At 35.2% G+C, this 288,358-nt stretch overlaps 1 protein-coding gene and 1 pseudogene across 13 annotated transcripts; both read left to right on the top strand.

Moving 5' to 3' along the window:
• Window positions 1–76,919: 76,919 nt before the first annotated feature.
• LOC306644946 (SNRPN upstream reading frame protein-like) lies at window positions 76,920–78,149 on the top strand (annotated as a pseudogene). Its single transcript has 2 exons — window positions 76,920–77,049; window positions 77,711–78,149. The product of its transcript is annotated as an SNRPN upstream reading frame protein-like (transcript).
• An 18,882-nt stretch (window positions 78,150–97,031) lies between these two features.
• Window positions 97,032–263,436, top strand: MPDZ (multiple PDZ domain crumbs cell polarity complex component). Of its 12 annotated transcripts, none has more exons than XM_079113120.1 (47): window positions 97,033–97,213; window positions 120,670–120,738; window positions 123,271–123,437; window positions 153,671–153,880; window positions 154,280–154,419; window positions 155,534–155,747; window positions 156,777–156,905; window positions 158,430–158,639; window positions 161,420–161,534; window positions 161,850–161,938; window positions 169,078–169,261; window positions 170,106–170,177; window positions 174,295–174,401; window positions 176,799–176,945; window positions 177,751–177,915; window positions 179,715–179,900; window positions 181,397–181,606; window positions 183,788–183,901; window positions 185,710–185,877; window positions 192,929–193,213; window positions 193,451–193,574; window positions 200,045–200,243; window positions 206,134–206,238; window positions 209,706–209,798; window positions 215,412–215,589; window positions 218,193–218,303; window positions 222,226–222,324; window positions 225,306–225,468; window positions 227,190–227,386; window positions 228,492–228,583; window positions 228,806–228,896; window positions 231,033–231,113; window positions 238,558–238,650; window positions 238,741–238,815; window positions 239,862–240,036; window positions 241,977–242,122; window positions 242,761–242,844; window positions 243,006–243,199; window positions 245,173–245,320; window positions 248,554–248,640; window positions 249,490–249,580; window positions 250,529–250,572; window positions 251,377–251,499; window positions 252,805–252,909; window positions 253,473–253,585; window positions 254,498–254,621; window positions 256,556–263,436. In XM_079113120.1, exons 2-47 carry the CDS (start codon window positions 120,723–120,725, stop codon window positions 256,700–256,702), a joined length of 6,210 nt encoding a protein of 2,069 aa, XP_078969246.1. In that variant the 5' UTR covers window positions 97,033–97,213; window positions 120,670–120,722; the 3' UTR covers window positions 256,703–263,436. The 12 variants fall into 12 exon arrangements, with proteins under 12 accessions (XP_078969249.1, XP_078969244.1, XP_078969246.1 ...); XM_079113116.1 differs by having other exon boundaries at window positions 97,033–97,293; XM_079113121.1 differs by lacking the exon at window positions 97,033–97,213 and adding an exon at window positions 106,051–107,455.
• The last annotated feature ends 24,922 nt before the right edge of the window (window positions 263,437–288,358 follow it).

Below are 288,358 nucleotides of genomic sequence, written 5' to 3'. Positions count from 1 at the left end.
CATGAGGTACTGATTGTCATATTACTGATTATAAATATAATTTCCATTAACACAGATGCTAGAAGTACTTCCTTTGGCAGTAACAACCCACTCTTACTTGAATGCACCTTACATTTCCATGCTGCTTCCAAAGTCAAGGCTATATCATTTAACTACATAGAGTGAGGATTAGATGAAAGATGCTGACTTGTCAATAAGACAGTAAGTTTTTCCTCCCCAGTTGTCCCACCATTCTAAGGCCATTCCTATTAACACAATTCAACAATACATGACAGCTCTGCCCCTTTGCTATGGAGGGATGGGGTTAGCAGCACAAATCAAGAAGTTCAAACACAAGATTTTTTTTTTTTTTTTTCCAAAAAATGATCTGCAAAGGTGGTTGCTGTTCAGAGAATCAACACTTGAAGTTATCTCCACAGAAGTCTACTCATTTCCACAAATACCTTCGGGAACATGAAGTTAAACCCAGAAGTAATTCAAGCACTGCCAACTAAACTTTCTATGAAGAGCTTCCACATTCTTAGATGTTTAACAATAACACGAAACGAAGTGGGAAGAAAGAAAAATGTTGAGAAGAATCAAGGAGCACTGAGAGGGAATAAATACTGACTTTGGGAGTAAATACTAACTTTAGGAAGCTGAGGTCCCTGATTTGCAAAGTTCACTCAGGAAGGAATTTCTACTTCCTCAGTCCCTCCAGAACTGATGTTCCTGGGAAAGAAGCATGAAAGGGAAATTCATCTTTGGGTTCTGAATACATCATTTGAATTCTCTGATAAAAATATCCAAATCATCTCTCTCAAAAGAAATAATTAGGGCTGGGGAGATAGCTCAGCTGGTAGAGTACTTGCCTTGCAAGCACAAGGCCCTGAGTTTGATCCCGAGTACCACAAAAAAAAAAAAGAAAGAAATAATTAAAATAATATCTAACATATGAAACACAGATCATGTTAAAAGTACTAGGTAATTTTTTTTTTTTATGGATTGTTTCATACAGAATAGTCCTAAGAAGAAAGAATGATGACTGTCCCTATGTTATCAAAGTGAGGTAAAATACAAAATGTTCTCCAATAATACAGTTAGGAAATGATAAAAACAAGCTTATAGGTTCAACTCTTAACCTATTTCAGAGCCCCAGGTCTAGTCACATCAATTTCCGTGACTATACTGTGAATATGGTAGCCGCTAGCCTCCTGTGACTATTTCAGTTTAAATTAGTACCAATCAAAATTAAAATCTCTTTTCCTTAGTCACAGTAGCTACAGTACAAGGATTCAATAGTCATTGTGTGCCACAGCACAGATAAAGCTTCATCACATACTGTCCTATTGGATGGCACTGTCAACTCTGCCTCCAGGAAACTGTCAACCTTCTCTTCCCTCCTCCATAATGTTCTAAACCAGAACTGAGTCCACAGGGACTATGTGGGCTGTGATGAATCTTTTCTTCCCACTCCCCAAGAAAGGGCTACCATACTCTCATCTGGAGAAAATTGTGTCTATGCTACTTCTCAAAACAAAGCTGTTTTAATAATAAAAATTGATTAGGAATGAAGTTAAAAATTATCATCAAGTAGATATGTGGAGGGTACTCTGTGGGAGTAAATGTGGACTTTTCACCAAACCATCTGTATGATCTTTGACAACTGAGAAAGAAAAGCAAGTAAGATTATTATGAAACGTATTTCATGGTGTTGATGTTATTTTGGCATCACATAAAGTACTGATGAAATTTCACTAGGGAATGCTGCTATGTGCAGTTCTACATAGAAGGCTATAGGAGGACAAGAAGTCTAAGAACACACATCAGAGAATAATCAAAATGATTCAGTGCTAAATCATGACAAAGAACTGGCCCGTCTTAGCCTGAGTCCTATAGATGAAAAGAAGATGTTAAAGAATACCACAGAGGTAAATGGGGTCTAAAAGGGAGAAGAACAAGTTATTGCCAATAATCTCTTCATAATGTTGATTCAATGTAATGTTAGTTAAGTCATTAAAATTGCTGATCATTAAACTACAAATTAAAATGTTAGGCAGTATACCCCAAATCAAATTTCAAATATGGTAAAGAAATCAATTCAGGTAGAAATTTGCATTTTTTTAAAGCAGAAAAGGACGTTTCCAAAAAGAGTAAAGGAGCTAAGATAATCATTTCAACTGAGTTAGAAAAATACATGAAAATATTTGTCTCACTAAATATTATACAGTCTGGCTAATTTAGTTTTTAATTCCTCAAGTGAAGAGGTACTCTCTTCTGAAATAATATGCTGCATTATTTTTTATCCTGTTTTTGAATACTAATACAACTATGAATATTGAAATTTTCTTATTAAAATAAGTCTTATAAAGTTCTCTATCTCCTCTTCTTGTGAGGGTACACAGAGATTCAGAAATAGTAAATAATCCAACTAAGGTCACACCTTTCGTTGGCAACAGAGTTGGGACCTGAAATGTTGGTGCCAGGTGAAAAGTTATAGTCAAAAAAGAAGACTCTCCCATGTGTGTCAGTAGTCATGACTCTCCCATAGGTCTGAGGACCCAACAAGTCTGCATGAGGTAACTTCTAGAGTCCTCCCAACTCTAACGTTTTGAGAATTCTCCTTTTCAATAAAAAATAATAATTTTTATTTTAGAAAAAAGATTCAAAACTCACACAAAAAAATTAAAGTCTTTTAAAGACATCATCCAAGGACTATTACGTCCATCATAAACTTGGCTATAGAAAGCACAGATATTAAAAATGTTCTGTACAGAACACAAAGCATCCATCACTTTAAGACTAGCACCTGGGTTTCACAGGCCTTGGAGTAATGCCTAAAGCATAGGGAGTGTTTATTGAATTGAATTGAATTCTTAATTTTAGAGATGAGGAAACTAAAGCTCAACCTGGTTAGGGGCTTGTCTTCCTGTCAGCATAACCCATGTGTTCACAACAGGGGAATATTATCCCTAAAGGTTGAAAATTGGTTCTTGAGGGATAGAGAGGTAAAAGTAAAAGTCTTACTTTTATTGTGTATAAAGCACATCTACATGAAGGCCGCACAAATAGTTATACAGTGTGGCTGGGGTTTTAAGAGTTCATGGTGGAAGAAAGAATCAGAAAAGATTCTATAAAGGCTCCTAAGGGGACAATAATAAAGAAAAACAGTTGAGAAGCATTGGCCTACACCCATGGAAATTCCATGAAATGAAGAAAATAGACAACATGAATTTAGAGACGAGAGATCACAATTTTAGGTTGATACTTTTTGGTATAAAAAATGTTCAAAATATCCTGCATTCTGTTTACAGAATGCTCCAAGATGGCATTAATAACATTCTGCAAACTCCCCTTTTCCCCTGAGTAGGAAGTTAAATTAATAGGTCTATACAATTTCATGATCAGTCGTTAAAATGTTCTTATTTTGTTCTTATGATTCAGCCATTCATTTCAGAGCTTCTCTGTGACAGTCTATTTAAAGCTACCTTCTCTCTAAGTATTTTCAATTCATTGGGAAACTCCCCCCATTCTTCCAGGGCACCCTAATTTTTCCAGGGATCTCCCTGCATTACCGGTCCCGTAAACTCATCTGACCCATGAGTGCATACTCCCATTTAGGGTTTGCAATTCCTATGGATTTCCACCTCCATATTCTTTGGAAGTTTCAAATCTCTCTGCAAGTGTAGATCTTCCCACCAGTGCCAGACAACTTGTGTAGCCTCCCAAGGCACTGAGGCCACTCTCTGTTGACTTCAATGAGAGGAAGATTTTCTGTCTTCTCTTCACAAGAAAGTCAGGTGAGGGAGTAGTTTTTCCTTACCGTCACTGCACTTCCATAAAACAGCATCCTCTCCCAGCCCCATCTTTTTCATTCAGCCCCTTCTTCCCTCGGCTACACTGCAATTCAGCTGGCTTCTTCGGCTGCCCTGCGGAGAAGTGGTGAATCCATACAAATGAGGCTTCTCTAACGTCAAATGTGCAGGGTTTACTTCATTCTCAGTACTATCTTTATTCTCAGCGTTAAGCCTATTTGCTAAACCAAACCCCCAAATCCTAATATCATGCTGTAAAAATGACTATCTGCTAGCTTGGGAATGTTGCTGACATTTAATAAACATTATATCATTAGTTCTCATAACCAATCAGTAAGGCAAATATTGTTTTCCTTTTTATACAGGTAAGAAAAGTGAGTCTTCAAAGTAAAACATCTTGTCTGAGGAACTTACCAAATAAGTGGTTTAGCCCGAGTTCTTAAGCCAACATTTTTTTTTTTAAGTGAAAGCATTAAAAATAACTTAATTTGAGTTCTGCTTGATAGATATAATTGAAGAGACCTAGCTCATGGCCAGGAAAACAATGTTTGAAGTTGGGGTTCACAAAAATATTAATAATTTATACCATCAATTTTTGCTTTTTTATTTGGTTATATTAGATCTTATTCTTTTAAATGGAACTAAAAGAAGTATTTCATTTGGAAAGCTGAATAATAGAAAATAACACAAAAGCACTCAGACATTTTGGGAAAGACTCAAAGAACTTAGGCCATTTTCTTATTAATTTTCTTCAATAAGTATTATGTAAAGAAGCGGAAAGAAGATAGAAGCTCTGTTAAAGTAATTTTTTGGTCACTATAACTGAATCAGAACACTACATCATCTCCAGTTGATAGATGAACAATTTGTTGTAAGGCTGGCCAAGAATTCTGGACCCTTGTGCCATCTCTGATTCATCTCTGTCACTAAGGCCTGAATCACAGCTGTGTGACCTCAATGGATTGATGAAAAACAGAGGAGAGAAAAGAGGAAAAGATTAAGTAGAGATTTAACTTAGAAGTTGGTGTGCTTTATTTCTTACTTACAAATCCCTGTAATCCTATCTTGTATGGGTACAGCTTTCAAATTTCATTATTAATCTCACAGATGTTTATGAGGTGAACATTGCCGATACTATTGTCTGTTCTCTGAATATCAGTTTCCTGAGGATATACTTTACTTTTAGTTCTCCAGTCCTCATAGATCATCTCAGAACTGAATGGTTAGTTCTAGGGATCTCACCCAATGACGTGTGTGTGTGTGTGTGTGTGTGTGTGTGTGTGTGTGTGTGTGTGTGTGTGTGTGTGTAGGGAATAGAACCCTGTACGCATGCTAGGCAAAGGCTCCACCACTGAGCAACACTCCCAACCCCTCTGATGACCTTCTGTTTGGAATTATAGTGAAGTGAGAGGAGTAGCTGCCTGACTATCACTAAAACATCATTCCTATATTTCTATAGTTGCTCTTAACAGTGGCATTTGATGCCCTCTACCACAGGATTTCTCCTTTCTTTTGCAGAGATTTCAAGACTCTCTAGGACTCTCCTCGATTGTCATCATAGAAACCTACATGGGACTCATTAGGGTACATTGGGGTTTTACTTATTAGGATGCCATTCTGTCGCCATCTTTCTTTCTCTTAAGTGAGCAGTGAGAGTGGAAAAGTCAGAGATGAGATCTGGGCTCCAGCACAGGGGAGGCAAAACAGTAGAGAGGGCCCTTTAAATTTTAGCAAAGCAGTCAGCAGAGTCGTTGGGAATGCCAAGTTCTTAAACATTCCCAGTGAATTACACCAAATTCAAATTCTTGTTGGCAACATGCTGCAGCTAGCCTGTACAGACTTTAGAGAAATTCCTCAGCAAACCCTTCTAATTTAGAAAACTATCAGATTAGATTAGTCTCTGGGGAGAATTAACAGTTCAGTTCATGAAAGAAAAACACAAAAGCAAAATGGTGAATCCACTGGAGGAGGATGGGTGGGGAAGGAGTGGGGGAGAAGAAGCAAGGCAGCCCTGGGGCCTGAGGTTGTGCTCTCTGCCCCGTACCCATAATGTAGCCAGGCTATCAAATGTCCGGCAGTTCCAGCAGTTATTCCCAAATAGTTAAACAGGGAGACCCTGGAACCAACTGTGAGGAGACCACTAGTAGTACACAACACAGGCTCCAGGCTCAGTTTTATTGCTTCTCTGCTGCTCCCCATTTTCCTCATCCAGGAAATAGAACACAAATAACTTAGAGATGGAGTATCCACAGCCTGCATCTGGACCCCAAGCCCAAGCTGACAGCAGCTTCTCTCCACCCCTATTGCTATAAAGGAGCACCCAGACACCCCATTATCCCCAGGGGCCCTACTACACCCCTCTCGTGAGCACCACAGAAAAATTCTCTTAGAGTCAGAATTCTTAGAAGCAAATGTGTCTCTGTAATAATAGGCTAATTCAATTTACCTCTTCATCAGTCATGTTTGAAGACTGAATGGGAATGAATAGAGAATTTATCATATTTTACTGACCTTAATTATGCTTCACTCAACTTTTAAGAAACACTTCCAAGTACATTTTTATTCTTTCCTGATTTCCACTTATTAAACTATTTAGGGAGCACCTTCTATATTCTAAGTCATTCTGGCATTTAATTAATTTACTGGTTAAATTAACTAGTCAAAGTTACTGGTTTAATTAAATTACTGGTTATTTGCATAGTAATTTGTTTACACATTAAATCTGAACATAGTAGTTTCCCATTTTATAGGCAAGAAAATAGATACTCAGGGACTAAAGAACCTGCTGAAACTCATCCTGCTTCTAAGTGGAGGGAGAGATATTTGGATCTAATATTTACTTCATGCCTTTGGGACCTAATATATAAATAAGGGATGATAATGATGTCATTTTCAAGATGCTTTAAACGTAAAAAATGATATATAAGAAGTTGCTATGACAATAAATACCTAGCTCATAAAAGTCTGCATAATATCTGATAGCTATTATACTATTACATCATACGGGTCAATGAAAGACCTTCATTCCCCAAAATGCAGAGACAACTGTACGAAAACTTCATAATTTGACACACAGGAAACTCCAGGTCCTCCCCAATATTGCCACAATTAACCTGTGCTTACTATTTCCTTCCTGTAATTTCCTGATTCTAATAAACTTTTGTTTTTCACTTTACAGTTTATAATTATTTCATTATTGGAAGAGTATAAAATCAGATGTTAAACTTCCTATTCTTAAAATCCTCTTGGTATATATATACCACAGTTTCTTTATCCACTCATCAATTGAAGGGCATCTGGAGGAAGGAACTACTGTATAGAGGGTAAAGAGGGGTGGGAGGGGTGGGGGGAAGGGAAAAAAATAACAGAATGAATCAAACAACATTGCTCTATGTAAATTTATGATTACACAAATGGTATGCCTTTACGCCATGTACAAACAGAGAAACAACATGTATCCCATTTGTTTACAATAAAAAAAAAAAAAAAAAAATCCTCTTGGCCATAACAGTCCTGTGGGCCCAGCTCCCAGGCTAAGCCATGACCTTTTGTTACAAGTTTCAGGGTTGCTCTCTTCCTGTCTAACCACTGTCACCCAAAGTTCCAACCTCAGTCCCAAGAAGTTTTCATGACATTTTCCCAAGGAAAATCAATTTTTTCCTTACAAAGATCCCTAACACCAGCTGACTAATAGGTGTTCACCCAAGATTATTACCTACTCGGGAATCTAACATACCTCCCATTTATATGGTGGGTCTGGGATTTTAATCTGGGCTTTAATACTTACTGGATGACTCTCATTCTAAGAAGATATACTGGCATTTAATTCTCTCAAGTATAAAATAAGAAAGTAGGACTGGATGGCCAACAAATTCATTTTTTCTTGGTAATTTTACTCTATTCAAAACTTTCAGCTAATTTCTTTTCTCATAAAGTTCAGCATACAGGGTGAGGTTTGGAGTGGAATTTGAGAATATTTCAAAACCAATTGCAAGATGAAAGATACTTTATACATTTGGAAAAATCATCAATTTTGTTTTTGCTGGTTTACCAAAAATGAAATGAAAGCCACAGTCTCCTTCAAAACTTTCAATCATGATGTACTACATGAACATACTAATAAAAACAGACATAGGAGATACAATGTTTTGAAAATGATAGAGAAGAGGAGAAAAGTAACTGTTCAGGATAAAATGTGTTACAATAATATTAATGAGACCAGGAAATGTTTTCCTTTCTAGCCACTGAAATTCAGGGAAGTAACTGTTTTGTTATGCTGAAATGTTTAGCAGTGCCAACAGCACCTTGCAGAAATATATTTTTCTGGTTAAAAAAGAAATATATATTTATTGTAAGGGAACTGAAACCTAGTAGGGTAAAAAAGACAATGTGTAGTACTTATTATATTTTCAGTCAAATAACCAGTGTTAATATTTTGATTTATTTCTTCCTATTGGAATTTAATTGGTACATAATTTCATATTCTGCCTGCATTTTCTTAACATGGGTGGCAATTATATTTTTCATATCAACCTCAGTTTGTTTTATGAAGTCCTGAGTCATGACAAAGGCCATATTATTCAGAATCAGGATGGGTTGAGGATGATAAGTCTTTTCAGTTAGAATTAGGATTTCATTTTCAAATGAAATAGAATAACTGCACTTTGCTTTCAGAAATTCTGAGGGAAGGTAAAGGTCATGTCAATATTCAAAGGTCATGTTCATTTATACTCATCATAATCTGTTTTTTGTCACAGCCAGTTGTGACAATATATCTGCCTGAGTACTTCATAGCAGACCCTGAGAAAAGTCCATTTCTGGGTGGGAGGCAGAGATCCTGAGGTTCAGAACTGAGGTAAATAGGAAGAGCCAAGTGCCACGGTGAGCTTGGGAATCTGTAGATCTTATCAGTCATTTGCTGGTTCAAACCTCAGCTCCTATCTTGCTAACTGAGTGGCCTTGCACGTGTTATCTCAAAGGGCCTGTCTCCTGATTGCTAAAGGTTTATCTGCTACGACAGACTCTGTGGGAACTCATTAGTGTAATGTGTGAAAATCACTCGTTTGAAACTATATTTTAAAGTACACATGAATGTTACATATGTAGTATTACTGTTGTTAGTATTATTATAACTAGTTTTTTGATAATTTCAATATGTATAAGTCTCAGTGGGATACAATCATAAAACATGCTTTTTTGTTTTCCTGGCCACAAATTTTCATGCTTTTTGATTTTTTCTCGTCTCCCTTTCCCATCTCTAAATAATATTCTGAGTAAATTCTGAAACATTCTGAACTCTTTGGATGATTAAAATTTTATCCTGTTTAAAACTCTTATCTCAAGTAATGTAAATGTCAGCTCTTCTTTGCCACCTTCCTCATTCCCAGCAACCTTAAACTGGAACTCCGATACCTGAACTAGAGGGCAAGTAATGAGCTCTGGCTCCAACAACTCTTTCCTGCTCCCTTTTCAAGACCTCAGCAACTATAATTGGGAGAAACTAGAAGGACAGAAAGCATAAGTGTTTACCTATTTATTTCCATGGGACCTACATATCCCCAATGGGTGTTGCTGCTTCTCAAGATGATCATGATGGGACTTCTGTGCATTGTGCACTGTCGACTTCCTCATGACACACATGCCCAAGGAGGGGCCTTGTGGAGCTTCTCCCACAGCCCAATTATCTACCATAGTAATCTAAGCCAGTGTATTAGATCTTTAGGGCTTCCATAACAAAGTACCACAGACCGGGTGACTTAAATACCATTAATTTACTGCCTCTCATTTCTGAAGGCTGGAAGTCTGAGACCAAGGTATCACTAGGATTGGTTCCTGGCTTGTGGAAGTGCTACCTCATCTTCACATGATGTTCACCCTATGTCCATATATTTCTTCAGTATCCAAATATCCCCTTTAAGAACACCAATCATATTGAACTAGTGCCCACTCTTATAACTCCATTTAAACTATTATATCTACCACAATCCGGCTTCCAAATAAACTCATATTCTGAGATACTAGGGGTTAGAACTTCAGTTCATGAATTGGAGCAGATGACACAATTCAACTCCTGCCAATACAAACACTCCATACCAGTCAGCCCACTCCCATGTCTACCAACTCTTATCTAAGCTCTTGCCTCTGTAAGTGCACCCATTACAGGCAATGAAGGAAGTGCCTTGGGTTTATGCCACTCTCTGACCCAGCCAGTTTATGCCCTGTTTATCACAGGAAATCAATACCCAGTCTCTGTAACCCATCCATTCCTAGTTTTCTCAATTCAAGGACATGCCTTGCATATGTCCAGTTTGAACCCATCACTGTGTGATTCTAAGCCACTGAGCTTGTACCAGTCCTCAAGCAGATGTCTGGTAGGAAGTCTACTCAAGTCTATGAACTTGGCTTGCCATCTCACATTTATTAACTCTTTTTTTCTAAAGCTGGTTTTCCAGGTGATTTCCATGAAGTGAGTATGTGACTGCTCCTCTCCCTAGATGGTCTCTGTGGAAGGTAGAAATGCATGGGAAAAGATATAAAGGCAAAGGGCAGCTTAGTGATGCTTTGGTTAATGTCATTAAGGACTAATGTGGGTCTTCCTCTGCTTTAGGTTGCTCAGCATGACCCATGGATTATACTTCACACTCGCAAATCCTATTAGATTGGTTCATTTGTTCATTTTAAAGGAGGACTTCTGTTTAACATATTGTCCCAATGTTCTTATAATTTACAAAATTGGACCCACAATAATTGTTTGTCCAGTAAAACACTGTGGTAGATTTAGGGATAGATGTCTGATGGGATGAGAAACCATAATCCAAAACCACAGTGCCTGCCCCCAGATGAATGATTGATATCTTCCATGATAGCACTTCTAGACATAAGGATTATATTTTGCAAGTAAAAAAAGGAGGGGGGTTATCAAATAGCAAACCCAATGGAAGCTGATTTTTTTCTTAGATCTTAGCACATGTGATCTAATCCTATCCAGTTTCTCCATTTCTTCAAAACAGTGGTTCTCAAAAATATGTTCCCTGGACCAGCAGCAGCAGCATCGCCTGGGGTCTTGTTAGAAATACAAATGCTAGGGCCTCACTCCAGACTCACAGAAATGTTTTAACAAACTCCCAGATGATGCTGAAACACCAATTTGAGAAGCACGAGTTTTTTCTATACATTAGAAACCAGAAAGCTCTGAAGAAACACACAAACAATTGCCTGAGCCCTTAACCTATATCAATCTGATCACCATCTCCAAAATGGGTTCTGGGTAGGGATATTTTTTAAGAAACTCCCCAGATGATTTTAAAGGCAGTCAGAACTGTGCTCCACTGCAGATTCCACATACTGCTCTTTGAAATCCCCTGTGGGGCCACTGTCAGGGGGAAAAACGGGCCCAACCTGGGCTTCTGGCCCCCACCCTAATTCTCCTGGAGCAGCTGCACACTTATCTGTTTCCCACATTTGGCTAGAGTGTAATGTTTTGTTTGAACAAAGGTTTCTGTGGCTAAAAAGTACAAACATTAATTCTCTGAAGGATAATAAATTGTAAAAACCAAGAGCCTCTTATTTCCTTCTAATTCCATTTTGTGGGGAAGGTGTAACAGTAAAATAAATATATCTGCAGCTTATCAGGAAAGAATAGTGGCAGGAGGCTCCTCCTGTGGTGATAGGAAGTTGGAGGTTTTGGAACGGATTGAAGTGCATGGAAACATTTGTGTGGGAAGTTCAGGAACGTTGTGTGCCGTTCCAGTGGCTCGGTACTTCACAGATTGGATCCTCTAAAACTTGCTCATCAGAGCATAAATTACACTGTCACGAACTACAAGTTCACCTTTTGAGAAATAATTTATGGTACAGAAGTATAAAGTAGAGATTTGTATCCTGGTTTTGATTACCCATCATCAGATCTATGAGAAAAAGATGAAATACAAAATACAGACCTCCTTAAAATAAGAAGACGACCAAAGAGAGGCAACATTACGTAGACAACCCACTTTGGAATTTTTTAAAGGAAATAAAAAATGTAACTGAAAGCATTTTAGAATTTCTAAAATCTATAAAATCTTTATTTTAGTGCAGATCATTAAATTATATAAGATGCCAACATATATAAGAATGAAGGAATGAGTGGGATAGTTTTATTAATCAAGGAAAAAAGTACCTTAGAAAACAATTTGATAGTCTCTCTCTCTCTTTCTCACACACACACACACACACACACACACACACACACACACACACACAGAGACTTTGCCAACATTCATGATTAGGAGGGTTCCAATATCTGCTAGATCCCTGGAAAGGAAACCTTGCTGAGGATAAAGTCGAGCAGTTACCATGCCGATGATGAATGTGAGTTCTGAGTAAGCACAAAAACAATGAACAATATTTAAATTTGGAGAGGTATGAAAACAAATGCCTGATGAGTGTTATAAATGTCAATTGAACAGATGGAGAGGGGAATGAACCTGCACGGTGGGAAGGCAGAGGTGGCTGTCAAAGGTGGCGAAAACAGGAAGCTCCAGTTGGTGGGATACGTGGTTAGAATCATAATAACAGCAGTGATCATCTCATCAGAGCCACCTCCTTCCTCCCCTCATCCCAACTGTATAAATGAGGAATTAAATTCTGACAAGAACAGAACACTCATAAAGTCATATCGCTGTTCTGATTCTCTGTATATGCACCCCTGCTCTAGAAACTCAAAGAGCCAGAGATTCTCCTGGCAGAGAAGAGAGTTGAAGCAAAATTTTCCTTTATAGGGAACAAGGAGTCAGGACTAACAGGCAAAACTGAAAACATACAGTCCTTCTTCATCCTGAATCTTTAATATTAGAAGATGAGAAACACTGGCTTGATTCAAGGAGTCTTTTTTTCATTACTTTTAAGCTACCCAAGGACAGGGACTACACGCACTCATATTTGCAACACCCAACCGCAAGCACAAAACCTTTAGTTTTAAATGAATTATGAAGAAGAGAATAAACGTATTTCAAATTTTCTGTTTCTCTTACTAGTAAGGTACAATTTATGGACATCATAAATATGTTCAAATATTATGAATAAACTTTTAAATGAAAATTAGAGTAAGAAAATTTCTAATACTACTGTTCTGTTTCTTAAATGAGAATCCACAGTCTCTATATTTTCCTATATATTTTGTAACGATTTTGATAGTGGAATTTTTTTGTATGTACTAACTCTTATGACCATACCATGATTAAACCAGAGCTTCACTGATTGATATCAGGATGTGGAAAAGCAAGGAGCTCTGGCTGATGGGTCACCTTCTCTTTACCCCCATAATGACCCAGAGCATCTTCCATGAACTATTGGGATACTTAGAAGAGCATTTTGACAATCGTTGATCTAATGCATTTAGTACTGAATATCATGAATACATGTGGAGTGTGTTAGTCAGCTTTCCAAAGCTATGACAAAATATCTGAGATAATTAACTTAAAGGGTATGAAAGATTTATTTTAGCTCCTGGTTTCAAAGTAGGCAGAAAGTAGCCAGAAATGAGGTCTTGGCCTCATTTCTTTAGGTCTGTTGAGAGGTAGTATTTCATGGCAGGAGTATGTGGCAAAGCAAAGTTGTTCAGCTCATAGTGACCAGAAGTCAGAAAGAGAAAGGAAGGGGCTAAGGTTCCAATGCCTTTAAGGACATGCTCTCAGTGACCTAACTTTCTTCCACTAGGCACTAAGCCCCACATCCTAAAGTTTCCACCACCTCCCAATAGTGTCATCAGCTTTTGGGGGGGATATTTAAGATCCAAACTATAACATGGAGTGTATAGATGTCATTACTATAAATTATGGAAAGTTCAATAATAGTAACTATTTGCCAAATAAATCAATTAACATATCCATTTATTACTCTGCCATTGATCAGTGTTTCATTCCAACTGAAATTACTTTGTTCCAACTTTTTACCCTACTTTTCATTCGGGGTAGATGTTTTCCACTTTATAAAAAAAGAATTACAGGGCTGGGGAGATAGCTCAGTTGGTAAAGTGCTTGCCTTACAAGCACAGGGCCCTGGGTTCGATCCACAGCACTGCAAAAAAAAAAAAAAAAAAAAGAATTACAAACTTCACTTTTTTTTCTTTTAAGTGGAGATTCAACTAACAACAAAAAAGTGCACAAATCTTAAGTCTATGACTCCATTTCTTTGACCTATGCACATGCCTGCATCCAAATCAAGATGGAGATCACTTTAGCAACCCCAAAATATTCCCTCCAAGTCAGTACCATCTGCAGAAGGTAACAATGGCTCCGACTTCAGCACACAGTTTTGCCTGTTTTTGATCCTCATATGGACAGAATTATAAAGTATGAAGTTCTTGTGTCTGACTTCTAATACTCAGCAGTTGAGATTCATCCATGTACCTATGTGTGATATTTTTGGTTCATTCATTTTCATTAACATATAGAAATGATTTTGCCTTTTATTTTCATAAATTTGGGTTATCTGACATATATATAAACACATATGTGCACTATACATGTGCACATGTGTTTGTTTATATATGTAAATGTGTGTGTGTGTATGCATTGTGTGTATGCACACACACACACATACACACACATATAACTTACCCATCTTTCATCTTGGCATATGTCATATCATCATTAGGATTCAAAGATGAAAAGAAATTAGGATTTTAGAGATCCTCTAGCTCAGTAATGTCTCAACATTACCGAGCGTGGGACTAAGATTATGGTGTGGGTTCTTGGGAGAGCCAAGGACAGAGGCTTTTGGTATCTTGACTTCCTAGCCAGTACTTCTCCTCTACTTCCTGCTACTTTTCATTCTTTCTCTTCTCTCAGTCATCACCGTCACCTTTTTTCAATAGTTTCCAGCTTCCTTGTCCAGTACATATGTCCAGTTATCTCTTCTCAGATGCTTGAGGCTTTGGATTTCCTTCTACTGGAAATATTGTTCCACATATCCTTCTAAAACTTACCATCTCATCATAGTTTTTTTCATTTTTTCTGTAACTCTGTCTATATTTGTTCCCACCACTGTTTGGGTCTACTTCAGACTACCTAGTTTATTGGAAAGGCCAAATGATGAGTAGATCTGACAGTGTCAGCAACCCAGGGTCAAAGATTACAAATGAATAGTAACACTAATGACAAATATTTATATAGTATGCATTACATACAGGTCAAGCACCATTCTAAGCATTTCACACATACTAACTCATTTAATCATCCCCAAAACTTGTTTTATAGATGATGAAATGGAAGCAACCAGGCATAACTTGCCTGAAGTCATACAGTCCATTGGGAGTTGAATTCAGGAAGCCTGGCTCCAGAGTCTTTGGTCTTAACTCTTTCATAGATGATAATGATTTGGGTATAAAATGTGTTGTGGGGAGTCAATTTAGGGTGTCTGGGATGAATTTTGGGGAAAAAAATTTGGAAAGACTCCCAGAATAGGCAACAATAACAGACATAGCTGTGTATGACACAGAGCCACCCAGAAGGAAATGGCAGGTGAATAAAATGGATTCCAAAGGGCTTAGAAACAGCTGCCTTCATGTAATGAATAGAAGAAATGCAGTTAAGACTTCAACTTAGTGTTGCAAGGACAAAGAGCTAATGTAAACATGATGAGTCAAAGGTATAATGCTCTGGGTTAGTCCAGAAAAATTACTGAGACCAAGTGGAATTTATAGATTAAAATGTAGTAACAGTTTATACATTGTTAAAAATGAAAATGCTAGTTCATTGCTTTGTATAATATAGCAAATTATATAAACTAAATAGGTTAAAGAATCTATTTTTTCAGAAATTAAACCACATATAATTTCTTCAGGAACAGAAATAATATTTAATTATTTTCTATATCATTGATGGTGCCCATGTTCAAAATGAGAATTGCTGTGTTTATACAGAATAGGTAGGAGGACTAAAAACAATGAATGATGATTGCACATTCTGATTAGGACCATAATAAATATCCAATATTTATTAAATCTTTAGACCCTATTCTAAGAGCTTTATGCTACTTTGTTCTCAAAAACACTTGCATAAAAAGTGCTATTCCTATTGTTACATAAAGAAATTGAGGCTCAGGAGGTTATAGACAGGCTCAATATGGTTTAATGGAGTGGTGAAGCTGGGACTCAAATTATATATTATCCACTGAGAGAGAGAGAGAGAGATTAAATTTGTGCCTAATATGTATAAGCAATATTAATTTAATTGTAGCTAATTAAAAGGCATTAAAGAGCTGTGAAATGTTTCTTTTGAGACTTCCAGAGTGTGGATCTGCTTTTCCCTCCATACCCCTTCTATTGTGAGGCACATGCCCTGTGTGAAGGGATCTTTAATCAACGATTGCACTTATCTCAGGTCCACTAGAAATGTATAATGTCAAATATATCTATTGCTTCCTATGCTTTACAAATTGCTGTATTTAACCTTATTTTTTCATGAGATAAAGTACAGAAATTATCATGTAGAAACCTAGTCGGTGGAGGTGGGTTGGGGAATGGTGTGCTCACATCTTATAGCAAGACAGTAACAGCAAGACCCTGCACTGGAATCCAGATCTGCTACTCCTTGCACAGTCTAGACTCAGGTCTTGCTCCTTGGTTTCATTTAAGTTGGAGCCCTCTTCCTCTTTACATGCCTCTGTAACTGTCTGCCCTCTACCCAGCCCAAAATCTATCAAATACAAATTGAAGAAAGATAAGTTATTTTGCCTGAATAGACTGACACTTCATAGAAATTTAGATGAGATTTACCATCTAATGATGGCACTAATCTAACTTTATTTTCACTGTGAGAGTGCCACGCAGAGATGACAAGAGATTACAAACACAGGCTTTTTGTGGATATGAGTTTTTAAATTTAATCCCTGTGCAACTCTTAACAGATCTAGCTTTGATACCAGACATACTTAAATCCAAATCCTAATGTTTACAGTTAGTGGCGTGGACAACTTATACTCCAAGCCATACTTTCCTAATCTGTAAGCATTATCTAATAATAACTACAATGCAATGTAATTGTGAATATTAAATAAGGTATGAAACATGCTTCAAATAACCCCTGAGATAGTTTAAACAACAAATAGTAGTCATCATCATCATCATCCCATATTTCATCTGAAATAAAACGGGTAAAATTCCTCATATTTTAGTGACAAATGATACTAATACTAGTAATTCAACTATGTCTTCAATTATATGATACATATAATTTCCATAATGTTGGAAATGTTGAAAAAGTTGCATTTAAGATACCTAAAATACATCAGGGGTGTGAGTATGTGTGTTTAAAGATTTAAACTGCAGAGGCTGTTGAATCAAGTTTAAGAGTGGAAAGTTTTAACGATAGTTCCCTGAAGAGAGTTTAAAAGCAGTTCTCTTTTCAACCAAGTAGGATTCTTTCAACAGTACAATGAAAATGTTCTGAGGTAGAGAGCTATGTATGTTTCTCTAGTTAGTATATTTTTAAACTCAGGAATGATGTTTTAATTATGTGCATGGTTCACAGATTTTTGTGATAGGCAAATAATGTACATCACAAATACAAATAAATACGACTGATAGGTCATTTGGAAAAATAAGTATATTTGCTTATAACCAGATAAATACACTTGCAGATGTTTTCCTATAAAAGAAGTGATATCCAGTGAATTTCAGGAACTTTATTGGAATGACAAAGTTCAAACTGCTGCCAAAGCCAACACATGAGATTTATATAGAGAGAGAAAAGAACAGATTTCGCTGTGTTGATGAGATTTTTATTTCTTGGTTCCCGTTTTCCATTACTGCTTGGTCAATAGCCATGAAGGGTTCAGGGTGGTTATGCTCAATAAACATCTAAGTCTCATAACTTCTTTTCCAATTTTATTGGAAAACCAAGCACAAATATTAATAAAGATTATACATGTAGAGAACCCAGAAAATAAGTGGAGAGATACACGAAGATCTCTGTGCATTTTTGAAGATAGCCTAATGTATAAACTGTCTTTGGAACATGAACTTTGTTTAATAATAACATGATTTCAGTAAAATTAAGTCATGGCACAGTTGATTAAGAATTTCAGATAATCGTGGTAATTGATGAGATTGAGTGCATTGATCCAATGCAGTGTCCATTTTTTTTTTTTTTGAAAGTGAAGATTAATGATACATCAGCTGTTATTTGACTACTATGGCTTACCATGTGCAAATGGAGACTTTATTTATTATGGACACTTGAAGTGGACTTGAAAGAAAAAGTACTCTGAGACCAATAGCTGACAGTAAATGATAATAAGTTGAAGTTTTATGTCTTAGAAATATTTTTGCTTCTCCTTAATTTATTTTATATTAAAGTCATTTTTTTTTTCTCTGTAGAGCAGTGTACAGATATGACCAGGGCTGTGATGCTTATTGAATTCTAGATTTGAAAGGTAAGAACTTTTTGAAAAAGCACTTACAAAGTTATATTTTAACTCTGAATCTGAAACTACTTTGATTGTAAAAGGGAACACTCATTTGATGTACCACTAAGAACAAAAAAACACTGGCAATCAAACTGTGATATACAATCAATAATAAGACATATTCCAATTTCAGAGAAGTTAAAATATGATAACTTAGAATTGATGAAATATGATAGTTTTCATGTTAAAATGTAGTCATACCATCTCAAGACCATTCAAAGAAGACCGCATATTATGATACAGGAAAAAGGAGAGAACTTGATTACCTTAGGAAGCATAATGATCACTCTAAATGCTTTGAAATCACCCAGTGGAATAGATCTCTACTTCCATACTCTAGAAACCCCAGGGATCTCTACTACCCATCACCCCACCACCAACAACAACAACCAGTGCAAATGAAGAGCACAGCCAATATCCACAGCATGCAAGGTCATCACTGAATATTTCTCACCAATTTTGTTCAAGAAAGAAGATTCGAGAAAGATTTACAATTCTCATGCAAAATTATTAGCTGATGTAGGTACTGCAGTAGGAGGCCTGGAGATCAAGAAATGGCAAAAGTCTCAGAATGACCTGCAGCTTCTCATATTGTGAGAGGTTTGAGAAGTTTATTCCTCTAAGGCAAACAGTGCTTCGTATTTCTCTTCTCTCCACCAACCCCATTTTATTTCATTAAGACATATTGTGATAAATATGATGTGCTACTGGGGACGTGAAAGTAAAAGACAAGTCCTGTTGAGGTGGGATAGAAGAAATTAAAAAATAGGTAAAAAGGAGATAGAAAGAAAAGACGAGGAAATATAATTTATATCTGAGATTCTACATAGCTTTCCAGGCCTGTCACTTCCCAAGTCAGGGTCTCTCTCAGGCTTGTCACTCTCAAATTTCTGGAAAATCAATGAGTCTTAAAGATACTTAAATTCATCCAGTTATGGAGATTACTATATGCACTGGTAATTAGTCCACCAATAAATAGATTAAGTAAAGAGAGATATAAAATTTTAAGAAATCTATAATTCAGGAGACTTTCCTCCATTATCTGTGGATCAGATACTGAAAACTGCTTCAGCCTAAGAATCATGAAAATGACCAGACCATCATAAACTATCTTGAAATCACCAAATGTAGGTCATGCCCTCAATACTTTCCCCATGCCCACCCATCATCAAATTTCCTTTAAAACGAGAGCCTAAAATTTCAAAAAGTATCTCTTGAAATGACCTGCTTGAATATGTATTCCTTGAATATGTGTATCCCTTGAATATGTATTCCTGGCTTTCCCTAAAAAAATCTCTGTCCCTCTTCTGGTATGGTGCTGAAATTCTTTTTCACCATATATGCCAAGGACCCCAATGTCCTAAGTTGAGTTTCCCCTTTCCAGGAACTCCTTGGATCCTCCTCTGGTAACAGCTCTTCTCCAGTGACACTGGAAGTCACATTCTAAAGGGTTACTGAGGTTCAATAAGGATAGCAAGTCTCAATGAACAAGGGTTAGATTGAACACAAGACAAAATAAAAATCATGAAAACAGGAAAGTTAACAAGTAGTGATATAGGATGTCAATTAAGTTTATCTGAATAAATTTTTGAAATGAAATACAAATGTATCAGAACCTTTTTAGATACTGCTATCATGTTCTGGGTTGGATTAATCCTGATGGTCTACAGACTGAGAAGGAAGCAATCAGTACCATCGTTCTTCTCTAGAGCCTTCTTTATTCCCAGTGATAAATGTAGTCCTCCACTAGGGCTTCCTAAAGGAAAGAAATTCTAGGAAACTTTTCAGAGTGTCCAAAATTAAAAAGAAAAAATATTCTAAATCTTGTAGACATTGTAGAGATGCCTAGACATTTTCATATCTGGATACTTCAATTAAGGAGTTAAAAAAAGGCTTAGAGATGAAATCTATTCTTATATTTACATAGTCTACCAAGTCTCTGTAAACCTATTTTAGTAAGAAAATAAAAAAAGTTTCCCCCAAACTGTGCAAGATTCTTTTCTATTTCCTCTTAGTCTCATTTAGCATTGTTCTCCCTTTTAAAAAGAAGGAAAGAATCAAGAGAAATTGTATAGGAATGGTGTGCCTACATGGCAACCTTTACAAACAACAAATTACAATGAAACCCAATTCCGAGTGTGTCAAACTACACAAAACTGTGACATAACTGAAGCCAAACTACGAGGTGAAAAAGTTCAGGCTACATTTAAGTTTTACCTTTAGGAAGTTCATGAACCTAAGAAAAAGACAAAATTAAATGGTGTACACTTTCCTTTTTCAATGTATTTGAAGGTATTTTTAATTCCAAAATATGTGTGTACTTTATATGCATGATTCTACAATTTTTGATAGATTTCAGGAAATTAATTAGGCTTTGGACCCTGAGGATTTCCCATGTATGTGGAATGCCTGTCCTTTAGCTCAGTGGGTGCTCCATAGAGCAGAGCAGCTGCAACAACTTGAAAGGCATTTCTATTGTGCATGGCTCACTGTGGTCCTGAGAACCGGAACTGAGGGAGGTTTACCAACGCTGTTCTCTGCCTCTAATACTATGCGGTGCACCTTTCTTTATGGAAGGGCTACACTCTAAATAATCACTGGAAACAAATTTCTCCCACTGTCTTCCATTTCATAGTTATAAAACTAGTGCTATGTTCCCATGTAAAAAAATTTAATTCTGATATAAAATAAAATACCTCTTAAGGTTGGAGTAACTCTCGCTTTCTCTTTTCTCTTTAAAAAAGTCACAAGATGAAAAGAACAAGATTTCTTGCAATTCCCTAATAGCAATCCTCCTAAAAAATATTTGTGCAGACGAAAATGAAACTGATGATTCTTACTAAAAAACAACAGAACAAAAAACAGGGCCCTCCTGGGGCTGGTTCCATATGAAAGCAATTGCCTTAGTCTTTAAATATAGGAGATATTGTTTTAAATACAGTTTGTAACTCATGGCATTTCATGAGGGGCGAACATTGTCTCTCACTCCTTTAACGTAATGGTTTTTCTGCCAGAGATTCCTTAACATAATAGGAAATTTCCTCTTGTAAGTCAGGATTTGTTTGTTTTACATTTATTGAACAGTTATTGTGTACTATTATTATAGGTACTTTCTCATACCTTTGTTTTATTAGGTCCTCTCAACCCTGAGATTTACTTGCTAATATCACAGTTTCTAAAGACAAGATAATGAAGGTTCAGAGATGTTGAACAAATCGTTTGGAGAAAAAATTTAAAAGAGAGAATTAGCATTTGGACTGAGTTTTGTCTGATTCCATGTCTATCTGCTTTCATAGACTGTTGCTTAATGAGTAGACAGGTTGTAACATTCTTTACTGGCATTTTTCTCTCCTCATTTATTTTATCAATTCGGGCTGCACTGGAATTTTGCTTAGATCCATAGGGCACAACTGTCTTTTGACAGCTCCAATAAAATCCTTTAAGAAATAAATTTTGGAGAGAGAGAGAGAAAGGCACATGTTTGAGGGAGGAGTAGTACTGATTGGTCCACACTACAGACAACTCAGAGCCAGGCCTGAATTGGCCTCTAGGTAGCACCCCTGACAAGCAAGAGTAGAAGAGGGTTGAAAACCAGTCCCACCCTAGGACTCAAGAGGTCTCTAATGCGAGAGATCACATGCAAGTGAGTCTCCACTATCCTTCTACTTAGTAGCACTTTGATTAGGCAGTGATGTGTACAGCAGCCCTTCTCAACTTTAATGAGCTTAGGAATCACAAGGGAATTTGTTCAAATGTAGATTGTGGTTCTCTGGACTCGAAGTGGTCCCAAGATTCTTCATTTCTAACAAATTACCAGATGACATTGATGCTGTTGATTCAGCGACCACATTTTGAATCGAGAAGGTGTAGAGGAGGTCACTAACCAGGGCTTCACACAAAACAGTACGAGGAACTTAGCTCCACTACTTAATACACATAAAAATTCAAACAAGTATCTTTCTGCCTGAGCTTCTGTTTCTCCATCAGTAAAATAGAAATGATAATAACATTTAATTAGTATTACATGTGAGGCACTGTTTTAAATGCATGCAATAGGACAGACCCCAAACAGTTTAGCTTAGGGTCCTATACTTAAAACCCCACACCTTATACCGTAAGGGTCTTGTTATTATTTTATGAATACTATATATGGATGCTCAATAGATCTTAATTCCACTTTTCTTCTCCTACACCATAGTTGCTTGTCTTCAAGCAAACTCTACATATAACATAAAATTTAGAAACTGTGATACCACTGTCTCGTATGTGCTTTTCACCACAATCCTCTCTTGTGGACTTTTCTTTAGCTAGAGGAAGCCTTTGGTGTTTAGAGATTTGCATGAATTGCTACTGTTGACAGAAGGAATTGCTTTGATCTCTCTTGCATTATTACTTGATCCATTTGTTTCTTTTCTTTCTAGAAGTGCCAAAAAAAAGAGTCTGCAATAGATAGAAAAGAACATTTGCTACAACTGTGATCTTATAACTGTACCCTGCCTTTAGCAAAACGCAAATCTAGATTTATTAAGTATAAAATGATGGTAGTTCATTTTTAACAGACTTACTGAAATCTCTTTTTAAATAGTAAACTCCCTGACATTTAAAATTTTTTGACTAAAGGATTTTTTTATTAAAAATAACCCTTTTAAAAAAGTGTCACTATCATGTTAAAAATTGGAAGCAGTAGCAAAAATACTTTACATACACTGGTTTGCAGATAAACTAGTCCTATCATGAGAAGAATTATACAGGAAAGATAAGTGAATGAAAACTGTTATATAATCCATAGTGGTACAATAGTTTGCTTCAAAATGTAGTCTTTCAATATTTCATATTTAATTAGGAACATACCACAAAACATTAAATTGTTCCCATTTTTATTTTATTTCTGCCTATTATAGTTCTCTTCTTGACATCCATGCTGACAAGAGTTGCAGCACTTCTGATATGATACTTAGCCTATATGTCTGGAAAGACCATGTGCTGGAGCTGTTTTGTTTCTTGTTTCTCCACAACTCATCTGCCTCTTGCTATCATTTGATAAATACACTTGGATTTGAATTCCTGGCCCTTTATAGTAAACGTGTTACAAGTAAATGTTTATGTGCTAAAGAGATGATGAGGATGAATCAGTCTATCCTATTATTTGATTGGCCCTAGACGAAAGGGTGGAAAAGAATAAAGAATTTGTCTTTTACAAGTAAGGAAGGGTGATGACAGGCTAGTGCCTAGTAATACCTGATTTAAAATATATGTCTTTTAAATTCTCAGGGATTCAAATGGGTTGATGCTGGCTCATGATTTTACAGCCAGATAATGGGGTAAACAGTGAGCCCACAGATAAGTTCAAATACATAAAGGAATTTTGAATACCACCATCTGATCCAAGTGAAAAAATATATATAATTCAGCAAATAAAATTGGAACAACTGAGTTCAAAAATAAATTGGGTCCATAGGAGGACACCTTACACCAAGTGGAAATTTCTAATTAGTCAAAGATTTAAATGTAAAACAAACAAGCAAACAAAGGAGAAAATAATGGAGAAGTCATTAATACACTTGGCATAGGAATAAAGCATGGTGGCCGCTTGATGTATGAGAAAGGTAATCACCTCCTTTGCACGCTCAGCTTCACCACCGTACCACTCTCACCACACTACATCAGTGGGCTAGAGGACTTCAATAGCAGATATTGCAGACGCTGAAGTCTTTCACTACCATTCCCAAGTCAGTGTCAACTGAAGCAGAGTACCTTAAAAAGACCTGTCTTTGACTTGGTCTTCAGTTCTAACTGACTGTTTATGAAATAAACAGTGATTTCCCCAGGTCCTTCCAAATGTAGCTTTTCATTTAACTCTGTTGTTCTTGACAAACTTATATATTTATTCTGCTAGTGTTTCAAGGTGAAGTCCTTTCTTTGATTAATTTTTTAAAATAACCGAACATTTATCATCACTAGCATTAGCACATATAAACAGAATAAGAATTTGAATACTTATCTGATTTTCTAGGTCAATGTTAGTCTTACTCATCTTTGTTTCCAGAAAGGAATGATCTTTTCACAACAACAAAATAGTTGTCCATCTTAATAAGTTCAATCGGAAGATCACAAACTGCATCTGGCTATTCACTTGTTTATACAAACGATGTTTGTGCAAATATTTGGGTGATTACAACATGAGTTGTTTGATAATGATATAGAGAGAGTTATGCAGTTGTACACAGAATTATTCTACCTTTTTGTTTTCCAGAAAATCAAATTTCAGTCCAAACAATCCTTTTCTTAATGAGTTCCCTATGAGAGTCATTCTGGCCTGAAGTTGTTTGATTAAAATAACTAAATTGGGGTGCTTGAAATTTCAGAGGTATTTCTTATTGTAAGCTAAATAAAGCAGTCTTGGGATAGTGGACAATTCTGATGAAGTCTATTATGGGATTAGTAAAGGTTTCTTGAGTGAACCCAAATTCACCAACTATCTAAAATGTTTATTTACGACTAAACACCACTGATAAAAAGTACTGTTTTTCAAGAATAAACATGTATGGGCTAGAGAGTGCTTGAAAATAAAAAAAGCATATCCAAAGTTAAAATTTAGAACAATGGTAAAAGAAGTTATTGGTTTGAAAAAAAAGCACAGTACACATTAGAAAGAAAAAAAAAAAAAAAAAAACTCCACAGTTCATAGTAAGTCTAAATTACAGTTGGAAGGCTGCCAGCTAGTTACAGAGCACAGAAAAGGTGAAAATCTCCCAAACTAGAGTACAATTAATGCTGCCTGGGCTCTCTGGAATCCTTTCCAAATGTATTTCCAAATAAAAGTACTCTGCTTCTCTGTTGGACGCCAATAAATGGTAAAACTTAAACTTGGGAACTTACAACCCAGCAATAGCCAAGAGCTCATTTACAAAACACTATGGAAGGATCCATTTCTCTACATGAAGTGAGAGAGAAAAGGTTCTCTTTCTTAAAAGGGCCTTCCACTCATTAGACATCCTGCCTTTTACCATCAACAACATTTCACCTTCACCCTATTGTAGCGGAATGACTAATAGACATATTTGGTTATGAAACTACATGATCAAGTTCCATGTTGCCTGACTAAACTGTGTTTCCTCTTTAATGGGATTTAGACTCCCTCCTCCCCTTTTTTCAAAACACTGCAGCATACTCAAAGATAAGTAATAAGCAAAGTTAGGAATCTGAACTTTAAAGCTGCAAGCAATGTAGGTTCTGGCATATCTGCCTCTTTCAACACAGGTGAAAAATGAGGCCCAGGAAATTCAGTATCTTAACCTAAATCCCACAGCTAACTCGTGAAAAAAGTATGCTTTAATTCCAGTTGGGCAATGTATTTGGTTACTAATAACTCATATTTATTGGATACTTTCTTTGAATGACACTGCTCTGTATCCTTTACACAATTTCCACGTTTTATTTACACAAACACAAATAATCATGCATAACCTTCAAGACAGTTATTAGTAAGATCTCCCAAACAAATGAGGAAAACTTGGCCAGCTCAAACTAGTCCTAAATAGTGGAGAAAGAATTTGAATCTAGGTCTTATGAGAGATGTCAAAAAACTAGCATACTTGCCCTAAAGGGGAAATCCAGAAAGACAAAACAAGACAAAACAAAACAAACAAAACAAAACAAAAAAAACACTAAGACACGCTTCTTAATAATTCTATCCAAGAACATGGGAGATCTTTCCATCTTCTCAGGTCTTCCTCAATTTCTTTCTTCAATGTTTCATAGTTTTCATTGTAGAGATCTCTGTGAAAACTATGAAACATTGAAGAAGACCTTAGAAGATGGAAAGATCTCCCATGTTCTTGGATAGGCAGAATTAATATTATCAAAATGACCATACTTCCAAAGGTGCTATACAGATTTAACGCAATTCCAATTAAAATCCCTATGACATTTCTCATAGAAACAGAAAAAGCAATCATGAAATTCATCTGGAAGAACAAAAGACCCAGAATAGCCAAAGCAATCCTGGGCAGGAAGAGTGATGCAGGAGGTATCACTATACCAGACCTTAAACTCTACTATAGAGCAATAGTAACAAAAACGGCTTGGTACTGGCACCAAAATAGATAGGTAGATCAATGGTACAGGATAGAAGACACAGAGACATACCCACATAAGTTCAGTAACCTCATACTAGACAAGAGTGCCGGAAACTTACAATGGAGAAAAGATAGCCTCTTCAACAAATGGTGCTGGGAAAACTGGAAATCCATATGCAGTAAAATGAAACTAAACCCTATCTCTCAACCTGTACAAAACTCAACTCAAAATGTATCAAGGATCTAGGAATTGGACCTGAGACCCTTCAGAAGAAAAACAGAAGAAAAATAGGCCCGAATCTCCACCATGTTGGCTTAGGACCAGACTTCCTTAACAAGACCCCCATAGCGCAAGAAATAAAAGCAAGAATCAATAAACGGGATAGATTCAAACTAAAAGTTTTTTCTCAGCACAGGAAACAGTAATATGAAAAGAGAGCCTACGGAGTGGGAGAAAATCTTTTCCATGCACACTTCAGACAAAGCACTAATCTCCAAAGTTTATAAAGAACTTAAAAAACTTTACACACAAAATATGAAGAACCCAATCAATAAATGGGCTAAGGAACTGGGCAGACACTTCACAGAAGAAGATATATAGGTGATCAACAAGTATATGAAAAAGTGCTCATCATCCCTAGTAATTAGAGAAATGCAAATTGAAACCACCCTAAGATTTCATCTAACTCCAATTAGAATGGGTATTATCAAGAACACAAGCAATAAGTGTTGGCATTGATGTGGGGAAAAAGGCACACTCCTACATTGCTGGTGGAGTTGCAAATTGGTACAGTCACTCTGGAAAGCAGTATGGAGATTCCTCAGAAAGCTTGGAATGGACCCACCATTTGACCCAACTATCCCACTCCTCGGTTTATACCCAAAGGATCAGCATACTACAGTGATCAGCCACATCAATGTTCATAGCAGCTCAATTCACAATAGCTAGATTGTGGAACCAATCTAGATGCCCTTCAATAGACGAATGGATAAAGAAACTGTGGCATATATACACAATGGAATATTACTCAGCCATAAAGAAGAATAAAATTATGGCATTTGCTGGTAAACGGATGAAGTTGGAAAATATCATGCTAAGTGAAATAGGCCAAACCCAAAAAACCAAAGTCCGAATGTTTTCTCTGATAAGTGCATGACAATATATAACGATAGGGGGTGGTAGGGGGAAGAGAAGAATGAAGGAACTTTGGATGGTGTAGAGGAAAAAGGGATGCAAGGTGGTGGGGATGGAAAAACCGTAGAATGACACAGACAGTGTTACCCTATGTTATGTATGATTACATGAATGGTGTGAATATACATTGTGTACAACCATAGAAATGAAAAGTTGTAGCCCATTTATGTACAATGAACCAAAATGTGTCTGTAAAAATAAAAAAATATTTTAATAAAAAAAAATAATTACAGCCTAAGTCATGTAGGACTATCTCCATCCTTTACTCTGGGAAGGAAATTGACCCATAGCTACAAGTGGACCTATAGGGAAGCAAAAATATCTTTCCCTCAACCCCCTTGGTCCAAAACTATATCTAAAAACTATATCTAGGGTTTCAGATACTATAGGTTACTATTTCCATATAGACATATAATAGAGCTTAGAAATATCAGGTACTCATTTTCCAATCTATTTGCATGTAAGGAAGTCATATGATTTCTGGGTAATAAGACTGGACCAGATGACAAAGGACTGATCCAAGTTAAAAGATTGATGGAAAGAATGATTTGGACTTTGTGTTAGTCAGCATTCTATTACTACAGCAAAATACTATGAATTACCTTATAAGGTAGAAAAGTTTATTTTGACTCACAGTTTCAGAGGTCTTAGTCCTCAGTTGCATAGCCCTATTGACTTTGGGGCCTGTGGTGACACAGTACATCGTGGTGAGACCGTGTGGCATAGGATCCCCTCATCTCACAGAGGCCAACAAGAGAAGAGAAAAGAAGAGCTGGGGCCAGGTTCATGACATCCCCTTCAAGGGAACACCCCAAATGATCTCACTTCCTTCCACCTGGCCCTACCTCCTAAAAGTTCCGTCACTTCCTAACAGCACCTTGAGTTTGAGACTAAGCTTTTGACACATGGGCCTTTAAGGCACACTTATCCAAATTACAGTAAACAGGTGGCACAATAATATGCACCAGAAATGTATGCAAGAGAATGAGCACAGCAGCTTTCTGAAGTCTGTATGAAGATCAGTGCTCCATGCAACCCACATAGAATGAGAAAACTACCATTTCTTAGGAGCCAAGAAACTGCAGGCTCAAGCTCTTCATAGGATCAGACTTGGAGAGACACCATATAGGTCTTAGAAGCTCTTCCTATTATTCCTTAAGGCAATTTCCCGCTGTATTATTGTTACATGCCTCCAGGTTCTATTTTTAACTGCATCATAGAGCTTATAAAAGATCAGGTGACTGTCTTCCACAGAAGGGGAATTAATCTTAGGGAAGGAGTAGAGAATGAATTGCTTCTGGGAATGTTTTTTTCCCCTAATGGAAAGAGATGCATGTTAAGTGAACTCTACTCTCCATTTCCTTCCTTCTTTCCTTTGGAAGTAGGCCATAAATCCTAAGTTCAAGCAGAAATCTTATGACTGTATAGCTCCAAGGAGGAAGGCCAACCTGCTGAGCATGGTTGAGAAGGATAAAACATTCTTGATCCTGGATCATTTTGGTAAACTGTTAAGATCATCAGCCCTGGGAACTCCTGCTTCTAAACTTCTCAAGAGAATAAAAGATACATTTGCATGCATTAATTCTGACACTTGTGTTTAAAACATCTTAAGTGATGCTATTGACATGCTTATGCACAAAGAAAATCAGACCTCAGAAAGGAAAAAAATATTTCAAGAAAAATATTCTGTAAAACAAATGTCCTCTGAAGAGATGGTTGTGTCAGATGCTACTTTCTTTACCTCATAAATAGCACTTCTTCCAAAAATCTTCTGCAGTTAGGATGCTTACCGAAGGTCCTACCTGCACACGTCCTTCCAGCACTCATTTAATCTATAATGATCTCTTAAATGTCTGTGTTCTGTGACAAGCAATGCAATAGAAAACTCCAGAAAAGCAGAAGCTCTGACTGACTCAATCTACACTGTATTTGTCACACCATGCCCAGCACAGAGCTTTTGTTAAATTAATACTCCAACTGGATTACTTGAATCTCTAAAAGCCAACCTTAAGCATAGCCATTAATTATGTGAAACTGTCTTCAATGGTTTCTTCTTGTCGGTTCTGTGACTTTCCCTTTATAAAAATCTGTTGCTTCCTTTTATTTCAGTCTACATTTGACTTCCTCAGTACCAGGTATGGTACTGAGGAAATGTTTATGAGTTCTTGACCTTCCATTAATTATCATAACTGGTGGATAATAGGCACTTAATAACTATTGAATAAATAATTACACAAAGGAGTCAACTGTGTGACTGTCATGAAGTAGATAGTATCTTTGAGTCTTACTTATTTAATATGTCAAATGGGGATTTAACCAACATATCTTCAGTTAGCAGCTCATATATTCAAGGCATCTGATTGTTGGCTTTATCTTTCCACATCATTTTAATTGTTTTTTATTTAAATGGTAGACTTACAAGTTCTTTTTGTCATTACTTGAAAATGTCCTAAGTTTATGAGATAAAACTGATTAGCGCTTTAGTATACATTTATTTATTACAGCAATCAGGTGGAATCTTGGTCTCTGAAGGGCCTAAGATAGCAATTTTGTCACTGGAAAAGAATTCAAAAACTTTACATTCCAATGTCCTCAATTTATGGTCATTTTAGTAAACTCTGGAATTTGAACTGAGGTATATTATTTTCTATTGCTGCTCTAACAATTTACCAAAAGTTTATTAGTTTAAACAACACAGAGTTATTACCTGACAGTTGTATAGACCAGAAGTCAGACAGATGTCACTGGAATAAAATCAGACTGTCACCTGAGCTTTGCTCCTGTCTAAAGCAGTTGGGAGGGGATCCATTTGGGACTTTCAGAGATCAAATTCTTCCTTAACAGCCTCCCTTGGCTTTAAAGCCTGCAAAGTCACATCTCTCTGACTTTTTTTTTTCCTGTCATTCTATCTCTTTCTCTCTGACTACAGCTGGAAAAGATTCTTCACTTTTAAGAACCCATGAAATTAGATTGGACCCACCCCGATAATTCAGCATAATCTCTCCATCTCAAAGGTCTTATTCTTAATCACATCTGCAAAGTGCCTTTGCCATGTAAGGTAACGTATTCACAGATTCCTGGGATCATGATGCGCACATCATTGGAGGGTCATTATTTTGTCTACTGTGGCAGGCTATCTAACCATATGTTAAATTGCTTGCATGAGTTGTTTACAGAGAGACAGAGTTAGTTGTTGTAAAGTTACTGGGAAAAAGATATTGGAGGTAGACAGGCAATCTAGAGACATGCTTTGTAAAAGGGTTTCAAGCAGTGGTGGTGACATGGCAGGAACAGAATGGCGGATGAATTAATAGAATTAAGTGGTCCTTGTAGTTAGATTTAAAGATACCTAAATTTGTGAATACTCAGCTTTGTGGTGAGGGACCATCTCTGGAGCATTAATATTGACAACTCACATCTGAATGTAATTTGTGTGTGCAATATTTGGGGGGAGGATAATACAGAATATTTTTTTTACATATCATGTTATTTAGGTCCCTGATAAATTTGGGTTTGGGGATCTGTGTTAATGACGGGAGAAATGAGGTCCAACCAAATAGAGGTAAGAAACTGAGCCGTATGAAAAGTTTTATAACTGGGAGCTATGTCAATGCGAAGGATGTATCTGGAGGAGTATCATGTGATCTTTTGGGGTAAAAGGATGGTCTAGAGTGGGAAATAAAATGAATATCATAGAAGAAAGAAGAGATGAGGAGTTGGTAGACTGGTAAAGCAAACACAAATGCAGTTTTCTAAAATTTAAAAAATGCTCTTAAATCCAATCTGCACGTAGAAAAACGAAACCCAGAATAAAGATGCCCTCTGTTGAAAGAGGTTACATGAATAAGATTGCCTGCAAAAAAATTAGTTTAGCAAAGACCAGGGCCACTATGGCACTGCTTCTGACTGGCACCCTAGAATATGATTATATCTCAGAGTCTTCAGCTCTTTGGAATATGTTCTGACTTCTTGTTACTCTCCTGACTTGATATTTCAGAGTTAATTTATCCAGAGAAAAGCTGGCCTGACTCTTCTTTGTGAGCCTTGGCAAGTTCTTAGTCTGTTGGTGGTATGGCTGTAGGCCCAATTCTCATCCAGCGAATATAGTCAGTGACTACATGTTTTTGGTATGCAGGCCTGTTTATGTGTACCAGAAAAAGAACTTCGACATACATAAAGGAAAAAGCCTTTAAGGTATTTGAGCCTTACAACTACTGTTAAGTGTGAGGTGGCCTACCTCCTTATTACCGCACAGGTTTCTCTAATTTTGTTAATAAAAGCCAGATTCCTATTTCTATAGTTAGGTTATGATAATGATGAGTAAGAAGTAAAGAGAGCAGATATGCAGAAATTCAACTATGGATAATGATACCTATCTGACAGTACCAGCATTAGATGTTTGCGGTGTAAGATAATGCAAAGTGACTAAAAAGTTTTTCCAATTTGTTAATTTTGCGAGATTCAGGTAAATAGGATTTGTTTAGAGTGCCGTTGATACTAACATTCCACCTTTCTAGAATGAAATCAGATCAGATGCAGACAGTACCTTCAAAAGAATTAAGCATCTTTAAAAATGGAAAAATTTTAGTTCAACTATCCAGATGTTTGACCATATGGTGCCAAACATCTGCATATTCATTCTACATGGATTCAACTAGCTTTTGTTGAAATGTTTGAAAAATTATGTATAGGTGAACCAACTCATAAAGATATTAAATTTGGAAGGAGGCCTAGAGGTCATCTAGTTTCTACATTTTATACTGACAGTGGAGTGAAAAGGACACCCTTCAGTGGTGGAAGAAAGAAAGAGTTGTGTTGGGGTGCTGGTGATAAAGCCCCAAGAAGTAACCTTTATTGAATTTTGTTCATTTTCATCATGTTTGTTGTCAGATAGATAGTTGTGTGATTTTTAATAGTTGACTGGCTAGGTTTTTGGAGGTGGGTCAAAAAATAAGAAAATACTAACTTAGGTTCCCAGAGTCATCAGTTTGCTAAGAAAGGAAAAGATAAAAGTCCTTTTTCATTTGCCACTAAAGTTCTCCCACTTTCCAAGGGCAAACATTCATTTCCATAGCATACTTATAAAAGCAATTTAGAGTGCCTATCAATGGAAAATGTATTAGCTAAATTCCTTGGGCTCGAAATTAATAGGAGAGCTTTAAAATTAATGGGACTAGAAATATCATTGCTTTCACTAGCCACGATCTTTATGACATCTTTATATTCTTAAAATACAATGTGTTGCTATGAATCTACTCTCTCTTCTCTTCAGATGATTTTGTGAATTCTGAAGATCATGAAATGGCAAAGAGTAAGGAATGATTCTTGTCCTCTGTGCCATAACAAACAAAACTGTATCTAATGTAGTCATTTAAACACTCTTAGAAACTAGAAGGCAAAGTTAATGGAAGTTATAAATAGAGATGTTAAAATTTCAAAACAGAATCAAATAATGTAGAAAAAATGTATGCTGATCTTCTAAATATACTATCAGCTTCAATGCTACTAAGAGTTTAATAATTAAAATTTTATATAGTCAGTAATCAGGGATTCATTGAGGATAAATAAAACTATAAATCCTTTGAAGGCTGTGAGAGAAATGTGTTATTTTCCCCATTTCTCTGACTATAGTCTAAAGCTAGATTCCAATGAAATTAAAAACAGTAAAAAAAAGTTCTTATAATTATGTTCTAAATTGTACATTTAATTTCAAGAAAACTTAGTTTTTGAACCAAAATAAAATACTGCAGGTGAATTTTTTATTCCAAGTTTGTTAATGTTTGATGAGTCCCGATTTAAAATGGAGGGTTCACTGTGACAATCATAGTTGGAAAAGTAACAGAAAAAAAATGACTATTGTCTTATCATTTAAAATTACAGGCCTTTCCCATAAGTTTTCTCATTTGGTTCTCACAATAGCCTATGAAGAGAGAACTGAAATTCAAAGGAAGAATGTAATTTTCTCAATATTACTAAGTGGTGGTCAAAATCCAAATTCAGATTTACCTAATTCCAGATCCTGTGTTCTATCATGGCTAATCCCTGGTTAATTTGCACGCATCATGTTGTGGACACATTCATGTTTAAAAGCATAATCACCCCATAGTTGAAATGAGATTGTGACACTGAGAGCCAAGATGAGTAGAACAAGCTTAACTTGGCCAATGATTCAGTGAATAATTGTGTCTTGGCTACTTAGCTAGAATGGAGTTCACTTTCTCATTTATAAAACACAAAATTTAGGTTGGTCATTTGGAAAATGCATAGCTTCCAAATCAAATGAGTGCTTGCCTCGCCTCTAAGATGACAAATTGTAATGACTAAAGCCATTCATATGCCAAAGGGATAAACATATTTCAAGCCAAACCCAATTTTAAAATAATATATTTGTCCTGTGTGCATTTGATAGCTAAGTCTAAATAACAAAAGTGTTTTTGTCCATATTCGACAATACTACATCTAAGAAATTAAACAAGTAAGGGCATCTTATTTCAGAAGAAATTCTCAAATCTTCACATAGACTCTTTTTTTTTTTTTGGTGTTTTAGAATTTAATTTGAGTTTTAAAGTACATTTAAATTTTCTTTTACTTTTTATAAAGAAATGTATATAGGCTGGGTGAAAGAGTTTGAGGGAATTTATAAACTAAAGGCAAAAAGAATAAAAAACTCTAATACTATTGGGATTTAGGAAATACATGAATCCTTCTGTGGAATGAAGACCTCTATCAATCAACCATTCAATGTGTCAACGGAACCATGAATATTAAATAAGGGCTCAATTTTAAGAGCTTACTTACTCATTGTTCTTACTATTCATTCTATTACTCAAATGAAAGAAATCTTTTAATTCTATTTTTAAAATATCTTTCCAATTTCAAACACCATCCAAATGCTTTATAAATGAAGACTAATTTCCTGCCTCAGCTTTACAAAATTTTGCCAAAATACCATGAGTCCAAAATCAAATAGCAAAACCATGATTCTGAAAGGGACACCAATGAGTCACTTTTCCTTACCCTAACTCTTCCTCTCCCCTATTCAACAGGTTTTCCCAGTTTACCAGCAAGCCATAATCTGAGCCTAGCAAAATAGCTCTTTCTGGTTCAATAATGTTCTTTCCTTTTATAATTCAAAGATGGCTCAAACTCCAGTCCTAATCACCATTTCTGTCCATTGGCCTCAAATTTACTTAAAGTATCTATGCTCACTTCCTGAATGCCCACCATGAATTATTATTCCCATCTCAAGAGTTCCCTTTCTAGTTTAACCCATGCTCTTGTTCCGAATTCAGCAGTTCTAATGCTGTGTCTTTCAAATAACCGGGAAAATATAATTATTGTATAGTCATTTTCCTAGCATATCCACAAATTCAATCTTACCATAATGTTCTATAAGCATAAATATAATATGTTTGGCAGTGGATCTCAGTATCATTTATTCTTCCTTTAATGAGCAGGGCAGTATCTCCTTATGCCTTTATTATCAACTTTAGGGGTTTGGATGTGACTAGCTATGTAAATTTTAAGTATGTATGGGTCTATTCTGAAAATCTGTCTTTTTTTGTTGTATTTTAATTTATTTATATTCTTCCTTACTTTGTCCCCCCAAATTCCAGAGCTTTGAGAGATATATAATATTGCAAATCGAGAATAAAAGTAAAAGAGAAGAAAACAAACCAGAAGAGTTTAGTAATGATATTATCATAAAAATGTAAACCCTAAAACCATTATTCACTACTGGACCATAATTTTGGTTCTATGCTTTCTTAGGAGTCAAAGTCGGAGGGCATTAGGAGGGAGAGAGATCTGTTTATTAAATGACTCAGTGTGTTAAAAAAGAAGAGAGAGAGAGAAGAAAGAAAGAAAGAAAGAAAGAAAGAAAAAAAGAAAGAAGAAAGGAAGAAAAGAAGGAAGAAGGAAAGAGGAAAGAAGGAAGGAAGGAAGGAAGGAAGGAAGGAAGGAAGGAAGGAAGGATGAATGCAAAGATCTCAGAAAAGGCAAACCATAATTAAAACAAAGATTGAAATTTGGAGGCCACGAAACATAATAATCACTTTCAACAAAATCCTTACCCTATGGTGGTCCACAATAAAGACCAAAGGACTTCTAGCAGAATTAATTAAAGTAAAAAGAATGGTAGTACATGAAGCAATATTATGACTCACATAAATTGATTTCTGAATTCCAATTTAGTAAAGATATAAGATTTAGAATACCTCCAAATCTGGCCTTTGACACCCACTGTCTGCATCAGACTACACATGTAAAGTCTATACAAAAACTACAAGCACAGTAATTTCTGCCATGCAGTTGACTGATGAATATGTTTGTCTGTTTCTTATTTCTCCATTACATGTCTATTTGTTGTTCCTCCATTATAAGATCTGTAGCAGTGTCTACATCTTGCAATCAATACAGACATATTGTTTGGTGTGAACAGGATATACACATTTGATATTGCTAACTATTTTTTATTCATCTTGACTTTTTGCCCATAATATTATGTCTTTTTGAAAACTTCTTTTCACATTGTGACAGTTCAGGAAACTAACAGTCCAAAAGCACTTTCATAGATGAGTCGATGTACATAGGCAAAGATAAAGGGCTCACACAGTTCCTATCAGCATGCACAAGAAAAAAGGCAGTGATGTTTCTAAAATACTTGAGATGTCACAGAGATGTGTCAAAACACAGTGTCTGGGATTGACTCCTCTTTCCTGGTGAAATCTATGGAGGTAGGCCAGAGCAGAACAACCCTCATGGCCTCCAGATATATAATGTGTGCTATTTCTGATTTGAAAACTGAAATAGATTTTTAATTTATGATTGAAAAGATTGAGTTCACCTTTGAACAGCTTAGGTAAATTAGATTGCCCCCAAGTCACCCTTGAAAAGCTCCATCACCACTACCATCAGTTTCAATTTGCAAAATGGAGCCAATGAAAGAGTCGCTAGGGGCACATTCACACACCTCACCCTTAAATTATGCATAAATAAGAACCACCAACACCTTCAGCAGGCAAATGAATTTCAAAGTACAAGGATTTCTATAGAGAATACCTTGTGCAAAAGTTCAACTCAGCGATGCCAGCAGGACTGTACTAATGAATCAACTCTGAACCCACAGTGGAAAGGGAACAAAGATCACTGCTTTGTTATGACCAATATTTCTCTGTGTAAGAGACTGGGATGACACTAAAGTTGCTTCTCTAAAAGATTAGTGAATTTAACTTCTTGATACTAGATACTACATGTTTAAAAGACCAGAGAACCCCCAAAGAGGATAGATAATGCAATCTCAAAGTTCTTAATTTCCTTCCCTTTTCCAACAACTTGTAAAATTATAATGAAAAAATGTCAACTGCACAAAGATTTAGAAGGCAGCATTTGGGTCTATGAATTCTCATTAAATTAGTCCTATAAATCAGATTCTATAGAATAACTCTGAAAAGCAAACCTTATCTTATCCAGGAAAACTTACTGTATATATTTAAAACCTCATAAGTTTCTATTACTTATGCTGTATATTGTATTAAGTAAGCCCATTTAAAGCATACGCTTCAGCTTCCTTAAGCCAATATTTTTACAAGTTCATGACCATGATAAAATATATTGCTTTTCAGAATAAATATTCTTTATGCCTATCATAACTATGTTCTACCAATTAAATTACACCAACATTTATGGGACAAGTTCCCTAGAAACAGACTGTGCTTAATGCCTGCAGTGACACCTACTGGTAATGGACACCTTATTCTTGAAGGTACTTGCAAATAATAGTATCCTGTGTTCAGACTTTAATTCTCAGGTCCTGAATTCACCATCTACACCAAATTCTTTCTTTTTATCAGCTAATTCATTGCAGTAGGGTTTTTTTTTACCACAAAATTCATACATAATGTTTTATTTTAGTAAATAAGTATTTGTCATGCAGTAGTTTGCATTATTTTATAGAGTATGGTAAAGAAATCCCTTTTCAGTTGGTAACAGATTGTTACAAATCATTCCATTTACACTTATGCAAAAGCAGATGTCTCTTCCTAGCCAAGATGCCCATGAAGGATTGTGGTTCTACAAAATGAGGAAAAAAGAAGGGGAAAGAAACCTTTTGCAGCAATTGCAAATTTATAGAATGATAACCGCTACCATTATCTCTGAAAGCCCCTGGATATATTCCACATTGATAGTGTGGAATTAATTTCAGGGTCCTGTTAACCTAGCTGCAAATTTCCTTTATTAATCTCCAGGACTACCCTCCTCAATTATGCCACATACTCCTTCTCTGACCATATTAAAATTCAGCTTCCTGTGGCTGTGTCTCCCATCATCTGAGTCTCCCTCAAAAACACCAATCACATCTTCTTCTCCCTTACTCCTCTGTAAAGTTATACAAATTGTTAGAAATCCTATGAGTTTTTCCTGACCACTCCACTACCCATGTACTTGTGAATTGTCATTATTCATTGGTCTGTATTACACAATTAAAAACTATTTCTGTACTCTTTTTTAGTCACCAATAACAGCAATTATGAATCACAAAATGCTCGGAATATGTTTACCTGAATGTAATAGATTTCATTCTCATATTGGTCTCCCAAGTTTGATACTATCATCTCCACTTCTCAGACAAAGAATCTGACAGGAAGTCAGATATCTTGCTCAAGGTAACAGACCAACAAAGTTAAGATTCTAAACTAAATCCATCTTGAACTCCAAATACGTTCTGTTTCTACTCTGACACATAAGTGTGTTTCAGTGAGATCTCTCCATCTAAATTTCAGATCTAGTGGCTGTTGGGAACATTTCATCTCCAAAATGTACCTCTAGCACTCCCCTCAAACAATGACAGCTTTCTAAAAAGTTAGCCTTTTCTCTACTAAACAGCATAGTTTTAGACTTTTCTGGTTTTGCCCAAAAGTTAGTTTCTGGAAGAAGAGACCTAAGGTAATTTTTGTGCACAATATCATACATAAAGTTCTGAATATCATGTTGGTGCAATGATTCACCAGGGAACATTTAGAAAATACAACTTCTATTCTATATACTACAGTTCCATATATATGTCATTAGGTATTTGTGCAAACCCATGAAATGTATTATTCTAAGAGTGAGCCCTCATCTCAACCATGGACTTGGGTTGATAATGATGTGTCAATGTAGGTTCATCAGTTGTAACAAATACACCACACTGATGCTGGAGTTGATAGTAGGGGAGGTTATATACGTGTGGGGATGAGGGTACATGGGAATTCTATGTATTTCCCACTCAATTTTGCTATGAATCTAAAATAACTTTAAAAAATAGTTTATTAATTTCAAAACACTGCCAAAATCTGGACTCCACTCCAAGACATTAATTCAGAATCTCTGGGGATCTGACCTTTGCATTGGTATATATTTGGTTTCCCCAGGTAACTTTTTTTTTTTCTTTTTGTAACTGGGGATTGAACACAGGGATGCTTAACTACTGAGCCACATCCCAGTCTTTTTATTTTTTTTTTAATTTTTATTTATTTATTTATTTATTTTTTGAGACAGGATCTCACTTAGTTGCTTAAGGCCTTGCTAAGTTGCTGAGACTGGCTTTGAACTGCCTCAGCCTCCCAAATTGCTGGGATTACAGGCATATGCCCCCATGCCCACCCCCCCCCCAACACACACACACACCCTGGTAACTTTAATATGAAACTGGAATTGAAAACTGCTGTGCTAGTATCTCTCATATATCTGGAGTGCCTATGGGCCTCAAATTGCCTGGGAATAGAAGAGGTTGTGCTTTGTAACTAAGTCAGCTGAATTTCCCCATCGTGCAAACACTCTGGAGTTATCTCCATAGGGAATCCTCGACTTCAGTTTCCCTTATTATAATATTAATCGTAGTATATGTAATATTATGTGTAATTATATAAATAATATAATGAATCCATGTTGCTGCACGCAGACCACATGTGCACCTAATACAGCATTCCACAACCCAACTCATCTGAGACTTTGTCTCAGCATCTGACTTTTCTGTATGTGAAAGAACTAGAATTGCTAACTGCTCCTTGTGACTTTGATTTCTGCCCCCAGATGCAGCTCTGAACTCTTATATCTCTCTCCTTCTCTCTGCCATCATCTTTCACCAAGTCTATATCCAGCTGTGTTTATTGAGATCATGAACTTCTTCCAACATTATTTTCCTGCCCATGGGCAGCACTGGCATATAGCTTCTTATACTGTTAACCTGACAAATGTTATATCCAGTTCAGCATTCATGGACATTTAACAGACCCTAATACCAAAGGCACCCCAAGACCTCTGTGCTTCCTCCATATGTATACATGCAGTTCTTAAGCTTAAATGAGTATATTCAGTCACACTTCACTTTACTGGATTGCAAGGTCTTTGAGGGCAGGAATAGACCTCATTCATCTCTACCAGCTAGAATGTACTTGATAAACCTCAGTAGATAACATTGTAAATGAATAAATTAATCTTTCACTTATCTTCCTGAGTTTATGAAATATGTCTAGAAAGTTAACAGTATCTATTGCCCTTATTAAAGTATGCACTTGAACTCTTTTCCCATGTGTGGCAGTTAGAGCTTCTACTAAATCATTCAAGTACTTCTTCGGAACACTCTGGCCAAAGGCAAATTGCAAGAGAATTATTATAAACTATTTACCAACTTTACAGTAATTTACTCCTCATTCTAAGAAATCAAAATGTGTACCTAAGGGACACACATGTCATTTTATTAAGCATTTTATTGAAATTTAGAATAATAAGTTACTTTCCAATTGGAAAACAAGTTCAGTTTCTTAAGGCAAAACCTGAAACCTGCTATTAAGTCCCAACTACTTAGTGTTCTGTCCAACTCCAAGTTACTCAAAGATGCAAACTACTTGTGGAGTTTATTATTATGTATAATTTGTAATTACATTTTTGTGCCAGATATAGGGCACAAAATGAAGATAATAATTTTTGTTATTATTACTAATGACATTTTCATTACTTCTCCATAAAAAAAAATTTTAAAGAGGATTTACTCTACATTTGAAATACGAAATCTGTCATCAATCCACAATTGTATTTGGAAAAGTTTACAATTTTCTAGATCAGCCAATAGTCTTTAAATGCAGTCTTACGTTCCCAAGAATACATTATTTAAAAGTACATTGGCCACCATACTTCAAAGAATGTTTTGGTTATGTCAAGGAAGTTTTAATAAGGCAAATTGTTTATATTTATCACATATGCCAATCAAGTAATAACTAAATGTTCTATGGATGTTTTATGAAGAATAGACAATCTTAGTTTAGTTTGGCTATCAGGTCTCTATAATTGACACCACATCCTAATTCTAACAGAGATTTCTAATACCTGCTTTAGCAGTAGAGAAGGATCAGATTTGCTCTGCTTGATACAGAAATAGACTTTGGATCATATTCTGGCATATTTAATATGCCCAAGATTGTTTTAATGCCCTGAAAGTAGAATATTAATATTTTGGAAAAGAAATAAGGCAGCCAGACAGACCAGATGTTTATTTCTGTCTGTTTTTGGTTGTGATTGTCTAAGTACAACCTAAAGAAAGGTCTAATGAATACTTGCTGTGGTGATGAAAGTTCCTGCAGAGCTTCCAGGGTTGCGACAGTTGATTTGCATCTCTGCCTGATGTTAGGATGCTGGTGGGGCCTATTAGTGCTATTTTATAATACATTTTCTATGTGCCTTATTTGGTATACATTTGAATGTGTATATGTACACACACAAATGTTTGTGCTTGTTATTTAAGATATTCCAAGTAAGGTTTAAAACATTGAAACCATCTGATTTGCATTTTTCAACAAGAACCAACATTTGTATGTATTTATGGAAACATTTTTGGCATAAGACTTTCTACTAAATTATAATAAAAAGCTTTCTCTATCACCCTGGGGAATCTGGCAATCAGCCTACCTCCTACCCAGATCAGTCTTCCCCACCTACTCCTGCTTTCTCCCACCCACTGTATGCATAACTCAAAGCTGTTGTCTTGCCTGGAGCTGGAGTTGAGGAAAAACAGAAATTAAGGGAGGCAGTCTGTGGTAACATGGTTGTGAGTCCACTGTTCTCTGGGTGCCCTAAGAACCCAAAGAGTGACCAGCTATCATTTAAGTTGTTCAGTTTTCACTGTCTGCAAAATGGACACAAAGATATTTCACACTTATATTTTATGTTTCAAAATTTTTGTTACACCTCAGAAACTAATTGAATACAATTATGCCTATGACCTAAGGCTAGGAGAGCCACATTCCTGTCAATTTTTAAATTTTTTAAATAAGATTCAACCTATCTTTCCAGTTTAGACTATATTAATTACTGTTCCCCCAATTAAACACCATGATTTAAAAATTATAATATCATTAATTACTACCATCAAGATAATAATAATAAAAATACACCTACTGAGTGCTTGTTGTTTTCCAGGTAATAAAATGATTTCAATGTATACATTCTTTATATCCATGCTTTCACTTAACTATCAAAATTCTATGATGCCCAGTTCATAGATGGTAAATCCAGAAATCCAAGAGGTTAAAGTGATTTGTCCATATTCACACAATTAGAAAGTGGGGGGGGGGGGGAGAAAAGAAAGAAACTTAATCTAGACGTGTCTTTATTTTATTTTAACATATACTCATTATTATTTAAATAAATGAGTAAGTCCCAAAGTCTGTGTTCTTAGCTACTATCCAGCATCTTATGCTACTAATAATGTTTTACTAATAATTATGAACACAAAATGTACATATTTTCCCCATCAGCTGAGCATTTATTGTATCCCAGTTGTCATATTAAGTGCTTTAATTTCTCAGTTAATCTTTACATCCCTAGAAGTTGAGCATTATTAATTACAATAGGGCCATACTGACATGCATTTGAAAGTTTTATTACAATGTACTTCTCTGTTTAACTACATTCATTTATTTAAGAAATGGGTACAATTGGGACCTATAGAGAAGGGAACTAAATAGCTAGAGGAATGATATATAGACAAGTGTTTTTAAAACATTAAGAAGAAAATATCTTGGATCTTTGGTTCAAGAGGAGATTTATTAAACAAGATATCAAAAAAGACCAAGCCCTAAAGGGAAGATATATTTATATATATGTATATTACTTTTTAAACATCTGAAGAGGAAAAATACCCAACATTCAGGATAGCTTCCCCTCCCAAAAAGATCAGATGAAATATATAGCAACATAATCAACATCTAAGAATTGTGGCTAGAATTCATATGGACTACAATAAGTTTTTTTTAAACCCAGTAGAAAAATTCAGAGAAAAGAAAACGCAACATCCTATAAATACACACAGATTCTCATCTTCATTCATAGTGATGCTTGCCATGCTCATCAGACTGATAAATATTAAGAAGTCAAAAATATTTAGTGTTGAAGAAGATGAGGAAACATGGAAGCTGTCATATACATCAGTAGAAGTATAATAAGTATAATAAGTATAAGTTCAATCGTTTTAAATGTACCACTGCCTGATAAAAGTGAAGAACAAATTCCTTATGATCCAGCAAGTTAGATTCAAATATGCTCCAGAAATAAAGAACTACAACTAAGAAAACTGATTGCAGCATTGTTTATAGTGGTAAAATGTGGAGACTACTTAAATTTCTAATAGTACAAACCAGTATAAATTATAAACAAATTTAATCACAAGCACAAAGAGAAACTAATCTACATAGATCTCAAAATTTGTGTTTCATTAAAAAAATTACAAAATGAGATATACATAAATATGTAAAAACAGAGCCTGGATTTCTCTGAAATCATAACAGGGGTTGACATGGGGGCAGAATAGGATAATAATATATAATATATATATATAATTATAATATATAATTATTTATACATATAAAAAGTAAAGCAAAATGGCAAAAATAGCATGATTTGGTAATTCTAGGTACAACTACAAAAAATATATCGAGCCTTTTTAAAAAGGAGAAAAATTGATCTTTTATGAGTTTATTATGTTTTCTAATTTTATTTTTCAGGAGACTCTGCTTCTGGGTGAGTACTTTTAACATTTTGGTTTTCAAATCAGTGAGTTAAAATCAAGTCTGTTGAGACTAATGGCTAAACTCAAGGATAACTGAAGAAATAGAGGCTAGATTTCATCAGTTTAGACATTATATTAATCTTTTTGATCAAGTTTTTGGAATGTCAGTACAAGAAATTTAAATATTCTCTGCATATTTTTAAAGATCTATTTTTTCTATCTATAATGATAAAGCTTTTCTAATGCTTTGGTTAAAAACATAACAACAATAATAATGTTTATGTAATTATTGCCAAACATCATGCTAATTATTATAATTATACTTTATCATTTGTATGACATCTTATAAAATGATGCCCACATCTCAATTTAAAAGATATGGAAACTATTTTTTTACATCTGTGAAATGAAGATACTAGTAGCTAGTTTAGTGTTGCTCTAAAGATTTAGTCAACATACGTAATGGTACTTATGTATAGTAAGCTAATAGTATTGATTTGAAAACAAGGGAACTAAGGCTTAGAGAGAGAAAATAACCAGCTTTAAGTCACAGATCTAATGACTTTTTGCTTAACTACTGTCTGAAATATCAGTTTGTTCTCTTAGAGCATAACCATGAACTACCAATTTTCATCTATTAGGGTCTCAAAGATCCAAATTTTTCATGAAAAAAATCTAGATAATGTTGGTGAGGTTGAGAGAAACCAGGCACTCTAATACATTGATTGTGAGAAGTAAATATTAATAGGATTTCTTGGGCAAGTGAACAATCTTTATCAAAATTTAAAATATGCATATCTTTGGATCTAGGAACTTCCCTTCTAATTTTATGCTTTCATTCATAAACAAATGCACAATAATACCTACCACATCACTTTAGCAGAAAGACTGGAAACATCATCAAAGGTGGGTTGTTTTTAAACTGTATGTTCATTCAACAAAATATTCAGAAGTCATGAAAAAGAATAAGATAGACTCATGATGTTGATATGGAATTGTCTGTATTATGTTTCACTAATTATTAAAAAAGCAAGACATAGATGATAGATGAGTACATATAGCATGCTAGTCTTTGTGTAAAAACAATCATAAACATCTATACTTGAATATGCACATCTTATCTCTCTGGAAATGTTCACAGGAAACCAAAAGCAAGAGCTTTCTTTCAGGTGAAGAACAAGTGAACAGAAATCAAGGATGAGAGGAAAATAAAATTTTAACTCTGCACGTACTAACTTTCTAAATTTTTTTAAATTTTAAAATTATACACGTGTCCCCTGTTCAAAAGCTACATGAAAATATCGTGTATCTGAACTCAGTGTCTGCCGTATTATTTCCTTTCCCAAAGGAAGATAATAGCTGGGAAAACTTTGCAAGAAGGAGACTGGAGCTGGGCTATGTTGGGAGAAAATAATAAGAAATAAAAGAAAACAAAGGGGGACTTGTGGAAGAGAAGATAAGAATGGCTGAAATATTGAAATTCTGCAAAAGTTTAATCTCAACCCCTGGCCAAAGTCTATGCCTAAAAAATGGCAGCACAGATGCCAACATTGGAACTTGCCACTGGAAAGGCAGAAGGCATGGAAACAGCATCTGTGTAAAAGTGAACCGAGTGGAGGTGTCCACACAAAAAGCTGCCTCTCATGGCTTGAAGGTTTTTGTGTTTATGTTTCCAGATGGTTTCCACAAAAATACCAGACACACTTGACAAATCTCTATCTGGGAGCTCAAAAAACAGATGGCTTAAAACTGGACACCCAACACCCTTATTTGCAGTATCTGATATTATGGGGAATAAAAAAGAAGGTTAAGGAGAATTTTGTAAGCATCCCTCCACCCTTGAGCACTCTGTTAGAAATGAAAGTATAGTGATGGGGTTGGGTAGGTGTGGAGCTGATATTTCAGAACTTCAGCTTGTGGGGACCAGCCATATAGGTATACCACCTATGATGGTGAGGTTTATGGAAACAGTGACTTCAGTAATGGGATTATATTGCCTAACATAAAGCATGCAAAACTGATCATGATTTTTTCTTATTCTTTTTTAATTTATGGCCATATGAAAAAACTAAGAATTTCTTGAGTGGGGCGATAAAAGATATCACACTTCAATTTGGATGCTATAAGAAAGAACATTGATAAACAATTATAACTGGAGAATTGGGAATTTATAGCCATTCCTAGACAGTAAGAGAGAGCTAAATGTACTGCTTACAGCAACCTTGGAATTCGTGATGTTTTAGAATGTGTATCATGTATATTTTATAGGAACCTGGCATTTTGATAAATCTTACCAACATTTCATTTTGATACTTCAAGAAAAAAATCAACTGCAGAAACAATTTTTTTAAGGTAAACAAAAAAAAAGACAGAGAAGAATAAACAATTTCATAAGGCTGTTCTTAGAGCTGGGGAAAGTGCTTTGCAAAAAAATGAAGCTTAAGTAAATAAATGACTTTAAATACAGTTTAAAACAAACTTTTAACTTTCCTGATAATAAAATATTTGCTGATAAATACATGCCAGGTTCTTATACTTTTCTTCACAAATAAGTTAGTTGGTTTTTAGTTACTTTCCATCTCTTCTTACACTATTACTAAGTGTAATTCCTCAGTTTCACTATACAGTTGCTTGGGAATTTTCTTGATTTATATTTACTTTTCAAAATACATTAAGGAAAGTTTCCAAGAATTGTCCCAGATTCTAACTTATTGAACCATCTGCCAGATTAATTTTACTTATCAAGCTCCTTTGTTTATTCTTTTGAGATGCTACACCAAGAGTCAATCAGATTTATTATTTTTTCAAAGAAGAAACATAGATTGAGTTTTAACAGATGTTCACATGTTTTAATTTTTGAGTCTGCAATTCCCATTTGACTTTAATGAGTTCATTCAGTAATGCTGGCTTTTACTAGATACTATATGTTCTCACGCTTGCTTTTTTAGCTCTAAACCACAAAAGAATACTGGAAATGAGAGCCTGTAAAGCAAGCTTATTGTGGGAATGGAATTCTCACATGCCAGTGGGTCTGAAGTGAGGGAGCATCCTTAGAAGGGGAGTAGGAAATGAGAAAGGATGATAAATAAGAACTTCAAAAAGCAAACTCTCCACTGTGGAATTAAGCAACTTGCCTCTTAAATTCTAAATCTTTAATATGTGTAACTACCTTTGATAATAAACAAAATTTCATCTTTGCTAGATAGTGTCTGTCAAAATTTTGAATGAAAATATGAAGTTCAATATTTTCAGATTTTGTCCTTAAATTGCATCAAATCAAGTAGAATCTCACTGAAAAGTTCCCAGACCTTTGTAGTCTTACTTCTGCTTATAATACCAGATTCTTCAATGACAAAATAGTGTTTATTTTCATATGTCAGTGTCTCAGCAATTATATGTTACGGTTCTAACATTTCAAGTGCTTGGCACTAAATATATAATCACTCATAAAAATATTAAGTAGGATTATCCTCATCCCTGGGGGATAGTGTGCTCAGGATTCTGCTCTGATAGAATCGATGCATGAGAATCAAAATGAAAATCCATGCTTGATATAATATAGTACTGCATTGTATAAAGGGTATAAAATTTGGAATTACCAATTGCTATAAATTGATGCCCTAGACTTAAGATCTAATATACATTATAATCACATAGCAAAAATTTTTATTGTGCAGGTTTCAAGCTATTGTCAATTCTAAATCCAAGACTGATTGAATTGGAATAAGAAAGAATAATTTTTTTCAGAAAAAAAATAAGGGAATAGACACCCCATTCATTTTCTGTTTTCTCTCCTCCAGCTCAGACAAAATTCTTAGACATTATTTTGTGTTTCACTTTATTTTTTGTTTTCTGTTCCTCTTCTCTCACCTTCCCTGACAAAACATTACTTCTTGAAAATGAATAAACCAATTCCTTCTGGATGACAAATTGCAGTAAACAGCACAGAACAGGAACTTTGAGTGATAAAAGTATACTAAGATTTCTTATTGTTCAAAGTGATTTCATCAGGTTAAAGGCGTTACTTTTCCAATTTAAGTCTATTGGTTTAGATGCCCTCAAGTTATCTGCCATGTGGTTGAAAGCAACTTTAAAATTTTTAACATTAAATATTAGTGAAGTGAATTTAATTTGGATTTTTCCAAGATAGAAAAGACAGTAAACTTCAGAAAGGATGGCAAACTTCAGAAGACAGTGTAGCATCAATAAATTCAATTTAAAAACAAAAATATACATATATTAAAATGCAGAGGATAAAATTCATCAAATCTTCCTAATAAAACTCAGAAAATCACAAAGAGAATAATACTTCCTGAGCTTAATGTAGAATATCGATCTTACATAAATTGCTGAAAGCAAAATTATAGTGAAAGCCAAGAGGCATTCTCAGTCATATGAAAAAAAAAATGACAAGGATATGTGTGATTCCTGTGTACTATTTGCTTTCAGTCAAGATCCTGGTGGGGAGCAGATGATATACTCAAGCTGGGTGTGAGGGCATTACTCAGGCATGGGCATGCGTAAGAGAAAACTCAAAGCATCCTGCAGACCCTAGACCAGCAAGAGCAGGGAAACCAAATGCAGCTTGAAGGGCAGCTATGTGGAGAGGATCCCAAGGGCAGTGGCAGCTTTCGTCAGGACACAGCCCCCAGTATCAAGTAAGCAAGAAGAGACTCCTAGAAATAAACTTCCTCTCACTCTCCTCATTGGCTGACTCAGAGCAATGTACAGAGCAGGGAGAAGGCTGCTGAGAGTTGAGTGTAGGTACAGATGGGAATGCCTGACTACAGGGCCTGAGCTTTTAATTACCACATTATACCATTTCTCCCTAATCTCGAATTACTGTTTAGATTACATCCAAAGGGAAAGGACATTTTAATCTCAGTGACAGCTAAAATCATAGAATGCCCCATTATGTAGAAATAGCAAAATCACAAAATACATAGGAATAAATCTTAACAATGTATAGGGGCTATGTAAAGAAAATGTTTACTAAGGAATGTAAAATATTGTTTGAATAAATGGCAAGGAATAATATGCTCCTAGTGAAAACATGAAATATTTTCAAGATACCATTTCCTCTCAAGTCAATTTTACTCTTAACTTAATCCCATTTTTTTTTTCCTTTTGGTACTAGGATTTGAATCCAGAGGCACTTTTCCACTGAGCTACACCCCCAGCCTTATTTATTTGTTTGTTCGTTTGTTTAAATTTTAAGACAGAGTCTTGCTAAATTGGTTAGGGCCTCACTAAGCTGCTTTGAACTCACCATCCTCCAGCCTCAGCCTCCAGAGTCACCGGGATTATGGGCGTGTGTTAGCATGCCCAACTCCCAATTAAGTTCTTTGTAATATTTTTAAATTAAGTTTCTTTGAAAGCTGATTTGAAAGAAAATTGGAAAAAGAGAAACCTAAGATTGTTTTCCTAAACATTATTGAGGGGATACTTGCCCATTCAATTGAAGAATTTAATAATATTTCAATTGTAAAGTATACTTTTATCAGTAAAATTGGCAGATTTATTATTCCCTCTATTTTGCTCTTGACATCCACTACAGAGTAGGATGTGATGAAAAGGACATTCTCACGGTTGTGGGGAGCATAAATTAGTGGAAACTCATGGGATACAAACTGGTAATATGGATAAGAATGCTAAGTATGTTCATACCCTTTGCCTACTAAATCAATTTTTAATAACTTTTCTTTAGCAGGTGATTAGACTCCCCCACAGTCTAGCTAGACAAGTATTCATAGCATTATAGCAGTTTTTTTAAACATCAATGTTCAATATATGGAATGCATTAAATAATTGAAAAGTAATGTGTAAAATACCACATAGAGTTTTAGGGCATTTGCTTGAAAACTTGAATAGCATAAAAATACTCTTTATGTCTACGTGCATGTGTAAGTACTTAACAGAAAAAAATGCAAACTCTATATAAACTTATTTCTAAAAATTACCTCTTCCTAAGCCTGCACAGGGAAATGGGGAAATATATGCCAAAATGTTAACATGGTTTTCCTTGGTGATCTGTTTGGAATGATGTTGTATTTTCTTCTGTGTCTCTGTATTCTGTAGACTTTCTGTGATCAAGAATAACCTCTAGCCAGACCAGGTGGTGCATGTGTGTAACCCCAGTGACTGGGGTGGCTGAGGCAGGAAGATAGAGAGTTCAAAGTCAACCTCAGCAAAAAAAAAAAAAAAAAAAAAAAAGCAAGGTGCTAAGAAGCAACTCAGTGAGAATCCCTGTCTCTAAATAAAATACAAAATAGGGCTAGGGATGTTGCTCAGTGGTCAGGTGTCCCTGAGTTCAATCCTCAGTACACCCCACACACCAAAAAGAGAATAACCTCTATAACCAGAAGGAGAGCTATGTGCATGTGTATGTGTGTGTGTGTGTGTGTGTGTGTGTGTGTGTGTATGTGTTGTGTGTACATATGTGTGTATATATGATATAGGAATTAGTGAATTTTTTAAAATTAAAAAAGTTGCTAAAATTCATACTCATTCAGGCTCAAGTACAGTATATTTACACACTGCTATTATCCAAGATATATTTTATCACTAATAAGAAAAATAATAATTATGTACGTTTACGGGTTCATTTCAACATTGTTCACAATAACCAAAATATGGAACCAACCTAGGTATCCATCAAGGGATAAATGGATAAAGAAAATGTGGTTTGTATATACCAAGTCATACTATATAACCTTTAAAAAGAAGGAAATTCTTTCACTTGTGTCAACATGGATGGAACGGGAGGACATTATACTAGTTGAAACAAACCAGACACATAAAGATTAAAAAATATGACCTCACTAATAGGTAGTCTGTAAAATAGTCTATCTCACAGAAACAGAGAGTAGAGAGGTACTTAGTAGAAACTGGGGGTGATGAGGATGAATGGAAAAAGGGGATGTTGAGTAAAGAAGACAAAAATTCAACTACATTGGAGGAATAAATGTTAGTGATATTTTGCACTGCATGATGACCACAAATAATAATATATTGTGTATTTCAAAATTACTAAAATAATGGGTTTTTTAATGTTCTCATCAAAGAAAAGTGATAAATCACTGAGATGATGTATATATTATTTATATTATTTATTTTGATTGACTCATTCTACAATGTATACATAGATTAAAAACATTGCAGCTGGGCAAGGTGTTCACCTGTAGTCCCAGCTATGCTAGAGACTAAGGCAGAAGGATTGCTTGAGCCGAAGAGTTTTAGGACATCCTGAACAACATAGGGAGGACTCAACTCAAAAAAGTAAAATAAAATCACATTGTACCATGAGATGTCACTTCACACCTTTCATTATCAAAAGGAAATGATAAGTTTTGGAGAAGATGTAGGGGAAAAAGGAAACTCTTGTTGATGGGACTATAATATAAAGTTTCCTCAAAAAACTTAAACTTGAAGTACCATATGATCCAGCCATCCACTTCTTGGGTATATATTTGAAGAAATTGAAATCATATATTCAAAAGATATCATCACTCCTGTTCATGTCAACACGTTTTCATAGAAGCAGAAAACTAAAGTGAATCCCAAAGAGAAGAAAGAATTCATAAGGACAAAAATGATCCAGAAGACAAATTTTCAGTATCTTTTCAAATTAGGTCAGTTCTGTTAACTACCACCTGAGTGATAGAACAGTCATTTTATTAAACAAAATTTTGGAAATATAGGAGCACAATTCCTGCAAATATTTTTTTCCAGTAGTTAATACAGAATTGACTAATTAATAAGGGAATTCTATAATGAGAAATACCACTCTCCTGATACATGAACCTGGGAACAAGTAATAAAATCATGTTTTCCGACAATGTATTTTTAAACACATGAACTACTTAGCTAAAATTTAACAAATGGCACAATGAAGCAGAATATGAATGATTAAGGGAATACCCTTCAGAAAGTAAGATTACTAAACAAATAACAAAAGATAGTCTATTTTAAATTATTTGATTCTTTTAATTAGTGTATACTTTGTGCAAGTACTACATAGATACAACAATAGAATACTAATGTCTATTTTGAACAAAATTATGGAAAGAAGCTTGGAAGTTTTTCTTTAGTAATATCTCAACTCCTATTTGCCTCCATCAAGATAAGGACTTAATAGTAGATAGAAGCCCATTCATTTTGCTTTCAATTTTTTTATTTGTTATACACAACAGTAGAATGCAGTTGTGCATTTTGATAAATCCTACATAAACGGAGTATATTTCTCATTTTTCTGATTGTACATACTGTAGGATCACATAGGTCATGCAATCATATATGTACACGAGGTAATAATGTCTGTTTCACTCTACTATCCTTCCTACCTCCATACCCCTTCCCCTCCCTTCACTCCCCTCTACCTATCTAAAGTAACTCTATTTTCCCTAGCACCTCCCCCCACCACCTTATTGTGAATTAGCATACAAATATCAGAGAAAACATTCAGCCTTTGTTTTTTTGAGTTTGGCTTATTTCACATGGCATGATATTCTCCAACTCCATCCATTTACCAGCAAATGCCATAATTTCATTCTTCTTTAAAGCTGAGTAATATTCTATCATATATATGTACCACATTTTCTTTATCCATTCATTTTTTGAAGGACACCTAGGTTGGTTCCATAGTTTAACTATTGTGGGTTGTGCTGCTATAAACATTGAAAAAAGCAAAAACGTGATCAAACTAAAAGTAATTTCATGCTTTAACTTTTCACTTAAATGTCATAGAAATTGTTCCATGTCAGTATACAGAACTTTACCTTATTTATTTTAATGGCAACATAGTGTTCCATGGAAAGGTAATGTTCTATAGTGTTTTTAACCATATCGCCCTCTTCCTATCCCCTACCCAGTTTATGGACTCTTAATTTGTATAGACTTTTCTTATTTGAAACATCTTGCCTATGAAAGTGATCACAAAGAGATTTAAGGCATATATAAGGATATTAATTCGGGAAAGAATAGAAAAATAAAATAAAATAGCTAGATCAAGGCATATGACTGTTTAAAACTGTAACAGATACTACCAAATTTGCCCTAAAAAGTAATTCACTAGCTTACATTTCAACAGCAAATGCTGTTTTCTTTTACAACTTCACCAATGTTTAAATTCTTTTAATTGATAATTAAAAATTTATGTGTCTATGGTGTATAACATGATGTTTTGACTATGTATGCATTGTGGAATGACTAAATTAACTAATTAACATATGTATTATCTCACTTCATTATCATTTTTTCGTGCTAAGGACATTTAAAATTTACTCTTAGCAATTTTCAAGTACATAATACATCCTTATTAACTACAGTCATCATTTTGTATACTAGATCTCCTAAACTTAGTCCCCTGGCTAACTGAAATTTTCTATCCTTTGACCAACATCATAATCTCTCTTTCTCGCCCCCCGACTCCCTGGTAACTACCATTCTGCTGTCTGCTTCCTCTTCTAGAAGTTCTACTTTTTTAGTTTTGGGCAGGGGTGGGAGTTCTTTTGCTTTGTTTTTCTTTTTTGCAGTGCAGGGGATGGAACTCAGGGTCTCATTATGTTAGGCAAGTGCTCTACCACTGAATTATACCCCTAGTCTACATTTTTAGATTCCATTTTGAGAACATGCAGTACTTATCTTTCTGTGCTTGGATTATTTCACTTAACACAATATCATCCAGGTATCACAAATGACAGGATTTCCTGTGCTTTTTAAAAACGCTTTGTATTCCATCGTGTATCTGAACCATGTTTTCTTTATCCATTCATCATTTATGAACACAGTTTATGTCCTTGTCTTTGCTATTGTGAATAATGCTGGGATGAATATGGAGTGCAGACACCTCTTTGTCATACTGATTTCATTTTCTTTAGGTATATACCCAGGAGTAGGATTGTTGGCTCATATGGTAGTTCTAGATTGATTTTTTTTTTAAGAAACTTCCATCTATTTTCCATCATGGTTCTACCAATTTACATTCCTACTAACAGTATACAAAGATTCCTTCCATGGTCTCCACGTTCTCTCAACACTTACCTTTCAGTTTTTTGATAGTACTGAAATGATGGCATTACCTGCATTTCCTTAATACCTCATTATGATAATACCTCATATGGCATTAACCTGCATTTCCTTAATAATTAATAATATCAAGCATTTTTTCACATACCTCTTGGTCATTTGTATCTACTCTTTTATCTATTTATTTATCTATTTGTATCTATTTGGGTCCTTTGTTTATCTTTTAATTGGTTTCTTACTTTTGAGTAGTTTGAGTACATTATACATTTTGAACATTGATTCCTTATAAAATGTGTAGTATGGAAATATTTCCTTCCAATCCAGAGGGTTTTTCATTGCTCTAATGTTTTCTTTTCTGTAGAAGCTCTTCAGTTTGATTTAATTCCATTTATCTATTTTTGCTTATGTTGACTTCATTTTGGGGTTCATATCCAAAAAGATTAGTAGCCAGAGCAGTGGGTTTTTCTGTATGTTTCTTCTGGGAATTTTACAATGTCAGAGTTCACATTTAAGTTGTCAATCCATTTCAAGTTGATTTTTATGTATAGTTGTCGCCGACCAGTGGGACACAAAGGGAAACACGCACCACACTCTACTTGCTTGGACAGAAAGACCTTTATTGCAGGAAGAACACTCACTTATGTACAGTTAACAAACCAATCAGAAACTTGTTGCCAAGGGGAAGTAAGTCTTGGAATATTACTATTGGTAGCTTAGGCATGGTCTGACAGGGATAGCCAGTGTGCTCATCTTCCTGTTTACAGCAAGAGACAAACTACACGCCCACTGGCGCTGTGCCAGCCTCCATCTTAGCTTGGTCTTAGCTTGGTCTTTGTGGCGCGACCCCAGGCATCGCCCGCCACATATAGTGTGAGATAACAGTTTCATTTCATTTTTCTTTATGTTGATATTATTGCCCAGATCACTTACGAAGGAGATTGTCCTTTTCCCACTGCATATTCTTGGGTCTTTATTGAAAATCAATTGACACAAATGCACGGATTTATTTCTGGGTTCTGTATTTTATTCCACTGCTCTATGTGTCTGGTCTTAGGACAACAGCATGCTTTTTTGATTACTATAGTAGATTTTGAAATCAAGTAGTGGGACACCTCCAGTTTTTGTGTGCTTGTTTCTTAGCATTACCTTTGCTGTTTGATATATTTTGTCCATATGAGTTTTAGGACTGACTTTTCTAGGTCTTTGAAAAACATCTGAGATTTTAATAGGGATTGAATGGAATTTGTAGATTGCTTTAAGCAGTAAGAGCATTTTAACCACATTAGTTCTTCTAATCCTTGAACACTGGATATCCAACCATTTTTCTGTTTATTTGTGTCTTCTTCAGTCACTTTCATGAGTGTCTTATAGTTTTTAGCATGTAGATCTTTCAACTTCTTGATTAAATTTATTCCTATTTTATTTTTCATTCCATTATAAGTGGGATTGCTCCCTTGATTTCTTTTTCAGTTAATCTATTGTTTGTGTCTAGAAACCGTACTCATATTTATATGTCAATTTATATCCTGCAACCTTATGGAATAAATCTATTAGTTCTAACAGCTTTTATGGGTTTGAATAGCCCTTTTTAGGGTTTTCTTTACATAAAAAAATGTCATCTGCTAACAAAAACAATTTAACGTCTTCCTTTCTGATTTGGAGTCCTTCATTTCTTTCTTTTGCCTAATTGCTCTAAGTCTTCCAGCACAATGTTGAACCAGCATCCTTGTCTACTCCTCATCTTAGAGGAAAGGCCTTTAACTTTTTACAAAGGAGTACAATGCTAGTCTTAAGTTTGTCCTACATGGCCTTTCTTGTATGAAGGAACATTTCTTCTATAACCAGTTTGTTGAAAGTTCTTATCATGAGAGTGATGAATTTTGTCACATGCTTTTTCTATTAAATATTGACATAATCACAGGATTATTGTCCTTTGTTCTATTAATATGATATATCATATTAATGGGTTTTCATATGTTGAACTATTTCTTGTATTAGAGTAATTTTGTCCTCGTAAAATGAATTTGAAAGTGTTTTCTCCTCTTCAACTTTTGTAAGAGGTTAAAAAGGGTTCTTTAAATGTTTGGTAGGATTCAGTATTGAAGTCATCAGATTCTGTTTTAGTTAACTTTTAAGCCATTGTAGCCAAAAGGCCTGACAAGAACAATTTTAAGAAGTTTATTTGGGGTTCATGGTTTCAGAAGTTTCAGTCCATAGATGGCTGACTCCATTCCTTGATGCCAGAGGTAAGGCAGACAAGGCCTGGTGGAGATGTGTGGTGGAGGAAAGCAGCTGGAACATGGCACCAAAGAGCAGTGAGAGATTTTTCCCTCACCACACACAAAATACATAACAAAGGCATGCCCCCAGGGACCCACCTCCTCCAGCTGCACCCAACATGCCTACAGTTACCACCCTATGGGATTAACTGATTAGTTTTAACTCTCATAACCCAATCATTTCATCTTTTAACTTTCTTGCATTGCCTTACTCATGAGCTTTTGGGAGACACCTCATATCTAAACCACAACACTTCCCTTCTTTAAAAAAAAAAAATAGACTTATTAGATTGAAAATTAATAATAATTCAAAGTATATTCAATGGTGTAATAGCTAAATGAATTTTGGTATTTTCACATATTAAATAATTATGCAGACATTAAATTAAACCAATTATACCAAGAATGATTTTTTCTTTTCTTTTTTTTTGGTGCTAGGGATTGAAATCAGGAGCACTTAACCACTGAGCCACATCCCCAGTCCTTTTTTGTATTTTATTTAGAGACAGCGTCTCACTGAGTTGCTTAGTGCCTTGCTAAGTCTTAAGTTAAGGCTAGCTTTGAACTCACTATCCTCCTGCCTCTGCCTCTCCAGCCTCTGGGATTACAGGCATGCACCACCACACCTACCACACCTGGCTATAGCAAGAATTTTTTATGTCATATAATGTTAAGTTTAAATGATAAAGTTAGGCCAGCATATCGACGCCTCTTTTCAGAGCAGATTGCTCACTGTCAGGCGTCTATCATCCGCCATTTGCCTGCCTCTCGCCTGTCCACCGCCGACCTTACCCCTATCCATCACCCAACGCTCCAGGTTCACCTCCCGATCGTCCGACAGCTGCCAGCAGACTGACCGCAGACCACCAGTGGAGAACCTGCTGCCTGCTGCTGCCTGGAAGTTCACTGTTACAGTACCCGCAGGTTTGATTACACGTGGCTGCCACCATTTTGAGACAACAGCCAGGCCATGTAGGACCCCTGGCTGGACTGACTGAGCCCCGTTTCCAGGATCCCTCAGCCCGACCGATCACTCCCTGCCTCTGGGGCCCTCACATCAACTGACTGCTCCCTGCCGCCAAGACCCCCAGACCAACTGACTGTGCCCTGTCACTGGGAACCCAGACCGACTGATTGCACCCGGCCTCCTGGATCCCACAACAACACCAAACACACCCGACCTCCAGGACCACTGTCGTACCAAATGCATCCTGTCTCCAGGACCTCCAGCTGACCACGTCCACACCCTGAGCTGCAGCTCCCCATTTGCCAACACATTTGGAAGCCAGAGCAGCCATCTTGGATAATCCTGGAAGCCATAGCTCCGATCTTCGGGTGGGGCAAATCCCATCCTGAGACGCCTGCTGGAGGCTTGAAGCCCATTGTCAGGTACCTCTCATACATCAGGCTACTGAACACTGGGAGGTTTCATTAGTATATGACTGTTATACCTGTTACACCGTAGATTTTCTTTTTTCTCCTTTAAAAAAAAATATTTAAGTTTTTATTTCTTTACGTTTCTTGCTTTCCTTTCCTTTTGTTTACCTGTTCCCTCAGAGTCGCTTTCTCCCTTATTTACATGCTAACATCTGATTTCTTTTGATTACACTTTCACCCTTTCTATTTTCTAGAACTTCTGTATATTCTTTCATTATCCCATTAACAGCCATATTCTTCATCCCTCTGCATCCTCTTTGTCCTCCATTAGAAACTGCAGACATTATTGTAAACCTGTTTGTTTTACCGAAGATAACATTTGAACTCATTTTGTTTATTATGACAATTTTGTTATTGTCCCCATAGGGGCTATTTGGTCTAGGATTGCATAGTGTCTGATTTGGGCACTGCTAATATTGATCTCCCCTTACAGAAAGGGTTTTGGAAACCTATAGGGCCACTATAAGCTTATAGGGGGAAATCTGCAATACCCCCCTCCCCCAGATCTGCAGCACTAGAGGGGAAGATACATGATCAACATGAAAAAACAAGAGAAGAAAATGATCCAAACAAATCTAGATTCTATAGTAATAGAATCCAATGACAGTATGTTAGAAGAAATGTCAGAAAAGGACTTCAGATTATACATGATTAAGATGATTCGCGAAGCAAAGGATGAGATAAGAGAGCAAATGCAGGCAATGAATGATAGTACCAATAAGCTGAAAGAGCACCTGCAGGAAGCCAAAGATCATTTTAACAAAGAGATAGAGATTCTCAAAAAAAAAAAAAAAAACCAAACGGAAATCCTTGAAATGAAGGAAACAATAAACCAAATAAAAAACTCAATGGAAAGCATCACCAACAGACTAGACCACTTGGAAGACAGAACCTTAGAAAAAGAAGACAAAATATTTAATCTTGAAAATAAAGTTGCCCAAACAGAGAAGATGGCAAGAAATCATGAACACAATCTCCAAGAACTATGGGACATCATGAAAAGACCAAATTTAAGAATTATTGGGATTGAGGAAGGCACAGAGATACAAACCAAAGGAATGAACAACCTATTCAATGAAATAATAGCAGAAAATTGCCCAAACCTGAAGAATGAAATGGAAAATCAAATACAAGAGGCTTATAGAATACCAAATGCACAGAATCACAACAGATCCACACCAAGGCACATTATAATGAAAATGCCTAACATTCAAAATAAAGATAGGATTTTGAAGACCACGAGAGAAAAGCATCAGATTACATATAGGGGGAGACCAATACGGATAGCAGCAAACTTCTCAACCCAGACTCTAAAAGCTAGAAGGGCCTGGAATAACATATTTCAAGCTCTGAAAGAACATGGTTGCCAACCAAGAATCCTATTCCCAGCAAAACTAACCTTCAGATTTGAAGATGAAATAAAATCCTTCCATGATAAACAAAAGTTAAAGGAATTTACAAATAGAAAGCCTGCACTACAGAATGTTCTCAACAAAATATTCCATGAGGAAGAAATGAAAAACAACAATGGAGGTCAGCAAAGGGAGGAACTACCTTAGAGAAAAACCACTCAAAGGAGAAACCAAGCCAACTTAAAAACCAAAAATGAGCCAAATGTCTGGGAATACAAATCATTTCTCAATAATAACCCTGAACATTAATGGCCTAAACTCCTCAATCAAAAGACATAGACTGGCAGAATGGATTAAAAAGAAAGACCCAACAATATGCTGCCTGCAAGAGACTCATTTCATAGAAAAAGACATCCACAGACTAAAGGTGAAAGGATGGGAAAAAACCTACCACACACATGGACTCAGTAAGAAAGCAGGGGTTTCCATCCTTATATCAGATAAAGTGGACTTCAAGCCAAAGTTAGTCAGAAGCGATAAAGAAGGACATTTCATACCGCTTAAGGGAACCATAAATCAGGAAGACATAACAATAGTAAATATTTATGCCCCAAACAATGGAGCATCCCGGTACATCAAACAAATCCTTCTCAATTTCAGGAATCACATAGACCACAACACAATAATTCTGGGTGATTTTAACGCATCACTGTCACCACTGCATAGATCTTCCAAACAAAAACCAACCAAAGAAACCATAGAACTCAATAGCACAATCAATAACCTAGACTTAATAGACATATATAGAATATTCCACCCATCAACGAGCAGATTCATTTTCTTCTCAGCAGCACATGGAATCTTCTCGAAAATAGACCATATGTTATGCCACAAAGCAGCCCTTTGGAAATGCAAAAAAATAGAGATACTGCCTTGTGTTCTATCAGATCATAATGGACTGAGAGTAGAAATCAATGACAAAGTAAAAAAGGGAAAACACTCCAAGACCTAGAAACTAAATAATATGCTATTGAATGAAACATGGATAACAGAAAACATCAGGGAGGAGATAAAAAAATTCTTAGAGGTCAATGAGAATGATGATACAACATATCAAAATCTCTGGGACACTATGAAAGCGGTACTAAGAGGAAAATTCATTGCATGGAGCGCATTCCAGAAAAGAATGAAAAGTCAACAACTAAATGACCTAACATTACAGCTCAAAGCCCTAGAAAAAGAAGAACAGAATAACAACAAAAGTCGTAGAAGACAAGAAATAATGAAAATCAGAGCTGAAATCAATGAAATTGAGACAAAAGAAACAATTCAAAAAATTGACAAAACAAAAAGTTGGTTCTTTGAGAAAGTAAACAAAATAGACAAACCCTTGGCCACACTAACAAAGAGAAGGGAGAAAACTCAAATTACTAAAATTCATGATGAAAAAGGAAATATCACGACAGACACCACTGAAATACAGAACATAATGAGAAGCTACTTCAAAAATTTGTATTCCAACAAAATAGAAACTACCAAAGACATTGACAAATTTCTAGAGACATATGCTCCTCCCAAACTGAACCAGGAGTACATACACAATTTAAACAGATCAATATCAAGCAATGAAATAGAAGAAGCCATTAAAAAACTACCATCCAAGAAAAGCTCAGGATCAGACGGATTCTCAACCGAGTTCTACAAGACCTTCAAAGAAGAACTCATTCCAATACTTCTCAAAGTATTCCAGGAAATAGAAAAGGAGGGTACCGTACCGAACTCATTCTATGAAGCTAATATCAACCTCATACCCAAACCAGGAAAAGACACATCAAGGAAAGAAAATTTTAGACCAATATCCTTGATGAATATAGATGCAAAGATCCTTAACAAAATATTGGCAAACTGTATCCAAAAACATATTAAGAAAATTGTGCACCACAATCAAGTGGGGTTCGTTCCTGGAATGCAAGAATGGTTCAACATTTGTAAATCAATAAATGTAATCCATCATATCAATAGACTTAAGGATAAGAATCATATGGTTATTTCAATTGACGCAGAAAAAGCATTTGACAAAATACAACACCCCTTCATGCTCAAAACACTAGAAAAAATAGGGATAGTAGGAACATACCTGAACATTGTAAAGGCTCTTTATGCTAAGCCCATGGCCAACATCATTCTTAATGGAGAAAAACTGAAACCATTCCCTTTAAAAATGGGAACAAGACAGGGATGTCCTCTTTCACCACTTCTATTCAACATTGTTCTCAAAACTCTAGCCAGAGCAATTAGGCAGACCAAAGAAATTAAAGGGATACGAATAGGAAAAGAGGAACTTAAGCTCTCACTATTTGTGGATGACATGATTCTATATTTAGAGGATCCAAAAACCTCCTCCAGAAAACTTCTAGACCTCATCAATGAATTCAGCAAAGTAGCAGGCTATAAAATCAACATGCATAAATCTACAGCATGTTTATACGCAAGCGATGAAAGAGCTGAAAGGGAAATGAGGAAAACAACTCCATTTGCAATAGCCTCAAAAAAAAATAAAATACTTGGGTTTCAGTCTAACCAAAGAGGTAAAAGATCTCTACAATGAAAACTACAAAACTCTGAAGAAAGAAATTAAGGAAGACCTTAGAAGATGGAAAGATCTCGCATGTTCTTGGATAGGCAGAATTAATATTGTCAAAATGACCATACTACCAAAAGTGCTATACAGATTCAATGCAATTCCAATTAAAATCCCAATGACGTATCTCATAGAAATAGAGCAAGCAATCATGAAATTCATCTGGAAGAATAAGAAACCCAGAATCGTTAAAGCAATCCTTAGCAGGAAGAATGAAACAGGGGGTATCACAATACCAGAACTTCAACTATACTACAAAGCAATAGTAACAAAAACAGGAGACACCCCTCCCCCCACTGGAGCAGTGAACTCGGACAACTGGGAGCGCCGTAAAGGAGGCCGTTCGGCACAGCGCTGGGACTCGGAGCAACCACTGGGGCTCTGGCGGCTGCCCAGGGGAGGAGTGGGGAGGAGAGCTGTGTGGACTCAGAACACCGGGGCCTGCCCTGAGGAGGAGGAGGAGGAACGTGGCCGCTTGGATTCGGAGTGACTGCACCAGAGCTACAGGCGGTTGCCAGAGGAGGGGCTGCATGACGAGCTGTTTGGACTCAGACCACTTCTGAACCCCGGGGCCTGCCTGGAGGAGTAGGAGGAGGAGGAGGAGGAGGAGCGCGGCGGGTCGTTTGGACTCGCAGTGACTGCATTAGCGCTCCAGGCGGCTGCTCAGAGGAGAAGGCGAGTGGTGAGTTGTTTGGACTTAAAGTGACAGCTCGTGAACACAGAGGGGCTGCCTGGAGGAGAAGCATGGTGGGACGCTTGGTCTCGAGTGGCCGCACCAGAGTTCCGGGCGGTTGCCCAGAGGACACGTGCAGTGGGTCACGTGGATTCAGAGCCACTCAGAGTGACCGCTCCTGAACACCCGGGGGGTTATCTGGAGAAGGAGGAGGAACGGGAAGGGTCACTTCGACTCGGAGTGACCGATTGCCCAGGGCTACGGGTGGTTGGTGGGAGGTGGAGGCACGCAGTGAGTTTCTTGGACTCCTAGTGACCACACCGGAATACTGAGCGGCTGTCTGGAGGAAGAGGCGTGTGGCGGGTCTCTGGGAATCAGAGCGATTGTACGGGGCCCCAGGTGGCTGCTCAGAGGAGGGGCCGCATAGCCAGGCGATTAGGTGCAGAGCAGGGTCCCAGGATCTAGGAGGCTTCTTGGTGGAAGAGCCGCACAGAGACAGGCTTAGGGCAGAACGAAGGTTCCAGGCTGTGGGCAGATTCTCTGAGGAGGGGCAGCCTAAGGAGATTCATCTGCGAAGGGTGAGGCTCCCAGGCCCAGGAGGTAGGGCCGGGCCCCTGAGAACTTTGCAGAGGAAGGCAGCCCAGCCCAGGCGGTAGCTGTAAATTGAGGGGAACCTCTAGGAGGGAACTGACCAGCGAGACATCCCCACCGGGTGAGTCTTCCGTGCCGGGTGAGGTTTCCCCACAAGGACGGTAAAACCAGAGACTCAGGCCCAAACAGGCCTTGCCTCAGCCCGCAGCCTACGTCCCCTTTGGATGACCATTGGTCAACAAGTGGAGGCACCTCTGCCCACTAGCAGGGATTATACGCCACCTGAAGGCCACCACTCCTAGAGAGGCAGCTTCCTTGTGGAGCACCGCATTATCAACTTCCTCCAAGACGTCAGCCTACTGAAGGCTAAGGGGGGATATATATATAGAAATCTTCAGGGACATTGTAAGTCAATAGAGGAAATCTGCAATATCTCAGCGGTCCACTGATACCTGAACAATATGAGAAAACAAGGAAAGAAAATGCTGCAAACAAATCTAGATGTTACATCAATAAAACCCAACGACAGCATGGCAGAAGAAATGACAGAAAAGGAGTTCAGAATGTACATAATTAAAATGATCAGAGAAGCAAACGATGAGATGAAAGAGCAAATGCAAGCATTGAATGATCGCACCAATCGACAGATAAAAGAGCAAATACAGGAAGCAAAAGATCATTTCAATAAAGAGTTAGAGATATTGAAAAAAAAACAAACAGAAATCCTTGACATGAAGGAAACAATAAACCAAATTAAGAACTCCATAGAAAGCATATCCAATAGGATAGAACACCTGGAAGACAGAACCTCAGACATTGAAGACAAAATATTTAACCTTGAAAACAAAGTTGAACAAACAGAGAAGATGGTAAGAAATCATGAACAGAATCTACAAGAACTATGGGATATCATGAAAAGGCCAAATTTAAGAATTATTGGGATTGAGGAAGGCCTAGAGAAACAAGCCAAAGGAATGAACAATTTATTCAATGAAATAATATCAGAAAATTTCCCAAATCTGAAGAATGAAATGGAAGATCAAGTACAAGAGGCTTATAGGACTCCAAATACACAAAATTACAACAGACCCACACCAAGGCACATTATAATGAAAATACCTAACATACAAAATAAAGAAAGAATTTTAAAGGCTGTGAGAGAAAAGAACCAAATCACATTCAGGGGGAAACCAATACGGATATCAGCAGATTTTTCAATCCAGACCCTAAAAGCTAGAAGGGCCTGGAACAACATTTTTCAAGCCCTGAAAGAAAATGGATGCCAACCAAGAATCTTATACCCAGCAAAACATACCTTCAAATTTGACGATGAAATTAAATCCTTCCATGATAAACAAAAGCTAAAAGAATTTACAAAAAGAAAGCCAGGATTACAGAACATTCTCAGCAAAATATTCCATGAGGAAGAGATGAAAAACAAAGAAGCAAATCAGCAAAGGGAGGAATTATCCTAAAGGAATTGTCAAATAAAGGAGGAAACAAGTTGTGTCAAACAAATAAATAAATAAAATTTAAAAAATGAACCAAATGACCGGGAAACCAAATCATATCTCTATAATAACCCTGAATGTTAATGGCCTGAATTCATCAATCAAAAGACATAGACTGGCAGATTGGATTAAAAAGAAAGATCCAACAATATGTTGCCTGCAAGAGACTCACCTCATAGAAAAGATACCCATAGACTAAAGGTGAAAGGATGGGGAAAAACATACCATGCGCATGGACTCAGCAAAAAAGCTGGAGTATCCATTCTCATTTCAGATAATGTGGACTTCAAGCCAAAGTTAGTCAGAAGGGATAAAGAAGGTCATTTCATACTGCTTAAGGGAAGCATAAACCAGCAAGATATAACAATCATAAACATCTATGCCCCAAACAGTGGCTCATCCATGTATGTCAAACAAATCCTTCTCAATTTCAGAAACCAAATAGACCATAACACAATAATACTAGGTGATTTTAACACGCCTCTCTCACCACTGGACAGATCTTCCAGACAAAAATTGAACAAAGAAACCATAGATCTCAATAACACAATCAATAATTTAGACTTAACAGACATTTATAGAATATACCATCCAAAAAGAGTGAAAACACTTTCTTCTCAGCAGCACATGGATCCTTCTCTAAAATAGACCACACATTATGCCACAAAGCTAATGTTAGCAAATACAAGAAGATAGAGACACTACCATGTATTCTATCAGATCATAATGGATTGAAGTTAGAAATAAATGAAAGAGTAAAACACAGAAACTATTCCAACATCTGGAGATTAAACAATATGCTATTATATGATGAATGGATCACAGAAGATATTAGGAAGGAAATTAAAAAATTCTTAGAGGTAAATGAGAACAAAGAAACATCATATCAAAATCTCTGGGACACTATGAAAGCAGTACTTAGAGGAAAAGTTATTTCATGGAGCGCATTTAATAAAAGAAGTAAAACTCAACAAATAAACGACCTAACACTACAGCTCAAAGCCCTAGAAAAAGAAGAACAGACCAGCACCAAAAGTAGTAGAAGACAGGAAATAGTAAAACTCAGAGCTGAAATCAATGAAATTGAAACAAAAGAAACAATACAAAAAATTGACAAAATAAATAGTTGGTTCTTTGAAAAAATAAACAAAATTGATAAACCTTTAGCCACACTAACAAAGAGAAGACCAGAGAAAACCCAAATCACTAAAATTCGGAATGAACAAGGAAATATCACAATAGACAGGATTGAAATACAAAACATAATTAGAAGCTATTTTGAAAATCTATACTCCAACAAAATAGAAAATTTCGAGGACATCAACAGGTTTCTAGAGACATATGAATTGCCTAAACTGAACGAGGAGGACATACACAATTTAAATAGACCAATTTCAAGTACTGAAATAGAAGAAGTCATCAAAAGCCTACCAACAAAGAAAAGTCCGGGACCAGATGGGTTCTCAGCCGAGTTCTACAAAACCTTTAAAGAAGAGCTCATTCCAATACTCCTCAAAGTATTCCATAAAATAGAAGAGGAGGGAACCCTCCCAAACTCATTCTATGAAGCCAATATCACCCTGACACCTAAACCAGAGACACATCGAGGAGAGAAAATTTCAGACCAATATCCTTAATGAACATCGATGCAAAAATTCTCAACAAAATTTTAGCAAATCACATACAAAAATATAATAAAAGGATAGTGCACCAGGATCAAGTGGGTTTTATCCCAGGGATGCAAGGTTGGTTCAACATCCGGAAATCAATAAATGTCAATCACCATATCAACAGACTTAAAGTTAAGAATCACATGATTATTTGAATAGATGCAGAAAAAGCATTCGATAAAATACAGCATCCCTTCATGCTCAAAACACTAGAAAAAATAGGGATAGTGGGAATATTCCTTAACATTGTAAAGGCCATCTATGTTAAGCCCATGGCCAATATCATTCTAAATGGTGAAAAACTGAAAGCATTCCCCCTAAAAACTGGAACAAGGCAGGGATGCCCTCTTTCACCACTTCTATTCAACATCGTTCTTGAGACTCTGGCCAGAGCAATTAGACAAACCAAAAAAATTAAAGGGATACGAATTGGAAAAGAAGAACTCAAACTATCTCTGTTCGCTGATGACATGATTATATATTTAGAGGAACCTGGAAATTCCACCAGAAAACTCTTAGAACTCATAAGTGAATTCAGTAAAGTAGCAGGTTACAAGATCAATGCCCATAAATTCAACACATTTTTATACATAAGTGATGAATCTTCAGAAAGAGAAATTAGGAAAAATACCCCATTCCCAATAGCCTCGAAAAAAATAAAATACTTGGGAATCAATCTCACAAAAGAGGTGAAAGACCTCTATAATGAGAACTATACAACACTAAAGAAAGAAATTAAAGAACACCTTAGAAGATGGAAAGATCTTCCATGTTCTTGGATAGGAAGAATTAATATTGTCAAAATGGCCATACTACCTAAAGTGCTATACAAATTCAATGCAATTCCAATTAAAATCCCAATGACGTACCTTACAGAAATAGAGCAAGCAATTATGAAATTCATCTGGAAGAATAAGAAACCCAGAATAACTAAAGCAATCCTTAGCAGGAAGAGTGAAACAGGGGGTATTGCAATACCAGATCTTCAACTCTACTACAAAGCAATAGTAACAAAAACGGCATGGTATTGGTATCAAAATAGACAGGTAGATCAATGGTACAGAATAGAGGACACGGACACAAACCCAAATAAATACAATTTTCTCATACTAGACAAAGGTGCCAAAAATATGCAATGGAGAAAAGATAGCCTCTTCAACAAATGGTGCTGGGAGAATTGGAAATCCATATGCAACAGAATGAAACTAAACCCATATCTCTCACCATGCACGAAACTAAACTCAAAATGGATTAAGGACCTCGGAATCAGACCAGAGACCCTGCAGATTACAGAAGAAAAAGTAGGTCCAAATCTTCACCTTGTTGGTCTAGGATCAGACTTCCTTAACAGGACTCCCATAGCACAAGAAATAAAAGCAAAAATCAACCACTGGGATAGATTCAAATTAAAAAGCTTTCTCTCAGCAAAGGAAACTATCAGCAATGCGAAGAAAGAGCCTACAGAGTGGGAGAATATCTTTGCCAATCATACTTCAGATAGAGCACTAATCTCCAGAATCTATAAAGAACTCAAAAAACTCTACTCCAAGAATTCAAATAATCCAGTCGACAAATGGGCTAAGGAAATGAATAGACACTTCACAGAAGAAGATCTACAAGCAATCAACAAACATATGGAAAAATGTTCAACATCTCTAGTAATAAGAGAAATGCAAATCAAAACCACCCTAAGATTCCATCTCACCCCAATTAGAATGGTGATTATCAAGAATACGAGCAACAACAGGTGTTGGCGAGGATGTGGGGAGAAAGGTACACTCATACATTGCTGGTGGGGCTGCAAATTAGTGCAGCCACTCTGGAAAGCAGTGTGGAGATTCCTTAGAAAACTTGGAATGGACCTACCATTTGACCCAGCTATCCCACTCCTTGGCCTATACCCAAAGGACTTAAGATCAGCACACTACAGAGATACAGCCACATCAATGTTCATAGCGGCTCAATTCACAATAGCCAGACTATGGAACCAACCTAGATGCCCTTCAATTGATGAATGGATAAAGAAACTGTGATATATATATACAATGGAATATTACTCAGCTATAAGGAATAATAAAATTATGGCATTTGCAGGCAAATGGATGAAATTGGAGAATATCTTGTTAAGTGAGATAAGCCAATCTCAAAAATCCAAAAGAGAAATGATCTCACTGATAAGCGGATGATGACACTTAATGGGGGGTGGGAGGGGGACAAGAATGGAGGAAGGAGGGACTGTATAGAGGGAAAAGAGAGGTGGGAGGGGTGGGGGGGGAAGGAAAAAAATAACGGAATGAATCGAACATCATTAATCTATGTAAATATATGAATATGCAAATGGTATGCTGTTACTCCATGTACAAACTGAAACAACATGTATCCCATTTGTTTACAATAAAAATAAATTTTAAAAAATGATAAAGTTAGGTGCAAAAAATATGTGTGCAGCACAAGTGGTCCCATTTTACACATTTGTGTGCACATGTGATTTAAATATTAGAACTAACAGATTTTTGAGCACATACTATAACCAGGTAGTCTATAAATGTTTCACAAGGTCTGAATTTTTTTCCCCTCAGCTACAAATTCATACTTTTTGCCTGAACTGTGAAAATAGAAGTAGGCCCTTTAAATATTTTCCATTTGCCATCTGATGCAGTGTCAAACTGTGTCAGTAGAGGGTGGTAGAGAAAGAGTGCAAAAGGAAAGTATTCTACTTCCTGTTTCGGTGACTTTTCCAACACCTGACTCCTGCAATATTAAGTGTTGTGGTTTGGATGTGAGTTGTCCCCCAAAAGTTCAGGTGTCAGACAATGCAAGAATGTTCAGAGAAGAAATGAATGGGTTACAAGAGCCTTAACCCAATCAGTGAATTAATCACCTGAAGGGGTTAAGTAGTAACTGAAGTCAGGTGGTATGTGTGGGTGGATCATTGGGGGCATGGCTTTGGGGTATATATTTGTATCTGGTGAGTAAAGTTTTTCTCACTCTGCTTCCTGATCATTATGTGAGCTGCTTCCTTCCACCACACTCTCCCACCCTGATGTCCTGCCTCAACTTGAGTCTCCAGGAATGGAGCCAGCCTTCTGTGGACTAAGACTTTGGAAACCATGAGCCCTCAAATAAACTTTTCCTTTTCTACAATTGTTCTAATGGATCTTTTAGTCGCAGAAGTAAAAAGCTGACTAAAACAGTAAGTGACCAGCAGCTTCTCTGGTCACAGTCAGGTCATCTTTAGTAGAATTTGAATGAGGAGAGGGGAAGGACTCTTTGGTTCTGTAATGAGGATTACATCATTTAATGCCTATAGGAACCCTGATAGCTAGGGTAATCTATTAGGTAATAGATTATAATCTCTATGTTACAAATGAGGAAACACAGTCATCATATAAGATCACACAGATAGAAGTTGATAAAGTCTGGATTTAATCTAAGCACTTTGGCTCCAAAGTACACACTTAGAACCACTGATATATTGAATTCTGAAATATTGAGTATGTATATACAGATACAAAAAAAGGCATTGGAAAGAAAAAGCGGGTACATGTAAATGGTTGTTGGTGCAATGTGGTGAAAATGATAGGAGCTTTATGTTATTGTGCAACTTTCCAATTTCTTTCAATATGCAAATATTTATTTTAAAGTCAGAAACACATATTTAAGCTAAGAAAGAAATTCTGAGGAATCCTCTGAAGATGATGTACTTGTGTCCAGTCATGCTGCCAATTTAATAAAGTGCAAACTCACCAAAGCCTCCTTTCATTTCTAAGTCCTTCCCTGATGTACAGGTGCAATATACATTGCTGAGAGCTTAATTCCAAATTTCAGTAAGAGCTATGCCTACAATCCATTCAATAATGTAGCAAGAATAACTACATCTAAATTTTAATTTGCATAATTACAATCCCACACAAATAAGAAGCATTCATTATAGTTGTGTCTGGCTCTAGTTTGTATCATTCCCCAGACTATACAGTCAATATTATCAACCATGCAAATTTAAAATAAAGTTCCAAGAAGCTAAACTACGAACATTATTTTCCAATTTCAAGTTTGTAAAGTTCTCCATCATTTTGCCAGGAATGTGGAAGTGTCTCTCTCTCTTTTACAATCTATTTGCCTTGAATTCTTTATATTGCACTCAGATAAATTGCTCTGTTTGTTTTTCCATTGATTATAGTGTAAGTTGTGATTTTTTTTTCCGTTTCTTATTCCTGAAATATAATTCTTTTATGGGGTGCCCTGACAGTCTGGGGGAAATAAATTTTCTAACATTCCTGAGGGTTTTAACCCCAGAAGTTTCAGTAGCAAGACCATTATTTTTCACTTAAGGGGAAAAAATTGGAATCTACTCTTTTTTTTTTTTTTTTTTTTTGGTGCTGTGTTGGATTGAACCCAGGACCTTATGTCTTTGTCTACTAAACACATACTCCTTACTCCATCACTAACCTGTACCCCTAACTCCACCTGTATACTCTATACACTTTCTATAACACTTTTGGCATAATTACCTCTAAATTAAAAACAAAAGATATGCAGATACCTTAAAGTAATCTGCAACCACTTGAAAACTTCAGGTCAAAGCCTGAAACAGTGGGGATTTTTAAGTTGTAAATTATGTATCCAAAAACAGAAATTTTAGCTTTTTCTATCCTAATTTAGAATATTGTTTTTATCTGTCCCACAGACTATGAGGTTATGAGAATCATCATCTTAGGGTATCCTCCTGTAACTCATGGATATTCTTTCTTTGTTATTAATTTTTTGTTGGTACCCATATCATACATTCCATTCAACAAATATTTACTGAGTCACAATTGATGCCCAGAAAAGAGCAATATATATTTTATAAGTTGGCTAATACCACATAATTTGTATACAACAAACATGAAAACAAATATAAATATGGTTTTTATAGTAAAAGCTTATTACTTCATACTAACAAATTGCTCAAACCATGTAGTTATGCGTGGCTAAGAGAATTGACTTATATCTTGCCCTATTCGATGCTTCTTTTTTTTTTAAATTTTCTGGGTTCTGCTTTTGTGAGATCATCATTGCTCTTAACTTTCACCACCTGAGCTGGAAAGTTTTTCATATATACTGACTTTACTACTCTGCATAAAATTCTTACCATTCACTACATATGCTATTACTTATATGTAAATGTATTTTTCAATTGTATTAGTACAACAATTTTTCCTTTTCTGATATACTGTTTGCTAACATTAGATTATTACCAGTAAATACTTTGTTTTCTAATTGTTGATGTTGTCTTTATCACAGGCTTCTGCATATCTTACTTATGTCTTCTTTGTTGTTCCTTCTGCTAAGGTTTTGAATGGTGTATTATTATTCTACATCTCTATAAGAAGGTGGTCACAAATTCTTTGCTACAATCTTCTCATTAAAAAATGACAATTCTACAATAACAGAATGAATCAAAAACTATTACCCTAGGTAAATGTATGATTACAAAAATGGTATGCCTCTACTTCATGTACAGAGAAATGAAATGTATCCCATTTGTTTACAATAAAAATGAATTTTATAAAATGACAATTCTAATTCCCTCTTCTTAACCAATAAAATGCAGTAAAAGTGATGTTCTGTTATATCTGAAGCTAGGTCATAAAGAACCCTGCATCTGGAGCCCAGATCTTTGAAGCGTTCTGTCTGAAAATGCCAACTGGGCACATATTCAACTCAGCTAACCCAAGGCCAACCACTATTGTGACGCCATGTGTAAATGCTCTGTTCAACAGTCCCAGTTAAGTTCAACCTTCCATCCATCCTAACCAAGGTAGCAGACATGGAAGTGAAACCACTGTAGACCCTCCAAACCAGCCTGTGCATTAGTAGAATATCACTGAGTAACTTTTATGTGTGCCACTGAATCAAATAATCAACCCGAAAAGGCAAAATTCCTGACCTACAAAATCATAAGACATTGAATGTTGGTTGTTGTTTAAGTCACAAAGTTATGCATTTTGTTATGTAGCAATTGATAACTGGAATTTTCTTGCCTGGTTGTAGAAGTTTGATGATTTTATTCTTTAAGCACTTTATACCAACTTTTATGTCAGCAACACTAATATGGGAGAGATTATGAAAATTCTGCTTTCTGCAGAATGAACTGGAATGCAGAAACATTACTTCACTGGGTGAAATAGTATTAAAGAATGCCAATTTTATCACTTTATTAAAGGAATTTACAAATTCAGTTCAATTAGAAAAATATTTGGCAAAAGAAATGGATTCTTTATGGAATGAAAGTGCTACCTTTGCTCAGTTTTATTTTTAAAGGATAAAACACTAAAACATTTTTCCAGAGCAAGGCCAGTGGGGTGCGGGTACAATAGGAAAGCAGAAAGTTTCAAAGCACATATGTGTATCAGAAAACAAAATTCCTGATTTCTTGAAGCTCTTTGTTTCTGGTATTGTGTGTGTGTGTGTGCGTGCGTGTGCATGCGCACGCGTGTGCTTTCCCTCTAGGCAAGCAATGTCTTTCTTCCTACCCCATCATCACTGTTTCATACTTGCATGTGAAAGATAAAATTTTCCCTCCTAAAGATAAGAAAACCAAGGAGGTGTACTGTAAAGTGCACTGTCATCTCATCTGAGTTTGAAAGGTGAGCTCTTTAGTTACTTTATATTAGGTAGAGGGGACTGAAGGGAGGGGAAGGGGTATGGAGGTAGGAATGACAGTGGAGTGAGACAGACATTATTTCATCATGTACATGTATGACTACATGACTGATGTGATTCTGTAATATGTATAATCAGAAAAATGGGAGATTATACTCTATTCATGTATGATCCATCAAAATGTATAAATGCATTCTACTGTCATGTACAACTAATTAGAACAAATAAAATTTAAAGATTAAAAAAAAGGATCCCTGTAGAAAAATAACACAGTTCACTGCTAAGTTCATTGCTCCCCAGAGTAGTAATTCCCAGACCAGAGTAAGCATTAGAATCATCTAGGAAATATTTCAAAATACTTTTTTTCTAAATATGGACCTGAATTTGTCATTTTGTGCTGTTATAACAGGATAAGCAGGATACCTGAACTAGGTGATGTATTACAAAAAAAAAAAAAATACAGGTTTGTTTCATATAATTTTCCTGGAAGCTGCAAGTGCAAAATGCAGAGGCCTGCACCTGGAAGAGGTTTTCCTGCTGTGTGATCCCATGATAGAAGACTAAAGGGCAGAGAGCATAGGCTTGAAAGAGAGAATGGAAGGGGATGAACTTACCCTTTTATCAGGACCTAGTTCCCAGACAATTGACTCACTTCCACAATAACAATCCATTCATGGGAACAGAGCCCTGAAGACCTAGGCACTTCCTAAATGTTATACCTTTCAACATTGTTGCATTGGGAATTAAGTTTCCAACAGTGAACACTGGAGATGTAGTCAAACCATGCACTGTCCATGTTCCCTTTCCCATACTTTCCAACACAGCTCATTATTCAGGTTTATATTTCTACAACTGTATATCTGCCATTGATAGATGAACCATGTAAATATTCATATTTTTAATTCAAATATAAACTCTCTCTCCAGATGTATTCATCATCTCTCAGTTTTTTCAACTACATAAAGTTCTTTGATGAGTTTCTTTTGTTTTCATCTGGACCAAATTGAACCATGAACACAGTTATCACCCTGGGAGATCCTTTCTTCTCTCTTTTCCAATCTTTCTGGCTTGCATGCCTTCCTCTTTCCTGATTAACTCCCTTCTTTTGGTAAATGACAGATAATATTTTGAGATAGTGCATGTCTGAAAAACGTTGTTAGACACCCTAAGTGATGATACATAGCTAACTGGTTCAGAATTATAAACTGGAAATCTTATTCCCTTGAAATTTGAAAGCAAATCTCCTTTGTCATCTAACTCCCAGGATTGTTAAATGCTAAGTCCAGTAACATTGTGATGTGTTATATTTTAAGTGAAATCATCCTATCCCTTTAGTGACTTATCAGCTCTTATCTTTTCTCCCAGATGTTTGAAATGTCATGATTATGTTCCTTAGTTTAGATCTATTTTGATCCATTTTGCTATCAGGAGTCTTTGAAGTCTGACAACTCATAACCTTTAGTTCTAGAAATTTTCTAACATTATTTACACAGCAATTTTCTTCACTGTTTCCTTTGTTCTCTTTGTATCTGAAAATTTGAACTTCCCAGACTGATCCTCTTCTTTTCTTTTTTTTCTTTTCTCTATCATAGCCCATGTTTTGTAATGTACCTTATCTCTTAGAAAGTTTGACCTAATAATCTAAGTTTTTTAAAGCTTAAAAAAGATGTACCATTACTTTTATATTCCAAAACTTTTTGTTTGTTTGTTTTGTTTTCCCTTTTTGGAAAGTCATGTTATTTTTTAAGGAATTGAATCAATTTTTTTCTTTTTCTGAAACTTGTTTTGTGGGGTTTTGTTTGATTTTACTGGCATGTCCTTCTCCCTACTTGGCTTCTTCCAACTCACTTCTTAATCTGGAAACTTAGGTTTCTCTTGCATGTTAATGATTTTCCTCAAAACCAAATGTTTCTTGACTTTGCTGTAGTAGATTGTATGACCATTCACCCCAATCCTATTTTTCCTCCTTAATTGAGAATGGTATGTATACCTTCCAAAGACAGCTATCAGAAATTCCTATCATCCCTGGCTACTTCTGCTGTCTTAAATATGCACAGGCTTTACAATTGACTTTTACCAATAAAATGCATCAGAAGTGATGCTATGCCAGTTCTGAGCACTGGCCTTAAGAGACCCAACAACTAGATTTTAACTCTTTTAAGATGCTCTCACTATTATGCAAGAAAGTCCAGACTAGACTATTAAATAATGGGACACCATCTGGAGGGATAAGCCACATGGTAGAGAACCAAAGTAACCTAATCAAGAGTTGACACCAGCTGTCATATATGGCACAAGGCCATATCTTGCATGTTTTAGCCTGGTTGAGCTCTAGGCTGAATGTACCCATCTTGGTCACTGTGGTTGACACCACAGAGAGCAGAAGAATTGCCTTGCTGAGCCCAGCCAACCTTTAGACAACACGAAAAATAATATATCAATACACATTGTGGGAGATCATTAAACTTTAGAGAAGTAGATAACTGATGTAGGGTATCTATATATCCCTGCTTCATGAGATTAGGCTTAACCATGTGACTAATTTTACAAGTTGGATCTTTGCTTCCATTATATTTACTATTTGCTTGTAAATAAGGAAGAAATTGAGTTTGCATCATTAATTTTGAAATGGGATCTTACTGATCAAGATTTTTTCAGTAATTGAAAATGGGAGAATCTCCTACCTTAGGCACAATGTAAGTGACATCTAAAAAGTCACAGACAGTTCACAGGGGTTGCATTAGAAGTTTTCATGTGTGCTACTCCTTCAACACGTTATCTAGTATACCAGACTCAATCACAGTTTTCTACTGTGGTCCCTTGATTTTTATTGACTATAGTGCTGTGTCTGGGATTTCTTGGATCTTTGTGGGACATCTTACTAAAGTGCAAGTAGAATTTTATAAGTACCTAATACATTTGCCAAAAAAAAGAAAAAGAAAGAAAAGTATTTGCTTTTTCTACCTAGCCAACTGGTAAGAGACTTCTAATACTGAAATATGAGCCAATTGGAGCAACCAGAAATAATAAGGAATTTGTAGATTGTTTCTAAAGGTGATTACAAACATCCTTCCAATATAACATGACTTAATACCTGGTGACTTTTCCATTGTTCTCATAAAGAAGATCTCTTCACCATGTGTCCCCAGTACCTATGCCTTCCATTTGTTAAACATTTGTAACAGGCCCCTCTTCAAACTACTGTTCCTCCCATTCAGTTGCTGATTCTGGATCTTTGAGCTACATAATCTTATTTTACTGCAAGGAAATAGAACCACTGGGACTGGCTCATGAAAACATCTATTCTGGTAGCAACATAGATAATAAATCTCCTTATCACTACTGAAGAATTCTACCAGAGTGATTTTGAAACATGTTTATAATTTTGAAAAACATCTGTTACTCAGAAGACATCTAGATGCTCTAAATTTAAGACCAGCTAGTATATTTTATAACAGTTTCGCACTTCTCATTACTACATATTAAATCTGAATTAAAAGGAAATAGATATTTAACTATTTTAAAACAAAATAGAACCAAGCCACATTTCACAATAGAGAATACATTAAAAAAATCTTTTGTGTTCGTTTAGCGTTCTATGTATTTTATCAGAAGTTTTGTTGTATTTACTATGGTAAAACCTGAAGCAATTGTTTTAAGATCATTTTTGTATAATAGTAAAAAGTATTTTCATGGTTGTAATTGTAGCATCCTCTTAGTAGTTGTTATGAAAAATTTCAAAGATGATAACAGTGTAATCCCTACTTCTACATTAAGGGGCATATTTTCCCCAAGATACTAATACATAAAGTAGAATAGTAATAATAGGTATATGGAAATGTGTACTGAGGGAAGAATATAACCTTTTAAAATTACTTACAAATGGAAATTCATGCACTAGGCCTGCCAAAATACATTTCAGCACAACTAAAACTAATTTTACTCTTGCAAATACAATTACGAAAATATCAAATGAATTCCAAGTAGTAAACTTAAGATAAAGTTTCCTAATTTCAAGTTCACATACTAAATGGATCATGTTTCATAAACTATTTCTCTAACATGGTAGTTTTCAAACTATCTTAAAGAAGTGGAACATTTCTTCAAATGAAATCTTATCCAGAACACCAACTGATATAAAACAGAAAAAAAAAAAAAAGAAGCCTCTATTAGTGTGATGGGGGGACAGTACACAAGTGCCCAACAGACCTGCTGACCCCGAATTTCATCGACTGGTTTTTCAGAGGAGTCAATTAGGCACTTCTGAGAAACTACTAATGCTTTGATGTCTCATTTAATAAATATTTATAATATAAAAAATTATTTAATTATTCTTAAAATAAGGAGCCCTAAGAACTATAACCAAGACATAACAGTTTAATCTTTCACTAAAAATATCCATCTATGGATAGGAAAAAAGACAAACATAGGTATAAAAACTCCCCAGTGTTCAACAAGGACCTACCCTCTTCTTTCTTCTCTGTCATTCTTGGCATAGACTTCTATCTTAAAGGTCACTACATGGTCCAACATGGATGATAGAGATCCACGATCTTCTCTTTATTCCAACAACAGAAAAGAAGGCGGGGGGAGATTATTTGATGCAAAAATAACTTTGAAAAATAGCCAAATTCAAGAGCAGTTAGAACCTTGCATTCTTGGCAAGCTCAGCAAGATTGCATTGATTCCCAGGCCCATGGTATGTTGTCTCTTCCAACATACATTGTCATCCCAAACAAATTTGGAGTTCTGTTACTAGGATGAAAGGAGAGACAAAATCATGTATAAATATAGTAGTCTGTATCACATAAGCTTGCTGTGTTTTCTGATATTTCTCTGTGATGTAATGATTTTATTTTGATGAAAATTTAAATAACAATATATTCTCAAGTGTTATAACAACATACTTTATTGTGATATGACATTCCAGTGAGGTTACTTTTAAAACACAAATCCTTAAAGTAATTGTGGCAAAGGTACATGTCTCCTAAAAACCTTTGATCCATGACGTTTTTGATTTGGGACAAGAAGTAGAAGGGTTTTGTGTTGATATTCCCTTTATTTTGTGAGAGGGATTATTTTGTTGATGCCATTGAGGCGAGCAAAAAAAGAAGAGTATCATGGAAAAATTCACATACCCAGCCTCACTAATTGGCTTAGCAGCTCTATAAAAGAGTTTAGAATAATCTCAAAAATTTATGTGCTTCAAAGATTTTCTTAGTCTTCGCTGTGGCAATCTTGCTTAGAGCAGAGCAGCCATTGGATTGCCTGGAGCCTTGGCCTGAGGAGTGGTCAGTGATGGGTCAGCCTTGGTCTGAGGAGTGGTTAGTGATGGGTCAGAGCGAAGGAGGGATCGCTTATGTCTGAGAGGAACTACAGAACAGCACATGCCACAGGTGGAAGTCCAAGTCAAATGTAGAAGGACAGCCTCACTGAGCAATCCAAGAGTGTAAATTGTACCCAAGGCGTTCTCAATAGCAGCAAGTACCTGTGGTGAATTTTCAGGCAGAACTGAGGCAGGCCTTCTTAGCTGAGACACCAAGAGGTGGTTAAAGCAATATTGGAACATCAAGGTAGCTGATTTCAAGGAAACAAAAACAAACAATCAAACAAACAAACAAAACAGACTCTACTGTTTCTGAAGCTTCTGCCCAGCTTGCATTGTTTGTAGGAGAAACTGCATCATACCTTTATCTGTACCAAGTCTTCCCTTAGGTATTAAGGATCCCAAAATTTTACTGTTGGCATTGGCTTTGGTGGAACAGCAAACAGAGGACAAAGGAAGGAACCATTTTGCAGCCACTATACAAGGGGTCAGCAATTGAGGGGGGCTGGTTCCTGGCAAACCTGAGTGTGGCCCAAAATACAGACCCAGTAAAGAACATGCTGCACAACATAGAGTGTGCTTAAGTGAACAGAAGAAAACAACATGGAGGTTTACAAAGGGGACAATTGGTCATAGAAACCCACCTGGTTCTACCCCTCCCCCTTCTATCCAACTGCTTGCAGGACTGACTGGGAGAGTCACTCTGGCTAGGAACTTAGAAGGGCAGGGGCAGGAGAAATTGTTTGGAGATTGAACCCAAGACCAAGAAACGTCGGGTCTGTAGGCGACATAGGAGACTAAGAATTGGGTCCCCCACCACACAAGTGGAACCCAGGGGAGATTCCTGGGGTAAAGTCTTCCAGTGTGGACCAGCAAACACTAGGTGCCGGAGGTGAGCTGATTTAAAATCTCCAGACCAATTAGCATTCAGCAAAGAGCCTGGAGCCCACCTAAGCCTAAACCCCGCCTCCAGGAACTCCACCTATGGGATTACCTTCCTCACTCCAGCAATCCAGACGGTGGAGCATCACACTCTAGATGACCCACCTAAAACTGCTGAGAAAAGAAGCTGAAAATATTTTGAACTCCAATGGAAAGGATTCTTTAACTTTTCATTGAGATTTTTTTTCCTTTTCTTTTCTTTTTTTAAATTCTTTTTCACTGTTTAATTGTGACTTGAATGGTACATGGACATTTGTACAGTCTCCTATTTTTTTTTTTTCTTCTCATATCTAGTATTTTTGAAGTTAGTTATTTTACATGGATTACTTTTTTGGGGAACTAGGATGTTTAATTGGTTTTGTTTTGTGGTCATTTTTTAAAAATTTTTTTTAAAAATTTTTGTTTCATATATATTTTTCCTCCTTCCTGTTTCCCTTCACTCTCTTTTCTTCTGCTAACAGCCAATCTCTATTGTTCTCTCTTTCACTCTTCCTTTAATCTTTTTCCTCTGCCTTCTCTCCCCCTCCCTCATAATCATCACAACCTATATCACTTCTATTTTCTCCCAGTCCACCATTTGAAAATGTAAACCCTTCTGAAAACTTGCTGTTTTAATTATAGGCAATAACTGATCATATCATTTCTGTTTGTTGTGATAATTGACATTGTAGCTGTCATAGTAGGAACTATTTGGTTTAATGTTGTAAATTGTTTGCACTGGTTGTTATTATTTGTCTCCCCCTAAACAGTTAGGTACTTGAAACTTTCAGGAACACTGTAAGTCCACAGAGTAGAAACTCTACTGCCTCAGAGCCATACTGCTAGATGGGTAGACACAAAAACAACATGAAAAAACAAGGGAACAAATTGCCCCAAGAAAATCAAGATAATCCAATAACAGAATCCATTCACACTACAGTGGAAGAAATGTCAGAGAAGGTGTTTAGAATGTACATAATTAAACTGATCTGTAAAGTAAAGAATGATGTAAGAGAGTAAAACAGGTAGCAAAAGATCACTTCAATAAAGAGATATTCTGAAAAAACAAACAGAAATCCTTGAAATGAAGGAAACAATAAACCAAATTAAAAATTCAACAGAAAGCAACACCAACAGACTAGACCACTTGGAAGACAGAACTTCAGGTAATGAAGACAAGTCTTGAAGATAAAGTGGAACTTGGAGAGAAAATGTTAAGAAACCATGAACAGAACTTCCAAGAAATATGGGATAACATGAAAAGACCAAACTTAAGATTTGTTGGAATAGATGAAGGCACAGAAATACAAACCAAAGGAATGCACAATCTTTTCAATGAAATAATATCAGGCAATTTTCCAGATCTAAAGAATTAAATGGAAAATCAAATAAAGAGGCTTACAGGACCCCACACATGCAAAATTACAACAGACCCACATCAGGTCACATTAAAATGAAACTGCCTGGCATACAGAATAAAGATATAATTTTAATGGCTGTGAGATTACACATGGAAGAAAACCATACAGATCTCAGCTAATTTCTCCACCCAGACCATCAAACCTAGGAGGTCCTGGAATAACATATAATAACCTCCAAAAGAAAATGGATTCCAACCAATAATCCTTTATATAGCAAAACTAAGTTTCAGATTTGAAGATGAAATAAAAACCTTCCAGGATAAACAAAAATTTTAAAAATTTGCAACCAGAAATCCTGCACTTCAGAATATTCTCAATAAAATATTCCATGAAGATGAAATGGAAAAAAAAAAAGTGAAAACTAGTAAAGGAACTACACTAAAGGAACAGTCAATCAAAGAAACTAACTCAAATTAAAAACTAGCAATAACTCAAAATGCCTGGGAACACAAATAATATCTCAATAATAACCTTGAACATTAATGGCCTAAACTCATCAATCAAAAGACATAGACTGGTAGATTGGGTTAAAAAACAGGACCCAGCAATATGCTATCTCCAAGAGACTCATATCATAGTCAAAGATATCCACAGACTGAAGGATATCCACATCCTTTAAGGTGAAAGGATGGGAAAAAACATAACACTCACATGAATCCTGTAAATAAGTAGGGGTTTCTATCCTCATCAGATAGAGTGGACTTTAAGCCAAAGTTAATCAGCAGGGACAAAGAAGGATATTTCATAATGCTTAAGGGAATTATACACCTACAAGACATAACAATTGTAAATATTTATGCGCCAAACAATGGAGCATCTATTATGTACATCGAACAAACACTTCTCAATTTCAAGAATCAAATAGACCACAACACAATAATACTGGGTGACTTTAAAGCACCTGTCTCACTGCTGGATAGATCTTCCAAACAAAAACTAAACAAAGATACTACAAAAGTAAATAATTCAATAAATAATTTAGACTTAACAACATATGTGGAATATTTCATCTATCAATAACTGAATATACTTTCTTCTTAGAAAAACATGACTCCTTCTGTAATATAGACCATGATATATAAGATATCATATTTATTGGCATACAGTTGTAATATTACCTTAATATATTTTAGCATCTGTAGGGTTATTTTAATAGCTCCCTTTCCATTTATATGAATTTTTGTGTTCTTTCTTTCTTCTTGATTAGGCTTGTTTGATTTTTATCAAATTTTAACTGTATTATTTCTTCTCTATTTCATGTATTTTGGCTCCTACTCTTACTTTTTCCTTCCTACTACTTAATTTGAAAATAATTTGTTATTCTAGCTTCTTTTTGATACAAGTACCTTAAGTTACAAATGTTCATCTGTGTACTATTTCATCCCAAGATCCTGATATTTTAAGCTTTTATTATCACTTAGTTAAAAGCACTTTTTATTTACTTTTCTTGTACTTTCTTCCTTGACTTCAGAGATATTTATAAGTGTGCCATTTAATTTTGAAGTAGTTGACATGGGGTTGGGGTTCTATATATCTTTAAATGATTGATTTCTAATATAATAAATCATTCAGGAAACACCATTAGCATGATTTCAAATTTTAAAAAAAGTAATGGAAATGCTTTTTATATTGATTGTATTGGCTACATACATCTTGAAACTGAGCAAACTGCATACTCCAAATATGTGCATTTTATTGTACTTCAATTTTACCTCAATAAAACTATAGGGAGAAAAAAAAAAAAAAGGGCAGGATTGGTGATGATAATCTGAATATTTCAAAAGGACAAATAACCAAATGCAACCCTATTTGGATATTGACACTTCAAAAAGTAGCTATAAGTGACACTTTTAATATAGTTGTGAAATTTGAGTATGGACCATATTTTGGATAGGTGAAAAAACAATGATGTTGTTGCATGGGAGACTTCTATGTTTTTCCTTATGGAATAGATGCTGAAATATTTAAGGATATAATTTCCCTATGTCTGTAGCTTTCTTGAGAATGACTTGACTAAAGTAAAGTGTGTGTCTGTATCAAGAGAGAGGGAGTGGGTGTAGCAAGGTAGTGTTAAATCATGGTGGCAGGTATGTGGACATTCAATATACAGTTTTTGTATTTGTCTTTGCTTTTTGTTTTCCTTCTCTTCAGCTTTGGGGGAAAAAAACCTCAATCTCTTCCACTTAAGTGGTATGTAGCCCACTTACCCCAGCTTCTGCTATCCAATTCTCACACACCAATGGTTTCTTAAGTTGTTGCTGCCTTTTGAAAGTATTAATTTCTGAACCCATGTTTTCCTCTAGGTGCTAAAGGATTTTGGCTGGAGGATAGTAAGAATGCTAGATTTCTACCTAAGCAAGAGGGAAGTTAAGTTAATTAAAATTAAAGTTAATTAAATCTTTAATTAATTAATTTTTTAATTATTCAAATGAAAAGTGGCTATATTGCACCTTTTATTTTTCTTTCTCTCTGAGTTTCTTTAGTAAGTCTCAGCACTATTACACCTTAGAATCATTAATTTTGAAAATAAGAGGAAAAAAGATGCCTAACATGGTACTTGGGAATCTGTATTTTTTCAAAGCTTCCAAGGAATTCTGACTCAAAACTGCTCTAGGGTCAGACTACCTCAGTTTGAATTCCAGCCCTAACACTGGCTTTGGGACCTTCATTCAGTTAACTAATCTCTAAAGGCCTTAGATACTCAGGTGCTGCCTCTAGAGCTTTATCTTCATCATTCTCCCAGCTATCATACAAGGAAATTCACTCTGATGTAACAAATATGTTTGGCTTATGTGAACTTACCAATTCCAAGGTTCATTAACATTTTTACAACCCAAACCCAAAAGGAAGTAATTGGCAGTTACAGGACAAGGAGGTAAATATTTGGGTTCAAATCACTGTCATAATCACCACCTCACCTTCAACATTATTACCTCCACCATCATTGTCACCATCACCATCAGCATATACGGTTATTGATGGGCACTATTTATTTACCAGGGGTGGTATCTACAGTTTACAAAGATTATTTCTCTGACTCTTTGCAATACTGTGAGATATTACTGTCATCTTATTCTGCAGATAAGGAAACATGTTTAGAAAAGGTAGGCAATTTGCTCAAGAGATTAAGTCCTGGCTAATCCAGGACCTGCTTTCTTCCATCCTACACTGTGGCCTGTTTTGCATAAATTGAACATTGATATTACTTCCTATTTGGTATATACCTGTTTTTTTTCACCTCTTTTTTGTACTATAATACACATTAACAAGTCCATTCATCACATATTCAAGGCTAAATGATCAATACAAGCAAACTGTGGTCACCAGGTGCTATTTGTAACAATTGCTTTTTTTTTTTTTTTAACCTACTCTCTGTGCCACAGTTTCTTCCCAACTTTAGTTTCAGTTCTGATCCTGATACTCAACTGCCTATCCTCTTTGTCACCCTGCTTCTGTTATACTTGTTTTCTGAGTCCTGAGTCAATCATCTCTTTGTCTCCTTCTACTTGGGAACACTTCAATAAGCTGACTGGACCCTAATCTGCTGCACTTGGTACTGCACTATATAACCAAAGAGGAAGGAAAATGGGCAAAATACACCCAAAATAACTACATTTTAGTGTAAATGATCCCCGCCCCCCCCCCCCCCCCCACACACACACACCAAGTACTGTGATCGAGCCCAGGACCTTGCAAATGAGGCAAGCACTCTACCACTGAGCTACATCCCCAGGACAAAATGAGCAACCTTCAAAAACTAAGTACAGTGTTATGAAAATAACTGGAAAAGCAGTTCATTTAAGTGATGTTCACAAAATAAAAGCAAAGACAATGGTGCTAAAACAATCTTTTGGAATAATGTTGAGTTATGAAAACTAATTAATTGAGTTAGTTTTCCATAGAAACCTATAAAAAGCCAGACCCCTTCCTTCAAGATTGGACAACTCTAAAGGGCCATCTTAGTTCCAAAGCACACAGTAGGATCTGCTAAAGCCTTTGTCACATACCATTACATTCAATGCCCCCTTTGCCCAATTCCCTCACCTAGCTATTGACCCAAAGGTAATTCCCCAGTAAACTTTGCATTTCCTAGAGTCTGAGTAATAGCAAAGTATATAAGTTGAAATGTATAAACTAGATACAACCAAAATGCCAAGGTTTCAAGGTACAATCATTTTGATATAGAAATAAATCTTCTATCTCTAAAGGATTTGAGACACCTGTCTCTAAAAATAAAAGTAATACTATAGTGGATGTTTTAGTCAGTTTTGGTTGCCATGACAAATAGACCCAGCAAGAACAACCAAGAGAAGAAAAAAGTTATTTTGATGCAAGGTTTCAGAGGTTCAGTTCATGGTTGGCCAATGCTCTAGGTTTGAGGTGAGGTAAAAAATCATGATGGAAGAGAGAGGTGGAGTTCAGTTCATGAAGGTCCATGAAGCAGAGAGAGAACTCTGCTCACCAGGGACAAATTATAAATCTCAAAGGCATACCCCCAGTGACCTACTTCCTCCAATCACATCCTACCTGCCTTCAGTTACCAGTTAATCCATATCAGTGGATCAGTTCATATCAGTGGATTAATTCACAGATTAGGTTTCAGCTCTTATAATCTAATCATTACTTCTGTGAACATCCTTGCATTGTCTCTCACATGAACTTTCAAGGAATACCTTGTATCTAAACCATGACAGTGAGAATAATAGAACATTTTCAACAAATTTTCTCTGCAGAACTGCTGTTGAGAAGAAATTGTCAGAAGAAACCCAAGATAAGAGAAAAAAAAAACTTCAGAAAGAACTAGCTGAGACTATTTATTGGATCTGAATTACATCAAGTAAGGCAATGTAGTGCTGGAATAAGTTGGGTAAAATGGCCTTAGAGCATTTCAAAAAATGTAGTTTTGATGGATAAGCCAAGGTTAGTGGGCTTCTTCATTCTCATGTCACTCTACAGAAATGTGGGACCTAGAGGCAAAACCCTTCAGGCAAGATGTGGAAAGCAAAAGATACCTGAAAAAGTAAATTAAGTTGGAGGAGCTAGGCAATTAAGAGACTCTAATCAGTTTCACTAGTTTTCTCTGAGGGGGAAAGGAAATGGCCCAAGAACTTGATTCTGGGAGCCCGTATGTGTGTGCTCAGAAAGGTACAGCTAGGTATCATAGTTGGGTATTCAAATATTGTCCAGATACACAATCACTCCCTGAACCTGGAAGTCATCTGGGATGCTGGTGGTTGTTGCAGTAATGTTACTGTTCATTGAGATGGTACATGGTACTAGAGGTAATTATGGAAATGGTAGTAGATGGGGTATCTGTGGCAGCAGTGGTGTATGGGAACAAGTACTAACAGTATACTCTTTCTTGTATATAGTATTTATATAAATATATATATATATATATATCTTCCCAAACATATATATATATTTATATATATGTTTGGGAAGATATGTCAACTGGGAAGCCCAGATATTCATAGATAATGGGAAATGAGTTGTAGAGAATTTATTTGGTTAAGAAGTGGGCCAATCTTACAAGGTGCAGATAGATTCTACACACATGATGAAAGGAAATCAGACTTGGGTGAAAAGCCATTATTAACATGACCATAAGGAAGGAATATCACTTCCATGTTTGTAGTTATCTTTCTGTGGTAGACTCACTCCTTCCCCTTTTTGCCTTGGAACTCCAAGGTTGGAACTGGCTCAATATTTAAAACACACTCCATTTGACCTTAAAAAGAAGAGTGAAAGGATATTTGGTCTCAAAAAGATAATTTCCATCTACGTCTTTGTTTTTTATTGATCATATTCTCACCCATCTTAAAACCCTTCAATAGCACTTCAGTGCCCTCAAAATAATGCCAATGAGAGTCTTGTTTTTATGAACATGAGTGTAGCACATCTTCCACATTGCTATTGTCCATTCACATCTCCTTCCACCTTCTTTGACATGTGAGTGCCTGGGAACAGGAACCAGGTCATTTTGTTGTTGTTGTTTTTCTGTTTTTTGAACTAGAGATTGAACTCAGGGACACTCAACCACTGAGCTACATCCATAGCCCTCTTAATTTTTTTATTTTGAGACAGAGACTCACTAAGCTTCTGAGGCTAGTTTTGAATGCTTGATCCTTCTGCCTCAGCCTTCTAAGCCGCTGGGATTACAGGTGTGCACCACAGTGCCTAGCACGTCATTCTGTTTCTGTGATGATCTCAGTGCCTGACTTATATCAGGTATTCAGTTATCATAGAAGAGTGAGTGGTATTAGTCATTCCCTTATTATCATCCCTGCTATGTCTATGGATATTAATTACTTAAAAACAACAATAACAACAAAACTAGAGCAGAGACTACAAATCTACCTAAGTTTCATTTCTAAGGTTGTATACTTGCTGACCTGTGTACCAAGTTTCTCTGGGTTCTAAATTCCACTAATCCATTAATCTTTAGAGCCAATACAGACAGTTCTTGTTTAGTTTTCTTCCTTTTTCCTCTCCTCCAACCTTATCTAATGTGTCTAAGTAGTAAAAAAAAAAAAAAAAATTGTAGTAATTCAGAGTATCTATGTGCCACATATACAGTTATCACACAACACAAAAATTATAGAAATTACTTGCATGTTACATTAATCTCTTTATAAATATCATATTCTTATAATATTATACATTGTTCATATTATCCCATCTTCACATTTTGTCATTCATGTTTCATGTAATCTAATTGCAACATAAATTAAAAGTCTTAAAATTTAGTTAATATCAGATGTAAACAACCCCATACTTGTTGAGTAAACTGTTGAACAAGTTATTTTGAGAACTGAAATATTTTTAAAAGTCCATGACAAGGATTATGGAAGTTAACAGCCAAAATTCAGAGAATACTATAAAGTGGCAAAATCTTCTAACATGAAAACTCAAATATTCTCTTGAAACAATGTTGCTGATTTAATTCATTTGTCCTTGTCAAAATTTATATCTTGCTCTTCTTAAGAGTGCAATCATATGATTGAACCAGGATTACTAAAATGCCAAGTTCAACTCATTTGGCATCCTTTTTAGAAAATCGAATCTCTATGTTCATTAAATATGTCAACCTCTATCAACAAAGGCAAAACCTTACAGAGACTATAATTTTTAGTTTATGGGTTAAGTTCTTCCTTTTGTCAGTATTTTACCAATATTTACCAAAATTTTAATTTAATTTTTTTCAGTTTCAAAGATCATAACTATAAGATTAAGAACTAATAGACTAAGAACTAATATGGGAAGGCAAATTTAAAGGGTATGCACAATAATATCAGTGCAGCATATATTTGAAAAGTATTTTATTTCTGTATTCTCCACTTTACTCTTTTGTTTTAAAGCCAGCTTCTAACTTCAAGGAAACCAACATTTTTAAGCTTTGAATAAAAACCATGTAACTTATTTGAATTATCTTGATAAATGACTCTAGCTGACTGGTTGCAAAGGGAATTCCAGGGAAAGAAACACGAGTTCATAGTCACTTTATTAATGCTCCATAAATTTACCTCTAAAACATAGACTCTGTAATATCTGAAAATGCTGCAACTTATAAGAAAACATGGAAATAACTCCGGATACTATTAAAAGAAAAAATAAACTACAAATTCCATTTGATTTGTCTACTGAATTATCCAATATTCTACATTGCAATGCATTACAGCATGTAAATAAAGAATTTTTCTATTAGGGAAGGAAAAAATAATAGTTGGGGGTGCTGATTATGAAAACATGCTATCAGACTATGACAGTGAAAGCGACATGAGGCAATGGGATGGCAGTTGGTATGTACTGACGTTCTGTATGTGGCTCTCGTGTAGGATGACAGAACTGTTACCAAAGTCGACGGGGACACTTTTATTGTTTAGGATCTTTGTTGAAGTCCCAAACCTGGAGACCTTAGGGATATTTAAAGTGATAATACACATCTCTAGCACTTCTTAGAAATGTAACACAGATTCTCCCTCTTTACCAGCATCCACTTTCAGGCTACATTTTTACAAAGTCAGAATTCAAAGTAGGATTTTCCAAGTCAGTCTTCCTTGAAGGAAATTAAAGAGAGTACTTTGTATTCTCTTCCATTCTGCAAAACAAGGGACAGTTTTTTTTTTTTTTTACCTTATTCCTGGACAAGCTGAGAAAGCTTCAAGAACCATCACTCACAGAGTCTGCATATTCTGCTAGAGGGGAGGCATTTCATCTCAAAGGCTGGATGCTTGCTGAACTGTTAAAAATAAATAAATAAATAAAGTGAAACAAACAGATTAAAAAACATTAGACCTTGTATTGTTCAGCTATTAAAACAGATCATGGTGAGAAAGTCTTTGGAGAAATAAGAAACTTGGTCTGGGTCCCCTAGCAGCAGGGTGAGTACAGCCTAACTTCACATGTGAATGTGGAAGGTTGCCTAGAATTGTCTGGGATAGTAGGTTCAAGACAAATTTGCAGATTTGGGTTGGTCTGAGTTGCTGAGTTTCTCTGGGATACCATACAGATGCTTGGGAAGTATTAGGTCTAGACTAGTGCCATTTTGAAAAGGACTTCGCAAAGAACTGACTGCCTGGCTATGTAGACCCTCGCAGGAGAATCTGTGTGGGGTGTACTAGGAAAGCAGGAGTTGAAGGGGAGTATTATGAGGTCAGCAGGAATGTATATCAGTCCCATGATGGGCAGAGGTCCAAGGAGTCAGAGTGGAGGAGTCTTCAAATAGCTCACTAAATCACCCCATAAGAGAAAAAGTGGGTCTTTGGATATCTGCCATTGAAGGCAGTTTTCAACATTGAGCCAAGTGAAAAGATATTTTTGCTCCTTTTCATCTCTTTCCCAGCTTCTTGCCCTTAAATTAGAGGATTCGGAAACATCAGAGAGTAAATTGATAGGTCAGAGTGAATAAAATAAAAAATATTCAACTAAACCTGAGGGCAAAGAGAAGATTTAAAGTGGATATATGATGAATTGTTTTCAAAATTTTAGCTTGGTCATAAATTTTTAACAATGGAACCTAACTAAAAACTATTTTCTACTACCCCAAATGATTGCAAAAGCAATAGGGTTCATGGTGGTTTGAAAGAATATTTGCAAATCCTTTGATAATTCTTTTATCAAGAGAGAAAGTTTGGGTCCCTCTCCTGGTACCTGGTAAAAAATTTGTGACTACTATAGTGTATAAAAATCTTCAGAAGTGACACTATATTTCCAAGGCTAGTCAGACAAGGCAAGAGGTTGATCTGCTCTTCTTCTCTTGGGCATTTGTTTGGGACCCTTTAATTGCCACAAGAAATTGACTTCTCCGAGGCCACCTTATGGAGAGAGCACCTATAGAGATAATATTGAAGAAGGGATAGAGACAGACAGAAGCAGGGAGACAGAGACCGAGGCTCAAGAACTGTGGGTGGCAACCCAGGAAAAGCAAGTGAACTAAGTGAAGCACTTACCTTTGGGCACAAAACAAACAAACAAATAAACAAAAACACCACTAATCAGAAAAAATCATATTTAATGCAATATTTTAAAAAATGGAAATCAATGCAAGAAATCCATGATGAATGAACCACCAACATTTTAGATTTAAAAAAAAAAAAAAAACATTAGTGTGTTAGTGGTTGTTCTGTTTGCCACTCCACAATGGCTCAGCAAGGATTGCAAGGAAAGGATACAAGGGAACTTTCTGAGGTGATGAAAATATTCTACATTTTGGTCTGTTCAGTGTCTACATGGATATGCACACACACATACACATGTACATATATATAGTTATTGAAACTAACTGAACTGTATACTTTTGATCTGTGTGTTTTATTGTTTATAATTGTACCCTGTGCATGCATGTTTAGAACAGCCCTGTGATCCAGTTGAGCCTAAGGAATGCTGGAGGAATGTTACAGGAGACTTTTGGGAGCATTTACTTATTCTTTAAATGGAGAGCAACTGCAAGGTAGGTTCTCAACATCACTCTGTGTGAATATAAGAGCTGCAAATGCTGTGGCTCTCTGGTTACAAGCCAAATGAAGGCTAACTTGGAGAAGTGCAGAGCTGAAAGAAACAGAGATATGGGGACCAGGTTCATCGATCAAGTACCCCTGATCATTTGCATTTACTTTGGAATTTTCTAGTTACAGAAGCCACTTTTTAAAAGTTTGTTCTAATTAGTTGTACATGACAGTAGAATGCATTTATACATTTTGACAGATCATACACAAAAGGAGTGTAATTTCTCACTTTTCTGATTGTAGTTATTGTAGGATCACATTGGTCATACAGTCATATATGTAATAAGGTAATAATGTTTGTTTCACTCTTTGGATTGGACTTTCTATTACAGAGTCAGAAAGACACACAGAGAAAGAAATAGCTGGGAGTAAGGCAATAGTAGCTAGTTATGAGCAGAAGACAGGAGGACACAGACGTAGAGTGCAAACAGCTTGGAGTGCCACTATCCACCACCCACCCGGTACTGTGCTAGCACTGGAAGAGAACAGGAAATAAGACAGACAAGGTCTCTACTCTCATAGGCCTATATTCTAGCTGGGTTGGGGGATAGGTAAAGGGACCAGAATGGTTTTAGATAGTGGTAAACGCTATAACAATAATATAGAGCAATGTGAAGTGTAAGGGGGGACTACTTTTATTGGAAATCAGAGGAGTCTTCTCCATAGAAGTGTTTGATTAGTGACGTGAATGATGAGAAGATTCCATTGTTTGAAGCACTGAAGAAAAATCTTTCTTAAGTTAAGCCGGTAGCACATTCCTGGAAGACAAAAAACAGATGGACTGCACCTCCCTAAGAACTTCTAAGTGTGAATAAATCACTTGGGGATTTCTATTCCCTAGGTCTGGGATGAGGTCTGAGATTGTGAATTTCTAACAAGAACCCATTCAATGCAAACGTGTCTGGTGTACAGATCACACCTGGAATATTGCTTCCTAAGTGCAGTCTACAGCCTGGTCTACAAAGCAATCGAAATTTAACCTTTATGAATCTACAGCATTTAAAAACAGACATAACATCCAAGCATATCATCCTTTTTCTGGCAATTCATTTTTTGTGCATGGTTAGTGACATGTTGGAAACTAAAACCACAATAACCAAAACCAAAACAACAAATAAACAAAATCCTGACCCTTTACAGAAAGTCTGAGAAATATTGCCCTAGGTTAAGAGTGCTGCTGCTGAGGAGGAAGCTGATCTAGCTGCTAGAACTGCAGAGTTCAGGTAACTTTGAAATACCAGTTATAATGGAAAGTGGAAATAAAATGACAAGTACCAAACCTGACAATGAAACAACTGACATTATCAGTATAAGTTTGCACAGATGCACTTCCCTTCTCTGCTCACTGCATGTGCACATATTCTACAGAGACTCCTGGCAGACAGGGATCTACTTCTCAGGCAAATACCCAGTAGTCTTCTCTTTAAGGTTATCCTACAGCTCCAGAGCAAACTTCCTTATTCTGGGACTCAGGGATCCCTGAGTTGGATGGCTCTCCCTCAAAAGTACCTGAGTCAACAAGCCTTACCATGTGCACAGTGCCCCAAGTAGCTGTTCATTACCTTACTGTTAAATATGAACAGACATCAAGGATCACTACACTTTCAAGGAGCCAATTTAAACAAACATTGTTAGAAATGAAAGGAAAGCAAGATACACAGGAACAGGAGCACACTGAATTATAATTATGGTAGAATTACATAGACTATAAGAGAACCTAGTCTCTAGAACTGCAGCCTCTAAATGACCTTCCATTTTTCTCCAGGTGCTTGTGCTGTGACCAGACATATACCACACTTCTCCATGAGACCTGGCTGTTCAGTGACAGAAATCCCTGTCTTCCTGGTTTTCTTAGCTATCCTTTAATAAATTCCCACCAACCGATCTCAGTGTTTTCCTTGAAATTTAAAAGTACCTGTGTGCTTCATGGCGAATGGTTATATACATGTTTTTCATCAATTGGAGTACTTTTAGTTACCAATAACAGAGAACCCAGTGCAAACTAGTTTAAGAACTAAAGGAAATTTATTGACTCGCAAATGGAAAGACAGTAGATGGAGTAGATTTCTAATAAGATGTGATCTAATGACTCAATGGTGCTCTCAAAAGTTCAACTTTTGCCCTCTATTCTTTTGGTCATCACAAGGATGAAGTATTATCTAAAAGATACTGTACAGCGTGAATAATTTCTGTTTTTTGTTTTTTGTTTTTTTTTTTTTTGCTGTTATTGCTTAGTTTCTTTCTTTTCTTTTCTTTTGGATAACCAACTTATGACCTCAAAGTAGGCCCTAATGGGGAAGGAATATTTTGTGGTGAGAGATTCCAAAATGTAATTTTAGTTTCTATAAACCTGAGACAAAAATTCTGAAATAGCATTCAGTTGTGTTTCTCCCCCAAATTGACCTAATTCCCGTACTTTCTTCTATAACATCTTTACCAAAATTCTGTGGGTCCAAAACAAGTGAATTCAAGGTCAGAAGGTCATGTCCTTTTCTTTTATCTTTAGAGAAATGGCACCCAATGAAACATGCTGCTGATTTTAGAGTCTTTATCCCTCTGTAAGCAGTTATGAAGAGAGACAGATTACATGTTCTCAAAAGAGAAATAAATTTTGCATTTTTCACATGCCTGGGATTCTCTCTTAGCTATTTTCTACTCCTAATGGCTTTCTCCTGTACACACATAAATCACATAAATATATCAATTATTCTCCTTTCTTCCTTCCTTGTCTTCTCCCCCAAATCTTGTCTGTATTCAATAGAGAAAGAAAAAAACTAAAGATCATTTAAAATGTTTTTTAATTGAACAAACTGAAAAACAAAAACTAAAGAACCCTAAATCCATTTCTTTTAATTGAGAAATAGAGGCCAATTGAAACCATACAGTTAGTCAGCCAACAGAATATAAAAGTCTTTCTACAAACTATAATAAACCAGAACTGCACATGTGTTGTACGTTAGATAACCGGCAGGCAGAAAGAGATGCACATATACCCTCTAGTTTGCACTTAAATGAAACATTATTAATAAGAGTCACAGCTGGTTAAAGGTAATGGAAGTAGTCTGGTATCCCACAATTAAAATTTCCTGAAATCACTTGGTTCTTGGGAAAAGGTCAAGTTCATATGGAGTGCTGCAGAGCCTGGGGTCTTGCAGAAAGATTTACCTCTTAGGAAAAGCAATATGAAGACTGTGTGCTTGGAAGGTGATTCTTGATTGATTAAAAATTTAATCTCCCCTATCTGTCTTTACAAGCATTAAAGGATCAGAGCAATCAAACTTGGTCTTTTATTTGTTTTAGAAGTGTAGAGGAGCCACAAATGTAGAATAATATATGCTTAGTTTGTGTTTTTATTTGATAAGTTATAATGCAACATAAGTTAAACCAATCATGGAAGTTCCTAAGTTTAAGTTCCATTTTAACCTTATAAAAGTGGTCTGAACATTAATTAAATCTGAGAAAAATAAATGACTATGCAGAGTGCCTCACTAGGACTATAACTGGAATGAACAGTGTTGCTAATTCTTTCACCTTTGGGTCCCAGATGCTCTCTGATCAATGTGAAGTGGAAGGAATTTCAATCTACCACACAGAGTAGAGCAGCTCTGCTTTGTCTGCTTCGGTTTTCTATGTAAAATTTTTCTTCAACCAAAATTTTTAAACTAATCTAAGATACCACGCTGACTTGTTGCTTCTAGAAAGTCTTAGTCTCTCTGAGTTACTATAAGTAGACGAGAATAGAGAAATAACTATATGTTTGGATTTTAAGTGTGCCCCAAAGTCTTGTTATAAAACAGTGCTATTGGGAGGTGGTGGAGTCTTTGAGAAGTGAGGCCCAATGGGAGGTCCTCAGGTCAGTAGGGTTATGCCCTTGAAGGGGATAGTGGAACCACATCCTCTTCCTCTTCCTGTCTTTTGCTTCCTGGTCATAAGTAAGTGGTTTTGCTCTTCCACACTCTCCCATATGATGTACTGTCTTTCCATAGGCCTTAAAGCAGGAGAGCCAACAGATCACAGACTAAAATCTCCAAAACTGTGAGCCAAAATAAGTTGATTTTCTCAGGCATTGGTTATGGGGATTAAAAATCAACTAACACATCTGTCGACTTCAAAAGGAGAAGCTCCTGAGTGAAATCATTCTGTTAGTGCTACATCATTTTATGGAAGAACTCAATAAGATAGTTTTTGTCTGTCAATACACTACTGTGTAAAGACAGTATGTAAGCTTTATTTTCTGGAATGAGACTAGAACAAGAGTGACTTTTGAACCAAGTTACAATCTCTTTCTTTAGTTTCATTCATTTACAATAAATTGAGAATTAAACTCCTCAGACTTGCTTTGAATGCAGTGTTATGGATTCTTTCCTTACAGTTTAATACAACAAATATCATTTTTACTTTTAGAACACCATTAGTAGCTAGTAGCTAGTAGGAGAAAAATAACAACTAATATTTCATGCAATTATTTCCTGTACATTTGGGAATGACCAGATTCGAAAACTGACAAATGAAAGTGTTTTTCTATTCAAAGGGGAGGAGGTCCTTTGGAATTTCCAAGCAATAAAAAAAAAATCTTCAAATGGGATATCTTGAGATGAATCTATGACAAAACACCAAAATTATAGAGATGAATTGTTCATTCTTACAACCATATATTTATCCTATGCCATCTGAACACCAAGCAGGTGTGAAGAATTTTGCTAGACTCTTCAAGGGAAAGGGTGATTTGGCCCTTGCTTGCTCATGAAGTTTATGGTTTAAGTGGGAAGAGAGACATAGAGACATTACATAAGTAGTTATAAAACCATATAGCTACAAAGTATGACAAATATCATGAGGCAAAATTAGTGAGAATGAACTGCAATGGGTTTATTCTAATTTGTAGAAGAGTTAAGGTACCACTCACTGATATATTAAACTGTTCATAAAGACCAAGTTTGAGCAGAAATATCATGCTTCCATTTTGGTAATCCAGGTTTGAGACAAGCAAACGGCGAGTTTAATAAACACTTGGATATACAGAGACTCCTGTACTTAACATATAAATTTAAGAATCGTTGGCCAAGATGGTAAGCTGGAAGTAAAACTTAATTTAGAGGGAGCACTAAAAAAAAAAAAAAAAAAAAAAAAAAAAAAAGCATGTCCATAACAGCATCTTGAGATATTTCAGCATTTAAAGATTGGAGATAGGAGGTAAACTGGCAAAGAAGATAGAGAAATTGCCTAATAATGAAGGCAGATATATATGAAAACTAACGAGACTTCATATTTTCTTGCTTGGCAGAAGCCCTAGCAATGTGTTTACATGCTTATATATTATATAAAATTTCAAAAGATATTTCTGTTGTAACTATCAAGGCCTACATATCTGCCCCTAAGAGGAAGGAACAAAACTAAGAAAGTTTGAACAAAAGTAGAGGTGGGGTAGGGTAGGGTAGGGAGAGATAGAGGTAGGGACTCCAAAAAAAGAGTGTTCAATAGCTGTGAAGTGTGAGAGGACAAGGAATACGAGAAATATATCCAATGGTATTAAGTAGCAGAAGGCCATCAGTGTCCATAGCAAGAGCCCTGTCAGTGCAGTAATGATAAAGGAAACGGCAATATCCTTAGTGAAAGGAGTGAGCTGTAAAGGAAGGACCACTCCACCTCTTGCCTTCTCCCTTTCTTTGTCTGTTTCGGAGGTGGGGAGACTTGAGAAAGATTACACAAGATTGAGATGTGTTGAAGATATAAGGGAAAAGAGAGTTATTCTCACTAACTATATTTTCATTTTCAAGGGATCCAGAGGTGGTGAATGTCCATGAACTTTGAAGAAATTCAGTTGTAGGGTTTTCATTTCCCTCGTGGGCAACTCTACACTCATTGATGTTTGTGTCTGTGAACATACAAGGGACCCTGGGTTGATGAACTGTCTTCGCTCAGGGCACTCAGCTAATTTTATACTCCAATCCCAGCAACAAGTAAATTTTGTATTTTGCAGCTTGCTAAAAATATGCATTTTTAAGCTCAAATCAGTTTTCCTCTGAAGCAGTATATATTTGATAAACTGCCATTCTCCTTAAATATCTGATGAATGTTGGGAGACATCAAAATTGAATTTTCAGTAGACAAAACAAAATTACAAATCTTCCAAGAAAGAATAGTACTTTTTATTCAGGTTAAAAGACATCTTTTTAATATTTTAAATTGGGCTTCTGAGTATGTTTTGATTTTACATTCTATATTAGATATGTCATGAAAAACAGTAACTTTATTCAACAAAAAAAATTTGTGAGACACAAAAACTGAAGATATTGAAAGACAATTTTAAATGGCACAAAAACACAAATGAAAGTCTCTTCTTCCTGGTACTATGCGATTCTGAACATTTCTCAATAGTTACAGTTTCTTTTAATTGGATCATCAAACTAAGAATGCATAATGACGTGCCAGAAGTTATTTACAAAGTGAGACTACTGTCCTCAACCTTACGCTTCTCATCATCATCCTATATCTCAACATGCTTCTCTTGAAGAAGGCATCCACAGGTCAGTAACAATGAAAATTTGAAATACTAGTAACTGGAGGTTTCAGTTAATAAGCAAACGGATTCAGTAAACAAGCAAATAAACAAAAGGACTCCCATTAAATGTGAATTTTAGATAAAGAATGAATTTTTTTTTTTTTTTTTTTTTGGTATAGATATGTCCCAAATGTTGCATGGGACACTTGTACTAAAGAAATCATATTTAAAACAAATTTGAAATTCACATTTATCGGGGCGCTGAGTGTTTTATCTGACAACCTCCTCGTCACCGGTACCCCAGACCAAAGGCCCTGGAGTTGGTTTAAAACCCAGGACCGGCAGGATCGGCTGCGCCCCCTGATTGGCCGAGGCGCGCCCGCCGCCCCGCGGGTCGCAGGCGTCACCGCTCCCCGGCAGCCCGGGCCCCGCCGCCGCCGCCGCCGCCTCCACCGCAGCCCCGGTCGGCGCAAGTGCGGCGCGCGCTGGGGGAGGGGGCGCGGCAGAGCGCGAGGCTGGCGTCTGGCCGCCGGCGGCCGGCCCGGCGAGATTAAGTTTCTCGGTCACGCGTGAGTGTGCGCGTTTATCCCGAAGCTGCTCGCCGCGCCGTTACTTCTGAAGAGGAGAAAGCAGCGTGGGCGAGGCGAGGCTCTTCGAGTCCCCGGCGACCCCAGCTCTCCAGCCCTCGACCCCTCCCGTCCCCGCCCGGGGCGGCCGCCGCAAGCCGGGTAAGCGGCGCCAGGCCCGGCCCGGGAGGCCGGAGCGCGGCCCCGCGTCCTGCGCGCGCCCCGGCCGGGAAGGTGCGCGGCGCGGGGCGCGCGGGGTGGGCGGCGGCGGCTGGCGGGGTGCTCTTGCTCCTCCCCGCGCGGCCGGCCTCGGTGTAGCTGAGGTCCTCTGGCTTTCTATAGGGATGGGGTCTGGAAGTTTCCTTTGATCCTCCAAGGTCCCCACCCCATCCCGCCCCCTTTTTGCTCTGGCTTACTCTAAATGGTTTAAAAGTTTCTTTTCCCTCGCCTGGAGAGGTACAGTAGTGGTGCCAAGAAGGGGGAGCCCGGGGCCTGGAGCTCCCGCCGGGCCCTCTGGGGTGGCGGAGCCTGTTGCTTTCGGCTGCGTGGCCGCGCCCCGGACTAGACGCCCCCTCCAGTTACGCAGTGCTGGGTAGGAATAGGGGGTGGGGTAAGGCTCCGGCACTGTGGTCTCTCACTTTGGCAATGGGGGTCTCCGAGGCAAGCCGCTAATTGGTATTCCTTCCTCCCCTCAGTGGAGTCCTTGCCCTTACATCCGCTGTTCCCGTTGGTGTGGGCTTCCCCCGTCCCCTCCTCTTACTCGCCTCCTGTTCCTAGGGGCGTCATTGTTTGCAGTCTCCCAGCCCCGAGATGCTGGATGTTCCTAGGGAAGTACTGCTTGGGAGACTGCTTTTTTTGTCTTAGTGAGTTGTGCTTGTGTATGGAGTGGTGATGGTGTGAATTTTTGCTTGCATTCTTTGCAGAGGCACAGAGGCCAGGCTATTCTTCCCGGGGATCACATGGAAATTCAAGCTGGGACTGCGGGGAGGCGGTGGGGCCGGGAGATGGCTGCCACTGCCCTTAGGGCTGGGGGCGATTGGGGGTTTCGGGCATCGCTAACCTCCTCGGCAGGCGCCACTGACGAGGTTGCTCTGATAGGAAAGACCGAGACAATGGGTGCTGCGTGGCTTTGTGCGGGTGCGGGTGCGGGTGCGGGTGAGGGCTAGTGTTTCCTGTGTATCATCAGATAAGAGAACCATGACTTCACCAGCCTCTCAATGTTCTTTTAATGTCCGGAGGGGAAGAATCTGGAAAGTAACCAGACCCCGCCTCGCCCTGCATTGATAGACAGCTGTGCTGTAAACATCCTCTTAGTGAGGATGTGTCTTCCCTCATTTGGGTTGTCTTTTATAAATGACAGTTTATTAAAAAACTATCAAGGTGATGATTCTGGGGACTTGGAAGTTTTTACCTGTTGAATGTGATTGTAGCTGATTACAATGAACTTTTTGTGAGGGTCGAATCATCTAAATTTGTATAAGATTTACTTTAGTGTCTGATAGAATCTAGGTAAACAGTAGCATGTAAAACTAACAAAGCCAGGCTCAGTGCTATGGTGCAGGCCTGTCGAGGCAGGAGAAGTGCAAGTTTGAGGCCAACCCTTGTCAATTTAGGTCAATTTAGCAGAACCCTGTCCTAGAATTAAAAAAAAAAAATGTGCTATGGATATAGCTAAGTGGGGATGAAGCCCTTGTATCCCATCCCCAGTACCACCCAAAATCAAGCAAACACACAAAATCAAGCAAACATTCAACATACAACAAACTCTAACAAAACAAAGTTCCTTGCCTCAAACTTCAAATATAATCCAGAACTTCAGATAAATATACCTGTGTTATTGAGTGTTACTTAGTAGTTTGGGTACCCCTCAACTCTACTCATCATTTCTGCTTCATTTTCTAAAATAAAAACTAATCTCAACATTTTACTAATGGATCATATGAGTACCATATCTCTTACATGTGTTCCTTTTTCTCCTTGACTTCTTTCTGTATTTCTTTTCATCTCCCCTCTCTTGCTTCTGTTTTTCTTTCTCCCTTTACTTCACTCCTTTCCTCTTTCTTTTATTCTGATGGTTGTGGTTTCAGAAGGGAGAGATGTTTAATTTTTTTTAAGTATGCTCCAAATTCCTATCACATAGACATGACTCTAGTTGGTTTTTAAAGGATGTCTGTGTGTTTCACATGCCTTCAGGTGAAACATGAAGGAAATAGAGGCCCTCCCTTGAGTTTATCTTTGTAAGTTGGAGATACTTAGATTCTTGGAAATCTTTGAAATATAACTTTGCATTGACTCAACCTTGGTTGACACCTCCAGCCTTTAGCTGATTGGGTGGGAAAGCTCTGAAATGGACCCGTTGTCTGGAATTAAAATTAAGAGATTTAGAAGCTCACAAGGAACAGTGAGTGGCTTGGAGGGAACTATCCTGAGTTAGAAGCTCATATTTTCTCTGCATTACATCCCAAATCTTACTTCATAGGCTTGACTCATTCAGGTTGAGTTGCAGGTCAGCTTCATTTTGTATATTTATAGTATGTCCAAAGAACTGCATGAATCTCATCAATTATTCGATATACTCATAAGAATGCTATAGCAAACAACATGCTGTCAGAGAGATTCTGTACTTCAAAAGTGAAGAAGCAGATGACTTCCTAGCAAATTCACGATCACTTAATGGTGTAGGTGGATAATGATATATTCCCCAGTTATACATGCTTTTAAAACGTGATATCGGTCCTAATTTATAACAAGAAAATATGAGTTTTTCTTGTAAATTAGTATTGTGCATTGAAGAACATTTACATATAGTTGGGAAAAGATTTTTTAGTATGGTAAAACCACTATATTGCAATTGAATAGTTTTAGTGGTGTTCCAGGTGTGGGAAAAGGAATAAGGTGAAAAAAATCACTTTGGATAATCAATGCTAAGAATCTGTTCCCTTCCAGTGAAATGTTTCCAAAGAAGAAATTAGGTAATTATTTGTTTAGCATGTAGTAATAAATGAATTAGGAGGTATGTAGCATTGGGTTAGGCACTGTGGAGAACATAGAATATAAGATACCACTCTGGAAGCTTACTGTCTTAGAAAAATAGGCAAATAAGAAAGAATAACAAGGTTTTACATGAGCAAAAGTTACAAAAATTCTGAGAAAGTAAATCAACATAGGGTTGTTAGCTGGCCTCATTCTTAAGCAAGAAACAGAAGGGACTTCTGTCTTTAGATAAGAGGAGGAAAGAGAAGGTTTTCAATTTTATTTCTTTTGTTTGTTTGTTTTTAGTATGAAGTATATAGCTTGTCTAGTTTTGCATTGAGAGGTGGTCATAGTGTTGGGAAAGAGATTGGAAAGTAGGTAGGTAGCAGGAGCTAGAGTACATTTTCATTTGGATCTTCCGTTTTTTTTTGGGGGGGGAGGGGTACTGATTGAACCCAGGGGCACTCAACCACTGAACCACATCCCCGGCCCTTTTCATATTTATTTAGAGACCAGTTCTCCCTAAGTTGCTTAAGAGTCTTGATAAATTGCTCAGGCTGGCTTTGAACTCTGGATCCTTCTACTTCAGCCTCCAGAGCTTCTGGGATTATAGGTGTGCTCCACCTAGAATGGAATAGAGGTTTTGTGCTGAAGGGAGAAGTTTGGATGGGAAAGAGCAAGCAGTTGATGAACAGCTGTGAGGTATATAGGCTGAGGTTTGGTCTTGGATTTCTTATTTCCATGTTAGGCCTCCCCAGAAGTACCTTTAATCTCCCTGTTTCTACCAATAGTCTTTTCAAGAAAATCTATCCCCTTTCTAGGAAGCATCTCAAAACTCTTAACAACTTCCATTGCCCAATTCCAAAACAACTTTTGCATTTTTCTAGGTATTTGTTATAATAGCAACCTATTTCCTGATACCAGAATCTGTTAGAGCTGCCATAGATAGGTAGATGGCTGAAACAACAAATTTATTTCCTCACGGTTCTGGGGCTGGAAGTCTAAAACAAGGATTGGTTTCTCCTGAGCCTCTCTCATTGGCTTATGAATGGCTGTCTTCTCTTTGTGTCTTCACATGGTCTTTCCTCTGTGTATATCTGGGGCTTAAGCTCTTCTTATTAGTCATACTGGATTAGGGGCCACCCCAGTGACCTCGTTTAACCTTCAATACTTGTTTAAAGACCCTTCTCCAAATGTAGTCACATTCTGAGGTGCTGGGGATTAGGACTTCATATGAATTTGAGGGGATTTAGTGGGCATACCCCTTAGCTGGCAGCAGAGTTCCTAAAGAGAGCAAGACTGTAAACTGGCTAGACCCAGAAGAAAGGACTGGCTTAGGGCAAGGGAGGGGGGCCATGGAGAAGGCTATTATGGCAGACTAAGCATTATTGTGATAATTTGACCCTTGGAAAGAAAGGGAAACTTCTATTTGAGGAAAATGGTATTTTATCTTTGGCTTGAGGCACTTGTTTTCTTTCTGTAGATGTCTCCTGGGAAATTGTGCCTCGGTGGCCCTTTCTTTTTGTGGACAGCATTAGTTTACTAGTGTTTTATAAAAAGCATTCATTTCTTAAAATATTTCTTATTTCTTAAAAAATTATAGTGATAGAGATGAAATATTAGTATTTCAAACATCTCACAGTGTTTTCTGTGCCAGATTAAAACAATATTTTATATTTATATTGATTTAAAAACTATGTCTTATGCATGATTTGTGATTTTAATATTTGGCATATTTTTTTCTCCTGGAAATTTCTTCACCTTTTTGGAAAAAAATAGATTAAAAAGACAGTTTTTATCATATATAATAAAATAACAAAAACTTTTAAGGTGTTGAAATTATATTTGATGAATTAGAGCAACGTTAAAACTGTTCCTCCAATTATGACCAGCTGAGTTAAAAAAAAAAAAAAAAAGAGTAAAAGAAAAGTGAAATTCTTGCTTTCTTTTTTTCTTCCTGTCTGCTTGTGGCAGTTAAATTTGCTTGTTTAGGGAATTCTTGTATTTATCCTCTTTTTAGTTTCATTTGTATCTCTAAAAGCAACAGGCCTTGTTAGTTTTCTTTACCTCCAGATCCACCATGCTGTAAATAAATGCATGAAGGGAAAGTGAGAAAGGAAACATTTGTAAGAAAGATGAAAAACAGAAACATCGACTGTACACATAAATCTTAAAATCCTATTTAGGTTGTATTGACAGTTTAATGCTTGTAGTTCGAGTAGGTATGGGATAATTTACCATTTGCTCTTTGCTTACATTTTAAAACCATGTTGATGATAAAATACATAAGATAATTGTTTCTTTTAGTAATTCTTTGATGATAAAAAGTAGCATATTTTAAACATATGAAAGACACAGGCAAATATAAGACAGACACAAAAATATTTCCTGTAATTTTGTCACCTAGATGTTGATTCCCAAAAAGACTTCATGTATTTTGGAAATAAGGATGTGTAAATTATTTTGCTATTCCCAGCGAGTAAGTAGAGCTGTTTAACAGTAGATTTTACCGATTGCTCTTTTATTCTGTGAGGATAAAGTGACTTGGGATTATTAAACAACTATACAGTTTGAATTGACACTAATAGCATTTGTTTGAGCCAATGTCTCTTGACTCTTGAGGTATAAAGTGCCACATGTCACACAAGACACTGGGTAAAAAATGAATTAAAAAAATCTCTGCTTAAAATTAAATGCTAAATAGTCATTAATTTCAGAATAACTTTGTATCATTTAATAAGATGGCCCCTGGAATGCCTTGTTTCAGGGACCTGACTGTACAAAATGGACATGGTAACCTGTCATTCTGTGCTCAAAGACATCACTAACCTAACAAAACCATGATGATAAAATCATTGAGGTTAAAGATAATAATACAATTTCAGAAATCCTCTCTGTTTTATAAGGTATGCATAGCTTTGCTTCTACTTTGCTAGGATCCTGTTTGTCCTTTGGGGCTGTTAGAACAAAATACTGTAGTTTGGGTAGCTTATAAGCAACTGAAATTTATCGCTCACAGTTCTGGGAGTTGGAAAACCTAACGAGGCGTTGGCAGAGTCTATGTCTGGTGAAGGCCACATTTTCCTGGTTCATACATGTTGCTTCTTGCTGAGTCCTCACATGGTGGAAGGGGCAAGGCAGCTCTCTGAGGCCAATTTTTTTTTTTTTTTTTTTTAACTGTCGTGAATTAAACTGGGGGCGCTTGACCACTGAGCTACATCCCAGCCATTTAAATAAGTGGTTTTTTGTTTTTGTTTTGAGACAGGACCTTAGTTGCTTAGGGCCTTCCTAAGCTGAGACTGAGACTTCTAAAGCCTGCTGAGACTGGCTTTGATGAGTCCTCTTTTATAAAGCAGTGATCTCACTCATGAGGCCTTAGTCCTGAGGACCTGATTCCCTCCCAGAGACCCCCATCTTCTAATATCATCAGCTTGGAAGTTAGGATTTCAACATGGATTTGGTGGTGGCGGTGGGGGCACAGGTGGTGTCACAAACATTCAGGTTGTAGCAGACCCCTGCTTTGTCTAAGACATTACTAAAATTCAGGAAGCTTGGGTATTACTCTCCTCTACTCCCAAGTTTCCCAAGGATATTTCATTTTAGTTAAGTCAGGCATGAAGTGTGCTTCTGAACAACAACATTCATTCCCTACTTTACAGTTGGCGGGGTCTCACCTAGAGTTCAGCGGAGTGTTGCCTGACCCCCTTCCCTTCCCCTACCATATTCACAGTTTTCCTGAGACTACTGAATGTTCCCATCCTCTGCCCCTTGGAAAAGTATAGCATTGGCATGTTTCTTTTTTCTGATATAATTTGCTGAATGTATATTGGATCAGGCTAAATCGCAAAGTACTTTTAGGTCTGTTTTGTAACCTGAAGTTAAGTTCAGTGAACATCTATTTGGGTGCTAAACTTGATATGTATAGGCTCCACTCTTTATGAAGGAGAGGACAGGTGCTATTTATTTATTTATTTATTTATTTTTTGCATTATTATTTAAAGTTGACATACATTAAACTGTACATATTAAAATTGTATAATTCGTTGAATTTTGACTCGTGGAACATCCCCTCAAGTGTTCGTATCTGTCACACTTAAGTCTCCTTATGTGCCTTTTTAGTGCTTTCTTGTCTCCCTTATTTACCCACCTCCAGAATAATACTGATCTGCTTTCTATCACTGCAGATTAATTTTGTTCCCTAGAACTTTAAATAAATGGATTCATATAGTATGTTCTTCTTCTTCTTTTTTTTTTTTTTGTCTAACTTTTCACTATGTAATTATTTTGGGACTCAATTTTGCATATATTCAAGGATTGGCACTGTTTATTTCTCCGTACTTAGCCCATTGTATGGCTATATAATTAAGGAGTTTCTTGGTAGTTTAGAATTCTCCTCTGCTTTGTCTATTGTCTTATGGTGTTTTTATTCTTAGTTTTTTCACGTGAAAAACTTTGTTAACATTCTTTAGTTGAATTCTGTGAATTAAATGGATAAATGACAGAGAAAAAGAAAAAAGCATGTAAATTTAATTCATGTTTTTAATTTTACATTCATGAGGCTGCACACAAACAAGTGAACTCCCAAAGAAATTGTCTGACCTGGCAGCTTATATACTATTTTCTTAAGAGTTGTTCTTTTTTTTACTGACATGGGAGAGGGGGACATCTTTACTGATAGAAATTTATCACATTAACAAAGGGAAAATTTCCCCTTATTTATGGGTAGAAAGAAGAGCAGAGAATGCTCTTGTATCTTCTGTTTGCCAGTTGCCTTCAGTTCAAAGAAGTCCTTATGTCAGACTGACATATTTTGGGGTGGCATGTGCTGATCCCCTTCATTTTTAACTGTGGGGTCAGGTTTTTGTGTTTTATAGTGTTTCTCCATTTTCCTACAGTTAGCCCCTTTTGAATGAACATAGGATTTAAATGTCCTTATTAAACGTTTCTTGAAGTTTCAAAGTGTGTAATGAATTGTTTTAAATATGTAACTGAAAATTTAAAAGAAAAGAATTTAAAATATTTAATGATATCAGGTGATTAAGTTAAATCAAACACTAAAAGATCAATAACTATTAAGGCTTTGAATAAGTTTTTGCATCCTACTTTGTGAAGGGTCTAAGCCCAGCAAAATTTAGTTTTGAACCCAGTGCTATATTTTCACACTGTATGCCAAATTCTCCTTACGTACTTGCATATTTTTAGTAGTTCTTAACACTTTTGTTAGATATGTCTGTCATGTCATTTGACAGATTTATATTATAGCCATATATTGAATTGAATAGCAAAGAAATTTGGTGCCAAGATTATCCAAATAATTGCTATTCTGTATATGTTCCACCTGAGATTATTGAATATGATGAGTTGGAGGGTGATGATCTGGAAGTTTAACTCATTCTAGATCAGTTCTGTCTAGGAAAAAAATTCTGTGAGCCACATGTATAATTTAAAAATTTTACTCCAGAAAAGAAAAAAAGCAGTAGTTGAAGGCAGTTTTAATGGTTTCTCCCAAATGTCATCATTTCAATAGATAATCAATATAAAAATTAATGAGGCATTTTACTTTGTTTTCTTTGAGCGAACACCTTAAAAGTCAGCCGGGTATTTTATACATAAACCCATCTCATTTAAAACTAGCTACATTTCCAGTGCTTAATAAATAAATATACGTGTCTCTTTGCTGCCACATATACTGGTCAACACATTCTAGGTCAAGTATCTAAGCCTTAGGGACAGAGGTAATCAAGAAAAGAGATGTCTTCATTTTATTGTAAAAACATGTTATGCTGACTGGAACATTCAGGCTTTTGGGGTCATTTTTAATGTTCATGTCTATGTTTTCTTTTTTTTTTTTTTTTTTTTGGTGCTGGGGATTGAACCCAGGGCCTTGTGCATGCTAGGCAAGCACTCTACCAACTGTGCTATATCTGCAGCCCCCATGTTTGTGTTTTCTGATCACTTAATTGAAATTGTAGCAGACAGCAATAGCAGAACATCATAATTTCAGGCATACTCGTTCTCTGTTGTTATGAAAGCTGAAGTTGGTTATGATCTTACAGACATTTAGTCCTCTGAGTACCATAGTGAAACACAGTTAGTGAATATAGTTAAATAGATGAGTCAATTAAGAAGGAAACAGACCTATTTATAGAAAGAGAATGAGACCTTTTGAACTATTTTCAGTGACAAAATACCAGTTGTCCTGCGATGACCCTAAGGAGTCCCACAGAATTACATATGCTAGCTAAATAGGGTACCCTGTTACATTATCTGTGAATTAGTAATTAGGGGATTGAATTGGTCCGTGCTTTTTTATCTTATATGGCTAAGGTTCATGTTCAAATTCATATTAATTTGTATTTCCTTATGCACATTTCCCTTATCTGAACTACTTGGAATCTTGCCAGCAAGATATACATTGCCATCCTTTGCTGATTTTCCACAGAGAATTCTCTGCAATGTAGGCTACCACTGACTGACAGGCTTATCCACAGATTTAGACAGTAACATCTCTTTGTTATCAGAGGAATACAGGTTTTTCTCTAGCAATTCCATAGTGCAGATTATGGAAAACAATACTTTTATTGTGGAGAATTTTATTTTCTTCTTGGGTATGTGCATATTCAATTAACAGAAGATTTGTAGGTAAATTTTAGGTTAGTACAGAAGTGAATGAGAGAGGCATATAGCAAATTTTATTTTATTCTTTTAAAGATGTATTCTGTTCCATAATGTGTAGACTTTATTTGGTTCTGGAGCTTGCAGGGTTGTTTTTGATCTCATGGGAATTTTTAAATTTACCTCACAAATGATTGAATTTTATTTAGGTATTTTGATCTTCTCTTAGATTTAGTTTGACCTTATTAAGGTTATTTTTTTCCTAATTTGTTTTTTAGTAGATATGAGAACCAAACTAATATCAAATGAGACTTATTTAGTTTTAGCTAAATAAATAGTAACACTGTGACTTTCCTGATATTTGACTGTAGTGAGAACTTTAATGAGTATTGTACTTGATTCAGTATGATCAATTGTGAAGGAGCTTTATTATTTCTAACAGATTTCTAACAGATTTTTGCCATCAAAATAATTTTTGTATGTCACATTATATTTTTAAATATTCATGTTTCTTGGAGTTCTAATCTCAGTTCCTTTGATTTTTAAACTGTACCTTCTTGAGTGACCTCTTTTATCTTTAGCAATAACTTAGAGACCAGTGATTCCCTACGTTGATCCTTCAGGGCCTGTCTGCTTGGATCCGCATGTGTAATGGATTCATATGTGTTATTGAGTGCCCATTCTGGAACAGCTACTATTTTTGGTGCTGAAGATATATATATCCATGAGAGAACAGGTAAACAACAAAACAAAAATGCCTATATTTGTGTAATTTAAATTCTTTTTATTTTCTATTTTCTAGAAGCATTTCAAACTTAATATGTCCAAAAGGAGCAAATTTTCACCCCTTTCTCTAAAAAGATGTAACATTTTTTCTTCCTACTGTTCTTTCAACTAACAATGACCCAGTATTTCTAGTGCCCCAGATTCAAACATGAAGAGAGTTAGCCTCTGTTGCTGTCACTCACTGCTTCTCCTGGCCCCAAGCTCTCATCTAGTGGTCATTAAGTCCTTTTGGTTCCCTCTAATGAATGCACCTGTCTTGACCCATGTTTCCTCTTTCACCTGCTATTGTCTTAATCTAGGATCTCAATGTTTTTTTCTCTTGGGCACTTTGTTAATAGATTAACATCTGGTTGTGGTGCCTTTTTCTCCTTTCTCTCTGTTGAGTTATTTACACTGTTGCCAGAATTGTTTTCCAAAAAATAAGTTTTTAAATCCTCCCAATGCTTCTCCCCAATGTCTGTATATGTACCATGCCTGTGGGTGAAGTCCCAGGCAGGTCATGGAAGCATTGCTTTCCTAGCTTCTTTCATTACTGCACTTAGAACTGCAGCCCCACTGTCATTTAATTCTCTGGTTCTTTATGGTTTCATAGCCTTAACAGATACCCTTCCCTCAGCACGAACTGCCTTTTCCACTTCTGGCTTTCCCTCATGCTCTTCTGTCGTGTGCGTCCTTCAATATTGGGTTTCATGTGTCACATCTCTTCAAATTCTTCTGCCTCCTGCTGATGGTATTGGGTTCCTAGCACACATTGCAAGGCTAACCATTTTCATTCGGTTGAACTGAGAAGTTAGGTACCTGTCTTTATTCTTCTTTGACATATACATTTTAGTTACAGAGGCAGATAAAGATTTTTGGGAACCTGAAATTTATAGAATTTGGATGTTCTTCTTAAGTAACAAACTTATGACATAAAATTAGGTATGAAAATGTTTGCGGGCTGAGGTTGTAGCTTAGTGATAGAGTGCTCACTTAGCATGCATAAACCTGTGTTCTATCCCCAGCACTTTGTGCATTTGTACATACACATACACACAAATAGAAAATATTCATTTGAAGAAGAATAGAAGGACTCTCTGTCTTCATGCCAAATCTTCCTACAACTTATATCTAGGAAAAAGTGGTCGGTTATGACTTGCTAAAATAATGCAGTAGTTTTTTTAGATATGTAAAATATATCAATATCTGTATGTATATCAATATCTGTATATGTCAATATACGTAAAATATATCAATATGTTTCCATAGTTTTACTTTTTTTATTCTGATTTTCTAAAACTAGGAGCAATGCCTGTTAACTAATGCTAATACTGTTGACAAATTAATACAAGGAAATTGAGTCATATTTAATGGCTCTTAACATGTTTTACCACTTGATTAGAGAAAGAAAATAGAATTACATTCTTCCTTTGATATCAGATTTTGCTTTGGTAGGGGGAAATACTCAGTTCCTCCTGCAAATCTGCATCTATAACCTTAGTCAGTAACACCTACCTCTACCTCCTTTTGGTCTGGTGAATGCTAAGGAATTTTTTGAGGGCTTCTTCAATCATCTCCCTGTTGCTTCATCTTTGTATCTCCTCTTTCTTGTGACTTCCTCCCTCGTCTCTTCTTTCTTTCCTCTCCTATTTATCTGTGTCTTTGCATATATCAGACCTGTTTTGCAGGGTGTGGTGGTACATGCCTGTAATCCCAGAGACTCAGAAGACTGACCAGGAGTGTCACAAATTCAAGGCCAGCCTCAGCAATTTAGGGAGGTCCTAAGCAACTTAGCAAGACCCTGTCTCAGAATGAAAAATAAAAAGGGCTAGAGATGTAGCTCAGTGGTTAAGTTCCCCCAGGTTCAGTCACCAGTATCAAACGAACAACAATAATAAAAACCAAAGAACAAAAAATACCCCCAAAACAAAACACCTATTCTCTTTCTGTCTGTCTTCTTTAGTAGATAACTTAATACTTTCAAGTGTCAATACTTTGACTAAACTGAGTTTTGTAGTTTGCAATTGTCAGGTTCATTTCTGTTCTTTTGAAGTATTTTGGGGAATGATTCTTGGGACCCTTATTTGTACAAAAAATTTTTCAGTTATGGGAAAGGTGTTATAAAACTGTACTGCATAGGTAAAAAGTGGTATAGTTTATAATTGCCATCCCAGAAATGATCAATTTTGATTTGTAATAAGGAGTTACTAATTAAATAAGATGATATAGAGTGATAACAGAAATGGCAAAATAGACCAATATGTAGACAGTAAAAAAAAAAAAAAAATAATAATAATAGCAGTAGCAATAGCTTTTGTGTGCTTATTACTTCCAGGCATTTTTTATGAAGCAACTTATCTGTGATCTTACTAGTAAAATGATAGTGTTTATTCAAGAGAACTTTATAAAGTAACTTGAGAACTCTGAAAGCATAGCTGCCTTGAGCTACTTCATCTGGAGGTAAATAACTGTTTTCCTTCCTGCATTATTATTATTAGATCTGTGAACTGTGATTTGGTACAGAGGTACTTGCCTTTGATGTTATTCAGTCTTGGATTGGGTTTAAAAGTTAGCTCTTTTACTTACAAGCATCATGTATATAGAGGAAAACACTGTCTTTCTGAGCCTCAGTTTTCTTATCTAAAAGTGGGAGAATCAAAATGCATATGAATGCTGATACATAACTGAGTGGGAGTGGGTAAGGGAAGAATGGAGGAACTTTGGATTGTGTAGAGGGAAATGAGGGCAGGGGACGAGATGGGGGAAGGAAAGATGGTGGATTGAGACATATCATTACCCTAGGTACATGTATGATTATAGGAATGGCATGACTTTACATTGTTTACAACCAGAGAAATGAAAAGTTGTACTCCATTTGTGTACAATGAATCAAAATACATTCTGTTGTCATGTATAATTAAATAGAACAAACAATAAAAATGCATATGTGTAAAAGTACATGTTCTGCATAAGAAAACAGGGTATATGAAAACTATTTCATAAGTGGTTCATTTCAAACAGTAAAAACAATGCCAATTTTTATGTTAAAACCCACTTGTGGAAAACATTTTGTTCTTAGGAAGAATCATTATTATAGTAGAGGTAATAGCAACTAATTCTTAAATGCAGTTTTATTACCTGTTGTTAGTGAATAGCATCTTAAAAGCCCCAAATAACAGATCATTGCTTCAATTTGTAGATTACAACGAAGCCTACATTTTTGACATTCCAGTGATGAAAACATATTTGGAAAGTTCTGCATCTCTGAGGGAGTATTAGGTGGCAGATTTGTGTCTAAGGAATAAAGTTGCTTTTTTTAAATCAGCAAAACACTATGAAAAATTAAATAGTTTGTTACTTAAGGAATCTAGTCAGAGTAGATGTCTAATCTGATTGATTAGCTTTTAATCCTCCTCCATATTTATTTCCTTCTTCCCGCTTCTCTCTTGGTTCTCAAATCCTCCTGCAGCTGAATGATACTACTTTTGGCTAAAGCTGTTCAAATCATTGCTGATGTTTTATCATATAGACTTTTCAGTACGTCCTGCAAAAATAGCTATAGAGGCTGGGTGCAATGGCACATGCCTGTAATCCTAACATCTCCAGAGACTGAGGCAGGAGGGTTGCATGACCCTGTCTCAAAATCAAAAGGACTGTGGATGTGGCTTAGTGGTTAAGTGCCTCTGGGTTCAATCCCTGGTATAAACAAAATGAAACAAAACAAAACAACCAACCCCCCATAACAGGTAGAAATATGATTGCTTAATAAAAAGTCTGAGTTAGATGACCTTGAGAAAGTAATCTCTTTGATCCTCCATTTACATATTTGTAAAATCTGGTGTTAACAAGCTATGTGTTCGTGAATAATTTTTATACACAACATTCTTATTTATTTCAATAATTAATCATTGATAATTCCAAAATTTCTTCTGCCAGCTGTATTCGAGGGTTCTGAATTGCTCCATGAAAAGTGTTGTGAAGAATGGCATCAAAGCAAGAGTGTGATCACTCACAAATCCTTCATAGTACCTGCAGGGTACATTTGTGCACAGAGCTGGAACTCAACCAAGAGGGCATGCAAGCCACTAGTTAGCACAAACCCAGTTACAGCAGAGAAAAACAGCAACAATTAAGTATTACTCCAATATCTGTCCCAGAGGACTTCTGATCAGAAATTTGAGACTGCCATTTCTTGAGTAAAGTTTGTAAACTTTGTCTTTATTTCTATCCAGACTCAGCAAAGGGAAATCATGGAAGCCACAAACTGAATTTTGAAGGCACTGATTGATGGGGAAGGATAAAAATATCTAATTATGTATAGTACTTATAACTCAGTAATAACTAAGTAGCTCACATGATAGATGATACTCTTTATAATTTTTGTAGGAAAGATGCCAGGATGGAGGAAATAATTTGGAACAATAATAGGGAAATGGTGGAAGTAGAGTTACTTAAAGAAAGGGATCCAGGCTCAGTGGTTCTTTCTAATCCCAGTGAACTGGAGGCTGAGGCAGAAGGATCCCAAGTTCTAGACCAATTTAGTGAGACCCTGGCTCAAAATAGAAAAGGACTCGGATATAGCTTAGTGGTAAAGTACCCCTAGGTTTAATTTTCTGTACCCCACCCCCTCAACACCCCCCTTCCGAAAAAAAATCCACAGTTTTATGGGTATTAGAAAGTGTGTCTCTACTCACCAAACTTTAGGGCTTTCCACTGAGGAATCACTTGGTTATAACTGACAGTGCCAGTTATTCTGCTGAAGTATTGTCATTAAGATCTTACCAACTCAAAATCCTTCCCTAAGTGGGCAGCTGAGAAATAACAGACATCTTGGTACCATCTATCCCCTCCTACTGCAGTTAAGTTCTAACACAGATCAGTTGCCAACTGAGTTTCTGGGTCCCATGGGGACTCTTCGAGTATCCTTGCTTTTTAGAAGCAGGAAGGACACAGTCTGCCCAGGCTCACTAGGGAATTGCCTCATTGCAGGCAGGGAAAAGGCAGGAGCCTGAAATAATTTCTCTAGAGAATTTGTTGCCAGTGTAGGAATTACACCTGGGAATTCTATGCCACATAGTTAATCCTTCTGCATGTTTTAGGTTTCCCCCCAGAAAACATTGTGGCTGGAATGAGTACTTCTTGGGCAACTAGCTGCCTCTGCAATTTGGCATTGGCATGTTGTTCACCTACAAGTGCTAGTAGTACAGCTCTTGGAGGAATCCCTGTGCCTGGTTCTGTCCAAGAGATATTCCTGGCATGTTGCATCTTGACCCTTAGCACTGAAAATGTGGTAGCAAGTGGGGGCAAACTGCTTAACAACTTAAATTCCTTTCAGTTTAACTAGGGAGTGAGAACCCAGAAGAAGCTCTTTATCAGAAGCTCCTAAATCTTTTCCCTGAGTCACTGTGATTGGTGGGAGTTAATAATTTGGAGGGAAGGGCATTGCCCCTTAGGGATGTTCTCAGAAAGAACTTTATGGATGGAAAATATGTGAAAATGAGGGCCCAGAGAAAAGGTGTGAAATTCATAGTTTCAAAATGTATTTTGGACTCTAAACAATTATGGACTCTTGAAACAGGTGGAGGTGAGAGACATAAATATCATATAGTGGACTATAAATAGAATTGATTATCTAATATATTTTTTAAAAAGACAAGTTATAGTGTAGAAATAGCAGCCGCCTGAGATTCTAATCTCATACATACCACTGATTTATGAAATCCAGCCTCAATGAGCTCTAACTTGTGTAGCTGTAAGCTACATGCTTGAGATTCCTTTCAACTTTAAAATTGACCTTACAATTGAGTATAAGCAACACATAGGAACTTAACTCAGAAAATCACAAAGAATAATTTAAGGGTATAATTTTGGAAGCGGATATGAACTGGTAAAATGGCGTTATAAAACTATTATCAATGTGTTTTTTGTAATCTACAATTAAGGAAAGAATATACATCCTTTTGAAGGAATAAAGAATATTTCACCTTAGGCCAGCCATCTTAAAAAAAAGTAATTTTCAAAACCAAAGCAAATTTAATGAGCATGTTTATTAGTATAGATACATTTGTTATGTAAGTATACCTACTTGTAAAATGTTTTAATTTCTATATTTTATGTACTTTTTCCTTTTAGATAGTTTTTTTTTCCTCTCATTAGAAAATTCCTAAGAACAGAAATGAGATAATACTATTTTTACCAAACTTCTTTAAATTGGATTCAGGGTCAAAGTACTGATTGTGATTTATCTATGTTTATATAATGGTGTATTAATATGTCCCATCTTATTGTAGTATTATTTTACATATGACTGTTCATTGGGTTGAATTGCCTTTTGAATATACATGAAAGATAATATGAATTTTTTTTAATTGAAAAAGATTTATATTTTTGTACTCCTGGGTTTACCCACTATTCCTGAAGGTGGGGTTTTGGTTTGGATTGTATATGCATCCAAAAACAGAACAGCAACAGTTGTGATCATTTCTGCCCGACTGCTCTCTGACATGGAGTTGGCAAAGGCCATAAGCATCTGCTTCTAAGGCTTTTCTGCTTCTAAGGCTCTTCCCTAAAAAGCTTGGAAACTAGAAGCAGAGTAACCACCAGAAAATCAAAATAAAGTAAAACTGAAAATGGGTCTTTATGGGATACTAATTTTTGAGGAAATCTTTTTGTATTTCCTTTAGTTTTTTGCTGGAGTGAAGTAAGCTAGCTTGAAAAGATTATTTTTGCTGGACCATTTCCCAGGGGTAAAAAAATTCTCAAGTAATTTAGTAGTTTAAAGTGAAATCATTTTATGGTGAGGAAAGATGATATGGAGGATTTTTAAAAATACTGTGAATTTTAAAGAAAAAAGTCATCTCTGTTTTTATCTTTTTCCACAACCAGATATTGATAACATTTTCCACATATTTACTGCCAATAGCTTACTTTTCTAATTTTTTATTATGAAAAATTGCAAATGTACATAAAAGCAAGCAGAAGAGTACAGTGATCTTATATTCATTCAGTTTTACTAGCCATTGGTTCATAGCCAGCGTGGTTTCTTCTCTACTCTAAAAGCATTTCCCTGTCCATTCCCACTTTTTTTTTTTTTTTTTTTTAAGCAAATTGGAGTTATTGCACCTCATGGTCAGTAAATATTTGAACCCAATTACTTTTTATGAGTATGTTCTAAAACGTTACGAAAATATTGCTTCCTTAAAAAAAATAGAGGACACTAAGTTCCCCCTTTTGATATGTCTCTGTTTTGAGGCTACCCCTTGCATCTGTTCATCTCTAAAAGTAACTTCTGCTGTGATTTCAGAAAGTGTCCTTTTAATCCATCCTTAAGTAAGATGAAAGCAAATATGTGTATTTCTATGTAACATATATTATTATTCATACATTTAAAATAGAGATAAATTGTATCAAACTATATTTATTCTCTTACTCTCAATTTTATCTTCAAAATCTGGATTCCCATCACTTCTTTAGTGACTCTAACCCATTCATAGTTATATTAAATGTGGATGTCTTGATTTATTTTAGCCCCCTTATTTTGTGTTTCTTGTTTACTACACTTTTTCTTTTTTCTTTGTTCTCATTTTTAGACTTCTTGAGTATTTTTTGTTCCATTTTTTTTTCACCTGGTATGTCAATTATATAGAGTCTGTATAATTTTATTATGTTAACTGTACTATATATTTTTAATATGTACATTTGGCTCATTTTTCTAATGGTGTTTGGAGTGAGAGCATTTTAGTCTTCCTATAAGTGAGTTTTTAAGCCAGAAATATTTTCATTATTTGTGAATATTGGTGACAGTACTGTGGTTCCATTTATGTAATGGACACTGTCAGTTTGATCCCATGCTTTTTGACCCTGGACTTATGCTTTGTTTGGTGTTTCTGATATAACTTATTTCCCCTTCAGAATTCTTAATTATTTCAGTGTTCCTATTAAAGTTGTATTTGCCAGTAAGCGCTCAGATTTTTATTGGACGTGGAGTATCTCAATCAAAGGTGGAATGCACCAGCCTTGTTACCTCTTCCTTTCCCTTTTCTTGGGAGTCCCAGTCCAGGTGTAAGAAATTTTGCAGTGCTCAAAAGGTCCGTCTCACAACTTCTGTCCTAACTCCTGCCTGTTCTTTAGGACTCCAGGAAGTTTTCCCTGATTCCTCAGTGTCGTGTTTTGGGTTCCTTGTTTTGTGTGTTTCTGTATTTTAATTGTCTTCTTACTTTTTTTTTTTCCCCATTCACTTATATTGGGATCCCAGACTGTGACCTCATTTCTCTAATTCTGCCACCTGATAACTTGCCATCATGTAGGCAGCTTGTGTGTGTGGTGAGTCAGTAAATAACAGAAGTTGAGTTCTAACCTAATAAACCCCTCAGCCTTTTTACTTTGGGCAAGTAATTTTTCTTATGGCTTTATAAATGGAGAATAAGAATATCAATAAAAAAAGAATATCAATATGTGAAGTATGTTGATAAGCTAAAGTTCCTTGGTACTTAATTTTCTTTGATTTTGGGGGAACAAAATTGAATTAATAAATTTTATTCTTACTGCGAGAATTTGGAAAGATTTAGAAACATCAGCTTGAAAATAAAAATTGTGCTCAGGAAAGCTTTTTTGATCAAAGCCTGTAAGAATGAGGGAGAAGTTCAAAAGAACAGATGCTAAGAAAAGACTGATGTTTTCTGTTGATGACAACATGTTATTGGTGGATACTGTGATGTTTCTTCCCTTTCAGAGCATTAGTTCAGTGGTGTCATCCAAAGCAGAAATTATGACGGAAGGTGTAAATATTGCTGTCATTACCAGTTGAATTAATAACAAACTACTTGTAAACGACTACAATCTCGCTTTTGTCTGCTAACTTCAGGTAGTGCTGAGGCTTCTGTAAATGAGACAAATTCTAAATTTAATGCAATAACAGATGCTGGGCCAACTTTGACAAGTCACAAACCATTGCGACTAGCTTTTTAAATTTTGTATTCCTTTTTTCAGTCAGAATTGTTTAGGTTAACTAGAAAATTGTATGCATTTGGGACAGTTTCTCTTCATAGAGTTATTTTTAGCACAAAACATATTTCATTTGTTAGTTGCCATGAAATCTGCATTGGACAGATTTGTGTTGTTTCAAATACTGATTCTCTACCACATAAAAGCTGTGCCTACATGTTACCAGTACAACTTGTTGGAAATTAAAAATGATTTAGCCAATTACTTTGTTTCTTTTCCTCAAAAAAAGAAAATATTCAGTTTGAGTTCTGTCCCTTGCTACTAATGTTATCAACCGGTTGTTGGGTAATCATATGATCACAGGTAACATCTTCAGATTTATTAAGGATTTGGCAATGCTGTCATTATATTTAAGCTCGACAGGAAGCTCTTAGGCCTTAAATTAAAGTGATGTCTTAAATTTAATTTTTCTAAGCAAATACATACATTATAGACTTGTTAGATGAAATAGCAAATGCCCAATTAAAGTTGAATTAAACCTGGGCACTATGGTGCACACCTGTAGTCCCAGCTATTTGGGAGGCTGAGGGAGGAGGTTTACAAGTTCTGAGGTCAACCTTGGCAACTTAGAAAGACTCTTTCTCTACATAAAAATAAAAAGGGTTGGGGATAGCTCAGTGTTAGAGCATCCTGGGTTCAATTCCCAATAGCAACACAACAACAACAACAACAAAAATAACAAATGAATTTCAAATAAATGACAAGTTAGTTTTTTATATAAGTATGTCCCAAGTACTTCACAGGTTATTCACTGAAAAATTATTCATTTATCTGAAACTCAAATTTAACTAGGTATCATGTATTTTTATTTGCTAAATCTGAGCTATTCTATATTAAGATAAAAATTGAAAAAGAATGCAGTGCAAAATAAATTTTTTTCAGTGTCCTCTGGCCCTACCATAGCTTACTATTATCCACAAAACTTGCAAAAATAGTTTATAAACATGTACCTATTATGCTTTTAAAAACAAACATGTGCCTAGAAATTTTTCTAGAAAAAGAATTTCCCTTATATTATAAAAGTTGTAGCAATATTATGTATTATACTGTATCTTTTTTAAAAAATTGACAATATATTTACACCATGTAAATATACTTTACACTTGGGTCCTTATTTCTTCCTCTGCTTTCACCTTGTGTAGGGCAAGGTCTGCATGGCAATTTTGAACTTGCAAAGGGGAGAAATGTGGTAAGGTAAATTCCTTTTCCTATTGAAGAGCAGCATATTGTAGAAGTTAATTGTGGGCTCTGGATCCTGCCTGTATTCAAACCCTGATTTCATTACTTACTAGTGTGACTTGGGCAAGTTACTTAAGTCTTTTTTGCCTCTGTAAAGTGAGTGGATTGTGTGTATATTAAAGGACTTACTTGGATAACATGCTTCAGTTAGTGCCTAGTATGTTGTAGGTGCTCTGTTTGCTGTTACTATTTCTGCTTCTGCCCCTGAGTTAGTGTAGATTTCCTGTTTAATCTCTATATCTGTCTGTCTCTTTACTGCCTCCCTGATTCAGCATTGTCACTGCTAGTATGAATTGACCAGGAAAAACCTGGGCTGCTTCTGATCTGTTGTTGAGTCTCCTATAAGACTTGCCCTGTGGCCATGACTGCTATTATTATCACCTGGGTACTTCGTTTTTTCATGTAGCATTGAAATGGGTAAAAAGGGAAGGGAGATGGTAAGGTGGTGGTGAAAGGGTGGATGAAAATGAGTTTGCAGTTTGAAGGGAGTAGATCTGATCTAGCTCAAAAGTTCTGCAATTACAAATGGTTTATGTATAATTAGAACTGAATTTACTGAGTTTTGGGGATAAGGTTTAAGGGTTGTAAGAAAAACTTTTTTTTTTTTCCTTTAAACTCATCTCTTTGGCATGGTTGTAAATAGTGAAATCCCCTAGAAACTTCAAAAAAGCTACAGTTTTATTTTAGGGACATTAGACTAGAACAGAGAAGCTATGAAACTATTACTTTTTATCTCTGAAATTTATAGTAAGTTCAGCTCTCGCTGTCAGTAACTTGCAACAGGAGTGACTTTTTTTTTTTTTTTTTTAAACTTTTATGACAAGTGTTTCGTGTGTGTGTGTGTGTTCGGGGTTAAGTAACGGCATTGCTGACTTGTTGGTGAACTTTGGATGACAGTGTTTTTCTGTGTTGGGAGATTCCTGCTCAACTTTCTCTGCAGATTCTTCACAAATCAGTGGCCCTTTAAACTTATAGCTTACCTTTCCCCCGTATTATGAATACTGCCTGTCTTTCTGAGTTAAATTTTTCATAGGGTAAAGTGGATAGAGCTGTTTTATTGTGCATACCAAGCATTAATCTATGTGATTTTTTTCCTTCTAAAATTTATTAATATTAATTATTTGTAAGTAGATTGAGCCAGAAAAGATAAGTAACTTTACAAGGACAAACTTATTCATGCTTCTTCTTTGCTTTCATGGTTCCTCTATTTAACTAGACAGATACACCTTGGTATACTTGGGGTTCTCTTTAATTTTATGTTTTAATTTATTAGAAGTTAATTTTTTCAGAGGGTACCTACTATTATGATATTTTTTAAAGGAGTATTGTAGTTTCCTTGTAACTAAGAATTTAAAGTACCACAGAGGGGCTAGGGTTGTAGCTCAGTGGTAGCACACTTGTCTAGCATGTGTAAGGCACTGGGTTTAATCCTTAGCACCACGTAAAAATAAATAAAGGTATTATGTCTATCTGCAATTCAAAAATTAAATAAAAGATATCACACAATTAACAAAAAAAGTACCACAGGTTTATCTTTAAGTTCTCTGTATGGTGCCTCATGAATCTTTACTATGTCTGACATTGGAATACCAACCTATATAGATTGAACGTTAATCCTGAATGTGTATTTTATAGTTAGGAGTTTTGTTGTAAGCTGCATATATATTTATCTCATTTGTCACAAGAGTGAGTAAGTTTATATTCTAGGAAACTAAGGTTGAGATATTAGCCCATTTGCTGGAGGCTACACTGTTATTTAAATTTCAATTCTAGGTCAGAGCCTGTGACCTTTCCTTGATACCAGGGTAGTTTTAAAACAAATGCAGTAGTTGAGCTGTTTGACTATTTGGAATGGAGTTGATGTTTTCAGTAGTGTGTTCTATTTTGGAATAAGGAAGTCAGTAAGTACTATTCTCTGTTATTACACAGAGCAAATTGCAGGCATTGATGTTCTGTGCATATGCTCATCTACATCTACTTTTTGCCAAGTGTCCTTTTCTCTTAAAGAGGTAACAGAGGGCAACTTGGTCTTTCTGAGAAATGGCTTATCTCACCTTCCAGATGAAGAATGAGGGTATATGGTGAGAGATTCCTTCTCTGAGAAGACTGACTTCTTGGTTAACTCAGGATTTCCTGTGAGGCAAAGGGTAATTGTAGCTCTGGAGACAGTTGTGCAGAATTGTACAGTAGTGGTTGACCATGGTTAGTGATGTGGATGTTGGCTGTGCAGATCTGTACCCAGGACTTCAAAGTGTATAAGTGTTGTCAGAGAAAGATGAGATCTGTGTGGGATGAAGAAAGAATTGAGAAAATATTTTTAAATGGAAAGAGGACAACATTATAGTTAGAAGGATAGTTTCAAAACCTTTGAAAAATTTAACGTGATACTCTTTTTTTTTTCAGTTTTAAATTCATTTTAATGTATTAAAGCAGTATAGTGTTGCCTATACTGCTTTGGTGTCAGAGTTCATGTCTAATTTGATATGTGTATTGTCTCCCCAGTTAAGGCTGTGAGCATTTGAGGGTAAGATCACAAATTCTTTTACATTTTTGCCTAGAGAATTTCATAAGCAGACTCAAGTAAGCTCCTTATTCTGTGGTTAAGGATCTGTAAATTAATCCAAGATTACAGTTGTCTGTGCTGAGAAGCTCTTCAGGAAATATTTTGGAAACTTCTATCATCTTATTTAAAACAATATGCTTTTTTATTTATTATACAGTTATCATGGGTGAACACGTATCATTTTGAGTAAGTTCTAGAGTGCTCACTTTTTTTTTTTTTGCCTATAATGAGAATTACGTGAAGTTATATCAATAAGATTTTAATGGTCAGAAGAATTATAATGGTATCAACTGCTATTTAGAGTGTTTAGTTTTAGAAGAAAATTAGAGTTCTGAGAAAACATAACCCATGCATTTTATGTTTTTTTTTTTTTTTCTCAGAGTTCCATTTTAGTTGCTGTTTAAAATCTTTTTAGAGAAGAACTTTGAAAGAAATGTTGGAAACCATAGGTAAGACTTATTCCTTTTTGTCTGCATTTTTCAAAGTTGGAAACTCCTTCCTTTGGGATCTTTGAGTATAATATGTTCTACAGAGCAGGATTCTATCTGTGGTAACTTAGATTTTAAAGGTTGTTACCCACTAACATTGTGCCAGGCTAATAATTTCTGAATTTGGTCAGTCTCACGTGAAGTGTTACAAAAAACACATAATTTGTACATAAAAATAAACGTGACATTCTACCAATTATGGGTTTTAATAAAACTTAATGTATACCCAATTCTAATTCATGAACCTAGTTATAGTTAATATTTGTTTCTGAATGGCAGGAGAAAATTTAACAGTATTTCTAATATTAAAAGATGACCATTATTCTTGTATTTATGACTGAAATGCCACTGAGCTCTTGCTTGTGTTTGTATGTTTGTGTGTGTGTGTGTTTTACTAGGCATTGAACTCAGCACTCTACCACTGATCTATATCCCCAACCCTTTTTAAAAATGAAATTATTTTGAGATATGGTTTTGCTAAGTTGCCCATTGTGGTGGTGAATTGTGATCCCTTCTACCTCAGCGTCCTGAGTAGCTGGGATTATAGGCGTGTGCCACCGTGCCTGACTGAGCTCTTACTTTTACTTGACAAGGAGAAGAGTTGCAAACTCTGGCTGGTAACTTCATTGAAGGCAATTTAATTTCCACATAAGACAATTTAGGTTTGAAATATCCAAATTTCCCACGTTTATGTGTTGATCACTGTTTAGAGAAACTACTTTATACATTAGTTTATAAGTATATCAGGTGTGGTACGAACCTGCCATCATTGGACATGCCAGTCCTTCACCTATTCCAAATAACTTTTTGAGTTTAACTTTGAAGGTAGTGAGATTTAACTCTGGCACCTCGATGATCATGGTTGGTGCCTAGACAGCTTCATGTTATGAGAGTAGGAGGAGAGTTGATGGCAGAACAGACGCTGCTTTTGTGATTGTGTAGCTTTTGTTCCTAGTCCTATATAAAAATGCATAGATGTACATCTCTATCACTCATTTTATGCTGAAGTCATACACCATAAAGACTACTAGCCTACATAAAAGTGGAAAGGAAAGGAAAGGGGAAATACAGAATCATGTAAATCATTAATTTCTAGGCTTTGTTCTGTTGGCTATTACTGAGTTGCACACCTAATAATTGCTATAAGAATTAATATATTTGCATTCCAAGTTACCATGGGAGATGACCTAGATAAAAAATTTTTTGTGCATATTTATCATTATTTGTTTGAAAATTTCTGCTTGAGTAAATATTACTTTATTTCAATTTGTGTTCTTGTAAAATTATGATCAATGTCATTTCATGTTTTAATAGGCCAATTTCTGTGTAATTCCAAATTCGAAGCTAAATAAAGTATCTCTAGTAATGATTGCCACTCTTTTTCATTACTGTGACATGGCAAATGTATTTTAACAGATGTTATCAACCCAAAGGTATTAGGGCATATATCTGAGCACAACTGCTATTTAAAACAAAAAATTGGCTTAAATTATAAGTACGTGTATAAGTGTATGTGTGTGTATGTGTGACTTCAAAGAGGTGTTTTCAGCTATTGTGGTAGAAATTCACTATCTGGTAGATGCAGGTATGTAAGCTATAAGGACTATTAGGACATACTTAGTCCAAATATTCACTTTTTTTTTTTTTAACTTTGTGCCTGATTTATGAGGTATTTAATTATTTGAATTGGATTAGTTTGAAGCATATGTAAATATTCTATTTAATTTTGGGGGAAGATATTTCAACTCTTAAAAAGTAATGTTTTTGAAATAATATGTGTTATTCTGATGTATTTTTAAGTAAATTCTCAATTGTAGACTGCTTTGCTTCTTAATATGTGAAATTGTTATACTTGGATATTGTGATTTACCATTTAACATTAATCATATCCACTCATTAACCAATTGCTAATTTTTCTTACATGTAAATAAAAATTTACATATATTTTTATAGAAAGCAGATATCTGCATTTTCAAGATCACAGATCATTTGGTTTTTATTAAAAAATCATGTGATTTTATAAAAGAGTTGAAACATCTCGCATTGGAATTCAGCTAGTCATCATCTGAATTGATTTCTGTGACTAGCTGTATTTAGCACACAATATAACCAGTTTCGTGCTTTCAAAGAAACTTCTTGTAGGAGACTTCAAGGTTCCTGGGGCACATTTACAATAATATGTTACACTCTTTCCCTTTTATCTGGAAACCAATTAGGTTGGTTTGAAGCATATGTAAAAATACTGTGTAATTTGCTATTTAATTTTGAAAGAAAATATTCAAAATATTAAAAAGCACCCAATCTTGTGTTTTTTGTTCTTTTGTACTCCATTAAAATGTTGTACTTCTGTTAAACTTTTTACTCAAAAAGAGACAATTTTGTGTACTTAAGAGGAATAGTTTGAGAATTTCTACAAGCATGGGGTGGGGTTCTCATAGGTTTGATATGCATGTTTTAAATCCTGTTATTTACTAATGCTATTCTTTGGAATAGACAAAAATCGGGCCCTGCAGGCTGCAGAGCGCTTGCAAGTCAAGCTACGAGAACGTGGAGATGTAGCGAACGAAGACAAACTCAGCCTTCTCAAGTCAGTCCTGCAGAGCCCACTCTTCAGTCAGATTCTGAACCTTCAGACTTCTGTACAGCAGCTGAAAGACCAGGTAGGATATCATTGAGGCTTTCACGCATGGCATAGATCTTGTGAAAAGCTTGTTTTTTTCTGAAGGCTGATTTTCAAATGTGTTAATGAATACTTAATGAAGTCATTTAAACCTCCAAATAAGACATTCAAATTCACCATGACTTTTTTCCTCCTAGTTATTTTTGCAGTGGTTGTTGCTCTATATTGTAGATGATATGACATTGTGTTGAAAGCTGTGTGTATGCTGAAGAATGAGTTCTTACAGGAGAAGGGGATAATAAAAGTATGTTGGGGTAGATGGCTGTAGACTTGGTTTCCATCAGCACTAATGCTCATTGTTCATGTGATTGTGCTCATTCAGATTCAGACTTGAGTACACTTACAAGATTTCAGATAAGCCTGGATTTTGCATGTGTAATCATGTGTGTAAGGAAGGGAAATCACCTCTATTTTGACAGTAAAAGGAATAATTACATTGTCATCAGTTAGAGGAATTGCAATTCTCACTTCTTCAAAGAGTGTAAGTAGCAATTGCTTCTATGACAGCATCAGATGGTGATAAACATTAGAACTTCTAAATGTAACCATTTTTACTGTAAAAAATATGAGCATTAAAAGTTGGAGCATTTATTCTAAAATCGAAACATATCATAGTGACAGAGTGAAAACTAAAGTCAGATGTTCTTTGAACTTACTTAATTTAATCACTATTCTCAGGGTTTTAAAAAATATATCTAAAACAGTTTGTTCCTCACAAGGTTTGAAGTTAATCTAATTATGCTTTCAAGTTCTCATTCTTCTCATGTTTTTAGAATTAATTTAATGGTTGTGGATGATTTTCTAGCAAATATTCTGCCTTAAAAGGTTAAAAATTAATCTTGAAAACTAATTTCATAATGCAGTGAAATCATAGCTCCAATTAAAAATTCCAAAATAGGGCTGCAGTGTAGCTCAGTGGTAGGAACCTGGGTTCAATCCCCAGCACCACAAAAATGTCAGAAAACAAGAACAAAAAATCCCTCAAATTGTGCAAAGTGCAAAAGAAAGAGCAGTAGTAAGAGAAAAGGAATTTAATGTCATGTTAACATCTTAACCTACATGTGTATTTATAGCCCCTCTAAAATAAATCAAGAATAATCATCAGTATTTTCCTATGGTGAATTTCTATGTAATAGTTTTAAAAGTCATGATCATGAATTTAAAAAGGTGTTTTTGTTATATGTAGTGTGTTTGTCGCCTTTGCAAGTTATGGAGATATTGGTTTTCAATACCGATTTTCAGAACAGATTGGCAAGCTTACAGAGAAACCATTATCTTGAATGTAACTATAATTATGATGGGAATAATCATCTGGTTTTTCAGAATATAGAGAGGTTGAACAAATATCTTCTGTTTATTGTGTTGCGTGAAAATGTGATTAAAATGGGAGGAAAGTTGAAATAAATGGAGCATTAGCAAGTACACTACTAGTACAGTGAGATAACTTGATATTTCCCTGCTAGCCAGTCTTATGAAAGGGAAAGCCTTTGTGCCTCCAGTGTCTGATGAAAGGGACTATGGGCCTACTTGCTGAGCTTGATTTATTGTTTTCAAATGAAAGTAGGGTATGACTCTAATACTATTTGAGTCCTATGTGGCTCACACGAAAACTACTTGGAAATCTATTGAGCATAATTATGGAGCCTCACATTCTGTGACTAAGTATATAGTATGATCTTGCAGTTTTATTAATGATCTACTTACTTAAGACTAAGTAGGCATATCTTACATGTCTTTGGATTTTTTCTCCTTGGTCACTCTTCATGTAGAGGAAAACGCTAACAGTGAAGGGGATCAAGGAAAGCACTAGCTTGGAAAGGCTAAGTGACTTGTTTTTAAGGGTAGAGCCAAAACTAGAATTCAGTTTTCTTGAGTCCCTGGGTTTAGACTTTTCCCTTTTTAGGTTTTGCAGCTTGTGCTTGTCTTGTATCTTTTCTTATCAAGGGGAGGACTTTAATCCCTAAATGTCAAGAGTTTCATTTTGATAATTCCTCAGAGTTTTTGTGACTTCTCACTTTAATCTCCATTTTTTTACTAATTCAGTTTTGTTTCCTTACCAGTATTTTTTATGTGACTAGAGTAAAATTTAAAAATTATTATTTTTGTATAATAAAATTGAAGTATAAAATTCTAACTTCATCCAGTTAGATTTATCAACTGCTAATTTGTTAAAATTTATAATTTAATAACTAATGTACCTAAGGAACAAAATTTGTTTCTTGCTTTTCTGTCAGTGGCTACCCAAATCTGACCAATGGCTAGCTTTTACTTATTACCTTACATGTAAATTATATTTTCGTATGCATACTTTTTATATGCACAACAGGGGCAAGTTACTATTTCCATCTTTTTACCATCACTGGAAAATTTGACCTCTCCATTTCTTCCCCTTCATCATCCATCCTCCTGTCTTTTAGAGAAGCAAAGGTAGTTAAATAATTGAAAAGCCTGAGGTATATGTAGCGTATTGGAGAACATGATCATATTGTTGCATTAATGACAGATGCTGACATGCCATGTTGAATTAAGCCTACAATTTTTTTTCCCTCAGATCCTTCTCATTACTTCTGTTCAGTAATGTTTAATTTTTCCAATTTGCTGCTTCCGTATTAAGACCACCCTTAGAAATCAAACTATTTCCCTTTGGCAAATTAAACACTTGACAGGTGTGTAACTGAGAGGGCAAAAAAGCCATGCCCTGAAGGGACGTGCTATTTAAATATTGTCAAAAATATTAACAGGTCTGAGAATATAATTGATGCCTCTGTTTAACTCTGCCACATTGTGTATTGTTCTATCCGCCAGCTAAAAGATGTGTGCTATTAAACCTGAATAATTGCTAATAGCTCCAGTTCATTTCCTACTGCATGATTCCTGTTTAAGTGAAGAGAAAAAAGAGAACTGTGACTGAGTGTCAATGATCTGTCAAATGCAAATTCTCAAGTAGTGTCCTCACTGTCACCTAGTCATCACAGCTAATAACTATGGGGCTTAATGCGTATTCATGACGAAAATCCAGCTATTGTGGGGGAAATAAACATGTTAGCAGTTTAATAATAGAAACGTGTCAGCCTTGAGGATTTTGGATTTGCATATTTATTCTATGAAGTTTCTCCAGTCCAGTATAGGTGTTGCTGTTTTCCTGATTAATTAATTTTCTTGCCTTATGAACTGACCACAGGCACTAAAATAATCTTCTTACTTTAAGTAATTTGTTGGAAAACTGAATTAAAATTATTTTCAGTAGAAATTTAGGATCAGTACTTAGAAATCAGCACTGCTAAGGTTATTTTTAAAATGATGACAACAGAGACCAATTCTAAGACAGGAGAAATGATGTGGATAATTCAAGTTGCAAAAGCTGATTGTAGGAGGAATAAGCCTCGGGGCACAGAATATTCAGAAGATCTCTCCTTGTCACTGATCTCCAGAATCTTTGGCCTGTGACATTTGATTGTTTTGTTGTTATTTAATATCTACAGGATTCTAACTCATTTACCTTCCTTCCAAAGAGTATTGACTTATATACTTTTCATCTAGACCTATAATGTATAGGCACACAAATTTAGCCAGACTTTTTCTTTGGAAATTTATGACATCTCCTGAAATAACTGAAAAGATGGTAGGTTAACATAGAATCAAAGTTGGAAATTACTGTTCAATATTGATTAGAGTAGTTATATACTTTTCCCCCATTTTTTTCTTGAAATGCAGTCTTCATGGTAAACATTTTTGCTGAACATTTCTGTATGTTTATAAGTATTATCTGTTTGCATTCCAAAGAAAAGACTGTGGAACAAAGTAATGGGTGATTCAAAGGTAAACTTAAATAAAGCTAAATAAAAATATCATAGAACTAGATCTACCAAAGACCTAGGATTGCTAAAACCAAGTAAATCATTTAATTTCAGTTTCCTGAGAGCAAAGGCAAATAAATAAACAACAAAATGAGAACAAGGATTATGTTCATCGTGAGGCACCATTGAGTGAACAAGATGTTTTCCTGACAATGGGAGGGTTATTACCTGGACACTTTTACAAAAGGTTCACATTGATTTATTAGTAAGCTTTTGTTGAACACTTAAAATCCATAAAACCTCAACGAGTAATAAAATGGAGGTTCTAACTATCTAAAGGGGAAAACAGAACATAGAAAAATAAAAGGTAAGTAGTGGAAGCAGAAAGACTTACTGAACTTTGACTTAAGATAGGTCTTGCAAAATGAGTAGGAATTTTCTCCAGATGTGGGGAAATTATTTCAGGTAAAGGGAGCAGTGTTTATAAGGGTATCAAGCAGTTGTCCTCCAGTGAGGGTGATTTTTATACTCTCCTTCACCAAGAGGTATTTGGCAATGTCTGGAGTCAGTTGGATTGTGTGGATTATTATAGTGGGTAGAGGTTAGTGATGCTGCTAAATATCCTTCAGTGAGCAGCACAGCTTCTCACAGCAAGGAATTACTGGGTTTATAAAGTGTTGAGGTTGAGAAACCCTGGTATGAAAATGTGTACAGATACATATTATCAAAGCAATTAGATTATATGTGGAATATTGGAAGGAATAGAAACCGTAGAGCCAGATTGTGAATGTCCTATGGAGGTTTTTTTTTTTTTTTTTTTTTGGGTGGTATTGTTTATTTTTATGATGGTACTAGGGTTTAAGCCCTGGGCCTTACATTCAAGTACTCTACACAAGGACTTACCACAGAACTACATTCCCAGCCCTTATTTTCTTTTATACTCAACTTTTGGGAAAGATTCACATTTATCTTTTGATCTTTCTATTAAATATAATATTTTAGCAATCTTTTTATTTTTATTTGCCTACATTTTACCACTATGATAATAAACATAACAAAAGTATAAGAATTTTGATAAGTAACATGTTTGATTAGAATTATAAAATATATGAATTGGCTGGGCATGTAGTTATGCTTATAATCTCAGTGACCTGGGAGGCTGAGGCAGGAGGATCACAAATTCAAGGTCAGCCTGAACCATTGAGTGAGACCCTGTCTCAAAATAAAAAAATCAAAAGGGCTGGGACTATATCGAGTGCCACTGGGTTCAACCCCCAATACAAAAAAAGAGAATTGCTCTTTAAAGGAATGCTTCTTTCATCTTACTAATATTGAGAATACAGCATGACCTTCTGATTTAGTGATGACTTTTCTGCTAAAGGGCACAATGTGTACAGGTGTGTGTGTGTGTGTGTGTGTGTGTGTGTATGTGTGTGTGTTTTGTGTGTCTTTTCTGAGTCTCTGTCTTAAAACAGGAGCAAATTTGAGAGAACTTAAAGATATAGGTAAATATTGTGTAATTCAGAGGGATAGATTTGAATTTCGGAGGTAAGCAGGAGTTGTTAAGTAGAACATACATTGTCCCAAAGCATGACTGAAGAGGATACTCTGTAGATAAAGATTTATAAGATGAATAAATCAAATTCATGGTCAAAGTGTTGAGGTATATGGCTTCTAAGTAGCAGCATGAGCAGCTCTGATAATTTCTAAATATTTTTTAGATTGATGGAAAGATGAGAAATTTTGATAAATGAACATTTTGTTAACTGTTTTGACTTTGGTAATATGCAAGATGCTATTTAATGCGACTCATGTCTTAAACATCAGAAATGCTTGTATACCCCAGCTTTATTTTATTACTTAATAAATGACAAAACATGGCCCTCTCTCTATAGTTTCTAATTTGAAACTGAAATGAAGATGATTCCTCTGCAGGCTTGCCATCTGTAAAGGTGAAATGACTACTGTCTCTCAAGAATGTCTAGGTTAAATTATGACTTGGCGTTGATGAGAGAAGAGGGGACAGAAAGAAAGAAAATATACCTTGATCCTATTAACAGAAATAATAAGAAAATAGAATTCTTTACAATGAATATTGTTTGTGAAAATGCAAATGGAATAGAATTCTTCCCAGTGGATATTGCTTGTGAAAATTCAGAGGTCTGTCTTACCACTGAAATAGTTTTATGATAAAGCTTTGCAGCTGCCCAGCTACATTTCCTGAGTCTGTAATGTAAATTATCTAGGAGAAGTTAAGAGAGAAGGAGCGATTCTTATGTTTTTACATTTACAATAAAGTTTATTTACTGTAGGAATTTCAAATACTTTATTTTTGGTACAATAACAGCTTTTAAATGTTTGTTCCTTTAACTAAAAGTTTGTAAATATAGAGTCATAGAATGGACTAAAATTCTTGTCTTTTCCTGGGCAAGAAAGCACTGTTCAAGTTTTTTATACAGTGCTGGATTAAAATGCAACACCATCTTGCTACTGGGTATGCATGTGTGTCTGAAACAACAAATGGTGCTAATTGTATGGTATTTTTGTGACAAAGTTAAATGGTCTTTGGAGAAGAAAGAAGAAAATGTGCAGTTTACTGGATATGACCTAAATGAGTTTTTTAATCCAAGAATTTAAGAACAATTGAGATTGTTTGACATTTGAAGCTATAGCAACAATAATAAAAAGTACTTATGGGACTTTGTCTCATTTAACTAGTCCATCAGTTGTATGAGGTAGCTTTTATTGGCAGTATGTCCAGTGTGGAAATCCAGGCTTAGAGAGGTTATTTAACTTAAGTAGAACCACATAATTATTCACTGGTAGACTTGGGGGAAAAGTTCAGATTTGTGTGACCCTGAAGCCAGTGCTTTTTAACTTTTAATTTGCACCATTTCTGAGATCTCTGTTCTCTATGTAAAGGAGAAAATAAGGTGGAAAGAAAAACAAACAGAAACAGTTAATGGCATGACTAAAGAGGAATTAAAGTAAAGGTCTTATTAAAATTCATTAAGATATTCCATTTCTCTTAAGTTCTTCTTGCAAATTATAATCAGTCTTAATATAAACCATAACTTTCACCCTTTTTTCATTTATAATTATGTTAGATTATAAAGGTAAAGGAACTAAACTGGTAAAGATAGCAGTGGAATGAAGAGACAATGTGGCAAAATAACGAATTGTTATGTATTCATTCCCATATGATTGCACTTGTCTAGGTTTTATTTTATTTTTCTTCTAACCAAATTATGAGATGTGAGTCAGTTTTATTTGCCTTCTGGAAATAATGTGGGACTGCTAGGAAAAACACTGCAAAAATTCTAACTACTGTTTGCCTAAATTTTCAATTTCTGAAATGCTATTTGTCTTGGCATTTTAATTTACTTAATTTTGATACTTTCTATGCATTGGACGTAGAAAATTCTAGCATATATTGGTAAGAATATTACATTTGGTCAAGCTATATTCTTTGAATTTTTTTTCCCATGGAGACTTGACTAACAAAATAGAGAATCATTGAGATTTAAATAAAGAAAAGATATTCTGCAAATATGCTTAAACACACATGCCTACACTGTGTTGTATAGGCTTTGCTTCACTTGTCATTTGTTAGCAAGCATAAAACAAAGCTTTAGAATCGCATTTTTCTTTTCTAATTTTTGTTTGAAGTTCATTTACTATTTTGGGGGCAAAAATCAATGTCATGTTCATCTTTGAACACCTGTACAGGATACTTTTGTCAAGGTCAAAATATAGTTTCTTAATTAAAGAATATATAAATATTCTTAAATAGTGAAAACTGCTGTACCTTGACTATTTGTCATTCTTTGCTAGAGAACTAATTTTTAACAAAAAAAATTAACCAAATGGCTCAAGTTTCTTTGGAAACCTTCAGCTTTTCTCTTGCTGACTCTTAAAAAGGTGCCTTATTCCATCGGCACCACAGTTAAACCATAATTAACATGTGTTCAATTCTTATCTATAGGTAACTGTTTTATCATTGTAACAATGCTATAAAGAAGGTAACATGATTTTCCTCATTTTATAGGTAGGGGAAATGGAGGCACAGAGAGATTATGTGGTGGGGCTAATGATTAAACCCAAGTAGGCTAAAATCAGGGTCCAGGTCTTAATCATAGACCTCTATTAGTTTTTGTTTTATTGTCTTAAACAGCATAATGAACAAAACATAAGGATTTCCTAGTGATCAAGGGCTTTTGTGATATCTGTTCTTACATTGTAGCAATAATATAGTCTAGTGGTAATTGAAGACAGACACAACTTAGATATTTGTGTGGGTGTGTATATACACACCCACACAAATATAATTATAAAATAGTTTGTAATATACATTATATATCGCCTCATCCTGCAAGGCCATTTACTCAGTTTCCCAAACTGGGTGATGAGGGGATGAAGGGAAGACAGATACAGAAGTAGAGAAAAAGCTGGGTTTGGATTGGCCAAACCCTGATGAGGGAAGACTGACTACCAACAAACTCAGCTCATTTATTATGTAGATCTAAACATCAAAAGGATTTATTGTGAGAGTTTCTTCAAGATACACCAAAGTTGAGGGTAAAACAGCTCATTTAACACTTATCAGCTTGTGCCCATAATTTTCTTCCCCTGGGCAGCTGGTGTTCGAACCTGAGGTCAAGAACTGAACAACTCTGTGGCTGGCCAGATCCCTTTTTGAACAGGGTGTCACCATAGCAACTGGGTAATCTTATGGGCACCTTTGCACTGAAAAGTTCCCAAGAGAGGTGTTGCCTCTGTCTCTGGGCAGTTCAAAGACCCATAATTCATTTGCTGCTCCTGACAATATTTTATATGTTATATAAATAATACAAACATATAATCAAATATGTATACATGCACACACATATCCCTCACTGAGCCTTTTTTTTTCTCTTTAGTTTAAAAATGGGAACTAAGTGTTTCAGTCAACTTTTTGCTGCTGTGACTAAATGATATGACCAGCACAATTATAGAGGAGGAAAGGTTTATTTGAGTGCTCACAATTTCAGAGGTCTTAGTCCATAGAAGGCCAACTCCATTCCTCAGGGCTTGAGGTGAGGCTGAGTATAATGGTAGAAGAATGTGGCAGAGGGAAACAGCTCACATTATGAGGAAGGGGAAAGAGAGACACTCCACTCTCCAGATATAAAATATATATCCCACTGATTGGGTTAAGTCTCTTACAACACAATCATTTCTCCTCTGAACCTTCCTGCATTTTCTCGAGTGTGAGCTTTTGGGGGACACCTCACATCCAAACCATAACACTAAGTAACATGAATTTGAAAGGTCTAAAGCATAGGCCAGTGGTATACCAGCACTCAGAGAATACTGGTTTTCTTTTTTACTGCTCCCCCTTCCTACTGAAATTTAATATTCTAAAGAATCAGTTCTCAAACATTTTGGTCTTATGAATGGTTTATATTCATAAAAATTATTAAGAACTTCAAAGAGTTATTGCTTATGTGGTTTATCCACCAATAATTATCTTGAAAGAAATTAAAATTAAGAAATATTTTAAATATTTATGAATTTACTCAAAAATAATCATAAAGTCCATTTTATGTTCAAAAATTAATGCAAAGAATGGCATTGCTGTATCCTTTTGCAAGTCTCTTTAATGGAGGCTAACTTAGAGAAAAACTGGATCCTCCATTCTGCTGTGTTTAATCTGTTTGCATTTGTGGTTTGTAATTGATGTATATGGAAGAAATCTGACCTCGCACAGATGTATAAGCTGGAAAGGGAAGAGAATAGCTCTTAGATAGAGTATCAAAACTTGCTATGGAGTTGGACACTGTGGTCCCCGCCTACCTATAGTGTCATCTACTTGTGAGGCTGTAGGCAGGAAAATCACTTTTGACCACAAATTTGAACCCAGCTTAGGCAACATAGAGTCTGTCAAAACAAAAACAAATAACACTTTAGTGGTTCTTTTTTCTTTTGAAACTGGGGATTGAACCCAGAGGTGTTCTACCATAGAGCTTCATTCCCAGCAACATCACCCTACCCCACCATCTTTGTTTGTTTTTTATTTTTTTTGAAACAGTGTCTCACAGAGTTGCCAAGGATGACCTCAAATATATGATCCTCCTGCATCCACTTCCCTGGTTACTGGGATCACAGGTGTGAGCTACCACACCCAGATTCAGGTATATTCTGAAAAGTTAGCTGGAATATGGAGTCTGAAAACAAAATCAATGAATACTTTGTATTCTGTCATATAAAATCTACTAGTCTATTTTTCTCTTTGATTTTTTTCCATCCAAATATACTTTTATATCATTTTGGTCATTTGGAAAATTTGAAAAATAGCAAAATCACATTTTATTATATGATATCAAAACTATGACTGTTTTAACTTCAAGTTATTTTCCAATCATTACCTAAGTGTTCACATATGTATGTATTTTAGTTACACTTGCTAATATCACTTTTTTTTTTTTTTTGACAGTTGGCCACTCGTTTTCTTTTTTTTGTAAACAAATGGGGTACATGTTGTTTCTCTGTTTGCACATGGAGTCAAGGCATACCATTTGTGTAATCATAAATTTATATAGGGTAAATTTATAAATAAATTTATATAGGGTATTTTTATATGTTGTTTGATTAATTGTTATTTTTTTCCCTTCCCCCATCCCTCGCACCCCTCTTTTCCCTCTATACAGTCCTTCCTTCCTCCATTCTTGCCCCCCTCCTTAACCCTAACCCTAAACCTAACCCTAATCCTAACACTAACCCCTCCTACCCCCATTATGCATCGTCATCCGCTTATCAGCAAGATCATTCGTCCTTTGGTTTTTTGAGATTGGCTTATCTCACCATGATATTCTCTAACTTCATCCATTTGCCTGCAAATGCCATAATTTTATCATTCTTTATGGTGGAGTAATATTCCATTGTATGTATACGCCACAGTTTCTTTATCCATTCATCAATTGAAGGACATCTAGGTTGGTTCTACAATCTGGCTATGGTGAGTTGAGCAGCTATGAACATTGATGTGGCTGTATCTCTGTAGTATGCTGATTTTAAGTCCTTTGGGTATAGGCCAAGGAGTGGGATAGCTAGGTCAAATGGTGGTTCCATTCCAGGCTTCCTGAGGAATCTCCATACTGCTTTCCAGAGTGGCTGCACTAATTTACAACCCCACCAGCAATGTATGAGTGTACCTTTTTCCCCACATCCTCTCCAACACCTGTTGTTGCTTGTGTTCTTGATAATCGCCATTCTAATTGGGGTGAGATGGAATCGTAAGGTAGTTTTGATTTGCATTTCTCTTATTACTAGAGATGTTGAACATTTTTTCATATATCTGTTGATTGCTTGTAGATCTTCTTCCGTGAAGTGTCTGTTCATATCCTTAGCCCATTTGTTGATTGGGTTATTTGTATTCATGGTGTAGAGTTTTTTGAGTTCTTTATATATTCTGGAAATTAGCGCTCTGTCTGAAGTATGAGTGGCAAAGATTTTCTCCCACTCTCTCTTCACATTACTGATAGTTTCCTTTGCTGAGAGAAAGCTTTTTAGTTTGAATCTATCCCAGTTGTTGATTCTTGCTTTTATTTCTTGTGTTGTAGGAGTCCTGTTAAGGAAGTCTGATCCTAAGCCGACATGTTAAAGATTTGGACCTACTTTTTCTTCTGTAAGATGCAAGGTCTCTGGTCTGATTCCAAGGTCCTTGATCCATTTTGAGTTGAGTTTTGTGCAGGGTGAGAGATAGGGGTTTAATTTCATTCTGTTGCATATTGATTTCCAGTTTTCCCAGCACCATTTGTTGAAGAGGCTATCTATTCTCCATTGCATATTTTTGGCCCTTTTGTCTAATATGAGAAAATTGTATTTATTTGGGTTTGTGTCCGTGTCCTCTATTCTGTACCATTGATCTACCTTTCTATTTTGGTACCAATACCATGCCGTTTTTGTTACTATTGCTTTGTAGTAGAGTTGAAGATGTGGTATTGCGATACCCCCTGCTTCGCTCTTTCTGCTAAGGATTGCTTTAGCTATTCTGGGTTTCTTATTCTTCCAGGTGAATTTCGTGATTGCTTGCTCTATTTCTGTAAGGTAGGTCATTGGGATTTTAATTGGAATTGCATTGAATCTGTATAGCACTTTTGGTAGTATGGCCATTTTGACAATATTAATTCTTCCTATCCAAGAACATGGGAGATCTTTCCATCTTCTAAGGTTTTCTTTAATTTCTTTCTTTAGTGTTCTGTAGTTCTCATTGTAGAGGTCTTTCACCTCTTTTGTGAGATTGATTCCCAAGTATTTTATTTTTTTCGAGGCTATTGTGAATGGGGTAGTTTTCCTAACTTCTCTTTCTGAAAATTCATCACTTATGTATAAAAAATGCATTGGATTTATGAGCATTGATCTAACCTACTACTTTACTGAATTCACTTATGAGTTCTAAAAGTTTTCTGGTGGAATTTCCGGGTTCCTCTAAATATATAATCATGTCATCAGTGCACAGGGATAGTTTGAGTTCTTCTTTTCCTATTCGAATCCCTTTAATTTCTTTGGTTTGTTTCATTGCTCTGGCTAGAGTTTCAAGGACGATGTTGAATAGAAGTGGCGAAAGAGGGCATCCCTGCCTTTTTCCAGTTTTTAGGGGGAATGCTTTCATTTTTTCACCGTTTAGAATGATATTGGCCATGGGCTTAGCGTAGATGGCCTTTACAATGTTAAGGAATGTTCCCACTACCTCAGTTTTTTCTAGTGTTTTGAGCATGAAGGGATGCTGTATTTTATTGAATGCTTTTTCTGCATCTATTGAAATAATCATGTGATTCTTAACTTTAAGTCTGTTGATATGGTGAATGACATTTATTGATTTCCGGATGTTGAACCAACCTTACATCCCTGGGATAAAACCCACTTGATCGTGGTGCACTATCTTTTTAATATATTTTTGTATGCGATTTGCTAAAATTTTGTTGAGAACTTTTGCGTTGATGTTCATTAAGGATATTGGTCTGAAATTTTCTTTCCTCGATGTGTCTGTCTTGTTTAGGTATCAGGGTGATATTGGCTTCATAGAATAAGTTTGGGAGGGTTCCCTCCTCTTCTATTTCATGGAATACTTTGAGGAGTATTGGAATGAGCTCTTCTTTAAAGGTTTTGTAGAACTCAGCTGAGAACCCATCTGGTCCCGGACTTTTCTTTGTTGGTAGGATTTTGATGACCTCTTCTATTTCATTGCTTGAAATTGATGTATTTAAGTTGTATATGTCCTCCTCGTTCAGTTTAGGCAATTCATATGTCTCTAGAAACTTGTTGATGTCTTCGAGGTTTTTTGTTTTGTTGTAATACAGATTTTCAAAATAGCTTCTAATTATGTTTTGTATTGTACTCGTGTCTGTTGTGATATTTCCTTGTTCATTCTGAATTTTAGTAATTTGAGTTTTCTCCCTCTTTCTCTTTGTTAGTGTGGCTAAGGGTTTATCAATTTTGTTTATTTTTTTCAAGAACCAAATATTTATTTTGTTAATTTTTCCGATTGTTTCTTTTGTTTCAGTTTTGTTGATTTCGGCTCTGATTTTAACTATTTCCTGTCTTCTACTACTTTTGGTGTTGGTCTGCTCTTCTTTTTCTAGGGCTTTGAGCTGTAGTGTTAAGTCGTCTATTTGTTGATTTTTACTTCTTTTGTTGAATGTGCCCCATGAAATAAATCTTCCTCTAAGTACTGCTTTCATAGTGTCCCAGAGATTTTGATATGATGTGTCTTTGTTCTCGTTTACTTCTAAGAATTTTTTTATTTCCCTCCTGATGTCTTCTGTTATCCATTCATCATATAATAGCCTATTATTTAATCTCCAGGTATTGGAGAAGTTTCTGTTTTTTATTCTGTCATTTATTTCTAATTTCAATCCATTATGATCTGATAGAGTACAAGGTAGTATCTCTATCTTCTTGTATTTGCTAACAGTAGCTTTGTGGCATAAAATATGGTGTATTTTAGAGAAGGATCCATGTGCTCCTGAGAAGAAAGTGTCTTCGTTTTTTGTTGGATGGTATATTCTACATATGTCCGTTAAGTCTAAATTGTTGATTGTGTTATTGAGATCTATGGTTTCTTTATTCAATTTTTGTTTGGACGATCTATCCAGCAGTGAGAGAGGTGTGTTAAAATCGCCTAGTATTATTGTGTTGTGGTCTATTTGATTTCTGGAATTGAGAAGGATTTGTTTGACGTACATGGATGAGCCAATGTTCGGGGCATAGATATTTATGATTGTTTTGTCTTGCTGATTTATGCTTCCCTTAAGCAGTATGTAATGTCCTTTTTTATCCCTTCTGACTAGTTTTGGCTTGAAGTCCACATTATCTGAAATGAGGATGGATACGCCAGCTTTTTGCTCTGTCCATGTACATGGTATGTTTTTTCCCTTCCTTTCACCTTTAGTGTACGGGTATCTCTTTGTATGAGATGAGTCTCTTGCAGGCAGCATATTGTTGGATTTTTCTTTTTAATCCAATCTGCCAGTCTGTGTCTTTTAATTGATGAGTTCAGGCCATTAACATTCAGGGTTATTATTGTGATATGTTTTGTATTTCCAGTTATTTGACTGATTTTTGTTTTTTGACATGATTTTGTTTCTCCTTTATTTGGCTATTCCTTTAGGCTAGTTCCTACCGTTGCTGATTTGCATCGTTGTTTTTCATCTCTTCCTCATGGAATATTTTGCTGAGAATGTTCTGTATTGCCGGCTTTCTTTTTGTAAATTCTTTTACCCTTGTTGATCATGGAAGGATTTTATTTCGTCGTCAAATCTGAAAGTAAGTTTTGCTGGGTATGAGATTCTTGGTTGGCATCTGTTTTCTTTCAGGGCTTGGTAAATGTTGTTCCAGGCCCTTCTAGCTTTTAGGGTCTGGATTGAAAAATCTGCTAATATTCTTATTGGTTTCCCCCTGAATGTAATTTGATTCTTTTCTCTCGCAGCCTTTAAAATTCTATCTTTATTTTGTATGTTAAGCATTTTCGTATTAACGTGCCTTGGTGTGGGTCTGTTGTAATTTTGTATATTTGGAGTCCTATAAGCCTCTTGTACCTGATTTTCCATTTCATTCTTCAGATCTGGGAAATTTTCTGATATTATTTCATTGAATAGATTGTTCATTCCTTTGGTTTGTTTCTCTAAGCCTTCCTCAATCCCAATAATTCTTAAATTTGGCCTTTTCATGATATCCCATAATTCTTGTAGATTCTGTTCATGATTTCTTACCATCTTCTCTGTTTGGTCAACTTTGTTTTAAAGATTAAATATTTTGTCTTCAGTGTCTGAGGTTCTGTCTTCCAGATGTTCTATCCTATTGGTTATGCTTTCTATGAAGTTTTTAACTTGGTTTATTGTTTCCTTCATTTCAAGGAGTTCTGTTTTTTTTTTTTTTTTTTTTTTTTTCAGTATCTCTAACTCCTTATTGAAATGATCTCTTGCTTTCCGTATTTGTTCTTTTAACTGTTGATTGGTGGGATCATTTAATGCCAGCATTTGCTCTTTCATCTCTTCCTTCAATGCCTGCTTTTGCTCTTTCATCTCCTTGTTTGCTTCCCTGATTGTTTTAAGTATGTATATTCTGAACTCCCTTTCTGACATTTCTCCTGCTGTGCTGTCATTGGGTTTTGTTGATATAGTGTCTAGGTTTGTTTGGGACATTTTCTTCTCTTGTTTTCTTATATTGGTCAGATATCAGTGGGACTCTGAGATATTGCAGATTTCCTCTTTGGTTATAGTGTTCCTGTAGATTTCCAGTATTTCACCTCCCAGCCTTCAGTAGCCTGATATCTTGGAGGAACTTGGTAATGCAGTGCTTCAGAAGAAAGCTGCCCCTAGCCCGCTACTGGGTCCAGGGATGGGGGCTAGTTCTGGGTGGAAATCCTGTCACTGGGCGGTCCTGCTCCTAGAAACTGGCTATAGATAGGGCCTGCCCCTGCCTGAGGGAGTCAGGCTGCTAGGGGAAAACCTCTCCCTGTCCTGGCTTGGTCCCAGAAGTGGCCTGCCTGCAGCTGGATTCAGGGCTTGGGGTTGGTTCTGTGCTGAAAAGCTCTCACTGAGTGGCCTGCTCTGAGAAGCTGACTGTGGATCCAGCCTGCTGAGGGAGGGAGCAGAGCTGCTTGGGGAAGTCTGTGGCTGCCCTGCCCTGGTCCCAGAAACCGCCTGCGGGCTGGGGCCTGCAGCTGGGTCCAGGGCTTGGGGTTGGCTCCGTGTGGAAAAGCTCTCACTGGGTGGCCTGCTCCAAGAAGCTGGCTGTGGATCCAGCCTGCTGCTGGAGGGAGCAGGGCTGTTTGGGGAAGTCTCTGGCTGCTCTGCCCTCCTCCGAGAAGCTGCCCCTGTCTGGGCCTGCCGCCCCGGGCCTAGCTTCACCCGGTGGGAGAGACTCACCCTGTGGCTCTATGTTGGTCCGAGTCTCTCAATGCCTCCCTTCTTGAATCCTGGGTTCTGGAGCGAAGGGAGATGCAGTCACCCTCTAGTCCGCCGTCTCGGATCCCCCCTCGCTAACATCACTTAAGATCTTATCTATAATGTCTTTAAAATATAGAATGGTGTCAAGCTCAGGGTGTGGCAGACACAAGTGTTCCAAAATTCTAATTTTCACTTGAAAGTTCTAACTTCATTTTTGGCAACAATTACTGTCAGATGTTTTCCTCAAAGTGACAGTCTCACTTTGTTTATTTTTGAGAAAATATCTTACAAATATGCAGAATCACAGTCTGATTTTTAGTCATTTTCAAATATGCATGAAAAAGTGTATAGTTCAGCTTGCAACTCAAAAATAGTGATTTTCCTCAAGACAACTTACGATTTATATATTCTTATCATTTTGAAACAATATTTTAAAAAGATTCAAAGATCAAGATATAATAAAATTAACAGCTTTTACTTATCAAGAACTTAAATTTTTTTATTTGTTCTAATTAGTTATATATTACAGTAGAATGTATTTTGACACATTGTACATAAATGGTGTATAACTTCTCTTCCTTCTAGTTGTACATGATGTGGTCATGTAATTATGTATGTACATAGGGTAATAATGTCTGATTCATTCTACTACATTAAGAACTTTTTTAGGTGATCTAAAGGGAGGGCAAATAAACTATTGCTCTTGATGAGAAATGCTAAAGACACTGTGGTCATTTTTTCCACCTGTCAGACACCTCCCTCCCCTGTATCCAATGACAAAAAATATGAATAAGTTCAAAACAGGTTTAACAAGTTTGAAAAAGAACCATCATTTTTAAAGTTAGAATCTCTGTGGAATCTCAGGGGTTAGATTAAAAATCTTATGTTTTACTTTGTTATACAACTGACTTTTTTTTAATGGTAAAGTTTCTTTCACAACAATAATGAAAAGAGTGTGAAACAAAACTATGACTGTTGTAACTTCAAGTTATTTTCTAATCATTACCCAAGTGTTCACAGATGTATGTGTTTTATGAAATTGGAGGAGTCTGAATTTTTTCACTTAAGGGTATTTCTAAAAATTTTAGTGTCATTTAGACCTTCTTTAAAAATTAATTTATAAAATACGACACCAAGTGTTCTGCATAATGCTACCTGAACACACATTTTTACCTCAATTTGCCTGTCTGGTGAATTGATTTTTAATAAGTATCTTCATTTCTAGTTTCAGGAATGAATGTCTTCATAAATACAGTTTTGAGTGAAATCTGAAATATCACAAAATAACAGAACATGTTAAGTAACCATTAACTCAAATCGACAACATTGCATAAAATGCACAAGATCAGTTTTGTACCTGATCTTGTTATTTAATATACCATGACGATCAGCATTGCTCTAGGCAGATTAATGATCATTCTTATGTACCTTCCCAAACATGAAGAAGGAAAACTTAAGAGTACATACTCTTTAATTCATTTCCTTCTGTAGGCTTGAAGTGTTCTTTGCCTTCCATCTTCAGCTTTAGAGCTGATAATTTACCCTTTTTAGCACACAGAAATTTTAAGACAAATATGCCACTGAAGCTCTGCATTTGTGCCTAAATAGGGGCAGGTGCAGAGACTTACATTTTGATTACTCAGGAATGACTCCTTTAATATTCTTAGGTCAAGGTCTTATTTTCTAAATTGAATACTCTTTATCTTTTAAATTTATCAAAAAATGATAGGCAGAGATTAACAATACCTATCTGGGTTCTAGACTGCTATCTGCTTGCTGTTGAAGAATTCATACCTATGAAAAGAAAGTTATCCTATCTCAGTAGTTGTGTGAACTAAAGCTTTTTAGAGTAATTTAATAGAATAGTTAACATTGTGATTATGGAAAGCATTTTGTCACTTGAATTATTGTCCCATCTAGAGCCCAATGTCTTAGACATTTTAGATATTCAAAAAATATTTGAATGAAAGAAAAGTCTCATGGAAAATGCAAAATTATGCATATTATATGTGAAAATGTTTTTTGTTCCTTATAACTTACTACTCTATTTTGTATGTCATTTAGTTCAGGAACTACAAGCTACTGTATGTCCGAAATAGTCTTGTCACATTAAACTAATCCCTTTGAACATGCAACTCAATTTCTTTAATTAGCTTTAAAAATAAGGATCATTAAATCAGAGTGCCACCATCAATTACTGCGTAAGGGTTTGCCTGTTCAATAATGCATCAGAGCTGTGCTCTAATCAGTATTTCACTGAAAGATTTATGGAAAAGGAGGTCTCCTAAGGTTCCAAACTTGAAATAGAGTCCTATTATATATAATTTTTTTTCCTGTGATTGCTATCATTTAGGTGCTGTATTTCTTTGAATAACTCATAGCATAGTATCCATCTTTGCATTTCAGGTTTGGGATCAGTTCCAGTGTTTTACAGCATTTTTGTAAATTCACAAGAAAATAAGCATGTTTCTTACTTTGCAAGAAGAAAAGACAAGGTGCAGATTAGGGGGAAAAAAAAAAAAGAGAAAAAGAAAAACAAAAAGTCTGTTTTTCTAAGAGGTGCACCTGTTACGGAAAATTCCCCAGAGAGTGCCAGATTTATTTGTCATGTTAAGGGTAACAAATACAATCTTTAGTAATATATGTTTATAAGAACTAGGGTTGAAAAACCAATGGTCATTTTTCTTGCTAACTCATTGCAGATTATATATGTATTTTAGCTCTTACGTGATAGAAATATAGTACCATCAAATATACATAAGCATTTGGGTTATTTTCTTTTTATTGCTATTCTGTTGATTAAGAGTAAGTCATAATAATAGGACCATAAAATAAATTTTGACAATCTAAATAAAAATCTTTAGGAATTTAAGTATGAACCTGAGCAGTCATTTTTGTAGACAGTTATACAAGTACTTCTGGAAAGATTGATGATAACCATTAAAATAGAGCTAGTAATATTAACTTTATGTTCAGTTAACAATCCAGAAGGGATAGATGAAATACAAGAAGTTGATATTTCAGTATTTTGTGCCAGATTTAGTTAAGCAAATCTCTATTTTTGAAAATATTCAGTTAAGTTAAAGTTAAGTGCATCATATTTTATATGGTCAAAACATTTAATACATGGAAATCTTCCAAGTATTTTTGTAATGAAATTATTTTACAGAATAGTTTTTATTACTAAAAATGAAAAAAATTATTCATAATTTTGAAATCTCATAATATTTGGATCAAAATAGTGTAAAAATACAAAATCATGTTTTTTTCTAATTAATTTGACATGCAGTTGAAGAATTAAAAGTTTTAATAATTCATATCTTTGAAGGACAAAAATATCAATGTGTACTTGCTGAGGATTTGTCTTTACTCCAGCACTTATTAAAGGATTCATTCTGGAAATGGAAATTAGACAATTGGAAATGGAAATTTGCCAATTGATATATTCATAATTTATATCAGTTGTATGCAGAGGATCATCCATCATAGTAATACACTAAATTTCAGTTTCAAATATCAAATTCTCATATTCTTTTTCATTTTAAAGTGAATGCTTGGTCACTGAATTTTAAATTCAAAGTTGGGACCACAGAAAGTGTAGCTTGTTGTATGGAGGATATTGCTGCCACCTACTTTCTTTAAGATAGGTATTTTTGTATCATGCATTAGAAAACTCTAGGTCTGTGGTCAATTATATTTCTTATTTTAACAACTGTGATAATACTGAATAACTGAAATAAAATATGAAATAAAATACTGAATAAAAATATGTGAATAAATAAAATAAATACAAATATGTGAATAACATAAGTAAAGGAAGAAATTGGGTAGCTTAAGGAAGTTTTACAAATTGAATATACATAAATATACATATGTAACCATCCCACCTAAGTCCTAGATATAGAAAGTTATGAGTATAATGTTCTCTTTTGCGCTGCCCCCTCCACCCCCTGCTTAACCCACTCCTTGGGAGGAATGACTATTTTGAATTTTCATGCATAAATCAATAATACAGTTTTATGTAAATTCAGTCTTGAGTATATATGCTTTATGCCTGGCTTATTTGTCTTAACTTAGTATTTATGAGATTCATTCATGTTGTTTGATGTAGCTGTATTTTTTTTCATTTCTCATTGTGTGCATATACTAGAATATATTTGTCCTCTCATTTGTTGATGGGAGTTCCCCCATCACCCACATTCTTAGCTGTTGTAAATAAATGCTCCTGTGAACATACCAGTACATATCTTTCAGTGTTTGTTAGGTATGAATTTGTCTAGAATATTTTTACTGAAGAGTGAAAGTCCTGGGTGTTAAGGCATACACAGGTTGAGTATTCTCTATTCAAAATACTTGGGGCCAGAAGTATTCAGATTTTAGATTTTTTAAAAATTTCATAATATTTTCATATACATAATGATATTTCTTGAGGATAAGACTAAGGTGTAGACACAAAATTCATTTGTTTCATATACACTTTATACACATAGCCTGAAGGTAATCTCTTTTTCTTTTAAGCTGCCTTTGTTTTTTTTTTCCCATTGCAAATACAGTTTCCCTATAAAAAATTGTAAACACCAAGTGCGACAGAATAAAAAATTAAATATGTCCGCATATCAAGATATGACTGTTGCCATTTTATTCTGTTTACCTCCAGTCTTTATCTATGCAAATGATTATTTGTATAATTGAAGCTGCTCTATAGAAACAACTTAATAATTTGCTTTGTAATTCTACATTATATAATAAATACCTCACCAAGGTATATAATATTTTTTGCAACCATTAGTAAAATATCCTTAAAATTGTCCAAGGATATTTGGATTTTTTCCCAAACATACTGTGACAAATAATTTTGTATATGGAATTTTTTGGCATATTTAAACTTGTTTCTTTTGACTATTTTATTATGTGTTAAGAATTTTCTTTGGCAAGATTCGCTGACGTAATTACTGGTGAAAGGATCTAAACATCAGGTTAAAATGTATGAATATCTCTCATGGTTCTTAATACATGTAGGGACCCAACTTGGTATGACCATAGCCCTCTTTTTTTAAAATAATTTTTTATTTTTTTGTTCATATTAGTTGTACATGACAGAATGCATTTATACATTTTGATAGATCATACATAAATGAAGTATAATCTCTCATTTTTCCGATTATACAAATTGTAGGATCACATTGGCCATGCAGTTATTTATGTACATGAAGTAATGTCTGTCTCACTCTACTATCATTCCTACACCTCTGCTCCTTCCCCTCCCTTTACTCCCCTCTACCTAATATAAAGTACCTCTATTCTTCCCTATTCTCCCACCCCCTTATTGTGAATTAGGTCCATATATCAGAGAAAACATTCAGCCTTTGGTTTTTTTGTGTTTGGCTTATTTCACTATGCATGATTTGAAGGTAATCTTATGCAGTGTTTTTAGTGCACTGTGTTTTGCCTGTAACCGAACACATGAAATCAGGTACAGAAATTTCTATTTTGGCCATCATGTTGCTGCCCAAAATGCTTTATATTTTGAATAATTTTAGATTATGGAGTTTCAGATTAAGGATGCTCAATCTGTATTCAGCTTTCATAGGTTCAAACTTTTTTCCAAAGTGGTTATATGTCTGCTCTTACTGTAATATGTGACAATTCTTGTCATTCCATGTCATTGCTTGTACTTGGTACCGCCAGCTTTAAATGCAGTTTTTCCGTTTTTAGGACTCTGGAAGTTAGTTATATTGTAGTGTAGCATGTTATTGTTTTAATTTATATTTTCCTGTTGATTAATGTGCTGAGCATTTTTCATATGCCAATTGATTATTTGGATATGCTACTTTGTGAGGTTTGTATTTTTTTTTAAACCTGTTTTTCTATTGATTTGCCAGTCTTTTCTTACTGATTTACAAGTATTGTTTATATTTGCTGAATAGAATATTTCGCTTGCATGGCCACTATTTTCTCCTACTCTATGTTAATGTCCTTTAAGGTATCTTTAATAATCGAAAGATTTTCTTATTTTAAAAAAGTCCATTTTTTTCAAACTGTTTCCTTTATGGATATTGCTTTTTTTGTCCTACTTAAATCTTTTGACTATGCCAAGAATACAGATATTTTTCTCTTCTAAATTTTGGCTATGGCATGAAGTATAGATAAAGTATTTATTTGTATTTATGTAGTTATAGTTTTCTATTTGAATATCCATTTGACCCGGAACAAAATACCAAAAAGACCATCCTTTCTCCTTTCATTGATACCAATATTATTAAAAGGTCATATGTGTATGGTTCTGTTTCTGAATTCTGTTGTGTTCAATATTTTTTCAAAAAATCATTCATATTTTAGGTAGAATAATTTTTTAAGTTTTATTTTCTAATTGTTTTTGATAGGAAATGTAGGTGATTTTTTATATTGATTTTTATGTCCACTTAGTGATGAATTTAGTAAATTCAATACTTAGATTCATTTTATTTTTCATTGTATATAATAATGTAATATGCAAATAATTTTTAGTTTTTGTTTCTTCAGTTTTGATCTTTATACCTTTTATTTCTTTTCCTTGTTCTGTGGAAACCTTGAATCTAAAATGGAATAGAAGTGGTGATAGTATGAATTTTATCCATTATTTGATTTTACCTTTTGAGCTGATCCTGTTTTTCTTTTTCTGTTAATGTAGCAAACTAAAATAAATACTTTTGAAATGTTAATTCAACCTTTTATTTCTGGAATGCCTATCTTGGTTATAATCATTATTCTCCTTAAGAAAATTTAGTGTGTAAATATTATTGCTTAGGATTTTCCTATCTGTATTTAGATGAGATTTCTCAATAACTTTCCTGTAGAGTAATGCCCTTCTGGGGTTTTAGTGTCAAGATTATACAAAGAGTAGAGAGCAATTCTCTCTTTCTGTATGAGTTTGTACAAAACTGGTGTTAATTAAAGAAAAAAATTGGAAGAATTTACCAGTGAAACCATCTGGACCTATTTTTGTTTTATTTTGAGGGAGGAGATTTTTAATATTGGATTCAGTTTCATTGATAGATGCAAAACTATTGACATTTTGGTAAATTTATTTTTCAAGGAATTTTATTTCATATATTTTCAAATTTTTTTGGCATAAAGATATTGAGTGCATACTTATAGAGTCTAGTTACATTCATTTTTTCATTCCATTTTCATTTTCTTTATTGACAATTTATGCCTTTTGTATTTCCCCTCCTTGATCAATATTGCTAGAGGTTTATCAGTATTCTTCTTTTTCTCAAAGGCCAGCTTTCAGGTTTACTAAATTTCTTTATTGCATTATTTTTCAAATTTTCAAGTTTTTCCCTGATACTTCTTATTTTTCTGTTTTTCTGAGTTTAATTTGCTCTGTTAATGTATTGAAGTAGATGCTTAACTCATTGATTTTTAATTATTTTTTCCCCTTATACATGATATCTATAAATTTCTACTTTTTTTGTAGCTGCATACTACAGTTTTTATATGAAACATTTTCATTATTATTCAGTTCAAATTTTTTTTTTTTTTTTTTTTACTTATTTGACTCAGGTTTATTTAGAAACATTGCTTAATTGACTAACATTTTTGAGATTTCATGTTATTCTGTTTTTGAATTCTTGTTTAATTTTACTATAATTGGAGCACATTATCTAATAATATCAGTTCTCTGAGATTGCAGAGTTTTATTTTAGGTCTATCTGTAGTTTATTTATATGAATGTTTGTGTTTTTGAAGAGAATTTGCATTCAGCAATTGTTGAATGAAATCTGTAAATATCAGTTAGTGATCTTTATTTAGAATCTTGGTTCAGATCTTGTATATATAGATTGTTTTTATGTTGTTCTATCATTTTATGAGAGAAATATGTTATAATTTATGATGCTGAAAATGTACTTCTTATTTGAGGTTCTGAGTATTTTTCCCTTAATGTCTTGAGGTTATGTTTTTTAGATTACTGATTATTTGAACTTTCTATTGAGTTGATCCTTTTTCTCAGTGAATTATTCTATTTTATTAACACATCTTTAGTGTCCACTTTCCTAACAGTAGTTTAACTGCCCCCGATTTCTTTTGGTTAATGTATGTGCAGTGTATCCTTCTTCAATTTTTTTTTTTTTTTGCTCTAATTTTTTCTTAAACTTGCATCTTTGTTAATCAGTATGTATTTGGGGAAATTTTTTTTGTCCGAGAACTTTGGTCTTTTACTTTGAAAGTATTTAACCCTTTTATGTTTAATGTAATAATTGATAAGTGTGGTTTAATTTATCTTTTCTTCTTTTGTCATTTTCATTTTATTAGTAAATTATTTAAACTTTATTATTATTAGTTCTTACCCTAAAGACTGTAGCAAGTATCTATGATTTATTTGAGCCTGCTTTTTAAAAACAATTAATTTTTATATCATTATAGATTCATGAGATTTTATTTTGTTTTGTTTTTTTGCAGTAGTAAGCCTCAAACCCAGGACCTTTTGCCGACTAGACCAGCACTGTTTCCAGTGAGCTATATTCCCACCCAGCTTGAAATTTTCAAATATAGTGTAGAGAATTCCAACATATACTTCAAATTTTTCCCATTGGTTATATCTTAGTAATATAATATAATATCAAAACCAAGTACTACCATTGGCATACTACACTGTGTCATTATCTCAATTTGTGTCATTTTTTTCCCAGTAATATTTATTTGTGTAAATAGGACCACATCAAGATCAGGTCTATTCTTCAACACAAAGATCTCCTTTATTCTACTTGTCTATTGTCATATCCAGTTCCTTACATACCATTCTTATCCGTAATCCCTGTCCATCTTTAATCTATTTTTCATATCTATAACTTTGTTACTTCAAAAATGTTGTAAAAATAGAACATTTTAAGATTTATTTTTTACACCTAGCAGAATGCTCTAGAGATATATCCAAGTTGCGTTTATTCATATTTTGTTCCTTTTTGTTGTTAAGTAGTATTCCATGGTAGGGATGTGCCCACTGAAGGACATTTTGTTTTCAATGTTTCACTGTTTTAAAGTTGATAATATGAGAATGCGCACTTTTTGACAGTTTCATGTGTACAGAAGTTTTTATTTCTCTGTAATAAGTACTCAGAAGGGTGTATGGTAAATGTTTAATTTTTCAGAAACTTTTAAACTATTTTTCAGTAGAGCTATATTGTTTTATATTCCTACCAACAATGTGTAAGCAATCCAGTTTCTTTACACCCTCACTATCCTGAGAGGTATATAGTGGTATCTTTTTGTGCTTGACATTTCTTTAATAGTTAATGGTGCTGAACATCTTTTGTGTGCTCATTTGCCATATATATATATTCTTTTTGGTGAAATGTCTGTGTATTTTGTTCATTTCTAACAGTATCCTAACTTTTTATAAACAGTTGAATCTCCTAATTTATTACAGATGTGAGTCCTGTGTCAAATCCATGTATCTTTGACTGATTTGACTGTACTTTAATTAGTACTGTCACCACTTCCTGGAAGATACAAGGAACTTAAAATCTTTAGCCTCATTTATCCAACTCCTGCTTTTGTGTGGCTGTATTACCCCATTACCACATTTAACATTTCACAACTTTAGATTATTTACTCTGTTAAGCATTTTCTGCTAATTCCCTCACATTTTAAACCTTTTTATACTCAGATCTTTTCTGCATTTGGATCTTCTATCTGAGATCTTTTTCTTCATGCCCAGTAATTCATTTTGGTATTTATTTTATACAAATCTGAGGCAAAGGAGTGGGTTTGTATATGTATGTGTATTGTGTAAATGCTGGGTGTTTTATGCATAGGTTGTTACGTTTTCAATTTTTTTTTTTAAATCATTCTGTTAACTTCTGTCTTGCATGATTTTCCTTGAGAAGTCTGCTATTTATTCTTCTTTCAAGAAAAGTTGCCCATTTACTCTTGTGATATTAAGATTTTCTGTGTGTTGGCTTTTAGCTGTTTACCATATCTTGCTGTGGTGGCTGGCCTCTACAACAAACACCAATATTCCCTGCCTTCTGATGCTCTTGTGTAATCTCATCTCCTTCAGTGTGGATTGGATTTGCTGCTTTATTTTGCCATAATAGGATATGACAGAAATATTGCTATACTTTTGATACCTTCACTTTTTTTAAGAGCCCTTGTACACATTTTGTAGTTTTTCTCAGTGGAAAGGTACTCTGATTCAGTTATTGCACAGGGTGAACTTAATTGTAGATAGAACTAAAGAGAATTTTTGTTTTCTTGGAATGCTGCTATTGAAGCAGCATTCTTAGCACAGTTCCAAGTAAATCCTTGCTAGTAAAAAGTTACTGTCCATTTCCCCTGGTAAGGCATGTTGGCTGATACCTAGGGTACTACACTTTTATCTACTTAGGTATTCTGGTTTGTCTACTTCTTCAGCTCTTATCAACTAAGGGTACATTTGTCAAAAGTGATTTTTTAAAGCTATTTATGCCATTTATACTTATACTTTTATGAAGTTGTATTTATGACTTTTTATCTATGAAAATTTAAATTATTTTAAAAACTATGTAAGTGAAATAATAAAACAACTGTTTTTGGATTAATTTTGTTTGATTAAACTATAATACACTGAGGATAGATCTCATAAAAATCTAGAGTATTGTTTTTCAAGTATTTTCAAGAGTTTCTTTCCTTTTTGGTTTTTTTATGGTACTGGTAATTGAACCCAGGGTTTTTATACCACTTGACTACAAATGCAGTCCTGCTTATTTTTTATTATGAGATAGGGCCTTAGTAAGTTGCCCAGCTGCCCTTGAATTAGTGATCTTCCTTCCTTAGCCTCCTGAGTAATTGGGCTTACAAGGCATGTACCACCATGTCCATTCATGTGCTTCTTTTAGGGTGTTTCTCCATCTTAAATAAATTGAAATTAAAATAATAACTGTATTCTATGAGTATGATTTATGTATCAAGAAGACAGAGACTTCTGTGTTTGGAGCCATATTCAAGAAGATCTCATCCAAACATTAAGATATTTATGACAGATTATACATATATTTTCTAAATTAAAATTGCTCAGGTTTTATATATATATATATATATATATTTGTAATTTGATATGATTTCTGCCTTATTTAACCTTTTTGGGAGGAATTAAATCAATTACTAGTTTAAACTTTGTCTTTTAGAGTGTTTCTCCTGTACTTTAATTTCTGAAAGGTTGTTATATCCTGCCCTTTCACAAAGAATTGCAAACTGTTTAATTGAATATTTTACATAATTTTCACTTATATTTGATTTTAGGTAATACACTAATAAAATTCATAAATTAATATGTTTATTTCCTAAGTACATACAAGCTGTTTTTAGATACCAGTACTCAGCCAGAAGTTTAACAATACAGATAATTATTTAGTGACTCCTGCTCACTTGCTAGCAAGTTCAGTAAATTATACAGATTGTTTATCTGTATACAAAAATCACCAGATATTTGTGTTTTCTTCTGTTTATTTTGTGTTCTATAAACCAAGGATGAGCATCAAGTTATTTTTATTAAACATTTATAGTGGGTGTGCTCTGGACAGACCTATCAAGACAAATGTGATTCATTCCTGATCAAAGAGATTGTAACTCAGAGAAACAGTTTATTACACTGTGACAACAAAATCAGAAGGTACTTTTGTGCTTTTTCCTATGAGTATAAATTTTCAAATTTAAAAACATGACTTTTGATGGCTTAAGTGACAGCTTTTATATATGTGATCCATTTTAATTATGTAACCATTGCTTTTACATTTACATGAGACCTCAAGAGCAGCAAGAGCAGTCATCTACATTTGCCAGACTTTAACAAATTAGGAGAAGACAGTTGATATTAAATCCTCTCCTGATTCTCATATTTTACTAATGTACTATTGTGCTTCTATTGAGTTTATTCTTGGAATGCCTCCACACCTTGTCTCCTGCAATATCAGAGGTTCTACTACTTCAGTGGTCATTTTCTAATAGACTTTCTGGTCTCAAAATGTGATTTGTCCATTCCAGCTTACCATAGCAAAAGTCCAAATATTTTTTCCTATGCGAGCATACCATAGGAGTTAGGACCTGGTGTGTGGGATCTTCAGCCTGTCACAAATTTCATTATGCCATCTGCTTCAACCTGAGTGGTGTATCTTCCGCTGGCAGACTTTGCTGAAGTTGCCATGGCTCAGGGTAAAAAAAATTTTAGTCTTGGCATAAGAAGCTTGCTTTTGAAAAAATAATAATTGATCATGCCTGCTATAGATTTTAAAATAATCATTTGATAGGTTTCCCAAAAGCTTCCTCTCAATACTTTGATCTCTTTTTCATCCACGGTATAGATAACTAATGCAATGGGTGAATTATGGGTAACTTTAGTAACAATGAATTTTCTGTTTTATTTTTAAAGACAGGTAACACAGTCTTATGTATGGATTGTGACACAGTGAAATATTTTGATAGCTTTTATCAATGGATTCTCTGAATCTCATGTCGTATTTCCAGAAATTATATTTTAAATGACTGCATGCTTTGTCTGTAATACAAAGATGATAAGAACAACATGATGAAAACAATTTAGGTCACAAATTACTTATTAACTATGTGACTGTAATTTCATCATCTGTAAAATGGAAATAATGATACTTGAAGAGTTGTTTGGGAGATTGGATCAGAATAGGTTCTTAAAAAATGGGTAGTTTATTTTGTAAATGTGTATTGAAGAACAGTTCTGTGCAAGGTACCTCCTGGGAAATGAGGACCTAGGAGATAGTAAATAGTCAGATTCTCCCACTAGAGAATTTTATATTCTAGTCTTCTTCTACTGACTGTAATGGAAGCTCCATGACAACAGGGTATATATATATGTCAGGTGTTGATAAGTGCCATTAAAGTAAGTAGGGTGAGCTCAGGGAGCAAGACCTTGAGTGCTATGTTGAATAGAGTTGTCAGGGAGGGCTTCTCCCAGGAAAGGTTGAGCACACTTGAATGAAATAAAAGAGAAAGCCTGTGGATATTTGGGAAAGGTACCTGATTGGTAGAGTGAGCAGCTTGGCAGTGAACAGTGACATCAGTATAGCTGCAGATAAGGGAGTAATGGACAGAGTGCTATGAGGTGAGGTCAGAGTGATCCAAACACATCATCGATGTAATCTTTCTAATGCACAGTTATGGTTAAATGTCACATTCCTGACACCCTATTTTTGTCACACGTCCAGCATGAGCGAGGGAAAGGGTTTCTGCCAGAGGGATGGGCTGACTGTAAATTAATTGCTAAGAAACTTACTTAATATAAAAAAAACCACGGAGACAATTATCTTTTGAATCAGGAAATGTAACAGATTGAGTCATGCTAAGGATCTGACTCTAACAAAGATGGAAGAGCCCACCTTTCCTTTATTTATAGCTGTAAGGGGGACTGGGAGGAGCTTCTTCCATGAGAAACAGGGTGGGATGGAGTTAAGGATGCCATTTTACTCTAGTGGGTCATGTGACACATGTAGGACATGCACATTCCAGCAGTGAGCTGCTCTGCCTGGAAACCACATACTTCAGGCCTTCTGAAACAATCTCTCATGTCTGTCAGTTCCTGAGAGCCAGGTTTCCTTGTCTGATGGCTTGACTAAGCCTGGTTTTATTGCAGGTCATAGTGGCACCCTATAAAAGTATAATATTAGTATTGACTGTTTACACCACTGTGTCAGTTAATGTAGAGCTTACACACATAATTATAATCTTTCAAAACATTTTTTGTTATTATTTAATGTCTTTGTATCAGGAGTTAGACATAGCACACTGTCCTTCAAATCACCATCTTTCCCCAGGACTTCTGACACCAACCAATAGGAGTTAATGTCCAGTTCCCAGGTTCAAGGAAAAAGTGCCCATGAAACCGCCCGCAATTCTGATACCAGTTGCAAGTTTGGGGAGTTCCCAAAGCTATTCTTGATAACTTCATAATTCAGTCTAAGGTGTATTAATGTTAATATATTCTGTATTACTCTTAGGTTAGCACTGCAACTACAGGAGCTTCAAATGTTGAATATGCCCACATTCCTCATCTCGGTTCTGCTATAATTCCTACTCTACAAAATGAATCATTTTTATTGACTTCAAATAATGGAAATCTGGAAGCCCTCACTGGACCTGGTACTCCACATATCAATGGAAAGTCTGCATGTGATGAATTTGATCAGTTGATTAAAAACATGGCCCAGGTAAGAGTATTTCTTCCTGTTAGCTATCTTAGAATGAATCTTAAGAATTGCAATCAAATTCTGGATTACTTAAAGAATGTAGTGGCATTTATAACATCTATAAAATTTAGAATGAGAAAGAAGTTGATTATGTGGAAGTTTGGATGGTTCAGAGATTTTTATATTATATATTACTTTTTAAAATTATCACATTTTAAATCAAGTACTATGTTATAATCCAGAAATATTCTTTGAGAAAAATAAAATATCCCATTCTAGGAGATAAGTGCTAAAAATTATGTTAGAAAATAATTTTTTAGTTTTGTGATTTTTTTTCCCCTATAAACAAAGTAATCATAAGATGGAAGTCAACTGGATTAATTGTCTTTTAATTTCACTTCTTCCTTTGTTTTTTATCAGGGTCGCCATGTGGAAGTTTTTGAGCTCCTCAAACCTCCATGTGGAGGCCTTGGGTTTAGTGTTGTAGGGCTCAGGAGTGAAAACAGGGGAGAGCTGGGGATATTTGTGCAAGAGATACAAGAAGGCAGTGTGGCTCACAGGTGAGATAGTTCCAGCATCTTTTCTGTTTTTGATATCACATTCAGAAGATTTGATCACTATGGGGAAATTTAGAAAAGTAAAAACAAAGATAAACAAACAACAATAAAAACTAAACATGACCTGATATTAACCAGTTTTGGGAAGTCATTATCATTGCTGTGATGAAAAGCAGGTCATTTGAAGTGACTGTAGCTTTTAAATAGTATGAATTTATTTTAATAAGGAAAGAAAAATTGTACTAGAACATTTTCATTGTTATTAACTGAACTTTTTGATTAGATTTAAGAATTGCTGTACTAGAAATGACTCATGATAATTTGAGCTGTGTTTTATAATTATACTCAGATAAATAGCACTGTATGTATCTATACGTTGATTTTTTAAAGATAGGACCATCTAAAATAACAATGTGTAGCTTGAGTGGGCAGTTAAAAAAATGAGGCCTTTTAAGTGGAGGAGTTGATTAGGAATAGTAGTAGAATTGCCTTAAGAAAGTTGATCACCTGGATCCAAGCACATACTTTTTTTTCCTTAAGAAATATTTTATTATTTTTCTGTGTCAGTAATTCCTCCATCTAAAACATATCCGTGAAGAAGGCCATACTTTATTGTTGATGCATAAGAGATAAAAGACTCCATACAATTCTTATTTATTTATTCGTTCATTCATTCATTCATTCTTTCTAGATGTACATGACAGTAGAGTGTATTTCAGCATACCATACATACATGAAGCAAAACTTTCCATTCTTGTGGTTGTACACAATGTGGAGTTGCACTGGTTGTGTATTCTTATATGAACATAGGAAAGTTATGTTTGATTCATTCTACTATCTTTCCTATTCACATCCTCCCTCCCTTCCCTTTATTCCTGTTTGTCTAATCCAATGAACTTCTAATCTTTCCTTTCCTTGTTGTGGGTTAGCATCCACATATCAGAGAGAACATTCTCCAAGCATATACTTTTAAAAGTAGAACTGCAGAAAAGAGCTTAAAATGTGTGGAAATTTAAAAATAGGATTGAAAATAACCTGAACATACATGCCAAAGAAGCTTTTTCTTTCTTGAGAACTGTCCAATATCTTTTATCACCTCGTTTATCACCCCTGATAGAGATGGAAGACTGAAGGAAACTGATCAAATCCTTGCTATCAATGGACAGGCCCTTGATCAGACAATCACACATCAGCAGGCTATCAGCATCCTGCAGAAGGCCAAAGATGCTGTCCAGCTAGTTATCGCCAGAGGCTCCTTGCCTCAGCTCACCAGCCCCAGAGTTTCCCGTTCTCCATCTGCAGCCAGCACAATTTCAGCTCACTCGAATCCTGTGAGTGTCTGAGATTTTCTAACAGAATCCAATATACTTTTCTAATTCTTTCTACTTGTGTACAGGTTTCTAATTCCTGTAGGTTCTTTGTACTTCTTGAATTTTTTAAAAAAGATTTAGCTCTTCTTAGCTTGGAATATTTGTCATTGAATTATGGTTAAGTTTACAGCTTCTAAAACAGGTTTTTCTTTGTGTAGTTTTATGACATCATTCCTCAAAATAAGAAAAGTAGTTCTTTAACAAAATTGACTTTATTCAGTAGACAGATACAATCTTGACTTTGCTTTATAAGTTATACAATTATATTGTTACAGTTAGTTGTCAGTGACTTTAAGAAGTCCTCTAATTTGGAATTCTTCCTCTAGGCAAGATACAAAGGAAGACATTCTTAACACGTGACAGTTTTTTTGCTTGATCCTTTTCCCCCTTTTTTTTTTTTTTTTTTTTTTTTTAATTGATAGCGATTTTTATTATTAAAGACTCAAGGTGGGGACAAAGTCCAAATTAAGACTGTGATTACCATACCCTCTGTTAAGATTCCTTTAAAGTAACCCTCAGTAAATCAATTTCACTTTTTTTTTTTTTTATTGTAAACAAATGGGATACATGTTGTTTCTCTGTTTGTACATGGCGTAAAGGCATACCATTTGTGTAATCATAAATTTACATAGAGCAATGTTGTTTGATTCATTCTGTTATTTTTTTCCCTTCCCCCCACCCCTCCCTTTCCCCCTTTTTTTAAAAAAAGAAGTTCTACAGAAGATCTTGAAAAGTCAGTCATCATCTTTAATTGGGAGAAATGCAAACATTTTAGTGATATATTGATAATTTTAAGAAGGATTTTATAAAAAGTAGTAAATTTCTATTGAAAGGGAAGTATACTAAATGAAAGAGATATTCATGGGGCTTGTTATTTTATCTGAATTAAGTTATATAATACTAATAAAATAATCACAAAATATCCATTGCGATGTAAAATTTTAGTGTTTCATAAGATTTTACAAATTCTTATAGGAGCTTTGTCTTTAGGTTCACTGGCAGCATGTAGAAACTATTGAACTGGTGAACGATGGGTCTGGTCTGGGATTTGGCATCATAGGAGGAAAAGCAACTGGTGTGATAGTCAAAACCATTCTGCCTGGAGGAGTAGCTGATCAGGTAAGCTACTCTAGTAGGTTTTCATTGATGTTTATCCCAAAATATGACTTTATCTTTTATACATTCTATTAGAAAGAAGAAACTTTGGCTTTAAATAATGTCAAAAGTGAAATACTCTTTGGGGAGAAATACTTTTGGGAAGGGATGTTGAATTTAAGTTACAGATATAGACAATGAATTTAATACTCCTTAGAACCACAAACTAAACCATGATTATGATTTTGATCTTTGGAGAGGTGGCTACCCTTTGTTTTGTGAGCATATAAGTCACAAAATGTTATAAAATTAATGTGTAGAGGAGGAGAAACAAGATTGAATTTTTCCCTTTGGTGAAGTGTCACTAGTATCATGTTGGCATGTAATATAGCCTATTTTTATCACTTATAATAATAGTTCACTGGGGAATTGTCATTTATGATATGTGTCATTTATGATATATAAGGAAATAATTCATAAATTTGTTATGATTCATATTTTAACTTGACAAATTCTGCTAGTTAACTATTATATTTATTATAACACTTTGTAAGTTGTTGTATATATTTGTTTGAACTTAAACTAGAAAGTCAGGTTTATCAAACATTTATTGTATTCATAAATGAAGGGACCTATTAATGGCAGCCTTTTCATTAGAGGTATTAGCAATAACAATAGTATACAAAGTTCTCTTTAAGACATTAGCATATAGCAGTATCAAATATATTTGATAAGCTTTGAGAGATCTATCTTATCAATCTATGCTTTACCTTCAGTATGGAGCTGTACTCTCCAATATTGATAAATTCAAATTTAAATTCATTAAAATTAAATGAGATTACAAATCTAGTTCTCCTGATGAACTACCATATTCCAAGTGTTCCACAGTCACAGGTTGCTTGTAACTGCTGTGTTGGACAGTGTGGAGGTTCTGTTATTGCTGAAAAGTATGTTAGCAGTACTTGTTTGTAGGCTTATAAGACTGCTTCTCATGCCTCTCATCTGTCTCAACTTTTATTTCTCTAGAATTTCATCTGAAAGTGTATTCTTTTGGGGTGTTTTAATTAAAATAGCCAGGCACAAAATCATGCGATTTATATAATACTCTCTTGAGGTTCGAACACATTTTGAATAATAGGTACTGTATTTGCCTAGTAACTTCATACTTAATCTTTGCTTAATGACTTTTCTTCTTTCTGTCCCTCAAAAAAAAAAAAAAAAATCACAGAAAAGACTTTTTTTTTTCCTGCTTGCATTTAGTGGTAGAAATCAAAACAATGAGTTCATATCAGCCATTCATTCAAGGAGTATTCCTGAATTTCATTTACTTCTATCACACTGAGAGGACTGGAATGGTTCGGAAGACAGTTAAGATTACAGTTACATGTTCAGTGTCTCATGATTGCCATGATGCCATCTCATTGCTATCTTTTAAAAATTGTTATTCCCTTTCCCTCATTTAGGATTTCTCTGATGGAGTTATAGTAACAATAACCTAATGACTCAACCCCCCTCCATATACTTTTTTATTATTTTTTTTTGGTTCAGCATGGGCGATTATGCAGTGGAGACCACATTCTAAAGATTGGTGACACAGATTTGGCAGGAATGAGCAGTGAGCAAGTAGCACAAGTCCTTAGGCAATGTGGAAATAGAGTAAAGTTGATGATTGCAAGAGGTGCTATCGAAGAAACTGCAACACCCACCTCTTTGGGTATCACCCTCTCTTCTTCCCCATCGTCTGCACCAGAGACGCGGGTAAGTAGGTAAAAACAGTTAATGTGAATGTCAGAGAAAATAGCACTTAGCTGGAAGTGATATTGATTTAGAAACTAGACTTATTAGTTTAGGGAATTTTGTAGGGATGCTTCAGCATTAATAATATTTATTAAGCAGGAGTAATGTATAAAACAGATGAAAAATGGTTGCCTAAAAAAGCTGGGTGATCATTTTACTTTTTTTCTCTAAGTAGCCAATTTATGAGGGTAATGTTTTGAAGTATGGATGAAATATAAAGAATTATTTACTATTAATACCTAAAATGTTGAATTATATCTTTCTCTTAATTAGAAGACTTTCTGTAAACTGGGTCACAGTTCTTTCATTCCCTTTTGACAGTTTTCTTTTTAGTATTTTTGTTTTGTTTTAGAAGTGTGGAGGCTGAGAGTGAGAGCAGGGTTGCTGGCAATGAAAAAGGCTTAAAAACTTTCAGTTTTATTGTTTTAAGGTATGCCTTAGAGGTATTGACCAGATTTGTAATGAAATGAGTAGTTATTATTCTTGATCCAGTTACATAGGTTTTTGGACAAATATTATACCTTAAATTTATAAGTTTTTGGACCAAAGTAACAGAAATTTTACTCATAGGCGTGACATTCCATCTTTGCCCTTAACTCGATATGAAAAAAGCTGGGAAATTTCAAAATGATTGAATGGTTTTAATTAACTATCACAACTGGTTTATAGATTGTAAGACTATAGAGGCTAAAATATCAACAAAATAAATTTATCCATAAATATCTTAAATATTTAAGGAAAGAATTACACCAAAACATTACAGCGAATGCATATTCTGTATTCCTTTCCCACAGATATAAAAATGTTTTTATCTATTAAAGTTGTTTCTATGCATTTGCTACAAATTCTTTTTTTCATACCCTAATCTCTTTCATAAGTCCTTTAAAACTTTATTAGAACACTTCAAATTTCCATGATTGTTGTTTTTAGGATTGAGTTTGGTTTCTATTTTTTGCAAAGAGAAGTAAGAAAGAAAGCTTGTTTATGAAAGTATTTAAATGGCATTCTTTTGTGGTAAACAAAACATTTTATTCAGCAATATATAAATGAATGCAATACCAAAAACCACTTGATGTAATTGAAAGCTTAGAAAAATATCTATTCTGTGCATATCATCATTTCTGAAGCTTGTGCCCCTTTTAAAACCATTCGATAGTCAAATTGCCACCCTCTAAAATAGCACTCGCATAAGTCTTATTAAAAATAGAAAACACATTTGTTTCAATTGAAGCAGATTTCATCCTGTCATTTTCTTGTAATTATCTAAACTTTAAACTTTTGCTAAGTTTGCACAGATAATTATGTGCAATGAAAAAAATAAATCAAACTTTACTGAAAATTTTATCTCATTTAGGTGGACCAACAGTGAGATGTAGTCTGTTTGTTTGAAGAAAATCAGAAATATTACCAGCAAACCCCACCCTGCATGTTAATTAGAACCCAGAGCCTTGATTTTGTTGTATTCTTCTTAGGGTTCTCTGTAGAATCTGCTGATGTCACACTAGTGCATACTCCCAATAACTTATTGATGACATATTGTACTAGTCCACTAATGCTTAATGTGGGAAGACTTGCTGCAACTTCAGTCTAACATGTGATTAATAACAACTCTGCATGTTAGGGAAGGCTTACATCTGAAAAACTTACTTCCGGCTGTTTTACCAGGAAGGAGGGATCCCAATGAACAAAGGATTTTCATAGTAAAGACTGAATTTACCAAAAGAAAGGGTAGTTTAAAAGACTTCCTTGGTGCATTTTATTGGTCTTCAAAATAAGTCATCAGCCTATTTATAATAAATCTGGGGCTGCAGCTGTGGCTCAGTGGTAGAGTGCTTGCCTAGCATATGTGAGGTATTGGGTTCAATCCTCAGTACCACATAAAAATAAATAAAATAAAGGTTCATTGACAACTAAAAAAGTAAAAAATAAATCTGCAGGGTAGATTTACCCATATTTGTGTTATTAGAATCAACTACAAACTTAGGATAATAGTAGCAACTAACATGTAGGCATTGTGGCCCCTATGTTCTACTAGACGTATCCCATAAAGTTATCATTTAAGAGTGGGAGCCCCAGAACCAGACTTAGGATTTGAATTTGACCTCTAGTAGGTTGTTAGTACTTTGTCCTTGGGACAGTTTATGTGGCTATTTTCTCAAAGAAAATTTGGTACAGTAATTGTATCACCTCGTGGCTTATAAGGAATATAAAATGTATTATATCATTATAAAGAATAAGAAATTAAGATGTCAGTTGCCTTTTATGTGGAAACTTCTCAATAAATAGTAGCTGGACTATTGTTGTTACTCCTCTTGTTAGACAGTTGTAAAGTGATATTTAGAAAATCTAGTGGAAAAGCTAGATTTGTACTTGATCATCTGAATTCAAGACATGATTTTTTTCAACTGTGCCACATTTAGACTCCTTCAGAAATGAAGATGTGTCATCTCTGAAAACAGAATTTGTTAAGAAAAACCCATTTAATTTAAAAAATTTGTGTGTAAAATAGTGTATCTCTCCAAAAAGGGGAGATTCAACCTTATTCTTAACATTACTTTCTGAGTAAAAATATTATTCTCAGTTTTTCAGTGTTGTCATGATTAAAGGAATAATTTCTATTGTAACTCTCTAGTAGAGTTCTCTGACACCTTATTATGTCATATTATTCCTCAAGACTTTTTGAACTTGTTTTTTTTTTTCACATTTATTTTCTGTTTATTTAATTATCAATTTTATTTCAGGCTGATGCTTCTACTCAGAAAAATGAAGAAAGTGAGACATTTGATGTGGAACTCACTAAAAATGTCCAAGGATTAGGAATTACCATTGCTGGTTATATTGGGGATAAAAAATTAGGTAATTTTGAACCTTGTATATATTTTTTTAAACAGGAATTTCCTCTAGTATCTGTGTCTTGTGAAATATTGAATCAACATCATATGTTTTCAGATTGTTTGATAAATTATATGAAAGCATCCTTAGAAATAATTTAGTGTAGGTGACTCTAAGTAAGCAAAACAATTACTTTATCCTTTCTACTAGAGGTTTTGTGTGTATGACTTGTTGATATGTATTTATTCATAATTAGTGCTTTTTAGTTGGAGAATGTAGGATGGATATTCTTTGAATGTGCTTTGTAAATAGTGAAAAATAACTTGTTTCTAATCTCAGAACCTTCGGGAATCTTTGTAAAAAGCATTACAAAAAGCAGTGCTGTTGAACATGATGGAAGAATTCAAATTGGAGACCAAATTATAGCAGTAAGTTACACATTTAATAATAGCTTTGTCAATTTTCATGGTTGAGAATTGCATTTTCCTAGTTTTATACTTAGTTCTGAGAACACAGTTAACTCTACCGATTTAATCTTTGTTTTAGTGACTTGAGGCTATCCTTACAGTTACTCTTTTTATTATTTCGTGGAAACAAAATTACAGCATTGATAGAAGCTCTACTGCTCTCAATTCTAAAGGTTTTTTTTTTCTTAAATAATTTCTGATATTTTTGATTTTTGGTTGTAAGAAATTTCTTAATGTTAATATTGCAGTTTTTCTTGTAAACACTACAAAGCTAAAGACCAGATGTAATGACCCTTAGTGTACTTGGGTCTGAATTTGGGATATGTGGCGTTGTTTTATCAGCAAAATGATGCTCATACTTTGATTCCATGCACAAAGTACCTTTAAGCTCTAATATATGAGAATAACAAGCATCCAGCCACTATTAGTTAGATCAGTTCATCATGCTCTTGTAATTACATCAGTCCATGTGTCTGTTTGAGGCAGTGTATAAAAGAATGCAACCTTCAGTTCATTGTTCAGTAAATACTAGACTCCACAAACTGCTTCCTAAAACACAAATTTATTAGACCCATATGAGTTGCTTCCTAATGAAATAAGTTTAGTAAAAACTGCAAATTATATAGTCTTTTAGAGGTGCACTATGTGCCTTGAGAAACTGAAGACTGAGAAGTCCTGCAGTAGAAAAACCTGTTTACCTCTTTTACCTCAGTTGTCTAAAATTTTATAATTGTGGGATCTTTCTTTGGAAGACTCTTGGGTAATGCTGGTTTATCTTCATAAGTATTTGTGTATGCTTAATTAAGCCTATTTTTATTTTTGTTCCCTAGGAATCTTAATGATAGTGAGGTGGGATGTAGATAAAAGAATTCTTAAGCATAGCAACATTATGCATAGTACATGGAAGCAACCAGATGTATAAGGATGGATGAATGGATAAACAAATTGTGGTATACTCATACAGTGGAATGCTAGTCAGTCTTTTAAAAGAAGGAAATCCTGTTACTACAACATGGATGAATCTTGAGGACGTTGTGTGAAATAAAATAAGCCAGTCATAAAAGCAATACTGCCGGGCTCAGTGACACACACCTGTAATTCCAGCTGCTCAGGGGGTTGAGGCAGAAGGATCAAGAGTTCAAAGCTAACCTCAGCTACTTAGCAAGGCACTTAGCAACTCAGTGAGACCCTGTTTCTAAATAAAGTATTAAAAAGGTCTGGGATGTGGCTTAGTGGTTAAGCATCTCTGGGTTCAATCTTCAGTACCAAAAAAAAAAAGATAAATAAAAAATAATCAGTCACTGTATTTACCCATTCATCACTGGATAAACACGTGGGTTGTTTTCGCATTTTGGCCATTATGGATAATACTGCTATGAAAACTTATGTACAAGGTTCTACATATATTTTCACTTCTCTTTGATATATTCTAAGGAGTAAAATTACTGGATATTATGATAATTCTGTTGATCTGCTTAGCAAACTGTATATCATAAACATATATAATTTTTATTTATGAATTTAAAAAGTTAATAATAGTTTAAAAGTTACAGACTAGTCCAGTAGTGATACAAATGATTTCTGTTTGAAAGAATATATTACCTCAATGATTTATGGTTTGTTGGACATTAAACAGTTTTTATCAAACTCAGCAGTGGTCTCTTAACACTGTGTTAAATTGCCTATAAACACTCTTGCTTCTTAAATGCTCTTTCACAATCACAACATCTTTTAGTTCCTTCATTAATGAGTTAAAATCTTTGGCATGCCTTTTTATTTTTGCCATGATTTGCATTTCTGAAAATTATACTTTAGCACTATTTACTGAATAATTCATTTGAAATAGTCTTATAGATGTTTGGATTTGAAGCTTGATAAAAATGATCACCCTGTGGTATAAATGTTACACCAATAGTTAAATTTTACTGTAATCATATCTAACATACATTGCAAAAAATGATATCAAATGTATTCAAGATGGGAAAGCCAAAAAGACTGGGTTTTCAGGTTCTCCTTCAGGGAGAGATACTCAAATGGTAACTACTCAGATATTCTGCCTTTCTAGGATGAAATCCTGCCAAAATACAAGAAGCCCAGGGGTGGTGGGAGTTCTTGACAATGTTACTTGAAACTTTTTCTCTGAGCTATGCTTTCTGTAACTTGCATCAAGTTCTCATATAGTTTCTGATTGTATTACTTCTGGTATCTTTTTAGCAAGCATTTTGATTGACTTTTTTTACCTACAAAATTGGGATAAGGAAACCTCACTTGTATGAGTTTTAGGAGAACCAAATAAGACCTTTATTTAAAATATCTGATATCACCTTAGCACGTAAGTAAGACCTTTATTCAAAATATCTGATGTAATACTTAGCACATAAGTATATTCTAATTATTTGAGGGTCTGAAATGGTTACATATTGGAAAAAGTCTCACAGTAGTTTCCCGCTAAACTTGTCATTATCTTCATTCTTATGTAAGTGGAATCTCAAATGTAATTCCTCTTGAGCAATGTCGGTGATAAAGGAAATTGTTTACTCAAAAAATAGAAGCACCTGTCCTTCGGAGTGTTTTCTTCTATTCATTGAAATCACTTCCCTTTATTGTCATTGGTATTTTGAATTTTACTTGACAACTTCTAGCAACTTTTTCTTACTTCAAAGTTAGAAGCACCTCAAAATCCTGGGGCACATCATGTAATGCTTTTGACTGTGCATTAATTTTGTGCAAAATATCACCATCTTGTGGACTTTTGGTATATTGATAGTTGCATTTTCACGACTGTGGTCTATTTTGTCTGTTCTATTTTTGTTGTGACAGCAGCTATTTGGAGCTATTTTTGTTTTGTAATTGTCATGTGCTGAGAAGATTAAGAAATTATTTCTTACTATTTTTAGGGAGCACTATTCTATAACTTAAAACTACTTTTTTAAAGATTCTTTTTTCACAGATTGTGTTCTGTGCACATGTGTGATTTCACTGTAGGCATTGTAACGCAGGAAATAGAGTAAATAGTTTTATTCCTTCCTCCCCCTTTTTGTTTGTTGGTATTCTATATAATGATTTTTTGACAAAAGGACTATTGTGTTTTCAAAAAATTGACAAGCTTGTTAGATAAAATTATTTTTATTATTAATATTAATGGTGATTATTTAACTTATTAAATTATTATTATTTTATTTTGATATTCAGTAATCCATGCCAAAACCAGTATGAAATTATGACTGATAAAATATTAGACAAATATTTAAATTGGGAAAGTGTTAAATGGTGCTTTTGATATTCTGTGACTTTGTTAATAGTTTCAAGTTCTGTACAGATACGACTACACGGGAGGAGGGCTTGGCAGTCTCCATTGAATGTGCTAAGGAGCCCAGTACTGTGAGCTGTGCCAATTAGTGTTTCTTCCCTAAATTGTTCCTGTAAACAGCAGTATCTACACTGCACATTAGGAGATGTTGTCTTCTTTTCAATGTAGAGGCAGTTTGCTGCCATTGAACCTAATTCTGCTTCACATTTCTTTGGTATCATTGAGTCTGAACTGGTCTCCTGATTTAGTTTGTGGTAAGAGTGACACCTATGTAGCATGGATGTGAACATATTGAACAGAAACAGCTCCCAGGGAGCCTTGGGGTTTACATGTTTATTACTCACATCTTCATTTTGTTAATAATAATGCCAGTCCTTGATTATGTTCCCAGTACAGCATTGCAATTCTAGAAATATAGGTAGCCTTATTTCCATATTACAGATGAAGATACTGTAAAAATTTGAACTGAAGTCAAAGGTCATTATAGCAAGTTTTTCTGTGCCAATAGTACCCTCTAATATTTGGGTAAGGAATGTATTTTAAAATCCAAGTTACCAAGTTTTGAGAAATAAGGGAAATAATGCTTTTTTTTTAAAACATTTGAGGCTTATTACTGTTAAGTAAAACAAAATCACACACATTATATTTTTCTTAATGTATGTCATCTTTAAAGAATTGAGCAATAATGTTTTATTACAAATGAAAAATTTGTAACCTAAAGTTTGTGCATTTTAAGAATTTTTATAGAACCTCATTGTTAAGATTTTTGAATGTTTTTTTAAAAAATTTTTCTTTGTTACCATAAGAGTAGTAAAAATAAGTAGCAGTTGGGCAGAGTGACACATACTGCAATCCTAGCTATCAGGAGGCTGAGGCAAGAAGATCTTAAATTTAGCCTAGCCTGGGCAAGTTAGCAAGACTGTGTTTCAAAATAAAAAATAAAAAGAGCTGTGGGTGTAGCTCATGGGTAGAGCTGATGATTAGAACTGTCTGTCTCTTAGGGTCTGGTGGGAGATCTCAGTGGCGATTTTTGACTTCATTTACATGAATGACAGATCATGGATTTTTCATCTGGCTAACTCTTCAACTTACACCCTGATTTGTCATCAGTCTACTCCACACACGCTCTTTTGGGTTCTGTAATTCCTGAAGGACACTTGGGTAGTTTTCAGAGTGACTTGAACCTGGCTTTCTCGAATATGTGGCCCTCCTATGGTCTATACCCAAAGACATAGTTGAGCAAGTCTCAACATCACAGAGTTTGCTCTTGCTTTATTGTCAGAGCAGGTAAATAGCTTCTGTCTTGTCATCCTGATGGAGTTACATAGTCTTTTCTACTACTGCAGGTGACACAGATCTTCTGACTTGAGGTCACTGGGGAAATGTATACCTGGGTGGGTGGGATGGAACTTACAACATTCTTTCCTGTTTTATTAAAAAGAATTTTCTTCCTCCCAAATTTTTCCTAACTTTCAACAACCTAGCCATTTTATGCCCTAAGTGTTTGTGAATTGCAGTTCTTGCCACCTTGTTTGTATGTCTGCATGGTGGCCCCTTTCACAACCCATTTTGGTATGGGATCTGAGTACTCTTAGAGTCCTGACCACTTTCCATTTTCACATGCATTGCATTGCATATAAACCTTTTGGTTCATAATTCTTTACTGCAGTTCTATAGATAGCCTGCTTTCTCCAGTGCCCAAAGGCTGATAGAGTTTTTCTTTTGATCTTTGAAATAGAAGAATTTTACCAGACTATGTCCAGGTGTTAGATTTTTTTTTTTTTTTTTTTGGTTTTTCATGTGCCTCTTTGATTTGTAGAGTTGGGTGAGTTTCCCTTCCCCTTAGTCATTTCTTTGATTATTTTCCCTCATTTTTTCTCATAATGCCTTTCAAAGTATATTGAATTTCTCAGATCAGCCAGTGTGTCGCCAGTCTTATTTTGCTGTCATTTTTATCTATTTATTCTTTTCTTCTGAGATAGGGGAAAATTATATGATCCAGTCTTCCATTTCCTGACTTTGTTTTTATAGTACTTAAAATCATGTAAGCTTCCTTCATTGTAAGTTTTCTTTCTTTCTTTTTTTGATAGATACATGTTTTTCTTTGGAACTATAATTTCTGTTTCCATATATACAATGAAATCTGAATCATTTTGAAAGGAAATTTCAGGAAATATCTTTTTTCCTGTTCACTTCAATAACAGTTTCACAGGAAGATACCTATGCCGATAGTGCAGTGTACATACCTTCTTTTGAACTGTATTTTATTTCATATCCTGTGACTTTGGTCATGCCTGAAAAAAGTTGTACTTGTACAAATGGTAATTGAGATGGATTCTACTGGAGATTGTGTGGGTTTTCAGATGGTTTGGGAATTGAGAGAGCCAGAATTAAGGCATAAGTGAAATTCACCATACATAATGTCACCTGATTCACTTGTAGATGAACAAAATAAAGAGGAAACCAGTGCTTGTGTGTGTGTGTGTGTTTGTGCACATGTGCACAAACCCATGTATCCATGCACTTATGTGTCACAAAGGTGATTTTTATTACATGTCAGTAATTCCGTGCTACTGCATGCTCCCAGGATGCTGTGGCCTCTAGAGTCACTGTTTGGCATCCATATGTACCATCTGATCACTTTGTTTTAATGAGAGAATGTTGTTTAAAAGAATTTTCTCTTCAGAAGCAGACAAGCTATTCCTTACAGAAATTTAGCTGGTCTGCCTTCAATCTGATCATGGTCAGAACATTCCTAGTAGTGATTTCTTTAAGTTACTGGTGTAGGAACTTACATTTGTCATTAAGTTCCAGTTTTGTTGCAGAATTTTCTGTTACTGTAATTCATTAGTTTTTACTAAAAGGAATCATCAGGGTGGGCATAGGGAAAAAGAAGATTATCAGACACCTGTGTTCAAGTTGCTGTCTTACCTTGAGAAATTATAGAAGATTTCAAGGACCCCTCAGTGTGAGATGATTATCTAGATCAGCAGTCTCTAGTTTTCGGTTGAATATCCCATTAATAAAAATATTTACCCATTTCTTCCCACCCTTCTGTATGTTCAAATATATGTTGTTATGTGTATTGTACATTTAAATATAACTTATGAGATATTATACTAATGAGTTTTAAAATTGTTTAATTTGAAGTTTTATTATATTCTTCCAGAAACCTGTGTAGTAAGGATACTCTGTCTTGGAGAACTCTGATCTAGATGTCATAATTCTCTACCATTTAGTAAATATTTGAGTGCCTGATGTGGCTACTATCATTGTGCTTAGAAAAGCATGATACTTACATAGTCATTTTATAGCCATTGTGCAATTAAAAAAATTATCAGTAATTTTCAATTTCAATATTCCATGTATTTGTTCCAGTCTTTCAGTTTTCATTTTGATTTTATGAATTTTTAAAAGTCTATATTTATATTTCCACAAAAGTAATTTGCTTTCTAGATAAATCTTTGATGTGATCTGATGACTGTTTCCTCCCATTTGGGGTGAATATTTACTGTACAGATAGCACTATGTTTTGGTGTTAACATTTAAAAAGATACTAGCCTGGGCCCATCCTAAAACTCTTGGCTGATAATTTCTGGAAATGCTAGCCCAGAATCTAGATTATCCTTCCCAAGGGATTCTAGCATAACTAATTTACTACTGGTCCTCAAGCAAGTATTTGAATATTAGTGCCCATACCCAGTTAGAGAACTACTCCTTCCCCTTTCTTATCACAATCATAAATCATCAATTCAAATTTCCATCTGTTTTTAACTTCTTGTTATCACAGGTAGATGGCACCAACCTTCAGGGTTTCACCAATCAACAAGCAGTAGAGGTGTTGCGACACACAGGACAAACTGTGCACCTAACTCTAATGAGGAGAGGAACCAAGCAAGAAGGGGAGCTCATGTCAAGGGAGGACATCATGAAAGATTCTGATGTGCCTCTTGTTAATGCCAGCATAAACAAAGGTAATGCCAGGTTAATTTGGTTTTCAGTTACACCTTTACATTACTCAGATATTTTTCTAAAATAATTTAGTGAAAAAAATGTTTTTTCTCAACTATTCATTATAACCAAGGAAAAGAAAAGGTTTAGTAAAGTTGGGAATAAGTGAAACCACTATCCTGTTCATAAACTTCAGATGGCCTTCTGAATAATGTATATTTCTATGTTGTATTCATGTAGTCACCATTTCTTAATTGGAAATGTACAGTCATATGCCTTTCTATACCTTCCTTACTTTTTTTATTTTTATTTTTTTTCGGTGGTGCTGGGGATTGAACCCAAGGCCTTTTGCATGCTAGGCAAGCACTCTACCAACTGAGCTATATCCCCAGCCCCTGTTCCTTACTTTTTGATGTCAGCATAATATTCTCATTAGGGGGAGGAATGCAGATCTACCAGGAGTATATATGTGAGCCTGTGATGACTAAATGCCCAGACTTTCCTTGAAGTAATCAACTTGAACTTCACATTTAGAAATGGCATTCATGAGCTGTTTGTATTTTAGTGTCTCTGCAAATTCCTGAAATCCCCAGGTAGCTCACTGATGGAAGGGTTTATTGGTGGGTGTCTGGTTGTTGGTTGAAAAAACGCTGTCATATTACCTAACTGCAGCACTAGGAAATGGGAATGCAAGAGAATTTTTGTCCATTTACAGAAGGACTTTCCTTTAAGTTTATATGGCTACTGTGGAGTTTATGAAAAACAGACTCTCATCTAGAGGTTCAAATAAATACAGTGGCTTTAGAAAATTTTAAGTGCTTGGTTATGTTGTAGAAATATTACTACTAAAATATTTTTATCTTTAAGAAAATTATGAAAAAGATGAAGATTCATTATCTCTGAGGAGAAATACCAGCATATTACCCATTGAAGAAGAAGGTAAACACGGCTAAGACATTCTCATTGTTTTAAGAAAGTGATTTTTACAAATGAGATAAACAATAAGGATATACTATGAGTTAATAAAAATATTTAAAGACACTATGCTTGTAAATCCCTATTTATAGATATGATTAATTGCTCTTGTTTTTTAAAATACTTCATTTATAGCTAGTATGTCTTCTTGCTGAATCAGTCTGTTCTTCTACTTTTTTTTTTTTTTTAATCAGAATTCTTTGGAATCATTTGGTTATATAACATAGTTTTAACTTAATTCCTTTGCTTCTATATAGATGACATATCTATATATCAGCATACAGTAATAAAATTATAAAGTATTTAAAAATAAACAAAGGAGAGTCTTTATAAATCTTAGGAATGAAGCTGTCCAATTTTGGGAGGCTATTTTCACTTCTCAATTTTTTAAGAGTTCTAAGTTTTATCATGAGAAAGTTGATTTTGGAAAGTAATTATATGGAAAAATTATCAAACCTGAGAATTCTTTCACTGTAAGCCTAGGATCCAGTGAGTTGTTTAAAATGTTTTTAGAGCTCATTGTTTTAAGTCATAATTATGCCAGAATGTTGCTTCCTTTAGCTGACAGATTGTTTTAGGTGCTTTGGGAACTTAAAACTGCTGAACAAAGTACAAGACTCTTCCTTCATGTGTATTCCACCCTTTATTAAGATATTATATGGAGGCTTTTTAGTTCTTTAATTTATCTGCTCGCTTTTTATTGCATTTCATTTCTGCTGAAAATTTCGACTTGCTTTTATTATTTTAAAGGAATTTTGTGCTTATTAAGATATCCTGAAAGGGAGATATATAGGATTTACACTATTAAATATATTCTGCCATTTTAACACTACTAGGTAAAGGTATTACTAAGGCTAAAGTGAGTATCAAGACTAGGGAAAGGATACAAATGTTCAGAGTCTGAAATTGGAGATAGTGAGGATGGGCGTGGGGTTATCTTGAAGACTCAGAGCCATCTGTTTACCCTGGTGAAGGCAGCTCATGAGGAGTGCATGTGTTTGTGGGAGGAGAGATGGGGGAAGGCTCTAGACTTAAAATCAGGAGTCCCTGAATCTTTTTTTAAACAAAATAAACAAAGCAGAAATTTTGAAGTGATTCTATGTGTCCGTTCTACAATTGTTCTTCATTTAGGGTATTAGAAGTTGTTGCCCCTTCCACTGAAATTTGACACATTGAGTAAGCCTGGACATGTCACTTGACTTCTCAGAGTAGAGGACTGGATTTTATAGTTTTTAAAAAATGAATGAAAACTAGTCTTGGGATTGTTTGGAAGTGTGAATAGAGAATTTTATCACCATAGGTTAATTGAATGAATATGAATCTCAGATTATTTCAATCAACAGGTTACTGATTACCCACATTGACCATTCATAATCCCACCCTGCTTAAGTTCCTGCCCAGCTATGTAAACACAGGGGAGTAGGAGAAAGTGGGTTGGAGGAGGTGGGACTGATGTGACCCTGTTCTTTCTTTCCCAGAATTTGGCTTAAATGTTTCCTGTAAATTGTGTTCACCCCTGCATAGTTATCCCTCTCAGAAATTAATTTAATTTTGAAGAGAAAACATGTACTTGGGGAGAGTTGTCTCCAATCTTTGTTTTTGCAGTGCTAGGTGGGGTTGAAACCCAGGGCCCATGCATGCTAGGCAAGTGCTCTACCACTGACCTATGTTCATCCCCAGCCCTCCAAATATTTTTAAAATTATAACTTATTGTATCCAGTTTCTCAAGGTGAAGGGAGACTCATCTTATTAACCCACAGCATAATAAATCTTCAAAATATGCCTAGAATGAGCTCCTGAATTCCCACTGCCTAGGAGGCAGCTAATGAGAAATTTGAATTTTGAAGCACTCTTTAAATTTGAGATTTGAATGCTGAAAGGGATTGAGAGTACTGCCTAGTAGAGAAATTTAAAAGACAAACTTTTAAAGTCAGAACCATGATGAAACAGAGATGTCTTTGAAATATGATTGTAATATTCTTCACAAGTTTTTTTGTTGTTGTTGTAGCTAAGCATTTTAATTTGTTTAGGTAATATTTTTGGTGGTCTTCTTTCCTTTTTTTCCTTTTTTCTTCTTTTTTTCGTTTCCCCAAAATTTTATTTTAATTTAAATTACAGAGCCAGCCAGATATTCTGATAAGAAATTCACTTTTCCTTAGGGAAAGGAAATGCTTTCATGGCATTAACAACTGTATACCTTTCCACTTTTTATTATAGATTAAGAATCACATTAAATAACTGCTTAAGTAAAATTAAACCTTTGTAACACAGAAAGAAACCACTTCCAGTATAATAATTTGGTAATATGAATATATTAAATGATCAAAACTTCAAATGCAGCTTTACAACTTTGAATGCTTTTACAATGTTATGTTTAAAAACAAAATCCAGAAAGTCTTAACTATCTCTGGCATCCAGTGCATTAGTAACACACAAATATTTTGACACACTACAACCCTATCCTCCACATGCTGATTCTTTGTTGTTTGTGGGGGGAACCACCGTTTCTTTCTTAGCGTAAGTAATCCAGTACAATAGTTGTGAAACTGAATAATTAAAACCTTGACTTCTCTTAGGGTAAGAAAAGTTCCTAGCCATAGGTGTCCTGCAGGGAAATTTATTTTTTTAATGTCTTGTTATTATCCATATTTATAAAGTAACTGATTTTGCACCACTTTTTTCTTTTTACTTGTACTTATTTTTGCCAGTTAGTGAAATTCCATACTGGGCTTTTATTTTAATATACAATCTTTGTCATGGTTTCTTACTTTTTACTTATATTACTCACTATACAATAAATTGTATATATTATTTGTTAGTTTGTTTTTGCTTGGCTAAGTAATAGCATACTCCTTGTTCCTCTGTAGAACTAAATGAAAATGAAAAAGAGAAATTAACATAGAGGTGACATGGCTTTTTACTGTAGAGTCACCAGTGGATGATAAGAAGAATTCCAAAGCCACCCAGAGTCCTCATTCTTTTAAATAAAATTAGATAATGAGTGGGTGCGTTGATGGAAGTATAGTTAAGATTTAAAAGATAACTGTCAGAGATAATAGTGTTGAACATGTAAAAGGGTTTTTAATTAAATCAGTAAAGTGTAGAAATGAGAGTACTTATCTGTGGGGTAAAGAGTCTGACAAATAACAATAAATGTTGGTGAGAATGTGGAGAAAAGGGTACATTCATACCTTATTGGTGGGACTGCAAATTAGTGCAACCTTTCTGAAAAGCAATATGGAGATTCCTCAAAAATCTAGGAATGGAATCATAATATGACCCAGTTATCCACTCTGCAGTATATATCCAAAGTATTTTAGATCAGCATACTGTAGTGACGTAGCCACGTCAATGTTTATAGCAGTACAATTCACAATAGTCAAGCTATGGAACTAACCTAGGTGTCCTTCAGCAGATGAATGGATAAAGAAAATGTGATATATATATACACAGTGACATATTACTCACCCATAAAGAAGAATGACTTTGGCATTTGCCAGTAAATGGATAGAGCGGAAGACTATCATGCTAAGTGAAATAAACCAGTCCCAAAAAATCAAAGGTCAAATGTTTTCTCTGATATGTGGAAGCTCACCCAAAATAAGGTGGGGTGAGGGGATTAAAAAAATAGAAGGAAGATCAGTGGAGTAGATGAAGGGGAATGAAGAGAAGGGAGAAGGGATGGGATAGTGAAAGGTAGTGGAATGAATCAGACCTAACTTTCCTTTGTATATATATGAATATACCACAGTGAATCTCATCATCTTGTACATCTACAAGATACTAAAAAAAAAAGCTGTAAGTAAATAGTAGATCAGAGTAAAGGGAAGGGAATGGGGGAGGGAGGAGGCAAGGGAAAGGGGAAGTAATGGGGACTGAATTAGAACAAATTATATTCTGTGCATCATTATATAATGATGTCAAAATGAATCCTTATGTATAACTACAAAGAACCAATTAAAAAATTGAAGAAAAAGTCCAACTTGGTATGACAGTTTCTGATCACAATCTCTGGTACAGAATGTTAAGATATGGAGAGTTTTGTAGTTTGTCACTAACTTAATTGTGTTGACTATTTCAGGGTATCAGTTGATATCAGCTGAGATACAAGAAACAAAAGATGTGCCACAAGAAGCTGCCCTGTTGACAAAGTGGCAGAGGATTATGGGAATCAACTATGAAATAGTGGTAGGTTAGTTTACCCTCCCTAATTGCCTAACTTATAAGTGTATTTGAGCAGGAACTTCATAACAGTAATAGATATCATCTTCAGAAAGAGTCCTAGAGAAGTAGTAAATATTCAGGGCTTTTTTGGAAGACCTAAATGTGCTAATTTGGGTAGTGAAAATTTAAACTTGGAGAAAGTTATATAGTAAATGAGGAGTGGAAATAAATGGTATTGAAGTTTTAGAGCTAATATGTCATCAATATTTTGGTAATTCTGATAGTGGTATAGATCATATATGAAGAAGGGTTTTTCTGATTCTTAAACCTGTGATTCATAGAAAGAGTCACAATAAAATCATGGAGTTCTCTTAAAAATAAGACAGATTTATCTTATCTGTGTACAAAATTGGGGAAGGACATTTTCCCTCACCCTCTTTTGTCATTTTTATGTATTTACCTTCCAAAAGAGGTTAATCTGCCTACTTTTTCCTATCACTTATGCCATGGTAAATATTTTATGTTTATTAACATGAAACAGTTTATACATCTAGCCAAGCTCTCATGATGTGCTATTCTAAATGGAGGTCTAAGAAAGTTGACACAATTATTAATTTTTACATGCATACCAAAAAATTTCAAGGATTTCAACAGGAAAAATAAAATACTACATGGGTAGAATTTTTCATATTGCTGATAATGTTCATATATCTTTGGCTTGGAAGAGATAAAAGACAACAGATAATATATAATGTTTGTAATGACTACTTAGGGGACACTTTGTTTCTAAGTAGTGCTCTTAATTTGTCATTTGATTTTCATGACAATAATCTTTTTATAACATTGAGAATAATTAACAACTAAGAACTAAGTGAGTATAGCTCTTGGTACCTTTTCTAATTGAGTCAAGGAAAAAGAATTAGGTCCAGCTCAATAGCAATTAATTCAGCATTTCCTTTTATGGGGCAAGGTTAACTTGGGGGGCATGCATAGTTGAGCCTGCAGTTCTTTAGGTGGTAATTGAATGTTAACAGGCACCCACCCTTGATTAGACATCCTGTCACAGACTCAGAACCAACACTGAACTTCTAACTGCCCTCTGTGTGTATACTGTCTTGGTGGGACTCCCAGTAATCGTTCAAGGGCAGAAGTGTGCTGTGATAAAGAACTAAGTTCTTATTAGGCTTCGATTAGACAAAAATAAAGGAAACACATCTGACTTCATTTTGTTTGCTATCTAGTTTTGCAGCATTCATGAAAATGTAGGAATGGTGTGACTATGAGAAGTACTTCTAAGCATTATCAATAGGCACTTGGAAGTGTTCTCAAGGAAGAAATGCTTAAATTGGGTTTTCAGGGGTGAGATTTTCATGCAGCATTTGATTTCAAAGTCATATAATTTACTTATAATATTTATCTTTCACCAATTATTATTATGATATGAAAGAAATATTTGATAGTGAGTTTTTCTCAGTTTTTTATCCCTTAGCTTCCTTAGCTATAAAAAGAAAGAGTAGAAGTAGATCATGTTTAGCATTCCTTTTGATTCTTTTTTTGGGGGGGGCGGGTACTGTCGATTGATCTTCAACACTTGGTCACTGAGCCACATCCCCAGCCCTATATTGTATTTTATTTAGAGACAGGGTTTCACTGAGTTGCTTAGCACCTCGCTTTTGCTGAGGTAGGCTTTGAACACACAATCCTCCTGCCTCAGCCTCCTGAGCTGCTGGGATTACAGGCATGTGCCACCGCATCCACCCATATCCCTTCTGATTTTAATATGATTATTGAATTCTGTGTGAAAATGGGTAAGTTCCTAACATTCTCCCTTATCTGGTATAACTATAGGAAATTAGAACTTCATTCCCTTATATTGAACTTCAGTTCACTTATTAAAGACCATTCTTGTCTCTAAATGTTGCATAATATCAAGAGTGTGGTTCTAGGGTCAGACCACTGAAGTTCAAACTTCTTTTCTCTCTATGCAATTCTGGTCAAGGTAACCTTTCTGAACCTTTATTTTTTTCCTAACTTGGGAAGTGAGAGAAATTGTATCTATTTTTAAGAAGCATATTAGACAATCTGAAATGGGGGGGTCAGCTCATACCCTGGCACAGAGTAGCAAGTATGAAGTGTGTGTTTTCTTTATTGTTGTATGAGCTTAGGACTTGTGGTGGTTTTGACTGTCTTCTGTCTGTTCTCAGCATCTGTAGGCACTGAAGAGCTGACTGCTTCCTTTAGGTCTGTTGGCTCATGAAACCAGTAGACATCAGTACTCTTTCAAAGGCAGAACTTTGAAGCTTTACAAGTGGGTTTTTGAAGTTTTGTGAGATAGTTGATCATTTTTGTATGAACACAAAATTTATGCATGAGTAGAAAAAAAAAGGGATGTTAGAATTGTAACAATTTTTATTCTTTCAGGTGGCCTATGTGAGCAAGTTTAGTGAGAATAGTGGGTTGGGAATAAGCCTGGAAGCAACAGTGGGACATCATTTTATCCGATCTGTTCTACCAGAAGGTCCTGTGGGACACAGTGGGAAGCTCTTCAGTGGTGATGAACTGTTGGAAGTAAGGAACTATAATTTTCTTTCTCCTCTTCAAATAAGATTCTAAAAAGCCTAAAGGAGGCTTAATGTGGTTTGTAAGTTCTTATTTTAAATTTCCCCTTCAGTTTACTTGAGAGAGATCTACACATAAAAATCTGCTCCAAAGCAGAAATTTCATTTCTGTGTGTACATTGAGCTTCAGATCTAGTTCCATGCAGTTGTTTTGTTTTAGGCACAGAGAACTATAAAAACTTTCTTTGAAAAAATTTAAACATGTATTCAGTTTTTAGAATAGGTGATACATTCACATGTTTTAATAGAGAAGAAAAAGATAAACAGTGAAAAGTCTCCTTTCTGACCTCATCCACCCCATTCTCATAATTGTTCATTAAGTACAGGCAGTCAACATATTTTAAAGTGTATAAAAGAAAATTGGAAGAGTTTCTTTTCCCTCCATTTTAAAAACATATAATATATGCAATTTTCTATTTTTTCACTTAAAATGTCAATTTTTAATGACTCCTTTTTCTCCTTCATCCTTTGGGAATATTTGCATTGACTCTTCTATTCTTTATCTCTGTACTGGTAGATCAAATATGGGTAAAAGTTAATGGTTTCCCTGTGATTTCTTTAGAAGATCCAATTACAACAAAACTCTAAATTGTTTTAGATAGTACTTTTACAAGTCTAACTACATTTCTGGAGCCAGCAGAACCACATCATCATCATCGCACAAAAATTAATATTTATTTAATAAAAAAATTTTTTACAATAATATTTGCATTATGAAATGTTTTCCTTACTTGAAGGTTTGTCTTTTTCTGCAGGTGAATGGCATAACTTTGCTTGGGGAAAATCATCAGGATGTGGTCAGCATTTTAAAAGAATTGCCTATAGAAGTGACGATGGTGTGCTGTCGTCGTACTGTGCCACCCACCTCCCAGACAGAATTGGATAGCCTGGACCTAAGTGATATTGAACTAACAGAAAAGGTAGCAGATTGGCCAAGTGAGGCTAATCTGAATATGTAGTGGAAAGGCTAAATGGTGTTCACAATTTTTTAAGCCTTTTTTTTTTTTTGGATATTTGGTTTCCTTACATAGCCCATGTCTTATAGTATAGACCTTGAAGTCAAGCTTAGGTTTAAACCAGACTTGACACTTACTAGATGTATGACCTTGAGCAAGTCTTGTCACTTTTCTGAACCTCTGTTTTCTTTCTGTGAAATGTAAATCACAATGCTTGTCTCAGTTTCTCTGAAAGTTAATAAAGCAATAATACTAGGTTTTATTGTACTCCATATATGCATAATTTACTTGCAATATTCTTATGAAATAGAGGTTCATATTGTCCCCATTTGCAGAAGAGAAAACTGAAGTATGAAAATAGTGTGTATATAGTACACATATGGTAAAAGATACTTGTATATAACCTACCCAACTCTGCCTGGCATATAGTTACTGCTTAGTGAATAGCTAAAATATAGATGATAGATAATTTTAGCATATATAGGCTTTACTTGCACACTCTATTTTTAAAGTATGAGAAATTTGAGCTTCTAACACATGACAGATGATTCTCTGTGGTGTCCAGAAATTCCCATTTTCTTGTCTGCTTATGCTTTTCCATTTAGATCAAAATGTCAAGCAATGAAACTAATGAGCTTTTTGGAAGATACACAATAGTTTTCTAAACTTTAGATTTGAATTTTGCATAATTTATAACTTAGCCAAATTTCATTTAAAGTATAATGAGACATAATATTGGGATTTGATTTACATTATACTGAAACAATCAGTACAATAGAATAATTTTGAAAATTTTGAAGGATAAAGTACAGTTTCATATTCATGTAAGTGACTAGAATATGTTAGAACAAGAAACATAATTCTAAATTATCTACTGCTCAAAGACTAATACCATATGTATCCATGCTTTTTTTGTGGTAAATAGGATTATTACAATAAATCAGGTAGAGAGATTTGCATCCATGATGGTAGATCATGTGATGATTGTTTAAAACAAACATCCTGATAAACACATATTTCTGAAGTTTGATATGTTCACATAGATAGATGAAGTTGGAGTAACCTGTATTCACCTTATTTTTACTGAAAGAAGCAAAAATTTTGAATTTCACCTTCTGTGTCAGGTACTTTATACATGTTTCCTCAGTTAATACAGATTTCTATGAAATGAATAACTCTGAAGCCCATGTTAAGAATATTGCTCAAGGTAAAACAGATAGGAAATCATAGAGTCAAGCTTCAAGCCCAAGCAAGTCTGATTTCAAATCTAATGTTTTGCCACTGTTTACACTAATTTTCTTAATGCAGTACTCATCTACACAAGTCAAAGTGTTTTATAATCCTTATTTGCATTGAGTATAAAACTTTTTACATGTATCTGTTTTCTCATTGTTCTTATTTATCACAAGAAATTTTTTTTGATTTAGTAACAAAATAGCTTTTCTTTTCTTTTGACAATAGAGGTGATTCAGACACTGATGAAAAGAAGTGAAGTTCACCCACAACCAACCATTCTATAATTTTGTAGGAGATCTTCTAATCTTATACTTTCAATGCCTATTATAATTAGGTATTTCTTCCTGTTTAACAGCTTTCAACATTTTATTCCTTAAATCTTAAAGGTTTCATGATAGGCTGTTGCTTATTTGAGAATGTTTTGTTCTGTATAGATGTTGGGAATATCTCTTTTTCCTTGCAGTGTTTGTATGTGTGTCTGCTATCCTAGTGTTTGTGAAATAAGAGATTTCTGGTCTGTTATCCAGCCTCATGTAGATCTAGGTGAGTTCATCGGGTCCTCAGAGACAGAGGAGCCAGTTCTGGCCATGACTGATGTGGGTCAGAATCCAGAAGAGGTTCAAGCACCTTTGGCCATGTGGGAAGCTGGCATTCAGCACATAGAGCTGGAGAAAGGGAGCAGAGGCCTTGGTTTTAGCATTTTAGATTATCAGGTAAATGTATTCAATCATTAATAAGTTTTTAAAAAACAATGCTATGTACTAAAAGCATATTGTTGATAGCAGAGAAGAAAACAATACTTTAGAGTCATCAAAGACAGTTTCTTGTTTGTAGTCAGTCTTTCCAAATAGTGATTAATATGATTCATTTATTCATTTATTCATTTATCTTAAGAGTTTCTTTTAGTATTGAATTTATTCAGCTATTTTATAATTCAGCTCTTGGGAATCTGTGGAGTATGTAGAATACATTTTAGAAATAGCATAGAGAGCTTGGCATGGTGGTGCATATCTGTAATCCTAGTGGCTCAGGAGGCTGAGGCAGGAGGATTGTGAATTCAAAGCCAGCTTCAGCAATTAGCAAAGCTCTAAGCAACTTACCAAGACCCTGTCTCTAAATAAAAATATAATATAGCTAGAGATATGACTTAGGGTTTAAGCACCCCTGGGTTCGATGCCTGGTACAAAAAAAAAAAAAAAAATATATATATATATATATGTATATATATATATGTGTGTGTGTGTGTGTGTGTGTGCGTGCGTGTGTATGTATATGCATATAAGTATCTACATACATACATATATATGCATACATATGTATATATTTTTATATACGTATACATATAAATACACATACATACATATCTATCATAGAGATATGATAGTGTTTTCTTAATAATTTGCAGAATCTACTATTGTTATTTTCATTCTCTTGATGGCTCATATTTTAATGGTAAGTCTTAAAGTATTAGATGTTTCTTTAATGCGAATGATAAATTCATAACTGGGTACATTATGAATTATGGTATTTTAAATCATTTTACTAAATTTATAAATATGTTTAAATTGGTCAAGTGCAGCCTGCATTGTGCTCTGTGCTGAGTAAATGAGGAAATTGCTAAAGCCTGTCTTAACAGTGTGCAGCTGTTGTTCCTTATTAACAATGAACATAAAACCATCTAGGGAGATGTGTTCATAGGGCCTGATTCTGGAGCCTTGTTCTAATGTCCAGGTTGCTGTGTAAATGAAAACACTGCATCACCAAACACTATATGGCCTCTTTCTATATTTCTTCATTTCAAAAGGACTGATCAAACCTTCAGATATTCACATCCAGTGATAGCCTATTTAACAAATGCTGTTGTTAATAATGAGTATACCTGATATCTAGCCTCCAATGATAGTTGTAAAATTTGACAACTTAATCTAAAATTAAAATTATAGTTTTAAAGTTATCTGTACAATTTAAGAGGTCTCTTTAGGAGCATTAGCAAATGAGAGTGCTTTTCTTTAGGGTGACCTTGTTATGAATTCTCTAAAATAAAACAGATAACCTCTGCCCAGATGATTCATCAGAAATTTTTTTGTATGAGTTTTTTTAATATGCTTGAAACGATAACCCATTCATTACTATCTAGAGGGGACAACCTGTAAAAATTTTCTTCATTGTAAAAATGGACTGAGTTCTCTTTACTTTTCCATTCTGTCAGGATCCAGTTGATCCAGCAAGCACCGTGATTGTAATTCGTTCCTTAGTGCCTGGTGGCATTGCTGAAAAGGATGGACGACTTCTTCCTGGAGATCGCCTCATGTTTGTCAATGACATTAACTTGGAAAATAGCAGTCTTGAAGAGGCGGTGGAAGCACTGAAGGGGGCACCCTCAGGAACTGTCAGAATAGGAGTGACCAAGCCTTTACCTGTAAGAATTTGGGTTTTTTTGATTTTTTTTTATATGCACAAGAAAAATGACACAGGTTTTCTTTTAGCCTCATGATTAAATCATCACTTTTGGTATTTTCAGCAATATGGTTATTGGGTCCATGAACATCAAGATTTAATTTGAGTTATATTTTTCAGAAAATAAGGAAAGAAAAGAGCCAGGATGTTCAGAGCTAAATTTATAACATTACTTTGTGGTTCTCTTTTAACCTTTTTAAAATTATTAGATATTAAGGTCATGATGAAGCAGAATCAGATACTTCAAAGAAATTGGATTCACATATTAAAATACCAGTGTGTTGGGGTATTAAAAGTTAATTGCATTAACAACTAATAGTAGAACCTTTAATCATAGTGGAGTAAAGTAGAATCTCTGATAAAGTGGCTTAAGTTTCTTAATTATGTTGACTTCAACATTTTGTTGTCGAATTTTTTCACAATTTATTGGAATTCACAAATTGGGTTTATCAGTTTGTGAATCTTTCTTCTGGGAGAAAATAGTTCCCATATTCCATACTGCAATATTGAAAAACACAATGAATTTTTTCTGTATAAAACAGAATGTTTTATTAGGTATAGTAATTATAACATAACACTTACCACTGCATTGCACTTAAATATTAAAGACGTTGTCATTATTTGTGAGTTTTTTCCATGGTATAAATATAGTTTTAAATGAAGGGGCAAATATACTATCTCATAAGAAAATGCAACCTATAAATGCATAAACAGCAATAAAGATTTGTTGATTTTTGTGAATTTGTTCAAATAATAAGCTTTGTTAGTATTTTTGTGTTAATTAAAATTATTGTATGTACCAGTTTTAGTCTACAAAGAATTTCAGTAACCTATAAGATGTATTTATGAAAAATAATAAAAGAGAGGGAAGGAGAAAAGAATGATGACTATGATAATCCAACCTAAAAATCAAACCAGGATTGTAGAAATCATGGAAAAAGATCCATTCAAAGGGAAATGTAAGAATGAAAGTGAACATCATGGGGCTGTACATATTTATTGAAGTTGGACCACAAATTGGCCCTGATCTTTCTGTTAGACAAAGAGAAATGGTGAACATGACTCAGTACATGTTTTTGTTGCCCTTAAAGAGAAACTGTACCACTTATTTAGAAGCAGAGTCTTCTGTTTCTAGCTAGCTCCAAAGTGAATTTCTTTCAGTGCAGGATTTGATATTTCAGTTTCAGTATGCACGGTAACAGATGAATATCTGTTTCCCAAAGTGTGTCTTAATAAATATTAAATTCGTGTGTGAGTAATGAAAAAAAAAATTTTTTTTCCTCATAATACTTTTGCATGTGTTACTGATACAGTTATGTGGACAAGGGCTTATCTAAATATTTTGACCCATTTTTCAGAGATTGGAATAAAATTTGTTAGGTATTTCAGTCAGTGTATTCAAAATTAGAATGTAATAGAGCTTAGGACTGCAATTTAAGCAACTGGGCACTTGTAGAGTTTTGCTTTATTTTGTCTTACAAGCTATGTTAAATTAAAAGGCTTCACTGTAGGATTCAGCCACATTCCCTGTCAAGTAAATTACATTCTTTAAATTAATATTCTAAAAGGAGATGACAAAGAGAAGTTGTTCTCTCTTTTTAATTAAAGTTTTATTTGTCTCCAATCTTTTTGAAAGTCTTTTTTATTTAAATTTTTTGGATGTTGATAGAACTTTATTTTTATTCACTTATTTATATGCAGTGCTGAGAATCAAACCCAGTGCCTCACACATGCTAGGAAAGCACTGTACCCCTGAGCCATAACCCCAGCCCCTTTTAAAGTTTCCATACCTAAAATTTGCTTTTCATTATTTGACCAGAATATTTGGCAGATAAAAATTACCAGAGGACTATTATAATACAAAAATGTATTGATTTTGATAATCTTTAATAAAAAAATGAAAACAATAGTGCAAATGGATTCTTATCTAACAGATGGTGTTCGTACCAAAGTATTTTCAAATAAAATGTTTAATAGATATTTATTAAATTTTGTACTTATTCAATGTCAAAGTTATATGTTTATCTTAAAAACTCCCATTTTTCTCTTTTTCTCCTCACTTTTCTTTCTTCCCCCATTCTGTCCCCTTTCATTGTTCTCTATTTTTCCTGTGAACTGGTCTTCAAACATCATTCTCCTGCAGCTTTCACCAGAAGAAGGTTATGTTTCTGCTAAGGAGGATTCCTTTCTCTACCGGCCACACTCCTGTGAGGAGCAAAGCCCTGACAAAGCCCTCTTGAGGGCTGACTTGGCTCTGGTTAGTGGCTACATCTTACAAGTTCTCTTTCCAAATTCTTGTATGTCTTGCTTTGCCTTTTAAAATATTCTGAAAAGTTTCACTGTATTCCTTGATCAATATTTTAGAGAAACTCACCGTGCATATCTTTAACCTAGATTGCTATTAGTAGTCCTAATATCGGAGGAGATAATTATTTTTGTTAATATTTTGAAATTGCAAGCTCTTAAAACACCTATATGGAAAGTTTGCAGGATTTTAGTCAATATAATAATTTCACACTTTGATATTTAACATAGTGGATAACTTTTGGCCTTGCTCTCCATGGGCAATATCATTAGTATGCTATGAACTGTGGAACTGTCTAAGTACTGTGCTCTTAAATAGTACCCAGTCACAGGAAAAAAAAATTACATGCAACAGGATACAAATGTAACATTACCCCTAAAGTATCCTAAGACATAACATTCTTTCTAGAGTTTACATAGGTTTCTTGAACTTCATTCAAAGAATGCCAATCACAAAGAAAGTTAGTTCCAGTTTTATAGAAACTTAACCAGTCTTTATGACAGAAATACGTGTCCTGGATCTTCTCCCTAACCAGTTATATAATTTTGAACTGGTTGTTCACCTTCTGTGAGCTCCAGTGTTTTATCTGTACAGTAATAAGCAAATTGTTATGAGCTCTTTTGGGACTTGAATGCATCAGTGATAGGTATACAAGTTATAGTGAGGTATTCTTTCTTTAATATTACTTAAAGCAAATATTTATGCACTGTAATCTCTGTCACAAGACTTAGCTAATACTATCTGGATAGCAAACGCTAATTATTTACTATCTAGATTGTTGTCCATAGTGTATATTTGTAAAGGTTAAAGCTCCACATGGTGATTTGTTAGTGATTTTGAATATGTATTTAAAATAAATTTTCAGGCCTATGAAATTATATTTCAAGATAGAATCACTTTGAAATGACTCACATATATTTTTAATAGCTTTTTATAAGAAAACAGCCTACTATATTGTGATAATGCTTCTAATTCTACTAAACATGTAAGTTGGAATAAAAAATAAATAGAAAAATGAATTTTGCCATTAAGATAACCAGAAAATGCTGGTAATGCAAGAGAAGGGTCAGTTCTTAGGTCTGCCATAAAAAGGATAAAAATAGGATTTTTAGAATGTGTGGTGAAATTCCCTATCTCACTCTGTATAAGCTTTCTAATAGAAGTTCATAACCTATAGCTTCACTGTAATCAGATCATTCATTTGACCCCTTATTTGTTGGTATAATTTTAGAAGGACGCCTCAGATATTCTCTTTGATTTCTATGACTTAAATGGATTTAAAGTCTAACTAAAGATAATTTAAACAAAAATATATTTATAGTGAGGTTTACAAATAGATAATTGCATAGCTACCTTTTTGAATAGCAGTTTATTTTAGTTGAGTAGAAGAGATGTCTTCATTCATTTTATTATAAAATGATAAGAGTTGGTCATGTGAACTAAAAAAAGTCAACATTTTTCATAACTTACAGAACTCTTTAAAATTAGAATTGATGCAGGCCCTCCATTAATTATTACCTTTAGCTCTATTATTGATGGAATGAAGCAGCTGTGGATTCCACCACCCTCTACATAGGTGAACAGTTTGCCCTTGTGCTGCTGCACTAGGCGAAGGACTATAGTCAGTACCTGATGTGCTGAAGAGGATGTAGAACCAGGTAGACAGAAGAATGATGCCAGTAGGCCTTTGGGTTCAAGTGGAGACTCCGATGCATCTGTTAGGACAGAATTCCCAGCTGATGATATTGTTTGATTCCTAGGTGGACACACATGGTGCTGAACTGGTTGACGAATCCACATTTGAGTCTCAATACTCTCCTGATAATGACAGTGTCTACTCTACCCAAGCCTCTATTTTATCTCTTCATGGCAGTGCTTGCAGTGATGGCCTGAACTATGGTTCCTCCCTGCCATCATCTCCTCCCAAGGTACTAAGGAAATGCCATTCATTTATGAGAAAGCTTTGTGAATATCGTTCCAGGGGTCAGGGTTGATGGGGACTTGTGGGAGTAGCATATTAGAAGCATTTTGTTTCTTTAGTCATGGATTCCCTATCAGATTAAACTACAGTTTCATTTAGCTAGTGTTAAGTGCATATCTTTCAGACTACTAAGGACTATTTAATTCTAATGTTTGTGAGAAAGTAGTAGAGATAAATGCTCAAAATTTTTAGGATTTTCATGTCAGAAATTTAATGAAATACATTTCTTAGTTTGTGTTTTTAGTGTCTATGGTTACTTTTTAGGGGAGGAATCTAATTATTTTATTGGGGGCTTGGAGATAGGGAGGAAGGACTATAGAATTGCTGAAGGTGGATACGAGATCTGATTATCTTTGGCAAAGCCAGATCTCACTATTGCCAAAATTCCTGGCAGTGTCTATTTTGGAAAAATTATAAGAATGACTATATTTTTTAATGATTTTAAAACTTACTTTTATGCCAAGTTGGATAGTGAAAAATTTTTTGCATTAATTTAGCATTTACTAGCTTAAACTAAATGTTGTATTTTTATGGAAAATAATGTCAGACCATATAAAAATCACAGTGATTGACAACATATGTGTTTACCAGTATATGTGAAGGAAGGGTCTAGTTACTATTTGACTGTCTGTGCTATCTATATTTTAGAAATAAATAATTGGCCTAAATGCCTCAGTTCCATTCATTTTCTTGGTTATACATGCTATAATGTTCAGTTAAGTAGTATTTAAAAACCTATTCAATACTGAGTGAAAAATGGTATGTTACATTTTAATTTTGTTTTCCTCATTATTAGTGAGGTTGAATACTTTTCCATATATTGGCCATTTGATTTTCACTTTTTATCAATGATCTCTTCAATTATTTTGAACATTATTTTTTTGAATACTTATCTGCTTATTTGTTGAATTTTTTAGTTTTTGGAAATTGATGCATAAACAATTTAATGTATATTTTTATGAGTATTTGTATACATGTGTGTGTTAAGAATTTAAAAATGCATGTGCATAATACTTAACTGGAAAGGAGTTACCTTTGGAGAAAAGAGGAAACAGAAATGTAGTTGTACCTACAATATATCATCTTAAGAAAAAGAATGATTGAAGAACATGGAAAAATGTTTTTATTTAATCTAGGCAAAGAGTTCTTATATAGATACATAAATATTGTTTATTTTTCTATGTTGGAAATATACCATAATTAGAAATTAAATTCAATGGAAAGAGATCTCATATATAAGATCAAATTGGAAAGTAGGATTTTTCAGTTTCCTCCTTTCTTAACAAGTTTTTTTTGGGGGGGCCAGAACATTTTCAAAGCATTTTCTTTTATGTTCGAAGTGCACCTGTTATCCTTTCAAATGATGCTGGGCAATCTCCTTGAATTGGTTTGTAAGGTATAAACTTGAGTAGAGCAGCTGCTCCTCTCCTAGCACACCTGAGACTGACTGACTGGCTGCCTCGTAACTGGAATGTGTTCAGCCTTTACTGGCCTCAGGGCTGGAAGCTGAGTTCATCTCCTAATGGAATCTCCTAATCCATAGCATAGCACACTTCTTCTTGCCAGTGGGACAGATTGCATTGTTTAACTTAGTAATTGTTACTTAAAGGGATTACACAATATGCATACTGAGAAGCATATATTTTACAGGGCAAATGCTGGCTGTGTGCAGCACAACATATTGGCTTACTGACGTCTGTTTGCCTCCTTTTTTTTCCTTTTTTTCTTTTTTTCTTTTCTCCCTAAGCAGTTTACTCTTTTGTTGAAGCAAATTTTGGCAAGCTGGGCTAACAAGTGAAATATTTAAACTACAGAACAACAAAGAAGACATTAATGAGTGTGTTCTAAAACACATTGTGAAACTCCTATGTGCTTTCAGTTTTTTTAGAAAGTGGGGCTATTCCTGTATCTTGGTAAATCTCTGAAACTGTGGTATTTTGTTTTTTTCCCTACGTCTCTTTTAGTACCTCAGTTTACTAGAAAAATTTATGTAATTAAGAATTTATGTAATGAACTTTTTCTGATTCTTTGTACTACATTTATTTTAAAAGGCAAATGGTGATTTGTCATACAATTTAGAATTCACTGTTTTTCTTTAAAACAGTGAGCTCCCTTTTTAATAAAATAAAATCATGTAGTATATATGATTGTTTAAATATATATTGTATATACTCTAAATAACTGTATTTTTGTGGATATTTAAGAAAAACAAATACCTGCATACTGATTTGAAAGAATAGAGTGTAAGGATCTCAGTCATTCTCAGATTTTTGATTTGTTAAATATGTGGTAATCTTGTGACCTTAAATGGTGTTTGGAAATAAATACATCATTTTACCTGTCCTCTCCTTGATGAGCTCCTTTGATCTTGGTCTGGTATCTTACCAGAAATAGAAAGAGCTGACCACCAGAGAGTGGACTCACCCTTCAGAGCAGAGTTGAGGACTGAGCAGCAGCTTAAGCACCCAACTTGTTCCTGTTCACAAAAACCACCCATTAGGGGCCCATTCTGTTTTTTTTCTTTTTTTTTTTAAAGGAATATGTGTTTGCTTCGATTAATTACCATGTAAGAATTTAAATATACTCATTTATGGCATTCAAATTCATTAGAAGCAGTTGTTTGAAATGTGCATTTTAAAGACGTGTTTGAAGCCAGTGATTTTTTTTTTCCCTTTCTCATTGTTATAGGTTTTAATTTTTTATTAATCTTTTAATTTCCTTTTTCTTGTTACCTCTAAAGACATGACAAATGCAAAAACAATTGTTTTTAAACTTAAATGTTCATAGACTTTTAAAAAATGTCACATGGTTTCTGAGAAGATGCTTTCTTTCTTTCTTTCTTTCTTTTTCTGTTTTGACTTGAAAATACAGCCAACAAAGATTTAATAGCTGTATATTAAGTCTTTGTTTCTACTCCTTGTCACACCCCATCCTCTGCCCTTTCAGGTACTCTCACACTTTTATTCTCTCACTATGAATGGGATGACATTATTACTGTTTTGGTACATGTCCTTCATTCCTGAATATTGATTCTACGAATTAGTCCTGTGATTTCTAGTGCAGGTTGAAGTTGGTGTCTGTCAAGATAAAAACCTTTCTTTGAACTTCAAACACCAAACACTACTAACAGATTCCTTTAGATTAAACAATTCTGCATATTACTATAGATTATCATATAATGTCATTCTCCAACACTAAAAATTGTTGCCTTCACATCCATGTTTAGAATGTTTATTTTGTTTTTGGAGAAGAGGTTTGAATAAAAAATAATCAAAATCACTGTAGTCAAAATGGTGAGAGTAATTATAAATATCTTAGTGACAAAATTACAGTCTCTCAAAGGTATAAAAGATGTTGCCTTTTCCTAATAGGAAAAGAACAAGAATATATCAAGTAGAGATACAAATTAATACAGATTTTTGGAAAAGTTCAGTTTAGATACCAGTTGCACTGGAAAATCGTAGAGTTAATTTTGGACTTCTTATGGGGGAAGAACTGTTTTTCTTTTAGATCCATAAGACTTTTAAAAATAAAACTCTGGTTGTTCAGCAACCAGAAATGTTTCTGAAGTAGGCGTATGTTGTCTACTGTGTTGATTAGCTATTTCTTTTCTGTATGTCTGTGTTAACTCCTTCATGAATAATGCATGGAAATTTCTGCTACACGATTTTCAGTAAACCCCAGCTCACAAGGGTGGCTTGACCTCCTTTTCTGATGAAAAGCACTCTTGATTGTTCTCTTTCTTTGAGGCGTGGGTGAGATGATTTACTGCAAATTATTATAATTAATTTAGCAATACTGAAGCTAACCACTCCTTTAGTAAGCACATTGTTATTTTTCATGAGAATAAGTAAAATAATCAAAGTTGGGTAGAGAGCCAACAGGTTATTGTTCAGATTCTGAGTGGAGAATGTTTCCTTACTATCATTTGTTCCTGAAGATTCTAAATATATAAATTGCTTGCATTGTAGAATTACCATATTGATTCTTTGTTTTCAGGAATATTTGATAATTATGGAGAAATGATAACTTGTCTTGAAAAAGTAAAGTATAATAATTTGTTTGGAGCTGTTAATCATTTAGAAAAAATAAAAAGAAAGCCATCTCTCATATCATCTCTCTTATTTCTAATATGAAATAAGGTCTAGATGACTAAAATCTAAGAATAAATTATATAAAATAGAAGAGAAATACTAGAAAACATTTCACTTTGTGTCAAAGAAGTATTTATGAAGTTATGTATATAAAACTCAGAAGCACAAAAATATTGACATTTAATTACATGAAGAATTTAGCTTTGTATGACATAAATAATACCTATACAAAATTAGGAGACAAGTAACAAACTTGGCAAATATTTGTAGTATGTATCACAAATATTTTATATTCAGAAAAGGTCAATAATAAGAACAAGTGAAAATCTCTTGATTAAAAAGCTGGAGGAGGGGGCTGGGGATATAGCTTAGTTGGTATAGAGCTTGCCTAGCACACACAAGGCCCTGGGTTCAATCCCCAGCACCACCAAAAAAAAAAAAGCTGAAGAAAGTACATGAAGAAAATTTTCACAGAAGATATATATAAATGGCATGTTCTTGCTAACTGTCAGGAAAACACTGCTGAATATATTTCTGACAGATTACCAAACTGATCTTGAGTTGGTATGATTAATTAATAGGTATTCACATACTTTCTTTTTGTGGAAGAAAATTGGAAGATACTTTAGCAATATTTTAAGTGTACATATCATTTTACCTGCTACTCCTATTCTATAGTTTATAGCAAACACATTATCACACATGTGTACAAAGTTGCATAATATAAATAACTGCAAGAGTTAACAGTTATTGGGTAATTTCTGTTGGGCCTGTTTTTAGTATTTTTGGGTTATTAACTCTTCTCCTAACAGAACAAATAATATTGGGTTCTATTATTTCCCTCCGTTAGTAGTCCAGGGAACCAAGGCTGTTTTAGTCAGCTTTTTTTCACTGCTATAACCAAAAGACCGGATAAGAACAATTTAGAAGAGAAAATGTTTATTTTGGGTCTCATGGTGTCAGAGGTCTTAATCCATAGATGGCTGACTCCATTCTTTGGAGCCTGAGGTAAGACATCACATCATGGCAGAGAGTGTAGTAGAGGAAAGCAGCTTAGGACATCACAGCAGGAAGGAGAGAGAGGGAAAGGGAAAAGGAGAGGGGGAGGGATAGGGAGATAGTTTTCCTTACCAAGACAAAATATAAACCCCAAAGGTATGCCCACAGGGACCCACCTCCTTCAGCCACATCCTACCTGCTTACAATTACCACCCAGTTAATCCCTATTAGGGGATTAAGGCACAGATTTAGGTTAAGTTTCTCATAACCTAGTCATTTCATCTCTAAACCTTCTTGCATTGTTTCACCTATGTGCTTTTGTTGTACACCTAGTATTTAAACCACATGAGGGTATAGTGTGTTTAACTTGCCAAAATTTGTTTAATCAGGTGTGGAGCTAGGATTTGAATCCAGGCAGCTTGGCTCCAGGGTGTACTCTCTAGTGCCTTTCATATTTAGGAATAATTGATAGCCATAAAACCTTGCAGTTGACTTTTTCTTTTCTTTTTCTTTTTTTTTTTTGAGTGACATGGACATTTCTCACATTAAGATGTGAATATACTGGGGGAAAATAATAATAAGTTAAAAATGCCACTTAATATATGGTTCTGTTTAAGTCTTAAAAATGTATGTATATATCAGCTTGTGTGTGTATGTGTACTTGTGTGTCTGTATTATGCAGATGCATAAAATATGGTCAAACACCTAACTGATGCCAGCCATTTTTACTGTGGAAGGGAATGTCGTAGGGGATTTGAAGGAAGACTTCGGTGTGCATATACAGTGTATGTCTGTAAGTCTTGAATCTTACATAGTAATGTGTTCATATGCTGCTTTTGTACTTTAAAAATATCAATAAAAGAATTGAAGGGAAAACAGATGTGTTTATTCAACAGCAGTTCAGGAAGTATCTGCTTGCCCAAAGCATGTAAGTGATACAACGTATCTGCTGTAAGTAGATACGTACATTGATACAGAACTGTAGAATTTGTTTCAGAGAATTGTAGAAATTGCTTAATACATAGCCAATACTTCTGTGCTAATAACAGAGCCTGGATTAAAATGTACATTTTATGACAACCTAGATTAGTATTGCTTCTATTAAATCTTGAAGAATATGTTTGAAATTTTCCCTATGATAATCTGAGTTGCAAGACTTTCTTCTCCAATAAATACCTATAAATGCTTGTCAAAATAATTTTCTCTTGGAAGTTCATGAATCCAAATCAATTAATGTCATACTTTGTATGCTTTCATTTCAATAAGTAGATCTTCACTGGGTATGAACTATACTTCTAGTGAGATTAGATTCTAAGCTATTTGCTTCTCTATGTAAAGTCAGAATAATATTATTTGTGGATAGAACATAGTATATCTAAATGATCCTATGTATAGTATACCATACGAGTCTAATTCAGAAAAGGAGATGTGTGATTTATAGTGAATATATTCAAAAACATTTATGAAAATAAAGGCAGAAAATTTGCTAAGTGAAGAATTTGTTAATGTATATATATATTTATATATGGGGTTTGTGTGTGTGTGTGTGTGTGTGTGTGTGTGTGTGTGTGTGTGTGTAATACTGGGGATTGAACCACTGGCAGGCTATTACTGAGCTATATCTCCAGCCCTTTTTATTTTGAGTTAGGATCTTGCTAAATTGCCTAGGCCATTAAGTTCAATTGCCAATTGAACTTGCTATCCTCCTGCCTCAGCCTCTACAGCCTCCCTATGGCTAGGGTTATAGGCATGCATCATTGCATCGGGATTGTTAACACTTTTTAAGTAATGAATACTTGTGGTTTATTTTTCACTAAATAGTTCTTCATTAAGAAGTGGTCTTACAAAATCAATTGATTTAATTCTGGTCACAAGTTTTAATTTTTTTCCTTCTTTCATTTTCAGGATATAACTGAAAATTCTTCTGATCCAGTCCTTGATCTGCATATGTCCTTGGAAGAACTATATGCCCAGAGTCTCCTACAAAGACAGGATGAGAATTCATCTTCAGTAGACTTGAACTTGGTGCCTACTTCTGGCTTTACCACAAGTGATTATACATCTGCAAATGCTACTGAACAACAATATGAATGTGAAAACACAATAGCTTGGACTGAATCTCACTTACCAAGTGAAATTGTATCAAGAGTAGAACTTACTTCTCCTGTGCTATCTGATTCAACTGGAAAGGTAATATTTTAAAGGTGTGATATGTGCATCATGGTGAGGTAGGGGACAGTGAAGAGTTAGAGTTCTGGCTAATCTTTGGAATGAGGCTCCTCTGACCCATACCCTGAGGTAACCTCTGAACTTGTTTTGGTAACAGGTTCTTGCTGAATAACACACAACTAAAGATGTATAGTGTTGAAATCGTGCTCCAAAGTCTAGTTTTCCTTTCCATGTGACCTGCGTTTTTCTTTCTTTCAGGGTTCTGAGTACTTAATTGAACAGAGCTCCCTGGCCTCTAATGTGGAGTGTGTCATGCTACAGAATTCATCCAAAGAATCTTTTGAAAGGACTATTACTATAGCAAAAGGCAATTCTAGCCTAGGTAAGTACCTCATTTACCCACATGTCCCTACTCTTGCAGCCTCCTTGACAAAAGGAAATATTGAACATGGTAGGTTTCAACATTTTTCTTTTTCCTTTTTTTGCTGTAAATAAAAAAGAAATGTTAGAAAATTTCTTATAAGTTTATGGGTTTTCTCTTTATGGACTCATTGTTTTTCCTGAAATAGTTAACAGGTTTGTTTACTTCATACTAGCTTAAATCTCTCATTCACTTAATTAATTCAAAGTATTCAAAAACCTTCATTTACATTCAAGTAAAAGATATATGAATTGTTTGTGTATGAAACAGCAAATCAGAAAAGGAATTCTTAGAAAATGAAAAGTCAGCAATTTGGAATTCTGAGTTCTTTGGAAAAGTAAATTATTAGTTTCTTTGATGTGATCAGTTATGCATAAGTCAGTTTGTATTTAATTTCTTTCATTCACTGAAATAAAGACTAAAGACAGGCAGGTGTGCCACTACCAAAATATAAATGCAAGTTATTCAGTAATACCTTCCAGGTGGCAGGATTTTTAAGTCCTCCGTTACCCATAAAGTGTTGCAGCTAGTTAATGATCACAAAACCCTCTGAATTGGACAAAGAAGGCTTCCTGTGGAAATAAAATCCCAATTACAGTAACTAAAATTGGGTCTGGACAGAGCACATTTGTTCTCTCACTGAGTGAGGCAGTCATGTGACTTAGCCCTGTTCCTGCTGCTTCATGTTGATAAACAGGATGATAAATGAGTTGCCCTGAATCTCCAAATGTAGCCTAAGACTCCAGTTATTTCATTAAAAACCCTTTTACGTCTATGAAGTAACTAACATCCCTTACATTGGTATCTTATGGCAGAGTCTTGTTTCCTTGTTAAATTTGAGAATTGGCAGAGGAATCTTTAAGTACTTACTTGGTGAATGAAACTCCAGCCTGTCTCCTTGATTTTGTTCTGTTTAGTGATGACTGGGTACTACTAATAGCAAGTAAATAGTGAATTGTTACAGAGAAATCTCTGCTTTGTTGTGCTCCATCTCTCTCTCACACACACACATACACACACACACACACACACACAAACACACGGAGGTGGGGGCAGAGAAGAGATTACTGAAACCTGTTTGGTAAGAGTTAAGTATGTGAGATGGCTGATAAAATAAGTGGAAGCTGAAGGAATGATAGGTGGAGACAGCTGCTGGACAGCATGCGTAGGGTACAGGACTTCTGTTGTAAGCTTCTATTGCAGTGGGAGAAAATGACAGAAGTGTGAGATGATTGATTTCTGTTTTAATCATTCCAACATAATCTGTGAATTCGATTAGAAGCATTTAGAGGCTCTTGTAAAGAGACAGAGTTTGAGTACATCTCATTTTACTGTCTGAATATTTGGATTTACTCATTTACTTCTAGTTTATTGAATGTTGAATTTTATCAAAATTTTTCTTCCTCTATTGAGATGGTTATATAAATTTTCTTGTTTAATCTGTTAATATATTGAGGTACATTGATTTTTTTTTATTGTGGCAAAATATGCATAACAAAATTAATCATTTTAACTATTTTCTGTATTTTTGATGTGACTTTGAGGACTTTCACATTGTTTTGTAATTATCACTGTCCATCTTGAGACTACTTCATCTTCCACAAGTGAAACTCTGCAGCAGTTAAATAGTAACTCCCTTTTTCTCCCTCTATCAAGTCCCTGTCAACTACTATTCTACTTTCTGTCTCTATGAATTTGACTACCCTAGGTACTTCATGTAAGGGGAATTTGTCTTTTTGTAACTGGCTTACTTCACTTACCATAATATCTTCAAGGTTCATGTTCTTGTAGGATATGTTAGAATGTCCTTCCTTTTTAAGATTGAGTAATATTCCATCGTAGGTATACATGTTTATCCATTCAACTGTTGAGGGACTCTTGGGTTGTTTCCACCTTGCTTTTTAACTTTTTTTTTTTTATTGTAAACAACTGGGAAACATGTTGTTTCTCTGTACATGGCGTAAAGGCATATCGTTTGTGTAATCATAAATTTACATAGGGTAATGTTGTTTGATTCGTTCTGTTATTTTTTCCCTTCCCCCGACCCCTCCCACCCCTCTTTTCCCTCTATACAGTCCTTCCTTTCTCCATTCTTGCCCCTCTCCCTAACCCTAACTCTAACCCTAACACTAACCCCTCCCACCCCCCATTATGTGTCATCATCCACTTATTAGCGATATCATTCGTCCTTTGGTTTTTTGAGATTGGCTTATCTCACTTAGCATGATATCCTCCAGTTTCATCCATTTGCCTGCAAATGCCATAATTTTATCATTCTTTATGGCTGAGTAATATTCCATTTTATATATATATATATATATATATATATATATGTCACAGTTTCTTTATCCATTCATCAATTGAAGGACCTCTAGGTTGGTTCCACAATCTGGCTATTGTGAATTGAGCAGCTATGAACAATTGATGTAGCTGTATCTCTGTAGTATGCTGATTTTAAGTCCTTTGGGTATAGGCCAAGGAGTGGGATAGCTGGGTCAAATGGTGGTTCCATTCCAAATTTTCTAAGGAATCTCCACACTGCTTTCCAGACTTGCTGCACTAATTTGCAGCCCCACCAGCAATGTATGAGTGTACCTTTCTCCCCACATCCTCGCCAACACCTGTTGTTGCTTGTATTCTTGATAATCGCCATTCTAATTGGGGTGAGATGGAATCTTAGTGTAGTTTTGATTTGCATTTCTCTTATTACTAGAGATGTTGAACATTTTTCCATATGTTTGTTGATTGCTTGTAGATCTTCTTCTGTGAAGTGTCTATTCATTTCCTTAGCCCATTTGTCGACTGGATTATTTGCATTCTTGGTGTAGAGTTTTTTGAGTTCTTTATAGATTCTGGAGATTAGTGCTCTATCTGAAGTATGATTGGCAAAGATTTTCTCCCTCTCTGTAGGCGCTTTCTTCGCATTGCTGATAGTTTCCTTTGCTGAGAGAAAGCTATTTAGTTTGAATCTATCCCAGTTATTGATTCTTGCTTTTATTTCTTGTGCTATGGGAATCCTGTTGAGGAAGTCTGGTCCTAAGCCGACATGTTGAAGATCTGGACCTACTTTTTCTTCTAGCTTTTTAACTTTTGATATAAAAATATACTAGGTTAATTACACTCTGGGAAAAAATAGTGAAAGGTATTTTTTACTTGTGTGCAAATCCATTTAAACTTCAATAGCTCTGTTTTGAAATTAGTGTAAAAGAGCCCTTTTATTTGTTCTGTGATTTTGAATCACTTGTTTATGTGTGCAGAGAACTATCAGTTCAATACCCAAATTGTACTATGAAAGCGTAACTTTTAGTTGTATTTTTTTTGCTTCAGTTCCATTATTTGATTTAATTTACGTACTCTCAATATTTATGAAGCTTTGGCCTTGGCTGATTGACTTATTGGTATACCTCTAGTGATTTAGAGTTCAAATTCACAGCATACCAGGGTGAGAACATTTCTTTGTTATCTCCTTTAACAGGAAATGTTCAATGTTCAGATTTCTACACCCCTTAGGAAATAACTGAATGTAAAGGAATCATGAAAAAGGCCTATTTTAAATATCTGTATAATATATTAAAATAGTGGAAGGGGTTGCCTTTACAACATGAAGTAACAGTGTGATAAATGATCTTTTAGGAAATCTGAACAGAGCTGACTTTGTGCTGGTAGAAGAGTACACTATAGGGGGATCTGTCAGTGAGCCCATTTTCTTAGATTCAGTCTCCCTTTGATAACTATATTGGGTTTGCAATTTCAGCTTTATGAATAATTTCTTTCCCTAGGGATGACCAGAAGAAATTATTAGTAAATAATAGATTTCTACAGAAACTTCAATAAATTCATTTGTTTTGACTTCATAAAGAACTTGGGTTGTACTTTTACTTTGTTAACCTCAGGGTGGGCATTCTGTATACAGATATCATGTATACACATGCATGTGACCTTTAAAATTATCTAATCTGCATTGGCTACTTATGTTGTATTACGGGTTAAGAGGCAAAAAGCAAAGGATTTTAGGGAGGCAGGGAAGAAAAGGAAGAAGATATGTTCTTTTCACTAATCAGGTGTGGACGCATGGATAAACCCATGGATTCTCTGAAAGTACTCAGTCCTTGAGGAGTAATAGGAACTCAAAGGTGTCTGTCTTTGGTTCTCACAAAACTTATAATGTACTCAGCATAGTACTTGGGTTACCCAAGAGCACATTGTGATTGCTATAAGTTTCATTTTGAAGATCAAACAAGATTTGTATTTAGCCTTTAGAAAGCAATGTACTTTGCTTTAGGATAGAGATGCATTTTAAACATAGCCTGTGAGTTTTCTTTTTCTTTTTGGTTTTGTACCTATACTTTATTGAGCACTTTGTGCCAGATACTCTGAAACATTCTCCACATGTGTCTCTAATTTAACACTTTCAAGAAGAAACTGGGCATGGTGGTACATGCCTGTAATTCCAGTGACTAGAGAAGCCAAGGGAAGAGAATTGCAAGCTTGAGGTTATCCTCAGCAGCAAGATCCTTAGCAATTTAGAAAGAAGATCCAGTCTTAAAAATTAAAAAAAATGAAATAACGTCCATGCTAATTTGATTTTTTTATGAGAAAGGTGCTTCTTAATAGCAATACATTTAAATTCATTAGTATGTTTCAAGCATAGCAGAATATTTTAAATATATTTAATAATGTTTCATTTCTATCAAAATAAGTGAGTCTGGATTTCCCATATTCAGGTGTGAGATACTGTGTTAAAAATGTAATCAAGATTATGCCTAAAAGTGTTTGAAATATCATATCTAATTGGATATAATTAGTATTAAGATTTAGAAAGACACCTTTAATTTCCTAAATACATAAAAATCTAAAAAGGATTTTAGGTTTCTTCCTGTCAAAAAAGTTTTATAAATACCCTGATAGTTTTGTATCTTTCCTTTCTTGTTTAATTATATAATCTTGTTTGAGAAGAAAATTTTAAGTTTTCATTATAAGTGAGCTAATAAAGATGGCTTGGGGATGATTGTACGAAGCATTTTTTTTTTTTTGCAGACTTTTTAACATAATTTCAAAGGTTTTATACCTTGAAGGTGTAGGGTGCAGGGAGAGCATTATTCAGATAGAGTGTGTTGAATAGGCCTTTTTGAGGAAGTGATATTGAAGAATGACAGGTGTTTAATTGTGTGAGAGTGGCAGAAAGAGAGCGTCAGGCAGACCTCAAAAGGGAGGGGAGAGACTAGATGTATTTCTGAAAGAAGATGATTGTGGCTGGAACTCAGAGAGCCAAGGACTACATAACACAAAGGAATGGTGTGTGTTGGGAAGGCCAGATCACCAGTGCACAATAGACTGCCAGACAGATGTGTATCTGCTATAAAAAGAGAGCATTGGAGGGGACAATATCAGAAGCCAGATGACCAGTTGGGATGTTGTTGCAAAAAGTTAGGCAAGAGAAAGTGCTGGCTTGGTTTAGGGTTAGTATGGAAATAGTAACAGGTAAATGGATTCAAGAAAAAATTTGAGGCTTGAATGACAGGTGTTGGTGAAGCATTAAATATGGGGATGAAAGAGGTACGAATCAAGAATAAATCAAATATTCTGTTTTGAATAATGTAGAGTAGTGTGATAGTATAGTTTATCAGAAAGGGGAAAACAGAGAAATAAGAGAAGGTAAAAAAAAAATGGATGTTCAACTTTATACTCATTAAGGTTGGATTTCCTGTGAGACATCCAGGAAACATGTCAGAAGGCAATTGAATATCCAAATTGGGAACTCACAGGAGTTCATAGATAAAATGGGAATAGGTTAGAATTAAATTCATATCAGTTTTAGTCAGCAGACCACTGTGCATATAGACACTGTGATGAACACTAAGGGATTAAGTTTAGAATACAAACTTCATAGTCTTAGGAATTCTGTGCTGTGCTTTTTTTTTGTCTTAAGCAACCTGCATAGTAATTGGCAAATAATAACCACATGGTAAATAGATGGTGAGTGAATTTATAACCTAAAAGTAATGTAGTAGCAGACAGTTTCTTAATTTATAAAACTAATTTTCCATTTAAAGTTCTGTATTTATTCTCTTACATGTATAAGAATTGATTTGATACTGTTAAGATATTCTGCCTGAGAAAGCTTTCTATTTAAGGAGGCAAGACATCAGATGACCACCTTAAATTCATTCATCCCCTCCATTAATTCCATGTTGTAAAGTGATTGCATCTCTAACATATTAAACATTGAGTATTTTTATCTACATACAATTTCACAAACATTTTAAAGTTCACTTAAAAGTTTTTGCTTAGAAAAACATTTCCTTTTTCTTGTTTTTATTGACAAAAATGTTACTCCTGTTTTCATCTAAAAATCCATAATGATTATTATATTAAAACACATTTGAAAATTGTGTATTTAAATCCATATCTGCACATTTCATTTCCCATAGGGATGACAGTAAGTGCTAATAAAGATGGCTTGGGGATGATTGTACGAAGCATTATTCATGGAGGTGCCATTAGTCGAGATGGCCGGATTGCTGTTGGGGACTGCATTTTGTCCATTAATGAAGAATCTACCATCAGTTTGACTAATGCCCAGGCACGAGCCATGTTGAGAAGACATTCTCTCATTGGACCTGATATAAAGTAAGTATCAATTGGACACCAGTTTGGCTTGGAAAATTTTTAGGAATTTCAATGAATTAGAATATTTTTCTAGTATATATTTCTGTTTACTCTATGAAAGTTATCACATATTTGTTTAACATAAATCACTTCAGAATTCAACTATCTCTAAGTAGTTCTTGTTTATACATATAGTATTTTTAAGACCATAACTGTTGAAATTTGTAAAACAACATTGCTTTGTGTTTTTAATTTTATTTTTCCAGTGATTTGTATCACAACCCTAGATGTGAGAAGTATGACCATCTCCCATAGAGCAGGGATGTATACTTTTAGATTCTTAGAAAGAAGTTTGGGTTGGCTTCAATATAAAGAATTATGTACTGCATAATTGCCTTCTATGAATCCTAGAATCAAGCCAGTCCTTTAAGAGCTGGAAAAAGAGTATGCAGGACATTGCTCATCTAACCCATAATTTACCCTTTTATGAACTACCCCATGACCCAAAGAGATTCAACAATATATTTGGTCTGGTCTGATTATATGTCATGTGGGATATTTTGTCAGCAAGTGCTTAAAATTTCCCATAATCCCATAATGTTCTAAAAGTACATCATATATGTGGTTTAGTTTCTAAGTCACTAAATATTTCTTGAGTCATCTTAAAAGTCAGTTCATGTTATTGTCACACCTCATCAATGTTCGTCCAGTATCAATCACTGAATATTTGTGTTTAATATGTAAGGAATAAAATCATAAAGTAAGAGATCAGAGAAAGATTATTTACCTTAATGTGAGATAATGATTACTGGTACAGTATGGGAGACTTTATTTATTAATAACATTTTACTGGTAGCATTCTGTATTATTGCAAAGTGCACACTGCTGTGGTTTAGGTAGGAAAGGCTAATTTTATAATGTTTTTCATTCGAGCCAGCAAAAAAAAAGCATAAAAGTATATACCATTTGGAGTGGTTTCTGCTGTCTTATCAAAAAAGGCATTATGTTTTAATCTTCACTAATGGGATTTTATATTTTTGCATGCCTATTTTATCTTACAATTGTGCAAATCACCAGAACATGATACTCTTCCTTAATTCTCTCACAATAAGAGTACAAGTGAACATTGTTTAAAATGTCAGCCCCTCTGTTGTATGAAAACAGAAATTAAGTGTATTCCCCCCTTCTTGTGGCCAGTGTTTCTTTTTGCTTAAAAGAAGGGAAGGGATAGGGAATGGGAATAGGAAAGACAGTAGAATGAATTGGACATAACTTTTCTATGTTCATATGTGAATATATGACCAGTAAAACTTTATTTCATGTACAACCACAAGAATGTGATCCTAATTAGTAAAAGTTATACTGCATGTAAGTATAATATGTCAAAATACACTCTACTGTCATGTATGTCTAAAGAGAATAAGTAAAAAAAAAAATGAATGATATAGATGCATATGGAGAATATTTACTGCAGGGGTTTTAGCTTACATAGATTGGATATAGTATAAATGCAAATGACCTAGTACTGACCACTTGATTTATTGTGCTGTATCCTATGTGTTATGCTCTGTGCATGGGCACAGGTCTTCTGCCCAATTTTTGTCACTGTAAGCATAAGAATCAGTACCTGCTGCTGGCCTTACCCCTTGGTTCCAAAGTACTGCAGAAATTAAAAAGTAGACCCACTGATAAGAACATTGACTAATTAATTTATCCTAAATCATGCGTCTAGCCAGTTCTGGAGAAGTTTTGAGATACCTTTTGCAGCTCACAAAATCTCCCCCACCTTACTGTTTTGATTTTTCTTTTCTTTTCTTCTTCTTCTTTTTTTTTTTTTTGTGTGTGTGTGTGTGTGTATGTATGTATGTATGTCCCCTCTCCCCTCTTCCTCACCCGCTGGTCCAGCAGAATTACCCATTGATAGAGACAAACACTTCATTATGACCTTGAAGGATATCTAGAGAGCTAGTTATCTAATTAATTGCTTTATGATCTCAGGAGTCAAAATGTACTATAAATTCTACATTGAAGGGAGGAAGGAAAGAAGGAAGGGAGGAAGGAAGAAAAGTATTACCACCTTCCCTCCTCTGGAAATCAATCTGTCTCTCACATGAACACTGATGTGTATACACATTACACACTTATACATACACACATACACACAAGCATAAGCACAAAACACATTGATTTCTTCTCAAGTGACCCACTAGTGCTCTGATTCGGGTGATTATATCTTGAGTAAATGATTAAAGGAATTTAAAATCATCCTTGCAGAATCCTTTTTAAGAAAAAAATGTGTTAGATAATAAAACAAAATAACCACTCAGATTGTTCAGGGCTGAGCAGCATGGTCCCTGCATTTTGCATAAAGTATTCTTGGCCCCATCCCTTTCTATCTCTTGCCTTTCATGAAGCAAAAAGTTTAGAATTGCCTTGAATGCTGTGTGAATAATCCTCCCAAAAGGAAAGTATAGTGGTTCCATTACTGTGCACAGAAGCATAGCACTGCCTCTGGCCAATCAAGCTTTATACTCAGTGCCCGGATTTATGCTCCATCCACATCACTTTCTCTTTATTTCTTCTTATAAATCTAGCTTAATCTGGGCTGGTGGTGGGGAGATGTATTGTAGGGTCTTAAAAAGACTGGTTCAGTTACATAACTGATTGGTTATAGGGAAAGCATTGCTCATGCAGACAATGCACTGGATTTCTTTTTTGCCATTTATCACAGATAGCTAGGAACTTTGTGTGTGTGCATTCATGCATGCCTGGATAGATAATTTGAGTTTCAGGAGTTCAAGAACAGCCAGTTTAAGTTCCAGGTTTCATTATTTTCTGTGAAAAACCAGATGTGAAGCCTCACCAGAATGCATTCTGTTTCACTTCTCACTCCACCTTGCCAGGAGCTCTTATATTTCTGTAATAATAGCCAGGGTTTTGTGCTTAGCAGCAGCTGCTTGTAACATCTGCCAGATAATTACCAAGCTGAATCAGAATTCACCTGCCTTAACCTAAAGTGTGGGATGAATTCCTGATCAAGGAATAAAAGATTGATTGCAGTTACATTTTTCCATGCTTGTTAATAATCACTGCTATAGACACTAGTAAAGAGCAGATGCTTTTCTGGGGGAGGTGTAGATGAGAGGGAGGTGGAAAGGGAAAAGGAAAAAAAACAACCAGGAGCACCCATTTTTAACTACATATGTATGCATCTCACATTCAGCACAAGACATTGACATTTGTTAACACCATTGTAAAAAGATGCCACAGCGTATGCTTCACATTCTAGATTTTCTGCAGCACCTGCTGACGATCGAGCCCCCTTTTATGTGTGAGTATCGGTGATTCAAAAGCTCATTATGGCTGTGTGTTACAACTTGTCTGTGAAAAACATTTCGTGCTTTTGTAACTGTCCCAATGTAGGGATAGATCCAGATATAGATTCACCGTATACATTTTAGGTTTTTTCCTTCATTTATATAAGAACATAAATTCCAACAGAGCTATGAAATTGTTACATTTTACAGTGCAATGATGACTGGGAACTCTTTGAAAATCATTTTTTCCAGCTACTAAGCTTTCAAGCTCCTTTGTAAGAGAATGATCCTGTCTGCATGTACAGGCACAGTCTCTGGATTAATAGCTGTATCACATTTTGGCATCACTAATGATATTCTTTTTTCTTCTACTCCATGTATAATCAAAGGTTCGTTTATGTTTAAGAATTTTAATACAACTCTCAGATAATATGTATCAGTGTTTATGCAGTTTGTAATTCAGTTTCGATGTTCTTTGTTGGTGATGTGACGTTTTTGTGTGGTCCTGTGACCAGGCATGTGTTGGGATTGCTCTGTGTGTGCTGTTGCATTGTGGGATGCTTATTTTCCTGGCCTCGCTATTTGTATTGGGCTAAATATTTGTGAAAACTTCTGCCTTTGCTGTTTCTCACTGCTACTCAAAGTACCAGAAAAATGTTTGTAAAACCCCCTACTCCCTTTGTTAAAAGAAAAACAGCTTTAAACAAATATAGAGGAAATCTCACTTGAACATTGAGTTTCGAACATCTTTACCTTCTCAAACTAGTTAAAAACCTAAATGCTTTGGATTATTATTACTATTGCTTTTCTGTCCTGCATTTGCCTCCTCACCTTTTCCTGGCTTTAAGGTTTTATTTATATTACTTTTCCCAAATCTTCAGAAGTCATACAGGTTTTCTGAAATAGTCTTTTCATATTTTAAGTTTTGTGTTTATGCTTTATTTGGGCTTTGTATAAAATACAGTCTCCTGATGTATCACACATTTTGACTCATTACTTTTGAAGGGCTAACAGCAAATTTACTATTCAATATTTTTTGTAGTACCTTAGAGAAGGTGTTTTTATAGATGAATGAATCAGGTAGGGCCAGAATTCGAATGAAACTCACTCACTCTACCTAGTTATCAATCACTGATCTGTGCTTTTCAAATTTATTTCTTGGTCCTTGAGGTGAAAGTGTTACTAAGAAATTCCTGCAAGGTTGATGTGTTCTTCTAGAGCTATGGGTGTGATAAGCAGAGCTCATGCCCTGTTGGAGGACTGTCTTATATTTTTACAATGCTTTTTAGCTTATACTGCCCTCTTAAAAAGTGACATTTGTGGTTGAGAGTATAAGGGTTCAGCTGTGGTGATTTAACTCTCAACCTGCTAATGACAAGCAGAACCCAAACCCAGGTGACCCCACACTTTGGAGAAGTGAAAGAGTGAATGCTTTCTCTGTAATTACCAATATATCTGAAATTATGCATCCTTCTCACTGCAGAAATTATGCTAATTGTGTAGTCTTTATTTTCATATGAAATAAATGCCATTCTTGTGTCCTTGCTCTCTGGTGCTGAGATTTTTGGTACTTACTCTCTTAAGAGATAAATTATGCATGGATTTCCATATTGGGCATGTTTTATGCATACTTCTTTCTTAGTTGCACAGTTACCATACTGACTTCAGATACAGTATTTCTCTAACCTTACTTTTCATTATTGTGAGGATCTTGAACAGCCTACTCAAAAATTGTATCAACTTTGTAAATATGCTTGTAGCAAAGCATTACACTTAAACTTTCAAATATCAGATTCTAAACATTATGGTTGTGCCCAGAATCTAGCACAGTACTATCTACATTACAGGCATTCCATCAATACTTAGTGAATTAGCAAATAGCCTTTCTTATATAAACAGTAGACATTCCTTTGAAATAAAAGTGAACTTATGAGAAATTAGTATAAATTAGTCTTTCCTTAAGTGGTTTAATAACTTCATACTTCTGAATTGAGAATTCATCACATAACAGAGCTAACATAATTATTAATAATGCTTGTTAAATGTCCATAATGAATTATTATGAAAAATATAAACTGAACCGAGATATTCAGTATTTTAATACAGTGCACATAATTAGCTTCTGGTAGGGAAACCAAATATCTTTGGACACAAATTAATGTTAGTATTGACAGTTACAATTTTTTTATTTTGTGGTGCTGGGGATTGAACCCAGGAATTTATGCATACTAAGCAAGTGCTCTTCCACTGATGTATATCCCCATCCCTCTAAAGATTTATGCATCTTCTTAATTTCAAAAAATTGCTGATAGCTTTCTCATTTGTAAATACAAATAATGCCACTTTCCTTCTCATATAATTATTAGTAAACATGTAGTTTATTATGGCATTTAAAATTTTAATTTTGGTTATTTTGCCTGTGGAATACTTTTGGCCTTTTGAAGTTGAATGATTTGCTGAGTATGCTGAGTAAATGAGTTGTGTGATAAAGTAGGAGTGAAGGGACTATATGATTTTTTTCTATATTTTAAAAGCTTTCCCTAACAGGTAAAACTTTGCTTCTCTTTGCTTTCATGAACTTCGTTTTGTTTCAGAATTACTTATGTGCCTGCAGAACATTTGGATGAGTTCAGAATAAGTTTGGGACAACAATCTGGAGGAATAATGGCACTGGATATTTTCTCTTCATACACTGGCAGGTAAGTGAAGCAGTAAATCTACTGCAGTAAATGAACAATACAGCAAGTTACAAAGAAAAATTTTGAATCCTTAGTTAAAGAGACTATGAACAAAATAAAAGTTTGAGTTCCTTTCCTTCCAAGATTTTTAAACATTTTCTCCAGTTTTCCCTCAATTACTTAAGTAATTATCATATGGTGTGGAAAACTTGGGAAATATATGAATATTCAAATCAAGAAATTAGAATACTCTTTGATTCTGCCACCTAGTATAGAACTTTAAAGTATAAAGTTTTGATAATTCACCCCAGTTTTTAATTTTATTTCATTAATTCCTTAAAACACGATTTTTATGATTTTTGTACACTTTTTTTCATCCATAAAATTATCAAACATCTTCAGAAATTTTATTTATTCATTCATTAACATATATATGTATGTATATATGAACATTTTTGATAGATGTATTTTTGCTCTAGAGAATGTTGAGCTGCATGTCTGGTATTTAGCATGTTAAGGCTTGATACAGAATGTTTGGCTTTTTATAGGTTCTTGATGTTCCATATATTAAGAAGTAGTAAGTTTTACCCTCTTAGGAAAGGCAGCAACTGGAGCTTAATGCTGCTTGCTAAGTTCAGAGCAAGGGGAAAAATAATGTCAAATTGCTTTTCCCTGAAAAATGTGCCTTTTTTTCCTCTCAGTTGTGGACTTTTAAAAAACATGACACAGGTAACTAACCGAATGCCAAATTTTTCTTTAAGTATGCTGTAGAACAGAAAGGGCTTCAAAAGTATTCTGAGGTCTTCTCAGAAGATTTCTGTCATTCCTGAAGGGATGTCAGAACATCCCAGAACAGCCTAGTGTCCAGCAACCCTGCAGGAATCATGATATTATATCATTGCTTCCTCTGCAAGTTACACAATACCACAGTGTAACAAAAGTATTAGGGAAGGGAAAGGCATGCTGTGTGTTTAATAAGAGGAAGGATTGTTATACTCCTTTGGGTCTTGTGAATTTTATGGAAAGGGAGCATGCACTCCAGCCTATACTAATCTCAGCCACACTGCACTGTAATATTTCCATCTCAGGGTAAGTGGCATGAATTATAGTTTTCTAGTGCATTCTGTCAAGATGGGAAGAGCCATCATTGCAGTGCCCTTTTGCAGTGTTTCCAGTGGCATAATTAAAGAATGTACCACGTATATGTTAGTACCATTAAGTTCTGGACCTTCAGAACATCAAAAGGTATTAGAAAGTAAGAACTATTTTTAGCATTTTGATTCCCTCAGCACAGAAAGAGGAACCTTGGTTGTCTAACGCTGTGTGACCAACTGCTTACTGCTTACTATTAATGTCAGGTTGCTAAAATAAAACAAATTTTCTTTGTTTTATAAGGAAGGAATTCCTTGTAAAGTAGAGAGAGATTAAGTAACTTACACAAGCCCCACAACTAATAAGTGTTAGAGTCATGCTTGGACTGTAAGCTTTTAGACTCTGTTCTTAACCATTTATTCCAAAGAAGGAATCACAGTCAACCATAAAACATGTGCCACATAAAAACAAAAGGCAGCATCGCATGGAGGTTCAGAGCTCCGGGTTTATGGAAAGATGGCTTCAGTTGAGATCAGACTGCTGCATTACTCTGACTTTCTTCCCAGTTACTCTACCTGGCACTTCTGTGTAGGTATAAAGAGAGTTAGCATTGATAGTTGATAGACATTTCTTTGGTTCTCAACAGTGTAGCATAGGGAAGAAAAAATCTAATTCATTCTTGGCTGAATGAGCTCAGGAAGAAGAAAATTAGTGCATTTAGCTTTGAGGAACCCTTACTACTTGAGTTGCTGAAGCCACACTATATAAGATGAATAAGAACAATCACATTCAGAGGAGCTTTTCTGGATTAGTGAAAGAATTCAAGATTATAGAACGACTTGAAGAGACTGGGTTTGAGTTTCAGAGGGTTAGGGATATTTGTCTTAGCTAAAACATCAGTACTGTGGTGCAGTATGGCCTAGAGTGTTTTTGAGTAGCTCCACCTGCTGAGGCTTTAGGGCTAAGAACCTCCCCCAACCCCATTACTCTCCCTGCATGTTTTTGGGACTCAGTTCTCATTCTGTCTCTCTTCAAAACCTACCTTTTTCATCATATTCTCTCCAGTTTTATTTTCAAAGGATGAGGCCTCATTTTAACCTCACTGCCTTGCATCCACTATGTTTCTCAGTCAGCTCCTTGACACAAGTTTTGGAATCTCCTTCTTAGAATTATTCCCAACTGTCCTGCCCTAATGGCAGGTTTGGACTCTAGGAAGCCCAGCCTTATTCAGTGCCTTATTCTTCAATTTACATAGGAGGGGAATTGAAACACAAAACCAATGAGTAGGATCAATAGCAGGCAGATTCTTACATTTTTTTTTAAACCTTATCATTAAGGTAAAAGAAATAATGAGACATTCAAGGGGGCCTAGACAGTCCAGTTGCTTGTGAGAAATGTTATAAAACAGATTCAAGCACATATGGATGTTGGATTAGATAACTTCTGATCTCAAAGTGCAAAGATTATATAATTTGGAGGGAGGCATTAGTATTCCCATAGCGGAGAATGGCTACAGTTTGAACATACCCCCCCTCCTTTTTTTCTTTTTTCAGATTTTTCAGTTTCTATATAAAAAAAATCAACTGAAAATATTTATTAAATCAGAATTTTTATAGCTTTCTATGCTTTAAAGGGAATGTGTAGGTGTGTTCCTTTAGAAATTCAGTTTTTACTAATAGCATAAGGACATGACATAATTGATATAACATTCTGTATTGTCTGTACATTGACATTTGTTGATACAAAGTGTACCTTTTGAAAAACAAAATAATTCTTGATATAATTATTGTGTACTTCTATTTGCAGACAAACATTTTGTTATATGCTTGGCATTTGGCAAAATCTGAATTGCTACAAAAATTGAAAAATGATCTGGCACAGGCACATTATAAATAGCTTTCTACCCAGATATTCTGTGTCAGAACTCCCTTGACAGGCAGATGCTGGACCAGAATCATTTTCCATCTTTCCTCAAAAGATGTTCCAGCATGGTCCATTCTAAGAAGAAATACTAAACTCCTGGGGTACTTGAGCAAGGTCATATATACTTAAAACCCACTTGGTGGCTCTTTTTTGCATGTGGTAGAAATTTAGGAGTATTTGTGGAGTAATTCCATACAATTCCAGTATTTATTTCCTTCTTTATCAGGCAAGAAACAAACTAGACAAGATTCTTAGCATCCAGCTATATCTCCAGAATGGGTTATGGTAGATGGATCATAGTGTAAGGTTCTAATTTTGGGGGGTTGGTTTTCTTTTCCTGCTGTTGTAAAAATATAGTTATTGACCAGGTATGGTGAAAATATAAAGCAGTCCTGCATTTTTAGCTGAACTCAAAATTGAGTATATATTAGACAACATTAAATGGAGAACTCATTGTGTAATTCTTTCACTAGAGACATTCCAGAACTACCAGAGCGAGAAGAAGGAGAGGGAGAAGAGAGTGAACTTCAGAATGCAGCATACAGCAATTGGAATCAGCCCAGGCGGTAAGAATTATTTCTGTCTTTTGCCCGTTTGGTGGATATGTGTTTAAAGAAGGAGGTGTGGTTTCAAGCCTGACATTTGTGACCTTGGGCAAGTTGTTTAGATTCTTATCTCTGTTTCTTCATGTGTACAGTGGAGAAAATAATGAATGCCATACAGAGTTAAAACTATCCAAGGATCTGGCATGTCATAGAAACAAAACAAAAGTAGAAAAAAAATAATGTGTAGGTAATTGGAATGAAATTTCCTGGATGGTTTTATCATAGGTATAACATGAAATGTTCAATTAAATTTACCTAGCATTTGTAAAAACTAGATATTCAGATATATATTAAAAATTGTGTGTGTGTGTGTGTGTGTGTGTGTGAGAGAGAGAGAGAGAGAGAGAGAGAGAGAGAGAGAGAGAGAGAGAGAGCGCCAGAGCCTTATTATTATAGGCTATTTATCCTAAGCAATACTTTGTCTAGCACAAGATTCATATATAATAGAAAACATGGTTTTCTTAAATATGCTCAGATATGTCAGTGTGTTTCAATCATTAAGGCATATTAAGGTGTTCATGCTGAGTGAAATCAACTTCAGTTTAATAAGGATTTATTGAGTTCTGACATGGATCCTGATCTAAAACTGATAATTTTGTAAGTAGCAGGGAAGTAAATATAAGATATAAATCCTGCCTCCAAGGAAGTGATAATCTATTTGAATGGGCAAGTTACAGAAACATGAGAAACAAAAACAATATAAGATATTTTGCATTAAGTGTAAATGTAAGTAATCATTGGACACCCTTTCCAAACAAATCTATTGGTAACAGTCCTGGTGCTTCCTTGCACTTAGAATTGTTATTTGTTATACAAGAATAAATAAAATTCTCCAGAGATAGAATATAGTTAGGTGGTTTTCCCAGTTCAAAAATGAATTTGAACCTCTAGCCATCATATTTAATAATTTAAAAATACAGAAATCATCATTTTCTGTTTCTTTCAAAGAAGCTGTAAACATTTCCAGCCACCTGAAATGAGTTTTTTTTTTTTTTTTTATTGAATTTCTTCAAAAGCTATTCAGCTTGCTTAAAAAAATATTCAAGGTCTCTGCACAGCACTGCCCACATTAAGAACTGCATATTAGTTTTAGATCTATGGCAGAAAATAAAATATTTTCTATTTATTTGTAGGAAGAGGCAGAAATAAGTTCAATGTAATTATTTTGTAGCAGATGGTCAAAATGGTTAACTTAAATTTTGTTAGTAATCATAGGGAAAAAAGAAGATACATTGGTCAGTTTTAATAACAGCATAATGGGAGAGAAAATAGTTCTTAGAAAGCATATGCTAAATGTTGAAGTAAGTAAAAGCTATATTGGAATTCTGGCTTGGATGTTTCCTAAGACAAGTTTCTTTATCTCTGCTAGGTCTCAGCCACTTCATTTGTAAAATGGGGTTAAGAGCAGAACTTTTTAAACTTGGGGGAGGAGACAGTGAGGTTATGTACCTTAAAACCTTAGCTTAATGTCCAGCACAGTGTGAGTTCCTCATGGTTGGTCTTGTCTATAATGATATGATATAGAATACTAATAACTAAGCGAAGAGAAGGTACCGAATCATTATCATTATATAGCTACTTATATAGACAAAAGGAAGTTTTCATAAACCCTTCTAAATATTATACCTTTAAAAAAATATTATACCTTTTGCTCACCACGGTATATAGAATCACTTCGTTACTTTTGGGGGAGAGTTCATAGAATATGAGGAGAAAAGTTACCTACCAGAATAATAAGAACCTGTAATCAATGAGGACATGTTTGCAGCATTTCATCCATTCATGAAATCAGCAAGAATTTACTTCATGTGCAAATAGAGAATAGTTTTAATTGAATTATAAATTTAACATTGTAAAATAGGCTGTATTACTGTTTGCTTTGCATGTGGTTTTTATTTATAGAATTAATACTGTATGTATCATTTTCCAACTTCTTTAATTTTTCTTTCAACCCAGTGTTTTGGAGGTCTGTTGTATTTGATACTTTAATCTCTAATTCATTCAGATTTCATTGTTCTTTTGCATTCCAATGTGAATATACCAGTTTGCCCATTCAAAGATTAATATTTGACTTTTGCTATTACAGTAATTTGGTGTAGTAAATATATCTATTTCTTTGTATTTTTGTAGGAAAATTATCTAGCTAGAGGAATTACTGACCCATAAATTTATGTATTTTTTATTTATTAAATAAGTTGTTAAATTGCTTTTCAAGGTGGCTATACCAAGTTTTACTTCTGTTTCAAATATATAAATTCCCTTTTTCCCCTATCCTTGTTATTACATCACAGAGTGTTGTTTCAGATTAGAGGATGGAACATGACTCCTTGACTTAATAGACCGATAGATATAACAGGCTCAGTGAGGCAAGGTGCACCTCTACTTATGTATCACATGAACTGAATTTTATATTTTCTTCCATTACTACAATAATCAGCAGCAGCAGCCTTCTAGTAATAAAGTATGTGTTGGTTGCTTACACTGTGCCATACCTTTTCTTTTGCACTTATATGCTTTAAGTAATGGATTGCATAACTCTGATTATTGGCTCCATTTCCCAGTTAAGTAAGTTGACCAATGTCATGTGTTATTAAATAACAGAAGAGCAGACTTGACCTCAGGAACTCATCTCACAGCCCAGGCAGTCTGGCTTTTGAATTGTGTTTTACCTTTACGTAAGTTTCATTCTTTTTAAACCTATGTATAAATCTCCAGAAAGACTGCCTTTTTTTTTCTATAGAACTAAGTGAACCTGATCTATAGTGTTTCTTCTACAGGTCTCTTTTATCTTTCCCAGGGATATTTACTATGCTGTATTCAGTGAATAATGAATCAGCACTGTGGTCACTTTGGCAGCCCTGTCTTTGATTGTCTTCTGCATTGTTTTAAGTATTTACAGCCTTTAGATCTAAGCAGTATATTTAAGCCTTTGCTATCTATACCAAGCCTACTGGGAGCAGACAGAGCTATTATCCAAAAGTTAATCTCCCACTGATTCTCCCCTTGTTTGTAAAGTGGGACTAGTCAAGAGTATCCACTTTGTGGAGATGATTTGAGAATTAAATGAAATGTAGCTTACTTAGAAAGGAAGACTGAGTCATAATAAGTGCTTAATAAATGTTAGCTGCTATTGCTGGTGTTTTGTATTATTCCAGAAATCATAACTGCAAAGAATCCTATGGCACATTTTCTTTAATTTTTTGTTTTATGATTTTTTTTTCTTTTAAAGAGAAAAGTTAAAAACTTACTCACACTTAAATATGTACGTGAAGTAGATAAACTTACTGACTGGTTGATTTTACCAGTTTACCTTAGGAACTACTTTAAGAAGCAGAAAAGGATGTTGTTTCTTTCAGTTTCTAGAGTGAGAGAAAAATGATGGTTTTAACTAGTTTATCTACAGAGATTTTGAAGGATCATTCTTTCAAACTAAAGAAGTAAAGTTTCTGGGATTATAGATTCCAGTTCAGAAAAAAGTACTGACCAAAGGATAATTGTTTATCTGCATCTGTGTTTATCTGATTCATTGACCATCCTACCTGTTTGTCTGGGGTGCTTTTTAATCCTCAACCTTTTCTTTCTGGAATCTCCTCCATTTCACAAGAGTCCTTACTTCACCTTTCCTCTGAGGGAGTATCTGAAATGTCAATGCTGTGGTCATGTTTGACTTTGCTGTCTTTTCCAGCCTAATGTCCAGCACTGCCGCCTTTTGTGAGGCATGGAAGAGACTGCAGGTTATCATAACTTCCTTAAGCTCTCTGTTCTTCCAGCACCCTCAGCTGATGCCTCATCTACTGCAAATTACCTTATTTTTATATCCCTGCCTTTTCACAAGAAATGCACTTTAAATCCATTCATAACTCTTAGAACTATTTACAATTATTACACATGAGTCACGTGTTTATTTTGTGGGTAGGGGAAGCTCATTCAAGGCAGAGGAAGTAGCAAGTGCCAAGGCCCCAAGGCAGGAACATGCCTACAAATTTAAGGAACAATAAGGAGATGATAGGGTAGCAGAGTGAGAGTGAGAAGAGCATAGTGTAGTTTAGGGAGGTTAAAGAGGTAGTGGAGTTATCAGATCATGTAGGATTTTGTCAGCCACTGTTCTTCATGCCCTGACTATTAGTGACCAGGTCTGCCTTGGCAAGAAAGACTTCTACACAGGCAAGTTTCTAACAGTATGTGCAGGAGTGTTCTTTCCCTGGATTTGGCTGTTAAGCTTAGAAGCTGCTATCTGTTCAGTGGTAGCAAATTTCCTGATTACTTAATTTCTGTAATATTAAACCTCCTGCAAAATGGTACTTTCACATTGGTCTGTGTCCCAACCTGGTATGTGAGACCAATATTTATGTATAATAAATCAGCTTCATAAATATAATAGTATTTATATCAGACCCTACAAAACACATAATTGTGAAAGTACTTAAAATCTATCTTGTTTTTACTATTAAGATACCAATGATTTTAAAATATTCTTTAATTTTTAACCATTTTTAAGTGGTCTACATTCACATGTGACCATCACACCCTCCATCAACAGGGCTTATTTTCATCTTGTAAAACTGGAACTCTGTGCCCATTAAGCAGTAACTTCCATTTCATCCTCCTCCATCCCCTGGCAACCACCATTCTTTTTTCTATGGACTTCACTGTTGCAGCTACATCATATGAGTGTAGTCATGTTGCATTTGTCATTTATTCCACTTAGCTGACCTATTTCACTTAGCATAGTGTCTTCAAACATTATCCTTGTTGAAATGTGTTTCAGAATTTTCTTCCTTTTTAAGATTAATATTCCATTGCATTATATACCATTTGTTTATCCCTTTCACTCATTTTCATGGATACTTCCACCTTTGACTATTGTGAACAGTGCTTCTGTGGGATAGGTGGACAAAATGCCCCTTTGAGACCCTACTTTGAGTTCTTTTACACATATTCCAGAAGTGGAATTGCTGAATCATTGAGATTATATTTTTAATTTTTTTTGAAGAATCAGTATTCTGTTTTCCATAGCAGCTGCCCCATTTCACATTTCCTCTAGCAATGCACAGGGTTCCATTTCTCTACATTCTCTCCAGTACTAATTATTTTTTGCTTTTTTGATAGTTGCTATCCTAATGGGTGTGAGATAGTGTCTTACTGTGTATTGATTTGTATCTCTGCTGATTGGTAATATTGAGCATCTTTTCATGTGTTTAAGGGACACTTACATATCTTCTTTAGGTAGTCATTTATTCATATTCTTTATCTAGGTTTTCATCTACTTGTCTACTTGTTGGGTTTTTTTTTTTTTTTGGTAATTGAGTTGTAGAAGTTGTCTGTGCTCTGGATTTTAATCCTTATCAGATATGATTATCAAACATTATTTTCTTCCTGTGTGTTGTCTTCCTTTGCTTTGGATAGTGTCTTTAGATATACAAGGTTTTCATTTTGATGAAATACAGTTGCTCTCGTTTTCTTTTATTGTCTGTGTCTTTGATGTCATAAACAGGAAGACATTACTAAATTCAGCATCAGGAAGCTTTTTCTCCAAGTTTTCTTCTGAGAGTTTAAATTTTTATTTTTTTGTAGGGTTGAACTTTGGAGAGAACCAAGCAAATCCTTGGGCATCAGCATTGTTGGTGGACGGGGAATGGGAAGTCGCCTCAGCAATGGTGAAGTGATGAGGGGCATCTTCATCAAGCATGTTCTTGAAGATAGTCCAGCTGGCAAAAATGGAACCTTGAAGTCTGGAGACAGAATAGTGGAGGTACCCTCCAGTGAGCTTTCTCTACCAAAGTTCACTACTCCTCTGTCTTCTGTACCAAAGGGTTGTCATCTTTACATGGTTACTCAACCCAGTGTTAGAGCCTGCTGTTTATGGCTGAGGCAGTTCTAATTTTTTTCATCTATAATTGTTTTATATCTATGATGAAAGAGTGTGTATTTTGATGTAGAGACTAATGTTTAGAGATCTACTCAACCACTTTTAAAAATATTGGCCCCAATGTAAAATAATCATACTCTGTTTGAAAGAATACAGCCAGTTTCTTAGGGAAAAACTAAATTATTTAAAATTATGTGTATATATATAAAATTTATATATCATAATTTAGTTCACCAATGAGGTTTTATTTCCAGAAATACTTTATAATTTCATTGCTGCTAAACTTTGCTGGATGAGATTTTGTTCCACATACATCTTTTTTGGTAACATCTTCAATGATACAACCTTGATTTCTTTTTGCATAAATGTTTCCCTGTCAGTCCTTTTCCCTTCTCAGGGCTGAACCATTCACCACTGAAGGCTATGCGTGTGCATGGGCATAGGCATATGTTCACGTGGGAGCACATATTTTCTTATGTGGGAGGTAGAAGTATATAGTCACATTGTACCTACCCTTAGTTCAAAGCTTAATAATTTAGACAAATTGTTTTCTGATGACACATTCATTTACTCATGGGTATTGCTGGAGCAGCCATTGCATTCCAGGTGCTGTACCAGGCTCTGGGTGCCTGCCCAGTGAGAGGGACATATTTGGCAAGTAATCAAGTAACTTCAGAGCAGTGAGATACACTATTTTATCAAGTTAAGCACAGTTTTATTTAAAATGGTAAACATATAGGTATCTGACCCAGATTTTCTGATTTATAGAAGAATAAAAAAGGGAAAACTTTCTAATAATAACTTTATTACTGTAAGAGCCACTGTATTTGTTTTATACATGATTGTCTCATTTTCAAAGTATTTAGAATTTACATATTAAAATGCTTTAATTGTTTAGGTTATAACATATCAACCATACTTTAAAATGAATCTTTTTAGGATTTACTTATTTAGGCCTTCATTATCTCTGAGAGCTGAAGAAGGAAGAAATTTAGATTTGAGAGAAAACAAATTTCAGTTTGTCCCTATTTTCTTCCCTGTGGCAATTGATAAAGAATACTGATATGCTTTCTCCCTGCTGTGCCTTACCTTTTGTTAGATGATATGTTAGCCCCCTTAAAAGTACTCTTTTAATTAGAGTTCCATCTAAAATTTTCATTTTTAGATCATCACTAGGAATTTTATGTGTACTTCACTATTAAAAACCTTTGTCTTAAGGAGAAATGTAAGAATTATTTATAATTATTTCTAGAAAAGATTGGTCATAGTTTACCCCCAAATATTGTTTAAATATATTGAGTTAAAGCATCCCTTTCAAATAAAAAGGAGAGCATTTTTGCATTGTAAAATATGCAATTTAGCAGTGATTTGTTGAGTGCTTTACATGTAGGGAAGTAAGAAAGCCTTAGGCCTCTATAATGCTGAGGATCCTAAAAGTGCCTGTGCTTTGTTTCTGGAAATGTATGTAGGTTAGGTGAGCAGAGACCTATAAAGTATTCTGTTTAGATTATAGAGTTCTTTGGATTTGAGCAAAGATACATGGCAGCCTGTTAAATTTTCCCACTACTGTAATATATAGTAGAGATAAATACCTACTTTTGTTTTTTAAAAGCATAAACAAAACATTGAAAAAAATATTGTTATGGTCTTCAAATATCAACCTGAGGGAGGTTTTCAGATAAAGATATTAATATTCTATGCCGAGACCTAATAATCGATCTTCTTTTCCAGATTTGTGACTACTAATCTTATTTGGTAATTGGAAATGATGATAATATCTAGTTTTCTGACAGGATTAGCATTTGGCCTTTTAAACTATTTTCCTTCTTGTTCATGTAGTGTATAAGCTGAACTGATCATCACCAGAGCAAGCCATGGTCAATTAGGAGTTATAAAATAACTTTAATTTTTAAGCTATTTATGTAGTAATTACTAACAAATGAGCACAATTTCTTGGCTTCCAGCTCCTGTCTTGTCTACTGCAAAGATTCCTTTTCGAAACTAACCTTACCATCATCTGGGTTTTCTGAATATCAGAAATGTTAATTTTTCCAGTACAGAGAAAATTAACAAAGCATTACCTATCTACTTCCCAAATCCCATTCTATACTGAATTGGAAGAAATTCAGTACAGTGACTTTCATGATGAAGACAGTGCTATTGGGTAGTTACCTCATATTATTTATGTAATCACGCTGATTTAAAGAACAACTGAGCAATGTAAGGAATGAAGAAATAGAGCTTTCTTTCCAGTTGGTTATTATTTCAGTTAGCTATCAGAGACAGAAACCTGTGGCCAGAACAGGGGACCACAAGTCTGATGAACAGGTGAAACATTTTGCAGCCTCACCAGTAGTCTTAATTATTTTTGATTCTGAACCAAATTTTCCAGGAACCTAGCCAAGGATCCTCAAAACCTGAGATCCACAAATTGTTCTTTTGTTCTGTAGCTTCTTGAAATGTTAAGCTGAGGCCTTCCATTGCAGGTGGATGGAATGGATCTCAGAGATGCAAGCCATGAACAAGCTGTGGAAGCCATTCGGAAAGCAGGCAACCCTGTAGTCTTTATGGTACAGAGCATTATAAACAGACCAAGGGTAAGCGAACACAGAGGGCAAGGTAGGCATATTATCCAAACAATGCTCAACTTGGAGTCTAATGTAGCAACTGCCAAGTTGTCTGTATGAGCAGATATGGATTCTTGAAGTCTCAAAGACTTATTAAAAGTTTATTTTGTTTTTTAAACATTGAGTTTTCCTGAACATCCCTTCTACTATGTTCAATAAAGGCTTGAAGTCTATTGAAAACTCACAGAAGTAGGATTTAATGGTGGCCATAGGTATCTTGATGGTTAACTATTTTTATTCATTATTGACACAAAATTATACAAGCTGTTGAAAGGAATATGATGCATTCAAGTTAATAGTTGGTGCTCTTTTATGGAGAACCTGAGAAGCAGAAAAGATTATGTTTTCTTTAAACATATTCTGTAGACAGTTTTCCTATCTTTGATGTATTTATGCTTCTCACTGAACAAGATTTCTACAAGGGGGATTTTTTTTTTTTTTAATTTACAAGTGTTCATGATTGCTGTTTCTAGCCACAATCACTATATATAATTTGTCACTATATAGCTAATAATGGACAGAACCTGTTAAACCAGTTTACCTTCAGTCATCACAAGTAAAAGAGCTTTAAAATATATTTTAGAAAACATAAGCACATTTAATGAACATTATTGAGAGAGAAGATACAAAATGAGGCTTCCTGTATTTTATAAGACCTATTGATGCTGAATGTGAAAATTATGCTGAGTTTAAAATTGTTTTCATATTCCTTCTTTATATCTCATTGAAAAAAATTCATATATAGCAGTTATTAAATGTATTTGTGTCAGATGCCCCTAAGAAAGTTTTGCAGAACATACCCTCTTGCTCATAAGTTTTTATACCATTTCTGGAGGTTCATAAATCTCCTGAAGCTCTCAGAGACTCCATTTCTGGATTTAATTTAACAACCCCTGTCATACTAATTCCCTTTGAATTATCTGCTTACTGGTTGAATTATCTGCTTTTTTAGGTTTGGTTATCTTTAAAAGAAAAATGTCAACATATGGGAGGGAAGTTAAAGGCAAAATACATTTGAGTTTTAAATAGTAAAATTATGAATTTAAGATACAAATGCTGAAATGATGAATGGAAAGTAGTGAACAGCCCTGCAGTGAGAGAGTAAAAGTAGCATCAGCCTTGTTTGCCACGGAGTGCAGAGTGACCAGGTTGGTCTTAACTGGCCTTCCTTTTGTCCTCAATGCAGGTGTAACTCCAGTCAGGGTTCACTGTAAGGAACAAATTCAGCCGTTCTTCATGTATGCAGTCATCTTCACATCTGCAGTTTTTAATCACTCAGTTGTTTATTGTTATGTAATAATTACCCATTCAGAAAGTCTTCCAAATGGTAGGGCTGCATCTTACTGCATTCTTTACAAATACTATTCAGTTTGTTTAAATAACTACAAATCTTTTTACATTTGTTTCCATTTGTTGTGTTAAACATAAACACAGCATGATAATGTTGGTAAATGGCTGTTTAAGTTAAGTTTAAGCTATTTTTGTGTGTGTGTGTGGGTGGGTTTTCTTCTTTTGTTTTATTTCTAATTTCTAACTTTTATCTCATTTGGGACAGTACTATACAATGTAGAATAGTGATTCTTAATATTACTTTAAAAACTTAAACTACAAACATTTCTTTCAAAGTCTGTTCCATTTTCTAGTGAACTGGAGAGATATTGTCTCATACACCTGGAAGATATTCCTGTTTTATTATCTGAGGTATATATGATGCCTAATTTTATGGCAGTTATTCCAGGAAAAATTTTCCTTAGAATGACATGTTCAGTCAAGTTATACACGTTTTGCTTCAGGAAATTAGAGCTACTTTTGCATTTAAAATGAGATATACTTTGTTTCCATTGATTTATTTCCCTATGAAAATAGTCATGTCTCCAATAATCCAAAGGGGGGAAAAAAAAACACAAATGCACATACTTGAGTTTCTTAGTGGTAAATGTTTATTTGTGGATGGAGGATGAGGCTTTCTAGGAAATCTTATACATAGGCTGAAAAGCCAGTCAGCTAAAAAGCCAGTCCATCTCTTTGGGCTTGAGGCTATTCAAGAATCAGAACTTTTCAGACTGTCTCTGATAATGTCACAAGTGAGATTCTTCAGAGTTCACTCAGGTCCATTGTCTGATGGAGGATGGGCTCTGTTAATTCCAGCTAGAGAATGTTTTTGTTTTCCATTTGCTTTTTCTCCATTTATAATGTTTCTGCTTTTATCAGCCTTTGAGACTATCAATAGAAGGTTTTATTTTTCGCAAAAATAATTTTTCTGTATATCTTTCCCTAATAATATTGTGTCCTACATTTAATCTGCTATGCTCCTGCTCTACATTTATACTCTGCTATCAGGGCCAAATTCTAATCCTATGAGATGTGAAAATTTAAAAACAAAAAACTAGTGTTCTCTTTAAATATTCCGTTTCATGCTATAATGGTTTTGTTTTCTGTTGTTCTATCTAATTAAAGCATTATATATATGACATCTGAAAATGAGAAATCATCTTTATCCTCCATAGCCTTAAATCGTTTTATCTAGACTATGTCTTTCATTTCTGCCCAGTCATTTCTTCCACCTTAATAAGTGGTCATGTTCCTTGGCATTTATGGTCTCCTCTTTTGTAAAGCAGGAGTTGACATTTTAAACTGAAGAGTAGGGAGAAAGTTGAGATGAACATAAATGTCATTGTGCCCATATCTTTTTCCTGTCTTGCCTCTGTAGGAAAAACATTGCAAGAAGAGCAGATTGAAAGGGTAATGTGGCATAAGCTTTGGTACAGGCACACTGAGGATAGTGTCTTACCAGAGGGTTCTTCCATACAGGGTGGTGTCACATGACAACCTCTCCACACTCCATGCCTGCCAGTGGGGCTTTTTTTTTTTTTTATAGAGAAAAGTAACACAAACATTTAATTGGAGCCAAAATGAATTTTAAATGTCTGCAGTTTCCTCTGAAAGATACAGTCAATAAAAGAAAAAAGATAGTGGGTGTGAAAAGAAGGAGAATAATTTATTGTGCCGAGGAAATTACTTTTCTTTTCTTTTTTTTTTTTTAGCCCTAACTATGAAAATGCTAAATCCTATCTGGCAGTCATCCTACCTTTAATATGTATATTCAACTCTTAAAAGACTCCTGGCTCCAGGCGAATTACAGGCAAGCCACAAAACCTGTGAGAAACACTCAAGGCAGGACTTCAAATATTATCCAAAGCTCATAAATTCCCCCATAGTGTGGGAAGTTTTATAGGAACTTAAAAAAAAATATATATGAAACTCCATATTCCTACCTCCACAACAGTAGGCAGAAATAGAGAACTCCATTGTAGAAGGGTAGGGGTTCATTTCTTCATGTTTTTAAATTAAAGAGTATGATTGCTTTGGAGCAGCCTTAATATCTAGTCTGGGCATGACAAGTTTCCTTAATGGGAACAGAGTAAGGAATAATAAAGGTTATTGATGAACTAGCAGACAAATGTTTAATTTGCATTCTGGAACAGATAGACTATTAAAAATTACATTTTTTAAATGTAAATAAAAAAAACCTTGGTGGTTTTAGATTTGAAACATGTTTACTGATAGGCATGAAGCATAAAACAAAGTGAGCTAATGTTGTGTCTTATGTGGGATGGTACATTCAATGGAAATAAAAGAAATTGGGTTCCCTTTGACAGCCTCGTTTCCTGTGAGGATTGTTGACTGATTTAAACTTGGGTTTAAATGATTGAGGTCATTAGAAGAAAAGCTTTAGTAATAGATTGTCAAAGAAGATGATGCTGTTAATTATATACCAGATACACAGAATCCAGTTTCACTTAGACAACTCTTTAAGTAAGTACTTTGTTCTTAAGTTGAGTTGTTTTAAATATGTTTCTTTGCGCTCAGCGCCTCTTATGTTTCCTTTTAGAAATCCCCTTTGCCTTCCTTGCTGCACAACCTTTACCCTAAGTACAACTTCAGCAGCACTAACCCATTTGCTGATTCTCTCCAGTTCAACGCTGACAAGGTTGGATAATGCCCATTGTCTTGCCATTGCCTTTTGAAAATGTTTTGTTCTTTACTACCACCTCACCATTTATTGCATTTGTTGTGAAAAACAAACAACTGTGTGTTTGGAGTGGGCATGCAAATTTTTTCTTAAGCACATTGTCCTGCCACAAAATAATTGTTTTTATGGCGGAAGTTAAATGGCCCTTCTGAAAGGAAGGGAGGAGAGTCATGAGTCCAGTGCTTTTCCTGCAGTTTGGTAAATTTAAATTTTCTGATATTTTAATTTTCATTAGTTACCAAAAGGTATCAACTACTTTCACACGTAATTTCTTTAAAGCCTTGTATTTGTTTAAAATTTTTTCAGGCTTCAACAAGATAGTCATGAAAGCTCTTCCTTAAATTAATCACTGGAAATAATCATGTACGTGAATGTGCAAGAATCTGCTGAATATTCGTAAAGCACATCCTTAAAACGCCTCCATCAGGAAATGTAGCTCTTTCTATGCTCCTAAATCTGTCCTTGGATATTCTCATATTTTGATGAAATTATAAAACCAAAATTGAAACAAAAATTTACAAGAATTTATATACCATAATTTGATCATGGAAATGAAGAAAGCTGTCAACAATTTTTTTTAGGAAACATTTTATAAATATTCATCAGATCTTCATGTTTTTGTGATATGGATAAGCAAAGATGCCGAATCTGAAGGAATATGTTTTCTGTTACTGTAGGAATTACAGAATTCAAGTAGAGTTATCTTCCATTGTTCCCCAACTAACCCTTTTGCTCCCACACCATTTAAGGTTTGTCTCAAAGTGAAATTTTGTGTAAGTGGGTGTTTTGCAGTGTGCTGTATGTGTGTGTTTTACCTAGTGTGTACATATATGGCATGGAGTGATTACAACTGCACTTTGCCTTATTGCTAAAGGAGGATAAATGATCTTTGTTAAAGACCAGTATTTTCCTACATAAATTTTAAGAAGTATCACTAACAAACTGATTATATGATCTTGGTAAAACAAGGGTGTCAGGGTGGTAAAATAGAAGATTTCTAGTTGTCCTTCAAGTAAATACAGGCTAATATTAGTTTTGTGATTCTTCAGTGAAGTTGGGGTACCAGTTTAGTTTACTTACAGTACGAGTATGCTGTAGCTGAGATCCTGAAGCGTTCTGCAGATAAACAAGTTTTGTTTCTTTGTTCTTAAGGAAAATTATTTAGTCAAAAATTATGTAGCGAGATCTATAAAATGTATATCACAGATTTGTTAAAATTATGGGATGTTTAAATAGATTGTTTCACTTTTTAAAAATATAATGGACTTAATGTATGCTTGCTGAATAACAACTTTGTTGTTACAGAGAAGTAAATGTTGCTTTAAACTAGAAAAAATTCTGAAGTACATGTCTCTCTCCTCTTTAGTAATATTTCGAAATGTTGAGCAGATCAAATGATTTTTTGTTTGCTCATTTTCACTTGTACATTATTAATTTGAGAGATTTATGGCATAGCACTTGGGAAGATAACAGGAATTTCATTTGCACTAGCAACTTTTATCTGTTTGGCCAATGATGTGTAGACTGATCATTTTATATGGCAGGTATGTAACCAAAAAAAAAAAAAAAAAAATCAATTGCCCTGAAGTCTCTACTATCAGCCCTCTTCTTTGGTAGAAAATTGAATACTTTCTGAATCATTGAGAAGAAAGATCTTATTCAGTGTCATGTAGCATTAGATATATTGTGGTATTCTGATTCTGGGCCCCAATTAATAATTCCTAAGTTTCTATATATTTAGTGTGTTTTTAGTAGAAGTAAGTTTAAAAAAAAAATGTTTTCCTAAATATACACCTATGAAATAAAAAAATATGTGAGAATTTTTTTATGCAGAAGAAAAGGAAAGAAGGGTAGAAAAAATACAGGTTGAAGGCATCAGGGACAGCATCTTACAAGGCACTAGCAGTTTAGTCAGGAATCTCTGACTCTTAGGTCAGGTACTGTCTTACCATGGAAATTAGATGAGACAGCATGGTATAATATGAAGTACACTGAATCAAGAATTAAGCAAAAAGAAGTCTAGTTCCACTATGTAATTTTGAGCAAAACCTTTCTCTTCTCATGGCCTCAGTTTCAAAAGGATTATTCATCTTAAAAATGAATAAAGTGAATGCAGCGGCTTGAAGATGATTCAAACTCTTAACATTCTGTTTCGTAATCTCTAATATAAGAACTGGATTTTACCAAACCCCTTTTCTTTTGATAGGACCAATGGTCCTAAGTGACAGTAAGTATGCCACATTTGGGCTTTTTAATAAAGAATTCTGTTTTCTTTTTTGCCTGAGCTACCAAAGTAGCTCAAGTGTCAAGAGAAATACAGTGCTGTCCCTTAAAAACACACCCCTCAGACTGAGTCCTTGTCCTCTGTACTAACAGACTGGTGCCCTGGTAGATGAGCCTGCATGTGGAATGCTCTTTTTCATGGATTTGTTGAGAGCCTTTTGAAGAGAGGATTCAGGTAGCGATAAAGAATTTGTTATGCATAGACTTGCTAACAAGATTGGAAGGACAACATCTTTGTTAATTTTTAAAATTTTTACTTTTTATTTTTTGTTTCTTGACAGACTTTTCTAGACCTCCCCCACAATCTTGCCTCGATATTTATGATATCTGTTGAATGAGAATATGTTAAATATGTTTTCCAACAGGGGAAGTTTATATAATATTCTATCTTAGGTCATTTAAATCTTCAAATTGAATTCATTGGCTTATAATAGCAAATAGTAGTTTAACGCAGTATGCTCTGAAACTATTTTGTTTTGTATATTTAAACTTTACCTGAATCCTATCTAACATTTCATATATGTATATTTGAATTTTCTATTATTTAGTGGAGATTTGAAGGCCATTTTTGTTTTGACATTATACTCTTATTTCTTTTCCTTAAGATTTTCTTCCTTAGACTGTCCATACAGACTGCATTTTTCTTGTTCCCACAGGCACCCAGTCAGTCAGAGCCAGAGCCAGAGAAGGCTCCACTGTGTGAAGCTTCTCCACCCTCTCCTTCAGCATTTGCAGAAATGGGCAGTGATTATGCACAGTCATCTGCAAGCAACATCTCAGAAGATGTGGACAAAGAGGATGAGTTTGGTTATAGCTGGAGTAAGTTGTCATTTGTGATGCATTTAATTATGAAGAATTAAAAACTTTGTGTTTCTGAAGGCTTATTCCTTGTATGAATAAGTATGTTTCAGCTTTATGATACACACTGCAATTCTTGAATACAACATATATTCCTGAGGCATGAAGTCATGTTCTTCCCTTCCTTTAAATGTTCATCCCTGATAAGGCCCCTTTGGCTTCTCATATGAGAATTAATGAGGACAGGACATGCTGGATCAGCCCATCGTATGGTCTTGAACTAGCATCACACCTGTCTAGGCCTCAGAGTCCTCATTGTAAAATCTGGCAGCTGTTGATATCATATTAACTTCTGATATTTTCTGTACTATGTTGGTAACATATTATAATTGTTGAGACCAAAACTTCGGACATTTGAGGCCAGGTGCCATGGGACATACCTGTAATCCAGTGGCTCTGTAACCCCAGTGGCTCAGGAGGCTGAGGCAGAAGGATCTCGAAAAAGCCAGCCCCAGCAATGACAAGGTGTTAAGCAATTCAGTGAGACCTGTCTCTAAATAAAATACAAAATAAGGCAGAGGATATGGCTTAGTGGTTGAGTGCCCCTGAGTTCAATCCCTGGTACCAAATTAAAAAAAACAAAACAAACAAAAAAAAAAAAACTTTGGACATTTGGTAAGTATTTTTCCAAAGTCAGATAGTATTAGGAACCAGGGGGTATGTCTGTTTTTTAAGAAAATAAATTTCGCAACAAAAGATTAAATGTGTATCCAAACGTTATGAATATGTCATTGTGTTAAAAAGTTTCATTAAAAAAAAAAATCTAATAATTCCTGTTAAGAAAGCTATAGTACCAAAATTTACTGAGAGGAAAATATGAACCAGAATGTTTCAGTTTTCCATTTTCACACCACTCTAAAACTTAATGACTTAAACAAAAATGTATTATTAATCTATGGTGTGGAGGTTGACTGGGCTCTGCTGGGTTGGACTTCCAAGAGGACTCACTTACACATCTGGCTGTTAGTACTGGTTACTGACTGGTCAATCATCTGGACCCGTGGATTGCAGCACCTAAGTGTGGTCCTGCCCCCTCAGATTAAAGGGGGCAGATAATAAATTCCACCTCTTAAAGATATAGAGCAGGAGATATAAATGGTCTCACCTAATTAGGACCTATGTCTCAGGGCTGGTCAATTTGTATTTGTCCTGACCTGATAGCTCTGTGTAATAAGAAAAACCATTTCCTTCACTCTGGTTGTATGCACTGAGTAACTATATGCATCAAACAACTGCCTGCACTGAGCAGCTGCCCAACATGACATAATATACAGTGTAGATTTTCCTGTGGAAGAGAGGCTCCCACTGATAAGTCAGCAAAAAAATTGTTCTCGATATCTTAGTTCTTTTCAGCTTTCCCAATAATAAAGTAAATTTTTAGTTTAATTGTGGTTTTTGAGAGTTTGTAAATGTGAATCATTTCTCTTGGGCCTGAGGTGAACTGATTAATCAAACATTATGCTCTTTGTACTCTCCATGCAAATAAATTCTTCAGAGTTTGGATACTCCTGGAAACCAGTTCTGATGCCCAAGCACCCCATCTATTTAGCTTTTAACTGCCAACGATTACATTTTGATTCAAATAATTCCTTCTTGAGATGGAAGTAAATAACCTTCCATAGTAAAGCATTACTATGAATTATGTAATTAACTTTAAATACATATGTTGTTGTTGTATGCAGAAAATATCAGAGAGCGTTATGGAACCCTAATAGGTGAACTCCATATGATTGAACTGGAGAAAGGTCGTAGCGGTTTGGGTCTAAGTCTTGCTGGAAACAAAGACCGAACCAGAATGAGTGTCTTTATAGTGGGAATTGATCCAAATGGAGCAGCAGGAAGAGATGGTCGACTACAGATTGCAGATGAACTTCTAGAGGTAAGTTCTGGTAGACAACTTTGAATTTACTCTTGCTGTATCAAAGCAATGTAATCTTCTGTTTCCATAAAATCACCCAGACTTCATATGGTGACTGAGAAAACTACCAGTGGCCTAATAAAATAGATGCAGTGCAGCAAACCTGGCTGTAAGCCAAATCTTTACTCAGTAGAGTCTGTGTTCCCATTAACTTCTATTAAAAGGTCATGACTGTGTAGCACCAGAAACAATCTTTGCCCCAAGACAGTAATAAAAATCACACTTCAAAAACATTTGTGTGTGTGTGTGTGTGTGTGTGTGTGTGTGCTGCCTTTTTATTAGGAGATTTTGAAAAGCCAAATAACCAGTCATTCCCCAGTAATGACACTGACCCACTGGACGTTCCGGAAGTTGAATCCCTAACGGGAGAAGTGATGGGGTGAGATGAAGCAGGGGCCAAGATTAAGGCTAAAGAATGAAAGCAGTAACTCAGCCTGTCAAACAAATTTGTGGACCATACTTTATAGCATTTAGAATTTTACTTGGTTATGTTGTTTGCCCTTGCTGCCAAAGACAGGACCCAGGTGTCTTCATACAGCCTTTCTACACCTCCCTGTGCCTAGTGTGTTTCCCTGTTGGCTTAGGAAGCTCATGCAGCACTAGGTAAACAACTAGATGATGAGAAGCTTAGGTACCATCTGCAGCCAATATCCTGAGTCTCTCTAGCTTTGCTTTTCCCAGGGGCCTATTCCCAGGTCTTGATTCCAGGGACCAACTGGAACATATGACAGTGGGTAGCCTTCCCAGAATGATCTTTGCAGGTCACAGGGCCCTTGCTTTGTAAAGCATGTTGGAATCCCAGTGCCTGCCAGGAGTTGGCTGTCTACTCTCCTTCAGTTGTTCCAAATGGCGGGTCTACCAGCAATCCATGGATATCAAATTTCATGCATATTACTTTAATGTTGACTTTAACCATGAGCTTTTCTTTATTCACTATCCAAAGTCATGTGTATATTCTGTGGAGGAAAACATGTAAAAAGAAACGTGTCTTTTATTAGATAGATAAGATGATGAAAACGTATGAAATTAAAATTTAGACTTAACTAATGATACTTATTTTTCATAGATCAATGGTCAAATTTTATATGGAAGAAGTCATCAAAATGCCTCATCAATAATTAAATGTGCCCCTTCTAAAGTAAAAATAATTTTTATCAGGTAAGCATTGTGTTTTTGCTAGTTTACCTAACATTTTTTTTTTTTTTTTGTTAGAATTTCAACTCTGAGTTCTTCTGAATGAAAGTAAAACATTTATATATTTGAGTATTATAGTTCCAAGTCTTTTGGGTTAGAGAATTTTTCCTAATAATCTGACTTCAAGTAAGAAAATGGAAATAATATCGTTATGAAATAGTAGTCTGATGCTTTTTTTTCTTTCAGAAATAAAGATGCAGTGAGTCAGATGGCTGTATGTCCTGGAAATACAGTAGAATCTTTGCCTTCTACTTCAGAGAATCTTCAAAATAAGGAGGTATTTGAAACTTGTGTTTGTTTCTCTGGGAAGATTTGATTGATATACCATCTTATTAATTCAGCTTATAATTAATAGAAACTTTTGCAGTATCAAAGATAAATGCTTTATAGCTTCATACAATGAGTTTATGTGTAAATTGTACTCTAGTACATTATGTTCATGGTTTAGTATGTGTGGATACTCATGTAAATAAGCACACTACTCATGTGAAGGCTACCTGTGGAATCTGCATAGGCAGTAGTGATAGCAAGAGAAGAGGTGTCAGTTTTGCTTCTAGGAAGAGAGTGAGAATAAAACTTTATAGAGGAGTTACTCGATGTGTATGTTGCAAGATTTGGGTGCAAACACATTGCAGACGGAGGGCATAAAGTAAGGAATGGCATGTAAGCTCTGGTTGATGCCAGAAATTGAAAACTGCAGAGCGTTACTGAGCAGTGTAGGGCAGAGAATGGGGAGTGGTGAAAAAAGAACACTGATAAAGGACACAGGGCATGATCGTGCTGAGCATCCTAACAGACTACTGTAGCTCAACCTTGTGAGAAAGTGTAGAACTCAAAGAAATATTGTACTTTTAAAAACTTCTCTGGCAATAATGTGAGATTATCACAGGTTTCAGGATAGAGAAGTTGTTTGAGAAGATTAAAAAAAGAAAAAAAAATGGATTAATTCCAGAGAAGGATATCAAGGTTCTGAGTTAAGGCAAAAAAAAAAAAAAAAAAATAGGAATAGTTATATCAGACCCATACTGATAGTACTTTATCCCCAAGTAAATGTTTTCCTTGAGGAAAAAAGCAACTGAATAGTTATTCAATAAATACTTTTTGAGTGATCTGCCTCATTAGACTGGGTATATGTTGGTGAATAAAAGACAGGATGTGCAAGGCATCCAGATATCTGACTTGGTGATGTGTAGAGGCTTGAACTGTAAAAAAAATAGAAATTGAGTGAAACTTTGCCAAACTAGACCACATTCTATTGGAAGCAGCTTAAGCATGCAGTGCCTGTTGGGAAGTCTGGTAGAAGAGTACCTTGGGACATTAGTCTAGGGTTTACAGATAAATTCCCATAGATAGAAATTTGGTATTTGTGGATGAGGCGAACTGAAGCACTTGCCTATGGAGAACATTAGAGTACAGAAGGCCAAGGGCATGCTCATGTAATATGAACAAAAAGGAGAAAGACTAAACAGGGAGATAAGGGAGAAGGAGGAAGAACCAGAAGGGCATGTTACACTAAGGAGGCAGGTTTCAAGGAGAAGGATACATTCCAAAACCTTAGATGCTGCAGAGGCACCCAGTAAGAACATGGTGAAAGAAAGTGCCTTGGATTTGCTAACTAGGAGATTATTGGGAAGCAGGGAAGAAAGGGAATAGCAAATGGTAGCTACGATATTAAGGAGAGAGGGCAGTGGCTGGAAGTATTAAGACATTAAGTGACATAGTATTAAAAGAGGTTTTTGGTGGTAGTTTTGTTTTGATTTGGAAAAGTTTGGAATGAATAAAAAGAGGTAATAGAAAGTAAAAAGCTAAAAATTGAAGGAACCTTGGGGATTATCAGTGGGGGAAGCTGTAGGAACAGAAACACTTTTCTGTGAATGAACACATAACCAGGGGTCTTATTTGTATGTAGGATAAATGATATGTTCTAGCTGCTTTCAATGTTGAACTGAGTTATTTAAGGTGTGTAGGTTGTAGAGGAAAAATTTTATTTTCATATTAATTGTACTAAATATGGCCCTAAGAAAAAGGAGTGTTTCAGTAATTTTCAGGTAAAACATTTAATAATATCTAAATTTACTTGATAACTAAGACAGAAAGAATACTGAGTGGTGCGCTGCTAGTACTCCGTGTATTTCTGAGTTCCACTTGGAATGACTGGGCTACTGTTCGATTTCATTATGAAGTCAATTCAGGAAAACTCACAAGCCATGCATTTTGTATGCCAAAACATTTGCTGTCCAGTTACATCTCCTAAATATTTTAAGAGAATGTAATGTTCACAAATTATATAAGATGTTAAAATAGTAATAATGAATTATAGTATATGAAATAATTTTGATAAGGGGCCTTATATTTAAACAAACAGAAATGCCTAACATGTAGTTGCCTTTTTTGCCATTTCTTTTCCTGTCAGGTGGAACCAAATGTTGCTATTTCTGATACAGTTGTGGACCTCAGTTCATTTAAAAATGTGCACCATCTGGAGCTTCCCAAGGTAAATCTGCTTTGAATGGGAATGAAATGGTGTGATCACCAATTCACTGGTTCTCAAAAGTGTGGTCTCCAGACCAGCAGCATCAGCATCACTTGGGCCCACCCAAGCTCCTTGCTGAATGAGAAACACTAGGGGTGGGCCAGAAGTCTTATGTGTTTTAATAATCCCTTATGATGATTCTAATACACAATAAAGTTTGAGAACCACTATGTTTATTAGTACTTTAGCAGGAGCCCAGTTTTCTTGCCTTTGTGTTTATTCCAAGGTGTGAAATTCACCATCCCTCTTTGATTCATTTACCAAGGTTCTACTAGGGGGGAAATAAAATGAAGAAATAGAAGTTATATAGTACTTGTCCTTCCTAAAACTTAAAAGCTCAAATAGGAAGAATTTGTGCTGATAGGCATCAGTAAAGTATTTGCTTTCAAATGGTTCAATGGCTAGTTTCAAATGTCTACTTTTCAAAAGAGGTTTATTGAGCCAAAACCTATGAATGCTTTCAGGAGCTACAGGCTTAGGCTGGAAAGCAAATGAGCAGTGGGTGAACTAGAGTATACGCAGAAAGAGTAGTGAAGCACTTAGGGAAGAGAGGAGTGAAGAAGGAGGCAGACTAGGAGAGTAGGAGGATGTTTACAGGAAACGCTACTGCCAGAAAGAAGGGGAGTGGTACATACACTGCTTTCCTGCTGTGCGCCACTGTGGCATGATGCCCAGAGCCTGGGCTTCGGATTCATTCTCTCTGAGTTGAATCCTTGCTTCATTAGGTATGTACTTAGCACATTTATGATCTTTCTTTGCCTCAGTTTCCTTCCCTTGAAGTTGAAGATTATAATAGTGCCTTTATCTTAGGTCATTGTAAAGATTAAATGAGTTTCTTATAAAATAGCACAATCCATGGCACCTGATCAGATTCTGTTTGAAAAATACCATGACTACATTGATTTGGTTTTGTTTTCTAATGAGGTAACCCAGAACAAAAATGGGTTGCTCTCATCTTATAATAAATATATAAGGAAATTTTTTATTGTGGATTATTTTGTTTTATTTACAGGAAAAAGAACAGATGTCATTAAAGCCTCTGTCCTTTCTCTGTACACTGCAATATGAATTCCTCATTCTGTTGCCATTGAAGGGGGATGTTTTTCCAGTCTCATACCAATATCAGGGCTTAGTTTTTTTTAAATTCTGAAATTCTGGAGTCATGAGTTTATAGTATAGTTTATAGTATTTAACTTAATGCAATAACTTACCTATTGCTAATTATGAAACATTTGAATGTATGCTGAATTATTTATAATGAATGATTTTCCAATTTTGCTTTATGCTTATCTCAAAAATTCTAAAATAAGATAATTTTTTACATATATTCTTTCATGGCATTGCTTCTAATTTACTCACCTAAAGCTTAGTATGTCCTGTTATATAATAAGTACACAGGAAGTATGGTGGAGTGAACTTATTAGATGAATAAGGAGCAGAAAACTATTGAGGGGTTGGGAGCACAGACATAAAGCCAGATCATCTGGGTCAGAGCCCTGGATTCACAGTGAAACTATGACCTAATTCATGTTAGGTCATAGTACATGGTTTCTCCATTCCAAAATAGGAATAATAATTGTATTTACCCTATAGAGTTATCTTGGGAATTAAATATATAGTGAAAATTAAATATGTACATATTTACGTATAGTGTCTAAACCCTGACACACATATATAAATATTGCCTTTTATTATTATTTTTACTATTATCATTATTAAGAAAGAATCAGATGGCCAAGAGATGTCTCACTGCTTCTTAACACTGGTTTTCTCTGATGCTTTTTTCTGCATTAGACCACCTGTTTGAGGTATTCCATACAGATTCACATTATTTCAGTCCTCTGCTCAGAACCTTCCAGTAACAGTCATTGTCAAACTGTTAAACTGAAATTCTTTGGCCTGGCATTTAGCAGTGGGATAGAGAGAAATCTAATCTGTCAGAAATCCTCTCACATCTTACGTGATCTCAGATAAATCACTTAATCACATTGGTCCTCACTTTCTTCTTCAATAAATGGAGCTGCCCATATCATAAAGTTATTGTGAGATTGGATGAGGTAATGAGCAAGAGTCCTTCATTGCACAATATAAAACATGGTCTCTGCCTTTAGCCTCCTGTTGATGATGCATTCATGGGTGTCTGTTGATGATGTGCATTTACTTACCTTTCTGAATTAGTTGTTGTCTATTGAAGAATCCAAGGCCTTTGAAAACATCAGTGCATTGTCCACAGAAGTCTTCCATTTATATATCGATTTCAGATACATTCAAGTTTCAGGTAACTGGAATATTTATTGATAGACTCCAAAGTAAGTAAGGGGAGTATTCAAGACTTTTAAAAAATCAGTTACACAGAAGCAGTTAATCATGATTTTAATGATTTAAAGTGTGGACTTTGGAGTTATTTAAACTCTCTGGGCTATTTGCAAGCCATTTAACTTCTCTGTGCCTTACTTTCCTTAAGATGAAGAAAACAATATGTTTATATTAGGGATACTGTTGTAAGTATTAAGTGAAAAAATTAAAGATGTAAAGCATTTACCACCATGCAAACTATTATAATTATTTTCAGTAATTTTTTTGAACCTTAAGGTTCTGAGTACCCCACAGAATATGTCCTTGAATACTTCCTTTGAGGAGGCATTGCTAAAAATGATGTCAAGTGACGAATCTAAAAAGCCTGAACTTTTTAACTTTATTATGAAATGACATGGAAATAAAACTCAGTTAAGCAAAGATGGGAGACTTAACCAGCTTTCTAACACACATGCCTCATCTGAAATTCTTTGTCATATGTGCTATCCTGTATAGTTTTAATGTTTAATTATTTGAAAACATACTTGAGTGGTAATGTCACATTTGTTCATTGTTACTTACTTCTTTGGGACCCTGTGAGGTTGCTGTTATTTCCCTACCCTTAGTGATGCCCTTAACTACAAGTGGTAGAGTTAGAACTTAAAACTCTGTTATTCTACCTCCAAATCTCACTTTTTACCCATTTCAATTTGTAGTTTTGCCCCATATACTCTGAGGATTCAGTGTAGGTATCCTCTACATAAGTCAAACTGATTTAAATGAAGTCATAGAGAATATTTTAAGAATTTATTCTTACTTGCTTTTGCTTATATCATTTGGACTGTCCTTTTTCTTTCACCTTATCTAAATCCTACCTTTACTGAGACCAGCTTAAGTCTCACCTCTCCTTTTTAAATAATTCTTCGATATTCTGATACATAATTATATATAATGCTCACGATTAATGTCTTTGTTTATTTGTCACTTAATTATGTATGGCCCAAGAGCAGATCTCTTGTGGAAAGCTTCCATGTGGTGTCTTTTCTGTACATTTCAAATGTACACATATTGAGAGAAGAAATGTTCATACTTTCTCTGCCACACGGTGTGTATTGTTGTGTACATAGCTCACACTGAGTAAACACAGCATGGGGGGGTGGTAGTGAAGAATGAATGAATGCCACTCTTGCACAAGGGAGGAAATGCTGAGATCAGGAGTCGGGAAGAGAAGATGTTTGCATTATCTTAAACTGGCAGTTCTAATAATTGTCATTTCTAGTTCTGTTTTAAAAATTCTCTGAACAAGTTTATTATCTTTTACTTTTTTAAAATGGGAAAATGGAAGTATAAGCAGAAAGTTCTCATATATATAATCTAAATCCTCAGTGACTGAGTGAGATGCTAATTCAATTTATCAGAAAATGTTTTTTATTAAAGACTTATTTTTATAATAATTTACCCCAGAAAAGTACATCAAAAGAGGTAATAACCTTCTTTGATTGTCAGAAATTTTTTCATATTCATACATTGTGTGTGTGTGGTGAAAACCTTCAAATACCATTGTTTATCTTCTGTATTTTAGCAAATCTTTCACCTTCCAAATAATCCTCCTAATAATAACAATAGTTTAACTTAATCTCACATTTAATTCTTGTTTTAATTCTTTTCTAGCTGTTTATACAGTTTTTCTTTATAAACATACTATGGTAGTATTTTTTATTATTTTATTTGTTCTTATCACATAAGACTGTAGAATGTGTTTTAACATATTATACATGTATTGAGTATAACTTCTCATTCTTCTGGTTGTACCTGATGTAGAATTCCATTGGTCATGTAATCATGTATGCACATAGGATAGTATTTTAATAACTAGCTCAGAACTTTTATCTCAGGTCTTTTATTGCTAAGGAATATATATGCTTACGTATTTGTGTGTATACACACACACACGTACACATACAGACACCCTGTTCTGGAAAAAGTATGTGAAAAGTTAAGCAGGTATTTAAGAAATTGCATACTCACCCCCTACAATCCTCTGTTATGTGTTTTTTTTCCTGACACCAATAAATTTGTAGATATCTGTATGCTTAATTATTTTTGTAGTTTACTAAGTTGGGTTGGGGCATAATATACATGCAGATGTGTGACTTACTGTTCCTTTTAGGACTGCTTCGGCTACAAATAAAAACAATAACCACAAAAGCTCTCTCCATCAGCCTTTTTAAAAAAAATATTTCTTTATATGTTGATGGACCTTTATTCATTTATTTAAACATGGTGCTCAGAATCAAATCCAATGTCAAACACATGCTAGGCAAGTGCTCTACCACTGAGTCACAACTCCAACCCTTCTCTCCATCAGTCTTAATCAAAGAACAGAATTTATGGACTCAGGTAATTGGTCAGCAGTCTTCAGGGGTTGTTGGTCCTGGGCTCAGTATGTCAAAGCCAGTTATTTCTCTCTGTCTCTCTGCACAGCCATGCACAGTACCAGCTTGGTGCGAAGGTCAGTCTTCCTCATAATGTTAGTATGACTGCCAACCACAGTTAGGAATGTGTACAAACCTCTTTATATATGGTTGGGAAAATGGGAAGATAGTGGCTACTCCAGTATTCTGAGCAAAAGACACAAGTTTCATCCTAAATGAACCAGTTCAGTTCATATGTTTACTCTTCAACCAGGGACTGTGGCCATGGGAATAAAATTATATAATCAATTTAAGTCATTCAAACACTGTCCTTGGAGCTACTTACACTTCCTACTAAACGAATTAGTATAGAACTTAAACTTTAAACAACAGTCACTTGCTGTCTCACAGTTTCTGTGAGTCCACAATTTGGGAACAGTTAAGCTCATTTTCTGGGTCAGAATTTCTTGTGTGATTGCCAGTAGCACTGCAGTGGTCTGAAGGTTTGGGGCTGTGCATCACTTCCAATGTGATTTCCTTGAATGTCTGTTGGCAAGAGGCTTTATCTTCTCTTCATGGATGTTATTGTTTGAGTATCCTTCAAAATCTCCTGTGTTAAGGCAGGCATATTCAGAGTTGAAATGATTAAATTATGAGAGCCATAGCATAATCAGTCGTTTCTGGTTTGAATGGACTAATTGGACCAACCTGGTGGTTACTGTAGGCAGATGGGGCATGGCTGGAGGTTGTTGGTCACTGGGGGTGTGTCCTGGAATGGTTCATCTTTCCTGTGGTCTGGTCCTCTCTCTGCTTCTTGGCCACCATGTCCTGAGCTGCTTTCCTCTGCCATACTCTTCTGCCATGAGGCTGTGCCTCACTGTGGGCTCAGAGCAGTGGAGTTGGCCACCCATGAACCGAAACCTCTGACATTGTGACCTCAAAATAAACTTTTCCTTCTCCAAGTTGTTCTTGTCATGTATTTTGGCCCCAGTGACAAAAAGCTGAATAACACAATGGTGGTTGCTTAGATATCTTCATGAAGTGGCAGCGGGTCTTGTGCAAGACAAGCAATCTAAGAGAAAAGCAAGGAGCAAGCCCTGGTACCTCTTTGAACCTTTGTGTGAAATTTTACACCATTACTTCTGCTCTGTTCTCTTTGTTAGAGTCATTAAATCCAGCCCCTACTTTTAGGCTGTCTTAAAGGGAGGAGTATCAAAGAATTTCTGTTCAAGTTGCAAAACCACCACCTGAAGTAAGGAGAAGGAGAAATGGAGTGAGGAGAGGAAAGATGGAAGTGTGCAAGAAAGGGGAGAAGGGTGGCAGGGAGACAGTTGTCAGGGATGGTGGGGGTGGGTGGCTGGACTGAGTATTCTAATGAAGATCTGTTAGCTTTTACACAAGGGTAAGATGGGAATGGATGTTAGACACCTTTGAAGTACCAGTGCCTACTGTACCAATAAAGTACTTTTTTAGCTAAGTGGCAGTTACTATTATTATTTTATTTTTTTTCAGTGAGAACATTTAGACTTTTTCTGTGTGAGAAAATTGAGGGTTAAAGATGTAAAGTGGCATATCCAAATTTCTGCAGCTAGGCAGAAGGTAAATTAGAAGCTGAAGTGGTCTTCTTCTACCTTACATATGTGACTAATTGTCTGGAGGGAAGTGGTGGAGAGGGATGCTTGTGACAGTCTGAAACTCATCCAACATTAACAGTCTACCTCAGAAAAACTACAATGTCAATCATATTTAAAATGATGGTGAAATCTTACCTTGATGTTATAGTCATGACCATAAATGTCTCTGAAAGCAAGTTGGGCCCTTGTGTGTATATTTCAGATAAACCATCACAAGTTCCCTTTTCTCTGTTTTACTTTTTGTGAATTTTTCCTGGATGAAAACTATAATGCAAAAGGTTACTAGCTTTGGCCAGAATGAAAATTCAAAACTCTGTTTTAATTTTATTAAAGTAAACATTAAAGAAAGGTAAAGGCCACTATTATTGAACATTTGGTTTTGATAAAAGAAAATGTGGAAAATATAGACCAAGTAGGCGCAACTCTCCAGCCTTGGCAGGTTTTCAGGGCATGTCTTTGGACTCGGAGGTGTTATCTCTCTGCACCAAATCAAAACTCCTCTGGTGAAACAATTCTGGGTGTTCCACCCAGAAAAACAGAGCACACAACACTAATTGCATCTGTCTTCCAAAGGAAGAAAGGTGACAGAAAAGAGTGAAGGAGCCAGACTTGGTTGTTACTTCTCAGATCCAAAGGAGAAAGAGAGGAAGCAAGGGTACTTTGGTTGGTTTTGAGTGATTTATTCAGTCAGCCAGTTACCAGTTACACAAGACTAAATTTGTAAGTGTTGAATGTTTTGGTTTAAATTATGGAATGCATTTCTGCCCTCTGGATATTTTTCTAAAGTTTCTAAAAATGTTGGACATAGGAGAGGAATGAAATCACTTGACTATTTGGTAGAGGAGAATTTTCTTTTCCCATTAGACATTTCAAAGTTTGCTTTAAAAAAAAAAAAAAGAAAGAATAGAATAGATTTCTAACTGTAGACTTTCAGTAAGAGTTTTAATTGCTTTTTTAACCCTTGGTGGAAGATTATATTTAGTTCTTATAGATACATACTTTCTTTCCACTTGTATAAGATTAATCTGTTTGAAGTCTCCTGCATGTTCATTTTTCTTCTAGGATCAAGGTGGTTTGGGCATTGCTATCAGTGAAGAGGATACACTCAGTGGAGTCATCGTAAAGAGTTTAACAGAGCACGGAGTAGCGGCCAAGGTCAGGCTTTTTACCTTTCTCTGTCATAAAGTGGCAGAAGAGGGAATTACTTTTGGAAAATCATTCAGAATCTTTCACATTTCCATTTAGGATGGACGACTCAAAGTTGGAGATCAGATCTTGGCTGTAGATGATGAAGTTGTTGTTGGCTATCCTGTTGAAAAGGTATTTTTCAACAATAAAATAAGGAAAAGAAGAGTTTCCCTAAAGGTCTTTAATCTCTATTTTCTGTTGAAACAAGTTGATTTTAAGATGTTCACTATTGCCTGATCACTAATTCAGTATTCACAGGGCATTTTTTATAAATGTTATATCTGTTTTTTCCTTAGGGAAACTTGAAACTTCTATATAACGGCTCACTTCTCATTAGGGCCAAAGGAATCATTTTCTCATGCACGTTTACTTTCCAGAACATCTACTATACAAATTGCTTTATAAACAGATTTTAAAACTCAGCCATTAAGCATATTACTGTTATTAGGGTTGAACAGTACTTTGTACCCAGATTTTCTCTTCAAAAGTGATTGTAATACTTACTTGGAGTCTCCTTTGAGGGCATTTGTGTATAAGTGCTAGAAGAAATGCTTTGTTTACCCTGAGATGTGGTCTTTTTCCTTCCTTACAGTGAAGGAGAACCATGTAACTGACTGTTTCCATTTCTACTTTGACCAACAAGAAGCTTAAAATCATTTTTTTTTTTAAATTCAGTTTTAATAGTTGTGTAGGTTGGTTCCTTTGACCCATAAATTTACATTTTTACTTTCCATTTTACTTGATTTTTCTGATCCATGGTTTTCCTATCCTTTTAACATTTTATTATAAGTGCATGTGTAAGCTTTTGTAGATTCTCTGTAGAATCAGGAACTGGGTTAAATAGTCCATATGTCTTTTAAGGTTGTAGGGATTAAAATAATGGATAAGTGATTGAAATGTAAAAGTTGAAAAGCCCTCTACTTATATAAGGAAGAAATCTGATCAGAACTAAAAGTGGAAATTAACCATGGCTTTAATCAATATTAGGCATTTGGAGAAAGCAGAGAAAAACTAGAACCATTTCTTTCTTAACATCTCAAATCCTGACAAGGAATCATTTGCGTCTGTCTCTTCTCAAAGATAGAGTTAGTTTCCAGTGATAATGGTGACTTGCATTTGTATAAGTCTGCTAATTTGTTTTTGAATTTTGTTTTTCCTCCACGCCGATACCCTGGCAGTTTATTGGCCTTCTGAAGACAGCAAAAAAAACAGTAAAACTGACCATTCATGCTGAAAATCCGGATTTCCAGTCTGTTTCTCCATCAGCCAGTGCAGCCAAAGGAGAAAAAACGTCTCAGTCTCCTGTGGCCCCACAGTCTGGCTCCCCTGAACTGGAACCTGAATCCATCCGAAGTAAGTGCTGATTTCTACACCTGTACATGCAGCAAACTCTGTGGAGATTCCTTGCCTGAGAATGAGCTGCCTGCCTGTATCTCACTGTTTAATGGGGTGTTAGGGGAGCCCTTCAGTGAGAGGGTGGTTAAAGAGAGGGGCTATCAAAGGAAGAGTCCTGGACTGTTAGGCAGGAGATGGATGTGTGTCCTGCACACACATCAGCCCTGGTACCTTAGGAAACCCACCCTCCCGCTTACGCCTCTGTCAGTTTCTTCTTCTCTAAAACAAGGGAGCAGTCCTCTTCTTTGTTCTCTAAAAATCTCTTGCTGAAGGTATTTGTGAGTCCAAATATCTAACTAATGTATTAGAAATACCATTTTCTAGATTCTTTTTTTATATATACTGGGAAAGTAATTTAACTTCTCTAAGTCTCATTTATCTGTAGAGTGGCTATTCAGAGTTCCAGTTGCACAGATAGGATCAACACTGCCACTAACAAGACACTTAAAAATGCTAGTTATTACCATATGCATAGTTAATCTGAGTTTTGTGGCTGGTGTGTATTAGACGATCACATCAAAGTAGCTGAAATGGATATATGTGGACCATGAATGAGACTTCTGTGTATCATTAAACTGACAGTCTAGTATATAGAGGGAAATTACTCCTTTAGTTATTTTTTTGAAAAATTATACTAGAATTGTAATAGAATCATTTCAAGCTCTGCAGCATCAAAATTTTTAAAAATGATTTAAAGACTTTGGTTTTTTCTCCACCTTGGGGGAGTAGCCTATAAACTGAAACATTCAGTTCTGACAGGTTTTTAAGGAAATGCTAGTTTAAAACATTCATAATATAGTTGGACAAAAAAAGTCTTAAAGTAATACATCTCTAATGAAAGTAATCCTGTATTTAGAAAGTAATTCTGGGTAATTTGCTGAAGTGTTAAAAGACTTTATGGAAATTTTCTCATTTTTTTCGGTTTTATGTTGGTCCCTAAATAGCATTGTCTATAAAAATATGAAGTTCTAAATGAAAACTTAACATAAAAGAAAATATCTTACACCTGTTCATACCATTTCAGAAACAAGAAAATAGTCTGTTTCTGATTTCCTAAAAAGAGAACATCTTGCCTGAAGCATACGCTACCCTGTGAAGTGTCCTTGCTTTCCCCAAACATGCTATTTGCTGTGTGCTCTTTGTTGTATCATAAAACATATGATACAATATGAAGACTTATAAAGTAAGGTGTGGAATTATATTCTTCTTGTTTTTTTATACTGTATTATTTGTTCAGTTCTGACCTATCTGCTTTAGGATTTGATATCAGAGTTTATACACCAACTGAGACACCAGGAGGAACACTGCAAATAATTATGTGTATTTGTGTGCATATGTATTCAGAATTGATTCCATAAGAACAGATACTTAGGAGAAGAGGGAAACAGAAAAGTAAAAAGAGCAGGAACCATGACTAAGATTAATGATGCACTTTGTGGTCTTCCCTGAACCTGCTGTCACGTCTCTGCCATGTATCTCAGTTCTAAGTCTTACAGATATTTATTTCATAAAAAGTGTGTTTGGCTCCAGTAAAATGTAAAATATCTAGGTGATACTGGAGCTTCAATTCAACTTTCTGTTTTTCTTCCTTTGTACTCTGTGTCTTCTAGGTCTCTAGCAATTTAAAAAGTATAGAATAGCAAGTAATAATTAAAATAATTAAACAATATTGTACCTACCACCCAAATTAACAATGATTAATTAGTCATGTTTATTTGATATTTTTAAATATAAGATAACTAAATGATTCAAGGCAAAATTGAAGAAGTCTCCTTTCCCCCCAGTCCTGGACCTGTTTTCCTGCTCCATTACGAAGGCAACCTGTGTGGTGAGTTTCCCATACATAGCTTCTAGTTCATTTTTATTTTTATTTTATTTTATTTTTAATTTATTTTTAGGTACAAGCAGGTCATCAACACCAGCAATCTTTGCTTCTGATCCTGCAACCTGCCCCATTATTCCTGGCTGTGAAACAACAATTGAGATTTCCAAAGGGCGAACAGGGCTGGGTCTGAGCATTGTTGGGGGTTCTGACACATTGCTGGTAAGTGCCCAACCAGAGTGCTTCAGCCATGCACGCAGCCTCCAGACAGCTCCAAGATACTCCAGGAAGATTCCTATCAGTTTATTGAATAAATTGTAAAAGCTGAAAAGAATGTATCATTCATTGTTATTTTTATTTACAGGGCAAATATTCAGTTAGGTACTGGGACCATTACTTTGAGTATTGATCAGTACTGACTCAGTAAGATTCTGTTTTACTTGTTACTATGACCTCTAGTTTTCAAAATGTCTCACCAGTCCTTGACATTTTTTAATATCCTTTTTACTAATATCCAGGTTGTTTCAGTCCCGTATTGAGAGGAGTGTGAAAAACTGGGTGCTTTGTAGACCAAATTTTTCTAAACATCAAAAACACTGTTTCAGTCTTTTTGTTTGTAGAAAGAGTATTATATCCTTATTATATTCATGTATGATTTATGTTTTATGATTTTTTTCTACTTTTCTATAATTAGAAAAATAAACTTCTTTGAGACTTTTAGCAAAAATTGTGCTATTACATATTTCCTAGAATGATGCTTTTTGGCTCACATATGAATCTACTGAATATATAATCCTATGGCTATCAGAAAAGTACAGTGTGTTTGGATTCCCATGGGTGTGTTGTGCTTGGACCCTTAGGGTGCCATTATTATCCATGAAGTTTATGAAGAAGGAGCAGCATGTAAAGATGGAAGACTTTGGGCTGGAGATCAGATTTTAGAGGTACAGCTACTTATTTTTGTTCTTCAAAAATGACAGAGAGAGTCAGTGAGAGGGTGTATGTTTCTTTGCTCCTTGCTTTTTCTCCTCTGCCCTCCAGCCTCCCTTCCCTTTTTCACTTAATTCCCCTGGTTCCTCCTGGTCAGTGTCCCATATCTGTTCAGGTGAATGGCATTGACTTGAGAAAGGCCACACACGATGAAGCAATCAACGTTCTGAGACAGACGCCGCAAAGAGTGCGCCTGACACTCTACAGAGATGAGGCCCCCTACAAAGAGGAGGATGTATGTGATGCCCTCACCATCGAGCTTCAGAAGAAGCCAGGGAAAGGCCTGGGATTAAGTATTGTTGGTAAAAGGTGTGCCTTTGGAACTGATTATAGCAACAGTAGAATTTTATCAATAGCCCATGTTCTGCAGGTGGCAGTCATTGGCCTGCTCATGGTGGAAGCATACAATAATACTGGTTTTCAACATCTGAAGTCAGTATATTGGAGGATTTTAAATGCCCTCAACAAAAAGCCATTTGTTGTTTTTTTGTGTGTGCCAGGAAATACATTAGATTCTGAGGAACATAGTTAGATAAGACATGGTTTCTGACCTCAAAAATTCATAGTCTAGTGAACAAGAATTAAAAATATTCTTATAGCAAATCAGTCTGTTGAGGAGTGATAGAGACATGTTGTGGAGAACCTGTGGAAGCAGAAGAGAAAAGGACCAAGGGAAGTGGATTAGGGAAAAGTTCCATGAAGAGAGGTGCCCATGCTGAGGCTGGAAGTGATTAAATGATAGTCTGCTGAAGGGACTGGGGGCTCATGTAGGGAGAAAGGTCAGAGTGAGCAGGAGCATGCAGTCACCACAGGACAGAAAGCATGAAGCAGGAGATGGGTGTGGGCAGATCAGTAAGTGTGCACAATTAATATTTATGAGTACATTTTAAAATATTTATATATAGGTAATATTACCAAACATTAAGTTCCATAAGTCTTTTTTCCTTCTAGTATTATAAGCTCATTGGGATCAGAAAATACCAGATAGTTAAACAAATGAAGTTAGCTTTCAGTAAAAAGAAATTTTATGGTCTGTATTGGCCCTGAATTACTATCACCATTCTTCAGGCTTCAGATATCTAGTTTCAAAGCAGCTTTTTTCCAAGAGTCAAAAATTTATGAAATAGTGACCTCTATGTCAGAATATCCTTTGGAAATGGGCACATCAGAATGCTCACTTGGTTCTGCAGGGACATTTCTATTCAGAAATAAAAGGACATTTATGCCAGTTTGTTTTTTCAGAGTCAACCAATGATTTTTTTTTTTTTTTAATACAGAGAAAGAGTCATATTATTGGAATCTCAGTAGGAGTGTATTTGAAAATTTAGGCATTGTTTTTGGGAATATAGTATCAGTTGTGTAGCGGTTCTGAAACACTGTGAAATTAACATTCACTATAGGGACCAGGCTACCACAAAATGTGGAATCATCAGGGCACTATAAAAATTTCCATTAACACATCCTCTTTGCCTTAGGAAGAGTATACAAAGACTATCTAATCCAACATCCTAATTCTGAAAATCTGAGACCTAGAATCAGAAGGCGTAATGCTTTGTTTGTGGTCAGGTCCCTGGAAGAACAAGTGATATAATCTTTCACTATACATTTCTATTTACAGTTGCCTTTGTATCTTAATGAGAAGTTTGGGAGGGTTTTTTTTTTTTTTTAATTTTTTTGGATTTCCTTCAGTTTTTATTTATTTTTCTGTGAAAGGATTGGAATAATGTTTGCTCATGTTGGAAAATCTATATTATAACTAAGTAAACTGTAATGATTCAAAGTAAAATAATACAGTAATGATAGTTAAGTTTGAGTAACAAATGGTTTTAGTTTGAGATATACTTGTGTTATTTATTTTCAATAATGTTAATAGTGTTGATGATAACAGCAAGTTATTTTCATAGCCACAGGTCAATAACCATTTAAGGATTCTTAATGGTATGGAAAGAACAATAGATTTAGCACCCAAGGACTGACTCTTTATCCCTGTTTTTACCATTTACTAGCTGCGGGGCCCATTAAATGAGAAGAGTAGTGTCCCCTTCTGTTCAGAGTATATAATTGATGAACAACAAATATTCTTATAAAAGATCTGCTCAGTCTCTGAAATATCATAAAACATATGCTGTTATTTGATAACAAAATGTGTTCTGATTTGCCCCACTGTTGCTCAAAACAGTAAAAACCTTAAAAATATACATAAACTTTTCATTTTAAAAAAGTTAGCTTTTCATTTTCAGTTGAGGAAAAGTAATAATGTTTAAATTCAAAATGGCTTGCAGAAATGATACTGGAGTATTTGTGTCAGATATTGTGAAAGGAGGCATTGCAGATGCTGATGGAAGACTGATGCAGGGGGACCAGATCTTAATGGTGAATGGAGAAGACGTTCGCAATGCCACCCAGGAAGCTGTGGCTGCATTGCTAAAGGTATAAATCCAGTACCAAAAATAATTATGCGTAATAATATGCAAGAAGAAAGAGAATCTAGGCCAGGGCATGGTGGTGCTTGCCTGTAATCCCAGCAATTTGGGAGACTGAGGCAGGAGGATCATGAGTTCAAAGCCAGCCTCGGCAAAAGTGAGATGCTAATCAACTCAGTGAGACTCTGTCTTTAAATAAAATACAAAAAACAGGGATGGGGATGTGGCTCAGTGGTTTAGTTCTCCTGAATTCAATCCTTGGTACCACCATCCCTCCCCCCGCCAAAAAAAGAAAGAAAGAATTTTAATTTCAGCTACAGTAGTTAATCACTTCTCTCTGTCATCTCAAATAAAACATGAGACACCATATTTCAGTGGCAGCTATTTATTATGTTCTGTATTTAGTGGTAGTAGGATTCCTGAACTGAATATCTGAAATTTTAGTAGATCTTTTTAAGATGAATATTGTGTGGATTTTTGCTTGAAACAAAAACACATTCAGACCACAAAAGTCTCAGTCTTTGCACCTCATGTATGTTTCTGGATTATTTTTTATAACTTCTGATTTAAGTGAAGACTCATCTCAGACACAGAGGTACTTTTTGAAAAGTGTCTTGGCTTAACTGCCCAATGTGGGGATTGCAGGAGATGAGGCAGGTATCCATGGCACCTCTGGAGATCATGTTTTCTAGTCTTTCCTGTCTCCAGCTCTTCCTTAACTCCTGTTTTGGCATAGCAATGTTGACATCTTTATGAAGGATGATGAATAATGTGACAAAGAATGTAGCACAATTATTTTACTCTTTATGAGCATTTGAATGTAATGGGTCCAAATCCTATTCTGACTCAAAACTATTGAACTATTTTAAAGTTAGTATTTAAAATCAGGTTTGGGTGGGTCAACCTTATGTAGTAAAAGTAATTTAATGCAATTTCACCTGGCAGTACTTTCACTGGGAATTATTCCAATTGTTGGAAGGACTCTATCCCTACATATCATTCTAAGCTTAAATACATTTCACATTATGAAATAGATTTCCTCCAAAGAAAATCCAAGAAGGATCATTTTCCTACTAAAAAGGCAGAACTAGTCTCATTCTAAAAATGAATTGTAAAGTATAGAATAGTCACTTAAAAATACAGTTCTTGGGACTGTAGACATACTTCTTATTAGGGTATATTCCAGTTTCTAGGGAGGAATTGTAATAAGGCAATGCTTATCTCTTTGTTCTCCTTTACCTCATGTGTGTTTTTTGATGTGGAGACATATAATTCAACATTGACTAGGAAACCATCTCCATCAGTGCCCATGCCTAGGGTACATGTTACCGTGAGCTCCCGTGGCAGCTCTGCCATAGTGGGATTTTGAGTGGCTGGACATGGAGTGATGTTCCAGGCAAGGCTGTTATTGTTAACCTCTATGATTTGAATAAGATCAGGAATATGAATGTGTATATAAATTCAACCATTAATAAAGCACACATTAAAACCTGTCATTTATTGAAGATTTTTAAACATCAAGACAACGTTATCAGAATTATTTAAGGAAGAATAGCTTTCCTTTGGAGATAAAAATAATTGCTAGCTCTGTAGCACTGATACATCTCAGAGTAGAAAGTATTCATAAAATAACATAAATAATTTTAATATCAATAAAACCACCCATATTAACAACCTGTTTGGTTGAGAAACTTAAACATTTGTATACTGTAATGTTCATGCTGCTGTTTGTTATTTTGATTTAGTAATTCTTCATTTAAAAATCTTAAATAACTCACAATATGCAAAAATTTAAGCACATAAAGGTCACTGAAGTATTGTTTGTAATAATAGGAAAATTGGAAGCAACATAGTTGACAAAAACTACAACTTTGATGTGTATTTCAAAGATGCATGACAAACGTGCATCTAATTAAAATGCTCTTTGTGACAATTATATTAACAAAAAAATGTAATCTGAATATAAAACAAAAATGTGGTCTGCAATATCAATATAACCACATAAAATAAAATCTTATAAATTTTTAACAATTATGAGGTGATTGTTGGAATTAATTTTTCCCTCCTCTTTTTTCTCATTTTGCTATCAGATTTTTCATTGATGAAAATTAATTGCTTTTATAATAGAAAGATTACCTTAAATTTTTTATAATAATCAAAATCCTTGAACTTTGAAAGATCTGTTGTAGGTAAATGAAAGAGTTATAACATTGCATAGTGAATAATTAATGCGTGAACTTTATGTATACTAAAAACTCAAGTTGGTCCAAAGAAGAGTTTGATAAGTTTGGGGCTAAAAAAAAAAAAAACAAAAAAACAAAAACTGAATCAACAAAACAAATAAAAATCAGCTTACAACTATTACAGGTTAAGTTTTGACCATTCAAGTTTGATTTATAATCAATATGTTGGAGCTTCCCTTGGGAGACCATCAGCAGCATAACAATGTTGGGGCCTCCTTGTTAGGCCTGCTCTCAGGCACTGTCATAAGCACTCTACATGGCTTACTTTTCTCAACAACTTACTATGCTCTACATTCTAAAAATGCAGAATAACAACTCTATCAAAGGTTAGACATCCATTATGGTCACAGTATGAATTTAAATCAGTGTGTCTGATCTCAAAAGCGCAGGGTCTCAAACACCTTATGGTGCTCCTACATCCTGCAGTATTAGGCTATGTAGCATTTCTTGAATGCCTATGGCATAGCTTATTTGTTAAGGACTATAGGGAAATCATCTTCAGTTTCTATTTTGTATTTATGGCACTATTTTAAGTATTGTGGAAGAGGTCTACTCAGATACAATATAGCAACAGATCATTTGCCCACATTTATGAGTACCTATTCTATTAAGGGCAAAATAAGTTATGGTGGTGGTGGCAGTTTTATTATTTTTTTAAGCCTTGAGTTATTCAGTTCATTTGGCCTTTCTAAATCAGTGTGTTTCATGAGATATTTGCTCAATTCTCAATTTCTCTTTGATTTGGTAAGAAATAGTCTCCATATAAATCATGAGGTGACAAGACACATACTAGGGGTTGCTGTTGTTATTGTTAGTTTTTATTAGTTTTAATGTTTTAAAAGGCATTTTTCATAAAATATCCTTACCTATATCCTTACCTGTGGAAATCCCAAATGGAAAACACCTTTCAAAACCTTATTGTTGAAGAGTGAAATGTATTACTTTAGATGATTATAGAATTTTATTTAAGCATTGCCATAAAACAACCACTCCCCAGTGTTCCCTAGGCACAGTAACCCTGGAAGTTGGAAGAATCAAAGCCGGTCCATTCCATTCAGAGAGGAGGCCTTCTCAGAGCAGCCAGGTGGGTAGCTGTCCACACACCAAGAAGACCTCATAAATGACCCTATGGTGGTGCTGTCCAGGGTCATGTTACATATATCTGGCCCTCTGGCAGGATGGCGGAGTAACTGTGCAGAGTTTGAGATAGGGGAGAATAGAAGATGAGAGTGGGCAAAGAGGCAAGGTGTGAGTCTTGAGTAGGTTAAGCCATTCTAAGAATGTGATTTCAAGCATTTTTCTTCTCCATAATCTCAAGTTACCACCTAATATATGTAAAGTTTACCAGGATGCCATATTTTAAAGATACTTTATTGCAATTGATGCTTCTAGTATCAGTCAGTATTCAATACTCAGCTGAAAAAACCCACATAGGTGAACTGTAAATGCTCATTACCAAATATAAATTATGTTATTGAAATAATTCAAGATTTTTCCACGTCATTTCCTCAGTCTTTTCTTCTGAAGACAGAAGCATATTTGCCCCAATCTTTCCTTAAAGACCATGTTTGGACTTCCTTAGTTACATTAGTTTACCATAAAATGACTCTAATTGTATAGTTTTTGTTTAAGTCCTAGTCTTTTTGGATCAATTGTTTAAATGTATAAAGGAATGACAAATGAGATTATGAAAATCTAAAATTTTAAGTAAGTTGAAATCAGTCTTATTTACCCTCTTAAGTTCAATTTATTCATGTTATTAGGCAAATTATTCCTTCAAAAGAAAAAAGATCATCAGGAACTATTATCAAATGCCACTGTTGTTTAATGGTATTTCTTTTTAGATGCACTAAAAGAATTGAATTCTGAAATGAGTGGTATTTAGGGAGAATTATTTCCAAAATCTTCTAAAATAATTGTTGGATATTTGTAGGTGAGTGACGGCAGCTTGTCATCATTTACTCTTCCACTTTCCGGAATAAGTACATCTGAGTCATTGGAAAACAGCTCAAAGAAGAATGCCTGTAAGATAATTTTGGCTGGCAACACTGTTTCTCTTTCTCTCTCTCTCTGTCTCTCTCTCTTTCTCTCTGTCTCTCTCTCTCTCTCTCTGTGTGTGTGTGTGTGTGTGTGCGTGTGTGTTTGCTTTTCCCCCACCTCCCAAATCATCCCATATCTTTACATAGGTACAAAAACGTGGGTTGGCAAAAAATCTGAACATCATGATTCTGTGCCTGTGGCAACTTTTCCCATTTGATGTTTATCCTGCAAGATACAGGAAACATTATCATCAGGCTTATGTAGTTTTTTTATTATGTAGTTTTTTTTCTTACCAAGCAGATTGGTTTGATTTTCTTCTCTTCCTCTGTTTAATGTGACTCCAGCAAATCAGAAGATGCCATTAAGTGAAGCTGCCTTTTTCCATGAAGATTGCAGAATTTTGAGAAAATTAATATCCTGTATTTTAATTACATTAAATCATGATGCAGAGGGTTTCTTGGCTTGATACATTGGTTGAGAGTTGTTCAAATTGGAGAAACTAACCATATGGCAGACTCTGTTTGCAATATGACTAATATTCTAGAAATTTAGGCACTTAAGTCCATGGATTCTTTTAAAAATGCATCCATGACTTTATTCCTCTCAGCTGTGCACGTGCACGTGTCTTTCTATGCAAAGCATGTTCTCTCCTTGACTCATTCAAAGCGGATTATATAGTTGTATAATTGGTGCTTAAAATGAAAAGAAGAAATGGGATGGTATGTATATTTTTCTAACTGGAGAAACCATGAATTCCTTTATGAGTCAGATCTAATCATGTCTACTGCTAATAACTGAGTACTTTTTTTCACAAAATATATGAAAGCCCATGTAGTCCCATCTAGCTCTGTATTGGCAAAAATTTTAAAGAGCATAAAAATGCTTTGATAACTGTATTATATCTTTTTTTTTTTTTCTTTTTTGCCTTACAGTAGCATCTGAAATACAGGGATTAAGAACAGTTGAAATAAAAAAGGTAATTTGGTGTCTTCAGAGGCATCTACTTTTGTCTTTTCCTGTAACTATGTTATTGCTTTATAGTATCCACCTGACAATATATATATCTATATATATATGTATGTGTATATATATGTATATATATATATGCAGTCTTTGCTGAATTTCCTGGTGATGTGACCTCATTTGAAAAATCACTGTTTGTGACTTTTACCAAAAATGGCATCAACCTGACTCCACACCCAGTCATTCCCTGCATTTCCCTTCTACTGATCAGTGAGCCTTTCCCTTCAACAGCACTTTCCAGTTTTGCAGAAACAGGTTTCCAGATAGTCATTAACAAGAGAGAAAATAAAATCAGCTGCAATTCATTAGTCTTATAATGTGCCAAGCACTCTTCTAGACACCTCATGTCAGCATCATGTCCTTTAATATTCACTGTAGCCCTCTGTAAGGGGAACTGTTATTGCCATTTTAGAAATGAAGATCATCTGGTGATCTATTGAGGAGTAGACTTCTAGATCCTAGCATTTGTTAAGTGTAGGTCTCTGAATTTGAACACCAAATCATGGTGTTTTCACTTTATGAGTTTACCTGCTCATCAGTCCCACAGTATGATTTCCGTTTAGCATATTTTTTTCCTAACCCACACTAAGGATCTGTATCAAATAAGGTAATGCAGTTTTCTTAAGCTACATTTTCCACCCTCACACCTAGAAGATTAGGGTAGACGCTAGACTCTTGTACCAAAGAATAAACAAAAGGAACAAAAGTCAATTGAAAGTATCACTTTGACCAAAATCTTACATCTATTCCATGGCAGGGGCCTACGGACTCATTGGGAATCAGCATTGCTGGAGGAGTGGGCAGCCCACTTGGTGATGTTCCTATATTTATTGCAATGATGCATGCAAATGGTGTTGCAGCTCAGACACAGAAACTCAGGGTAAGTTTTACTAATAACCATAGTAGCCCTAAAAAATCTAGCAAAAGATTTTTTTGGGGATATTTTTTTTTAATAAATCATTTGAATATGTCTATTATAAGGCTATTCTAAGTCAGCTAAACAAGCCACAGCAGGCTTTGCTTTAAGTGAGAGATAATAATAATTCAAAGAAAACAAAAAAGCAAAAAATGATGCTATTGAATGGAAATGTACAAGTAAATGAAACGTCAAGATTTATAGTTGTCTCTTTGTATTTTTGTTATATGTTTTAAGTCTGGAACAAGTTAAAATAATGCAAAGTTATTTTCAAAAAGCTGGTATGAAGTGAAACCTTTCCCTTTTATGTTTTATTGGTGTAAATGCTGAGTTAACTTTATTAAATTGAAAAATGTCATTTATTTTCATTCAATTATAAATTTTATAGAAATTTAATGTAAAATGACTTACAGTATTGTAAAATTATACAAAACTTCCTTCCACTGAGGGATTATTCAAATATAGAAGAGTTTGAGGAACTTAATGATAACTGGACAGTTCTAAAATCATGTGAATATTCTTTTAAAGCAATTCAGTCTTTTTAAAAGTAAAATCTCTGTGTTTCATGCCTCAAACAAGTTCTCCAAACACAATCATGTTTAGTGTAAATATCCTCTAGATTGGGAATGATTCAACCTCTTTTGATGTCTAAATTAATTGCTGACATTTTAAAAAGGATGGTACACATACCATGGGGATCAGCAGACTTTTCTGTAAGGACAGATAGTGAATATTTTAGGATTTGTAGGTCACATGAGTGTCTGTTGCAGCTGCTCAGCTCTGCCCTGTGCATGCAGCCAAATAAGCCTAGCTGTCTTCCAACCAAATTTTATTAACCAAAATAGGCAACGGGCCAGATTTAGCCTGTGGGCATTAGTTTGCCAGCCCCCTGACTTAGTAGAGTTACATCTAACCATTATAGTGATAATATCCAGAGAAATTGAAGTTTCCAAATGATATCCGTAGTTTATTATTTTAATGGGAAATAATGTCTTACCCAGGAGAAATGAAGAGAGGGGAAGGGTGACTTTTCTTCCTCTCCCTCCCACTCGCCTGAAGACTGTAGAAATCATTGTTACAATGATTGTGTACATTTCTTTGTGTAATTGCTCCTTGAACTTCTTGGAATCAGTAATTTCCTTCTTTACATTTTAGTGGCTGGTGGCAGTCTATATGTGAAGTTGACAGTGGAAAAGGAAATGACTGCTCCATCTCCATGTCTTACTTTCCCTGGTTGCTTTAGTAGGTGGCTATTTCTTTCCCTTGCAGGTTGGGGATAGGATTGTCACCATCTGTGGCACATCCACTGAAGGAATGACTCACACTCAAGCAGTTAACTTACTGAAAAATGCCTCTGGCTCCATTGAAATTCAGGTAAGGTTTGTATCCCAAGCACTGTTCAGAATATGGGTAGCTTCACGGACACATGAACTTTGATGTTAAAGCAATAAAAATGGTTAAATCTTTTTTCTTTCGTTTAGTATCTCCCTTGAACATAAGTGATATAAACTGAGAACTCCAAGAATATACATATGAAACACATCCCATTACATTTTACCCTGATGCATTTATTGTCTCACACTTTATTTCTAGGGGCAAAATACAGGTCCTTAACTGTGAACAATTAATTGCTAGAATTTTAAGTGGTGTGAGTGTCTTGTATTCCAAGAATCTTTAAAAAATAATTACACAGGAGACCACGTTTTAAAAGCATCAAAGAGCATCGTAGAATTGAATTAGAATATTTTTATTATCTGTATAGTTAAAAAACCTTTGGATCTTATGAAATTTCTTTCTCTTTATGTTCACAGAAATGATTAAGTGGACAATAAAATACATGTTTTAATCCAAATGCTCTCTTTGAAGAAAAACTGCTGGTGTCTCCCTAGCCACATGAACTTGTGTCTTTTTTCCTCTGTATGCTCCTTTGTGCACAGGTGGTTGCTGGGGGAGATGTGAGTGTGGTCACAGGTCATCAACCGGAGCCTGCAAATTCTAGTCTGTCTTTCACTGGGCTAACATCAAGCAGCATATTTCAGGATGATTTAGGGTGAGCTCTTACATTATGGTACATCTTTTGTCACTTATGAATCAAGCCTTCCTGACAACTGTTTTCTCTCTTGCGTGTTTCAAGCACTCAGCTAGAGGTGAAATATATAGGGAGATGAGGCCTAAAATGCAAAAACTAAGTGGTTTTAACTATCAAACAGTTATGGCATAGATTTAATTAACTAAGGATGGATAAATTATAGACACATAGCTATGCATGATATTACCTTTCCCACATTTTCAATTCTAATCTTTTTGGGTGGAGGGGAGCATATTTGTCTTTATATCACTACCACTGTATGATAAAGAGCAGGTCAGATTTATTCTTCAACTTTCCCAGTGTTGCTTACTCATTTAAGACATCATCCATTTGATTGAAAAAATGCACTGCATTGTATAACAATACTGAACACAAAAGCATTAGAAAATAAGAAGAGAACAGAAAAGGAGAAGCACATTAGAATGTTTAAATAATTTTATGCAGCTTACTTTTCTTGTAATCAGTTTTTCTGTATGAGCTTAGGAACTCTGTTGTTTATATCTTATTCCATTACAGTTCCCTGAACTTTAGCCCTCTTACTTTAAATAAACTGAAAAAAGAATGAGCTTTTCTGTGCCATAAGAACATGCAGTGAATATGTTAGTTTAAGGCAACTATAAATGAGTAATAGAATTAGGGTGTTAAGTAGGATTTCATTAGATTATGTAAATTTCAATACTGCGCACAGCTTGCGCTGACAATTTAAGCATCCCCAAAATATTCATAATATACTCCTTATTAGAACACAAGGAATTACACTAGTGCTAGGTAGATGTCAGACAATGCATAACTTATAGACTCAGATTATATATATTTATATATCTAAAATCTATAAAAATTTCCAAACCTCTTTTTTCCTTCCCTTCACTGTAGACCTCCTCAGTGTAAGTCTATTACACTAGACCGAGGACCAGATGGCTTAGGCTTTAGTATAGTGGGAGGATATGGCAGCCCTCATGGAGACTTACCCATTTATGTGAAAACAGTATTTGCAAAGGTAAGCTTGCAAATTTTAACCATTTTCTTCCCTGCTAAACATTCATTAACAGTGGTCAGCAGCTGGCTTATTAGTTTATGGCCTGAGGTAATGCCAAATGGTTAACAGTTGATCATTTTCTTTCTAAACTCCCTACAGGAGCAAGTCATTAAATATTTTTGTACAATTTGAGGTTTAGTAATGTTTAAAGGAAAATAGCCTCAAATTAAAACTCCATGGAAACTTGACAACATGCATAAAAATATTAATGTATTTTGGTTAGTAAAGTCTGTTCTTTCCTTTGAAAACAAGTTGCACATAATTGTCTTTTAAAAATGGTACCTTTTAAATATGTATGCTGCAGAGCACTGACATTTCTTTTTCTTTGCATTTTTTGTTGTGAAATAGCAAATAGGTACAGAAAAATGCATAAAACGCATATGCAAGTTAACCAGTAGGGCATTTATTTTATAACTTTAATTTCATTAAATAAAATAGAAAAATCACTAAAAAGAATTTAAAGAGTATCCTGCAGCCCTGTCATTTACAATAAATTGGCTGTTTGTAATCAAGGGATTTGATTTTTTTATAAAGAAAAACATTTTATATAGTTGTAATCATATAGAAACCTATCTTAAGAATGTTTTGAACAAAATATACTACAACCTTGATGAAGCTATTAAAACAATCTAAACCCATATATGATTGCTAAGACCTATTTATGTTCATAAGACACATTTTCAGGACCTACAGAGTTGTGCAAAATTTTATGCAGGAGAAAATCCAAAATCTCAAAATTTTATAGTGTATAAAAGCAAAATTTATGAAAAGCATGTTTCAAGATTTGATATAGGGGCTTTAGATTAATGCTATGGTCCTTTAATTTATAGAAGTTTCACTGTATTATTTTGGAAAAAGTATTACTATTTTTAATTGGTTTAAAGTGCTTTAGCTTAATTTTTGAGATTTTTTTAAAAAGCTATTGGAATGTCCAAAAATACAAACAGCATTTGCCAGTGAACAGGAGAGTCATGCAGTCCTTTTCCTCAGCCTAGGAACAATTTATTTAAGGCATGCTAGTGAGAACATATTTTAAGAATTTCATCATTATGGATTCCTCATTAAATTCTCCATATTTTAATCTTATATTTAATTGCATAATTGTCTTCTATAAGCATGCCTTAAGATGGGGTTCTTTTTCAAACAACAATGTCTGTGTTTAATCTTAATCATGTAGGGCCCATAGGAATATGAAGAATCCATCTACCCTTGGGAAGTAAGAACCAAGACAGCTTGAGCAGCCTTTTCAAAGTCACAGAAAGAGTTAGAATTAGCAGAGTATGTGTGGGTGTGTGTGTGTTTTAGTTACTAGGGATGGAATTCAGGGCCTTATATATGCTGGCAGGAATACTGCCACTAAGCTGTACCCCTATCCCCAGTGATGGATTTTAAAATCAGCACTTGTATCTTATCATGTCCTTGTCAACCGTCACATGGGATTTATGCTTTTGCAAACCTTTTAGCCCTCATGCCCTTGTCCTGTGAAACTGATTTTATTCCTACTTAATCTTGTATATTCTTTTTGTGTAGGTCTTTATAAAATAGAAAATCATGGATTCTACTCATGGATTCTATGAAATCATTCCTACTAGGCAAATTCCCAAATATTTTTTATTAATTTGAGTTTCTACCAACTGCTCTGCTGAACAGCCAAAAAACCATTCAACTAATCTATTGACTGCTAGATTTTCTCCCAAATGGAAATCTCAGTGCTAAAACCCTTTAGGAGAAAGACCTCCTTTGTGTATGTTCATCATTGCTTAATATCTGTGGAACAACGAGATCAATGTGTCTTTACATGCAGAGCAATTTACATTCTTGTTTAGATCTTTTTTTGTTGTGTAGTGTGAAGCTGCTTTCTTTGAGAAGTAAACAAGTCTACTTTGTAATTGCAGGGAGCAGCCTCAGAAGATGGGCGTCTAAAAAGGGGTGATCAGATCATTGCTGTCAATGGGCAGAGTCTAGAAGGGGTAACCCATGAAGAAGCCGTGGCCATCCTCAAGCGGACAAAAGGCACTGTCACTTTGATGGTTCTCTCCTGAATTGGCTGTCAGAACTGAACCAGCTCAGCCCCTTGCTTACCTCCCACTATAAGGATGGAAGTGGTTTGTGGATAATTGATCTTGTGGATGACTTTTCTTGTGTTGTATTCATGGGGTATTCAAAACTGTAGGGAAAAATAACATTTGTTTGTTTTTCTAGTGTGATTTTATTGCTGACATCTAACATCATTTTTCCTTTCCCTTTGTATTGTGTGAAACTAAACTCAAAAAGAAGGAATATTTTTGTAGGTAAATCCAGTTTTTCTTTTGGAGTTATTTAAGATTTGGTAGTCACATGATAAAAAGTATGTACCAATCTTATTATTAGAGAAAGAAAAATAATTTTAAAGCTAACCAAGAAAAGTGACTTCAGGAAATTCACTGTTAGGGTGAATGGGAAAATTTACAGTAAAAAAGAAAATCTTAGACGAGTTTTATAAAAATGACTTAATTTGGCAATCTGTCTCCTTTCCCTACCCCAAACTAAGAAGAAGGAAAAAAAAAGCATTGAAAATCTTAAAAAATACTCTCAATATTTAAAAATTTTGAATATTATAAAATACTTCATCTCTCCACCTCTAATATAAATATATATTTTCCCTGCTTAAATTGTGTTCCGTGATTGAGCAAATAGCAAATATATGGAGCAGTGTTTCTAAGTTTTATAAAGAAATCATATTTAAAGCACATCTTGATGTTCATTTTCATTTTTTGACTTGTTATAAAATATTTTCATGTTGCTATAAGTAAAGAATTGATGTTACTCCACATTGACTGGTTCTTCTAGAGAGCAACCAGACTAATCATGGAAGAATGTAGAAGGGTCCCAGAATCTTTTAGTGCTGGTTTCACAACTGATGGAATACTGAAAATGTGTTCCTGCACTGTGCAATTGTTTTTCAATTAGTATTATTCTGAATGACAGAGAAAAAAGCAATGTGTTAGTAATTATTTTGGTTGTATGCCCTTAGTAAATTGATAGAAAATTTAAAGGGATTACTATATAACTTCATTTCATTGCCTTATATTAACATCTTATAATACAATAGTTTGAGACTAAGGGAAACAGATGGAACTGTTTATTGAGACAACTGGCAAGGAATTATGTGTTCATTCCCATTTTAGAGCATGAAACTCCTACATTAAAGTATATAAAATCACTTTAAATATTATATTTGTAACAAGTAGTATACAGATATTTTATTACAGCATTTTTGTGTAAACGCATAATTAAAGTGAATAAATAAGTTTCAGTGGTGCACAAATAAAAAAACAGGAATTTTTGTTTGTTCTCTGTTCTGAGGGAAAGTTTTATTATTTAAGACTCACTATTTAAAATTGATTTTTATCATGTCTAACTGCATGTATGATATCCATGGATACAATTAGAAGAAATTTGGACAACATCATTATGAAAAACTCAGTATTTTTCACCTATGGTATTTTCAAGCACTGAAGATTCATAGACTCCTCATGGAGCTGAGGAAGATGACATCGTAGGAAGAGAAGTACCCTGTGTTTTTTTCTAGAGTGCTATTAATGCAATAATATTGCAGTGTCATTCTTAGATTAATAAACAGCTACAGTGTGTTCAGAGAGAAGAATCATAATGAAAATTATTTTAATAAATATGAGAAGTCTCATTTACACACTGAACAAGGAATTGGGAAACTTTTGTTCTACTAGTTTTGCCCCAAATTAGCCAGTAAGACTATATATTCCCTCAGATTTATTTCATCTGTAAAATGATAGGTTGTTTCATCAGAAACAAGAAAATATAAAGAAAATATTTCTTTATAAGACTATAAAGTCCATACAGAAATGAATAGACAAAAGTTCATAATGTAACAATTTTGGAGATATGCTTCTCAACTAATTATTTAAATTGAGGTGCTTGATGTAAATAAATTCATTTTACTATTTCAATGATTTTCTTAGCCGCCACTTAAGGGCCCTCCCTCCCTCATGAAGGTATGCCAGGATTCTTTTATGGTAGGCCACTGGAAGCTAAACTGACCTCTTTTATAAGTTTGAACTAGCAAAAACATTTATTAGAGGATTCTGCATACTAATACTTTGTGGGGCAAAGTAAGCCAACTGAATTGAAGTTGAGTAAATACATGAGAAAACCTCTAAAAAGAACCCAGTGGACACCTGTCCTACTTTCAATAGTGTTCTCCCAAAATTCATGTTCACCTGGAATCCCAGAATGTGACCTTTGGCTATAGAGCCTTTGCAGAAGTAATTATTTAAGGTCCATTCTGGATTAGGATGTGTCCTGTCCTATGACTGGTGGCCTTATAAGATTGTATGAAGACATAGAGACAAAGACAATGAGTAATCATTAGTGTCATTGAGAAGTAAGATTTTCAGCATACCAGAAAGGAAATTCACAGAATATAAGTTAATAAAAACAATTTAGAGTCCTGAATTGAAAAACAAACAAACAAACAAAAACCAAAAACAAACAAAACAAACAAACAAAAAAACAAAAAACAATGAAAGCAAAGAAACACACCTGGGGCAACAAAATGCTGGAGAAATAGGAATTCTCCCCAAGGATTTTAAAGGGATTCTGACCTGTTGACACCTTAATTTTAGACTTCTGGCCTCCAAAACTATGAGATAATAAACTTCTGTTATTTTAAGCCACCACTTTGTTGTAATTTTTTTGGGAAGCCCTGGGAAATTAATATTTTTTTGTATCCTGATATACTATCATTGTGCTGGAATAGTAAGAGAGATTATAAATTGCTATTAACACATGAAAAGAGAAAAGCAAGGGAAAGGAGAGAGGAAGGGAGTTAAAGTTTAAAAGCAAAAAAATACAGATTCATTAGCATTGTAGAGAAATAACAGAAGTTTATGTTTCCTATAACTTTTTTTTTTTCTGGAAATATAAGTTTGTGGTAATGAAATAAAGTACCTGAGCAAAGAGTTTACAGACTTTTAACGTTATGCCATGTATAAACCAAGACAATGAATCATCCGTAGCACATACTATGATTGATGTATTCAAACAGGAGAATACTACACATTTCTGGTATTGTTCCTCAACACTCCATGGGATAAATAATGGCAGTGACAAAGTGTTTCATTTCAGCACTGACTGATTCATAGAAGTGGGAATAGCAAGGAGGCCTAGCAAATCACAGAATCCATATGTCAGAACAACAGTGAAACTGGAATTGGAGGTATAAAAGGATTAAAAGTCATGAAGGACAAGAGGACAAGAAAAAGGAGGAGAGATTTTTTTTTTTTTTTGATAGACACGAAGAAGCAAAGGGGGTTGTTTCCTGCTCTGGGATAGATATACTACGCTGCCTTAGATTTGGTCAGCTTACTTGTCTGAATGCCAGGCAGTGATTTAGTGTTGCTCTTCAGATCTCCATCAGCCTGAGAAGTTCAAAGGATGCCTTCAGGGAGGCAAGAGGAAACAGGCTTTTTTTTTTTTTTAAGTTGTGGCGGGGACCCTCGGAACAATCATCACCATCTTTCAGCAGTCTTAGTGTGTTGTTTCATGTCTGTGACATATTCTGGAATGCATTTAATTCATGCAAAGATTCATTCCTCAACTTCTTCTAGGATGTTTAATTTTGCCTTTTTCTAAAGGGAGCTCGTTGTAAGGCAAATCGACCCCTATTACCTTGAGGAAAAAATAATTGGTATCGAGAAAACTTCTGAATTTAAAGAGTGTGAAAACTACGAAAAGTGAATGTTCTTAAAGTGATTTTAGTATACTTTACATTGCAACTTCTTTTCCCTCAAAATATAAGTTTTCTGTATTGTTCATTTCAATGTAAACTAAAAGAAAAAAAATTCTATTTGATTTTTGTAAGCATTTTAACTGTCAGTTAAGTGCTGAAAGTTTAGTAGTAGACCCTAGCAAGGAACTCTGTCAAGAAGGAGGAAGATTTATGGCAATGATCTCAGAATCACTGTAGATATATCTTGAAGTTTTTGCAAGTACCATCACAAGACTGTTGAGGCACCTGCTAGGAGTGGGTCCCTACTTTTCTTCTTAACACTAGACACTAAGAAGATTTTGTCACTTGTGAACGCTTTGTGAACCCTGCCCCACCCTCCTTTTCCTCATCTGCATATGTTCATAAACAAACATACTTATCCTTGGACATTTTCTTCATTTTTTTAAAGATTGTGGGTTTTTACCTGAATTTACTTTTAAATACTTGGCATTAAAAAATTCCATTCCCCAAACATCCTTAACATCAAGTTACTTTACTGCCTCTTCAATAAAACTTAGATTTATATTGATGTGGAAAATTAAATCGATTATGTAAAGTTTTAATACCATGCAAAATACTAAGCTATCAAGAAATGGTTGTAGTAGTTGTGTGAGTAATATAAATGTAATACTTTCTTTAAATAGTCTTCAGTTTTTATTTGTCAGTTGTATCTTTTTCATTTGAAGTTGGATGAAAATTAGCTTATATTAAACTTTCCAAAATTTCATTTGTTTTGCATACAACCTTCATCATGTTTCCCATATCCTTATATAACTATACTATTTCTTACTAAATATTTTTCTTTAGACTATTTCTTTTAAATGGGCAATAAAGAGAAGTTGTCTCTCACTACTTTGTATGGAAAACCAATATAATTTGCCATAAATGCAAAATAGCTACAAGCAAAGGCTCATAAACTTTCCCAAGATACTCTTGTTTACCAGGGATCAGAATTTCACAACTGAGGCCTGCTCTCTTTGTTAGAAAGGGAGAGTTTCAGATGGTAGCATGGTGTTGACATCTCATTGGAAACTTCCTTGGACTTAATAGAACTGAAAGGGTTTTTCCTCATGTAATCCTACATTAATTAGTACCTTACAGGACTACCTAAAATGATGATCTTTTTGATATGCTCCCTCTATTATACCAAAGTCATGAAGATTTTGTTTATATGGTTTCTTTTTTAAAATATGAAAGCCACCAAATTCCTATCCTTAAGAGTATGCTTAGTTATAGAGATTACTTACTATTTTGTTTATAAGACTTTAGCTAAAATCAGAATTGGGTTGTCATGTCCAGTGTTTTAGTCTTGGCAATCTCAAGTTTGAAATAAAGGACAAATGACAAAATTAATGGAGTAAAATTAATGTTGTGGTAATATTAAATAAAGCTAATGCCTTTTGCACCTGGAGGGCTATACAGATGGCAGGCATACCTAATTATGCACCCTGCTGCCTTTAAGTGTACTGATAAAATCTCTCAACTGAGTTTAAAATATGTTAATGCACCAGCTCCTAAAAGATTTAGTAAGGCAACTCAGTATGCACAAAAACATCCTTACATTTTTATTTTTTAAAAGGAAAAAACTGCAATTTTATAAGTTAAATGAAATATTTAATATTTGCCCATTTAAAAAAAAAATCATTATTACAGTTGTGGTTTTTGCCCTTTCTGTGAACATTTTAAGTCTGTTAGTCCCATTAGAAAAGGGTTATTCTCAAATCAGTCAGGAAGTACTTAATGTAACTTTACATTTTTACTCACTGCACATCAGATAAAAAGAATAGAATCCGAAATAAGTTGATTTGATTTCTCTAGATACAAATTGAACTGGTAAATTATTGTTCATTCAGTTCTTTTTTTTAAATTCTTTTTTATTGATTCTTTTTAGTTCCACATGACAGATTCATTTTGATAAAATTATACCAGCATGGAATATATCTTACTTTAATTAGGACCCCACTCTTTCTTGTGTTTTATTTTGTTTTTAAAATAGTGTTTATTTTTTGAAAGGACCCCATTCTTCTGGATGTACATGATGGTGGGATTCACTTAGGTGTTTTCATATATGTATATAGGAAAATTATGTCATGTTCATCCCACTATCTTTCCTATTCCTGTCACCCTTCTCCCTTCATTACCCTTTGTCTAATCTCATCCAATTCTTTAAGAAGTAACACTAATCTAGAAAATTATGATTCAGGCCTAGGGATGCAGGCCTATAATCCCAGCAATTTGGAAGGCTGAGGCAGGCAGATCCAAATTTTGAGATCAACCTTTGCAACTTAGGAAGAACCTCAGCAATTTTGCAAGACGCTGTCTCGAGAATACAAAGGACTTGGAAAGTATCTCAGTGGTAGAGCACCCTCTGGGTTCAATTAACAGTACCTCCCAAAAAAAGACCAAAAAAATTGCTATGATTAAATGTATAGATGATATGTTTTGCTAGAAGGATTTCCAGCAAGAAGATGGAGCTTTTTAAAATTTATAGTGAGTTCTCTGCATTTAAGGGATGTGAATCTCCATGAACTTTTGATGCAGCTGGATATCTCTGCAGTTAAGAGCACAACCAGCCACTTCTACTTTTGGCTTCAGATGATTTTTTAAATCCTTTTTAAAAATAATATTTGTTATAGACTCAACTATCATTTTTTAGATTTATATTTGTTTCTTACATTTTAAAAATAAAGGATGAATATTGTGGTTTGGATCTTGAATGGCTCCCAAGACCATGTGTTAAAGGTCATCAGTCTGTGGTGCTTTTGGGAAGTGGTAGAATGCTAGGAATTGGGTCCTAAGGAAGGAAAGGGCCCATTGTTGGGGATGTGCCATTTAAGGACCCATCTTCTCCTCTCTTTCTCTTTAAGGTGAGCTGTTTCCTCTACTGTGCGCTTTTACCATGATGTTCTGCCTCTCCACAAGCCCAAAGGCTAGGGGGCCAATCAGCTGTGAACTGAAACCCCTTAAATCATGAGCCAAAATAAATCTTTCCTCCTTATAAGTTGCTTGTCTTAGCAATCATTTGCCATAAGTATAAAATAACTGAGCAAGACTTTACAAAAGAAAAACTCATAAATTTTACCAAGATACTATTTTCTACTAAGGGTCATAACTGAGACCTGCTTAGTCAGAATCAGGATGCTAACACAGTAGTAAACTCTTTGATTCCATTTCAAATGTATTTTCCATTAAAACAGGAGATTTAGTGTCAGGTGTTTATAAAAAAGGATGTTGGTTCATTTTTAAGAACAAGTGGCTTATTTTTGGACTAATGAGCATATATTTTCTTCATCTTTTATTGTTCAATCTTAGAGTTAATAAATAAATTATACATTTAAAACAATATTTGTAATAGTTACTGCCATTGGATAACATACTAATCAACCCATTCATCAATACTTATTTATAGGTATCTATTATTTTCATTAGGTAATTTTTTTCTAGAGCTTTTTTTCCCCTGTACGTTACAGGTATTTAGGTAATGAAGTTATCAATGTCTCATCCTATACTTTGATTTTCTTGTGTCACTTAATGTAAATCATATCTGATAAATATCTTCTAGTAAAGGAACTATAGATTGGGACTCTGCTTGGTACTGTAGATCTCAAGGCTGTGCTTCAGTTGTGCCCTGGTCTGGTTCCTGGCTAGAAGACAGTTGAGATCTCTGAGCTTCAACCTCCTTTGTCACTAAAATAGGGTTGATAACCTCTTCCTCACAGGACTGTTGGCATCAAATGAGAAGAAGTGTCTGCACGTGAGGATGCTGATAAAAGATAGAAATAATGTTACTATTACAAAAATCAATGCAAATTAAGAACTGTGGTACATCTTGTGAAATCACAGGAGTCATCTGAAATGAAGTGTTCTATAACCACCATTTTATATCCCAACTTCCAAAGAAAACTTGTGAAGTACCTTTCTATTCTTTCATTCTAGAGATTTCTTCGTATTTGCTGCTAGAAGAAGAAGCTAAGACAAAAACAGTTCCAGAAGAGCTGAGAACTGCAGAGTCCCCTTGGTTCCTGACATGAATGCCCTACTCCTTAATATTTTAAATAAGAGTTATTTTAGATTGCAGTTACCTAGATCTAGTGAGAGATTTTGTTATTAATTGAAGCCCTAGTGCTTGCATAGAAAGCCAAATATTTAGCTTTAAAAGTAAATGGGAAATTGCACAATATCCATCAGTCATGTTATCCCTCCTCCTCCACAGTTGTCTTTATATTAAATTAAGTAGATTCCATTTTCACCCCCTTTTAGGTACAACCTCTCTTCAGAAGGAGAGAAATAGAGGAAATCAACTTGATAGACCAGACTTTTAGAAGTTGGTGAGATCAGACTCTGTCCAAGGTCTCTTTTCTTCTGTATTAGATATTATTTCTTAAATGGCTGGTTGGTTTTGTTTGTTTTTGGTGATGGGATAGATACTAAGTAAATTGGGAAACATGTAAAGTGGTTGTTTTCAAAACTTTCAATTTAAGGGAATCAAGAAAAGAAACCTCCTTCTAAAGAGGACTTCTGCCCAGTGAACACCTTTGACCATAACATAAGCTTGAACATTCATACTGTATAAAATTGAAGTTAGGGTTGGGAGAACCGAGCTTCTGTTTGGGACACCGCAGCACACTCTTCTTGGGGTATACTGCACAGGTGATGCCCTCTTCATTCGCAAGTACAAAAGTAGTACACATTAGCCTGACTTCCAGCTTTGCACATTAAGTGGGGTAAGTTTGTCTTAATCCTCACTTGGCAGCAAAACTTTTTATAGCATTTTATAAAAGAAATCATACATTTCAAATATTAGGAGACAGTGAAGGGCTAAGAATCACCTTTAGGCATGAAAGAATTGAGATCCCAAAGAATACATGTGTATAGCCATCTGTGGGGAAGGTACAGATAAATATATGCATATGTGGAAGTTGCACTGGAAAGTACCAAAGCATAAAAATCTTTAGTATGTTTTACTTTACAAGCCATGGACCATAGTTTTTGAGTGTGAGGTATACTTACCATGCTTTTGCTTATGTACAGAGCTTATTGAGTTTCAACTTCCAAGTGGGGAGAAAAAGGAAAAAGTTACTAGATGACTATTCTGAATACTGGAGAGATTAGAGACTTGAATTGTTGAAGAATTTGAATAGGATTATGGAAAATGCCTCAAATTTGAAGGGGGGAAAATGGGATTAGATTCACAAATAGTGTATTTAATTTCTCTAAATATTTTTTTCAGGGGGATAATATCTTCCCCCAGGGTTTTAAAAGTCAAAATATATAATGAAGAATGTGAAAGCATTTAAAGTACTACATAAGCATGGGCCATTATTATGTATTAGTTCAAACATACACTTATGACTTTTGATGAAAAGCTATCATACTGACAGGATATTGTATACACATATATTCTGTCATGTTCCCATTACACAACTTTAGAAATGAAATAACACTGTCCAAATTTTCTGTGTAGGATACAGGCAAAAAAACTCAGACTAAAGAGCACTATAGTAAGCAACTCAGAAATAGTACTTTATTATAAGTAACATATATCCCACCATTTCCCAGAAGTATGAGATGGTGCAAACATCTATTATATAATGATTAAGTCCAAGACAAGACACAGGGATGATAAAATTGATGTAAAAGTCATGCTAGGAGTGAGTGAGGGCTTTTTCTTTAGTGGATCTATTGTGATTTAAAAATATATACATATACCATGATAAAAGAAAATTTCTGAGTTGTCCTAAATTTAATCACCAGACCAGACAATAGGGAAGAGCAGTGATGAGGAAAGTTAATCAGTTAACAGGTATGGGCCAGTCCATCTCAAGATGTTCACATTGTTGGATGTATGTTGAAACCTTCACTCAAAATTCAGGCAAGTAAAACCTAGGAAACTTAGGAAGACAGTCCCAAAACAAACATGAAAAGGGCTGGAGATGTGAGTTTAGTGGTAGAATAATGGCCTAGTATACTCGAGACCCTGGGTTCAATCTCTAGTCCTGCACAAAACAAAAAACGAAACACCAACCACTGGCAGCTGACTCCCAGGTGCTAACTCATCCTGTTCACAAAAATCTTTCTGGATTATCATCTCAATCAATCCAGAAGCAATCAGTAACTCTTCTCATGGGCTGTCATCCCACTACAAAACTTCCCCACTTCACATAACACCATCCTTCTTATGTATAACCAATGTAGGTTCAATGTAAACCATGCTTTTCCTCCCCAAATTTTTGTTATAATATTGCTCATGGCTCTTAGGTCCAGCAGGCATATTTCCAACACTAGCTAGCCTTGCTGCTACTAGTTGCAAAATTTGTTCCAGGACGTGGCCCTTTTCTAGTTAAAATCCTTAATGATTCAATAAACTCTTTTACTTCAGAGACTCTTTGGTCTGAAAAGTTTTAGCTCATGCAAAAAAAATATTATCTCATCTCATGTTGCTTTGTCTACATTATGGACTCTTACTGTACTCTAAGTGATATTAACAACAGGGTGTTGCTAAAAAATGGGACAACCCAAAAATGGGTTGAGGTAAGATTGAGAAGGAGGAAAGTAAGGAGAAAGAAGAGGAGGAGTTGGTTTAGAGGAAGTGGGAAGATCATTAACCTTGAGTCTATTCTTAGAAGATTTCTACCATTGAGTATAAAAGTTAAACATGGACTTCTTTATTCAGTGGGCTGGTCAATTTTACAATTCTAAGATTTAGATACAATTTCTAAGAGCTTCATAAATGTTTGCTAAACAATGAATGTGAACTAAGGATTATAAATAAATACATGATAAAATCACCTGGGGACAGACTTGGACAAAAAGAAAAAGAAACCAAGAATGTTGCAACTGGGGACTAATGCTGGTTTATATCTTCTTTCAATTCTTTCCAAATTTTTTTAAACTTTTGAGTTTAGGAAAATTGTACTTAGAGAATGGTAGTGAGTTATGGGTTTTTTCACACACTGAGGAAACTGAAAAAAATATGCAAGGTCTTCAACATGTGAAGGTCAGAAATCAACTGCTGCTCGTTTCTGCAAACGTTGCCGGTGACTGAGGCCCAGTGGATAACTTCCACATGAATGCATGGTGTCTAAGTAAATGCAATGTGATTTAAACCTTTTTGAAATGTGAACTCTTCTTAATTAAAATAGAAAACATGTGATGTGTCCCTTACTTAAACCAACCCACTTTCCAAACCAGGTGTAACATCTACTGGAAAAACAGTAAATTTTTCTGGAAATTAACATTTAAACATTATCTCCTTGACTTTTACCTTGGGTAATATTAATGATAATCAGAATCATTTGAACCAATGGTACCATTTAATATCATGTCCTTTAGTCTATGAAACATCTGAGGTCCCTTGAGAAGCATGAGGACAGATGGCATGAGATGCAAAAGTGAAATAAAGCCAAAATCTAGACATTCCAGATGACATTCGTTTTCTGGATTAAATTATTAAGTAAATTGACCCAATCTCATGAATATTTCTCTTATGTAGATTTGGCTTGAAATATTATAAAAATAAAGTTTAAACCAAAAACTGAACATGAGGCAATGAATTTTATTTTTGAATTGCTAACCAGAATGCTCTTTGGTCTGGGAATTTTTTTTTAACCTGTATCCAACACAAATATTTGGAGACAGTATAATGGTTTGGATCTTAAATATCCCTCAAATGTTTGTGTGTTGAAGGCTTGGTCCCCAGCTGATGTACTTGGGAGGTGGTAAAAACTTTAGGAGATGAGACCTAGTTGAAGAACTATGTCACTATAAGATCACTTTTGCTTTCTTTTTGGGCCCTCTCAAAGTCTCTCATACACTTGCTGTTTATAAGGTAGTTAAGAATGAAAGACTAGTTCTCATAAAGGTATAATCAATGGTTAAGTCAGAATTTATATTCACAGAAAGATAGTCTGGAAACCAAAAATAAAATTAAAAGTTTAAATATTTACTTAATTTATGAAATCATACCTGTTATGCCCTTAAACCTTTTTAAAAGTCTTTTTACTTCTGTCTAGTCCTAAACTTACCCATTCAAAGAAGGGGTTAAAATAATCTACATTTCCTCGTCCATTTATTCCCCAGTGCTTCCCTCACATTATGTGTGACCCTGTTTTCCTCGGTCTTCAAATAGGTTACTCCTTTTTCCACCTGCAAATCAGGTCAGGCTGACCCCAGAACTCCATGCACTCCTTAGGTGTCATGGAGGGAAGCAAGAGTAGCCCTAAGAAATACAGTTCTCTCTAACTCTGACCACTTTTCACCATATAAATGAATGGTAGGCAATGAAGGAATGAAGGAAGCAGATCTGCCTGGAAGATGTGTGAATACGTAAGATAAGTACGAATTTGTTTGAGTCAGCTTTTTCGCTGCTGTGACTAAAAGACCTGACCAGAATAATTGTAGAGGAGGACAAGTTTATTTGGGGGCTCACAGTTTCATAGTTCTCAGTCCATAGGCAGCCACCTCCATTCCTCAGGGCTGCAGGTGAAGCAGAACAACATGGCAGAAGAGTATGGTGGAGGAAGTGGCTCACGTGAGAGAGACTCCACTCACCAAATACAAAATATGAACATCAAAGGCAAGCCCTTAGAGACCCACCTCCTCCGGCCATACCCTACACTCCTTCAGTTACCACTAAGTTAATCCCATCAGGGGATTATCTCCCAATTGGGTTAAGACTCCCCTAACCCAGTCATTTCCCCTCTGAACCCTCTCACATTGTCTCACACAGTGAGCTTTTGGGGGACACCTAACATCCAAACCATAACAGGAGTATATGCATGTGGCAGAATTATATCTTAAAATGAAAATACATGTCTTTTATACTACCTGCTCCCTCTCAAAGATTCCATTTTCTCCCCAGCCTACACTGAAACATAAGCAACATTTTCAAAGTATAAAAAATGGGTGCTTTTACTCCCTATGGTGTAGATACAGTTTGATGTCCTCCAAGGGTTCATGTGTGAGAAGCTTGGTCCCCAGTGTGGTGGTTAAAAGGAGGTGGAACTTTTAAGTAGAGCTTGGAGGAAAGTAATTAGATCGTAAGGGCTCTGCCTTTGGAAGGAATCTCATGAGACTGGTTAGTTCTGGCAAGAGGGCTCTTATAAAAGAGTCTCTGACTCTCCCTGGATCTCAGCTTCCTCTGTTCATTCATTGTTCCTGTCACCATGATGCCATCTGTTATGAGGCCTTCCCTAGAGCAGAGCTGAGCAGATACCATGCCCTCCAACCTCCAGGTCTGAAAGATAAATAAAACTCTTTTCTTTATCATGTACACAACTCAGGCATGGTAGTTGAGGATAGAAGTTGGAACATATTTTACCACTACTCTAGCTAATGGTTAGACTCTTTGGATCCAAACTAAGTTGCTAAGAGGAGAATTTTCCTTCTCCTAATCTTCAGAGATAGTTCAGCAGTCCCATTCTCTCCAAGGCAATAGTAATATCACTGTCAGAGAACTTACCCTGTTTTCCAGGGCCTGTCATGAGCAGAGACAAGAAGGGAGTTTATTTCTAGCCTGCAACGTACAGATCTTTGAGGTTCCATATCTCTATTACTTAGAGCATACATTGTCCTTATCCTTGTTCTTAATTGCTTCTTCTGATTGTCTTTGTTAGTTCCTCTCCCAGAGATGGTACTTCAGTTTGATGGGATTCAGGACACACCACCCCAAAATCTAACGCCTTGGCATATTACATATTTTAATCTGAAAGAATTTGAGAAACAGAAAGTCTAAGAAAGACTTCCAACCTTCCTCTGAAGCTGGTGATAAGACCTTCATGTAAGAGGTGCTCTTATCTCATTTTTAGAGGAAATAAACATTCCTCTCTCAAGGAAAAGGGAGAATTCCAAGAGGAATCTGACAAACAGGCTACGTTTTCCCCAGTTTTCTACTCTTAAGCTTGTACTCCTTTTGTCCTATCACATTTCACCATAGCTCTAAGTATTCATCAAATCTAGTACAAAAATGCTCAGGTTTAGCCATTTTTTTCAGGTCTTCATTCCTTAGGAAGGCTAGTGGGCCTCATAACAAATATTAAATAGATGCACTTGCTTTTCTCTTATTAATCTGTCTTTCGTTATAGGGGCCCTGACTGAGAACTTACAAGGATAAAGGGAAAAAATTTTTTTTCTGCCCCCTACAGGCCCAAAGCACCTACTCTCCCCTAGACACTGCAGGCTTTGCATTTTCAAGTGTAGCCTGCCCCACGTTTATCATTGTTGGCATCTGCCCACGCTTTGAATGAAATGCACCTTTGTGCTATCTTCTTCCTTTTTGCTGTCTCTGTCCAGGCTGGGAGTGCAGCTTGCTGTGACACCTAGTTCACATCCCCTGACCACCTGCAGGCCGGTCCATCTTTCCTAAGTCCTCCTGACATTTCACTAGCCACACCTCTCTTCTGCTTTATATGTTCTCATCCCAAAATATTTAACCCAGAAAATGGGTTTAAAGGTTTATAGTTGCATGAAAAAATAAATATAAACAATGCTGTATTCTGATAAAATGAAGCAACGTTGAAAAAACAGTATTTGGGGTGTATTGGATGCTAGTGTTGAGGAAAACCAGATTGATTGGAGAAAGATAAAGGGAACACTTGCAGAAATTTTGAAGACAAGTCTTCAGTATGTTCAAATGCCTTCAGAATGAACAGTAGTGGATCTTTGTGAATCCTAATTTTACTTCCACATGTGTGCCTTACATTTTCTTTGATCTGCGTGTATCCCAGACAAAGTCCTTCTGGACCAGTTGTTCAATCTTGTCACTCCTTGCTCATATTTGTCTCAGGCTCCATATTGTGTAGAAAAATAAGCCCATATTTTGTTTAGTATTAGAGGTATCTACAACTTGACTTCAGATTTTTTAATTTAATTCTCCATTTTTTTTTCTGATAGGCTCTACCCTTTTCATTCTTTTTATCGTTTTCCAAACATGGTTTACATTTACTGAACTCCATGTTTTTATTTACATTTACATTTTTTTTAGAATGATCCTTTCATCAATTTGTTCCTGGTCCAGTCATCCTTCAAGGCCTACCTCAAATCCCCTATTCTTCACACACACACACACACACACACACACACACACACACACACACACTTTCCCTGTAGAATTTGGACAGGAGTTGAAAGACAAGAAAGGTGTTCATTGTTTTTGAGGAATTAACTGAGTTTTGAGTGGTGAAGAAAAAACTCTGTGTAACATCCAACATATAGGAAGCATGAAACTGTAGGGGGAAATATTGGGTCAGCTTTTGGCATATTCGCTAAGTTACAACAAAATAAGTAAGTTGATATTGGAAGTTCAGGGTGTAGAGTACAAACCAGTCCTTTAATGGTCAAATGTGTTTCTAAGCTGGCTGTTCTTACATGGTACATTCTTGAGCATGGGTGTATTTTTTATATTCCAAGTATCTATCATCTCTCTAGATTGATAAATTTGACCAAAATATTGGTCATATATTTGGGCCAGGAATGCTATCATTCCAAACTAAATAAACTAAACATCAGGCTTGGAAATTCTTGACTTGCATTAAGATTAAAAACTTCAAATCAGGAAAAAATGTAATCCAACCCCCTACTTTTGTAGATGAGACATTTTCAGAATTGCCAACAGTCTCTTGTAAAACTGGGGTTAAAACGCAGGTTTTCTGACAATGAGTGTGATTCTTAATTTAACACAAGTATTTGAAAGTGATTTTTTTAAAGAATTCAATACTTAATTTGTGATAATATTATCTGATCATGCTAATTTAATTGAAGGAAATTAGCCAAGCATTGATCTTGTACATTTTAATCTAGAGTGAAGGAAATGAATGAATAATATTTAATGATTATTATTAATTTATTGAATTGTACCTGCAAAGAGTTTAGACATAAAGCCATTTGAGTTCACAATCATCAATAAATACAGATCTCAAGCAGGAAGCTATGTGAGAGTTCTTTTAGCTTAAACTCTTTCTTTGACAGAGGAGGAAGCTGCAAATAAGCAACTTGCTTAGCCATTATTAAAGTTCACAAATTCTTAGTTCCTATTCTATGAATATGAATTATTCATATTCTAAAAATCTTATTCTGTGATTCAGAGCTAATTTAAAATTTACCTTTTCTGCTATAGGAATATCAGGTAAATTCCTATATCAAGTCATCATCATACAATCACCTACTAAATCTTGAAATATCTCTAAAGAAGTAAGACCAAAAAATGCTAATTTGATTACTGTTGTGTTTACTATTGATCAAATAACATAAGCTCAACTAAATGTCTATGTTCCTATAATAGAGATTGAGATATCAAGTTCCAAGACAGCCTTTTGGTGATGATTTAATATTTTGTGCATCTTAAAAAGCATTTGAAGTATATGTGATTGCAAAGCAAATTCAGTAAGTGGAAGTGCATTACAATGAATACATTTAGATTAGTGATGAACATCATGAACATGTTCTGGTGGGGGTTTTTTTAGAAAGAGGAAGTCCTACTTAAGGGAAATTTTAGAAGTAAAAAATTAAGAATTAGCCTACAATTTTTAGAGGTATAGTAAATAAGTAGAGCTGATGAAATAGCCTTATACCAAATTAAAATGTGCAGCCTACCCCACAGGACTATCAGCCATTCATTGAGCAGCCAGTGCTGGTTCCTGCACGTGTAGTGCAACAGTGACACCACTGGGCCAGCTCTCTCCACCTTGTCCATCTTTCACGGTGTTAAAACAAAATGAAAATGAAAATGAAATGTGAACCATTGGGGGCAAGGTATAGGGGTTATGAAACTCTGCTTTGGAACTTTGAATTTGAAGGTGGGATCTTTCCAGCAATAACTTTACAATGGAACAACTGTTTTCCTGGAAGATATGAAGACATAAATAAGGCACCAGAGGCTAATTGTAATGGATAAAGTAAAATTTGGTTATTCCTGATAACTTCAGGTAATGTTTTCACTTAGCTAAAGACCTTTCCATTCAATTGAATTTCTCCAAGGAAGAAAAAAAAAAAAAAAAAAAAAAAAAAAAAACCCAGAGAAGAAAAATCCACAAAACTGGTTAAATTTTCTGGAGTCCTACCACTAGAGGGCAGTAGAGTCCCATGCTATGTCTCCAAAGGTTACCCTGCCCGACACCCCCAACCCCGACTACCCCAGCACATCCTTGTTATTCCCCATGAGTGACTAAATGGACTCTTCATGACAGGGTTCTTTCTCATTTCTGAAGTACCAGAAAATTAACTTTTCTCAGAAGCTTGTACAAAAATAGAAAGTAAGATATGCCCTTTCCCAGATTTGAAGATGTGATTATATTCTCTTTCTCTCTCCTATGAAAATTAGCTCTCATTTTGAAGCGAATGCTTTAGGCAAAAAGCAGGTTATGACCACAGACATACCTAGTTACTAAAAAAATTAACATCAATCAATAAATTAATTCTTGAGAGGAGCCCCCATTCATGAAAATCCAATTTAAGGTGGAATAATATTAAACGAAAAACCCAGGCTCTTTGTGTTCCAAACTAGACATTCTAAATAAGGAACATAAAATAATATTCACAAAATTATTGATAAAAGATTGGATTTTTCTTACTATTATATTTTGTGCATAAATTTTCCACTGCAGAATTTTTTTAAAAAAATGTAAACTTAGCTTGGCACACTTAGAATTAAATTTTTCCACAAATAGAGGTGCTAATTTTATTTGCTGAAAAAAGAATGCTATAGAGAATCATTTTGAAGAAATATAAAAACCTCATATTGAGTTTTCATTTTTTTGTTTTTCTGGGTTTTTTTTTTTTTTTTTTTTTTTATAAAACTGAGTTAGACGTGGCTAGATCTGAACCTTTATTTGTGAATAAATAACTATCCCAAAGAACGGTACTGGGCATGAGTAATACCCAACTTATTCAAACAAAATTATTTATCTAGAGAACTTACTAAATTCCAGAAACTGTGCTAGGTACACTTATCCCTGCCTGATAGGTACCAAATGCATATAAATTAATAAATGTTACTACTAGCTGTAAGATAAATTAATTTTAACATTCTTAGTATGTTTGACTAATGTTTGTTAAACTCTCTACCCTCCTCACATAAACACTGCATAGCATACATCCCCAACACCACCACCAACTACAGTGAACTGAATTATTTTGGAGTGGAATTTTTTCCACATTTTTTATTCGTGCATTATAATTGCACATAATAATGGGATTTGTTGTTATATATTTGTACATGCACACAGTATAACAATAGAATCTGGCCAATATCACTTCCCAGCACTTCCCCCTCCTCCCCACTTCACCATCTTTCACCCCTATGGTTTTTTTCCTCTACTGATCTCCCTTTGATTTTTACGAGTTCCCCTCTCTTTCCCTACCGGCCCCACACCTTTCTTTTCCTTTTTCCTCTCAAGCTTCCACATTTGACAGAAAACATGTCTCTTGATCTTCTGAATTTGGCTTATTTCACTTAAAATGGTCTCTAGTTCCATCCCATTTCCAGCAAATGACAAAATTTCATTTTTCTTTAAGGCTGAATAAAACTACATTATATATATATAATATATATACATGTATGTATATATACGTACCACATTTTCTTGATTAATTGATCCATTGATGGCATTGATGGACAGCTAGGTTTGTTCCACAGTTTGGCTGTTGTGAATTGGGCTCCTATAAACATGGGAATGCATGTATCACTATAATATGCTGACTTTAATTTTTTAGGATAAATACCAAGGAGTGTTGTAGTTGGGTCATATGGTGATTCCATTTCTAGTCTTGATTTACATATTGGTTGTACTAATTTACAACCCCATGAACAGCATAAAAGTATTCCTTTTTCTCCACATCCTTTCCAGCATTTATTTATATTTTTGATGACTGTCATTCTGAATGGTATGAGATGAAATCTCAGTGTAGTTTTGAACTTATTTCCCTATTGCTAATGATGTTGAACATTTTTTCATATATTTTTTGGCCGTTTGTATTTCATCTTTTGAGAAGTGTTTGCTTAATTCCTTTGACCATTTATTAATTGGGTTATATGATTTTTTGGTGTTAAGTTTTTTTGAGTTCTTTGTATATTCTGGATTTTAATCTTCTGCCAGAAAAGTGACTAGCAAATATTTTCTCCCATTCTGTAGGTTCTCTCTTCATGTTCCTTGGAGTGAAATTTTTAAGCAAGCTTTGAAGTTATTGCAAACAAACACTGTCTAAAAGATGGTATTGGCAGTTACTAATTTGGGTGATGGCTTTTCTACAAAATCCCTGTATGATTTTCCCCCAGTTCCTTCCTTCCTTCCTTCCTTCCTTCCTTCCTTCCTTCCTTCCTTCCTTCCTTCCTTCCTTCCTTCCTTCCTTCCTTCCTTCCTTCCTTCCTTCCTTCCTTCCTTCCTTCCTTCCTTCCTTCCTTCCTTCCTTCCTTCCTTCCTTCCTTCCTTCCTTCCTTCCTTCCTTCCTTCCTTCCTTCCTTCCTTCCTTCCTTCCTTCCTTCCTTCCTTCCTTCCTTCCTTCCTCTCTCTTTCTTTCTTTTCTGTAATGCCCACAAATAGTCTTGGTACTCTGCTCCACTTGCACAAATTGACTCTGAAGATTTGCAAGGAATTTAATTTGGACATGGCCTAGGGCTTGACCAACTTCCTGAAAGGCTTTGCAATAGAAACTTTTTAGAAAAAAAAAAAAAGAAAAAAGTTCCTGGCTCAATTTAGCCGCCTTCTTGATGTGCATGTTGACTATTACTCATGCAGTGGTTTGATTTATGTTGATCCTTCTTAGGGAACTACAAGGATATAATATTAAGGAGATGGTGTACTCATATCAAAGCAATCCAATAATAATATTTTAAAAGAGACTCTTTGGAAGACAGCCACCAACAATAGATTCTGACATGTCTTTCTTAAAAAATACTTTTGGCATTCGAAGTTAACCTCAAATATGTTATCTTTATTTCCTTGGAGCAAAAGAGAAATCCTTAGACCTCAAAGCAGTCATTGGCATTTCAGATATGAAGACCCGGATTTTGAAGTGACTTTTTCGGAAATAGAAACCTGTCAGAATTCCTGTTTATCTCATGAATATTTCCCCATCTGAATAAGACAGTTTTCATTTGGTAACTTTTACTAAGGACAGCTTCTTTTCAGGGGCTAGGGTGGGAGAAGGAGAAGGAGTCCTTTTCTTTTCCTCTGGGTAAGATTATGCTTAAAAGAGATACTTGATAATGTTCAACTGAAAAGAGGATGACCTTTGTTAACCCAATGCTTCATCCAGTTTAACTAGAATACCAACTTATACTGCCAAGATTCCCTCTGATGGACTTGAGAACCATACCCTGGAGAAAATCAATTAATACTCTTTTCCTCTGTCATGATGTTGTCCCTTAGCCATATGTTACCTGAATCATTATATCTGGGTGGCCTCATACTTGTTACTTTTTGCACAAGGCTTTGCTTCCTTTCGACCATTACTTAGAGCTTATGATGAGTTGGTTTTCTCATATACATCATATAATACAAAACTCAAAACACTACTGTGGTGAGAACAACCATCTCCATTTAAAGGATGAGGAAATAAAGATAATGTAAATAAATAGTTGGTCCAAGGTCACATGTTATAAAAAGGGATAGACTGTCACACCTTTCCCCTTGATATCTGCCCTAGTGTTTGCCAAAACTGAAGCTCTAGTTATGTGCCAAGTATGTGTTGTGGGTAGGCTAAGTCTGAGTCTGGTAGCACAAGCCAACTTAAAGTGTCAATTGCTACTAAATGAGAACACCCGTGGAAACTCCAACAGAGCTGGATATCTCCAGCCTCTACCCCAACCCCAGCCACAAAGTTGCAACTTGGAATGCCTGGGTTCTGCTGGGGCCTTTAAACAGCAAGATTGCAACATGATTCATGCCTAATGAGTGTCAATCATGCTGCAGCTGTCTTATGGAGCAGCACAACAAGTTTCAGCAACCCAGATCTTTATCTGCTTCAGCTGAAAATATGGAAAGCTGGAATAGGCTGGTTGCATTTTAATCTGTTATATAAATGATTGGTTTGAAAGCAAACTGGCACATCTCTGGAAAGACTTTTCTTCTTCCTTTTTTGATGCCCACTAAATCAATCAATATCTCTGTCTCTGCCTCTGTCTCCCCCCGCCCCAGTAAAAGACAAGGGGGTACATTAAGTGTAGAATATGATGCAGATCTAACTATTGAATGGATGTTCTTTCTGGTCAGGATACTTTATTAGTCAACTGTAGCTAAGATTTTTTAAATATCATCTTGAATAAGGTTTAATTTATGTGCAATCACATGTACACCATATCCCTAAAAATTTATGTCCCTTTTCAGTCAAGTTGCTCTGCCTCTCCTCATTGCTCCTAGTCACAGGCAGCCACTGAATTGCTTTCTCTCATTATAAATTAGTTTTTCTGTACTGGACCTTCATATTAATAAAATTATAAAAAGTATATGTTCTGTTCATGTTGACTTCTTTGGCTTAGCATGTTTTGGGGATCATCAATGTTGTGGTCCATTCCTGTGTAGCTTTCTGTTTGTTGGAATAGCTGTTTGTTTATTCTTACCAGTATGATGGATATTTGTTTCAGGTTTTCAGTGATCATAAATAAAGATAAGAAGACTCATTAAAAAAGTTTTTGTGATAATGTAACACTTATTCCTCTTGAGTAAAATCTAGGAGTAGAATTTCTGGATCAAAAGGAAGTATATATTTAACTTTATAAGAAACTTCCAAACTTCTCCAAAGTAGCTATACACTCTTATGTTTCCATCATTAAAGTCTGAGGATTTTAGTTTTTTGATATTCTCACCAACCCTTAATGTGGTTGGTCTTTTTAATTTTATTCATGTAGTGGAGTTTTAATTGCAGTTTTAATTTGCATTGTCCAAGTTGATAATAATATCAGACAACTTTTTCATGTGCTCCTTACTATTTGTGTGCCATCTTGGAAGCATCTGTCCACATCTCTTGCCCTTTTGTAAAACCTGAGGCATTGTTTTTCTATTATTGAATGAGTATGTATAAATCAAAACCGGTGTATATAATACAAATCCTTCATTTTGTATATTTCCTTCTAGTCAATGGTTTGTCATTATTCTCTTTATCATTTTCTTCAGAGTAGAAGTTTTAATATTTATGAATTATATTTATCAATTTGTTCTTTTAAGGATCATCTATTTTTAGTGTGTCTAAAAAACTTTGCTTACCTCAACATTATATATGTTTTCTTCTATCTTTTCTTTAAATATTAAATAGTTTTAGGTTTTGCATTTCAGTCTTTGACTCATTTTAAAGTTCCTTTTTGTATGGTGTGGGACATACATCCAACTTCAGTTTTTGCATATGGATGTTCAGTTATCCTAGGATCACTTATTGAAAGGCTTTCTCCACTGCTTTGTTGTCTTTGTAACTTTGTGGAATATCATTTGTTCATATATGCATGAGGTATTTCTGTTGAATTTGTTTTTCATCTTTGCATAATAGCACAATATCTTAATGTGTGCTACCATATTTCAAGGTTCATTTTAAACATAAAAGCTTTCTTCTAAATTTTCAAAGTGCTTTTGGCTATTCTAGGCCTTTTTCCTTTCCATTTGAGTTTTAGAATATTTTTTTTCAATTTTCTGAAAAATAAGCCTTTGGGGATTTTTTTAATGACATTATTTTGGATGTGTTAATCAATTTGGAATAAAGTGACATCGAACATTCAGATTGGGCATGGTGGTACATCCCTGTAATCCCAGCAGGTCAGGAGGCTGAGGCAGGATGATCCCAAGTTCAAAGCCAGTCTCAGCAACTTTGTAACACCCTGTCTTAAAATATAATTAAAAATTTAAAACAACAGGTGTTTCAGTCAACTTTTTCACTGTTGTGACTAAAAGATCTGACCAGAACAATTGAAGAGGAGGAAGAGTTTATTTGCATGCTCATGGTTTCAGAGGTTTAAATCCATAGACAGCTGCCTTTGTGCCTCAGGTGAAGCAGAACAACATAGTAGAAGAGTGTGGTGGAGGGAAGCAGCTCACATGATGATCAGAAAGCAGAAAGAGAGAGATGTCCACTTGCCAAATACAAATATATACCTTAATGCCACACCCCCAAGGACCCACCTCCTCCAGCCATACACTACTAGCCTCCAGTTACACATCAGTTAATCCCATCAGGGGATTAATTCTTTGGGTTAAGGCTTTCACTACACAATCTTTTCCCTCTGAACTGTTTCACTTTGTCTTTTGGGGGATACTTCACAGCCTAACCTTAACAGCTGGGGATGTGGCTTAGTGGTTAAGCGCCCCTGGATTCAATTACTGCCTTCAAAATCAAACAAACAAAAAAACAACAAAATGAATTAATAAACAAGAATAAAAAAAAATGATAGTAATTCAGTTTTTTGACCCTTTGTCTTCTTTATTTAGGTCTTTTTGAATTCTTCCAGCATCTTTTCTAGTTTTCAGTGGGCAGTCATTGTGTCTTTAATGTTTTTTAATATTATCAAAAGTGGTATTATTTTCTAAATTTCAATTCTTAGTTGTTGCTCATTATAAACATTGATTTTGTATGTTGATTTTACATTCTGCAAACTTGCTAAGTACTTACTAGTTCTAGTAGTTTATTTTAGATTGCATTGTATTTTCTATGTAGATAATCATAAAGGAAGTTTTATTTTTTCCTTTCTAATCTGGTTTTCATCTTTTATCTCTTTTACATGTCATATTGCACTAGCAAATCTCCAGTATAATATTGAATAGAAATTTTGAGAGATTATATCTTCATTTTCTTCCAAAGCTTTTATTTCTATCTAGTAACATTTCCTTTGGTTTGAGGAACCTCCTTTAACATTTTTTATTATGTGGGTTTACTTATAATTAATTCTTTCAGCTTTTGTACTTCTTTTTAAAAATGTTTATTTTGCTTTCATTTTTTGAGGGTGTTCTTATTGGGACTAGAATGGTAGATAGCCAAAGTTTTGTTGTTTTTTCCTTCACTACTTTAAAGATGCTCTTCCACTATTTTGTCACTTGTATGGTTCATTGAAAGATAACTGCCATCATCTTTATCTTTATTTTTGTGTACAGAAAGTGCTTTGTTTTGTCCTCTTACTTCTTAGATATTTTTCAGGACCACTGGTAGTTAACAAATTTTTTCATGTTTCTTGGGCTAGGGCTTCAAGGATTTATAAGGCTATAGTTTTTATCAAATTTAAACAACGTTTTGACCATTATTTTCTCAGTTATTTAAATTTGATACTGCTATGGTTTGATTTGGTTTGTCCTCCAAGTGTCTATATTTTGGGAACTTGGTCCATAGTGTGGTGATTTGGGAGCTGACTAAACCTTTAAGAGGTGGATGGGATTGAGGTGATTTCTACGTGGTTCCCTGGTAATTCTCACAGATGGTCCTTATGGAAGCCTGAACCTGGCCCCACCCAGTTGTCTCTGGTTCCTGATTGAAATATGATCCTTCTTCCCACTAGTTCTTCTTCTATGATGTGACGTTTCTATCAGTCTCTCACCAAAGCTCAAGCTCAAATCAATTTCTACTGAATGGGTCTGAACTGATCTGATTGAACCTCCAAAACTGTGAATGAATTACACTTGTTTTCTTCATGAGTAGCTTGCCTTACATATTTCATTATGGAAACAAAAAGCTGAGTAATATACATGTGTTGATCAGTACTAAGTTAAATACTTGAAGGGAACTTTCTGCAAATTCCAGAGCTCTCTCTGTGAATGGGTGTCTCCTCTCATTTAGTCTTTCCTGAAAAGTCTAGCCACCTTGGTCTCCCTAGACACCTACCTCCATAGTCCACTGTGTGCTGTCTGGGGTTTCTCTTCCCTTCATTGCATTCTGGGAACCCTCAAAGCAGTAAGTGGTAACAATTTTATGACTCATTCCTTTTGTTTCCTTTTTTTCAGGGTCATAGTCCTTTTATACTTTATGTATAATGTCTTGCAAATTCATAGGTTCTGTTCATTTTTTATTGCGTCTCATGGAAGGGGAAATGTGATCTGTTATTCTATCTTTTTTTGACAAAAGTCCATAATTTGGTGGATCTGAATTTCCATCTTCATTCTTAAAGAACTTCTAAACTACAGACTTGCTGGGTAATTAATTCTTTTAGGATTTGTTTATATGAAACTTTTTATTTTCCTTCACATTTAAGTCATATTTGGTTTTACAAATATAAATTAAAAAGATTTTATTTTCATTCATCATTTCAAGATGCTATTTCTCTGTTCTCTGATATTATAGACTGACTTGAGTGTTATAGACTGCAACATGGGTGTTTCCAGATACGTCTGTGAGGGTTTTTGCAGATGAGATTAGTATTTCATTTTGTGGATTCCGTAAGTAGATTGCTCGCTCCAATATGATTGGCCATCAGTCAATCTGTTGAGAACTGATTAGAACAAAAGGCAGAGAATGAGGAATTCACTCTTTCTTCTTGCCTCACTCTTTGGCTGGCTGGGACTTCTCATCTCATTTTCTCCTGCCTTGGGCTTCAGTTTACATCACCATCTCCTCTTGTTCCTAGATCTTTGGACTGGGACTGAATTACAACATCAATTTTCCAGGACCTTTAGTAGAAGGCACATAGCAGATTTTGTTTTTTTTCTGAGATACATATATGCACAACTGTACATACATGTATGATATATATGGGTGTATATATGATATATACTGTGGGGGTTTCAACTATGTCCTGCATGGATGAGGGAAGGGTTAACTGCTGGAGGACAGCATGTCAGCAATAAATCAATCAATTACCCATAAATTTATCTAATCAATAAACACACAAGAGTCAATACTCTCTTCAAATGGGAGGGGGTGTGACGGGTTGGGCCATACCAGATCTGGCCTCTTAACAAGATAGAGTAACCCACCTCTCCTTTATTTTATACTCACACAGGTAAAGGGGACTAAGACTGGAAGGGGCTTCTTCTGTGATTAACAGGTTGGGGTAGAGTTAGGGGAGCCATTTGCTCAGGGAAACTAGCCACCTACTCCCTGGAGATCTGGAACAGTTTCTTATGGCTGCCAGTTCCTGGTAGTCAGGCCTCTGTGTCCCATGGCTCAACCACATCTGATTCTGCTAGATATAGATGGCTCCCCACAATATATGACATGTATACCTTATATACATGAAATATATAGTATTTAGCATATCTAATACATATTATATTATACATTTGTAACACATGTAGTTATTGGTTCTGTTTCTCTGGGAAATCCTAATAAAATGATAATTTACAAATGAAGGAGAAAGATCCTCAGAAAAATCTCTAACCTCCCAAGCCATGATGAAATAAATTTCTATTGTTTAAGCTGGACATCCATGGAACTTTGTTATAGAAGCTCTAAAAAATGCATGCATATACTTGTATAATTTCTTTTTTTAATTTTATTTTTATTTTATTTTATTTTTTAATAATGTTTTTTTTATTGTAAACAAATGGGATACATATTGTTTCTCTGTTTGTACATGGCGTAAAGGCATACCATTTGTGTAATCATAAATTTACATACAGTAATGTTGTTTGATTCATTCTGTTATTTTTTCCCTTCCCCCCACCCTTCCCACCCCTCTTTTCCGTCTATACAGTGCTTCCTTCCTCCATACTTGCCCCCCTTTCTAACCCTAACTCTAACCCTAACACTAACCCTTCCCTCCCCCCATTATGTGTCATCATCCACTTATTAGTGATATCATTCGTCCTTTGGCTTTTTGAGATTGGCTTCTCTCACTTAGCATAATATTCTCCAATTTCATCCATTTGCCTGCAAATGCCATAATTTTATCATTCTTTATGGCTGAGTAATATTCCATTGTATATATATATACCACGGTTTCTTTATCCACTCATCTAGGTTGGTTCCACAGTCTGGCTATTGTGAATTGAGCAGCTATGAACATTGATGTGACTGTATCTCTGTAGTATGCTGATTTTAAGTCCTTTGGGTATAGGCCAAGGAGTGGGATAGCTGGGTCAAATGGAGGGTCCATTCCAAGTTTTCTAAGGAATCTCCACACTGCTTTCCAGAGTGGCTGCACTAATTTGCAGCCCCACCAGCAATGTATAAGTGTACCTTTCTCCCCACATCCTCACCAACACCTGTTGTTGCTCGTATTCTTGATAATCGCCATTCTATTTGGGGTGAGATGGAATCTTAGTGTAGTTTTGATTTGCATTTCTCTTATTACTAGAGATGTTGAACATTTTTCCATATGTTTGTTCATTGCTTGTAGATCTTCTTCTGTGAAGTGTCTATTCATTTCCTTGGCCCATTTGTCAACTGGATTATTTGAATTCTTGGAGTAGAGTTTTTTGAGTTCTTTATAGATTCTGGAGATTAGTGCTCTATCTGAAGTATGATTGGCAAAGATATTCTCCCACTCTGTAGGCTCTTTCTTCGCATTGCTGATAGTTTCCTTTGCTGAGAGAAAGCTTTTTAGTTTGAATCTATCCCAGTGGTTGATTCTAGCGTTTATTTCTTGTGCTATGGGAGCCTTGTTAAGGAAGTCTGATCCTAGACCAACAAGGTGAAGATTTGGACCTACTTTTTCTATAATCTGCAGGGTCTCTGGTCTGATTCCGAGGTCCTTAATCCATTTTGAGTTTAGTTTCGTGCATGGTGAGAGATATGGGTTTAGTTTCATTCTGTTGCATATGGATTTCCAATTCTCCCAGCACCATTTGTTGAAGAGGCTATCTTTTCTCCATTGCATATTTTTGGCACTTTTATCTAGTATGAGAAAATTGTATTTATTTGGGTTTGTGTCTGTGTCCTCTATTCTGTACCATTGATCTACCTTTCTATTTTGGTACCAATACCATGCCGTTTTTGTTACTATTGCTTTGTAGTAGAGTTGAAGATCTGGTATTGCAATGCCCCCTGTTTCACTCTTCCTGCTAAGGATTGCTTTAGCTATTCTGGGTTTCTTATTCTTCCAGATGAATTTCATAATTGCTTGCTCTATTTCTGTAAGGTACGTCATTGGGATTTTAATTGGAATTGCATTGAATTTGTATAGCACTTTAGGTAGTATGGCCATTTTGACAATATTAATTCTTCCTATCCAAGAACATGGAAGATCTTTCCATCTTCTAAGGTTATCTTTAATTTCTTTCTTTAGTGTTGTATAGTTCTCATTGTAGAGGTCTTTCACCTCTTTTGTGAGATTGATTCCCAAGTATTTTATTTTTTTCGATGCTATTGTGAATGGGGTAGTTTTTCTAATTTCTCTTTCTGAAGATTCATCACTTATGTATAAAAATGCGTTGGATTTATGGGCATTGATCTTGTAACCTGCTACTTTACTAAACTCACTTATGAGTTCTAAGAGTTTTCTGGTGGAATTTCCAGGTTCCTCTAAATATATAATCATGTCATCAGTGAACAGGGATAGTTTGAGTTCTTCTTTTCCAATTCGTATCCCTTTAATTTCTTTGGTTTTTCTAATTGCTCTGGCTAGAGTCTCAAGAACAATGTTAAATAGAAGTGGTGAAAGAGGGCATCCCTGCCTTGTTCCAGTTTTTAGGGGGAATGCTTTCAGTTTTTCACCATTTAGAATGATATTAGCCATGGGCTTAGCATAAATGGCCTTTACAATGTTAAGGAATGTTCCCACTATCCCTATTTTTTCTAGTGTTTTGAGCATGAAGGGGTGCTGTATTTTATCAAATGCTTTTTCTGCATCTGTGGAAATAATCATGTGATTCTTGACTTTAAGTCTATTGATATGGTGAATGACATTTATTGATTTCCTGATGTTGAACCAACCTTGCATCCCTGGGATGAAACCCACTTGATCATGGTGCACTATCTTTTTAATATGTTTTTGTATGCGATTTGCTAAAATTTTGTTGAGAATTTTTGCGTCGATGTTCATTAAGGATATTGGTCTCAAATTTTCTTTCCTTGATGAGTCTCTGTCTGTTTTAGGTATCAGGGTAATATTGGCTTCATAGAATGAGTTTGGGAGGGTTCCCTCCTCTTCTATTTTATGGAATACTTTGAGAAGTATTGGAATGAGCTCTTCTTTAAAGGTTTTGTAGAACTCGGCTGAGAACCCATCTGGTCCCGGACTTTTCTTTGTTGGTTGGCTTTTGATGACTTCTTCAATTTCAGTACTTGAAATTGGTCTATTTAAATTGCGTATATCCTCCTCGTTCAGTTTAGGCAATTCATATGTCTCTAGAAACCTGTTGATGTCTTTGAAATTTTCTATTTTGTTGGAGTATAGGTTTTCAAAATAGCTTCTAATTATGTTTTGTATTTCAATCCTGTCTGTTGTGATATTTCCTTGTTCATTCCGAATTTTAGTGATTTGGGTTTTCTCTCGTCTTCTCTTTGTTAGTGTGGCTAAAGGTTTATCAATTCTGTTTATTTTTTCGAAGAACCAACTATTTATTTTGTCAATTTTTTGTATTGTTTCTTTTGTTTCAATTTCATTGATTTCAGCTCTGAGTTTAACTATTTCCTGTCTTCTACTACTTTTGGTGCTGTTCTGTTCTTCTTTTTCTAGGGCTTTGAGCTGTAGTGTTAGGTCGTTTATTTGTTGAGTTTTACTTCTTTTATTAAATGTGCTCCATGAAATAAATTTCCCTCTAAGTACTGCTTTCATAGTGTCCCAGAGATTTTGATATGATGTTTCTTTGTTCTCATTTACCTCTAAGAATTTTTTAATTTCCTTCCTAATATCTTCTGTTATCCATTCATCATATAATAGCATATTGTTTAATCTCCAGATGTTGGAATAGTTTCTGTCTTTTACTCTTTCATTTATTTCTAACTTCAATCCATTATGATCTGATAGAATGCATGGTAGTGTCTCTATCTTCTTGTATTTGCTAACATTAGCTTTATGGCATAATATATGGTCTATTTTAGAGAAGGATCCATGTGCTGCTGAGAAGAAAGTGTATTCGCTCTTGGTTGGATGGTATATTCTATAAATGTCCGTTAAGTCTAAATTATTGATTGTGTTATTGAGATCTATGGTTTCTTTGTTCAATTTTTGTCTGGAAGATCTGTCCAGTGGTGAGAGAGGCGTGTTAAAATCACCTAGTATTATTGTGTTATGGCCTATTTGGTTTCTGAAATTGAGAAGGATTTGTTTGACATACATAGATGAGCCACTGTTTGGGGCATAGATGTTTATGATTGTTATATCTTGCTGATTTATGCTTCCCTTAAGCAGTATGAAATGACCTTCTTTATCCCTTCTGACTAACTTTGGCTTGAAGTCCACAAACTGACCAACGAGACCTCCCCACCGGGTGAGTCTTCCCTGCCGAGTAAGGTTTCCCCACAAGGACGGTAAAACCAGAGACACAGGCCCAAACAGGCCTTGCCTCAGCCCGCAGCCTAGTTCCCCTTTGGATGACCATTGGTCAACAAGTGGAGGCACCTCTGCCCACTAGCAGGGAATATACCCCACCTGAAGGCCACCACTCCTAGAGAGGCAGCTTCCTTGTGGAGCACCGCATTATCAACCTCCTCCAAGACTTCAGCCTACTGAAGGCTAAGAGGGGATATATATAGAAATCTTCAGGGACATTGTAAGTCAATAGAGGAAACCTACAATATCTCAGCGGTCCACTGATACCTGAACAATATGAGAAAACAAGGAAAGAAAATGCTGCAAACAAATCTAGATGTTACATCAATAAAACCCAATGACAGCATGGCAGAAGAAATGACAGAAAAGGAGTTCAGAATGTACATAATTAAAATGATCAGGGAAGCAAACAATGAGATGAAAGAGCAAATGCATGCACTGAATGATGAGATGAAAGAGCAAATGCAGGCATTGAATGTTCGCACCAATCGACAGTTAAAAGAGCAAATACAGGAAGCAAAAGATCATTTCAATAAAGAGTTAGAGATAATGAAAAAAAAAAAACCAAACAGAAATCCTTGACATGAAGGAAACAATAAACCAAATTAAGAACTCCATAGAAAGCATATCCAGTAGGATAGAACACCTGGAAGACAGAACCTCAGACATTGAAGACAACTATTTAACCTTGAAAACAAAGTTGAACAAACAGAGAAGATGGTAAGAAATCATGAACAGAATCTACAAGAACTATGGGATATCATGAAAAGGCCAAATTTAAGAATTATTGGGATTGAGGAAGGCTTAGAGAAACAAACCAAAGGAATGAACAATCTATTCAATGAAATAAATTCAGAAAATTTCCCAAATCTGAAGAATGAAATGGAAAATCAAGTTCAAGAGGCTTATAGGACTCCAAATACACAAAATTACAACAGACCCACACCAAGGCACATTATAATGAAAATACCTAACATACAAAATAAAGACAGAATTTTAAAGGCTGTGAGAGAAAAGAACCAAATTACATACAGGGGGAAACCAATAGGGATATCAGCAGATTTTTCAATCCAGACCCTAAAAGCTAGAAGGGCCTGGAACAACATTTTTCAAGCCCTGAAAGAAAATGGATGCCAACCAAGAATCTTATACCCAGCAAAACTTACCTTCAAATTTGATGATGAAATAAAATCCTTCCATGATAAACAAAAGCTAAAAGAATTTACAAAAAGAAAGCCAGCATTACAGAACATTCTCAGCAAAATATTCCATGAGGAAGAGATGAAAAACAAAGAAGCAAATCAGCAAAGGGAGGAATTATCCTAAAGGAATTGTCAAATAAAGAAGGAACCAAGTTGTGTCAAACAAATAAATAAATAAAATTTAAAAAGTGAACCAAATGACCGGGAAACCAAATCATATCTCAATAATAACCCTGAACGTTAATGGCCTGAATTCATCAATCAAAAGACATAGACTGGCAGATTGGATTAAAAAGAAAGATCCAACAATACGTTGCCTACAAGAGACTCACCTCATAGAAAAAGATACCCATAGACTAAAGGTGAAAGGATGGGG

The sequence above is a fragment of the Sciurus vulgaris genome, assembly GCF_902686455.1.
Source record: "Sciurus vulgaris genome assembly, chromosome: 15".
NCBI lineage: Eukaryota > Metazoa > Chordata > Mammalia > Rodentia > Sciuridae > Sciurus > Sciurus vulgaris.
This window is presented reverse-complemented; position numbering and strand designations above follow the sequence as displayed.

What these genes read in the sequence shown, in the direction of transcription:
- MPDZ (XM_079113120.1), top strand. An exon ending in TTGGAGACCAAATTATAGCA is followed by an intron (nt 161,939 to 169,077) that starts GTAAGTTACACA and finishes TTGTTATCACAG; the next exon opens with GTAGATGGCACCAACCTTCA. An exon ending in CTGGAGATCAGATTTTAGAG is followed by an intron (nt 242,845 to 243,005) that starts GTACAGCTACTT and finishes ATATCTGTTCAG; the next exon opens with GTGAATGGCATTGACTTGAG.